The 288,358-nt window shown below is 41.8% G+C and overlaps 2 protein-coding genes across 3 annotated transcripts; one reads left to right on the top strand and one right to left on the bottom strand.

The window, feature by feature from the left end:
• Nucleotides 1-13,239: 13,239 nt before the first annotated feature.
• RAB11A (RAB11A, member RAS oncogene family) lies at nucleotides 13,240-29,817 on the top strand. Its single transcript, XM_080626349.1, has 5 exons — nucleotides 13,240-13,365; nucleotides 21,027-21,222; nucleotides 22,192-22,385; nucleotides 22,979-23,059; nucleotides 29,600-29,817. Exons 1-5 carry the CDS (start codon nucleotides 13,326-13,328, stop codon nucleotides 29,737-29,739), a joined length of 651 nt encoding a protein of 216 aa, XP_080482475.1. The 5' UTR covers nucleotides 13,240-13,325; the 3' UTR covers nucleotides 29,740-29,817.
• A 5,458-nt stretch (nucleotides 29,818-35,275) lies between these two features.
• Nucleotides 35,276-234,259, bottom strand: MEGF11 (multiple EGF like domains 11; the record flags this gene model as incomplete). Of its 2 annotated transcripts, XM_080626390.1 has the most annotated exons (24): nucleotides 35,276-35,436; nucleotides 35,907-36,113; nucleotides 42,105-42,161; nucleotides 48,397-48,463; nucleotides 56,311-56,429; nucleotides 62,597-62,830; nucleotides 62,971-63,099; nucleotides 64,994-65,122; nucleotides 65,845-65,973; nucleotides 68,847-68,975; nucleotides 73,020-73,154; nucleotides 75,827-75,973; nucleotides 88,786-88,888; nucleotides 89,291-89,454; nucleotides 91,539-91,659; nucleotides 112,781-112,955; nucleotides 120,075-120,287; nucleotides 125,061-125,197; nucleotides 130,265-130,385; nucleotides 131,971-132,217; nucleotides 211,459-211,551; nucleotides 229,910-230,010; nucleotides 231,557-231,658; nucleotides 234,144-234,229. In XM_080626390.1, 22 exons carry the CDS (start codon nucleotides 229,968-229,970, stop codon nucleotides 35,276-35,278), a joined length of 3,078 nt encoding a protein of 1,025 aa, XP_080482516.1. The 2 variants fall into 2 exon arrangements, with proteins under 2 accessions (XP_080482516.1, XP_080482515.1); XM_080626389.1 differs by lacking the exons at nucleotides 48,397-48,463; nucleotides 56,311-56,429 and having other exon boundaries at nucleotides 234,144-234,259.
• Between the last annotated feature and the right edge of the window lie 54,099 nt (nucleotides 234,260-288,358).

A 288,358-nucleotide genomic window follows, 5' to 3' on the forward strand; every position in this document is an offset into this window, starting at 1 on the left:
AGACCCAGTAGATGGCCATTGGTATTAACCAGCGAGAAAATGTGCTTTGCTGTATTGCTGCAGGTAGGAGTATCAAGTAAGTGATGCCAAATCTCTCCTCCTGTTGTTAGTAGGCAAATAAGGATGTTCAGGTGGAGCATATTTTTCGAGTGACTCTTCCCATAGACACTGAAAACTCTGAAACAAATATTTGAGAATGGGACAGCAGAAGGGGTGCTTGAGGATGGTCCAAGTCCTAACTTGTGTACCAAAACCGACCTTGTATGTGTTCCAGCATTAACCTGTTTTAAGTGTTGCTTTCATCAGTAAAGCAAGATAACAAAAGCTTCTCTTTGTGGAGTAATACCAGGAAGGAAATTATGCATGCAGATTTGCCAGCAAAAATAACAGTCTCAGGCTGTAAATATACACACTGATACTACTGTTTTGTTGCTATTTTCGGCAGCCCTTGTAGCCTCAGGGGTTAGAGTAAGGAAGTAGCTGCTATTGCTGCTGTTTATGCATCAGCTTTAAAGGTTTGATTTGGACTCGTGCTCTTTGGCCCATCTGGAGGTGATTTCTGCAAATAGCAGTTTTTTCTCTGACCCAGTCCAGTCCATCATCAAGAGTCGCACCATGTGATACTGTGGTGCTGTGGGTATCTGCTCTCACATCAGATATAAACCCACCTTCCTTCACTAGAGAGCTCAGTTCCTTATTGTTTGCACTTTTACTTGTCTTCAGTTCATGCCTAGGACAAGTAACTGCATTTCATGTATCTAAACATTCCCCACAGTTTGGTCTGCCTAAGATACTTTAGGCTCTAAACTCTTGCCTAGTCCTGCTGTTTAAAGTTTTTGTATTTTGTTCTAGAGATCACTTATATCTTGATGTGTTAAGTGAAGTATATCAGTTAATCACTTCTCAGGAGTACTACTAGGCTTAATTAATGTTTGTAGAACACTACTGAGATTCTCAAGAGAAGCAGCTACAGAAGTGCAAAGGATTATAATTAACTTAAAACTACCTCATTTTTGAGTAAATGGCTAACACTTAAACTGAGATTCTCCAAGTAAAACTAATTTATTTGATTCTTAGACAAAAAACTGTGTTTCCATTTACTACTACCACTGTATGATGTATTTTGATTTTTATTGTCCTTCGATGTCCTTTCATGTATCCAGACACATAACATAGCTTGCTTTAAGTTCAGGAAACCCTGTCCAACATATGTACGTCAGGTTAAAATCAAACAAACCACCAAGATAACTAAATTAATAAACTCAAAGACAATCCACATCACCATTTGCCTTTAATATATTAAGTAATTGAACCATAAAGCCTGTAATTACTATTATGGAATAATTTCCATATTTATTTATGAGGCATCTCATTTACATAAATAGTCATTATCTGGAAATAAACCCAGATCATTAGAATTCAGAAAACTGACAAGCCAGATTGAGATCAGTCAAGATGTACGAAAGAGATTTGCTCCCTGCTTGAAACTCTTCTGAGAGGAAAATCTCTGCTCCTGAACAAGCTTAAACAGGACACCACTTTGGAAACAGAAGCAGTGCTTCATCCACATGACATCACTGAAACAGAACAGTTATTTTGTAAGGTGAGAAAACACTGGGTCACTCTTCTCATTAACTGTCATGGAGGGTTTCCAAGAAAATGCATTTGACACATCTGCACTGAAAATGTGACCCAGATTATAGCTGACGTTCTTGTAACGCAGCTTTTCTCTGAAACGGCAGCATTTCAAAATGCATTTCAGAATACTTCCTTCTTTCAGAATACTTTCTATGCTTTCAGGACTTTCAGTACTTCCAAAATTCCGCATCTAGTCAGAAAACAGAAATGCAGAAAAGAAAAAGAAGAAAGAAATACCACTTCCACATTTCTGATTGCAAGCTGGATTCATTACTCCTCAGCTATTAGCCAGAGTCACAGGTACTGACAAAAAGAATGCATCTCAGGCCCTTCTGACAGTGCTTTTGCCATTGAAGATCCAGAGCATTCATTATTAGAAATCCTCTAAGTAGAAATAAACCCACCAGTTTTAAAAAAGCTACAGAACGTATTCAAATAAATACTGTGATTGCCCTGTTCAGTCAGACCTGTGCCTCTCCTTTGGCAGGGTAAGCTACTTCTTTGAAGCACAAGTGTAAGCTCACTAGAGTAAGGTGATACACCTCAATCTGCTCTGTTTGGATGACTTTCTTAGTAATTCCTAGAGAATGGAGGTTGGCTCAAGTACTGAGTCATGAGGGTTTCATCTCAGTATATTTTTAGTATCTGTTATTTTATCTTAGGTAGTTTTTAAATCTGTATCACTGCCCAATTCCTCTTCTAATTATCTGAAATTATTTGCTTCTGTAACTGCTTCGGAATGTCCTCTTATACTACTACCAATACTGATCCTTTTATACTCATCTCTCAATTCAATTAGGTTAGTACCTGTTCAAAACTTGAGCAACTGCTGAGAAACAGAGGCAAACCAAAGTCACCAGTGAGTCACCGTGAATATAGGTCAGATCAAGTAACCAAGTTTGAATTTGACCCATGAGGACAGCACAAAACTATCTTAATAAACAGCAATTTTTAAAAATCACAGTCTGACTCAATACAAAAAAGAATACTTCCAGGATAAATAACGGGATTGAAGGAAATGTCCTTGGCAAGTCAATTTGTTCCATGCTGCTGATGGTTCCTGTTAGTGACAAGGATTTTTTTCAAGAAGGAAACAATGGAAAACAGATGCAAAAGCATTTACCAGCAGGCCAGGCAAAGGCAGCTTTTCCAAAATGTCAAGTGTGCAGAGTAGAGTCAATTTAAAAGAGAATTAATTATTTCAACTGAATTAATTTGACTACAATGAAGCCCTGTTAAGACATCTCATCCATCCTGCTTCCTACTGTGCTACCCCTTACAGTCTACATCTAAATACTGACCTCTATTTGCAAATACTTCAGCTGAAAAATCCCTTATCCAGTCATAGTACCAATGTGCTGCTTTTAAAACATACTTACTGCATCCCTTCCAGGAAATCACCCACAGAATTGTGTTTACCTCTTCCACATTCCCAACTCATATGAATTTAATCCCTGGGTTCTGCTTTTCCCTCACTCAGCTTCATACTTCTTGTGGTGTTTTCCTAGATGCTTCAGGTGATTTCCATCACTGCATTCATCAGACACATCTGATAAATCAGCTGCAAATCTCTCCTTTGCATAAAGTCCCTTGTATCTTCATTTCCAACAACTTTTCTCTTTTGCTTCATGCATTGCTTTGTCATTGCTTGCCTTTGGAGAAAGGAAGGTGACTTACTTTTGGGTCTAGAACTCTCATATGGAAGCTCATTTGCTCAAAAGAATATCCATGTCTACTTCCCCTGGAACCAACAATCCCAAAGTGCTTCATTTCCTTTGAGGACATGGGCCTTAACATTGTAATACAACAGGTTATCTATCACCCATGGAAGGACTACCCAAGGAATTGCTGTGTCCTCTATTTGCATTTTCCAGATCAACACAGATTTGTAATGCTATCAACAATGTAAAAGTGGCAATAATGGTTGTCTAGAGCTCTTTTTCCTTGATAGCATTATATGAAATGTGACAAACACCAGCAGAGCCACTGTCACTCTGAAACCTTTTGTTTCCCATAGGAATATCTATAACCATGCCTACCAGTGACAGGCCAAAGCTATCACTTTTGGTTTCCAGTTTCAACATGGGCAGAGGAACCATTCCAAACCCATCCTTTTCTGTCACTATTAAAAACCTGTAGCAAAACCTTCATGCTAGGATTTATGTAAATTCCTTTATTTCTGCTATTTCATGGAGGAAAAAGAACTCCTCTTTATTGAGAAATAAACTTCATTACCCTGGGTCTTGCATATCAACTTAAATGCATCAGTGTAAAATTCAGTCGCATTAAAGTAGCTCAAAGCCCTGAAATAGTTTGAATGATGTTTTAACACTTGCATATAGTCATTCATATTAAATTTATATTTTACAGGAGCTCATAGTGAATATAAACGAATTAAAAGAGCTGAAGTGTGACAAAAAATGTGTAGTGGAAATGAATTTTAAATTGGCAGTTAAGAACTCTCTCCTGTAGCATATTCAGGTCCTTGGAAGAATACAGTTAGTTGGGATGTACCTCTCCTTATTTCATGGCGTACTAGAAACAACATGCAAAATGCAAACATGTTGAGGCCAAACAGCTTCACTCTGCCTATTATCCAAAGGGATGTGGACTGAAGTTAGTGAAGAATTCCACCACAGAAATGTAACCCAAGAGATGCTAATTCACTTCTTAAATGTTTTTTAAAGACTACAGCGAACATCAAGCACAGCATGTAACTCTTGTTCAGTTGCTGTAACATGAAAGCATTGCATGAACTCCTCTCCAGCAGCAGTCCCAGTCCAAAAGGCAGGGCAATCTGGAAAGGATCCTATAGAAGGTCCAACAATTTATTAATGACATTTGATCTTTAGAGAGCTGCAGTAATGTAGTATTTCTTAAATGATTTTGAGCACTGTCGTGTTCTTGTCGTGCAAGGGGAGTGCCTAATGTACATATGGAAAAATTCAAGGGAGTTCTTAGAAACCATAATATTTTGCTTGATCATTCATAACCGAATGCATAAAGAACTATCCACCGTATCGCTGTTGCGCAGCTTGTATTAGATCTCCATAGTTACACTTGGCATAAGAAGTACAAAAACAAAGTGTCTTTGCAGGGCTGATAAGCAGACAGGAAGCAAGAGAACATCTGCTACAGCTTTAGATGGTTTCGCCGTCAGCAACCACTGAAAAACTTCAGGCTCTGCATTCCATGTACCGCTTGCTTGGCCTTTGACACTAGCAGCTGTTGAACAGGAGATGTAAAATGTTATACCTACAGAAAAGGAGGTGCTGCATTTTCTAGAGGAGTATTGGGGTATTTATTGGGTTTTTTCCTTTCTGTTTTCTGATCTAGAAAATGCTGGGTAACAGACGCTGCAGATGGAATTATCTCCTGAAGGTCAACCACTTCCTATTTCACAATTATTTTTTTCTAATGTTCTGTTTTCCTTTCCAAAACTGCTTTGTCTTGTTTTGTTTTGCTTTGTTCTCTTTTAAACACCAAAAACAATTGCACTATATACCGAATAGTAATTATAATCATCGTAAGGAAACCATGTGCTTCCCTGAATCAGGGCTGGGGCTTCCAGTCCAGGCAATCTGTCTTCTTGTAGCATAACAGCATTTCTATAGCAAGGACAGCCACAGAACAAGTCATACAAAATAAATATCAAACAATTTAGAGCAAACTATTTCATTGTTTAAAGAAAGAGCTGTTGAACATGATGTTTTAAAAACAAGCTCAGCCATGAAGTGCAGGTTCACTGCTTGTGTGCGTGGCGAAAATCTCTGCTCCAGGCAGATGAGCAGTTCTCCACCTACATACTATTTATATTTGCATAGAAAACTACTAACAGAGAACAACTGACGGCAGCATATTTCTTAGAGTACTAAGGCCCATGTACTGTAAATGCATCTTTACGTACTTCCTCTGAGATTGTAAGTTTGCCTAGGAAATTACAACAGTTGTGATGAAATCAAAGCGGATTTATCCTTATATGGTAGATGTTTTGGGTCTGACACAATGAAATGAAAATGGGTTTCAGATAACAGTAAGAAAGATGAAGACACTACTACAGGGTTATATAAGTGTAACTGAGAAGATAATTTTGCCCAGAAATTCTGTGTTTTGTGCTTTGGAGTTGTATGCAGTTTTTTATACATTCCAGTATACACATGCAGTAGTGAAACAATGTGACCTTTGCAGGTCCCTTCCAACCCAAACTATGCTATGATTCTGTTTTCTGATTTTATTCATGCCTAATCATAACCGAGAATGTCTTTTAAACCAGCTGGAGTTCTTGATCAGTCCAAGCTCCATAAAGTGTGCTGTGTTCCAAACATCTTGCACATCTTGCTCACTGCACAGCTGGCTACTGAGAAAAATCTTGTCCCAGAAGGTTTGCTCAAGCTCACGAAACACATTTTTAACAACCCAAAGGTGTGCTTACTCACAGAGCTGACAGTGCAACCTCTCTGACGCCAGCTTTCCAGAGAAAGGAGCAGGAAAGAGGCAATGGCTGATGAAATTATCCGCCATGGAAGGAGTCTCCTGCTTGGAATATCAACACATCTTTCCAGTCTCTCTCATTGTGACTGTTTGTGCTTTCATCAAATTTTCAGTTTGCTTCTTCAGCTACAGGACCAGATGGCTCCCATGCACAATGCACTGAATCATGGCAAGGCTTGAGGTATTTGTTATGTGCAACAGCAGACACATGCGCTGGACCAGGTTAAACTCTTTCACAGTTAGCAGATGGTGCATACTGCATATGGATGGTACTACAGCAGGTAGCTATATATACATACAGTTAGAATATGGGAGTATCTTTTCTTCTTGCAGGTTGTCAGGAAAATGACTGTCATACCTTCAACACAAGAACTAGAGGCAGTGCAGTAACACATGGCACAGGACAGATGCTAGGCACTTCCCGTGATGCACAATGCCTGATGGCAAGGAATCCTGGTGGGCCAAGGACAGGAGACACTTGTTCCCTCTCTGATTTCCCCTTACAGCTTTAGATTAAACTGGTGCTGACACCTTGCCCAGTGCCCATTTGCCCAGCCAATAGCTGTAGGCAGTACTTCTGGCCATGAAGCACCTCCTGAGAAAGGAGATAACCTTGCTGTTTGACAGCATTTTTGCCTCTGGCATTTTTTAAATAGAAAACAGCCCAGATTTTCTCCTCACTTGCGTCACATAATCTCAAGATATAACACCCCTGTGAAACTAGAGTGAATGAGAGGGGCTTGCAAATGCAACAAAAGGCTATAGGGTTTATACAGGATGTCATTTGTGCTTCAGTGACAAGACCATAAAAATCACCCTGTAGTCACCTCTCACTGATGCATGACTCATTTTGAAGCACTGAGAGACACTGGAATACCGAAAGATGCTTTTTAGACACCCAGGAGATGACTGTTTCAGAGAATTCCAGGCTGCTGTGCTGGGACTGAGCACAAGGAACAAATCCCAAGGCAGTTGAGGAATGTCCCAAATAGCACAACTCGATACGATGTGTGTGCTCTGGGTTGCATAATGAAGGAACAGCCAAGCAGCTGGCCACTTCCCAATGGCCACACTCCACCCCAGATATTTTCTGAGATGAGAAAATTATCCTTTGGCTATTTCTCAGCCTGCTTTTCTTAGCATGCATTTGACACGTCCTCTGTGTTCAGAACGACAGGACGCCTCGTGAGCGGGTGCTGCGCTGGCCTTTGCAAACAGGCGCGAGAGCTGGCAAGCAGCAGAAACCCATCAGGAACTGGAACAGTGACCAGGAATGTCAAAACTGCAGCCTGTGCAGCGTGGCTGTGAGGAAGGTTAACGTGTGTTGCCACCACCTTTGAGGTCAGCATCAGGCTCACTTTAGCGGTCCTATAAATAGACGTTCAAGTTTGACTGAGAAGAGGATTTGGCTCTGATGGATCTTGTTTAGCATTCCCAAGAGAGGAAGGCAGATTCTTTTCTTTTTTCTCTTCCTGCTTCTAACCTTGAGTTGGTTTCTGTGGGAAACGTTAGTGGCATTTGCCAAAAGAGCTGCCACTGTGAGCCAGATGTCCTGCTGCGTCACACAAGCCGTACATACATGTTTCTTCAACCTGCAAACCCAGACCTAATTCCAGCAAAGATTCACACTAATTCCTCACTGGCAAAACTAGGGAAAAAGCCCAAACCAACCCTGAGTCGAATTGCTTGAAAACAGTAGGACACCTAGTGGATTTACGGGGAATATCTTTGGGATTATGAGCAACATTTTGTTATTTTCTTGGCAGAACCAACAATGAATATATTTAGAGAGGAATCATAGAAATATCAGGGTTTCTATTTAATAAATTAATCTTGTTATAGTTGGTACAGCCTCCAGTTTGCCTGAAGGACTTATTGCACCCTATGAAAAAACAATGAGTATTGTTTAAATGACTTGAAAACAAATAATTCTGGGGAACTGGATGGTTCCCAGTGTCTGGGAACAGGACGAAGGTTATTCTGCCAGATCAAAGCCATTCCAGTTGTTCCATCTGACAGCTCTTTAATGATCTTAATGAGCAAAGTTTTATAGTCTCAGCCTGACTCCCTGGAGGATTGTACAGCTTCACATCAAGCATCACCATGCTGAGCACAGCCAGCCCCTCCGCTGGATATCTGAGAAATGAATGAATTGGCCTCAGAATTCAAACTGCCTTCTTCATTCCTGAGGGCTGATCTTCCAGATTCAAATTAGAAGATGATGGGATGAGCGATGCTTTCACTGCTGTTGTTGACATTGTATTTGTCTGGTTGTGATACCAACATCAAGCAGATTTTGACCCTAGATTGGAAATAAAACCCTGTGTCAGGGTGTGGTAAGAGGAAGATTTTGAGCCGTGTCTCAGAAATTATATATCTTGGCCAGCACTTATCCTGGAGCTGCCAGTATTATCTTGCTAATATGTCTCTGGAGCCAGCAGACGCAGACAAGGAGATGTGTGTTGAGTCCAAAATGGATGCAGGAAACTGATGACTTCATTTTGATAGTCATCACAAGAATCACCAAGTCATCAAGTCTGTTATATTCGATTCCTGTTCCCAAAGCGTGCTGAAAACTTTCCTTCCTTTCTGCTGACCATAATATTGTCCTAGAGAAAAAAATGTCTCCAGGGGATAGTTAATTTTGCTGGAGCTGCTCCCTTCCCACTCTTCATCCAGTGCTGCAGAGATCCCTAGAGAACAGCAAAACTGGGATGAGATTTGATTTTGGATAGGTCCCAATTCAGAGCCAGGTCCTTTTGATTCCAACTCCAGGGTTAGGAAAGAAAAGGTTGATAGAGAAAATAAGTTTAATTGGGTCAATTCCTTCTTATATATTCTTTTCTTTTTAGAGCTGTAGAAAAATAATATAGTGGATGCTGGAATTCAAGGGAGTTATCAACAGAAAAAAGCCTATCAACTCCGTGCATTTGCATTACTCCTACCTCTGGCTGGAATGACCTGAAAAGAAAAACTCCCTGTACATCATAGGCCCTTTAATTTGGTCCAGGGTTTGGGCTTTTTTTGTATCAGTGGATGGATTTTATACTTGAAGGGGTTTTTCTGCTGAGTGACATGTCCAACTGGGGGTAGCGAGCGCTATGCTTTTCTCCAATTTAGCAGCTGGATTGGAAAGCTTGAATTATCTCTGCATAATTGCAATGATTCATGGATTGTTAGAAAATTACAAAGTATTGATTGGATTTCCCCCTGAGGATATATTTCTCCTCTGATAAAGTAGGTTCTGGGGCTTCACATTTGTCCTTTCTGCCTTCTGCCCCTGGGGAAGCCAGTGGCTCCTTTCATCTGGGAAACAGGAATTTGGGTCAACAGCCACTCAAGGCCAGTTTTGAGTTATTGTGATTTCCAATTCCTAATCTTTCCCTGAGTTTTGAAAGGTGATGGGCTTTGCAAAGGGTGAACAGGGATTTCAGAGCCAGAAAAGCAGGGGCCAGCAGCAAATATTGCCCATCCTTGTCTGTGTCAAATACCACTGGTGTGTTCTGGAAAGATACCTTGACCTTATTGTGGGAATGCTACAGCCATCAAGGATGGTGGCACATTTCCCCCTTTATTAGGCTGGGATTTCCCTTGGGGGTCTCAGGAGTTGGTGGCAGGAGAGAAATGGAAGAATAAAGTGAGAATCAGGCACAAGGGAGAGCCTGATGTACAGCCTCTGAGGCTGAGCAGCGCAGAGCTGATAGCCCTGACACACATCTGCACACTAATGGTGCTGCTGAGGCAGAAACTAGGACCTTCTTGGCAGCTGCTCTATGAATTTCCAGAACAGACCCATAAATATGCAGTTATGAGTGTGACCTCTTCTTCTTTTCTTCGCTAAATTGAGCATCCAAGGACCAGCTGAGTATCATTCCTTCTCTCTGCTCCAGTTGCTTGGAATGTGCTGCCTCCATGAATGGCTGTCTAACTACAAATTGAGGAATTATAAGAGAGTGCTAATTCAAGGTTTGCAATGAATTTAGTGTTCCTGCAAGGATGACACTAATGGCAATTAATGCACCAGAAATACCAGTGCTGAATGATGCTTCTCACATTAAAAGCTGCCAGTCGAAGAGCACACAGCCCTCTGTTATTTCAGGCCTGACCTCTGCTTTTTGGTCATGTTTCATACGCATGGCAGGTGTCCCAGGCCATCCCATAATCACAGTAGCACACTCCAGGAGGGGACACAAAGAAAGAACAGAGCTGCCAAAATCAGTCTGCGCTGACAGTGGCGTTTCCTGATGGTTTGTGTATTCTCATCGGGGGCTTGCTAGAACAGGAGCAAAATTAACCCAGGACTGAACAGAATATAAAACTTTAATTTTACAGAATCATAGAATCACAGAGTGGTTTAGGTTGGAAAGGACCTTAAAGCTCATCCACTTCCAACCCCTGTGCCACAGGCAGGGACACCTTCCACTAGAGCAGCTTGCTCCAAGCCCCTGTGTCCAACCTGGCCTTGAACACTGCCAGGGATGGGGCAGCCACAGCTTCTCTGGGCACCCTGTGCCAGCGCCTCAGCACCCTCATAAGGAAGAGCTTCTGCCTAAGAGCTCATCTCAGTCTCCCCTCTGGCAGGTTAAAGCCACCCCCCCTTGGCCTGTCCCTACATGTCCTTGTAAAAAGCCCCTCTTCAGATTTCTTTTAGGCCTCTTTATGTATTGAAAGCCTGTTACAAGCTCCCTGCTAGTCCAACACTACACCCGCATATCCTGCTGCCTGTTGATTCTTGTTTAGATGCAAAATTTTTTCTCCTGTTTCAGTTTTCACCATGAAGAACCTGATTATAAACAATCAAATGTGTTCAGACAGGCTTAGCTACAAATAACCCCTGCTGCTGCTCATCTGTGTGCCAATCTGCAGAAATATTTTGTTATGATGTATGCTTGGTAAAAATGTCTCTGCTTTGTAATGTCTGAAGTCCAACAAGTGTTAGTGGTACAGCAATGTAGGGACCTTGATTTTCAGCTCAGCCAGAAAAGCCTCTGTCCTCACTTCATGCCCTAAAGTCTTGCGTAGGATAAGCCAGTTCCAGATGAAGAACAATTTGGTGCAAGAGGAAGTAACACTTACACATATGAAATATATGAATAATGGAGGTTTTCAAGCTCACAAAAAAAATCCAGCCCACAAAAGGGGTGAACAGCTCTCACAGAAGAATAACCAAAAATACTTGGCCTGGGTTATTTTAATATTTTTTAGCACCAACAGCAATTCTGGAGGATGAAACCAGGCCTCAGAAACATCAAGTGAAAATTAATAGCTTTTTAACAACAAAGCTCAATGGAGAACTGGAAATGGGATGCGAGATGGACACTTTAACTACAGAGTTATAAATACACCCCAGCCTCTACACATACAATGTCCATTATTAATTTTAATGCCCTCCTCAACGCAGAAGGATTGAGAAGGGGAGCAGGAAGAGCATTTTCAGACTCAAGATTTTGGGTGTTCTGGGTTCATCTGGGAACAAAAACGATGAACCCAAAGATGACACAGACTCCTACACATCTCACTGCTACACTAGGAGGTTTCTGCTCCTGCAAAGTCTGGCCTTGCAGTGACCCTATGGAACTGGCACATGCAGTTATTTCCATGGGACACGTGGAAGAGGGTCCTGGGGATGTGAAGCCCTGAATGGTCAGTGGGTTGTGCACCTGCGAGAAGCTGGAGGTGCACAATCTGCTTGGGCACACCAGAGGCTGGTGGTGACAGGACATGAGCCTAGACCCTGATGCTCCAACCTCATCTCTATGCTCCTGGCAACACTGTGCTCCTGTGCTGACACATTGTGACTTCACGTCTTCTACTGCTTTGTTTTACCTGCTCAGAAGCTCTGAGGCAGCATAAATTATGTATTTATAAGCACAGAGGATCACGTTATAGCATGTTATCGCTCTGGCAGATGGTAACTGAAGCACAGTGCTGCTGCTGGAGCTTAGGGGTTGCTTTCCATGCACAGGAATGATAAAACAGACACTGACTGCAGAGATAGTGAACGTACTGCTGCTGCTAACAGCAAGCTGGTGGAAAAAGAGCTGTTTTATGGGCTTTGGTTTAATCATCTGGACACAAGCACTATTTTTATCCTCTTCTATTTAGGTCTCAAGCCTGTGCCAAGAGAAGCTGATGACAAAGCTGGTGTCTCCCACAGCACAGGGGCAGATGAGGGGAACTGCCTTTGGAGAAGGGAGAATGGGGGTGGCAGCAGTGTGATGGTGGGGAGGGGGCCTGCACCTGTAGCCTCTTTGCACCTTATGAGCTGGAAGAATCCCAGGTTGAAAGGGACCTCAAGGATCATCTGGTCCATTTTTCTGGGCAAAGCATGACCTAGACTAGATGTCCAGCCAGACCTTAAAAGTATCCAGCATTGTGGAAGCCACCACTTACCTGGGGAGATTATTCCAAAAGCTGATTGTTCTCATTGTGAAAATTGCTCAGTGGCATCTCCGACAGCTCCACCACGAGCTCCATGGGCTTCGCAAACCCTCTCAGACAAGTTCACAGCATGGATCCGTCAGACTCTGGGGAGCTTCCCACCAACCTGCCCCAAGCTGACCGTGGCTGTGGGCAGCTGGATTGGATCCACCATCCATCTGTGCAGGCAAAGTACCACCCATGGTGTGACTGGGGATAGGGCTGGTGGGAGCCAAGCAAAAGCAGAGCCGAGCCGCGATTTTTGTACCTGTGGTGGCAGGAGCCCGGGGAGCGTGTCCGGTCGTAATTTGGGCAGAAAAGTCCAAAAACAGCCGAACGAAAACGGTAAGGTTCCACCGAGATTTGAACTCGGATCGCTGGATTCAGAGTCCAGAGTGCTAACCATTACACCATGGAACCGCTCACGCCAACACTGCCTCCGGACCGCTACTAATGCCTTCCCAGCGCCTCTGCCGCAGCCACCCCGCCCACGGGGCCGTGACCCCCGGGTGAAGGTGCTCTTTGGGGTCCGCAAGGCCACTGGAGCGTGCATGAGCCACCGGCACCCACAGCGCGGACTCTTTAAGGCCGGGGTGGGTGGGACAGCAGCCCTACCCCCTCCGTTTCCCCCCCGGAAGCAGTTTGGTGCCGGAGCCGCGTTGCCCCGGAAGCACCTGCCGGGGGGCGGGCGGAGCGCGGGGGGCGGAAGCGTTGCGGCGGCTGCAGGGAGGGTCCGGCTCCCGCTCGCAGGTCTCGGCTGCGCCGCGCTCCCCACCATGGGCACCCGCGATGACGAGTACGATTATCTCTTCAAAGGTAACGGCCGCACCGTCCCGTCCCGGTGCCAGCCGGAGGGGTCACCTTCCGGAGGGGGTCCCGGCCTTGGCGGGCGGCGGGGAGCGGCCTCCTCACGGCGCGACCTTCCCTCCGGTGTGGGTGGGGTTGAGGGCCTCTCCCGCCGCTTCAGCCGGTCCCTACCCCTGCCTGCGGGGAACGGGCCCGAGCCCGCAGGCGAGTCCCGGTTGCTGCGTGCTGAAGGCGGGGGAAGACCCTTGGCAGCCCCGCTTCGGCCTTGCCAGAGCGAGGCGGGGGCTGCGCTTTCGCGGGCATCACCGGGCGCTGATCGGGTGTTTGAGAAGCTCGGTCGCGGAGAGCCTCTGGGCCCGGGGATGTCAGATCTGGGCGGGTTTTCCTCGCCCTGATCTGCCTTGTCCAAGGGTTCTGCTTTGTGCCGGGCCGAGGCGATGCCAGCCTGCTGGGGTGGCGAGCACAGAGCGTTGGTGAGCGTTCAGAAGGACTAATTCCATCTCCAGCTATTAAACAGGGCTGTAAAGCGAGTTATGTGCTCAGCGTTGGTAGATGATGCAGCTAATTTATTAAAGTAGCTTTATTTGCTGCTTGCTGCGTCCAAGCCCTTTGCGAGGGGTGGATGTAACTGCTGTTTCACACCCAGCAATGCCGTGTCCTGTCCGGGGTGCCCAGCAGAGAGGGGCAAGAATTCCTTGTTTTCCAGGACTGATGCCCCTCCAGCCTGCATCCAGCTGGGTTAAAGTGTTAAAGGCTGCCATGCAGGTTCTTAAGGCACGCTGTGAAACGTGTATGGAACAGCTGATGTTTTGAAGTTGACTGTCCGGTTTTTGAAACCCTACTGCAAAAGCAAGCAAAGTGTTGCAAAAAAGGGTGGTTTATTGCGGTGTGGTATTATTGTATATTTGAATTTAGGACTTAGAGTATTGCTCATTACATTGCAGTCGTGAGAGACTCAGTGATTGTCATTGTGCAAACAATGGAAAACATCCATGGGTTTTTTTCTGTACTTCAACTCCTGTAATAACTTTGAGGAATTAATTGTTTCTTTTTGCCTCTTTCATCCAATTGCCATGTGGAAGGTGGCGTTATTCCTAACTATAAATCAGTCACCCGTACTGCTGTTAAAATCAAATCAGGAAGTACCAAGGGCCAAGCTTTTCAGCTTGCAGCATTGGCAAGGGCCTTGCTGACCACTAGTTTACTCACATTGAGCAATCTTATTGTAGGTACTTAGGGGTATGAGTTATCAAAACCATTGCAGCACTTTTACTGGTTCATGCTATTCTGTCAGGATGCTTATAATTAATGTTTTGGCTGTCAAGGCCTGGGAATGTTGGTGATGCAGTTTGTTGGGAGAGGTCCTAGCTTTTATTAGACCTGCTTCCTTATATAATTGGGAAATAATACAGTTGGGATTCAGTTATATAGAAGCATTCAAAGCTAGTTTAATATATTGCCTCTTCTAAAGCTTTTTCTGCCTGAAGTAGTTTATAGAAGCTTTTGGGAGCACAGGAAATGCTGTGAAAATGGTGCTGTGAAGACGAGGGATTTGGGTTTTGCAAAGCTAAAGCAGACTGCAGGAAGTTGATGCAATGTCACATCACTGGGATTAATGGGGCAGCTGAAATAACATAACTGCAGAATAATACAAATCCTGGAAACTTTTGTAACTTCCCAGAGGTTCTAACAAGCTGTCAGCACTCTGGAATGCTGTTGAAATTATTGCGAGTAGGTCTCTGAAATGAATTTCCCCTCAGACAGGCTCTGGTCAAAAAGGCGAGAGGTAGGTGAAAACTCTTGGAAAAGGAAATGAGAACTCTAGGTAATGAATAATTATTAAGCCGATGTTTGAATCTCAGACACGAGCATCATGGGGATGGAGGGGAAACATAGGCAGGATGGGCATATCCATTTTGAATGGGATATTGTAGATATAAAAGATGGAGAAGGGAATCAAAATAATATTGTGATAAATGATAAGGTGATACAACTTTATAAAAATTAAACCAGTGAGTGATAAGGGCAAATAGGAGAAAAGTCTATTGGTTGTCGTAATTTCAGTGGATATCTATAATGCTGCTTTTATTGAGCAGCGGACAAAACCAAAAGGACATAAATTCTTACAGATGTATATGCAAATACTGGAGTGGTGCATTGCCATAAATACTACAAATGGGTTTCAAAGACTGCACAAGTTTAGAGAAGAAAAATGAAGTTTAAAGAATTAAAATGGCTGTTGGGGTGTTTCAGTGTGATGGATAGAGTGGCAATTCTGAAGATACTGAGTGTTTCAAGATACAAAGGCTTGCATCTAGACAGATGCAAAGATTAACCTGTTGTTACACATAATATTTCTCAGACATCAGTTCTTGACAGTCAGACGGGGTATTGGTCTATAAGGACATTAAATCCAGTAGGACAGTTCTTCTGGGTTTATGAACTCGAAGGGACATGGCAGGTTGGTGGGACTGAGTTCAAACCCTGACTTGATTTAAAGTAATTGGGTGATATTTTCTAGTTTAGCTGTCCCTTACTACTCTTAACTTGAACTGACATGCGTCTGTTTAGGTGAGAGCTCTGGTTTTGTCCTGACAGCAGCCGTGTGTCAAAATCTGGCTGGCTGCTGGTGGGTGTAAGCTGAGCCCACCTTTGCTGCTGTATGATAAAATCACAGCTCCTGTTACAAAATACCCCTCTCCTGACTCTGTTGCCACGCTTCAGCATATGCTCAAGCCTATGCCTAGCTTGTAAAAAGACAATTCCTGGTAAATTATTCTTGTCTAGCTACATGTCTTTGTATTCTTCCATACTTTTGGGGTTTAGCTGAGAGCGGTGCCCACTGTTCTCAGCACTGCAGCTGAGGAAACACAAGACCTATGAAGTCCAGTTTGAGGAAATATAATCATAAGGATTTTACTTTATTACTTAATAAATTAAGCCTGGCCTAAATGCAGGAACTTTTTACTCTTTGATTTCTAAACTTGCAGTAGATGAGTAGTTATTATAGTAACCCTCACTTGTAGGTGTCTTGTGTTTTCTGTAGACAAAGCCTGAGAGGGTTATTATGTCTGCACCTTGACCGTCTCTCTGGACTTGGGGTCAGACTTCTCATTTCTGAATGCAGACCTGACTTGTGGTGACATTCAGATAATTGTTAGGGAAAGCTCCAGTGTCAGCTGTCTGCTTCCTACTTTGCATCATGTTAACTTCTCCAGTTTTTCCCTTTGAGATTGAGGAAATGCTTTGAAACTGAATGAACTTGTTGGTTTGGGATTTTGAAATTCTTTTAATGTGTTTTGTTTAGAGAAATTTGTGGGGAAAAGTGCTTGCAAGACACCTATTGGCTTTTACAATGGTAGCAAGCCTTTTGCTCTCACTTTTGTGCTGTAATAAACCTCTCATCTTGGCCATTTTACTGCAGAGGTGTTTGGAGGCCCAGCTTTGCGTTATGTATAGCATATATATACAGGTAACACACAACCCCTACCCAAAGTGACTTTGAGATGCTAGTTCCCTCTATGACAAGAAAAACAGGGGAGCACAGATGAGGAGGGAGATTAATGGTTTATCACCAGCTACCTACAAGGTGCAGAACCAGGGCATCTTCTTCACATTTCCTTTAAACTCCAACTGAAGTGGTCAGGAGGAGATGTTCATCAGCAGATTCTTCATGGAGATGTGTCCAGGCTTTTTGTTAATACGCCTTTTAACAGCAGAGCTCAGCACAGAGACAAGTGGGTTTAGGCATTTAATTCTCTAGCACTGATGTACTTGTTTTAAATTGGGTAATATATGACTTGTATAATAACTTTTACCAATGACAATACAAGCTAGTGACAATGGACTTCCTATTTTCAACCTGATTAGGTTGGAAATAACATATTTCAAGGGATAATTAAAGTATTTGCTGAAAGTGTCAAGTAAGTTGGAGGTTTAACAGAAATTAAAATGGGGTGAGTGAGCTGGAGTGTTGGTGAAAAATTAATCATCCTTTCTTGACGTAGTTATCAATGGCTTTTCAGGGAAGTTAGGAAATTGAGTTCTTATTTTGATCTTCTACAGAAATAAAACTGGAATTACAGAAGGAAATTCATACAGTAGCGTGGACTCTTCATACACTTACTCTTCTATTTCTCTCCGTCAAATCCTTGTCTTAAACCTTTGGGATGGTGAATGCTATAGATAGTCAAATGCATCAACCTAAAGAACATGGGCCAGTTCAATACTTGCAAACATCACTAAACCAATAAGAATTACCTGCCTGGTAAGTAGTCTCTTGGGGCAGGGAGATCACTTCTGTGACTTTCAGGATGTGCCAGTGCAAATCTCTGCAAAGCTTTCTAAGGTGCTGCTCCTGTAAGGGAGGTGCTGGTCCAAAGCAGGTTACTGATGGAAGCTTTCAAGGCTGGGTCTTGTGGTTGAACTTGCTTAAATATTTCCTTCGGAGCTTCTTCCTCTGCTGATGTAGTGAAGGATTTTGCTGACGATGGTATAGGAGAAGGAAGGTTGGAGCACGGCCCTGGAAGGGCTGTGTGCTGATGAGGACTGCAATCCTCCAAATGAGGTCGGGTTCAGGATGTAAAGCTTTCTGCCTGGGGACTTACAGGAGTTTGGTAAAGTAGACATTTGCCAACTTAAAGCTAGAACAGTTAGGTCTGATCACAGGGAGACTGAGCCATCAAGGTGATATGGTCAGGAAATGGTAATTCCAGATCCAGGTATACCTAGTAGAGATGCAAATATGAAAATCGCTGTATACATTACACTTAGACTGATGTGTGCAGTTCTTCTCACTGTGTGAAAAAGAAACTGAAAAACTTGTAGGGTAAATGTTTTGGGAAATGAACAGTCTGTTTATAAGGAATCATTTGAGAAGTTGTCTTATTTAGCTCCTAGAACAAAGCGCAGAGATGTGGTTGCTTTCTGTAAATACCCCAGCATAAACACCGTAGGGAGAAGAAACTAATCAGCTAATGGACAATGCTGGCACATGAACACTGCCATGAGCTGACCGCTAATTTCTGCTGAAAATTAGGAGGCAATTTCTAACCATTAGGAGTGAGTTTCTGGAAGAAAAGCCCAATAAAAGTGTGTGTGCAGGAACAATTAGCTTTAACCTGGAACTAGATAACATCATTTCCCTCCCAGAAACTGACTGCCTGGGATAGTTAGGCTGGGACTCAGTCATCCAAGATAATTTCTACTGTGTTTCTATGCTAAGAATATAATGCATGGGAATACTGGATAGTATAATTTATCAAAATGAAGTGGTTTGATAAGGAAAGCAGGATTAAAATTAATAATACAGTCTGAGTGATTGTTAAAGCTGCGATACTTGCTCAGACTGGCAGGAGACTTGGGTACCTGCTGACATTGCAAACTGTTCTTGTCCCTCTTCAAGAGGAACTGCAGTGGCCCAATTAAGTAGAGGAAATAGCTGACACCAAAGAGGAAAGTCTAATACTTTCCCCTTTTAATTGGGAACATATTAATCTGGTGCTGGAAACCACTGAGAACATAAGCAGCATGGGATTCAGACAAGGTAAGGAAAAGAGAGGAATTAAAATAATCTATTGTTAAATATGAAATATGCACTGAACAACAAAAATATGTTTGAGGGGAATACTTAACAGGTATATGATGCTTCCTGTTGGGAAAAGGAGATTATGTATGTAGGTTGCTTTTCTTGTTCAGAGAAGTTTCTGGCTGCTGTCAAAACTAATGCTGGTGATAGCAGGACTGAGGTATGCAAAGGGAGTTGATAACTTTTGCCTCTAAGGAACTTGTTGTTTGTAACACCTCGCAGTGAATATAAATATGATGTTGCCTAAACCTGCCAGAATAGTCTTGGAGAACTTACTTGTCAAGGAAAGAGGAAAGCAGTGGCAGTTTGCCAGGTGGGGATGATGCAGTTAGATGCCTTGTCCCTGCACTAAGTTTATTACTGTTCAGCATCTTATGTGCCAGCAAAGCTGTTCAGCTGTGTGAGGGCAGCCGACACCGAACAGTGCTGACCTGTCATGTAGGACAGCAGAATCCTATTTGCCTTCAGCATATCTGCTTGCCACCTACCTGCACTTGTGATCTTCATAAACAGAAGTGGTTAGCAAAGCCACTCGGGGCTTTATGCAACCTCTGTATCTTGGCCGGCTGCATGCTGAGTCAGCTGGCAGAGGAAGCCGGGAAGATCTTTATTGTGATGAAGTGTTCTCCACAAGGCCATGTTTGAAGCGAGCATTTGCTGCAATTTTCATTTTAGAGAGGGTGTTTAAAAGGTGCTGCTCTGCCCTTGCAGCCAGAGAACAGCCCATTTGCCAGAATTGGTCTGCATTATTTAAATAGAAGATGCTGTTTGAGGGCTGCTCTGTGGCACAGCAGCAGATGGGAGTATTTGCACTGCTAGACTAAAGCTCTGTGTGGAGGTTTCTCAGGTGATTGAGGCACTCATTTCTCTGTTGTACCACACAATCTGTAACACTGTGTTGCAGTGACTTAACTGCTAAATGATGGGTGTTACACAGCAAGTATTCCTGTTGGTTTTTTCCAAACCTAGCATAGCCACAACGTTTTTTTCTGTCACCTGAGTGAGCACTTGTTTGCTTGGACTGGTGTTGATTCACTGCTGAATTTAAGTTATCAGCCTTCCTTCTCAAGGATTTTACTTGTCCTTTTATTACCTTCCATTACTGGTTTGCTACCTTATCTTTAAGGGCATGAGATCATCCCAAGAGGCTCCTCCTGGTGTGACTCAGGGTTGTGAATGTGTTTCATCCAGTGGCCTGCATCTTGGTAGTTACACTTAAACTTGCACCTTTCAACTCCACATTACAGGATATTGCAGCGAGCCCTCGTGATGCTTCTCTTCCTTGCAGGAGCTGGACTTTAAACCTTCTGTGAGTCTCTTGTCAAGCATAGCTGAATCCTTCCAATTAGTTTGATTGGCAGTGGTGCTGTGATGAGTCAAACTGAAGTGGATGTGGATGGTGGCTCTAATTCTGAGGCCCAGCAATACGCTGGCAGCATTTTAGAGCAGTTTCAGGCAGGCCTGGAGCAGCCAGGAGTTGCAGCAGCAGTGATGGACTGCAGAAGGGTAGAGCGCTGTGGCCGAGTTAACACTTTAACGTGGCCATCAGAGTGATGGTGATCTTGTGATTTTATGGGCTTGGTTGTTTTTTTCTATTTGCAAGCTTTTCTGCCCCAGTGGGGAACCTCTCTTCTGCAAAGGTGTGAAGAGTGTTAAAATGAAGGCAGAGGCTGCTGCTTGCCCTGTGTTTTGGGCGTCTTCAGCAAAACAGATTTCAGTTGTGTGGTGTGGAGTTGTTTTGTCTTTTAATTCTAGTGTTAAGATGTGAAATTCAAACAGTCCCTGACTTTTGCAGTGACAGCCATGTATGTTCTTCCTGGAGGAGGAACGTTCTTCCATGCTGGGCAAAGGAGACTGAAATGTCACAAAGTCAAATCTAATGTCTGTTCAAAATGCTGGTGAATGTGGCAGCTCTGGTTCTCTAGAAATACCAAGACTTGGACAGTAGATCCATGACAAGGGTGCTGGTTTTGCCATTATTTTCCTTCATGTTTCATTCAGGAAAATAAATGTTTATTGCAGGTGATTGTCAATGGCTTACCTACATCTGGAATCTGATTCTTATGCCATTTTTGTCTTGTAGTTGTACTTATTGGAGACTCTGGAGTAGGCAAGAGTAACCTTCTGTCTCGATTCACTCGCAATGAGTTTAACTTGGAAAGCAAAAGCACCATTGGAGTAGAGTTTGCAACAAGAAGCATTCAAGTTGATGGGAAGACAATAAAGGCTCAGATATGGGACACAGCAGGACAGGAGCGATACCGAGCGATCACATCAGCGTAAGTGACACCTTGTGTGGCTGAAGAGAAGCTTTTGCTGAGGAGGGTGATTTTTGGCCTTTCTGATTCTTCAAACTGCAGGCAGGGGGTGTTTGTGTTTTATCGTGTGATACTCACAACCTATGGTGGAAGGAAGGTTAAATATTATAAGGATCATAAACTTGATATAGTGTGTCCCTGCACAAACTGATTTATTTCTCAGTGCTCTCGTGATTTGTAACGGGAAGCATTTCAAGCCTCGAATGTAAGAGCTTTGAAGGACTCATTTCAATGCAAGCAGTTGATAAGGTGATATCAATGTTCACCAAGGTTTTATCAGTGGTAACCTAAGACCAGAAACTCTCCTGTAGCAGCGAGGAAAGACTGCTCACTTTGTGTGCTTCTTTGACTGGAAAAAACCAGCATAGCAAAAGCTGGATTTAGGTAAAGCTGGAGGTAGTTGTGGGGTGGGAGAATACAGCATGTTTCTTTTTGAATGATTTACTGTGCCTCTCTCTGGTCTGAAAGGAGACCAGCCATGGCCTTTTGTAAAGGGAATAGATCACATTGACATTTTTATGATCCAGTGAGTCATTCTGAAGTCTCTCTTGCTATGGGCTGTGCCCGTACTGCACCCACAGCAATGGGTGGGGAGACTCCTCAGGAGTGGATCAGAGGTTAAAGGTGATAGTAGCTCCCTACAGATTCTAGAGCTTCATTTTGGGATGCAGGGTTCTCCTCACAAACGTGTGGTTTGGCTTGCCCTCAGACTGTGAGCTCTCCTGGCCGCACTGGTGGTACTGTGGCATATCCCCACTTGGAATGTTCTGCTTCACTGTTTCAAGTCCCACATAGCCTGCACCTGGATATTTTTTTGTATAGCTGTCTTAGTAATAGCTATTTTCCATTGTTGCACAGTAACTTGTCTAACTTGTCACTCTTAATCATGATGTTTCTTGCCGGTTCTCTAACACATCTCTTCTCCCACAGGTACTATCGTGGAGCTGTAGGGGCATTATTGGTGTATGACATTGCCAAGCACCTCACCTACGAGAATGTAGAGCGATGGTTGAAAGAGCTGAGGGACCATGCTGACAGCAATATTGTAATCATGCTTGTGGGAAACAAGAGTGACCTGCGCCACCTGAGAGCAGTGCCTACAGACGAGGCCAGAGCTTTTGCAGGTTGGTGAACTCAAAGTAATTTCCTACTGCAAACTGTCTGGGAATCTTAGATATGCCAGCGTGCTGGTAGGGGGAGGAAGTGCTGCTGGTGATGTTCTTCAGTGTCACATGCCAGGGTTTGCCTCTTTAATTCAGTCAAAAAAGAAGCCTTGTAAAACATCCATGCTGATGTGGTTACAAGAATCAGCCAGAGGCACTTAAAGATTTTAAAACATCCCTGTAAAGAAAGGATCCCTGCCTGCAGGTGGAGGATTGTCATTCCCCCATAGGGCTATCAATGTTAAATAGCTGCCATCAGGTACTAGCAGGTGGGAGGTGCAGAAACTTGATGAGGTTAAAGGAAATCCAGGAATCTTCCTTACTTAATTCTTGAAGTTGCAACAAACTCTCAGTGATGCAGAAAGATGTGCCTCAGAGTAACACGGCACTGGGCTGATATGTTGATGTTGGATGGTGTTGCTTTCAGAGCTTGTAAGGGGGAAAACCCCACAACTTCTTATACACTATGAATGTAATCTGGTACAGAGGTTCTTCAGATGGGAAACAGATGTGTGATGTACCCCTCTATAATTATAGTGTTTCTGTCCACACAGAGAAGAATGGTTTGTCATTTATTGAGACGTCTGCTTTAGACTCTACAAATGTGGAAGCAGCTTTCCAGACTATTCTGACAGGTGAGTCATCTCCTGCCTTGTGTTTCAAAGGGGAAGGGCAGAATGCTGCTCAGATATGATGCAAACAGGCAGTTCTTTGCCTATGAAGTGTTTAAAATTTTGCTAATCGTTCTTCACAGCCATAGGATTTGAAGTCCAGTTTGGAGTCACAATTAAAAGGCCAGCCTTGAACTCAGGAATGAATCCTTGTTGACTTTGATCTGCCCCAGGTTTCTAGTCAGCCTCAGCCTAGCTTACCTTTCAGTTTCCCATTTGTGTATGGTAAGGGAGTGCCCACAGGAGGGAATTGTCTCATGCAAGCAAAACACCCATTGTTTATCAGAGGATAAGCCAGTCTAGTTTGTTTCCACCTTTAATGGTGGTCATAGAATCTGGCAAGGGAAAAGGGATGAGGGAGTAGAGATCTTCCCTTTGAACAATACTGCTAGTGGTAGTATGAGACATAGTGACTCCTGAGCTGCAGGGTAGTTGCTGTCATTTCATTAGTAGTCCTGGCTGGACTTTTGGCCTCTGTAACATGTGATAGCAGGGAGTGCTGTGTCTTTTATGCTTTGTGGATAAAAGTACTTCCTTTCTGTTTAAACCCTTAAACAGAACCTTAAACCCTTTTCTTAAGAACACACCAAAAAGGACTTTTTAGCCATACTGGATCATGCAGGTCACGAGACAGCTAGGAAGTTATTTACTTAACAAAAGTATAAATTATCTAGCATTTCCTGAAATGCTTTATGAACACTCTAACAGCGAAGAGAGTTGTTAGGCTGCTGGAGTATTATCTGCCTGTGTGCATCTCTTTCTTGTGTTATCTTAGTTGTAAGAGGCTTCTGCTAGGTTCTGGTTCTACTTTGGTTTTTACAGTGGGTTCCTAAGCAGTAGTGCTCCTGTCCATACACTGGCAAAAAAGTGTATATTAGATGAATAAACAGTGTGTAGGGGTGTTTGCCATCTTGCTGCTTCATTCCGTGCTGGGACTAGAACTAGAACTTGAGTTGGTTTCCTCTTTAGCTGAACCATGTGGTTCCCTTTTAATTTCAGTGTTGTCATTTGGTTGTAATTCAACATTGCACAAATTTACAAAGGAAAAAAGGAGAAGTTATGGTGGCTTACACATTTACTCCCTGTATGACTTAACTGCTAATGCCATCAGAGGGTGGATGGCTAAGGAGTGGCTCAATGTGATGGTATCTGGGACGCCTGTTGCATTTCCTGCTTTCTTCACTCACCTAAAGTCAGTCCTATCAAAAATGCTTGTGAATTTGAGCATAGGTTTGTTGGTTTTTTTCAGGACAAAAGGCATTTTTGTTGCTTATATGTAACTGCTAAAACCTGAAACTTCTTCCTTTATGCATGTGCCCTTGGCTGCCCCTCTCCTCTCATTAGCACCTAGACTGAGCTTTGAGGTCAGATTCTGGCTAAAAGTGCTGTATGTAATGTAGAACAGCCTTGCTGCTTGCTCTTAAAGTTTTCAGAGTGGATCAGAGCTCTCGGATGAAGGTTCGTGAATTAACTTTCATACTCGTTCAGCACCAGCACTAATAAAACAGAACTGGAAATGTATCAGACATTATTTATCGCCTCCTAAGGCAGCTGGCAGGCTGTCCTAGTCCATATGTGCTGGTCACCTAATTGCCCCATCCCCTCTTGGGCTGTTCTCTAACAGTGATGCTGAAGAGGCAGAAAGTTTCCTGCACGCCCAGGGCTGTGTGTTACTTCCATAAAGCTGTGTGACGCTCAGGTGATACGCTGTTGTTGCCATGGGGAAGCAGTTCACCTCTTGGGCACAGGCTCAGCTGTTCCTTTATCTCTCCTCCCATGCATCCAATAGTACCTTTTATTCAGAAATTATTTTTGATTCTAATTTGCAGATTATATGGGGTTTTTTTCCTGGTTTAGTTTTTCTGTAAGGGAGAGCAGTCTGCAGTGGGAGATCAAGCCATTAAAACTTGCCCTTGGTGGACTCTGACAGATTGTTGAGGCTGTTGGAGTTCCACAAACGTCAGTGTTCCCTGTGTGTTGCCGTGATGGTATTTTGGGTAAAGAGCTCTTGGGCATGTGGACAGGCTTCTTGTTCAGGAGGGGCTGGCTGAACTGTGCTGGAAGAAATACTTCTGCTGATTAGTGGGCATGTGGCTCGCTCCAGACAGGAGCTCCTGTTTCAGGGCGATAAAGACGAAATAAATAATGCATTAGCAGCAGGTTGGCTCCATCTTGGCTGTGACTGGCATGTTAAGGACAAATGTTCTGCCAGTAAATTTCTTGATAACACTTCACAGCTGGCTTTCTTCTGTTAATGATTTGCTTTGAAGGAAAGAGGGGAGCAGTCATCTGAGGAATGTGGTTTTCTTCGGAGTGACCCTGTGGAATCCTGGATAGCCTGTATTTGGCAAGGCTGCCTCCAAGCATAGTGCCTGCGGGTGGAATGCTTGCTGTCCTTTGAAGAAGGAAGTCAGTAAAGCCATCAGGCTTTGCCACAGGCTGCACAGAGGTGGATGACAGAAGGGGCAGGGCATGCTGCTGCACCAGCTCTGCTAGTGTTTGCAGTGCTGGGAACTGCACTGCAGAGGTATCCCAGGCTGCTCCTAATGCCCTGCACACAGCTCTCTGTGTCTCTCATGAGCAGGGTGTTGTAACTAAGGTCTGTAGCAAAGCGTCTTTCTTCTGCAGCCCTACTGAAGCTGGTCTGGTTGGGTCAGTGTTGGAAACTTGCAGGAGTAGTTCCCTTAGAGGTTTACTGTGGTCTGTGTTAGGCTTATCCACACCTATGTTCTCAGACTAAACCTCTGAATAGATGGCTTTGGGCATGGGAAATAGGAATCCCTTCTAGTTAGCACAGCTTAAGTACGTGATCTGCTGCTGTTATAGGTGGAAGAATGGGGAGAAAGCTTTTCTTTCCTCTCCCTGTACTATAGAGGACTTTTAGAGGGGGGTATGTCTTGCATCCAGTGGGCTTCCTGTACTGCTGTGGGACAAGAACCTCCAGATGAAGGTTTGGGGACCTTTTCCTTCTGTGACTTAGAGTAATGGTCCCTATCCAGATTCTCCTGTTGCAAGATGTCTAGACTTCAAGGGCTGATTGCTGTGCACACAAAGCTGCTTTGTATCGTCTGGCAAATAGGAGAGACTGGTATTATAATCCCAGGCACTCCGAGCATTCACAGCAGGATAAAGCATCCTTAAAGTAAACTGGAGTCTGCCTCTGTTCCCTGCCTGGCTCTGTGCTGTCTCTGTTCCAGTGCTGCATTGTGCTGCTGTTTCATCTGTAAGGAATCCCATCTCCAAGGAGACAACATCACAGAGCATTAACATCAAAAAATCTAGGGATTTCCTCTTTGTTACCTGGAAATGAATGAAATGCTAGCGCAGGCTGAGCAGACAAGGGCTGGACAAGCTCCTCCTAGGCAGCAGTGTCACTTTTTCCCAACCCTCTTTCAGTGCAAGGCCTGTCTCACACAGTTACCAATTATGCAGTGATGCATTCTGCTGAATGTGCTCTTAATAAGGTCTCATTCAGTTACTGAGCAGAGCATAAAGTGTAGTGTCTTCATTAAAAAGCACAAGTCTTCATTAGCCTGGCATCCCTCTGTACAGACTGGTTTCAGTGTAGGCTTTGCTGCTGGGCATTTTGCCTCAGCAAGCGGAGGTTTGAGCTGTTCCCACCTCCCCTTTCACACCATCACAGCTGTGTGTGGTGAAAGAGTGTGCAGCTGATGCAGGGAAAGGCAGGTTTTAGCCATTAAGGCTTTCATCTGTGTGGCTGCACACAGGGTTGTGCTGCAGAGGAGGGAGAAGCAACACCGAGCAGCAAACTGGGGGCTGCTGCAAGCTGATGGAAGCAGCATGGCTGTGAAATGTCCCTGCAGGACAGTTGGGGACACTGGGGAAGTGAAGATCATGGGGGTAGTTCCCAGAGTTGGAAGGGACAGACCCTTTATCAGCAGAGAAATCAGCACTGTTAAGATTGTTTTTGAGGCTTCAGGGTTGTTTGCTGCAGGTCTTTGCTGTCAGGTGAGGGTGTTACACAGAGTTGTAAGTCCTTGCTTTACAGGAGTGGAGGAAGTGTGTGACAGCTTCTGTTAGGGACTAGTATGAGCTCGTTCAGGAAGTTTAGATTGGATCTAAGGAAGAAATTCTTTACTGTGAGGGTGGTGAGGCACTGGAATGGGTTGCCCAGGGAGGTTGTGAATACTCCATCCCTGGCAGTGTTCAAGGCCAGGTTGGACAGAGCCTTGGGTGCCATGGTTTAGTGTGAGGTGTCCCTGCCCATGGCAGGGGGGTTGGAACTGGATGATCTTAAGGTCCTTTCCAACCCGAACTGTTCTATGATTCTATGATTATAAGTTCTCTGGAAAACGGAGAATTGTTGCTGCTGTAAGTACTACTTGGAAGTTTCCAGTAACAAAAGTGTCGAGCCTTCTCCTGATGAGTAGGAACAGGCAGATTCTACACCTGGAGCTAAACTGGGCGTCAGCCTTGAGCTGGGGCAGGGGGGGCAGGGAAACTTGTCCTGAAGAATGCAGAGCAGATCTCTTTGGCTGTGCTCCTCCCACCCCTGCACACAGGCACTCTGCTCAGCTCAGGACCAAGCTGATCTTTATCTGTGGGATTCCCACATGGGCTTGCAGGTGGCTTTAAAGACCTGATTTCATTGGATTCACTTCACCTGTGGAGTTGTTTGTGTCTAAGGCTGTTGGAGAGAAGAGTAAACTTAAAAGGGGTGAAACCAGAAAAGCCTTTTATGTGCGCAGGGCTTGTCTGGTTGCCTCAGTGACTTGATCTGTAACTGAATGTGTGTGTCAAACCCATTTTTCTGGCCTGTTTATCCCTGTCTGAGTCTGAGCTGTCAGCTGGGAGGCCCAACAAGCAGATTCTAAGTGACACTTGCAGAGGTTAATGTTATTTGTACAGCCCATAGATACAGCAGAGTACCAGAGAGATGTGTTTTGCCACGTGTGCAGCCCTGTTCTTACTCTTCCTGGGGAGCTCTTGGCCTCTGTTTGTTGGCAGCTTAAATCAGTGCAGGCTGATTGTGTCAAAGGCAAGGTTTTCAAGCCTTGTTTGTCAGGGACTCTTTCTAGCTCCTCAGTGCCATCTCTTCTCCTTGTAAAAGTAAGCACTCAGCTGTGTGATCAGCCCTTGGCAGCAAGGAGGATCTCTGCACCAGGTTGCTCAACTTCCACTACTGAAATGTCAGAATGTGCACTAAGCAGCAGCTCATCAAAATTCTGAGCGAAAACAACTCTTAAATGACAAATTTCTGGTGGAAAAGATGTGTTTTGGTGTGGAGTCCAGCGGGGTGTGTGTTTGGGCAGTCATTATCCAGTTGATAAGAGACTTCAGACCTCCAAAAGCACTTGGACCTTTGCTTTGTTTTGCCAGAGTTGTTTGTGCTCTGTGCTCTTCCCTGCTCTGCAGCAGTGAAGTGCTGACACCCTTGTCTTCTGCAGCCTGGGCTTATCTGAAAGCTGTGACACTGAGCTGGAGCGTGCAGACAGGGAGCAGGCATCGACTCCAACTGTGGGGTTTTGCTGCGGGCACTGCTGATGTGCTGGCTGCCAGCTCCCCTGTCTGGTGTGCCAAGAACCAGATGTGATGCTGTCATTTCGAGGCTGTCTTTTTGCTGAATCTGAGTCACTTTCAATCTCTTCTGTTAAACTGAGGCTCGGCAAGCTTTTATTTTTTTAAACTGTAGTGGTTTTAAAACTCAAATTTGCAAGTGAGTTCCCTGTGCTCTATTTTTGGTATCCTTTATTTCCTTTCCGGGGGTGAAGTGCTACGCACGCCGTACTCTTTCTTCTGTGCAGCTGAAATAAGTGCTGTGGTAGCTGCTCCGAGTTTCTGTTCAGCATAACAAATCCCAGGAAACAGGGCAAGGCTTTCAGTGCAGGTGTGCAGCGTTCCCCATGTGGCAGTGGGCTGGGGAAGGCGCAGGAGTTTTACCCATGCTCCCTGATTTATGCTGGAATTTCTTCATCTGGAACCCATGTTTCTTCTCCATAGTTTTGAAGTTCAGCTACACTAACGTGAGTGTGTGTGCTGCTGGAGGGGCTGAGTCTCATCTTTTGGGCTCCAGTCTGAACACTTAAAGCTGCTTGGATGACAGGGGAGGTATTGTACGTGATAGGCATGCTGAGAGAGAAGAAACTGCCCTTGCAGTCCTAGCGGGGAGAGAAATTACGAGTGGTTCTATTTAATCCTGCTGTTTATGGATACATCAGCAAATGTGGCTGCTGTCCTCAGAGCCTTAAGAGCCATCAGGAGGAATTGCTGGGGCACAGGTTCTGGTTCGTAGCAAAGAAGTTTGTGAATTCTGGCTCTTATCAAAAGGGAATTACAGCAGTTATTGAAAAACTCAGTTCTTTTGCAAAAATACATTTTCTGGACATAGAAAGCATCACAATTGAGCTTCCTGTGACAGCTTCCGTGCGTTACCTGTATAGTGCCAAAACTGTAGGAAACCTGTCTACATTCTCTGTCTGCTTCCCCCCTGAGCTGACTTCCTGCTGGTGTGTGTGCAGTGACTGGCTCTTTCTCATCTTCCAGAGATCTATCGTATCGTGTCCCAGAAGCAAATGTCGGACAGACGTGAGAACGACATGTCTCCAAGCAACAACGTGGTTCCCATTCACGTCCCTCCAACCACCGAAAACAAACCAAAGATGCAGTGCTGTCAGAATATATAGAATCGCTGGTTCTTTCCTAAAAGGCTGTGTATATTCCCCAGGTCCAAGATTTAAATATATTTGTAATTCTTGTGGTTACTTTCCTGTGTTTAGTTACTGCTTATTCCTTCTCCATTTCTCCATGTCTTAAACACTCCGATTTCAGTGTTTATAAATCTTTTACTTCTATGTGGCTGCAGTATTTTCCCAACACCGACTTGTCGGTTTTGGGTCAGTGAATTGTTTGGAGCTGAGCTGATCTCTTTCCACCATGATGCCCGCTAGTCAGAGCACAGGCACCTTTAGTGAGCATTAGAAGATGTTATTCTGCTCCTCACAAAGCGATTGCTGTCAGGTTAACTGGGGAAATATCTCTGAGCAGGATCATCTTTCCTTGACTTAAGGTGTTGCATACTGCATCTAAAGCTTGGTGAAATGCCCGTTGCTCTGAAGTGCAATTTTCATGTCAGTTAAATGTTTTTGGCTACATCTTCAGGTAGTCAAGTTAAGGATCTGGGTTTTTTTTAATAGAATATTATGGGGGAGAAAAGATAATTTCTTGCCAAAAAGCAGCAGGGTTCTTGCTACCTGTGAATGAGCTTTTGTGGTTTGGCACCTGCTGCAGAGGAGGTTGTGATGTGAGGCAGAGCTGCGGAAGCCTGGTGAGACTCCACATGAGGGGACCCTTGGGAAGAATGTGGAAGCACGAGCTGTGTAATGGATTAAGGGTCAGGCCAACACTGGAACTTGCAGTGTGGTTTTGTGCTGCCCAAAACCTGGCCTCCCCAGTGCTGGTGATACCAGGATTTGAGGATGCTGTTTTTCTTTCATGGGACTTGAAGGATGTTGTCACATTATTACATACCACATTTGTTAATACATGCCACATAGATTAGTGTATTCAGTGCTTGATAAATGAATCAGTAACTTCCACAACTGGGTCTGAGTTTTCAGTTCTGTTTCACCCAGTATTTCCAAATTATCCCAGGGGTTTGGTTTATGTTCTTTGACAGAAACATCCAGAGTAGTTTCCTTGCTGGATGGGTTCCCTCTGTGGTCAGTGGCTCAGTACAAGTCATCTGTTGGATCAGCTTGTTCAGGGATACGTGAACTGTGCCTTCTGTCGCTGCACTTGCTGCATCTCGCTCCGTACGTGCTCTTCCTAAACATGCCATTAATCCTGAGATTTGGGGGCTATGGGCACTGGCTTTCTCCAGGGTTTAAAGAACAGTTTGTTGTATAAATGCCTGCAGTTATTTATACAATTAGGGGAAGTGTAAGTGGTTAGAGGGGACGTTTCTCAAGCTCTGATAGGACCCGCTTGGAGCATCCCAGTCTGGGTAGGCACTACCAGCTGCGTTTCGTACCCAACCTTTCTGTCTCGCGGTGCTCATGATGTGTAAGGCACACGGAAGGCATTGCTGTAGTCGGTCACTTGTGTTTTTTTAAATCCACTTCTCCTCCTGGTATTAGTTCTGAAGATGCTGGTTTGATCTGTTTGTAAATTACTTTGTATTTTATGCATGTACTATACCTTGATCCAATATTATTATTATTTTTTTTTTAGATTGATTTAAAATATATTCATCCATGATTCTAATAAAGAATTACAGGGGACGACTCAGTATAGCCTTGGGTGCACTTTTTGGGAGAGCTGGGATTTAACCTGTTGCTTTTTACTTACTGGGAGCTAGTAAGCTGCTTGGAACAGGCCGTGAGAAGACGCCGAAGATGCTTCCTTCTGCAGCAAATGCAACTGCAACGGAGCCTGTGGGAGCACAGATCCCTGTTGGAGGCTGGGTGCAAATGCTGTTTCCTTCACCTCAACAAGCAGGGCTGTGTTTAAGCCCTGGGCAGCTGTGAAACGGCTGCAGGAGCTGTTAGACAAAGTAAGAACTCTATTTTACAATTTTTCCCCCCACCAGAACTTTAGACTTAATCATAAACCAGGCCTTAGACAGGTTTTGCTGTGCAAAACCTCTTGTTGCACTTAGGAACTGCTGCAACGTGGACCATTACATTTTCAGGCAATGGTTTGTAAAGCCTTCCTAAGCCATCGATTTCCAAAGCAAAGTCAAATGGTGTGTACAGAGCTGTAACTCCTCACCTGTTCAAAGCTTCACCCTTGTGTTCTGGGGTTCTGTGCTGCCTTTTCCTGACCAAGCGGTGCTGTGGTGGCGGGTCCAGGGACACTGCTGGCACATAAAGATGCTTCACAAAGAGCTTTGGGAGAGACAGGGCAAGACATTATTCCATCTGAACACTGACCCAGCAGGGAATTGTTTGTGTTCAGCTGCTGATTAATCATCCTTTTCCATAATATTGGCATTACTTCTGTACTAAAGTGTCTCTTTGCTAATAGGAGACAACCAATTATAACAGAAGATGCTTCTGGGCCCTGGAATGAGCTTTGTGAATTTCTGGGAACTCTGTATAATGCTGTACCATTGGCTTTACCTGCCAAAAGCTTTTGCTATCATTTACATATTGGAAGTCCCAACCTTCACTGTTATGAAGCTGTTCAGTGAGTGTCAGTGGTGCTGGTGTTTGATGGGAGCTGAGGTTCTGCCTCTTAAGCAGAAAGAGCATGTTATTGTTGTGATTTAAAGACATTTTCATTCAGCTACAGCTACTGATTCTATCAGGTCAAACCTGATGAATTTCCAGCCTTAAACAGCTTATCGAGTGTGGCTTGTCAAATCAGAAGGAGATTACATGCTGGGCTTTAGTTAACAAGGTTTCTCGACATATGAAGTACAAATATTGGAAGAGCTTCCACCAGTGGCAGTGCTCAGGGCTGCCTGGCATCATTAATTCTGAAGCTGTTCTGCTGCAGTTCTGTGCTCTTGATGTATTGATGAGGCTCCCTGGGAGTGCTGTCAGACCTGCCGCTGTGGCTTGCTGGTGTCCTGTCTCATCCCTGCTGGGGGCAGGACAGGAACTGTGCTGGTCTGAATCCTCCTGAAGGTGCAACAACCTGATAGTGCCACAGAGCACTGAAAACCAGAGCCCTGGTGCTCTTTGTAGGTACGTGGGAGCTTGGCTGGGTTTGTGCATCGCTGGGGTGTCTTGCTCAGCCCCGCTGAGGTTAAACTGCTGAGGAACTGTAACAAAGACACATACAGAGCCAATTTCCTTTCGTTTTAAAGCTAGAATTAAGGTCCAAGCTGCAGCTGAATCACAGCACTCTGCTTTCTGAGAAATCCTGTCTCTTCTGGGTGAGAAACCTGGTCCTGGGGGGTGCTTTCATTGGGGGTGGCAGCCCCTCTGTGACCAGTCATATCGCCTGGAGCACTCAGACCTGAACAGGGGCTGGAAGCTTCAGTCTGCAAAGGAGGACGTTGGAGAAGGACACACTGAGAGAAATTCCATTTATTTTGTACAAGGTGGGATACCTTTGCACAGTGAACAAATATATTACAAATCTGTCTTGCCTTAAAAAAGTATTGCCATTTCGGTGCCTATTTTCGAAGCCAATGCTCATATACAAGAAGGTACGTTTTTAGGTGCTGGGTTTGTTGTTTTCCTGTTAAGCTCTATGCACATCATTGCATTTGGTGTGAAAATCCAGCTTTGAAAAAATAATGGAGCACAATCCTGCTCCCTGGAGTCTCGTTGTGAACTTCACAGCAACACAGAGCTAGTGGTCAGGCAGCAGCTCAGACTGCTTGTGCTCGGTGTCAGGTAGGTCTCTACCAAGAGAGTTCCTTTGCAAATTGCCTTTCTCGGGATGCGTTTGAGGTAAGTCTTTCTATTCCTGTACATAAAATATATCGCTATTGGCCCTACAAAATAATTGTCTGCTTACATCTCAAATAAGGCTTTCCTGGAAAATAAAATCACTATTGCTGCTCAGTCATTGCCCCCATGCACACATGCAGCATTCATGTAACTACTTATGCGTTATCCTGCAGGATGAAGATCTGCTGCTCTTAGAGGGGTCCAGAGCCCACCCAGCCCCATCACCCTGATGGGAGCGTGTTGTGCTGCTGCGCCCAGGGGTGCTGTGCAGGCTGCCAGGGACTGGTACCACCGTGCCAGGGCTTTCATCCCTACCAGGGTGCTCCGAGTGATCCGACACTTGATCCTGGTCAGGCTCGGAGCTGGGATCAAGTCATTGCTCCAAGCTGGAAGGCTCCTCTGACCAATCCCCCAGACCAGCAGGTCACACAAGTGGTCATGCTTTGAGCAAACTGAGTGGTGCTGCTTTTGGGCTCTTCTGCTTCCATCAGACTGGCAAATGTGCAACAGAGTGGTGTGGTTTATACTTAATAGGCAATTAACTTGCTACTTCCACGTTTGCCTAATAAAATTACATACTGAGAGTCGATACTACTTCATGCTCAAAATCTACAAGGAACTGTTTAACAGCAAGGGTTCTACTTCCTAGGTCAATAAAGATAGAAAACATACTCATGGTGGCTTAGTCCAAAACTTCACCATGGCCAACCCCTTGATAATCCCTTCCCAAACAGCTGCTGAAACACAAACCCCAGTTTCAGCTCGATTTAATGACATTTCAGGTAGAATCATCAGCAGGTAAAGATGCACTACATGGTAATGCACATCAAATTAAAGAGGGTCATAAATGGCATGCTGTAAGGGAATTGTGGTGAGATGGTTGGTAATGATGGGCTGGAGGAGGGGATGTGGCTTAGCTTTAGGAAAGGGAACCAAACCAGGGTTAGTCTGTGCAAACCTGCAGCGTCCCAGGGCAGGAAATGAAGGTGCATCAGTCTGCACTGCCTGACAACTCTGGTGGCTTTATCTAACAAAATCAAAGCTGTATAAAGGAAATTAAAGCCTATTTGTGCCAATTGGAGTATTTTATACCTTGTTAAATCTGTGGTAAGCTGGGTGTGAGGCCCATTGTTGAAACTCAAGTCATTAGCAGAGATCAGTGGACATTTGCCAAAGTTACGTTTTAGAACCTGCACAGGCCGTGTCTGTGTTAATATTCCTCAGCTCAAGTACCCTGGTACTGAATAGAAAGAGAAAAATCTCCGTGCTAGTTACCAAGCATGATCTGCACAGGTTGCACATGGTCATGGCAGCAAATGAGGTTTCCAGACAGTGAAATGACAAGGTTCCCTGCTTTTGTTCAGAAAAATGTCCATTTCCATGACAAAGAAGTAAAATATATCCCAGTGTGTTCCAAGTCGCCTTGTTCCTAACAGTAAAAGGGTTCTTGATGTAGCTGGTAGAAATGTACATCTCTTAAGTCCTTCTACTTAGCATGGTTGTGTTTTATTGTACAGCAAAGCCAGGGTTAGAATACACGCCACAGAGAGTTTTTGCCTGGAGCACGTAGACACCTTCCTGGGGTGATGGACTCCAGTCACATGTGGAAGAGGTTCTCATTAGGTCCTGTTACCCATATAAAAATGTCTTTATAAATAACATCATGCAGCAGCAGTTGGCCCAAGCTGATGTTGTGTTACGTTAGGTCCTTGTGTAAGACAGTCTGAAGTCCCATCAGCATCCTGCAGCGCAGAAAAGGATTGTCTTCTCTTTTGCTTCCCCAGTTTGTGATTGCAGCACAGTGAAGTTCATCCTTTTAAGACTGCTTGTCCCAAGATGGCCCATGCGTTGGGCTGTGCCTTACGGGGAGGAGGTCGTAGTGACCAGGAATGTGACTGTTCCTAGGCAGGTCGTATGGATTCTGGAGGTAACTGGCACTCCGACCACGGGCATCTTGGACCACGCTGACAGTGGGCTCTGAGGAAGCAAGGAAAGCTGGGTTATGGTAATCTGCAGCGCTCCCATGGCTAGTTACTCGTGTTTTGTCACTCAGCTTCCCAAATCATCTCATCTCCAGCTTTACTGTCAGCACATGGAGAACACTAGGGAGGAAAACACCAGAGCCAAGGGCAGGTAGTTCCCAAAGCCCTGCAGACAATGGCTTCAAAAGACCAACACTTCTGCTCTTCCAGTGTCTTGCAGCTGGACTGCAGCAGTTTAAAACAAAAGCATGAAGAGGAGCGGTACCACACTCACATCCCCCAGCCTTGCACAAGCCCCTATCTGGGATGCAGCTCCCCAGCTTAACACACGAAGGCACAGGGCTTCTCCCATGGCCAGCACCTCCCTGCACCGTGCCATATCCATGTTAGGAAAAGGGGAAAAGGAAACACACCAGCATCTGCAATACACCCACCAACAGCCCCTCTGCCTCCTGCCCCTCTTACCAACTTCATAGATGTTTTTGTTGGCGGTCGCTGAAGTTGGCATTTCTGAATATGGGGACTCCCTGTGCCCAGGCGATTTCATTTCCACGTAGCTGCTCTCGGAGTGTTTGCATGTTAAAATGGGGGGGTCTTTGATGGTGGCGTATGGGTTTTCGCTGCTGTTCAGGGAACAAGTGCTGGAGCTGCACACAGATTCTTTCATGTAATCTGCAAAACAAGAGGGGAGTGGCAGTGTTAGCACCATGGGCTTCCCTAGGTTAATTAAACCTCTGCACAAGTGGGGGGGACAAGGGGGCAGGGGGTAAGGAAGATCCTCGAAGCATCCAGCACAGACACCCGATGCGTGTGCTCGGGGTGGATCCAGACCATTGCATCCACACTCACTAGCAGGAGAGAAATCAAAACCTCAGGTTTTCCTGCAAAAGGTTCTAGTTGTCATTTACTGCAGCATTGAATTGGAGGTGGCATCCTTCCCTCCCTCCTCCTAATGCCTAAGGAGTTTTAATCCCACTCCACATGGCTGTGGTGTGTCGGTTCTGCCAGCAGGACCTTCTGCTGGATCCTGGCCTGTTGGGCCAGCTACAGGGTTGGTGTCCTGGGCCTTTGGTCAACGTCCAATGCCACAGATTTGAACACAGAACATTTCCAGCAGGCTTAGAACTGCATCAGTGCAGTGCGTGTCCCCTGAGAGCTCTGCTTTCTGGGGCTGTCCAGCACCAGGAAAAGCCAACTTCATATTCCCACTGCCATTAAGACTGGGAGGAGGCTGCTCCTGCTAGTGGGGAACACTTGGGTTTCCACAAGGGGAACAAGCCTCCATCTGAGCCTTGCTTTTGCTTTGCCTTTTCCTTCCCCCCCCCTTTGCTGTAGATAATCTGCTCCCCTCCCCTAGGCTGGAGAAAACAGGAGAGGTGCCGGAGGAGGCGCTACATGGGGAGAGCAGGGTTGGTGTGAGAGCTGTAACCACGGTCTCCTCTGAGTGCTCCTGGCCTGGCCGGGCCAGCCTGCTGCAGGGTACAGGGCCAGTCTTGCTTTAAAAATAAAAAACAATAAAGAAATGGACATTCAAGAACGTGCCATTGCTGCCGTGTGCATCCTGCTGGGCACTGCCAGTAATTTAGAATTAGAGCGATGCAATGAAAGATGAGGCATTTTCTTGTGCTGGGTTACAGTACAAAGGCAGATCCTGGTATATATGAAATACTCCCGGTGAAATAGCGGGACTTGCAAAATAGCTGCAATCCCAGCTGCCCCCGCTGTCTAGTATGGGAGACAAAAAGAGAAATGCAGGTTAAGAAATAGACAGACAACAAGATATCGCTTCTCCTTTACAAACCTCACCTCTGCGCCTGTCCTCCCCGACCTCCTCCACTCACTCCTCAGGTTTGCTTCACTCCTTGCTGTGATTCTCCCTCCCTCAGCTCAGGGGTTGTGTCTGTGTGTCCATCATCACCCCAGGCCTGGTGCCCTTCGCCTTGGCTCAGCACTGAGGAGGGCTGCACTGAGCAGGCAACCAGAGCAAGGTGTCAGGTCCTGTCCTGCAGTGAGCTATTGAGTTTCTGTGCTCTAATTTCAGTGATGGGAGCAAATCCTGTGAGCCCTCAGCAATCAGGATGAGTGAAACCAGCTGTGGGAAGCTCCCCCTCAAAGCAAACCAGCTGCACCATGCAAGACCATCAGGGACATCAGGGCCCTGGCACCCGTGCAGTGTTTATTGAGCTATAAACTCCCCCTCTGAGTTCAGCCTGGGTGACATTAGCAGTGCCTCTGCTTCAGAGTGAAACGCGTCTGCTTGGTAGAGCTCAGAAGACAAGAACCAAAGCCACACAAACATTCCCAGGCTGCAGGCACTAGGGTTGGGCCCTCCAGCTTTCCCAACCCCATCCCAGTATGGGCACGTCAGTGGAAAGCTGTCCCATCCTGTCCTATTGAGCAATGGAGCAACCCCACAAGACCAAAGGCTTCTGCACATGGATGAGCTCAGCGTTAGTAGCTTTTTCTATGTATATGACTTAAAGGAAGGTGCCGCACAGTCCAGGCTTGGTTGGTGTTTAAAGGTGAGGTGAGCAGACAATAGGCAAAGACTAACAAATGCTATCATAAAATGCAAATCTTTAGGCTAAAAATACCTGCATGGATCAGGGCTGTTCCCGAGTCCCTGGGAAGGTTGTGCTATGGCTGAATGGCTCATGCAGGCGGGGAGCTGAGAGCTCCCGGTGCTGCCGGAGGCTGGAGCAGGAGCAGCCACGGCTTGCCCAGATGCCAGATTGGGCCCTGAGGCTTCTGTTTTGTTCTGAGACAAAGAAAGGCTCGGCTCTACCTGCCAGCAGGTCACAGCTTCTGCTGGCTACTACAGGCAGGCAGGAGAGCCTGGGCAGCCTGTAATAAACCAACCAGCTTGGAATTTTGGGGGGTGAGGACAGCAAGACTTGCAAAAGGGAAGAGAAGGCTCCTTCAGGGGAGACCTTAGAGCAGCTCCAGTGCCTAAAGGGGCTGCAGGAAACCTGGAGAGGGGCTTTGGACAAGGGCCTGTAGGGACAGGACAAGGGGAATGGCTTTAACCTGCCAGAGGGGAGACTGAGCTGAGCTCTTAGGCAGAAGCTCTTCCCTGTGAGGGTGCTGAGGCGCTGGCACAGGGTGCCCAGAGAAGCTGTGGCTGCCCCATCCCTGGCAGTGTTCAAGGCCAGGTTGGACACAGGGGCTTGGAGCTCAGAACAGAGCTGGGCTCCAGTTCATTAAATGTAGATTATAAAAGACCACTGCCTGCTACAGTGACAAAGGGGGATGGTGACAAGTCCTGCTCCTGCAGTGCTGCAGGTAAATAGCTGTGTGGGTCAGTACTCCTCTGTTCATGGAAGTGGGTACCTCAGAGCTGGCCTAGGCAAAAATCCCAGCACATCCTGCATTTTAGTAAGTCCAGCTCAGCTACTTTTATCTCCCTAAGCTAAAATGCATCTGCAGTGCTGCTGGGGCTGACACCACCTCCCAGGCAGGTGCCCTCAGGCTGGAGCCATAGCACCAGCACTTCCCTTCCCAGAAGAGACCGGTGAAATCCCACTTGGGCTGCCCAGACTCATTTGGCTTCTCCCAGGAAATGCCTTTTCCCAGAAGATACTGGGAAACAGCAGGCCAATTCCCACTGACGTAAATGGGAATTCTGTGTCTAGCTGGGGACTAGACCCTTTGCTCTGGATGCAATATAACTTACGGAGCACCAGGGTGCATGTGGCAGTGTGCTATACACCAGGGAGCCCTTAGCCACAAGATGTGTTATGCGCAAGATCACAGAGGATTTAACTCTCAAGGCTGTAGAAGTGTCTGAGTTACTTTGTTATGAAGGGGGCTGGGGGGTAATTAAGAAGCCTGGCATCAATTTAACCCAGAACACATGTATTTAGGAAGCCTCAGCCCAATCACCCCGTAGGACACGTGTGAGCTCTGGCCATGCTGCCTCATCGTCCCCCTGTGTATTGAGCTCTTGTGGTGCCCCAGCACTCGCTGTGAGCGCTCCATCAGCTGGACACACTGGAGAAATATGGGGAAATATGAAAACAGGGGGAACAGGCTCTACTTTTGAAGTCCCTGTCGCTGTGTTGCCTGGATACCGATCACCAGACCTTTGAAGGTTTTAGTTTTGATATCAGGGACTGGAAATGTACTTGTTCCTCCCACAGACCAGGTTCCTCTCTGATAATCCTCTGGCATCCTGATGCCAGCCTTGGTACCTACAGCCATGTTTGAAGTGCTAAGGCACTATGATGTATGCAGGTGAAACACGTTCTCCTACTATTTAATCCCATGCATGGGTGACGTTCAGCATAGCGTGCCTTGCTGGCTGCTGTCATTAACCTGGCTAACCTTGGCTGCTCTAGGACAGCAACACAGCGACAGCTTAGTGCTGCTTTTTGGAGTGTGACACAGCTGTGGGACCCATTCCTGTCCACCAAACAAATGAACCACACTGAACCAAGCCCTGAACCCCTGAGGCAAGTGCATCAGTGTTTTGAATGGCTGGGACTTTGCTGGCTATCGTGCAAAGCCTGAGGTCACATCAATCCACCAGTGCATCAGCCCTGGGACCCACCATGTGCCCTCCTGGCAGAGCATCCCATGCAATGCTCTGGGCTGGGGTCAGCACTAAACACCATTTTCAACTGCAGGGCAAGCTTTCTTCAGTGAGACCTAGCAGATACTGATGGGAAAAGACATCATCTTTAAACTGCATTAAAGTATGTAAGAACAAAGCACCTGCCTGCCAAGTCTTCTTGCTGACAGAATCCAATTGTTTGGGACTGGGAGTTCGTTTTATGTGAATGACCCAGCTTAGAAGATACCTTCTCTCCATCTTTCATATGAATTTAGCTAGGCAGGGCCAACGCAAGACCTGGCAAGGGCAAGGAGAGCTGCACACTGAGCATGGGGCCCATCACCCAGCTCCTCCTGCCTGAACCCAGAGCTTGACCTTCGGTCTGAGCTGCTGGAAGCCTTTAGCCATCCAAGGGCAAGTGCTCCTGAGCAATCTCTGCCAACTGCCTGCAGGTGAGGTACAGAACCCCCCTGGGATGTCAGGTGGGTTCCTGTGTCCCCAGCACCCTGCCCCTGTCAGCGCCTGCAGCGCCAGAACACATCAGTCTCTCTGATGGGGCTTCCAGGCCTGAGTCTTCAATTTACAAGTGATAAACACGTAAAGGAAGTGGCTCAGATCCTAAATACTGAACAGAACATGCGGCAGCAGGAAATGCATTTCACAGTTTGCTGTTCCTGTAATTCTTTTTCTCCCATTCTCACTGGGCTGCCCCACGCTGTTTGACTGTGTCTTTGGATGGGGATTCCTCCTGCAGGTGTTCAAAGCAGCTTTTTGACTTTTAAGCACAGTAATTTAGTTGAGGCTAATCTTGAAGTTCATAGTTCCATGGAAAGAGAACAACCTGCCCGACTAGAATGAGAGAATCATTGAAGGAGCTGAAACCAGTGGCCTGAGTCAAATCTACATACATAATCTAGTTTTATCGGGAAGGACTTTGCCATGGATCAGCAGTTTCCTCTGGCAAGCCTGGGTGTTAAGGCGATGTTTTAGCAATATTATGCCACTTTATCTTGTAAACAGCAGCTACAAAGTGGTGTTCTCTAGGCCTGGCTATAAGCTGGTCATTGCTTTTTATGTGCACTTTCAATGTCCCTTGTTAGCTCAGATAAAGGTCTTGCTCAGTAGCAGCTTGGCTGTAGCAGACCAGCAAGTGCCTTGACACCAGCCCTGTGTGAAGGTACCATTTGCCCTGTTACTCAGCTGATACCAGCTCAAGGACATTGTGCAGTGTTTACCTGCTGGGCTGAGGGAGGGGCATTCCCAGCTGGTGTGCGCAGACACAGCCTGGGATTCAGACCAAGGACTTCAGCCTGAAACCTGCATGTTCTGCGGGAGACAGACTCCCTGCTCCATCTCCTGGCCCACAAGCTCAGTGTGCCAAACCCAGCCCAGGCTATCAGGAGCTGTGGGGACCACTGTGCCAAGTGGTCTTGAAGTCCGTACTGAACTGGAGTATTCTGAATGTAAACCTGGAGGACAACTGAAACGTAAAACCACTGGGCCTTGTGCTCATGACTCATCTACAATCCCTTTATAGAACTGCCCTGGAGTCAATGCCCATTAATTGCTTCGTGCCGGCGTGACTGGTTAATGTTCTGAGTGAGGTCTTTTCTCAAGCTCTGCTATAAATCTCTTTCAGCAAGGCCACGCAGCAGGGTCAGCTTGTTTTCTAGTGGCTTTGTTTAAGCTCTGGAGAGCCAAGAGCCTTACAGAGCCACAACTTAGGCAAATGCACCAGTCTGTCATCAGCACCTGCCACCAGGAAGCCCTTGTAGATGACTAATGGGTCCTAAAAGAGCTTCCCCTGGCCAGACAGCTCCACCTGCACCTCCTGTCCCTGCAGCAGAGCCCTCCCTTTTTGTCTCCTGCTGCTTTGCTGAGGCAGGAGCCTCCAGCCTTGTAAAGACTTGAATCCATAATTCATGGGCCCCAGACATCTGGCTGGGAGTCAGGAGTGCTGCCAGCTGAGCGTATGTTGCAGGTGATGGCTCTGTCCCTTTCTGCCTCTGCATGGCCCCTGGCCCGGGTGCTCAGGTCTCTCCTAGCTCACCTCTTCTATGACACCCTCCTCAAACTCTGTGCCAGGGTGGCTGCAGCACTGGATACCATACCTTTGAAGCTTTTTTCCATTATGTATGTGTTCTGACGTCTATCCATCCCACAAGCACCTGCATGGAAATGATATATAATGGAAAACAAATAAATATTTATATAAATTGGATTGCGTTGACGACTGAGCAGCATATATTCTTTCCCCTAAATTGTACATCAAGGCCCTCATTTAGGGAGGTTCTTAAGCACATCCTTGGCTGTAAGCATGCACTCAGTGCAGTGGGGATTCTATGCATGCCTAGAATTATGCATATGCTTAAGAGCTTCCCTGGAGGGGAGGGCTTTCCTGAAGCAGGGCACTGCTCTTTACCAGGAGCAGCTATCCATCAGGAGAACAGCAAGAAAACATCGTCTGCTGATGTGTTCATTACTGAAACACTGGGTTGGATTAGTAGGAGCCTAAACCATCTCCTTCCAAACTTGAATCCACAGGTTCCGTAACATTACACTGTGGCCAGTTCTAGGCTTTGCTTCATTGTGGATAGTATGGTATTTAATTCACAGTCTTAGATTCTAAGGTGTGCACAATCCTTCTTTATTACCTACTATGGTTTGCTTATCAATTTGCACAGTTCGAGAACTGATGTGACCACAGTCCCTAAGTGACCAAAGAGACCTGAAAATGCAGTAACTGAGAACAGAGAGCTGACAGCAAAGACTTCTGCCTTATGCGACTTTGTCCCTTACAGAAGCAAAGATAGAAGGGGATGGGAACCTTTACTGCAAATGATCCTAGGTATCAATCAAAAGGCAAATCTAATGGAAGCCTTTAAATCTTTTTAACTATAGAGTCTGCTCTTTCTTACTGACTAGCAAAATCAACACAAATTTGGTTACAGAGATAGAAATGTCCTTGTGGCTTATGGGATTCCCAATCAAGTAACTAAGTTATGCTGGTAAAAGAGCCCTGCAAACAGCGTGTCCCATAGGTCTCCCAGCTCTTTGTCCTAGCATGTCCTCTGGTCTCTATAGAAGAAGCTGTCACCACCACTGGCAGTGCTGTACCAGTCCCCTTTTCACAGCACCTTTGCTTTTGGTAAATAAGGAAAATCAGTACATTAGACAATAAATGTGTTACTGGCACATCAAAGACACCCCCCTTTGCAGAGTGTCCACCCCTGAGCACAGCAAAAGGGCTGGTGGTTCACAACTGGCTCTCTGCTGGGGTTCTTGCCTTTCTAGCCAAGAGTGACTGCCCAAAGCTTTTGAGCACCTTCTGCTTTGTTTTCCACCACTTGTCCTGAGCCAATTCCCAGACTCACTCCTGGGAAGAAGCAGCAGAGGGCAAAGCTGACTGGATGGTTTGGGCACAGTGGGGAAGCTCTTTCACACAGCAGTATTTGCTGTGTGCTTTTCTTCTCTCCTGCATTCTCTAGGGCAGAGTCCTGAGTGAAGAGGATAGAGCTGATTCATCCCTAGGCTCGCATCCACAGCGCTGGTGCTCTCTTTCCCAGCAGAGGTGCTCCCAAAGGCCAATCCTGGTGATCACACGTCCTCCTGGCAGGGCTGAGCAAGCCCCCATGGGCACAACGCCCAAGCAGTATCCAGGGCAGCTTCGCAGGCACACACTCAGGAGCCTCTGGTAAGAAGCAGCTCACACCACACAGAGCAAGGCTGGAGTGTTGCTGGGCACACAAACGGGCTCAGAGGGTGAAGGGGGCTGTACCCACAAAGAGAAAGCAGCAGCAGGGAAATAAAGGAAACCCAGCCTGACCCCTGGGAAGGTGCATTGGACACAGCATTGCTCAAATAGAGCAACAGCAACATAGGAAAGACCTTCTGGCTTTGGAAGGCTGGGATGAATAACTTGGCTCAAGATCATGAACTTTAAAATATTGACCAGCTATTTCAGAGTTAGAGACAAAGCAAGGAGCAAGAGACCGGGAGTGATCCTGTAGGACAATGTCCTCCTAACTGCTGCAGATTAATTAGATGCTTAGAATAAGGACCATGAGGACTAGGTGATTTCTGGAAACAGAGATTACCCAGGGAATGGTTACCTGTGCTCACTGCACAGTGCATCCCTGTACAAGAATGCTGCATCTGTTCTGAGCATCCTCATCAGATCTTTACAGGAATGTTCCCAGTGTGACCGTGAAGACTCGGATGAAGGCTGGAGCCTGGGGGCTGCTGTGAGGCCTCAGCGATTTCAACCAGCACTTTTGGTGGCTCGGAGGGGAAGGACTCCACCTTCTGAGCATGTTTTGTTAGCTCAGCTCCCTGTGAGCTCCTACCAGGCCTATTGCAGATGTCAGACATGTCTGGAAGGGCTTCTGCTGCCACACACACAGTGATGCCAGCTCTGAGTTAGCCCAAACTCATTAGACCCCCACCGGAGGGCAGGTGCTCTGTGAACACAGGGTTCAGCTGAGTGAACCTGACTTCTGGTTCTGAGTTGGGCAGCAGGCAGTCCTTGCTCACCCTGAGCTGCAAAGCAGCACTTTGCCATGCTCAGAGCTCACTCCAGTGTAGCTGTAGAGACCTGAGAATCGTTCCTATGGGAGGATGGCTCAGAAAAGCTGGGATACCCCTGCTAGAAAAGATAGATACAGCTAGGGTTGGTGCTGCCTTGGGAGGGCTGCACAACGTCTCAAAGCCTTTCCCACCCTGTTCCCTGTAATTCTGCCTTTAGTCTTCTTCTGTGTCTTACAATTCTGTGGGTTTGTGACCCATTTTTGCCTATTCATTGCATTCCTCAGGAGGTGAAATGAATAATAGATAACGTTACTTTTTAAACTGCAAAAGCAACTAATGTGGAAAGGGCCTGAACAAGGCAGGAATCTGGCTCTTCAGGAAAGGCCAGGTTTAAATCTGGAGTTAAATTGTCTGTGGAGTGAAATCACAGTCTTGGTTGGAAATATTTTTCCCCACCTTTTTGGCTTTGAGAAAGATGCAAAGTCAGGTCTGAGCCAAACTTTGAGTCACTCGGGATGTGCTGCAAATCACACTCCAGGCTCTGCTCTGAGCACTGCTGTTAGAGAAACATTACAGATAAAACCAGTTTTGTCTGCAGCCCGCTGTGCCCAGCACTCCAACTAATGAGCATAACAACCTTTTCTGAACTCAGTGGGTGGTTTAGGACATTTGACTTGCTTGGAATAGGAGCTGGAAGATGGACTCTGCAATTGCATAATGCAGACTGGACTGGAGGAGAGGGGTTAGTCCCAGGGCAAACAATTCCGGTTCTGCAACAAGAGACAGTGAATAGGAAATGCAAAGACAAGGCATTCCTTGAAACTAGTGAGACTAAGCTGCATTGAACAAGTAGTGACACATAGCAAAGGTGACAAAGCCACCTTTCCTTGGCACCACGGATACCCCAAACCCTGATATCTCAAGCACTGATCCATGAGAATGACTTGTGCAATGTGCTCATCACTAGACTCCATTTAGCAGGTATGATTCTCTCTCTGACAAAGCCTGATATTTGAAGCTCCCAAGGAAACGTGCCAGCAGTAAAAATACAAGCTTTGTTCTGCTCCTTGCATTTCCCAGTTGGAAAGGACCCAAACCTGGCAACTGAAGTCCTGTAAACCAGGTAAGATATCCCCTTGGTGTGAGCAGCCCTTTCTCTGCTCCCTCAGAGAACATCTTTCTTTCTTCCTTTCCAAATAAAATATCTGAGGGATGACTCCTGGCTGAACAAATGCCAATGATGCGAACCGGGAGCAATCAAAAGGTGATTTCAGCTGTAAAAGCACAGCCTGCAAGAGTGAGGAGAGCAAAGAGGGGTTAATAAAAGCATTCATGTGCCTGTTACCTGTGGGATTGCCTTTACGAGGTACACAAGCAAATAGGAAAGTACATGGTGTTTCCAGAAAGCATCCTGTTGACCCTCTTACAGACACAGAGATAAAGACACATTGCTTGGAAGTGAGGAGCTGTGGTGCCAAGCACACAGAAAAGGGCACGAAACCCTCCATCAGCTGAGCAGCAGGGCTCTGCTTCTGCTAGAAACAGCCTTCTGAGCTACCAGCCCTGCTCCTGAGTGAGTAGTTTGGGAGTAGCTGCTTCTCCTGCTCTCCCTGAGCTTGGAGATCAAAGTGGGATCTAAGCCTGGATCCAGCATGGAATGGAGAAGCAAGTTTGTCCCCATCAGAAGAGTCCATGAATCCTTATAGCCAGTCTGAGCAGAGCCATGACCCTGAGAAGTGAAGGTATGCTGCAGGTCAAAATACAGAAGGTGTCAGCCTGGGATAGGTCTGGATCGCGTCCAACCTTGAGCACAGATCTGATCAGAAATGCCTTGCAGAGATCAAGTGAAAAAAAAAGGGAATTAAGAATACTCCTTGTGTTTGCAGGTTTCAGCGGATGAGTGGCTCAGTTAAGTTTCACACAGACATTCTGATGATTTCCTTTCGCCCAGCTCTAATTCATATTTATGACAGTCGCAATTCCTAACAAGCCTACAGACATTCCTGTGAGCCGGGTTCATCCAAAGATCCTGTTCTTTGGCACCACTGCCTCAGCCGGAGGAGCTGCTGGCTGAAGAACCAGGGAGGTGAGCTGAGGGCTTTCCATCTGCTCCCAACTTGTACACATCTTCTCTCTATAATACTTACAGGGTCACAACAGAGGAGATGTCCACTTCCATTTTAACTGTTTTTAACTGAATCCAGCTGCTATCCCAGCTGAAGCATAATTATCATAACAACTAAGGCTAATAGTGGGATGAGAAGGTGCTTCCTGTAACTCTTCAGTGCTTCCATGCATGATGCAGCTTAAAGGTCAAGATCCCCCATGTGAACTTATCAGGCTTCACTGATGTTACCTGTTTACAACTCAAAATCAAAGTTTCTAGCTTTCTTCTGAAATTTGCACACATAGGTGGAATCTGCAGCTTTTATTGCTGCGGGATTACCATGAAATGAAAACATTTTAAGTAAAAATGGCCTTGAGCTGAGCAGGAATTCCGCATTATCAAAGTCAGCTCAAGTAAGTGTTGATTTTCATACTGAAAGGGAAGAAAAAATCTCTCATTGTTACCAATTAGTGTGAAAAAACATTCTGGAAGAAGCAAAGAAAACAAGGAAAAAATGTATCCGGGATGCAAAATGCAATGGAAAAAATAGTGACTGTTTTGCTTAACTAAAGTATTTATCACTTCTACATCATTCTCACTGCAAAGGCACTCAGCATCACTTCTGCTACTAAAACAAAATGTATGAATGCAGGAGAAATCTGGCACTCAGGGAGTTCCGGACGCTGCAAGCTAAGAATAAAGCCAGTGAGCAAAGCAGTAAAGTGGGAAAAAGAAAATGAACTTGATTTGAGGAGCATTTGGAAATCCTCCCCCCCCCCAGCTCTGCACGATACGTACAGATCAACACAACAGCAGTTCTGCAGCTTGTTGTACAGAAGAAAACACTAATGGTTGATAATGATGGAAAAGGTTTTGCATTGAAGCTCGACAGGTTTGTGATTTTCCTGATGCAGGGAAGACCTGATCTTTGGAGCAAGGCATGGTGTGTGACCAAAAGAGCAGTGACAACATGCGATGCGTGGTGATGCCCTGTCTTAATTCCTTTGCCATGTGAGCTGTGAGATAGTTGACATTAAAAATCCCATAATACCACTTAATACTTCACTTTCCATACTGCAAATTTTCAGTAAGGTATCAGTGATCCCAGTAAAGGAAAGGGCAAATGCTTTCTGCCACTGACAAGCTAAACTCCAAGTGCTTAGGTAGGAAAACAAATAGCATCCAAAGCACTAAGTCTGGATGGGTTTGAGATAAGAGCTGCTAAAAACCCTGTTAAAACTGAAGCCAGGGAGAATAAACTCAGAAGGGGCCATTAAACTTCACTCTTGGCTTGTTTGCACTGGCTGGGCATTTAAAATTGCCTGGAAAATGGCCACTCTGTGATTAACTGGGAGATAACAGGGTGTATTGCACGCTTCAGCTCCCACAGAGGCTCCGGTTTTATGGACGTGCCAGCATGTGGTGCTGAACTTTATTAACCATGGAAGGAAAAAATAATGCCAAATTTGAATTTTTAATGTCCTAAGTTAGTCCTTAAAAAACCATTTATAGAGTAGTTGATAGTGATCACACAGAGCAACTGAGGGAGGGAGATTACAATGAATATTGGCTCTTGTTTCCCAACCTGTGGTTTGTGGTAAAGGAAACCATTTTCAATACTTCATCTTTCACTATTGGCAATTCTGACTGTGAAATAAAGCCAACACCAATGTTCTTCATTATGGTTAATGCCTTTATGAAAGGCTGACTTGGGTCTGGAATTGCTCTAAAGTCTACTAAAGTGATTAGATTGTTTAAACGTTACTGACCTAGTTCATTCAGATAGCTGTAGGGTCTCCAGTCTGCAGTTTCTCTGTCAAGGGTTTTGTTACTGAGCTGTTCAAAAAGTATGACAATGGGTTAATGCTGAAATAAAGACAGTTCCCACCCCAAACTACAGCCCAAGGATGGCATGAATCAAAATGGGAGATGTCTGTTACCTTTGGCCTCACCATTTCAGTTCTTTAGCTGTATGAATCTGACAGTTGTTCACTAGCATTAGGGAAAATCACAAAGGAAAGTCACTTCACCAAGCAATGAACACAGGCATGCTGGAAAACAGATTTCCTTCAGCGTCCAGGGATCACGACTGGAATGCTTGTGTGCATGGAGTGACATGCTGGCAGTTTCAAAGCAACTAATGGAGATGGATGGATCAAAACCACCTACATAAGCATGCAGATAGGAGCTGTTTGGAACAAAGGGGATTTGCTAATACATCTGTGTATTTATTTAGGGAAAAGAGATGTAATGGCTACAAGATTTGTCTCAATTCAAGGAAAATAACATTGGCAATAAGGAAGCATGAAGCCCTGTGCAGATCTGCCAGCAAAAGTGGAGAGAAGTCCAGGGCTGCCATCCAGATGCTGCTGCTGGAAAAACACCTCTTGCCATGTGCAGCTGGGACCCTGCCTGTGCCAGCGTGGTGGTGCCATTGGAGGAGGTGGCAGTTGTATCAAGCACATGTGTCAATGTGCTCTTCAATTTTCTGCCGGTTGTAGAAGTCTCACTTGAGCCAGGTAATGCTCAAGGCACAACAGCAGAGGCAAACGCAGTGCCAGTCTGATGGATGGGGATTTGGGGGGGCTTGGAGTGAGCTTGCTGGAGCATTTCTTGTGGTGGTCAGCAAGGGAGAAGGGCTGCTCTTTGGGGTGTGTGGCTCCACTAGCCTGAGGCACCACAAAGCATATGGGGAGAGGCTTTTTACAAGGACATGTAGGAACAGGCCAAGGGGGAATGGCTTTAACCTGCCAGAGGGGAGACTGAGCTGAGCTCTTAGGCAGAAGCTCTTCCCTGTGAGGGTGCTGAGGCGCTGGCACAGGGTGCCCAGAGAAGCTGTGGCTGCCCCATCCCTGGCAGTGCTCAAGGCCAGGTTGGACACAGGGGCTTGAAGCAAGCTGCTCTAGTGGAAGATTGGAACTGGATGGTCTTTAAGGTTCCTTCCAACCCAACCCAGTCTGTGATTCTATGTGATCGGGTGAGTCCCAACAAGGAGGGTCTGTGAATCACTGTAGTTGTTGAGTTTTCCACCTCAACAGTTTCTCCTCAAAGCCCACAGCTGCTGGTCCTGAGGAAGTGTCAGTTCAAGAGCAAATCCCAGCCCTGTCTTTGAAAAATTAAAGTTATGAAGCCATCACTGCTCTCCTGTGTTTGCTCCCAAACTGGAAAGCTCCTGCCTCTGTTTCAGAGGGCTCAGCCCTGCTATTTTACTGTATTTATAAGTAAATGAATAACAATAAAGGAGGTTAAAATTGAAACAAAGCACTCAAAATTACCAAACCATTTCAGTTTTCCTGATGTCTCATTAATTTTTGCTTAGCTTTCATAGTGGATTTTAAGACCCACTGATGTACTGAAGTCTATTGGTATATAAAATCCCAGCTGGTTCCCAGGGTGAGAAGCACCGTGCAGGATGCTGTGCAAAGAGAGACCAGGGCCCAAACCCTGTTTTGGAGAGACCTGCTTAAAGGAAACAGAGCCAGAGATGGAGAAAGGGGCTGTCCCATGTGGCAGCTAGGTAAGCTGCTCTGGGCCACCATAGCTAAAGTGGTTTAGCCAGTTGAGTGCTGCGAGGAGCACACCACGGCTCGCAAGGAGTAACCATGTCATGGGAGGTGGAGAAATACAGCAGGAAGGAGAAATGCTGGACCCAAAGAGGGAAGGAGAACACGGGGCTGGGCAGCCATGCAGCTCCTCTGCCCCTTGGTTTAGGTAGTGACCACACTGGGGAGGGCTTAGGGTCAGGGTGTTTCCTCTGGCAAAAACTCCACTATGAATAGGGCAATGGGGACCAGCAGGATCCTCCAAACCAGCCTGACCTTCTGTGAGCTTCCCCAAAGCTGGGCCACTGAGGATAAAGCTGCAGAGGTCTGAAGCCTCTCCCTTATCTCTAGGGAAAGCGTCTGCAAATACTCCTCTCTTCCAGGACCACCACATTTAGGACAACTATACTATATATTACAAACTGCCCATTGACATTTAGAAGCTTTTATCTGATCACAGGAACTGGGTTTCATTTGGGTGAAGGTTTGTAATAACCAAAGGCAAAACCCTGCCCTCACTGACTGGATCTTGCTGATTGAATTCCCTTGACTCAGGATGCAGACAATGGTCTGGGGTGTTTTTACACCACATGTTATCTGCCCTGGCTTAAACAGACACAGGAGAAACCATGATGTGAGCACAGCAGGAGACAGCACAGGTAGAAAAGACTGTGCGCACACACACACACACACACACACACAGAGTGTTGGGCCTCTACAAGCACCTGCACAGTATTTTTAGAGCTGTTCAACTGAAGATGTACACAAATAGGATTCATCATTTGTAAAACACTTAATTGTGCTCCAGATGGGCTGAACTCCAGCCTGGAAGAAAGATTCCGGACACACAATAGTGCAAATACACTGACCACACACATGCACACACAGAGATGTGTGCATATATATACATATATACAAAACATATAAGTATACACACAGATACACACAGAGACAGATTAATGCCAGCACACTGAAAGGAACCCATTTCAAATCCATGTGAAAGCCCAGCTCTGGTTGAAAGAGACCCTGCTGCTGCGGAGCCACCAGCACTGCCCTTGAAAGAGGTGGTTCTGTGCCCTGCACTGTGTGGGGAGTGAAGCCAAATGATCACAACAGTCCCTTGTGGCCCCACAGCCTTTGATTCTCACATCAGACAGCAGCAGCAGAGCAGTGACAGATACATCTTAGTGCCTCATCCTGTTCCTTCTCATTTTCTGTCTCCATCTATTCCCAGCAAGGTAACGTGTCATCAGCTCATTGGGCCCCTTTGCACCAGCCACTCTCCCCAAGGGCATGCCCAGAACAGAAAGTGGATGAAGCTGGTTGCCTGCAGGATTTCTGGGGCAATCCTCGCCTGAGAGCAGTGGCTGTGACTGCACATCCTTGCTCCTGGCACAGACTGTGCATCCGGCGTGTCCCAGTTCACAACACAGGAGTCATTCCTTCATCATCCAGCAGTTCCTTGTACTTCCCCAAGGCTGGGAACAGAAACACTGACACCAGATACATGGGGTGGGTGGAAGTGGCAGTCAGAGCCAACAAGGAATGGCAAGGTGAGGAAACGCAGATGGGTTTGTAATGTGGTTATGGGGAATGAAGCTGAAGTTCCTGGCCCCACACCCGGTCCCTATAAATCAGTGCTGCCCCACAAAGGGCACTGGCAGTTTCCATCAGCAGAGACCACAGCTTTGGTCTTCATTTCCAGACCTCTGGAAATCCACAGACACTGATTTCCAATCCAGCTGCACCACTTAAATCACATTTATTGAAGTCTTGGGGTTTCTATTAAAAGCTGTAGCTTTGCAGAATTTATAAATCAGCTCACAAACCCCAAATTTGGCATGAAGAGCTATGGGCTAGAATTGATTCTTTTAATGAAATGATTTGGGGACATTTCTAAGTTTTTCAGAATGCAGTCATTAGGAAGAAATGTGATTATAGCTGTCTCTTTGTGCTACCATCATCTTTTAACACACTATAATTTGTTAACTTATATTTTTTTTACGATACAAGATACTTCCATTTTTAGTGTGAAGCAAAATTGCTTTTTCTGGAGGAAAAAATACTTCATAGTAAATTTATCCACTAAAACTCCTGGCTTTTAATTTTAGCAGTTTGGTTAAAACTACCTCATATCTGGCAACTTTGCCTTTAAGATCAACGAGATGCTAGCATGAGTAAAGCCGAATCATTATGTGCCCATCTGAAATAGCTGGATGGGTCCCAGTGGCAAGCTGGTCACCATGCCATTTGTCAGCGCTTGGGTTTTTAAAGAAGTCCATGGTGATTAGGCAAAGAAGTGCTGGCAGGAACTCCATCCTCCTTTATCCTCCAGGACAGCGATCGATAAGAGCTTTGCCATCAATTTCCCTGACTACTGACTTCAGGTTTCCATGGTCCAAGCCCCTATTTCTCAGTTTTAGATGGGCATCCTGAACACTCTGCAGCAATTCTTTGTTTGCAGTCTTTTTTCCTTGGACAAGTTTTAGTTAAAGGTACTTTAATGATACTTTCTGCAGCTGAATTCCTTTATATTAGCTGGGTGACATCCAGTCAGACCATATCCAGTGACCTCTGTTTTGCAGTTTCTAATTTTATGTGAAGTCTTTGGTAGAATTTAGAACTTCTTTTAATAGTTGGGAATCTGCTGGCTTTAAACATTCAGGACATCTAATAGCAATTGAATTTTATGACGTCTGTAGAAGCCAGCAACACCTGGACTGTAGCTGTGATGCTGTTCTCCTTTGGTAGGGAGCTCTGCAAAGGCACAGAGTGAGAATTCTCCATTTGCTTGTGACACACCAGGGCAGCAGCCTCATGCTTTATACAGAGTATTCTTCACAAGCTTTGGCAGCCTTTGGTAGAAGTGAGATACATGCTTATGTTCACGCACAATTCAAATCTCAAACACAGAGCTGGCATTGAAGCATGGGGAGTGGTTCTGTGAAGGGTCCCACTGATCCCTCTCTGATCACAACAGCTTCTCAGCATCTGAAAATCTGGTCTTCAACTCAAACAATGAGAGCTCTGATGTGAAGACACAGGTATGGAGTGAGTGTGGATCTCTATTTATCTGCTTTGGAAAATTTTGGTGCAGTAATTCTGTGGCACAGTTCCACTTGAGTTCATGTATGATGCTCTTTGCAGCATCATTATTACTTGCACATGGCATAAGAATAAAAGGCAAAGCTACTTGTGGGAACTAATAAATAAAGGTCAAATTTTGGCTTCACTTAAGCTGATAGTAAAATATTGACTTCAGTGGGGCCAGCATTTCACCCAAGCTGACTTTGCAAGCTCACTCACATGGGAAAAGCCTTTACTTGTAGTGAGGGGCTGCTAGTTAAAAACTTGCCCCTGCCTCCTCCTTAACTCTGATGATGGTTCTCCTGGACCTTACACAGAGACAAAGCTCAGCCCTGCGAACTCCTGCTGGCAGCTGGAGCTTTAGGGACATAAGGCTGGAAGGGCTTTGATCACCGAGTCCCCATGTCCAGCCACCTTTTACTGCAAACACCAGGCACATAATCACTTTGATGGCTGATCAAGCTCCATTTTAACTGTAATCCGATTTCTTTGTCCCATTAGGCTTACTGGGAAACTATTCCAAAACCTCACTGATCTGATGTTAGAAATCTCATTTCCAGCTTCGGTGCATTCATGGCCAGTTCATCCTCATTTGTTCTCATGCCAGCTCTGTCATCTAACTCAAATAGCTCTTCTCCCTCCTAGTGTTTACCTCACTGTATTTATAGATGGCAATCAGACTCCCTCTCAGCATTCATTTTGCTGGATAAAAGAAGCCAAGCCTTTTTTATTCTCTTCTCATACGCTCCCCCTTATCCTCCCACTTGCTTTTTTGCCTGCATGTGTTCCAGTCTGAGCACTCCACTAGCACAACTAACCAGCCCTGTATACACCAGGAGGGTTTTAATGCCTCCACTCACACTTGTCTCTCAGCAACTTCAAAGGTTTTACCTTCAGGACATGCGTAGGGTCCTGAGCAGTGGCCAAAAGTCTGTCTGACAGAGGGGAAAAGAGGAGGTGAGATACCTCCCACTGATCCTAGAAGAGGTGCTGGAAGGCTTGGCACTGCTCCCTTCCTATGAAGACAAACCTGTCTCCCAAACTGTGGTCCTCAGTGCAATGCTGGACCTTTTAGCTCCTGCTATCAGCCATCCTCACCCACCTCGCTTCCCCAGTGAGGTACACACAAAGGAACAGAAAGGAAAAACCCACAAAAAATAACAGAGTGGAAAGAAAACCAAGGGAAGAGGAGAGAAAGGGCAAAATAAGACACAGAAAGAGAGGACAAGAGGGGCAGGGGGAGCACATGAGAGAAAAGCCTTCTCAAACTGGAGCACGGCTGCATCTCCCCACTGCCCTGTCTCTGTACCTTGCTCAAGCTGTCTCTCTGAAAGAAGTGATAGAGGAATGGCTCCAGTCCATTGCCTCAAGGCATGATCTCCTTTGAGCACAGGGAGGAAAACACAGCCAGGGCTCTGGCTCAGCAGTTCAGAGATTCCTCATCCTGCATCTGTGCTGGTTCCTTTGTGACCCCAGCTGGCACTAGGAAGAAATGAATCCTCCAAGTACAACTTGTGCACATTTCCCCCAGAAAGTGGGAATGGCACCAGGCAAACTGATTTGGAAATGAAACTCGTTAAGGCTGCCATTAGGGGCTTTATATGCTCTTTTGTCTTACTTGGCTGCAGAACTGCATAGACAGAAGCAGCTTATTTTTGGCCATCCTCAGCTATTCAGTACTGTAAAGCATTCTCATGAATAAGTAAGATGGTGGGAGAGCTACAGGAAATATCAGGCCATATATTTTGGTAAGTGCCCTGAAAATACCAGATCAGGACAACCTGATCTGACTGACTGCTGGTAACAGTACTGCAGCAGGGTGAGCAGCTTCCAGGCTGGTCCAAATGCACCCCTTGGGTTTTAAACATTTTCTGCAGCTTAATATTTGTAGTAGCTCTGTGACAAGATGGCACTGCAGGCTGGGAAACCAGGATAGGTGCTTGCTTTGACCTTTTCTGAATTCATCTAAATCAGTGCAACAGGATTAGTGGTCCAGATCCACACTCCTGGTGTTCATCCTAAATCTGACATTATGAGCGTTTGCACTTCCAATTTGGGGAACAAAACTGCACGATGCAAGGGGACCACCTACATCGGAAAACGTATTTACACATCTGTCTAAACTTCTCTCTGAGAAATCTCTGGAGCCAGCCTTTTTATTACATTTTAATGAGTTTTTCTTTTAATAACCAAGGAATGACTTACAGGAGCACACAGAAATATTTTTGCATTCCCTGTCTCATACAATAGTGTCTTTTTTTGTTTGCATTAATCTTGTTCTCATGGCTTTCCAGTTAACAGAGCTACATTTGGATTAAGGTGGCACAGCCCGCAAATACCATCAGTTTTAAAGCTGACAACCTTGATGGGATCAAATGCATTTCCTTTTTCCTCTGCTCCCTACCCTATGCCCCAACCTTGGCTTATTAAGGCTGTAAAAGGATGAGCTGTCTCACTACTTCCTGTATCTGAATCTATTGCTTAACATGGTGAATCGAGTGACAGTGTTGTCCATGAATGGTCCTAGGGAATCAATAGACACATGAGGTGAGTAACTCCTGGAAGTTTGAGCAATACAGTCTGAATAGCTCTCAGAATGTCTCTGGATGAGAACAGTGCTCAGAAGCACCCTAGGTACCTTTCTTGCATCTATCTACTTGTCTGTGTCAGCAGGGAATTTGTGTGTCTACCGATCTGGGAAACAAAGCAAAGTTAGATTACTGACTTAATGCTGCATTGATTTACTTTTGTTACGTTAATGGATGATTACCCTAGTTATTTATCTTCTCTGAGAAGCAAAAAACCTTCTAGTTGCTAGACACCTAGCACTATTGACCCAGACAGGCATGTGCTGAACTCCAGCTACCACACACAGAGATTATGAAGACACACAGAAAGCAGACCTTTTTGTGTCTGTTAGAGCTCCCATAGCAGGAGCTGCTGCACTGGGGTTTTAAATAATGCTGGCAGACCAGAGGATCCAACAGGCATTGCTTTGGTTGATTTCCTTGAACTGATAAGAACATTGCTACAGTGGGGTGGGATGATATCTACCTTACTGGAGCTGTTTCCATCCAGATTACTGGTAAAGAAGCGTGAAGTCACACCACATGAGAGAGTGTGGTAGCTTGGATTGGAAAAGCAATGTACACTGCCGCTACCTTGAGATACATCTGGGGAGAAAACAAGTCATCACAAAGTATTTTGGAAGCCATTATGGTTCTTAAGAAACTGAAAGCGTGGTAGAGATGATCTAGCTTAGAACAATTTGTTAGAGCACTGGCTGTTATTGAACATCTGCAGATGAAATCTATCCTGCATTATCATGGTGTGAATCTTGACTATTAACATTACTATAAGGTAAAAAAAGCAAATTATTTAATTAATACAGTGTTATCTTTTTGAAGGTCTTAAAAAGTAATTCCTGGCAGTCCAGCTGCTTTGCAGGTGAGGGAAGAAATGCAAAACTCAGGAAATGCATGGTCTGCAACGCAGTTTCTTGCTTAAACACATGTAAGAGCTACTGTTGTGAATAACCCTTGGAGTTGTGAAACAATTAATTTGACACAAAGAAGGTAGGTAGTGTTAGAAATTCAGGTGCTATAAGCATACCAAGGAGTCCAAACCATTTTACATAGCTTTTTGTGCAAAGACTTAGAAAACCAGAAAGCTGCAGCACTGAAAGGCAAACCTGGCAGTTACAGTGTTATGCTTAGAGACATTTCATCTATTTCCTCACTTTAACTTCCCAACACATTACCAAAGAAAGCAATTTATCAAGAAAGGCATTATATTTACACTGGCACTTCTAATGAAAACATCAATCCCCATCAGGTTCCAGCTTAATAACAAACTGATAAATAACAAATTAATAAATATTTCAAGGTACCATCAGAAGAAAGGGTGAAAAGCAGCATCATTTGAGTAGCCAAGCCCTGTAAGAGGTAAATGAATGGGTTTTAGTACAACCATGGGCTTAAACTGTAGGTGGAAAGGTTAGTTACAGGAAACACCTTCACATAGAAAGGGTAATGAGCTGCTGGGGTGGCTGCTTGTACCCATCACCAGTGATGTCTGACGGAGGTTGGCAGCGGATGGGTGAGGAAGGACATGGACCTGGCTGGCACTGCCTGCGGGAGTCACCATCAGCCTCTCCTTGCCCTCTGCGTTTGCATTCCTGTGAGCATGCATTTTGCTTTGCTGACATCTTGTGGAGATCTAGATTTAGCTTAATTTACTGCAAAATATCCCGTTTTGAATAAGTGGTTTTATCTGCAGGGTGTCTATTCCAGAACCGCTCTGGCACAGAGCTGAGAGGACACTGCCCAGGCACATACATATCTGACTGAGCATTTATTTTCTGCTGAAACATGCAGAGCCATTTCTGAAGTCAGCTCTATCTGGTACGAAGTGCAGAGCCTTTCAGTACCAGCTATTTTCTGAGGTTGCTGCTAACAAAGTATCTCTGATTAGGATGTGATTCCAGAGCTACAGTCATTGCATTTAACTCCTTTCAGCTAGCCACTGCCCAGCACAGTAGCCAGGCTGCCAGGGCTCTGCCATCTCCCCTCATTATAACAGTGTGATATTTGCAGTAGAATTAATAAGAAACAGATATCTCTTGAGATAATGAGAACTGGGGCTGAAACCCAAACACTGTGTGCCCATGGCAAACACAGCTGCTCACAAACAGCCTCGAACCTGCTAAGGAGGGCTTGGCAGCTCCCCAGCGGAGCAGAGCTCATCCATCCTTCTCACAACCTGCACTCCCAGTTAAATATAGACACTTGAATCCGTGTCTTTCTGCTCTGTAGGTGAGTGTTGATGGCTGAGTCACACCAGCTCTCAACTCTGCCTTCCCCCTTCCCTTATCTGTCAATGCCCTCTCTCAGCTGCAGGCGAGAAGGACCAGCTCCAAGGAAGAGGCACAGTCCACTGCCTTTGCTGCAAGATAAGGGCACACACCGACAGTTCCTGTGAAGCAGCGGACACATTACAAGTTCACACCCAGCTTATCTGGCCCTAGCTTGTTTTGTGCACCTGAAATGAGCAGAAGGAGAAGCCTACCAGCCTGTCCTACTATGTAGCACATTGCTGAATTAATGAACCTGGGCTCATACACAAGGCTGCAACACCAAAAATCTTGTCTTCCTTCATTGCATGCAGCACCATACACTCAGAATTACTCCTTCTACACAGTTCCATTTGGTCGATACTTAAGTACCTACCCAGGCTGATTTACCTTGATAGCACAGTCCATTTTCTACACATTTATTCATGAAACTCTTATAACTGCTGTCTGGAAATACATCACATTCAAATCTAATGCTATCCCAGTTTAAAAAATAAAATAAAACAACCCACAAAACCCTCTCTCTTCTCAAAGATGAGAATTTTATTGTGCTCTGAAGAGCAAGCAGAGACTTAAATGTTTAAAAGAAAGGAAATGATTTAAATTAAACCAAAAAAAGCCCAAAGGTTAATGTTAACATGGGGAGATCAGTCCTGGGAAGGGATCCATGATGGCAAAGTCCAGCTGTGAGCCCCTCAAGCCTGAGGCTGTGCTCCAGTGGAAGACCCAGGAGGTCTGGACGAAGGCCAGGACACTCTGTCACTTGAAAGACTGAGCTTGTGCTCCGAGCAGGGCTGTGTGGTGACACCAAGAGCCCTGGTCCCCATCCTGCAGTGGCAGCAAGGCAGGGGGGTGTGGAAATCGGGCACAAGCCCAGCCATGAAAACAGGGAATAAGTAAGCACCCTGCATGAAATACACACCCAGAGAGCTCAAGATGCAAAATGGAACTGTTTTCTTCTTCTGTATCTTCTCCACCCATACAGGGTGTAAGCAGGGTGGCCAAAGATTCCAAGCAGGAAGGTTTGCTGCCACCTCCTACTACGCATTGTCTGCAGATCATTTCTGTAAACATGTTGTCTAGGGTGCAGGATCCATGATGCTCTATTTAGGTTTTGGCTCTCAGCATAGGCTGAGAGTTTAAGACTTTGATAACACCTCAAGCATCGCCTCAGCCCATAACCAAGTCTCTGTGAAAGTGCTGAAAAGAGATGTCTGCAGCTTTCCAGCACTGCTGCATAGTTTTCCCTTCTGTCCCCATCTCCTTGAATTAAACAACCTGCACTTTAAAATCTTTGGTTGGGTGCCGTGTACTGTTCTCGTGCTGGGGAGCACCATTTTGATTTCAGGCTCATTTGGGAAAGTCTGCTCTCAGATCCATGTGCTGTGTGGTTGAGCTCTCCCAGCGTGGATGGTTCTTCTTTTCCACTGGCTGCTGGGCAGAGTGTTTGTTTTGCTGCCGCATCATTCATCCACAAACGCAAAAGAATCTAAGGGCTGCCCAGGGGGTTCCTCTTCCTTATAATCTCTCTCACACACATGCACGGATTATCAGCATCAGAAGAGCTGAAGACGTAAAGACCAAAAACATCCTCCAGAAATAAATTAATGTGCTGGAAGAAATTACTGCCTCCAGGAGCCAGGGATCTCTGTATGTGACTCTATTCAGAGGCAACAATAATAACACTACCCTAACAAGAGTAAACAAGCTAAAGAACAACAGTGATGGTTCAGGCTTGCCATAATGGTACAACCCATACAGGACTGGATACTGCAGTTTTTGCTCAGGTGGAATTCTGCTGAAGTCCATGGGTTTGCACAGGATTATATTAATTGGAGAAGTACACCTGCATGGTATTCTGCCCTTAATCCACATAAGCTCCAGGTGAAGGTTGAAATCCCTGTTACCTCTATGTAATTGCTACTGTCCTTTAGCATGGTCTGCAACCCACAAATGCACACATGCACTCATTTACACACGTGTTGTTGCCATCCACCCATGCTGTGAGCCTCTATTTCTTATCTGTGACCTTGTCTCAGTATCCATCTGCCCATTTGCTGATGGGGAAAAATGCATGTCAGCACCTTTTCTGTCTTTCTGCTCTACAGAGGTGAAAGGCTGAAAACAGCATAAGTAAGGCCAAAGCTGGGAAAGTTACTGATGGGTAGAATGTTTCAGTAGAGGAATGCACTGGAGAACAGTCAGAATGTGGCAGGGAGCTTTCAGAAGCCCTTGTCTAGAAGTTGTAAATGCCCTTATAAAACAAAGACCAAAACTTGAAACAATACTGATACCTGCAGACAATTTAGAATGAGATGAAGATGGAGCAGTGTGATTTCTAGCTTCCTCTCCAAGATCTCGTGACCTCCAGAGATGGCTGACCCTACTCAGCTGCAGCTTCCTGAGTGATAAAACTTATATTGCTACAAGGGCTGCAGAGAGAAAGAAAGAAAGAAAGAAAGAAAGAAAGGAGAAAGAAAAGGCCCAGTCTCTGCATCCCTGTCACTGACTGAGATGAAGAGGAAGGAGGCATTATCCAATTTCTTTCTAGAGAAGCCCATACAGCACCACTGACCTTGTGCTGTTCCAGATTGCAAGGACCTGGTTCTTCAGGTTTTTTACAAACTGAGCTGACACAGAGCAGCAATATCACAAGGGCAAGAATTAAATTAATTGTCATTGCCCAAGGTCCAGAAGAGATCCCATGTTCAATGTAGCTGAAGGATGCGATCCCTCAAATACTTATGATATATCCAGGGATTCAGCCATCCCCAGATATCTGTTTTTAGCTCAAGTACTGAAGTATCAAGTGGCATCAGGAGCTCTAGGATAGGCGGCTGCACCTGAAAGGAATGTGAAGAACATTGTATAGGGAAATGCAATGCCCATAAAGACAGAACCTGCAAGGACAGTCCTGGGCTGCCAGCATCTTCAAACGCAATGGCTTTCTCTCTGTGGCTGAGGAAGAAAGTCATCTGGCTATGATAGCTTCAAAGGATGAGAGAATCCTTCCTCAGCGTTAACCTTTCTTTGGACTTGTGCAGAGTGTCAGGCTGGGATACCATCAGGTTGACTGGGAAGTCTCCATTCATGGTAAAACATGGAGAAAAAACAACCAAGGGATTTTTCCTTCCTTGTCTGAAAGGAGGAGGTCAATTCCTGCAGTCAGCAACTCCCAGCAATATTCCTCTCCTTATTCTGATATTTCTAAGTTGTGCCTCTGAAGCATGCTGGGTTACACATACATTAATGAGAAAAGCACAGCAATAAATGAGGTGTAGCAGGCTTTGTAAACAAATGGATACAGTGCCAATAGGAAAGGAATGGATCGCTGAGGAGTTCAGCACATTTTTCCATGCCAGTGGCTGCGATCTGCTCTCTCGGAACTCGGAGCCTTGCTGTTGTTGAGATGTGCCACAGTTGCCTTTTCCATGTTCATGCTCTGGCTCTTCAAATGATGTTGAAATGACAAATTTCAGGCCAAGTTGTGCTGGCAACTAGCCGAGGATCAGACAAGCCCTCTCTGGCAGCACTTGCATCTATTTCTTACCCAAATGGGTGGCTTAAGCAAGAGCCTGCAAAGCTCAAATTAAAAAATAAGAGGCAATGGGAGCAAGTCCAAGGCTGATCTTTTTTCCCCCATCTTGTAGCTCTCAGAAGAAAGAATGCTCTAGTACAGGCCTGAGTGGTCTAAATATGAGTTCAGTCAATGGTGTTTAGCAGAAAGCCCCCAATGATCCCCCAGTAGGGACAGATCAGAGGAAACAAGAAGGAGGCGAAGCCATCTCTTGGTCTGGCATCCTATGAGACTGGCCACAGGGGAATGAAGAAGAATGACAGTGTTAAGAAGGAGATCTCATCCTCCAAAGTTTACCCAATCTGCCAAGAAAAGCTGTCCTCCATAGCAGTACCAGAAGACAGAAAGAAGCAAGAAATATGGTGCCAGTATGATTTTTTATGATCTTAAAGAGCCTTCCTCTTCCTCTCCCTCTCGCCTGCTTTGATCAGCTCCTGTGAAGAAAATCCATGCCAGCTGCCTAGATGATGGGGATTGGGCTGCACACAGAAGGAAGTGACAGCAAATAGGATGCCTCAAATCCCTAACTGCAACACAGACAAAAATAAAACCTTACGAGTGACCCATTCAATTCCATTCCTCAAGCTAAAAAGGTCTTCTGAGGGTTTCACAAAGGGAAAACTTCTCTGCACTGCACTAGCAGCCCATTTAAAAAGTGGGGTTGATGTATTCCATGCAGCATGTTTCTTGCTTAGGTATATCCTGTATCAGATTAACTAAATTTTCATATATAAAGCAGTTATATTTGGTTTCCTGTCCCTGTTAAGTGTTAAATGATCACAGTATTCAGGAGAAGAACAGAAGTAACATTTTTGAGGCTCAGTAACGCATTTTATACATCACAGAAGCTTATATTTCTCCAACAGACAGAAATGTGAGTCTATATTTGATTAACATAAAAAGACCCTTACCAGAAAGTGAGTAATCTGTATTAGTCATCCTCATGGCTGGAGTATAAGATACACTTGGCATGTCATGGCCCTTCTCCTTCTGTTTCCGTCGATACCACACAAACAGTGCCAGCAAGACCATAATAATTAGAAGGAGAATAATAATTCCAATGATTGCTCCCACTGAGTGCCTCTCTGATCCAAGAGCAGGGCTAATTTTAGTATAGGGGTTTAATTCTTCCATCATAAGAGCCGCTGTTAAAAGTAATTCATAACACACTGTAAATTGAATCATGCATTTCATCTTTGAAACACTATTTCTTTAAAGCAAGTACATCATTGGAAGGGGAGAGAGAGAAAAAGAGAGAGATTTTACAGGCAGAATTTCACTGTACCTTGGTCACATCGGATTCCTTTGAAGCCTGGACTGCAGTAGCAAGTACCTGTGACATGGTCACACGTAGCATTATTCATGCATTCACATAGTTGTTTGCAACCATAACCAAATGTTCCTGGTGAGCACTCTGGGAAGCCAAAAAAAAGATCGGAAAGAATTCCATTTATTTCAGGAATGAGTGAAATGCTTGCCATGGAAAATTCAGTAGAAAAGTCTCCCTGGTTCCAGTGTCTGTAGGATAACACCCTGGTGTTGGATTAGTAATCTTTTAAAGCAGGAGATAAATGTTCTTAGTGTAGAATTTGGGGTATTACTTATTGAACTATTTGGAAAAGTCATACAAGACTTTACAAGGATGAAACCAATAATAGGTACTGAAGCTTTAAAAGCCTAAAAAATATACATCACGTGTACAGAATTTAACAGGGCAGGAGCTCAGAAGCTGTAGACAACCTCTTGAAAGAGCCCAGCGTTCTGCACCAACTCTGTATATTTGGGGAAGTTGGAAAGCAAAGTTTTAATGTACCTCTAGGTGAACACAATAGACTTTTACCAAATAAATCTCACATGCTTTCATACTTATCCCTACTAGGGCTAGAAGGTGAATATAACATTGTAGGTAGAATTATAGAATTGAGAATCTGAATGGTGTGATTTGCTCCGCTTCTGTATTAGGGTTCCTAATATAGAAGAAATTTCTATCCTGTCTTTGTATTTCTATCAAAGACAAAATGATTGAATGCCCAGCTGTGAAATTTATTCACACAGTTACCATGATGGGCTATCACAATAAATCTGTAGGCAGCTTACTATACTTCTTCAGGCACTATTCAATAATAAATTGAAAGAAACAACTTCTGTCACGTCCTACTTGCTTCTATGGAGAAGGCACGTTACTGAATGCATGCACACTTGCAATGGTTCTTCTTTGTTTGTTTTAAGATGTGACTTCTTGTGTGTCACTGCAAATGTTTTGCATAGCATGATGATACCTTCCCAATGTCAGTCTCCAAGTAACTTATAGCAGGCAAAATTTAGTATTAAGTAATAAACAGTAGCTAGCATCTGTATAATGATTTGCAGCGTATTAAAGTTATGTCTCTTTCTTCCATCTGCAGGTCCTCAAACAAGGAAAAATAAAATTATTACCATTAATGCTCACTTTGGTATTAGCCTGTAGCCTACTTAAAATGAATGAGGCCTAAATTTTTGGACTGCACCACAGAAATGATAGCTGCACTTAGGCATTTCATCTGCAATGCAGTGTGACTGCCCATTCAGCAGGATTCTGTGAAAGAAGGAGCCTTGATGAAGAGATGCTTCTAGGTTAAATAGTAGAAGAACAAATAATTACATTTGCAGTATGGATAGAAAACCTCAGGCTTTGTACAAAGTCAAATTATAAATGGAGCTTCTTGTGTAAATTCTGCTACGATGCAAGTCTGCTATGGAACTTTTTAGTTTCCTGTTTTATTTCTGGTTGCAGTAAGGGTGCACACAAACTCGCAGTCAGTTGAGCACTTACAGAGTTACAGTGGTGCCAGATGTAACCCCCGCATGAGCATGCAAACTTGGTCCTGAGACACACGCTTTGCTGAGTGCAAGTTTGTGCAAAAGAAAAGATGATCATGAGTTAGAACTGGATGACCTTTAAGGTCCCTTCCAACCCAAACCATTCCAGGATGCTGTGATGCAGCTTACATTTCTCTATTAATTAGGTACAAGTTGTTTGGGAAGGCTACATCCAGTCATCACTGAGTGCAGTGACCTGCTTTTACCTCACCTAACTTTAGGCTGGAATGGAAAGGCCTAATTTGCAGAGGATTCACTATATTTCTTTACTCTTGGACTGTGCAGCATTCAGGAGACACTGCCTTCTCCCAGTGGATTATATAAGGTGCCTGGGGCTGCTGCCTCGCTGACATCAACACCTCATTTAAGAGCCTGTTTCTGCAAAGAATACTGAAATACACCCTTCCCCCATTGGAGCAATAGAAAAATGAAGTCATGTTGCTACTCACTTTGCTCACATTGTTTGCCTGTAAATCCTGTCCTGCACGTGCACTGCCCAGTGATGTGGTCACAGTCTGCTCCGTTCTGACACTGACAAACATTGGCACAGTTTTTCCCATAAAAAGCAGCTGGGCAACCTTTCAGGAATCAGAATAAGGAAAGACTAAGACAGAAGCTAAAACACCAACTCAGTTGTGTTATCAGCACAAGATATGTAAGCCTATAAAGCTACCGATGTTCAGCCTCTGTATATTTAATAACATTTATTTGATCATCTAAATGCAGAGATACTACGACAGCCAATTTCCTTGAAGTAGTGGCTTTCATATCTTACAGAATTGCCTCTTAAATGTTTCAGAAGAACAAAAACTTGACCCATCTATACAAGCTGCATTTTGAAGACGTGAAAGAAGATGGTTAAACAGAAGCTCTGAAAGGCCAGAGATCAGTCAATTACTTGCAAGTGAAAAAGCCTTCTTAAAAGGCTCACCTGAATTTGATCTCCTCTTTTATACAGAGCTATGATTCTATGATAATTTGGCTCTAATAGGATGAGAAACCTCAAACATTTTCCTATATCAGACCACATATACTAGGATTTTAACAAGCAGGGACATTGACTGCGTAAATTCTGACAACGAATCAATAATCTAAATGGTTGGTGCCTCTTTTATCGAGTGCCAAAGGTATAAAACACCTTGGAAAGCTTCAGGACTATTTTCGTCGGGGTGATGTGAAGGTATCACAAGTAGAAAGCAAGTGGTTTAACAGGGAAGACTGCAATACTTGGAAGAGACACGAGGTAGCAGCACATACTTTGACAGATTCCCTGGCACAACAGTGTCTCTGAAAGGCTTACGCTGAGTGCAGTAGAGCCCCGTCCAACCATGAGTACATCTACATTCTCCATCGTATGGGCTGCACATTGCTCCGTTGTGGCAGTTGCATGAATGAAAGCAATCAGGGCCCCAGAAACCAGTGGGACAAGCTATGAAAATAAAAAAGATTTATCAGCTGACAAAGAAAGCAATGATAGTGTGTTAGTGCTGCGAAGGAACAACAGTAAAGGGAGGACCTGTGAGACACCAGCAAAGGCAGAACTTCGCATTGCAGAGCTTGGCACGGCTGCAGCAATTCCCTGATCATGACCAGTTCTTCCAAGCCAATGATTGCTTTGAAACCCAGGTGCAAACCTGCACGTCACCCCCACTGTCAAACCCTGGCACAAGGGAATTCTTCCTGCAGGTTGAGGAAGGGGATTCTCCTCCTTTACTCCACTCTCGTAGACCCCCCCAGCAAGTCCTGCATCCAGCTCAGGGGCCCTAACACAAGAGGGACGTGGAGCTGTTGGAGTGAGTCCAGAGGAGGCCACAGAAATGCGGCAAAGGCTGGGGCAGCACTTTTCTGGAGCCAGGCTGAGAGAGCTGGGCTGGGTCAGCCTGGAGAAGAGAAGGCTCCTGAAGGGGAAACCTTAGAGCAGCTCCAGTGCCTAAAGGGGCTGCAGGAAACCTGGAGAGGGGCTTCGGACAAGGGCCTATAGGGACAGGCCAAGGGGAACAGCTTTAACCTGCCAGAGGGGAGACTGAGATGAGCTCTTAGGCAGAAGCTCTTCCCTGTGAGGGTGCTGAGGCGCTGGCACAGGGTGCCCAGAGAAGCTGTGGCTGCCCCATCCCTGGCAGTGTTCAAGGCCAGGTTGGACACAGGGGCTTGGAGCAAGCTGCTCTAGTGGAAGGTGTCCCTGTCTGTGGCAGAGGTTGGAAGTGGATGAGCTTTATGGTCCCTTCCAACACAAACCATTCTAGGATTCCCTGTGTAGGTCAGGTGACAGGATCAGCTCTTTGCTGTAGATGTGCTCTGAGAACTACTGCAACAGCAACCCTTGACACTACATTACTCTCTGTTCTCTATTCTTAGTGGCTTTATCTGCGAAGACAGTTTAGACAGGGTTTTAAGATATGGAGGTAATTTAATTTTCTTTTTGATAGTCTGGAATTCTTGCATAATAAAGCACAGCTATTCAGGGTTTACTTTTGCTATGCCATCAACTACTAAAATTACCACATTCGTTTGAAGCATACAGGGCTACTCAGGTAAAAATGTAAAGAAAACTTCTTACAGTACAAATTCCCATCCACCAAATCAGACTGCTTTTATTGATGGGCCTAATACTAAATTAAAATCTCCAGGTCTATTATATACTTCAACAAGTACAATATTAATACATTTTCAAAAGTTATTTTAAGCCTCCCTCCAAAAGTGAATGCAGTAAGTTACAGTTATTAGCACCAGACTAAAAGATCCAAAATGATGATAACCCTTCAATATATAACAACTATATTTTTGCTTTAAAAAGCACTTCCCATTGCTTCCTATTAAAGACATGAATTAATAAGGCAGTGTTCCCAGGAAACCTGAAAGTACAGAAAGGGTGCCTATTTCCATGTATGCCATTGGCTCCAGTTCTGACAATAAATGCAAGTTTCTGGCACATGACAGACATCTCTAAAGCCAGAATGAATAGAAAAAGCCCTGCCGTGATGTCAGTCAAAAAAAGGTCACTGAACTCACACAATGGAAAGCTGAACAGGGTTTGGCCTAAAGTATTCATGCTATAAGCAACCAGAAATAGTTTTACAATGCCTTTGTAAGCCAGAGCTGCAGGGGCTGTTAGGGTCTCCACAACTGGCTCTGGAGTTGGAGCTAAAATTATCTCCTTTGCAGCTCCGTCTCCCGGTCATTCCAGGTTAACTGGTATGGAGGGAGGTCTGACTGAAATAGCTCAGTAGTGGAGCCGGGTACGTGAGGCCAGGTGCTGGCAGGAGCCTGATGCGAGGCCAGGGCCATGTTGGGAGATTTACTCTTTCTTTACAAGAAAGTAACTGAGGAAACAGCCAGGTTCCCACTTGGATCATCCAAAATACAAAGCAGCTATTGCCAGGTCCTTCTGCCTGCTAAACTGGAAATTGATGCTGCTGAACTGGCCTGCCTTTCTCTGTAGGAAAAAAACATCTTTTTTCAAGTTTAACAGGACTAACAGTCATTTCCCAATTACATGGCTAAATATAATGAGGAATCTGTAGAGTTTTCTGTCTTTTTTTCACCCCTGTTTTTGAATGACAGCAATATTCTGCGTGTGGAAGACACACAATAAAAGCAAAATTACAGCCGTCTGTTTTTATCCGATTCGTACTTTATCATTCGGAGTTTAATATATTTTCCTCTGGAATGCTGTCTAATATGCTGGTTGTATCCAGAATATGAAGTAAGATTTCTGAATGATAGGATATTGCTTCCCTCTGTGATCTATCTTCAATTAAGGGATGCTCTCAGGAAATGACACTTTGGGATCAGCAAATGCCAATCTTCTACCTGAGCTATTTTCTAGAAGAAATCCTCCATCCCTCCAAGCCCACGTTGACTTTTACAATTAAATTACATTTAATAGAAATATTTTGGCTGCCTAATTTCTCACTTCTGGGGGCCTGGTACATGAAAACATTTACTGGTTAATATTTCTAATGCAATAGCTGAAAGAAAGTTCCTTCAAAAATAAATAAAAGGGAATCCAGCTAGAAATTAAAAGGGAGCATGGAGCTTTCTTCTCTGATAAGAGCTTGTGACCTCTCTTTCCTGCAATAGCAGCTAGTAACAGCTTCTGTACATTCCAAATGCAGAAACTAACCCAAGCCAAAGCTAACTTAGACTAATTAAACGAAATAAGCCATAAAGAGAGTAAGGCACTGCCTGCTCTAATACTGCAGGGATTTCCCCAGAAGCTGTCTTTAACTTTCAGAAAACACTGAAAACACAGGAAAATATGTTATTTTAAAAGTGGAGATAGAAAAATAACCCTTTGCTTACTCTGAGAACAGTTCGGCCCTATCCAGCCCGGAAAACACTGACATGCTCCATCAATCGGATTGCAGGTCCCGTTCTCAGTGCACTGACAGACCTCAGCACAGTTCTTCCCATATTTTCCACTGGGACAGACTGTGAAAATAAAAAGGCACTTTACTGAAGGCTCTTCATAATGAGGATGAGGAAGTCCCAGGGCTTGACATTAAGCAATTAGAGATAAAAGCAATCACAACATCTTTCTTTGCTGAAGCCAAATGGGTAAAGTTCATCTGGAAAGAAGGAAAAGGCATAAGGTGCTCAAGACCGTTTTTTTTGCTTACATCTCAGGCATAAAAACAACAGGAAAAAGTCATCTTGAAATCCATTTTTCTGCTGGAAAATTAATCTAATATCATTAGGGGATTACAATTATTAAGGAGAATTATGGAAGAATGAAAAAAAGGGAGAAAAAACAGAGAAAAGGGGTTATTAAGAGAGGAAGAAACCAGTAAAGTTGAGGAGAATTCAAAGTGTAGCAGCAAACACAGGGAACACGGCTGGAAGGGGCTGATGCGGGCACTTGGCCAAAGGATCCCTTGGTGCAATTCCTGAAATAGGGTCCTAGGCTGGCCCAGAGGATTACAACCTCAGCAACAAGAATTACAAAAGTAGGAAAGGAACATTTTAGTCTAAGTATCAGCCTTGGGAAGAAGCCTCAAGAAGAGGAAGAGCAACGGGGACTCCTACTTTCAGGTTTATCACTAGAACCTAACTCCCTTGTATTGTACAATTGATAGTGCCAGCAATAATGGATCAAAAGCTGCCAATCTTACCACCCAGTACGATGGCCAATGTCCAAGCCATGGGTATTGTCCTAGGAGGCCAGTGCCCATGAAATGGCTGATGGCAAGAAAAGGCTGACAGAGCCATAGAGCTGCAATATCGGGCATGCCACAGTGCCTAGCTCATCATGGTCCTGATTCCTTCTGGATCAGTGGTGAGACCAGAAATCGCCTTTGGTAGTAAATACACTAGGCTTTGCTGAAGATCAGCTTTCAGCGGTGTTGGTGGGAGGCAGGCTCCCAGCATCTCACAGATGCAAATCATGCTGCAGAGGGTAAACCAGGACTAAGATTGCCTCTTCCAGAAGTATTTTTGCCATATAAGTCTGGTGGAAGACTACTCCCACAAATACAGCACATATCCAGTTGCTGAAATGTCATGCTTGTCTTTTGGCATCTGTTCACCTATTTTTCTCCAACACCCATTGCTGTAGTAAGTGTTCAATTAGACTGTAAATGTGGTTTTCAAGGATATATATATATTTGATTGACAGCTGTTAAACAGATGTGCTACATCCTAACAAAATCAGCATCTCTTCCTGTTTGTCCACCCAGCTTACTCCTGAAGTTGGAAGAAAAGTTTTTTGAGAGTCATCTTGTAACAGCCTAAGCACAGTGACATAAAATTAATAGACATGTACATCTCCAGCCTCCCACCAACTTACTGGAAATCTTTAACGCTAAAGTTGATGGAAAGCTTTGCTCAGTAATAAATGAAATGTTTAATTTCTGTGCTCTTATTGGCTCTGTTCCCTGACAGAAACAGATTTATTTTCAAAACAAGATAAAACATATAGTCCATCTTTGCAAAGGATGTAACAAATGGAGCTGGACTTGCATCCTGCTAAATAATAGTGATGTCAAAAAAGTGATTAAGGCACCTCCCTGAATTATGCAGCTGTTTTACCACTTCAGCCCCTCTCACTTCCTCATAAGTAGTCTCTGCAGGTGACCTCAATTTATCCTGACTATGAATCAGCCATAGATTGAAATCCTGAGCTGTGATTCATTTGCTTTTATACAATATGCCATTCTCTACTCTTACTATGGCAGAAACCTAAGAACGTGCACACTGTTGTGTTCTGTGGGCATTTCTATATACTATGGCCTTATCTGTGGGGGTTGATAAAGTTGGTTTGGGCTTCCAAATTGTGTGCTAAACAGAATAGTTCTCTAACTGAAAAGAGATAAAACTAAACACAATATACAGACACAATGAAAAGAACAATACACAGACACAAAGAGAGAGAAGGAAAGAAAAGCCCTCATATCACAGAAAGAGCAAAAACTGAAATGATCTGGCAGCCTAGGTTCTCACGTGTGCTATGCCACTATTTACTTCCAAAGCTCTATATAAAGCAGTTCAATGCAATATTTTTATTGCATCTTTAAGATGGAGACAGATAACATCACTTATGTGAAGGCTGGATTTTTTTATATGTACAGAAAGAAATAGTTCTCAAAAGACTTCCTTAAAATAGGAGCTGATTTGCACTGCAGCATGGAATGCTAATGAGTCAGGGAAAGATCTGTGATCCAAACACTGGTGCAACAGGGCATACTTTATAAAAGAAACACTTTGGCTCTGCACAGTGAGAGCTAGCAGAGGGGTTCCTATGTGTGAGCACCTCTTGTCTCAGTGATATAGTGTGATGCTCTTCAGAATGTCAAGGCAGAAGGATTACAAAACCTGTCCTGCCAAAATAGTTGTTCTCATTAATTTCAGTAACCAGGCCCATTGACTCTCTTCTAAGGAGGTGAAATCCAACTACAAGCACTTCTTCAAATGTCTCAAACATTTTTAAACAGAGGTGTAAAGTAAGGACTAATACCTCTTTCTTCAGGAGCAATCTGGTTGTACAATGCAGATAGAGATGTTAATTAACTATAAAAGCCCAGAAGTGGGACTCCAAAAGTCCCTGTGGGATGTCAGGTGTGTTCTAGCAGCGATAAGAAGTTATTATCAACCCATCTTGCTACCTGATTGTGTAAGATATTCATAAAACAGCTGCTTAGTTGTTTGCTGCTCAGAATCCTCAGCACAACCACCTCAACTGTACAATTTCAGAGGTCACACAGCCCCTTGTATGCATGTGCTGGTGGTGGAAGAATATCCCTGCTGCCAGAACAGAGATGGCACAAGGAGATGAAAATTCAAAAGTGAAATCCTCCTTTCACATTTTTCTGATGGAAAACATTAATTAGCATTTTTCTCCCTGCAAAATAAAGTTACATGTTAACTCATTCTGACAAACTGCAACACAAATTGGTTTTAATTAGGACATGAATATTTTACAATTAATTTGGTGGAGAGATCAACATTTCAAAGGGAAACCAGAAGTGCTGAACATCTGAGCAAAAATAAAATAGTTTTCTTAAGAGGATAATTAGCCCTGGTTATGCTTTGAAATCTGGCTAACTTCTCAAAGAAAATGGACAAATTCACTGAAATATGTTCATTTTAACCAATTAATTGCTATAATGTTTAGTTGGCTATACAGCACGGGAAAATGAAAACATGGTTATACTTAATCTATGTTTAATGATTTTGTATAAGTGCTGTCTGCAATTCCTACCTCAGTGAAAAGCAGGTCATTAAAAGGTGTTAGTTTGATTTTTACAGGGAAGGTGACTTCACAAGGGCAGGAGCCATTACAAATCACCTCCTTTAAATCTGTACATAGGAAAGTCCCACAGCAGTGTGTAATGCAGAATATCGAAATGATTTTGGAGGCATTTTTAGGATGAAACTGAAAATAAAACCTATGGTTAAGAGCAGACTGACTTTCAAAGGCACAGAAAGATGATGGGCACCAGGGGGACTTGAAGCTACTTGAAGCTGTGGAAATTAACTCACTTTCTCAACCTTATTCCAAATTTTTCTGTCTCCTGCACTTGTGGTTGAATGCATGTGATTTTAGCTATTCCCAGTCAGGTCCTAGACGGCGTAAATAAGGTTCCATGCATTAACGGGGTGTTTGGGCTTGTGTATCTGTATTAAGCCTTTACCTTTAGTACCTACACCTCTTACATGAAGATGCCATCAATACTTAGGATACAGGAGGCTGACCAGAAAGGGAAATGAAACCATTGGATGGCTGATATATTTACAGCAGGTGTCTCATTCCATATTCATTTCAATACAGAGCAGCAGACCTGTTTTATTTATGAAAGCAGGAGCACATCATATTTATGAAAGGATGACTAAGTAGCTATTTGCATTTTCCCTCTAAAGTAAAGAATTTCTTGTGATCTAAACTTCTGAAACAAGGAAAAAAGGTAGGGACCTTGTGGTTGGTCACAGACACAGAAACTTGTGAAAGGAGGTGGCACGTGGCGGTCTGGGGCTCAGTACCTTGGTTGCAGAGAGCACCAAAGAATCCAGGCAAGCAGTCGCAGTGTCCTGACACGTGGTGACAAGGCCCGCTGCTGTGCACACACTGAGGGCAGGGCTGGCTGCAGTGGTGTCCATAAAAGCCAGGGGGACAAACTGGGGACAACACAAAGTGATGAAATGAGCCATCACAGATTTTTACATTTCTCATTGCTAAGTGCTTCAGAATTCTGTCTCTTAATCCCAACCCAATGTTTCTTAACTTATAAAACCACAACTTTGTGAACAGCTGAGATTAGGAAGCTTGTTGGAGTATTCCATGTTAATAAAGCGTGAGCTCTGAGTAAAGCTCTCCTGTGGTTCAGACATTCACACCATCCTACCTCACGCAACTCCTTGGCTATTAAATAATACAGCAGAACTCTCTTAGCAGCTTCTCCTTCTTGACACTAGTTTGAGTCTTTGCTCCAGCTAAACTCTTTTACAAAACACAGGAGTTTAAGATGTTCGAGACCTCACAGCCTACTGGCAGATATTGTTAATAACACATATTCCACAGCTTTTATGACAGGTAGGAAGAGAAACCCTCATACCTCAACAGAAACTCAGAATGCCATTTCCTTTGGAAATTAAGCTAAGAAACCAGAGAAGGTGTATTAAAACCTCAATATTTTATGTCTAAACAACTTGTCAAAAGCTGATTTCTAAACATATTAGGTTCAATGGTGTGTTAAACTGGGACAGTCAGTTTATACATGCCATTGCAGAGCAGCACCCACCAGTGATGAACAGACTCTAAAAATGGTAATTACAGTAACAGCATACAAAATTACCTAATTTGCATCAGTAATCACACCGGATAGCTGACTAAACTTGTCATGAACTGTATGTTTAATTTGATTAAAACCTGGATTGAAATTATTATAGAATTTGTACATAAGTTACAGTGCCAAGATTATGGCTCACTATCTCTTATAAACGCACATTGTTGCTTCAAAGCACACGTAGAATGAAAAACCATTGACTGTCCAAACATTCACTGCAATACATAAGCTCAAAGGAATGTTAAATTGCTGTAAAGTGACTGTAAAAATGACTTTATCTGTTTTTAGTTTTCCTCCTGTGATTCTCTGTTACGTAGTTCTGGCTCAGTGGTTACTACATCATGTCTGTTCTATTTTTCCACCTAAAGAGAGTTTTTCTCTTGCTCGGTCTCTTCACAGAGGGTGTCAGGTTCTTACACTACTGCAGATTTCCAGCTGGAGCTTAGCCGACAGGTTTGTTGATGATGCACAGGCTATAAAACAACCTGGATCATTCCTGAAGATGTTTCTGCAGTCCTAAGCAGTAAAACGGTGTCCCATGTATTCCTGATTACAGACAGAACAAGTTGGATGAGCATCGTCTTCAGTACTAAGTAATAGGCTAAATTCTGTTTCTAAAGGAATCTCCAAGAAGAAAATGTGAGTGATTCTGAAAGCAAACTTAGGAAGCTAAAGCTACCTTCACCTACAGAGGTGTCTTCTTCATAAGGTAGTCTTGAACCTGTCTCCCCCCGAAGACGTGGAAGCAAGCTGAGTTCCCTGGCTGTATATTCACATAGAGGCATTTCAGCAACACAAGGCAATAGCAGAAGCATCTACAGGACCTCTCTGTTGTCACTCCAGTGGGGAGGAAGATTTCTCCCCATGAGGTTCTCAGCAAATATGCTCATGGAGCAGCCTGATTACTGGAGTTGCAAACTGGGGACACACTTTACCTCTTGTAGCCCACGTGCCATCAGCTGATAAAACTAAGCCAGCCTTTTTTCACCTCAGGAAGGTCAGAAACTATTAACTTCTGGAAGCTTTCCACTCTTAAGGTTGCGAATTTGTAAAACAATTTCTTCCCCAATTCCCTGAAGCTCCGAGCACTGCATTTTAGCCTTGGAGAGAGGTTTTACAGCTATGTAGATATGCTGAAGCACCTGGAAATTGGGGTTTATAATGGAAATGCTTATAGGCCATTAACTACAGCAGTGCTAGAGGTCATCGTTATAATGGCTTTAAATAAAAATTGTCAGCTACAAATTATTTTGAGAGATGAGTGTGTTCTACTGTCAAGTATAACTGGTGAAATCAAAGGGGATATTTGAACTGGGCATGCAGAATGTCTTACAGGAAGAACAAGAGCTGCTGCAGAAAAGAAAGACAAACCCATTTCTTGTTTACACAGGAAGATGCTTGAGTGTAGTTTGCACCAGTGATTAAGAGTCCCTAAGGGGAAAATACAGCTTCCCACATAGAGCAAATGATAGGATTTTTATCTCCTCGGCACATTTTAATATGTAGCAGCAGAGCATCAGGCAGGAGCTATTTCAGGCTGATGTGTTTCTGGCCTATAAGAAAACGTTGTCTTGCTATTTTGTCATTATGTGATGGGTCATAGCTGACTGTGTTTAACAGGTATTCTGTACTTCACCATAACTTAACTGTAAGTCTGGTTTTGCCCAGATTCTGCCAAGTTTGGTATGTGAAAGTATTCATCCTTGCTAGCTTTTGCCTTTAGGAACCCATGAGCTAAAGCAGCTCAGAAACCTGTGGCTCTGTCTGGCATCATAAATAAGCATTTCTGCCTCTGCTTCTGCCACCACATCTGCCACAGCCTGCCCAGAGAAGCTGTGGCTGCCCCATTCCTGGCAGTGTTCAAGGCCAGGTTGGACTGGGCTTGGAGCAGCCTGCTCTAGTGGAAGGTGTCCCTGCCCATGGCAGGGGTTGGAACTTGGTAAGCTTTAAGGTCCCTTCCAAGCCAAACAATCCCATAACTTTATGATCTATGGAAAATCTTACTTCTCTGGCACAAGGGTCCTCTGTATCCTGGTGCACATTCACAAGTGCCATCCTCTGGGGAGCAGGATCCCCCGTTCTCACAGTTACAGGAGATGGAGCAGTTTGGTCCCCAGCGGCCCTGGGTGCAGATATTGTCACAGTGGATGCCTGCAGATGTAAAGGCACACGTTAGGTTTCACACAGCTTAATCTGCTCATTGATCAAAGAAACATTTGGCTGGACTGATACTGCATAGTACATCACAGAGCAAACAAAGAAGCCTGCAAAGGAAATCATTATCCTTTTATCTGCTTAATAAAGTGAAAATTAAGAAAGTGCCAAAGAGGTGAATTCTGTAGGTGTTATTGGGCTCCTGTTCAGTCCTTAGCACCATTAAAGAAACTCTTCATGCCATCTGAGAGATGAAGGTCAAGAATTGCTTTAAAGTCACAAAATACCTCAAAAAACTAGTCTCGAAATATGCGGTTGATTGAAGCCTGGTTACTTAACTGGTGAATTGGAAGACCTAAAAAGAAAAATCAGGGTTCTGCAAAAACATGTCCAATATTTGGATTCTTGAACGTATTCAGTTCTGTGCTGTGCATGGTGCTCTTCCCAACATAAAGTGCTGTGGTTGTTATGCACATACCCCACATCCACCCAGAGCTCTCCGAGTTCTTTTAGTGAATGGAGTTCTGGTTTAGCAAATGGCCTTATGTGGGCACAGGCTGATCATTTGCGTGTTAAATGGAGACTGAGACCTGCCAATCCAGCTCCCAGTGATTCCCAAGGTTGTTGTTTGATATTTATTATTATGAGAAGCAAAGCTTGGAAACACTGAAAGAAGCACACAGCCAGAAAGCTTAACATGAGGATTCTGGCATTGTTTCAGCTGGTTTTAACTGGTGACTTTTAAAACCAACTTTGTGCCATGGGTTGTCACACACAGATGTAACCTAAGGGTTTGATCTTGTGCGCCATAATTTGTCCAAGAGGCTCTTACTCCACTGGGATAAGACAGTAGCAATACCTGCAATTAGTAGAGCTATTTGCATGATCAAGGGCTCCTTGGATTGAAAAAGCTTTGCAGGATCATGAACTAGGAGAGACTTTAAGCAGTGCCAGCTGCAGGGAGTGGCGGCAGCAGCAGCAGCACACGGTAGATACTGGTAACAACAGAAGAAGTGAATCACAGGCTGGCTTGAAAACCTTCCTAACAACATTACCACACCAGGTGCCTTACAACTGAAGCACAGAGATTTGATGGTCTACACACACCCCAGCTGGGCTTTCAACATGAAAATGTTCTTTATCATCCATGCACCTTTCCCCACTGCATAATGGGATAAATGCAGACAAGGGCTCTGAGAGCCCCAGCCTCAGCCAGAGGCTGGATTAGCTCCTTGCTAAGGAGAAATACAATCCCAAGTAATTTCCTCCACCTCTGATAACTTCATCTGGATGCTACAGGTAATGGACTGTATTTGTGAAGCTGTGATCTGTACAGCCATCAAACTTTGAGGATTATTAAATCAGCTAAAAGTCATTATAAACATACTTACAGTGCAGTTTCAAGTTAGTTTTATAAATCTCTGAAGTTAATACAGTAAGAAATACTGCAGAGCCAAAATTTCCCTTTTCTGAAGATTAATCACATAATTATAATGTCCCTTCCTAGAAAATCTTAACCAAGTCTGGCAAAAGTACAGTTTGAGATGGAGTTTCTAGTAATACATGATCCTAGCTTTATTTATAAAGAGGCATGGTCCATGCTGTGAAGCTTAATAAAACTCACATTAAAATGCAGTAAAAACATAAAACAAGCTCAATCCCTTGATATCGAAGTAAAAAATATGCGGAAAAAAGTAATGAAGAAAGAGGCAAGGAACATTTGTGTTTGTAAAAATCAAGCAAAACAATCATTTTAACACAGTCTTCCCCACTCCCTTTGAAATCAAACATATCCTTGGATTACTTAAACAGTAATGCTTTGTGTGTACATTTATGCAATCCATCTACAGTACTCTGTAATTAAAAACTCATACAATAAATTGTAAATAAATAAATGTGCTTGGTATTTATACAGCCGTAGATATGATCATTTATAGTTGTGAGAGTCTCAGCGTGAGCTCCCAGCAATGGAAGTGAGACACAAATGTAGAAAAATGTGTACCCTTTCCTCCTGACTGCAGCATTAAACCCACAATTCTCTCATTGTCAATGGGCTATTTATACGCGGAGACAATTAAACAGCATTATTTCTTGTCTCTTCTGGCAAAGTTTGGGGAAGAATGACATTGGCTCCTTTCTCTTGAAAGGTAGCTGCATTAGAATGCTGTGGCTGTTCTGTGCAGCAGCAAAGTCCTTCCTTTGGTAATGAATAATGAGGGATGCCTTCCCGCTCCTAACGAAGGCAATGAGTCATTGTGAAGCCGATTGTTGTAAGGAAATGTAGGGGGGGGGAAAGAGGAAACCTTCCAGAAGACACTGATAGCCATTATAGCAGTTATTTATTTGTACATTTTCAGAAGACAACCAAGAAGATGCCGCAATCAATTTTTATTACTTTGTATGACTCTAAGTTAATTGTCGTGGAAGACTTCATTTTTGGAGGCTCCTACACACACTGAATAGCAAACATAAATGAGAAATTCAAATTGCATCTGGACATGCATATCTTAGGGAACTGTGCTAAAAAAAAGCATCTTAATTTTACAATCCCCTAACTTGAAGCATATGCGGGGGGGGTCCATCCCTCCCAGCTATTTTACAACTGGGGTCAGCGAAGCAGCAAGCAGCTTGAATGGAAAACTTTCATATTTACTTACGGAACTTGCTGATGAACATTTCTGATAAGCAATTAATTTTCCATTGCCAGAAATACAAACAAATGCTGAAGTTGCCACATCTCTGTTAGTTACAACGGCAGGTTTCTGACTTATGGACAAAATCCTTGTTTCACAAGCATGCTATAGAATTAGAAAGACAACTACCAGAAGAAGTCCTTGAAGCTGCAGGAAGCCGTTCTATACATAAACTCTATTGCCTAGATACCAGGAAATTATCTTACTGCCTCAGGCTGTAGTTCACAATTGTAGATACAAGTATAAAATTACACTTTCAAGACCTTAAACAATGTTCTGGGAGTGAATTGTAAATGAAATTCACATAACTGACATAAATTTATAGTTATCCACTGTACGTGGGCAAAGCACATTCACGCTCTCATGCAATAAGCCAGAGCAAAGGTAAGAGCTGAGTCTGCTGCAGACTTTAACTCAGCCTGTGAGACAGCAGCCACAAAGCCTCCACATCCTGGTGTGGATTCGGGGTGCTGGATTTCTGCAGACACTGACTGCTCTCCAGTAGGATTTCCACTGCTGTCCTTTGAACTGCTCTGTACAGGGAATGTAGCAGGCAGACCCAGGATTGGCTTCACTCCCCATTGCCTACACTGTCTTCCTTGGCTCACACATCGGGTAGGAAAAGCAGCACAAAGTGTCTCAATTGCTGTTGTGTATATTGTGAAAAACCCAATCTGGAGTGAACTGAACCCATCAGAACAGTCATGACTCCTTTAAGGGACAACTACATGAGAGAGCTGTTCCGAGATCTTTCTCCTTAAGGCCCTTCCAGGACAGTTTACTACGAAGTGGCAAACCAGCTGCAGTCTGAGACAGCAGGAATACCTGGAGTACCTCTAGCCCAGACTTCCCGCGGGTGAGGCAACCAGGTTATGCAGGTATCTTCCAACAGAGAGCTGAAGATTGTATGTTGAAAAGGGAAGCAGCAGGGATAGAGGTAGAGGAGGAAATGTGTCTGGCAAGAGCACTGGCTGATGGGGACTCCTCAAGTCACGTATGCTTTATGGTAGTACTATGTATCATATATTGTAGTCCAGTTCTGCTGCACAGAGGCTAGAGGTGTGTGTCTGGTCACTCAGTGTGATATAAGCTGGTGTCTGGCTATATAAAACAGTAAATTTTTACCGGATGAAGTTAGTTCTTGGTATTAAAAGTTACAAATGGAGCTGTGAAGGATTTAGCTAACATCCACACAACCGTCACGAAAAGGAGCAAGAAAAAAGGAAAAGGGAAAAAAACAAAACCCGAGCTGTACAACTGGGATATAAGGTCTCTATTGAAGAGCTACTTCATACGCTGTGTCCATTAATAACCTTCAATAGCTTCAATGCATGTTTGTCAAAGTAATGCAGATTTAGTACTGCCTCTAACTGTACCATGCTGAAGGACTTTGAAGGGCAAAATTCCTGAAAGCCAGACATAAGCAGAATTCCCTTTTTCCCCCTCTCCAGCTTACTTGTGCAATTGCACTTGTGCTTGGGGATTACGTCTCTAGATCTTAATAAAGCCTGCCATTGTTTCTCTGCCTTGTCTCCAGACAGTTGGAAACTAATACTCCAAACACAACAGAAGAACAAAAATGGTTGGAATAATGAGAGCCAGTGGCCTATTTTTGACCACTGCTATCCCCTTGACGGTAGCCTCTGCAGCAGGGCCTGCATGCTGCCCAGCATCTAATTATTTTTCATGGATGCAGGAATTTGATAAATTATAGGACGTGGCTCCCTTCCCCCTCCATGTACTTTAATTTTACATCTACCAATGTACAACTGTAATTATTTCCCTGAATAAGATCTTCAGCTCTTTTTTTTCCAATAGACACAATCTAAAGACAGATGCAACATCAATTAGCAATGACAGGAATGATTCCAGCAGACATCTGAATCCAACACAAACATTGTGCTCTCCTCCACCTGTCTTTCAACATGACAAGAAGTCATAATAATCGCTTATTTCTGGCGTTTGAATAGCTTTGGAAAAAAATGCTTTTTATGCATAAATAGGCACTGGATTTATGCAGCAATCCAGGGGAGGCCTGGAGTTTGGTGAGTCACGCTTGGCTTTGATCTGGAATGCCTGGGAGTTTTTGTCTCTGGCACTACTAAGCCCTGATGGTGGTTTGTCTACCTGTTGACACAGTGCACAGTGGCAAAACCACTGGAGTAGCAGTGCTGCTTCAATAGCACAAAATAGCTTCATGATTATAGCTGCAAGGCTATTTTAGATAAGTAATTGTAGAAAGTGGGCCAGCAAACACTTAATGGTACTGAAATGAGGTATGGGAATGTATCACTGAATGTGATCTCTAGATTTCTATAATCATATGTCCATATTTTCTTTACCCTTACTCTCTTCTCTTTCCCCAGTGTTCTTATTGCTGTTACACTTACAATTTCCCTGTAAATTCTATTTAAATCAGCTTGGTGCTTGGGATGGGATCAGTGTGCTTTCCTTAGGGATTATTTTGCTGTTTCAGTCTATAAAGAGTAAAAGAAAATTCAATATGAACATAAGAAAGAACTGCCCAGTTACCTCTGGATCAGCTGTTCAGAGGTGTTACGACAGCAGATGAGCAAGAGTTCATAAAGAATACTTGATGCTGTTCTATCACTTTTTGCATCTTCATTGTTATTCCTACCTGAGGCAAACCCTGCAGTATTTGTCTCAGATCCAGTCTGAAACACCACAGCACAATTCGTGACAGCTCAGCATTTAAGGATGCTGAAGAACAAGAAAATCTGCTTGGGGAGGGCAGCAGATAGAAGAAAAACATAAAGGGATCTCTCATAAAATTAAATGGAAACATTAAGAATTGATGGCTGCTCATCCAGTCTGCAAATAAGCTATTTTTGTTTTTATATAGTGAAGCTATTCAACAGAGATAGCAGCAGCCACATTTACATTATCTACGAACTTTCGTGGTGTTAAAAGGCTTTTCTAACTGATTTTTTGCCAAATTGGTGCAGCGGAGCCCTTACCTTGCTGGGAGTTGTTCACCTGTGGGCTTCAGAGGGGGCAGCTCCTGGGTGTAACAACCCATCAGTCTAAATGAAAGCTGCAAGATCAGGTCCTAAATTATGAAGAATAAGCCTTTCCCTGCAGCCAGTGAAAACCTCTAAATTGTCTCTTCTCTCATCATTGCATGGGTGATTTATGCACCCATTAATGTAAGTGTTTTTCTGAAAGTAATATACTTACAGCCTAATGCACCTCTGTGGAGCACTAATCGTACCCCTATTTTTAATTATCTAGAGAAAACTCCAGATATGAATCATCCAACATGGGGAATTTATGCAATTAAAGCTTTCAAGGCAAGAGACCTACCTCACAAGAAACGGAATAAGTCAAAATGTTTGCTAAAATTAAGGATCATCCTGTTCCCTCTGCTACAGGATATTCTCCAGGGTGCACTATTGAAGGAAGAAAAGTTGCCACTAGCAGAAAGGGCAGATTATGAAGAAAACAGTACTAGGAGTGAAGTCTTGTCCAGTCCTGCTTCACCTTTAGGATGCTTCCTTCCTACTACTTCTCAAAGTCTGACATGATGCTGGGCCAGGAAAGAAGAGAAAGCTGGGAAGATCCATGCAGACCTTCAGCAGGTAAACAGGAGGGAGGAACATGTAAGTGGGAATAAAAACATGCTGCTTTCCTGACTTCTAAACATTCAAGCCCCCAAGCTAAGCCATGAGCTACAAACACAGCTTAGCAAGAGCTGTTGTACACCTGAACGTACGCAAACCTATTGCATTTAATAACAGTGACTGAAATTCAACCTCTTCTCCTTTGTGTTGAGCAGAAAGGAAGATGTTTACAACATTTGTCCCTGCAAACACTTTCACCAATAACATATAAATACAACACTGTAGCTTTCTGCCTGTTCATTGAATGATCTTTTCCTTCTTTCACACTCAGCACGCCAACATCCAGTATTTAGTCTGCTGAAATGTTCACAAATCATTTTTCACCACTTCTCGCCCACATTTATTTGTAGGTGAAGGCATTGTACACACAGCCTAGCTTATATATAGAATGCCTCCATATTAAAATGGAAAATGCTTTAATAACTCTAGTGTCAGGTTTCATTTTTTTTCGAACCCATTAAGTTAGCATTATCCAGGATGCCATCCAAGCTGTATCTTTTCACATGAATTTAAAAGCTGTCCTTTAATAAGTGAAAATAAATACAAAGATGAATGAATTTGTATCTCTTCTGTGTTTATAAGATTAACACCGCAATCATACACATGCATGCTTACATTGAGCAGTAGGCTTACTGCAGATTCTAATTATAGTCTAAGGGTCCCATCCAGCTCCCACTGAATGAGTGGCAAAACTCCAACCCATTTCACAGAAGGTGAAATATAGACTAAAGCTGGCGCAGGACACACACAACTAAACCTCACTCCAATGAGAATCTGGAGCCCCCTAGATATCTGCCAAGGACTGCACAGACATAATTAATGCCAGGACATCAATGAAGTCTTTGATATAACTTCATAATTCATAATTTTGGAAAATTAGCCCTATATCAGCAGGAACCATACTTAAAGGTTCCTGTCAAAGAGAGAATTTTTAAGCACAGCCTGACATTAAAATCTTATCAACTCACTTGAAATTAAGTCAATGAAAAATTAAAGCTAATTTCTAATAAGCTTATGTTACATTCATAGACTAAAGGGCACTTGTCGAATGCAAAGAATAAGCACACCTTTTCATATGGAAACGATCCTCACATTTGAAAGACAGAGGCCAGAACAGAGGCTAAAAGGAACCATTTTAGACTGACTAAAACTTTTTTGTCTGTTTAAAGCTAATCGAAGGATACAGAATAATCACAGAAATAGAATATTAATTTCAAAATCTGGGATAAGACTGCCAAAAGTGATCAGTGCAAAATATGGTTTAGATAATGGGATTAGACATCTACAAAATGCATGTTTACTGGGAACTTACTATTACTCCATTCGGATAGTTTAGGCTGCGTATTCCAAACCAAAAGAGAATGAAACAGTCTGATGGGAAAAAATAAAAGCTAGCCCACAACACTGTGAATTCTAAACCACTGTGGATCTCCCCAGCAAAAAACCTGTAGGTGCATAAAACAAGTCCTAGATCTTTCTGGTTTTCAAGACACATAGAAAAGTCAGCTACCAATTATATCAGCGTGTTCTTGGAGTTGCTCTATTAATGACAATAGAATTACTTTGGCTTCAACCTAGTACAACTGAGGAAAGGATCTGGCCCCAAGATTACGAAATGGACAGTGCTACAGTGTAGGAAATGTCATATTAATACGAGCAAATGCATTTGATGGAAAGCCAGGTGGAAAGTTTTTCTTTTTCTTCAATGATTTACCACCTTCTTGCACAGAACTTGGGGAAAGTGAAGTTAAAAATCCCTTGGAGCTCCCTGTCAGAGTGGTCAGTGTTCCTTTAGAATTCAAAAAGTCCTTCCCTTGAGTAACAGCCTGATCACTTTGACTGAATTAATGCACCCACAGGAGGGAAAAAACATGTTTCTGTGTTTGAGTGACAGTGCAGATGTCACTTGCAGCCTGCAAATTCTCACAAACGTGAAGTCTCATTCCTCAGAGCTCACCTTATCTGTGACCAGCCGACGCTTCCCAACCCCATTAACTCCCCTATACAATCACACGTGGAAATCCCGACAACTCGAGGCAACCACAACTACTGTACAGTACTCCTGGACATGATAAGAGACAATCAGAGTTTATGTTGCTGACAACGTAGGAAAGTTATTGAGGTTGGAAAGGACAGTAAAATATGTATTTCAATTTCTGTATGTAACAGCAAAGAGGAAAGCTGCTCTTACGAGACGTGAATGAAGCCTGAAGGTGAAAAATACCAACACAATAATAAGATGTTTCTTCCTTACCAGCATATATAGTTTTCATACCTGCATGTGGCATCCTGATTAATTAAGAAAAATCTACGAGGGGATCTTTTATAATTAACCATGGGATGCACTCTGTTACATTTTCCATCTTAGGTCTGCTGTACTATCCTATTTTCCCCACATGTATTTTTGGGATGTTAAAATCTACTGAATAAACTTCAGCTTTGGCTATTCAGAAAAGCCTTTGAGTAAAGGAGCTCAGTGGGTAATTGAGATAGCGTCACGACTACAGTGTTCTATAAAAAACAGAGCACGATACAAAAAAGAGACAGACAGAACCGAGATCCAGATAAGACAGCATTGCAGATTAAAGGCATTCAGATAAACAGGATTTTAACTGACCTTAACATTTACAGGAATGGAATATATCCCCCTGCAGATCACTTCCTATTTAATCCCACTGTAATATCTGAAAGGTTAACAAATACACACTGCCACAATTAATTTGAAGCACATTGACTCGTTACAGGGAGGAAATGAGCTTGCTGTGAATATCAGCCAGGCCTGTGGCTTTCCTATCTGTAATCCGCTGTCCGACTGCGCAAGTGGACGGGCTCAGATCTTAGAAACAGGATGAGCAATGGCTGTGTCTGCCTTCCCAGAGAGCCCTGCTGACCTGGCTCAGGTCAAACATAAAGGGGGCACCTCCAAAACTTACAGGGCAGGCCAGCAGCTATGACCAATTGAATTATTGGTAGAACCAGCTGAAGGCTATGTAGTAATAACTAGTTGGTGTCAGTGAGGAAACATGCTGCCATCAGCCACCTTGAGGAGAGAGGACCAAGCTGATGGGAGATCGAACAGAGGAACGTTGCTTCCTCATGTCTTCTCTAGCTTCTGACCCACCCAGCAAGGCTACCAGGGCCACTGGGCCTTCTTCATCCTGTTTCAGTTTATTTGTTAAGAATAAGGGACCTAATTGAAAACACTGAATAAATTGATGACCTTCTCCTTGCTGCTGAGCACTCAGGTGAAGAGGTTGCATCTGGGTCAGCTGAGGTTGATAACTGCTTCTGTAGGACCTATTTGCTTGCAAAGGACTTCCAGGAAATGCTCTACCATGCAGCTTTTCCACGCTTCCATTCTCCCTGTGGATTCAGTGTGTGCAAGATCCCTACTTAACCAAATGCAATTAGCACCGAAGCACTCCATTTCAAGCAGTTTCATTTTAACCTGAATGCACACAAAATTAACACCTTTTCCACAAACGACAAGTATGTTGGGAGCTTAAAGGTATCTGTGCACACACACACATGCACAGAGCTGCAAGCACAGAAGCCATACATATCTAAAATGCATGGCAGAGCTGGAGTAAGAGACCCTTATTAATCTTTAGACAAGTATAATCCGTCAAGAGTTGATCCTGCTGTGAGCTACATTTTTGCTTTTTAACCTAGCAATAGATATGAACATGTCTTCTTTTGATTTGAAGGGTTATATCTATATTCCTATATATATATTTATATATATGCACATGAGGTTATGTGTGTGCAGTACTGGTGCAAGATCTCCATTCAGTGCAAGGCTGAGCCCTTGTTGTTATTGCAGCTGACATTTGCTTCCCATGGAGGAAAATTCAGCTCTGCATTGAGTCAGCAGGTCACAGATCTGGTTTTATCCCACATCTGAACAAATTTCACTTTGTCTGGGTCGTATGAGAGCCTTTTGCCAATGTGGTTTTGGTCTTTTCTGTACAAATGTTATGCTTGCCTTGCTATCTACAAAACCATTTGTGATAAAATGTGTCTGTCTACCTAGCTGGGTAATTTTTCCATGTGCAATTCCCCACTGAATTGAATGGAACCTGTATATGCATGTCTTCAAGCAGCTTGCTGCCACTGTGCTCATTTATGCATACAGCTGGTTTGCACAGCTCTGTGATCTCCTGGTTGATATGTGGGAATCTCTTCATCATCTTCCCATCTGCCAGGTACACTCAGCTCCTGAAAATTACTTCCCCTCAGCTGGTACACATCGAAGGGCATTGTCCTGAATAACAGTGTTGATGGGTGGCAGTCATAACCTAGTAAAAGGATGGTAGGCTGCTATTAACTTACATTGTATGCAATTTTTTACATGCCTTTTTTTTCTCTTCTTTTCCCAGTCTTCCTCCATGCTCCTACCATCTATCACTCTCTGCAGGTTTATACCAGTAACATCTCAAAAACCACTTTAAAGAAAATGGGTTCAATCTTCTCCTTGATCTTTGCATAAAACACTGACATCAAGAAGGAGTCCCACGTGTGGGATGAACATACAGAATATGCTGTTTCAGATGAAGTTTTGCGGCTATTAGGATCAGAAAGCCACGTGAATTCTCTGTGTGGTGTGAGTGGGCAAGAAAAGCCTCAGATGTTCCATGAGCCTGAACTTTTCTGATCTTTTTCAGGCCATGCCTAGTTAGCACCAAATTCAGAAAGCGAAAAAAATTAAGCCTGAATAATTTATCATGTCATGTTTATAAAATGCACTGCAATAAACATCTTGGCCCAGTTCACAACAACTACAGATAAAATCTCGCCTAATACGGAGATTAAAGAAGGACACCACAGACATTATTCTTACCTTTACTTGGAGTAATTTGTATCTGCATTTGATGTACATTTATAGATGTGGATGGGAGTAAATATAAAGTATTTGTTGCAAATACCTTTGAGAAGAAGCCAACCCTTTAGTCTGCATTGTCTGCAAAGTGCATTTCCTGAAGTTTCCTGTGGAATGCTACGTCCAGAAAGATGTGCAATAAACATTTAGAGGAAGTGTGTATAAATATATCTCTTTAATTTACTGTACTTTTAAAGACCATTTCTCCCTTGAAGAAACTCACAATGGCTACAGGGAAGCCTACCAACTGTTTTTCTGACGATCATCAATAATGCACAGTAGAGTTTTAAAGCCTGATAGATGGATATATTGATGGTGAAGAGGCTCAAAGAAAGATGAATGCAGCCCAGTGAATGAAGAATGCAACCTAGAGGGGAGGATATTAGTGAGCTTATAAAATGGATTTTCTTGGGGGAAAAATGCTCTTTTCAGGGATGCCTGCCCACTATCTCTGAAAAGTGCCTTTGTTGTAAGCAGTGTAGAACTTTCTATTTTTGCATTTTATTTAATCCTTCAAAGTTTTTTTCCATTGTACATTCTAGGTTTAATTTCACTTCATGCTTCTAGGAGCTGAGCTGCTGTGGCAATGTTCTCTCCATCAGAAATAGAAGGCACGCACTGTTTCAGGTGTAAATGAAGAGGTAAGGTGACAGTATCTCAAATGCTGGCTGCCCGATCACCTGCTTTACTCCATATATTCTTCCAACTTGTACTTGTTGGGAAAACAAACTTTCCAAATGAATTGTTGTCAATATAAAAATGCATTCTGATTGCCAGTGCCACTGGTGGTTCTGCAGTTATGAGCAAGAATCTAAGTTTATTTCCCTCTAGGGCCTCTACAGAAAACTGAGGGAGATTAACCACTGTTTTTTGCAGCTAAGTGTGAAATACTGGTTGGGTCAATAACTTGCCCCTGCTGCTGTTCTGTTAGCTGTTGAAAGCTGGCAAAGAGACATGTCAGTGTGGAGTCAAGTGCAGGTCTGATCGTACTGAGACCTCCAGCCTGGACTCTCTGACTTCTCGGAATATTCTTCCCTGCATCTGTGTAATCACAAGAACTCCTTGTCAAACCAGCATTGACCCACTCTCCAGAACTACCCTTCTGCTTGGCAAGAAGGGAAAATAGGAAATGCATAAAGACTTTCTGTAATGAAACTGAGTCTTTTGTGATGGAGCAGCTGTAATGACTCATTCAGAAAACACATCTGCATCCCCAGGTATGATGGTCCCAGGATTCACTGAACCACAACTGCACCCCCATGGAAGGGCTATTCAAGGAGAAAATCTCTGCAGGCTTTCCAGATGATCTGCAGCCCTCCTGAGGATTCTCTTTACAGAAGGCTAACATCTGGTTCCAGTTTTGGAGCCATCTTCAACTAATCTGAATACAAATTTAATGAATGCCAGTTATTGTCACCATCACAAGTGATTCAAATATGGTTAAGTTCAGCCGATCTTGTCTCCATCTGTTATTTAGAGGTTTGCAGTCACAAGTCCAGTGCTATAACTGATGTAATAAGCCAAGCGAAACAGCCCCTCAGACCCCCACCAAACAGCAAAAACCCCAAGGTTCACAAAGGTAATGGCTAATTTTACCTGTCCAGCCTGCAAGACAGCAGCAGTAACCGGTGACAGGATCACACCCATCTGCATGGCTACAGTCACAACGTTCACTGCAATTAAGACCATATGTTCCATCCTTCCAAAAATATAAATAAAAAAGTCTCTCAGTAATCAGTTTTTTGTTCTAAAATGTGCAAAATCATCCATCATGTCCCTCAATGCTGAGTTGCATTTTTTAAATTAACATACAGGGAGGATAAAAACAACTCAGTGCGTAACATTTCTATAGAGAACCAAATGAGGAATCACTTTAGAAAATGATGTTCAAGCAAATGCTGGTAACAGAGCAATAGCTCTGATACAATATAATGCAAAATAGAACACATCTATTTGAGTGCCAGAATGCCAATCTGTTATTCACACATGATTTCCTTCAGCTATCCATAGACAAAATGAGACACTGACCTATTGTACATTCAGAAAAGCTATGTGGTGTGTGGCTTTAAAGGGGGTGCAAGACCCCCACAGCTATACTTACAGGGCATGGCTGGTCACAGTACTCCCCTTGCCATCCGGGTGAGCAGAGACAAAAGCCATCAGCTGGCCTGCAGGCTGCTCCGTTTGTGCAGTAACATGTCTGGTTACAGTTAAGACCCCAGCTTCCACTTGAACATGGAATAGAGCAATCCACTCCTTGCCAGCCTAAGGAAACATATGAGAGAAGATTTGGGATGTTTTCATGAAAAAAGCAAGGCAGAGGCAGCAGTTTGAAAAGTGCAGGACTTTGATTCTAGGGAAAGTTTCCTCCTGATCTTGGTGTAAAGGGGGCAAATGCCTTTAAACTTACAGAGGGTAGACTTAGATTAGACAGTAGGATGAAACTCTTCCCTGTGAGGGTGCTGAGGCGCTGGCACAGGGTGCCCAGAGAAGCTGTGGCTGCCCCATCCCTGGCAGTGTTCAAGGCCAGGTTGGACACAGGGGCTTGGAGCAAGCTGCTCTAGTGGAAGGGGTCCCTGCCCATGGCAGGGGTTGGAGCTGGATGAGCTTTAAGGTCTCTTCCAACCCAAATGAGTCTGGGATTCTGTGTTTCTACAATAAATTAAGACAATCTTGGAGTCAAAGACTGGCCCTTTTTTTATGACCTCCCAACTTCGTCTGCTGGCATCTATACGTACAGGAGAGTGATACAGGTATCACTGTGTTGGATGCTCACCAGATTCAGGTATGCTCCTCTGGGACCTGCTTGGACAGCACAAGACAGTGCAGTACTGTCTAGCAGGATAGAGACCTGCTGATCAGTGAGAATGTAAGAAACTTGTCATTTGATGCTGCCTGTTTCTTACCTCATATTTTTTTGAGAATGCTGTTTAATACAAAGAAGCTATTACACCTAAAAAAAGACCAAGGCCATCATTTCTAACCATTAAGGCTCAAATCTTAACTACCAGCCGCACAATGGCTTTCATTACACTGCAGCTGTATGTAATGGAGTTGAGCAGTAACTCATGGTTTATACACCCTCATTAAATAGGGTTCTACAGTGATCTATTAATTCCTGTTTGAAATGCCAGGTTTTATTGTTATTTCCCTCACTTTTGTTTTAGGGCTTATGCATGCCATACAGGCATAGCTCATGTTGGGATTCTGGGGGAGGGTACCGCTACACAGGGAGCAGAAGACACACTGTGCTATGGAGCAGTACCAGAGTTCTCAAGTGATTACTGAATACATGGCTTATGCTCACTACCAAGCAGACAAAGGAATTATGAACATACACGGGAAGCAAAGATGTTAGTCTTGCAAGGATACTCTGGAGCAGGGAAGACTTCCTGTTTCCCTAAGTAAAAGACAGCCCCATCCTGCAACTCCATGTCAGCTCAGGAGACAGAAGGTACCTGAACATTTAGATTAGATATTAGGAAGCTCTTCCCTGTGAGGGTGCTGAGGCGCTGGCACAGGGTGCCCAGAGAAGCTGTGGCTGCCCCATCCCTGGCAGTGTTCAAGGCCAGGTTGGACACAGGGGCTTGGAGCAACCTGCTCTAGTGGAAGGGGTCCCTGCCCGTGGCAGGGGTTGGGACTGGACGAGCTTTAAGGTCCCTTCCAACCCAAACCAGTTTGTGGTTCTATGGGTCAGGTTTCACTGTGTTAGGGCGCAGGGAGGACAGGGAGCTGAGGATGGCAGCAAGGGCAGACAGCCAGAGCCCACTCCACAGTACCAAAGTGCAGGGTTGGCAGCTGGAATCAGCTAGAGCCCAGATTACCAGGAAAGCCTGTGGGAATGAGAGCAGCCCAAGCTGGAGGCAAGCAGTCTGCAGGCCAGGATCAGGCCTGCTGAGGATAGCCATGGCTGGCCACAGCCCAGTGCAATGGGCTAAAGACTAGACAGAGCCTCTGCCCCTGGCCCACTTGTGTCACTCTGGCCACTGAGGGGAGAACGTGGAGGGGCTTTTGATTCTTGAAGAAATGGGGCTGCAAAATGATAGAGATAAAACCCAGCAGCCTGGGGATTGCTCTGCATGTCCTCTGGAGAGGAGCCATGGATCTGTGAGCACGCTTAGTTCTGTGACCTATTCTTGCAGCAGAGCAGGGAAGTCTGGCCCCTGTTCAGGGCAGAGACAAAACATCCAGTCAAGCCCCTGTTGAGTTTTGATACTTGGGCAGACTGTTGAATTACCGACAGGCACAATAAAATAGTGGAGTTAGTGACTGCACAGCTGTGCCACTTGAAAAGGGGAGAAGCATTGATGCCAAATTGCAGACAATTGTTAAATCTGAATTTTGTTTACCTTCTTTGCAATAGCACAGCCCATCCACAGGGGAACACGCACCATCATTTTTGCAATTACAAACTGATGAGCAGTTGGTTCCATAGGTTCCTGCCATGCAGGTAAGGGTGCAGTCATCTCCCTGCAAACCAAAAAACATCAGAGTCAGCTCAAGGAATTGGAATCGCAGGAAATTCCCATCTCTGCACAGGGAGGCTTTCTCTTTCGAAACAGTGAACAGAGTGTTATGAGCTGATTGCTGAATCTTCAGCACTTGAGCAGTTACCGCTGCTTCCCATGATTATGATGCAATTAGTGCTTTGATTGACTTGGAGGAAAGGGACAAGTTTCTGGCATTCATTCAGCAGGAGGTGGGGAAGTTACAAAAACAAACCTCCTAGAACAGATGTCAGATCATTAAGCAAAACATCACTTACAAAACACTAATCACAAAATATACAGTCTGAAACTGTGCAAAGATTGCTCTGCAGTTCTTGGAAAATAGATTCTAAGAATAGGGTTGTTAAAAAGCTAAAGGAGCTCGTCCCTCCTCGCCTTCCACAGGTTGGCAGAGAGGGAAACTACACAGCAGGTGCATTAGACCTGTTTGATGCATGGCTGGTACCTGCATTTGTTTTGAACTACTTTGAATGAGGCTGTGGCTTTAGGAAGAATGCTGAACAAGGAGTGATGGGCATGGCAGAGAGAGGAGACACACAGAGCCAGTCTCTGTCCTGTTTCTGCTTTAGGTGTGGCAAAAGTAAGGGTAAATACTTGTATGTTACAGAAACAGAATGTAAACTACGGTACTGTATGCACTGTGTGGCTTAGAGACAGTTCTTGCTAATGTTGTTCATCTGATGAAACAATGACATTAAAATGGGAGCACAAGTCCTTTAAGCCTACTTACTGAGTCCCCTAGTCGGTTCTACATACTTCAGCATATACAGTTTGTTTGTGCTTCCTTTTCTTCTATGTGTAGTCCTGACTTTCCCGTCACAAATTAGCTCTGGAATTTACTTTTTCAGTGAGTCAAACTTCAATAATTTAGTTCTATGTTAGAGAAAGCTCTCCTACTCCAAAGTTAAAGAGTAACTACATTGCACAGTGTGACCTATACCATCGCTCAGGGGAAAAGATACTGGTCAAAATGTATTTTTGGAGGTGAGAGGCTCCACTGTTTGATAGGAGGATCCATTTATCAGGAGATAAATGCACACAGTGTCAGCTTCCCTATGCCATGGCAAGTACTTCCAGGAGCCTGTATATCACAGCCTCAGACACTGAGACAGTAAAAGGAAATATGAACAGATTCTTGAGCACCATAAACCCCATATGCTCGCTGTAGCAGTTCTGCCTAGCACCAGGATGACTCAGCCTATTTTATACTAAAACCTTTGGTCTAGGGGAAGTAAAAGAAACGGATAAAATCCATGTTGCTCAGAAGTAAATCCTTCAAGTCCCTGATTTTTGAGTGAAAGCAGTGTTTGCAGAAGATGCTATCTTTGACCTTGGTGGAGCAAAACAAGTTCCCCTGAAAAGGCCTGGCAGTAAAAGATGCTGTCTTGACAGGCAGAAAATCCAAAGCAGGCTGCCCCTCATTACCCTGCCAGCATGCCTACAGAATGAGCTTGGGAACCCAGAGCCGAGCGGGATGGCAGAGGGGCATTCAGTCTCCACGCCTAATCAATCCTCTGCCTTTCTCCTGTGTGTAACAATTAGACAGCCAATTAGTGCCACTTAAAAAGCCACATCTTGTGTGAATGAAACTCCCAACTCATTTCATGTACAACACAGAACTGCTGGTACTGGTAATAATTTCTATGACAACTGACCTTATAGGAATTTGAACTTGCGATCTGGAAGTGAAAGAAAATTCCTTTGAAAAGAGAAATAGAACAGAGTGATGTGGAGCTAAAATATCCCCTTGGGAACTGGAAAAGTGCCTTGAAGATGGAAGTTGGAAAGATCAGAGGAGGTCTGGAAAACTGCAGCTTAGGAGAGGAATGACCAGGTTGTACCAGGCTTTGAGCAACCTGGTCTGGTGGAAGGTGTCCCTGACAGTGGCAGGGGGTTGGAACTGGATGAGCTTTAAGGCCCCTTTCACACAAACCATTTTGTGTGCTCTATGATTCTATGACTAACTAAACCAGCATCTGGGCTATGGGTTGAAGCAGAAGGTGGATTTCCAGTCCCTCACTGACTTTCTGTGACTGCACATCAGCTCGTGTTATGCAGTAAGTTCCCGCTGGCCATGTGCACAGCAGGCTGGTGTGGGTTCACTGGTTTTCCATAGGCTCACTCTGTATGGAGGGCAGTCAGACACAGACACTTTGGGCATCCCAAAGAAAAGGTGCTGTCCACCAGCTAAACATCAGGCTGCTTCATCTTTATTCAGCATGCCTTTGAGTTTTGGCCTTTGCTTTAATGTACTGTGCTTTATGCACTAATAGAGGGTGGTCATTCTGGCTGTCCACCCTACACACACTTACTTTGCAAAGAAACTTTAACTGAGAAAATAACTGGCTTAATGAGGTTTCTATCACTGGGTTTGACAAGCAGGACCTTCAGAGCTTGCCGAGTGACAACTGCCAAATGCACTTCACTTCTTAATTACATAAGAGGAAAATGCACTTGAACTATAGCACTGGCTCTAAGGTTTTATTAATTATAAATGCACACCTCGTTATTAACATTTTGAACTTGATTTGGGAGGGTGACCTATGAAATGAAATGCATTCAGGTATTGTTAAAGATATGGAAATTCCACTTCCCTCTTGCCACCTGCCCTAGTGAATAAGGCTGCAGTATACGTCCATCCAGTTGTTAATGAGGTATATGTTCTTTCAAACTGATTTCAGCTGTTGTGCATTGAATCTTCACTCTTGCAATCTGGTACTTTATATTTCTATCTATTTAGTAAAATTAATCAACAGCTGTGCTCCTTATGTTGATTATTCTTTCTTCTATTAAGATCGGGAGGTTAATGAGAGTAGTGAAAAGCCTGGATGTGGTGTACGTGATAGGAAGGAGTAGCTAATTCAATCGAACGTATACCCCTGAAAATGTTAAAGCTATATTAAGAAGTCTAGCTATAAATAACTTGGTATTTCACATCTCTGTTTTCCAAGTCAGAATGATCCATATGGACATCACAAACTTTCAGAAGTGCTCCGTTTCCTTCATCATTTTCACTCAGAAAACCTAATTTATCGAAATATAACCCTGAAACCTGTCCAGTGTACTAGGTCCTAATTTCAGGGGTCAGATCTGACTCTAACATAATGGAAAAATTCTCTTTATGGGAAGTGGGACTGGGGCCAGCTCCAGTAAATGCCTGGCTCCATGTATGAACGGGATGTTCGTGCCCTCTGCTTTGTACTTCACCTTCCCAGTCTGGGAGGTGGCACCTCCCAGCTGCTCAGAAGCAGAGTGAGTCTCTTTTTGTTAGAACTCAGAATCTGACAGGAGTATCCCAACATGGCAAAGAGAAAGGTGGGGGATCAGTAATCCCTGGGACCTTAAAAAGTCAGCTTTAAATCAAAGTGAATGGTGGCAGTGATGTAACTAATACCACCCATATGACCTTCTATACCTTGAAGTACTTCAGAAATACTAATTGTTGCTAAAACCAGATGACAGACCTTTCCAGCACCATGACAGGTTTGGGCATACAGTTCTTGATATTGTTAATTCTCCCCTATGTAGGGAGGGTTAGGCCCAAGGATCCAAACTCCATTAATAACTCAGTCTACCAGCTCACCATCCATCAGCATCAAATATTAACAGACTCGGAGGGCCAGATCATACATCTTTCTGGATGGCAGTCAATAACACGTCTTGTTTCTGTTAAAGGAGAGGGGATGATTTTCTTCCACAAAAATTATTGTTGTACAGCATTAGTAGAGCTTCAAGACACACTGCTGCTGCCTTAGGTGTTAGCTGTGTTAACAAGCTCTGGATACTTCACAAAATGTTTTCCCTGGATTAATGTTGCCCCAACAGATTAGATTGCCTGTTTCTGTTAAACCTACATTCCTGCTGTAAACGATGCTTGACTCCCTTTAAAATCCTTTTTCAGTGTTCAATAGAAAGATTTCTATTTATTCCTGTACATTTTGGATCACGCCTTTAAATCTGTGAAATGCATTTTGATAGGGGAAAAAAAAAGGTATCCCAGGGCAGAAGGGGAGTTAATAACCCAGTAATGGTCAACACCACCTGGCAACGTCTGCACCCATACCTGGTCTGTCTCAAAGCGTGATTATTTAAGGATGGGGAATTAAGGATTTCAGAAGCAGCTATGATCTACAGGAATAGATTTGCCTTGGGGGGGGCTAAAGCCTGATTGCACTGAAGTCAGTGGCAAAACAGAAAATCAATTTTTCCAGGCCTCTGCAATGCAGAAGACTAACAGGATGTTATTGAGCTTGGCCTCAAGTTTGCAAGATAAAGACTTATGTGACAAGTTTGTGCTTAAGGTTTAATCTGTCAAGGTGCTGAAAATCCTCGGCTCCTGTGCAGATTGTGAGGGGGACTGACAACACTGGAAGGCAGCATATTTGAACCTTTGTAATCTGCAGTGTGACTCCAACTAATCTGAGATTTTTAACACGGTATCTGGTTCCTCCTTCTCCCACTCCTCACCTTTTCTTGTGCCAGATGAATTAGAGGTGCAGCACCTGCCACCAGCCACAGGGAACCTCAGTGCTGGGTTCTCAGAGCTCTCAGCAATGCGCATTAAATAGAAAGAAGGGCATGGTGCAGTGCCATATATATGCAATGATAAACAGATCAGAGAGACAAAATGCACGTGCTGTTTGTACCTGATGTCTGTGTGTCCAGATAAGCTGATCGCTATGGATTTAGCACATAAAAGTATATATTTATGTGTACACACATTACATGGCACACCAGTGCGCTGGTACACAGTGTCTGTGCACTGATGCAGATCACAGATACAGTTCTGTATGTTTACTTATTTAATTGTGACATTTACAGTTAACCCAAAGTGGTTCTCCACAAACATTCCCTCAAGGTAAACATATGGTATCCAGCAACACAAGCCGTCAGAACAAACCGATTTCCTTAATGGTGTTCTAGTGGAAATTAATGTGCTCTTCATAAGCATATTAGCAGCAGTAGGAAACTTTGTACTTTTACCGGTCTTCTCCTCCACCCCAGACTCAAAGAATTTATTCATGACCTTACCACACGGCATCTTTAGTTTCCCAGACATAATGATGTCCTCTGGCAGAATTCCCTTCCCCTCTGGGTGTTACTAATTACTCTCTGCAGATGCTATTATTGGTGTTAATGATAAAATGCAGAAGAAAGGTTGGGGAAGGATCTTGTGCCCCGCACAAGCCAAGCGTTCAGTTTGCAGGTAATCACTTTTGTTAAGAACTGACAAATGTTCCTTTATTAACTTTGCAGCATCATACAATGTAGCTGTGCTAGAATTTGATATACATCTAAACTGGCATAATGAAACAATTATTCCATCTCCTTTTCCTTTGTCCATGGGAGAAGATGGGGTAAGGTGGAAAGGATGGGAAAGAGCTTTCTTATATTTATGAAGTGACTTTGCAACTCATGACTCACCCAAAGAGAACCAGGCAGCCCTGAATGCTGAAGTCTGTCATTAAATCATAAAGAGCTTGAAAAGCCATCTGCAAAGCCTTCCCCAGTCTGCACCTCAGTAGCGTCACAGCCCTCTGCAAGTGTACTGTCAAAACTGGACATATCACAAGGACTAAGCACAGCTTCCCTTGAGAGTGGGAAGAACTTGCCCCTTTGCCTCCTAAAGTCTTACAATGATTTATAAACATTTACAAATGGATGTCAGCATTTTATCTCACCTCTGGATTTGCGCTAATATGCTAATTCATACAGTAAACCTCACAGTAAATGCCAGGTTCAAAATTAGCCTGACACTGATTTGCAAATTTGGTGTTTCATCAAAAATATTCAGCAAAAGATGCACACAAACAAAATGGAAACTTTATTTAGAGAGCGGTAAGTAAAAATATTATAAATAATGTTAATTTTAAATACTTATAGGACTTTAGTAAATGCTATTTAATTTCATTTTACTGGTTATAGCCAGAGCTGTTGTTACACAAAAACAAAGCTGGGAGCACTGACAATGAGGGGAGTAAAAGTTACCACAAAAGAACTGTGGTTTGTTATTTTCCAAATTGTTCGTACAAAATCAAGTTGAACTTGGTAGATTCCTATTTTATAAACCCAAATATATTTGCTGCTGCTGGCATAACACATGGGGTTTGGAGCAACAATTATCTATCCATCTTCCCAGAGGGGACCTTCGCCATCACACTGACCTTGGGAAGCCATTAACGGCAGCTTAGGACTCTTTAGGCTCTGATTAGGACTTTGCTACCTAGAGCATGATTTGTACCTATTAAGATTAGAGAACTTGTGCAGCCTGTCAGTCTGGATACCATGTATACATATATAAAGCTGGAATTAACTGCACAGAGCTTGTGGTTTCCAGCACAGTAATTCCCATCTGTAAGGGTTTTACTATGGAAGATGCAAGGATCTGTGTGTCTCAGAAGTCAGGCACTGCACATGGCTCAGGGTGCTTTCAGACTGGGAATCCAGGGCATGGGCCCTGAGGTCTTGTGTCTGAATATGTCCCTATCCCACTAACTCATGGGAAAGAGGTAAGGGAGGCAAGGTGCACTACCGGCAGCAGAGCTGCCCTGGCTGCCCTCATTCCAGGAACAGAGGGATTTTTTCCATAGGGTATTCCATGACCCTTGTACAGTAAACCCACGCAGGCAAACTAATAGACACTGTGTGCAGGACAGGTCTCATCTTTGGAAGCACAGGGTGCACAGAATCTCACCACTCCCCTGTCCTCCAGCATCTTGGCTCCAACATGCTTCATACATCCAAGAGGAACAATAAAACTGATGGTGGACTGGTGCTGTGTAAGAACAAAGCCAGTAAATTCCAGCTTTGTGAGGCTTTTTTTTTGCCTCAATGAAATCAAGTGAAGACAAATACAAATAGAACTCCCATTACAAAAATTGGATTTTGCATACTAAACCCCAGCAAAGCTGAGGTTGGATTTCTGTCAGTGAGCGCTTTAATTCCCCTCACCACCAGGGAATAGTTTTCAAGTTTCCACTACAAATATGCCCAGTATCAGTCAGTTATCTGCAATTAAAAAATCCATTCCTCCCGTTCAAGCCACCTAAATATGGGCATTAAAAACCAAGAAAGAGAATTCAATAAAGAGAGCAAGGGGGGGATTGCACCCTCCCCTCTGCTTCCTGGAAATCAAAGTAGCACTGTTGCTGGCCAGAAAATCTAGACTAACTTTACAACACTTGAATATCTGCCTGGTTTAGTATTTGGGCCTTAACTGCAGAGCACTTTACTGTCAGCAAGGCAATGAATACAGCACCATATAATTAAATGTATTCACCAGGAAAGTAGTGAGGAGAGTAAAAAAGATGATCATCAACCTCTGAACATGATTTTTTTTAATGCAGTCAGCACTTTTCACCTAATAAAATATCACAGAACACATTTATCCAGGAGGGACCTCTCCCAAAATAGGAGATTGGATTTAGACTGGCTAAAACAACTCCTACATCATTTCCCCGGGACATTTCACAGGTGAGAAGGAGCATCATACCTGAGAGGACAACCTCCCACAGGCAGGCTGTAATGGAGTACAAGCAGCACAGCCATGCACAGCTCAGAGAACATGATGGAGGTCAGTGTTCAGCTAAATCAGATGATGTTCAGAGCTTGGCCAGCCCCAGCAGTTGGCTACAGAAGGGCAAGATATGAAAATAAACTCCTAATTCTGCAGGAGGTTGTTTATGGAGCAGATATTTCAGGTGGAAATGAAAATATCTATAATACATGGGTTTAGATTTAGTTAATGGGAAGATGGATACTCCCACCTGGAGTACTGCATCCAGCTCCGGGTCCCTAACACAAGAGGGATGTGGAGCTGTTGTCTTCACAGACAGAGGAGGCCACAGAGATGCTGTGGAGGCTGGAGCAGCTCTGCTTTGGAGCCAGGCTGAGAGAGCTGGGCTGGGTCAGCCTGGAGAAGAGAAGGCTCCTGAAGGGGAGACCTTAGAGCAGCTCCAGTGCCTAAAGGGGCTGCAGGAACCTGGAGAGGAGCTTTGGACAAGAGCCTGTAGGGACACAGAGGCTTGGAGCAACCTGCGCTAGTGGAAGGTGTCCCTGCCCATGGCAGGAGGTTGGAACTGGGTGAGCTTTAAGGTCACTTCAACCCAAACCATTTGATGACTCTATGATTCTATGACACCATGAAGTAAAATAAATTGTCCTCTAAGTAGTGGGGCCAAAAGAGCCTTGTTTTCCACAGATTTATATCCTTAGTCCCCCAGTCTTTCCTTCCCAATTGTAGGAACACTGTCTCTCCATCAGGTCTCCTGTGACACTTTGCTAGCAAAGGACACTCAGATGGGCACATGGACCTCAAATTCACATAATCCCCCCCCTGCACAACCATGTTAAAGATACCATGCACCCATTACCTAAAAAGGAAGAATTTTGCCTGAATGAAGACTGACTATTAAGTCATGACATGGAATAAATTGATTCCCATGCTCCCAGACTTGAAGGTTTCTATTTATTGGTTTATTCCTGTTTTCCCTCAATTATTCAGAAGTTCTTAGTAGACTGCATTTTAAGATGTTTGGGAATAGCCTACTGTAGCCAAGATTAATTCCTCAGCTAGACTTTAAGTATAGAGACATAGGCAATGGAGAGGCAAAACCAGCCCAAGGTGAACTATCACTGATGATGCAAGAAGCAGCACAAGAGGGAAAGTCCCAGCTTGGCTACAGAGAGAATAGTGGGATGAACCTGAAGGAACAGCAAAAAGACCTGGAAGTTTCAATGTGTTCTGAACAGTTTGGAGAGGTTCATTTTGCCAAAGTCAGCAAGAAGGAAATGCAGTCTCTTTGATAACTGATATTGATGGGAGTTTAGGTCTGGGGGTAAAGTGAAAGACTGGGATATAAGAATTTCAACTAAAATAACTTCAAAAAATGGAATATAGAACTGTGCCCTGGGAAACCGGGCTGGGAAAAGTTATAAATGATATCCACATGGTGCTTGAAAAATGGATAAAGCTGAGAATACTAGTGAGACCATCAGTCACAATAACACAATCAGGTCCTCTACGCTATCTGTGTCTGTGTCCTAGATCCCCCTTTTCTTGGTTGTGGACTCTGAGGAATACACTGTCCTTCAAACTTGCATTTTCTTCGTATCTTCTACAGGAAGATAAACTTGAAAACCCATCTGATCAATTTTCTTAAGCTTACAAAGTACTTCACAAGTGGCTGTGAAGCAAGAAGCAGATCTCAAGCAGGCAACAAGAAACCTCTCTGTTCTATACAGCCTAATTAAGAGTGAGCTGGAAAACTGTTCTTGAAAGGAAAGAACTGCCACTTCCCAGCTGTACTGAAGTTTTCCTATCATCCTGACTGCATGTTGGAAGGTCTGAGTTCATTAACATGAATTCAAAACATCTCGTGCCCAGTGTTTTGGTACATTCCTCACATAAACAGAGCTGGTCAGGGATCATTTGTACCTATCAGGATTATTGCATATTTATAGACTAGAGGAAAACTATCTGTGAGTTGCATCTTGATATCCCTTTTCATTGATGACCTCTGAACTTTCTTACCCACTTCTCCATGCATACAAAAGTACATATTTATGTGCATAAAATGGCTGGGTTTTGTAGGCCACTGGGACCAGTAACAGGCTATAAAGTTGTGCATCCCAGGGCTACTAGGGCTGATTCAGGCCAGGTCAGTGCAGATTGAAAATTATCTTCTCTTGGCCGTGCAGTGGCCTGCATGAAATGACTTTGGTCTCAGTCCAGCTCACTGTGGATCAGTACGTACATCACAAACTGCATTTCTATCAGCAGTGACTGGCAAATTTGCTGGCAGACTGAGCTCTTGCTCCATTTTACCTTCACAAACCATTGCTTCAGGTCAAGCTTGGTGGCATGGCTGTGTTCTCTGCTTCAAAGTCCCCATAGGACTTTTTCAGAGGACAAGCAGCAGAGATACTCAGAGCTGTTGGAACAGCACCCTTCATGAGAAATTCTTCCCTGCGTGGGTGCTGAGGCGCTGGCACAGGGTGCCCAGAGAAGCTGTGGCTGCCCCATCCCTGGCAGTGTTCAAGGCCAGGTTGGACACAGGGGCTTGGAGCAAGCTGCTCTAGTGGAAGGTGTCCCTGCCTGCAGCAGGGGTTGGAGCTGGATGAGCCTTCGGGTCCCTTCCAACACAAACCAGTCCATGATTCTATGATTCTAGGACAAGCATTGCAAGTCACCCAGATTGTACTGCAGGTACCTTTCCAAGAAATCAATCCACTTCTGAGGTGGCCCTGCCACACCTAGACTAGGAAACAATGAACATCACCTCAATGCAGAGAAACTGAATGTGGTCTAAAACCATTATTTCGATAACAACTCACAAATGGATTCTTCCAGCTCTGCTGTGTTACAGGAGAAAATATCCTACATTCAGATCCAAACAGGGAGGATCGTTATAGGAAGGCCACCTGTGTATTCCCAGGTTTTCAGCCTAAGCTGCTCCACTATTGACTTTTATATCAACGAACCAGGTGCTTGCTGCCTATTAGGCTTGTTGGTGTTCTCCCTCCGGAGCTCCTATTCACCAATTAGACATTCCAGCTGGAGCACCAGCAGCTGCAGCATTTAGGAGCCCGTGTTTTCCTAAACCCTGACAGCATTCATGGCAGCACCTGGTTGCATGAGCCCTAATGAAGGGTCTTCTCTCACACCAGGGCATTTGCTGTATGCTTTTGATCTATTGTATTGGGGTATTTAACAAGGTCACTGGATGCACAAGACATGGTGGGTATTCCTCAGTTGTGGAAAATACATCCCTTTCTTTGAATTCAGTGGCGTTTTTCAGATGCTTTTATGAACTACTGCCATTTTATTTTGTTTGCTTGCTCCCTTAGCAATGTAAAAGCTTCAGAAATTGTCTGTGACAGCTCAAATTCCACTTTGTCAGCCCAGGTTTGCCTGAACACAGCTGCTAGCTTCAGATTGTCCCAGATATACAAGAGTGGAGTTTGCCTCAGTGACTGCCTCTACTAATGAGAACTTACTCAGTCATACCCCATGTCTATAAGTTGATAAGAACTGTGAGCAAATCCCAGGTCTCCTCCTTTTCTTATATTTACTTTTACTTCTGGGCTCTGCTGCAGTTTTGTTTACCTGAATAACTCCAAAGTTTTCATAAGTGGGTCCAAAGGAACCAACTTCATACAGAAAGCCTGACTGCCTCTGCCTTTGTTGCTAGTTGACATATTTCCTGTATTTTATCCTTGATTGGCAATGTGGCTGTGCCAAATTGCATTTCAGTTCCTGTAGCCTCATTCAGAATCAGCAGAGCCCAATATTCTGTTCAGACTGAGTTATTTGACCTGAATTTTGCAGGGGAATAAACTGCTTGCCAATAACAGTGTCTCTTTTCATCTATTACACTTCAAAATGTGTATGTCTTTATCCACACTATCTGTGGATCTATGCATGAAAGTGCTGGTAGCTGACTCTCCTGGTAGTTCAAATTGCAAACTGACTTCATTAAAACCACCTAAGCATAGGATTGAACACACAGGTTAGTTTTTTTATTGTATTTTCTGTCTAACTACACTGTCAAAGGAAAAGACTTCATCCTTTACAGTCAGATGTGTATAAATGGAAAATCCTGGCTGTGTTTTCTTATGCCAAACAGAAACTGAAATTGTACCAGATTTTGAACTCTTTTTGCTGAAGGTTTTGGGATTTAGGAATATCTGTGGAAGTTTGAGGGGGGATATCTGTTTATCTGCCTGTGTATGACTGCCAGGTTATTTACCAGCAAACCCCATTAGCTTGAAGTTGATGTATCTTTGCTTTTCTAGATGCTTTTTTGTTTTGATCCTCTCACGTGGGGATCATGCAGCTCAGAACCACTGTCAGGTGTTAGCATCATCAGCCCCATACCTGGGTATTTTCCATCCACATTGTGGCTTCTGTGGCTTCAGTGCTCTTAGCAAGACACCAGCTGGGGATACCTTCTGTGTGCACCACATTTCACTCCTTCTGGACTCAGTCCACCCTGTCTGTGTGACCAAGAGTTCAGGGATGTGCTGATGTGCTCTTGTTTGGCAGCTTCTGTTACAGAAGGGTGCAGGTCTCAGCTAGAGACCATGCTGGTGAGTGCAGACAGTGTGTGGGGTAGACAAGTTTAGATTTGAGACTGTGCTTGGGCATTATCCCTAATTTAATAGCACAGCTATAGAAGAATTTGAAAAGAAAGTTTGCAAATAGTGCACAACTATTGGGATTATCACACATAAAGATAGCAGCAACTTTGGGGAAAGGTTTCATGTTACTGCACGACTGGGTAGGTTGAAATTCAGTGTTCAAAAATGCAGAGCAACAGGCGACAGGAAAATAGCATGAAGTAAATACACAAAAGGTGAGTTCTAATTTAATTCCTAGCATTCAGGGAAGGAGCTCAGGCAATCACAGTGGATAGTTTTGTGGAAAGCTCAAATGTGTGCTCAGCACAGGTCAAAACCCAAACAAATCCAGAGCGCAAGATAGAACAGTGAGAATGATCAGGAAGAGAACAAAACTGGTTGGAAAAAACCATTTCTGAGGTATTGTGTAAATCCATAATACATCTAAATCTCAAACTACTGCACACAGTTTGGCTGATTCCTGCTTACAAAGGATATAATTGAAGTAGCGAGTGGTGACAAAGATCATCTTTTATATGGAATAGTTTCTATACAAAGAATGACTCGATAAGCTAGAGCTGAGCGCAGAAAACAGATGGCTGAGGAGGGATATGATAGAGGTCTATGGAACTATGGATGGTGTATAGAACGTGAACAAGGAATAGTTATTTACTATTTCTAATAACACAGGAACAAGGGGCAGCCAATTAAATGATTGCACAGCAGGTCTGAAGACAAAGATAGTGCCTTTCACAGAATGCGTAATTAAATTGTGAAATGGCTCCCATAAAACGAGAATAAGAGAGTGGGATGATTTTGCTTAGAAAAGGGGTCACCAAGGGTAGATATGTGAGAGGTCGCTTACACCACAGGGGAAGGGGGAGAAGGAATGACTATTTGCCATTTATCACCGTATAAGAAGTTTCCCAATTAAAAATCAGGCAGTGGATTTGAAGCAAACAAATAAAGATAATTTTTCTCCTTTCTATTTATAATTAAACTGTGGATCTTCTTGCCAGAGGATGTCATAGAGGCTGAAAGGATAAATGATACCTTTTATTTCCTGGTTTTGCTAATGTCCTTTTTGCAGAACTGTTCAGAGTTGTCAGCCAGAGCCCAGATTTATTATTGCAAAGAAGTCACAATTGTTCTACAAGGTAGATCTTGTATTGTGCCACTCAGGCTACTTGGACGGAGCAGAAATCATCTCTAATTTCCAGGCAAGGGTACTCCAATAAAATAGCTGGTGCAGAATTGTCATGGCCTGCTCGGGGTTCTCACTCTGAGGTACACTGCACTGCAATGCTTATCTGTATTTCCAAATGGCATAGGCTTCAGTTAGCCACTGATCTATTCTGCCCAAATCTGGGAAAGAAAATGATAGAACTTCATAGAGTGTGTTAAAATCTTTCCTTTACCATAGTGGTAACTCCAGCTCAGACCCCTTCATTTAAAAAAGGCAGAGGAAATAGGTTCTGTTTGTCTTTACCAGTAGTATTCAAGGACTGCGGTTTAGTATTTTGACATATTTAACTCACTTCTGTCCTGTGGTTTGGACATAAGTAGCTTGTTGAGTACATCATGAAAAGCACAGGTACCAAGTGTATACTTCTCAGGCGTGTAAATACTTTTCATTAACTTGAAATACCACACATTATGCCTGGGCCATTTTACCTTTGGGGACATTTGATTGTGATATGGCCATGGTTTTTGGAGCAGTTTAGAATAGCAGCTGATCAAAGCTGATTATAGTAGCAGCAATGAACCCCACGGATGTTAGACTCTTTATAGCTTCCCAGAGTTTAAGTATAAAATATCACGAAAGTTTGCTCCAAGCCTCATCTGAATAAATGTGAAGTGGCCCTATTCCAGATTTAAATTGCTTTAACTAAACAGAGGACTTGGTTATCCAGCTGGTCCCATAATGTATATTTGTAATCCTCCTGATACAGACATGATTGATCTGACTTGACAATTTACCACAGAATCCCAGACTGACTTGGGTTAGAAGGGATCTTAAAGCTCATCCAGTTCCAACCCCTGCAGGGACCCCTTCCACTAGGGCAGCTTGCTCCAAGCCCCTGTGTCCAACGTGGCCTTGAACACTGCCAGGGATGGGGCAGCCACAGCTTCTCTGGGCACCCTGTGCCAGCGCCTCAGCACCCTCACAGGGAAGAACTTCTGCCTAAGAGCTCATCATAGTGTCCTCTCTGGCAGGTTAAAGCCATTCCCCTTGGCCTGTCCTTACATGCTCCTATGAAAAACCCTCCAGCTTTCTTGTAGGCCCTTTTAGGTACTGGAAGCTATTGTAAGGTCTCCACAGAGACTTTTATTATCAATGAATAATTCCCTTACTGCCAGCTACAGCCCACGCTCAAACCCACCTGCATAGTGAGGATGCCTTATCATACTCATAACCACTACTGCCAGCCATTCACAATGCTTTTGAGACATTGGATTATGAACACAAATAGGAAACGAGTGAGAAGAAAATGCATCTTCCTTGTGCATCGAGGTAATTCCTGAAATGAGAATGGGCAAACTATTGCTGTTGCCTGTAATACTCCAGTTAATTGGACAACTGCTGTGCCAGAAAAGCTTTTCCTCACCTCCAGCAAGTAAAATTTATACTGGTGGCTGGTAACAAGAACATCTTGATAAAATGGTTGAATTTATTTTATAACTATAAATGAAAAGAGCTCTTAACAAAGGGGGGTAACTGATATGCTCTGTAAATCAAGGATAAAAGGACACGGGCTCTATTGAAGATTTTTTCCCCTCGTCTTCTCTTTTTCAACCTTTTGATGAGGTGCCCTGTTGCTCTGAAATGAGCTTCCACTGAAGTACTTCTGGAATTATCTCAAAGAGAAAGGGATCATTTAAATGAGTTAAAGCCCCCAGACCAGATCCGCTATCTCCAACCTTCGGTTCATTTGGTAGATGAAGAATTTTGTGGAATTTATAAGTAATTTCACTACTAAAGCAGAGGCTTATGAGACAAAGAAGTCTCATTCATTTTTTCCTGCTTCCTTCTGAAGCGGGGAAGGATGATACATGCAGAATAAAGATGAAAGCAAATATGTAGAAGAGAGGGAAGAATCTGATAAATTTGTACCTTCAGTGTTTAGAAAACACCTACAGGCAACGACTCTTCCAGTTCCTCCAGAGCTACCTGGGATTTCAGTCCTTCAGGGAATATTCAATTGAAGATATGATAAGGCGCTCTTTTCTATTTACTTTTTTCCCCCCTTTCAGACAGCAGAGAGAATTTTAAAGGTGTAGGACAGGACAGCAGGCTCCAATTTTCTAATAGAGAGGGAAAGATTGTTTTTATTCTCCTCTATTTTTTTCTTCAGGGAGCAAGAGATATTGCATGTGCCAGAAGGAAGCCAGCCACGGCTGGAATACTCAACAGACTGGACCCGTACGTTCCTTATGACCTCTATAAGTAACACAAAATTATGGTTCTCCTCATTTCTATACAAGGGGAAATTGGTCATTTTCCTCCCTGGGTAGGCATGGGGTGGACTAAGGCTAGCCTGACACTGGGTGGGGTGTTTGCACTGACATATCCGTTAGCAAGCTTGTCATACAGTTCCTGTGTATTTGAATAGGTCTATAGTGCTATAATATACATTTATTTTACGAAGTACTCGAGCTATTGCTTATTGTGTGTTACATGGGCTGACTTCTACTGCAATGTGCAGGCAGGCTGTAAACTTGTACTCCAGTGTAAACCTTGAAAGCAATTTGCACCCCTGTGTCAGAGAAAGCATTATGCTGAGGAACTCTGGCATGCCAGACAAAATTGCGGACTTAGAGACCCAGATTAAATATGTGTTTCAGTCCTTAAGCGCACAGACTCCTACTGAGCTCAGCTGGAGGTATATATGCATAAGCACTTGTGTAAGAATATACTTGAAAGGCATTGTTTTATTATGCTTTTAAAATGCAATTTTGATGCAACATCAACAGCAGATGCAAATGGCTATAGATGCACAGGACTGGGATCTACCTTGGAAAGTCTTAGGGAATCCAAGTGACATTCCAAAAGCTGAAAAATCTCCTGGAAGAGGTAATCACTGCTATAATTTCCATACTTGCCTGTACTGTGATTGGCTTGTATGGGATCTACCAGTATATCCAAGGAACAGAAGAATGTCAGAATGGATTCTTTCATTTTGGTGATGAAGTGCTAGCTTTGCTTGCCAGCACGCAGGGCTCAATAAAAGCAGACAGGCCTTCAAAAAATTGCAGCATAAATAGATGAACTCTTTAAAGTAATATAAGTTCTGTCATCTAGAAGTGAAATATAGACTTAAGTGCCCACCAAAGTAAAAGCTGACCGCACATTCTGCAGATAAGTGTTAAAGTTTTCTCAGAGCGCCTTGGCTGAGAAATGTTTTAACTACACATTTCCTTGCCACAATAGACAGAATGAAAGCATTTGAAGTCAAATCCATTTTTCAAAGGAAGAAAACAAAGCATCCATAAGAAAAAAAGGCCTATCACAGGGTGAGGTCTCCTGATAGCCACTCTTCTGAGGGAAGCTGCAATTAGCTGTGCAATAGGGAAGGTGAACTTAGTTGCATTGCAACAGCATTTATGATTTCGGTAGCTAGAATGCTGATAGGGACGTGCAGGGGGTTGGTTTCAAGACTGCCTTGTGAGACAGAAGGTCAGGATTCCTGTGGTCTCCTGTCATATTTAATTCATATCCTCTAGCCTTCTTCACCATGTTTATTGAATTACAGGAATAAAATTAAATGAACCAAAAACAAAAGAAGAGAGGACATGGCCAGTCCTGATTTCTTTTACGTCCTTATTGCACAGCTGACTTCAGTGGGCTTGTAAGAGAGCATCTTAAAGCAGAATGTGGAAGGAGGGAAAGGTACAATTTAGTATAAGCCCTCTCACTGCCCCCATAATTGCATTTAAGTAATTTATTGCAAGGAGCGACTATTTGCATGTGAGAGGAGGAATCCATTTTTTACCAGTCAAGAATCTCCCTGTACAGTTTTTAAGGCTAATCTTTGTGTACTCCCTGTGTGTGTTTATCAGATTCCTTCTTGCCACAAATGAGGTGGCAGTAGAATGGCTTTTCAAAACCATTCTTTAGAAAAGCATCACTGGCAATTCATCACATGAGTACTAAGAGGCAGCCCTCAAATACATTAAAAATAACAGTTTCAGGGAAGTACCCTATTGGCATCCTTATAATGATGATTCCCTGCAATCCTCTTAGTTAAATTGATACAACCTTTATCCTCTCTTCCCAACTGAGATGCAACAAGCACAGGGTTTCCAACAGGCCTGCAGCATGCAAGCATCCTCTACCGAATGAAGATTTTGTTGTGTCCTCTCCACTCCAATTATCCTGTTTTTATTGTCCTGTATGCTGCCTCCAAGAACCAGGCTGGTTTGGGTACAACTGTGGAGCACTGATTTCTCAGCTACCTCTTCCATCAAATTTACACATAGTGTCTGCACTGTGGTTTAGACATCATACAGTTAAAATAGAGCAATCCCCTGATGCCAGCACAGTCGTATCAGACCAGTCATATCAGAGCACAGTTCATATCAGAACAGCCATATCAGAGCAGTCATACCAGAACTTCACACAAATCACCTGCACTGGTACCCAGTAACATCTTTGTAACAGTGTCATTTGGGTTTAGAGCTAGGTATGTGCAAATCTTGTTGGCTGAGTCTGACCCAAAATACTCATCAAAACCCGAATGTTTTGAAGTTCCATCCAAACCTGCAAGCTCACCAATATTTAGCCTTGGCATTTGAATTTCTGGAAATGTCACAGCTAATAAATAATGTATTATTTTCTGAGCTACAATGTACATTTTTATTTTAAAGCTCAAGTCTGCTTAACTTCCAAAAATTCAGTGCTCTGCTCACGTACGTGGCAACCTATGGGATGGCCGCCTTTCCACTTAATACATTTAATAAAGGTGACCAGATGCTTTGTGGTTTTAATGGCTTGTTCTGCATCCCAACAAAATGTCCCTGTTTTGGCTGCGACTGCAGATGATTCATTCTGAAACCCAGCCCAGCTGCCCTGACACAGCCGAGGCAGGGCACAGTCAGAAACCAAGCCATCTGTGCAAAAGAAGTGGGCTGGAGGAGTGCTTTGTCAGGGAAAGACTGTCATTTCTTTGTCACCATGTTTTCGAGGCATCCAATAACCAAAAAGTCCTACGGATCCAACCTCTCTGCCTTCGCAGTTAAATTGTGTAGTTATATTCCATGTCCCATCATATTCTCTTCCTTTCCCCCTTACTCAGAAACCCTTCAGCCTGCTCTGCTAAGAAAGCTCATATGTAGATCAAATGTTTCTGTAAAAGGTAAGATGTTGCTCCCACTTTAGTTCTTTCCAATCATATGGCAAAATTCCTGACCCTGTAGCTGCATTAGCCGAATCTCATGCTAGAAAAAGCAAGAGGGATTCATTTATGGCTTTTCTGGCTAATTAGCTCAGCCCAGTTCTGTATTAGCATCACTCTGCTGTCAGCACAGCCAAAAAAGACATCCTGCATTCGTGAACACTCGCGCCACTCGCTTGCGGGCTTGCCGAATTCAAGGGCAAAATTCTACCCGCAGGCAAAGCTCCCCATTGCCTCAGCAAGAGGCAGGCATGAATATTTGAAGGCAAAGCCTGGTCTGAAGTGTGTCACTGAGATAAGCCACTTCATGCCCTGAGAGGGTTCTGGCCCCACAGCATCTTCCTCCTGACCTGCAGGCTGTGTTGAAGCAGTGCTGACACTTCTCCCTGCCCAGACGCTGGAGCGCTCAGCAAGAGGGTGGTGGGAAGGAAAGGTTCCTGTCAAGTTTTCTTTACAGCCTATGTTCTCTAGCATTTGAAAGAACCATTGCAACTCAAGTATTCTGGCATGCATACGAATGACAAATACGCTTCAGAGGCAATAAATTAGCAATTTCAAGGCTTTACTTCCCCTCATGGACTAATTGCCAGAGATTATAGTATATTATGAGAAAGCAATGATACTAATGCCTAAATATGCTTCAGTGATTATAGAGCTATCCTCAATAACCAAGCTGTTTAAATGTCAATGCAAGAAAGCTCTTTATTATGAGATTAAATATTATTTTGAAGCAATAGGAACTTCCCAATCTGCAATAATACTGTCTTGGAGCAATATATATTGGACAAAATATAGGCTTTTTTAAATGTGTACGTTGAAGGATCCCAAAATATTTTGGTGCTGCAGACTTGACCAGCATTCCTGATAAGAAAGAGGATTTTGATATCTTTTTATTTTGCATTTGTTACTAACATGCTGTTGCCTTCATTCCTCCCCTTTATGTTAATACCTGCATATCACCACTGTACAGAGAAGATAAATTCTGTTGTTTGTTAGTATGAGGGAATCAAAGCTCCGAGCCCTTCTTCTTTCCACATCTCTAAGTACTACAGTCTTGCACAGATGCTTTTGACAGCCCTACCCCTCACACCTAAATAAATCTGTTTATAGCCAGCACTGAGAGAACTCTTGGAAATAAGACAGAAGCTCCAACTTTCAAGTTCAGCTGTTGACATGAAGCAGAGAACAAAAGTGTCTTTAAGCCATAACTCCAATTCCACAGTTCTGGAGATGACAGTTGGTGTGGATTTAAAATGGAGGGAGGCTGAAAAGCCTAAAAGCATTTAGCATCCCACTGCTCTCCTATAGGACTCCCACACACTATGGATCTTGTCACACGGCTGCATAGCATTCTCCTATAGATGACAGCAGCATTATCACCTCTCAGAATAAGACAGCGATTTTTCCTAGAAAACCCTAAGCACTGCAGTTGGTATGAGGTGCACCAGGTCTCATGATTGCAAATCAGAAGAGTTCCAACATAGAAAAAGATCATAATATCTCATGATCCCTAGAATTTGTAGGTATCTATTCATCTCATTTTGAGGTTGTAACTTAAACCAGTAGAGGGTAAAGCTCACGTAGGAGGTTGCTAAATGTCATTGGAAGTTCTAAATATATTCTAAAACTATAAAAATACCCTATAAATATAAAAATTCAGGGAATGTCTTTGAATCTGAAGCTTGATTTCTAGTAAACTTGGTAATAATAACTAATAATTACTGTAACAGTATAGAAAACATCAAGATAGGCCTGTGGGGACAGAACATGTAAAATTCAGGACATGAACTGCAGAAAGACAACTGCCAATGAAGTTGTGGTGGGATGCCCTCTTGAAATAATTTTTTTGTTTAGGAAGTATTGTTTCTTAAGCATAGCCTGCAGATCTCCTCCATGGGGTGCTCCTGAAGTGAAGAGGTACTTCATACTTGGGTGACCAGGGAACTTACCAGCCAGAGTTCCATTCTGCCCACCTGTAGCAGGCCTGGATACCTGGATCCATGTCCTAACACCTGCTGCTGCAACCTGGCTATCTTTAATTTTGGATTTTTGTTGCTTCATCTTGGCCGAATTCTTCAGCCATTTTCTGTCTCGTCTATAAAATGTAATGCTTGTTTACCTCAGAATGTCTGAAGCTCCTTCTGATGCTCAGGTGAAAGACACCTGCTGTATATGCTCAGAAAGGACATAAATTGCTCTATCATTTGTACCATTTTCAAAGGTCTATTAAAATCACAGTGTGACTGACAGGGAACATGCTGAAAGGCCATGAGAACTCTTTTACTGCTCTTCCAGGCATACAGTAGTCTGACATCTTTTTTATTTTGTCTTGCTTAGAATATATGATGGGAAACCATGTCTTTATCCTTACAACAGTAATGAACTTGCAATACTAATGCTGAGTAAACTAGAAGTAAAACATTGACACTGCTCGAAGGAGAAGTATGTGGATTTATAATAGAATAGGGAAAAATTACCTGCATTTGGCCACTTCTATGCAAATATTAGTTGAACCCAGATTAAATTCCTCTTTTCTGAAAAGCCCCATTATTCCCAGCTCTCACTTACCATGTATCCCGGTGCACACATACACTTCCCCGTGATGCTGTCACAGTCTGCACCGTTCTGGCAGGGGCAGGTCAGCTGGCAGCCTTCACCGTAGTACCCAAGGGGACAGGTTTCGTTGCAGTAGAGTCCAGCCCAGCCAGCTTTGCAGCTACATTCTCCAGACAATGGATGGCAACTAGTGGAGAGAGACAGACACTGAGGAGATGAGGACTGAAAGAAAAATACAGTCTGTAACCAACAGTAAGGCTGGAAGGGACCTTAAAGCTTATCCAGTTCCAACACCCTGCCATGGGCAGGGACACCTTCTACTAAACCAGGTTGCTCCAAGCCCCATCCAACCTGGCCTTGAACGCTGCCAGGGATGGGGCAGCCACAGCTTCTCTGGGCACCCTGTGCCAGTAGTGAAGAATTTCTTTCAAATATCTAATCTAATTCTATTCTACTCTAATTTGTGTTTTACACTGAGTGCCGCCTCAGCAGAACTTTTCAGCAGGGAGTGGTAGAAAGCAAAGTGCTTTGGAAGGGAAAAATCTCCTTGGGAAAAGAGTTTTGCAGGGAATATTTAGCCATAGTGAACAGAACTGATCACTACCTGAAGCCTTGGGATTAATTGGGGCAGGAGTCAATAGGAGCCCTGGGACTAAATCTCAGCTGTGCAGGGGAATGAGTCAAGTTCCATTCTGCTGAATAATGAGCATTGCAGCCCAACATTAATCTTCTGGCTTTCATTTCTATTCAGACAATTCCACACTGCTGTGAGAGCACACAGAGAGAAAAGTAGAAAAGAGAATCAAGCCCAAAAAACTGGACAATGCCTGGTCCTTCTGTATCTGCTGGATGGCAGACTTGACTTAGCCCTTTGTTCCTCCTGCTATGAAACAGTTTATTCACCAATTTCTCTTCTACAAACAGAAAGAGCTTATCCCAGGTTTTCTTAAGGCAGTAACTTCCCACAGCAGGAGCCACACTGGGGCTGTGCCGAGGCAAGGGAAGGAGGAGAAGGCTGGAGATGTGATAAGTCTCAGTTTGATGAGGTGAGGTTTCCAGGGGAGGGGAGACTACAAGGAGGTGTCCAGTCTGGGGAGATGAGGTGGTCAAAAGAGAGAGAAGGGAATGGAGAGGCAATCTAATCTTTGGAAAAGGACCTCACACTGTGTAAGGCTTCACCTGAGAGCTCAACATGATCTGGGCGCCTCTGCAGCACGGGTTGTCCCATAGTAGCACTGCCTAGCCCTCAGTGAGAGAGATGAGGAATACTACTGCTACAAATCAGATTTTCTTTATTATTCTCAGAACAAGAACAATAAAGGAAGGATAAGGTTCTACAGGGTGGCACCTCTCCATGGACCTGTCTCCTGCTTTCTTGCCTCATAGAAACTATTTATTTTCCTTTATGATTATTTATTGCTCTGGTTTAATACTGCAGACATGACTGAATGGGTTCCTTTACACCTATAAAATTAATATTGTATATGTTAATTTTCAAGGTAACCTCATAAAACGTAATTTCCAAGTGTGTGTCTGGCAATTACTGGTAGGAGAGGTTAGTCATATACTGTTGTGACTAAGAATGATCAGATTTTGTGAGTGTCATATGTTTCATCATAAATAGTGTTTTAGTGACTAATTAAAACAATTCATCAGCTTAACAAACTACCATCCATGAAATCCTTCTGACAAAGCAGTCCCTGAAATTATGGTTGCTCACAAAGCACCTCTTAACATTCAGATGAAAATAATAAAAGCTCGTTTTTTTCCCCCTCTGTGTCTATTAATCATTACCTAATAGGAGCAGAAAGCTAAACATTAAAGAACTATTCTAAAGTGGATTTCTTGTTTCTCTGTTTTCACTACTGCTGCTCATATCATACACTTCTATGAGAACAGCATCTGTTGGCTACATTTAATCTTTCAAAGGTAATATATGATCATGGCAGTCTGAATCAGCCTGTGACAATTCAATTGAAAATACTATATTCAGGGAGAATTTTGACTCCAAGGTTGTCTCCTTTTTGCACGCATGCAAGCTCACATGCACTAAAATGAGAAGCAAGAAACAAATAGGTTTTGTGGAAGAGTCTGCAGGAGACAGGGGGCTTGCACTCCGAATTAAAGAGCAGTAGAAGGTTGAGACCATACTCTGCCTTGCTAAAGCTTTGTCCACTCTTTCATTAGGCTATGAGCTAGGAAAAGTCCAGTGCAGATGTTTGGGTCCCTGCATCCATGGACTCTTCCCACTGAAGCAAGACCAATCTTGTTATCAGCCTGAGCATATCAGAGTTCTGGTTTTCTCCTAGGCCAAGCACTTGCAGTCTTTTAATGCTTTGAAATATTTATCTTTTGGTGCCTTACAGAGTGCTGGCATTGTAGGATTAGGAAAAAGCCTCCACATTAAACTCCAGAGTTACGGTACCCATAACAATAGGTCTGGATAGGTAGCAGCAGTTGGTGAATAGACTGTACAGCAAGGGAAGGGAAACTTCTCCTTGACAATAGCAGAATAAATCTTTCCAAAGCATTTGCCAAGCCACACAGTAACACACACTATAGTACTATGGTAGCCTAACAAGCAAAAGGACCTCAACGTAGCTAGGTCTGAAATGAAGCTGCAGGCTGTGTCCAGCCAGGAGACACAGGAGACTTTCTCAGATACAGTGAACACAACGCCTTGAATCAAAACCACTTGTTTGACAACGAAGGTGCCCTGTGGCAGTGTTAACTTGAAGATGGCTGAGATTTAGATGTCTAACCAGCTGTTCTTGTCCCAGCCCTGCCAGTGAATCCCGTCCATGTACCTTACTCTTTCTGCCTTCATTTTCCCCATTTGTAAAATGATGATCCAATCATATATGCATCCAGACTGCCCAGTGAACTAAATGCTAGTTGTATTGAGGCATAAATGGCAAAGGTGTTGAGGCAAAGAATATGAAATACAGTTAGAAATGTGAATTATTTGTATAATTCCTTCCTTCCTGCTCTGGATACCTTTCTAGGTCTCATGAGTCCATGGAACACTTTGCCAGCACAGGTTACAGCATATGTAAGGCACTTCTCCATACCACTGACAAACTGGAATCAAGGAACACACACAGTTCCTCCAGAGAAGGATCCCTGAATGCATGGATAAGAGTCCATCCTCCCTCCGACAGATCCCAGAAAGCAAACCCACTCTTGAAAGACTTTGGCAGTGTTACACATTAGTATTGTGCATTGAATCTTAATAACTTCTATGTCTTCAAATCTCTTGCATAACAGGAAGGAATCGTGTCGAAACCCTAGAGTTAATGCAAGCAGCCAAGTGCTCCTCTGGCTCTAGGCCAGGCAGAGGCAGAAACAAAGCTGTCCACCACGCACGATATGGCAGGAGAAGGAGATTGTTCCATGGCTCTTGCTGCAGTTTGGGAGCTAGAATGTGGTCCCTGGTTTTTGACCCACATTTACTGCCATAAAAGAACCTTTTTTTAAACTCACTAGCTGAATTGAAAAACAGAAAGTCTTTTTTTGACCTTTAAATTTTTTAAGCATCTTATTTTGAGGAAATCTGAGGAAACTGGGTAACTTTCTTCAGGCAAATTGGGAGAAGAAATCCTTTCGACAGCACAGTCTGTTCCAATTGCTGAATTTGTTCTCCACACATCTTTCAGCCAAAACAACTTCTTCCCAGTGAATTTCCTGACTTCTGTTTATACACTAGCATTAGTCATCTCATCTTAATTAACAACAGCCCTAAACCTTATTTAACAGTGTTTTCTGTCTTCTGGTGTCCATACTGAGTCAGCCTCATCCAAGCACACTGGTGACTTGGGTCAAGGCAAAACTTCATGTAAGGTACAAGGGGTATGGACCTTCAGACTTTTCAGTGTTGAGGCAATAATTGGATAAATCTCTGGAGATTTATCCATTTCATTCCATTGTCACAGTGTCTTCCTTCCCTTCTTCTGTCTTTGACCTGGGAAGGACATTACTAAAGGCATATGGCTCTGCATGCTGACTCCTCACTAGTGTTCAAGACTATTTCAGCTATCCAGTTCCCTCTCTGCTTTTCAGAAGAGCAAGCCAGGGTTATGCCTTTCTGACTATTGTACACTGGGCTTTTTGCATAGGGGAATTTTCATAGGTGTTCCCTTCCCTGTGGAAGGACAGGCCAAGTCACCAACACATCCTAAACTACCTAACTCTGGGGTTGTTCAGATGTTCTGTACAAAGTGCCTTTCAGCGTGCTTTGATGCAGAAATTATTGGATGATGTTCTTCAGCCATTACTATGCAGGAGGTTAGACTAGATGATCACACTGATCTCTTCAGACATTAAAATACATCTATGAAAATAGAAAGGCTGATTGTGTATTTCTTAATGTCCCTCACCAACCCGCTCCTCAAAGCCTTCAAAACTTTCTATTCCAGCTCTCAAATAACTAAATCAAATGAATCAAAACCACTGACAGAAATAAGCAAGCTTCCATCACCTTCTTTCAGTGTTTATATATAATCATCCTGCACACCAAGGTATCGCTACAAGTAGCCAACAGTTTAAACTGCTTCTAGGGAAAATAGATGGCTGTCAGTAAATAAATCACTTTGGAAGACCAATTCCAGTCATGATAAAGATTCAGCAGAAGAATGGGAGGAGATGGGTAGGAAGTGCACTGTATGGGACTGGTTAAACAATCAGTGGAAAGATTTGTACAGAATATGGAGTGTCTTTGGAGAAGGTCGTTTTCCATCAACTCTGACACTCCTTGGCTCAGGAATTGATGGCACTCTAAGGAGCTCATTGAAAAGTGGAAAGCTGAAATACCATGGATGAATGAAAGAACATTTACTGATCTGCAGCTGGCTGGTACCTCTTTGTTCCATAACAGCAGTGACAAGATGTAGGGAAAAGGGAGATTTTATCAATGGAGAGACTAGGCTCATTTATTAAGGAAATGGAGATACCATCTGAGCAGAGGAGGCTGCCAGTGAAGCTGATGGAGCAGTGATGGGAGGGAAGGCATTAAAACATATCTGTCAGGCACGTGGTGTGTGAGAATGATCGTGTGCCCAGAAAAGAGCTGCGAGAGGATTCGATCCAACTTGAGACCTCATCCTTCTCCACAGCTGGATCATGCCATTCTGTTCTTTCAGGAAGGATCTTCTGGCAAACCCCTAGAGCACCTCTTTGAGTAACCCAGGATGAATTCTTGCACCCTCAAAACCAAAGCCTTCCCTTACTTAAAAGACTTTTACTGAATTGAGCCCTTAGCTGAGAAAGAGCAGTCAAGCTCAGCCCTGCCTCTGGCCTGCAATCCTTCCAATCTATGTACAGCTTTATGGGAAAGCAAGCACACAAGCAGCTTTCTGCAGGCCAGGAGCTGGGGTGAGGACCAACATGTCAGCTACTGTCCAAGAGTGCATTTTCACCCTCCAGGTCACATGAAGAAGAGCTTTTACAGAGGAACAGTTTAGCTTGTATTTACCACAGGTTTTAGCCTTGCACACAGGTGGGTGCTGCAGAATGATGTGACCCGCAGGAATTCACACCTTAGCTCACTGCAGTAATTCCTGACACCCCTATCCTTGGTACAACACAACATTCGCTGTTTGTGTATAATGCTCTGCTCATGCCTTATGGGTATTACTTTTTTTGGCCGTGATTTCATGATACACAAAATAATCAGGAGTGATAGAAGCCTGTTGTACAGAGCTTCTCTGAGGTGTCAAACACTGGTTCCTCGCAGGCAAACCCAGCAGAGCTGGAGCTCTCCGTAGAGGACTCGTATCATCAGAATTACAAGGCTTTTAAATAATCCATTGTGAGCTTTGACTTTCAGTTAAGCAAAGCCTCACCACTCACAGCTGAACTTGAATTCACAAGAAAGGTCACCTGTTTATTTCCAAGACTGAGACAAATGGAGTCTATCTCAAGCACACAAACAGATTTGCCTGAAGTGGAGGGGGTATGTGTGTGTGTGCATGCACACAAATTAGGTGGGATTGCTTGCATGCATAATTGAGGACAGTGTTTATATTTTCACAGGCTGCAAGACTGCAAGGTAGGTCTGCAATCATCAGCAAGGCAGTCAGGTCCCTGCCTGTCTGCTTGAAAACTGAAGAATGTCCGTATCAAGGGCAGATTTGCTTGGGCATCAATTATCCGCACCTCCCTCTGAAGCCTACATCATCCTGCCTTGGCTGGGAATGCTTAACATTAATGGACAGAAAACGGAGGAAATCAAGTGGGACCTGAGGGGCTCAGCATCTTGCAGGCATGGCAAGGAAATGTGGGCACTCTAATCCAGTGGAATAGCTCAGACTAGGGTGGTTTTGCTGTCCACGCTCCCTTTATTGCATATGAGGAAGCAAGGAATCTCCAAATAGCAATTCCAGCAGTCAGTAAACAAGGCAAGAAGTTACAAAAGGTAAATAGGATAATAAACAAGGTAATAAGGAAGAGTCTTAAATTCTTCCTTTTTTTTCAGAGTTTGAAAAACATATTCAAGCCTACAGTGGGAAAGTAAATTCAACCTATCTTGTGTTAGGTGCTCAGGTCTGTTTGTGGCTCTAGCTCTTAGTAGTGAGAATCTCAAGAATCAGGTCCTAAACAAAGCAAAAGGGAATAAAACATCAAAACCCGACCTTTTAAGTGGGGTTTATTCCATTTTAGGTATATTTCCCTGATCCTTATTTTCCTGAATATTTCACACATCCGCATACTGAATGAAGAGCAAAAATAGGCACACATGAGAAGTCTACTTTGACAATGTCAATGTTGTTACAGTTCCATAGGCTGACTTGGGGATATTGATTTCAGTCTATTTATACATCTGCCTCAAGCGTTTTCAACAAGGTAATTTGCCACGAGACATAAACTGAAGCAAATTAGGTTTCATTTTGAAAGTCCCCTCGCTGTCTATGGATCTAACAGGAAAACCCATGTCATCAAAAGAGACAAAGTGATGGATTTGAGTAAATATATCCCTATTTTTAAACTTCAGTGGGTCATTCGACATACATATGGGCATCATATGACAATTCTTATGCCCAGAAGACTACAGCTACAGTATAATGCCATAGGTCAGGTTGTTTCAGGCTAGAACTGTTTTGATGGTTAACAGGTATACGCTTAGTAGCTGGCTGGACTGAGGCTCATGGTTCCAAACCTAAGGTCATTTAAATCAAAGGTTGCAAGCCAGATGAACTGTGTTCTTAATTGAAATGAGAGCAGAAAAGGGAGTAGGTGTAGTTAATTAAATATTTTCCCAATGTTTTTATTTGACCAGTCCCTGCACTACTGTATGATCCAATGTACGTACCTGAGAGTGTTGGTGATATTGCAAGGACATCTCTTGTTGCATTTGAGGCCATAAAACCCTTCTGGACACATTCTTTCTTGGCAATAAATCCCTTTAAATCCAGGATCACATATGCACGCTCCATTTACATGGTAACACTTTGCACCATTTTGGCAGTCACATCTTTGTGTGCACTGAAAGCCGTATGTCCCAATAGGACACTCTTCTTGACACCTGCAATGAAATATGTGAGACAGGATCCAATCAAATGCTGTAGCTTAGTCTGCTTCTGACTTTTACGCATGGACGTTGTTGTTGATGAATGAAGTACAAAATTATTGCTCATTTATTTGACTAATATACTGTGGATGATGATATCAGTGGAGTGCTGCGATATCTTGGGCACACAAAGTGCTGTTAACTGAAAGTGCATTAATCTCTTTCCAATTATATCCTGCAAAATTTGCATTAGTTAATATTACCTTAGTTAACAAAGTGCATTCTTGTTTCCTGGACCTTGACAATCCCATTCATCAACCATAAGAAATTGATAGGGAATAAGATACTTTATAAAAAACCCCTCATCTCTTTGCTTTCTCTTTATTACAGAAGGATCATGCACCTTCTTTAAAAGCATATGGTCCTCTTAGTGGTAATGAGGATTGAAAGGGAATGTGCTCTATTAAGTAATACTGAGTAAAGTGCTCTCCAGCAATGTGCAGTTTTACTTTCCCTCCATGCTGTCACTGCACCAGATTTATACCAACTAGGAGAAAATAGACTCCTTTGTCTTTTCTGTGTGTGTTCTGAGTAACTAAAGCTCCAATTTGCTTTTCATCTCCTACTCCAGGGATCCTCGGTGGTACAAAATCCCAAGATAAATCACTTTCACGCTCCTTAGAGTAGTATGTTCTCCAAAATTGCCCACATTTTTAATATTTGGACCTGCAAACACGATACACAGACTGCTTTAAATTGCACCTTCCACGCACTGTTTAAAATATGTCCCTACTGGATACATGATGAAATCTGCCAAAAAGTTTCTTTCATTGTCCTACACAACCAGTTTCAGCGTTCCTCATATTTCCTACTTTGAAAAGCTCAACTGAGGTCCTACAGAAAGCAGCTGATTCTGTGCGTGACACAATTCAGTGGTTTCAAGATTCTGCAACGAGTCAGTCCTCCAGTTTACATGATCCACCGTGAAATACAGACAGACCTTTTCAGTTAATAACAAACAGAAAAAGAAGCCCAGAAAAGTGCAATTCCCTTATCGCATGGATGCCAGATATTGGAAATTGCCTATCAGCATTAATTTAATCCTGAGCATTGATTAAAGTGTATACTGTAAACTCAGTGGATAGAGGCAATTGTTAAATGTCTTTCTGCAGGTCATTTCACAGCTGGCAGGTGAGAGTTAATATAATGATCAGTAATAAAAGATTAATGTGTGGTGCAAGCCAGCAAAACTGCAATGAACACAGTCAGTGTATAAGAAGAGCATTACTTTGCAGCTTCAGATGATCACAGTTTGCTAAAAATAAATGAATAAAACAAAAGGCCTAGCTAGTGATTTAATTGCAGCAAGCATCCACACAGCTACTAGTTACAAAATCCAAGTTCAGGAGTTCAGATTGGACCCAAAGAGAGAGGAGCCTGTGACAAACAGGAAAGCAAAGAGCCTGGGGAATCACCAGTGGCACTGGCCGCTCTCCCTGCTGCTGTTAGGGAAGGTTCAGCTGCAAAGGAAGTAACCTACAAAGAATGGGTGACATTAGGACTGAAACACTCTGAGCAAATGAAATGCAATGAAGATCATATTCAGATGCCTTATGCCTCTGCTGCTGTATACAGCTCTACTAGTTAGCAGGAGAGCACTGTACTCAGCGAGATGAATACTCAGTCAATAGTGCACTGTATCATTCTATATTTATAGAAGATGAAGCATTACCTAGCAGGGAGAAAAGCATCTGGAAATGAAATATTGACGACTTAATCTATTTACATAATTAGCCTTTTTCTACTAACAATTTAACCAACTTACTGATTTGGAGATCAAGCAGCTACTGCTAATGAATTTTATACAAAGAATACTAATAATGACTCCTCTGGAACATAAGAATAATCACAGCAGGAATTAGCTTTCTACTTAAACATCTTTCCTTTGCAACATATCAATCTAATGTGTCCATAGCACCATTAACAACCAGATACATTGTTCAATTAAATTACAAAATGAGCTGCTAAGCCCTAGTTATGTTTCTTGTTTAATTTACATTGCTTTCTGCCTATCTGGGGACATTTGTATTATAATATCCACTGAACTTTAATATGTACTATAATTATTTGGGTTGAGATAGGATAATATGGCTGTCACCTGTAGAATTAATGAAAGCAATTTCAGAAAATATTAAGCGTTAGACAGCCTGTTTAACAGATGAACTTACCCCCACACCTACATCCTTTCCAGATATGTTTTCTTCACAGAATAATGCTGTAAAAAGTATTTTAGGCTTTTCTGTTTGTTTATTTTGAAACCATGCTACATTTATGTAGCGCACACAAATACTAAAAGCCATCCAAAACACACTAACCTGCAGATTGCCATCCTGTAGAGAAAAGATGCAGGTGCAAACACAACAACAAGAGAATTAGTCTGCTCATAGAGTTATAACAAACGCCGTATTTGTTCTGTGAGCTTTAGTTTCAACAGCAATATAGAAAACAAAGTTCAAACAGTATGTTCGCTTTTCCTGTCAGCTGCTCAACTCTCAGACACCCCATCCTCAGCTTCTCACTGCGCTTCTGCTATTATTCCTTTCCAGTTTGCAAACCATACATTTATGTGACACAGGCAGTCATTTCAGCAAAGCACAAAGCTTCCTCGAGTTATTAATAGTGCTTGCTGATTTCCTAGATACTCAGTGCAGAGCTCCTTCCTGGAAAACAGGTAGGGAACAAAGGTGGCAATTACACTTACACGGACCTTTATGACCATTATATCCCCCAGATATTTATCTAAATATATGTTCCTCTGCACAAGACGATGCCCTGTAGCATTATTTAGGGCTTACTGACTTAGTAGCTGAAGTGTATTACCATTTTTATTGTGGTTATTCACAATATCTGTTGTTGTGAAGAAAATTCTTTGAGTGCCTTGTATAATTTAATAGAGAACACTACCTTGTTGTGCAGCAGCATTCTCCTGCTATACTTGCAATTACACTGTAACACTGCAACACTTGCATGAGATCCAAAGCGTAAAATAGACTTTAAGCTACAACAGTGCTGACTACTCTGTCTCATTGTCCATGCTGTATGAACACCTAACCAGGGAAAGCAATTTAGGCTTTTAAAGACCTTGTGCCCACTGCTGTCCTCACTGAAATCAAAGGGCAATGTGCCCTCAGCAAGCTGTAGTTAACAGCAAGGTAAGGGTTTGTGTGGCTGTGGAGAACAAACCATCACAGGCAGCATGCTGGCCCAGCCCAAGTCAGAGGCCAAACTCCAACTGAACATAATGAGCCTAAGGTTTCACTTCCCTACTTGAAGGCTGATTAAAGACTGATAGATAAACATGTTTTAACCTTCTGAGAACCCATTTGAAAGGTGGGAATTTCGAGGCTAATGCAGCTTCTCCCTGCTGCTAGAAAAGCCTTCCAAACTGACACTTCACTGAACTTTCTTCTGTTCTCATTCATCCCTCCACCCTCCTGCATTTCTGCCCTTCAGCCTCTCCTTTCAGTGTCTACATTTTACTTCCCTGCTCCAAGAAGGGGTAGGTGAGCTTGCTACTTGCCATCTCCTTTCCTCATTCCCAACATGAGATATATTGGCAGTTGAGCAAAGAAGCTGGCTGAGCACTGGGCTGCTGCTGGGAGCTCCTGACAGCTCTCACAGTGTTGATTCACCTACAGCCAGAAATCAATCTAGCTCTGCAATAATCAAACGAGGAGACCTAAAGGCAGAGGGCCTGTGTCAGCTTGCTGAGCATGGCCAGCACTTGGGACTGACATGGGGACGACTTGGGATTGACATGTGGTCACCAGTGTAAGTGTCCAGGCTGCATAGTTGCTTCCTTTAGTGCAATTGTCTCCTAAAGGAGAGAGAGAGGTTTTGTTAGCACCAATAACTATATGGTACCCAGTGGCTGAAATCACCATCTCCAGATGGAGGACGGGCAAAGAGAGACACCCTGATGCCTTCTCCACTAAATTAATTTGAAATAATTCATATTTCCACCATAGTCAACCACATGCAAGTCCTGATGTCACCTCAAGAGCCATCTCCAACTATCACTGTCAATAAATGGAATCGAGGAACTTCCACGTTTAATGGGGAAGAGCACAGCCTTCTGAGCCCTGAAGGTCAGTCTCTTTGTGTGTTACAAAGACCTGATGATTATACAATGAAGGAAGAAATGAGAAATTCCAATGAGCAGAGCTAAGCCAACATGTGCTGCAATCACATCTTGACTTTGCTGTGTAGTCATTTTGCTGAATCCACGACACCTTTGTAAAACAATATTATCACCTCCTCTGATGGATTTATGGGTGAAGGCTCTGGTTTATAAATTCTGAGGATTTATCACCTTTTGCTGGTGCCTGAGATGGATCAGTGCTGCAGCAGCACAGAAGGGGCTGAAGGAAGCATTAAACTGCTGCTTTGCTCACTCTCAAGGATATTAATTTGTATAAATACAGTTCATTTACATATCTTGTAAACATGCAATGTTCTCTATTAAATTTATCACTGTAAATATCTAAATTAAATGTAATCCATTAAATTTTAAGTTATATTAAAAAAAACCCCTGTAAGTGAAGAGAAGTGCCAATAAAAAGTAATAACATTACCACATTTATACTGCTTGAACTGCTTCAGAAGGATGAACCTAACTGGAACAATGGGAACATAACATCATTTTTCAGAGAGTGAGATTGTTCTAGAAGGGGTATAAATATTGCCAATCCATGGTTAAAACTAACGGCTTTTGGGCTTGATTTTTACCTGTCTCCTATATAGCCAGCTGTGCAGATGCATTTTCCTGTCACGGGATCACAGTGTCCTCCATTGTGGCATGGGCAGTCCTGGCTGCAGTTAATCCCAAATGTTCCAGGAGGACATGGCTGTGCACACACCAGCCCCTGGTAAGGTTGGAGAAAGAGCAATAGTTCAGTCAACATTCATAATGCAGTAGATGTCTATATGCAGCTTGGATTTTTATTGCCTTTCTTGCTAAAACTAGACCTAAGTGTAATGGCAATATTCTTTCTGTTTAAGATGGGCTAAAGACAATCTCAAAACCTAAGTGAATACTTAGGAAGAAAGGGATTGTTGGAATAGCTGCATCAGGAGGAATTAAGTTCTGCTAGTTGTGATAGCCTACAATGATCTCCTCTGTTCAGACAGCCCCGCTTCAACCAGACACTAAGAAGACCAAATACAACTGTTGGAGAAGTCCTCTACTGCTCTTCAGATCCTGCCTACTTCATTCCATTTACTCTTATCCAGCCTCATCTCTTCAAACAGCACAGAATGGTATCTGCTTTGTCTAAGACATGGACAGGACAGCACAGGAACAGGAGATTGGGATAGCTGCAGAAAGCCACCAGTGATGATATAAAGGCAATTTGACTGTCCACATCAGCAGTGCAGCAGCCTTGGCCAGAAAAAGTGATTTTGTAGTGGAATATCTGCCTAATCCCCAAACACTGCCTGGATGCATCATCCAACATCTTCCCAGCCCCTAATCCCCAGCTTTGGAGCCACATCTCAGTCCCTGACCTGCTTCGACTCCACTTTTTGCTGGCCAACTCCTTCCACCAAATCCCCAGCTCTAAGCTCTTTTCTCCTTCCCCTCCCTGCTTAACCACCCCTGAAAGTCAAGAAAAGACAGACTGTCACTTTTGCTTGTGCTCGCTGGCACTGCTCATAAGGAAAAGCAGTTGCCGGGCAAGACCTACTCCAGCTATTCAGCCCCAGGGTGGAGAATGCTTACCGTAGGCTGTGTCTTCAGAGAATTTACCTGCCAAATTCAGGTGGTTTTCCCCCAGGTATCCCATAATGTCCCTACCAAGTATCAAGGCCTTACAGGGATTTCCCTAGACTTTGTTAGAAGCTGTATGAATGTTTTTTCATGTGAACAAACAGAAAATCTGAGGCTGGCACCCAGCTGAGGAACTTCAGCCAAAACAAGTCTGGCAGTGCTGTGATCTGAAGATGAGGTCCTATAGTGGGAAAGGTTTGGCAACAGCAGTAAGTGGTGCTGCTGCCAGTGCCATGCACAGTGCACAGTGTCTGAGAGAAACAGTGGGGGTCTGTCCCTGTTATTGCTTTGTTTTAATCTTTCAGAAGTCTTATTTCCCCAACCAAGCCCCGGGAGCTCTGTGTTGTGAAAAAGACACATATTAGATGCAACTTATACAGAACATAACCCAGGAACATAATAGCTGCTTTCACTCCTTGGGGTTCTTGATAAAACAGTTTGGGAAGTTTAGCAATATCAACAAGCCCAAAGTGGAGAGGCTGCCCTTCAATGTAATCACAAAGCAGATACTTCAAGCCTTTCCCAGCCAGTGATAGGTGACTGGCTGTTAAATGGACAGGTTGGCCTCAGATCAAGAGCGTTCAGATTACAGTGTTAAGAACCTGGTGTCTCTGGACTTGAGTGATACACAGCACTATAGATCTGGAAATGGAAGCATTCATTTATCTTGATAATAAATACTTTCTCTCTGCACATCTCAAAAGCAACAGGATTTCAATCAACACATGATGAGAAAGCAATACTCTGTGATGCATCCCCCCAGAGCTGTGAGAATCTTTAGGCATACTTTTAGCATTAATATGTACTAAGGGAATCCAAACCATCCCTCTCTGGAGGATCAAATGTCAGACCAACGTTTCCTGCTGCTTATACATCTAATCAGTAAAGTTCACCCCATCAGCACCTTTTTTAAAGCCCTGATCTCATCAGCTTCTGCTTTTGACATTATTTCCTGTATTACATAAATTTCCTGTGTTATATAAAATTGCCATTTTGTAGCATAGAAAAGACTTTTTTTCTGCTCCATTTTCTCTCACCCCCATGTTTAAAATCCACAATAAAGGAAAAATAGACAAAGAGCACAAATTACAGTTGCTTCATAAAGCCCAGAAGCAATGAGGAAGAAGTGATTGGCAGAATGTGTTGTATTAACATGGCATCATGATGCAGAGCCTTGAGGATGGGATCTGGGACCCAAACAGGGTGTGTTGCCAGTGACAAATGTTCTGTCGTGAAAGGAAAGATCGTAGCTTTCCTGAGCAGGCAGAGACTCCTTCAAAAGTGCTTCTGAGAAGCATTGTAAATGCTAAATTTAACTTTTCTCCCTGGTTCCTGAGAGTGCTTGGAGAATTTAATACTGCAAATGAGAAAGATGTATAGAATTGAACCTGTAAATTGTTAATGAGGCCCTAAAGCAACCAACCGCCAACTCCTACAGCCACAAAGACACAGAAGTGGAAAAAGCCCAACACTGTAGTGTGCTGGAAACCATATTTTGTTGACTGGTTCAACCACATCTGCTGTGAGCCAAAATCTTCTTGGTGGAAAAACCATGGGACAGTAAAATCTCACAGGACGCAGCTCCTATAACTTGTGCTTCTGGGAGAGGCTACACTGGGTGGGAGGAAGCAGGAGGAAAGAAGTATTACAAGTCATAAAAGAACCAGGCTTTGAAGATGACAGACCCAAGGAAGAACCTGAGAACCCAGAACTTCCTCCTGTTCAGCTTACTGCCTCCCCTTGCAAATCCCAAAGGAAACCAAGCCCCTGAGGGAGCTGAACTGCTGTTAATAAGCCTACCCTAGGAAAGGATAAAAGTTGCAGCTCACCCACCAGCAATAAAATCCAAGTATAAATCCAGGGAGAATTCTTTCCTTCCAACATGATGGTATATTCAATACATCCGTGCAGTCTCAAGCCTCAAAATCAGCAAGTAAAATTCCTGATGTCAAAGCAAGACTATCCATGGTGTGAAATAAAATGAATTCTGTCTAGCAAACCCATCTCGCTTGCTCATTTACAGCCCACTCATGTCTCACTTCCCAAACCATTCCCACCACCAAGAGTTAAAAATATAGCATGAAAAAAGTATTTTCTTTCTCTGTGTGTACTGGATTACCTAAAACCCTGGAGGGACCCTTTATAGTTAAAATCTCAACATTTACAAGCTGAGTGCTTTTACTTATAATTTCAGTTTCTTTCCCCGAAATATTTGATCTCTCTCTTCAATTTTAAGTTATGCTTGTTTCAAACATCAATTGTTAACTCTGGGGTTTCTCTGGGGACAGAGCAGCCAACAACACACTTTTCAGGAATGTCTCTCTGGGGCACTAAAAATGCAGAGAAGAAACTCCAGGCTATAAGGAACAGGGCAGAAATGTGCCAGAATACACAACCATAGGTGCTGCGCAGCCCCAGTGCTGTGGTTCTTCTTTAGGGTCTACGCTGCATCCTAAAGGACCTCTAAAAACTTCCTGCTCTATTCTGACTTCTCACCTCTTTAGTGACTTTTAACTTTGCAAAAATAGAGAAAACTCCTGATAAAATACGGATAAGGAAGAGTACAGCAAAACAACTCAGATCCTGAGAAATACTGGCATCAGAATCATAGAATCCCAGACTGGTTTGTGTTGGAAGGCACCTTAAAGCTCATCCAGTTCCAACCCCCTGCCGCACGCAGGGACACCTTCCACTAGAGCAGCTTGCTCTAAGCCCCTGTGTCCAACGTGGCCTTGAACACTGCCAGGGATGGGGCAGCCACAGCTTCTCTGGGCACCCTGTGCCAGCGCCTCACCCTCAGGTGGTGATATTTTTATGTTAATCACTTTATCGATCACTTGTAGCAGCAGTGCCAAAATGGACTGATCAGCCCTCAGAAATATCTGAATTGCTTCCTTTGTGCTTTAGCTCCAGTACTCTTTAGGAAAGAATCTTTTCTTTGTCTCTGCTGAATGCCAGTGGAGGATAAGGTACCACACTCTTAGAAGTTACGCCTACTTTGTCACTTGATATGGAATAGCATCACCGCCATCTTCGCCATGACTGGCCAAGTTAGAGACTCCAACTCTCCAGTTAAGAAGAGGTTTTCCATACACAGATTTCATCAGAAATTATGGGCAGCAATCTTCCTCTCTCATGGTGCTGCCTGACAGTCACCAGAATCTCATGGTTGGTACTTTAAAGCTGAAAGCAGCTTTGTGATCAAATGGAGGCAGCATTTGCTCTACTAATGTACTAAAAGAACATGAACATCTCTCTCTGCTCTTAAACGTTTCTACAGATGCAAGGCCACATCAGAAGCCATGGCTGTCTGATGATCTTCAGGGTCTTCCACATATTAAAATACAAAGTCACAGCATTTGTATGCATTAAAATCCAGCAAGATTGCCAAGAGACTAATTGTCAGATACAGGAAAAATGCCAGGAAATTTAGTACAGCTAAACGGTGTGTGTGGGCCTGTGAGACTTGGCAACCCCCAAGAGAGTTAATTATTACAGTATTGATAAAGTTGAGGACTTTTAAAATGTTTGGCCTTGCTTTCTTGACACAAGGGATTAAAGGTTAGGGCAATTTGCTCTCGCCAGTACAACGCCTGATGCAAGCAAATCTATCGCAATCAATGGGAATTATGCCTGAGTAAGGACACGACACTGAAGCAGTCTCTGGTGCTGTGCATAGTGCTGCTTTCACAACTGCCCAAGCTACTGAATTTGCCTTAGCTTTTCTCTCTTTCCTGAAGGGGAAACAGGACAGTGCCTTCAACAGTGTCTAAGGCTGCAGGGAATATCCAAGGAACTGTCATTCAGAGACACATTCTCCCACATAGAAATGTAATCAGTAGAATCATCATAGAATCACAGAATGGTTTGGGTTGGCTCATCTAGTTCCAACCGCATGCCAGGGGCAAGCAGATTTCCCACTAGACCAGGTTGCTCACTGCTTGGTTTCCTGTTTGTTTAACACTGTGATAGTAGCTGCCAGTCTTAGAGTGGTGGCCTGTCTATGTAAGTATTGTGCACATGTAACAAAGGTGGTCCCAGCTCCAGAATTGTTAGAGCCTTGTAAGAAGTACACATCACAAGCACATAGGGAAGGTTTCTCCTGAGACAGTGAACAACTAACTTCCTATTCCTACCTCTAAATGAGCATGAACAAAGTACACACCGTCCATCCAGGAGGACAGGAACACTCTCCAGTGATGTGGTGGCAAACTCCTCCGTTCTGGCATGGGCAGCGCAACTCACACTGAGCTCCGTGGCTGCCTGGGGGACAGCGCTCTTCACAGCTTTGTGGAGGGAGAAGGAACAAAGAAGAAAGATCACTGAAAAGAACTCAGAGAACAGAGTAAATGAGGAACATCCACAACACAGGTCATCACGGGAGTCCTTATGTACATTATGAAACCTCAAGCCTCAGCTGGCATTACAAATTATCCAAGATTTCTTTTATTTCAGCTGGATTTATGTGCCATGGATTCAAGGCACTGTAAGGCTGACACGTGTGTAATGTTTATGCACATAAACATTACACAGTCACTACTGTGTTAACATTTAGTAGTGACTAAATGTTAATCATTTAGTCACTACTAAATGCATTTAAGTCACTACTAAATACATATAAGTCACTACTAAATACATTTAGTCACTACTAAATGTTAGCAATTGCAGTGTAAAAAGGACTGGCAAGAACTCAGCATCATTTAAAGGCTATTTAAACTCATTGGGTCTCTCTCAGTATTCATGGGAGGCCAATGTAAGGTTAATCCCTGCAAAAACTAGTCTCTCCTACATTTGCACATTGGTGCTTTTCAGTATTACTTCTTCCTATAACCCCAGATTCTGGAAGTGCAGCAGGTTCTTCCCCCAACTGATTACTCTCTGATGAAGATGTTCATACATGTCAGGGGTTGGCTCTGCAAGTACTTGCTGCTGAGAACTAGCATACTAATGTCAATGGGACCACTGTAATAGTCAGCAGAGACTTTAGCAGTGAGAGCTTCCAGGACTGAGGTCACAAGCCTATGAGGAAATCAGGTACTAAATAAAATATTCAAGAGGTCTATCACTTATTTATGAGGGTTAATATTGTCTTTATTTTTCATCTTCCCCTTTATGCAGCACAACAAATAATATTAGACTGTAGAGGTATGAAGTCTCCAACCAAATTCTAAACTGAATTCTCTTTTCCCCTTAAATAATTTTGAAAAACATAATTACTTGTGAAACTACTGAAAGCTCTCTAATGAGAACTGATGTTACCCTGTGGGCAATGTGAAACAAGGAACTATTGCTTGCTGTCCTAAAATTAATCTGCAGACTTTGTGAGTCCTATTGGTAAACCTTCAGTGTGGTGGATGGGGACTCAGCTACATGATTCTCGTTAAAGTTAATAGGAGTCACACCGCTAAATCCCTGCTCACTATGCTTAAAATTTACCCCCTAGATAGTAAGCTGATATAGTTAGCAGCAGCGCTTCCTCAGTTAGATTGAAAGTCAAATAGACTGGGGATGGTAAGTCCCATTTGATACCGCATTGGACTGCTAATGACTAGAATGTCCAATTGCTTATAAAATCATAACTGTAATTTGGATTGTATTCACATACTGAAATTATGAGCAGGTACAACTGTTGTACAAGCTGGAAGATATAATGGATTTTTAAATCCACTTTAGCACTACATTTTATTTTATTACACAGATGGGTATAATAAGCAGCAAAAGAAGAGATTGATTTAGTCTCAAATTCTGTTACCTGATTTCTAGGAAAGGAAGTGTACAATACACAGACTGTGTGAATTTTGCCATTGCATTAAAAGTGGTTAAAGCAGGGTTTAATGATGCAGAGTAAAATCCACCCATCACTGAACTTACAATACCCCGGTGTATCCCGGAGCGCAGTGACATTCTCCGGTCCTGTGGTCACAGGTGGCTCCGTTATGGCACTGGCACTCAAGCTGGCAGCCCTTGCCATAGGTGCCGGGATCACAGAGTTCCTCGCAGCGCCAGCCTCGGTACCCGTCTGCACACACACAGGCCCCCGTGATGGGGTTGCACAGGGCCTCATTCTGACACTGGCAGCGGTTGCTGCAGTGGGGTCCCCAGTGGTCACTGTCACAACCTGGAAAACACACAGTCATTTACCAGGGTGATGAGGAAAGTGCATCGCAAGCACCTCATCCCAGCCCTCTATGCTCAGCTTGGGAAGCAGGCAGAGGCTCTGTTTGTACCAGGAGCTTTCTCCAGCTACCCCCCTGCACTTGTATTACATCTAAATTTGAGGACTTTGTTTAACACCCTTATTGGATCAGGAACTAAATCTTTTAATATCCTGTTTCTTAGTGCTCTTAGATAGCTGAAAGGAATGAATTTATAGTGGAATCAGATGCAGAGGATCACATACTGACTGCAGCGTAATTAATGGCAGGCAGCATGGCCACTCAAATCTTGTAGATTTAATAATGTCATCAAATACTGTTTCTTTGCACTGTTCCCATAAGATAATAAATACGATAATCAAAAGAAGGATTTCTTTGGTGGTGTTTTTGGGGGGTTTTCTTGGAGTAAGGAGATGGTAGGGAAGAAAATAACACTGGAAACAGGGTTTCCTGAGGCTGAGCAGGCTTTGGGTAAAGGTGTGGAGTGTAGATGTCAGGTAACTTCTGTGCTGATATAGTTAGCACTATACTAGCATTACACTAGTACCTACAACAGTAGCATGTATATAAAACAGTATGTACTAGTGATACAGAAGGACCCCAAACCCTACAGCCAATGACATGGGGTAGAGGTTCCCTATGGAAACCATCAAAGCAGAGTGAGACCCCTCCACATGACAATCCTGCCTGATCCCTCCTCCTTGTGTGTGGACCACAGGCAGGATAAGAGAGGGAAGTCAGCATTACAGAAGCAGTTTGGTCCTGGCTTGCTATAAAGACAGCAACTAGCACCCGCAAAAAACCCATTTCAGATGTACACATACTGAACAAACAGCTCAAAGCAAGCACCCAGAGGCTGAGCTTTTCTCAGTAAACTTACATGACTTTAAACTGTCAGAAGGGAGACTGAGATGAGATTTTAGGAAGAAGTTCATCCCTGTGAGGGTGCTGAGGCCCTGGCATAGGGTGCCCAGAGAAGCTGTGGCTGCCCCATCCCTGGCAGTGCTCAAGGCCAGGTTGGACACAGGGGCTTGGAGCAAGCTGCTTTAGTGGAAGGTGTCCCTGCCCGTGGCAGGGTGTTGCAACTGGATGAGCTTTAGGGAGCCTTCCGACACAAACCATTCTAGGATTCTATGATTTGCCGAAATGGTCACCCACCCACCCACCACTCAGTCGCCTTTCAATACGGCTATGTCAAGGTGAAGAAAGTCATCATTCTAATCAGAACAGAGTTGCTGGCAAAATTCCTGCTGAAGACCCAATTACAGATCATTTTCCAAGTACAGCTGGTTTTGATTATACCAACAATTCTTCTGCTAGCATAAAATCCACCACCGTGCAGGGCACGAGTGTCTTCACAAACTCTCTTTATTTGCCAACAAGAACATTAATCCCCAGGTGACGCTGCTGCTTCTAAGGCCTGGATCTCTGCTTCCAAACTTAGCAAGGTAAATGTAAAACCAACTTAATGCTGAGGCTCTTGTCCTAGAAATTTCATAGCTCTCTCCTTCTGCAGTACATGGCTATGAACCCACACTGGGTGACTGTATCAGTTAATTTTGGCAGTATTTTTGTCCTTCTTCTCAAGGAGCAGGTTGCTCATTGGTCACTGTGAGGATATTCAACAGCAAAGGAAGAGAGACTTCACTCAATTCGCACTGCTGATTGCCAGTTTACAAACTTTTGCTTCTTGAGCAAGTGTTAAAGGCCAAAATAAACCCATAAGAAGACAATTCCAGGGTCTCCAAAAGGATCTGCAGGGTCTTAACAGGATGCAGAAAGATGGTTTCATGTCCTGCAGAAAGCAGAACACGCAATGCACCCCTCTGCCTAATCCTGGTCCTGCCTCACACAGGATACTTTATTGCTTTGCCTCCTCTTTCCCACAGCTGTAAACAGTGATGATAGTTCTGCACCAACACCACTGGGAGCCAAACAAACAAAACCTCACTCTTTATAAGTCTTAAATTATTACTGAGAATCTGTGGAAAGAGATGATCCATCTTTATTTCATATAGACACTTGCTAAGGCTCTGTAAGCCTTCTGGGGCAGGGAGCAAATCTGCTGGAGCTGATGGAGTTTCCCAGCAATTTCTGTTCCAGAAACACTGATTTGTTTTCTGCAGAACTTGAACACCAAGGGATGCAGGTCTGCACCTCCACAAAGGGTACACATCTGAACCACAGCCCTTTGCATGGGGAAGTGGAATGTGGGAATCAAACTTAACCCTGCCTGCTTCAGGGACTTGGTTCCTACCTCATCACTCCTCACTTCGAGACCTGGCTGCCAGACTGTGGGCTAATATAATTCCAAATGCAATTAATTTGCTTAATAGGAATAAATAACACTCATTAGAACATGTGAATTATATTCCTGGTCTTCTATGCCTCAGGTGAGAGCTCCACTCATCAGATTTGTCTGCTTTGTTTGTGTTCTTCACTTTGCAAGAAAGTGAAGGAGCAAGAAAACCTTTTATAGGAAGGGAAAACCATTTCCCATCATCAGCTCAAGCATCTTATTTCACATTTACAGTGTCTGCCCTAAACACAGCTCCTTTTCGGTAAGTCAGTCTCATTTGAACACTTATTTACTATATATATATATTTATCACATGCTTTGATAAAACACATCCTTGTTTTCTCCCTGTACTAAGTTTCACTGCACGATTTAGCCAAAGGGAAGAGCAAAATGCTGAAGGAAAGAGGAGAAATCCCTCTAATTGGTTTTAAGATCATAAAAACCTGAATCTGGATAATAAAAGAAGCCTGCTGTGACCAGAAAACCAGCTGGCAGTTAGACAGATTCTTCCAAAGGCTTCTAAGTACAAGACATCAGTGAACACACATTGCAACATTCAGTATGTTTAGACCAAAGTAGCTAGCCAGAATGTTCTAACTATCTATGAAATAAAACAGCTTCACATACCAGATAGCTACTCAGAATGTGAATTTCATGGGGATTTACTAAAGAGAGGACATAAAAATGGGGATTAAAGTACATCTGAATGCTCATGGAAGAACTGGAAAAACAGCATTACAAAAAGATGGGGCTTGTACCAGGTCTCATTTACAATGCCCGATGCAGGCTTTGCACTTGTTAGGCTTCTTTTTATGTTCCTAAAACTAGTAGCAGGTTTTGACTACAGTTGTCTAAATGGTTTGAAACTAGAATCATGATGTGTGTCTAACCAAGGTGAATATGGTGTGTGTATCTAACAAAAGTGAACATAGTGTGTGTGTAACCAAGGTCAACATCCCATTGTGCCTCTAGAGAGAGGATCCTATATACATACTGACAAGTTGGTCTCTTCTAGATTTAAGTCTTTCCCTCAGATGGTAAAGGCTTTCTGCTTTCAGCTATCAGTTCAAACCCTATTCATTTCATGCAGTATTAATTCATCCACTGCTCTTTAATTGCAAGGGGAATTGAATATAATTCATTGGCAACGTGTTAGTGTAAAATCTGTGACACTAAAATATCATCCTCACCTGATTTTACCCTGCAGCAACCTTACATGAAAATAAGATCTTTGTTGCTCAAAGTTTACCAATTCCTGTTCGCTTTCTTTTCCTACTTTCCTTTAAGTCCCATGTTGCAGTGACAGTCTGCGGAGCTGCAAGTAAATTCTTTACCTATGTGATTTCATTGGGACATTATGAGGTGTTTATATTGAGATAACTCATACATCTGCACTGTGGTAGCCTTTGTACCTTTATAGAGGTAGGCAGATACAGAGTTGATGATAAGCTAAATCCAAGTACTTCTCAAACAAGTAATTCCACTGAGCTCAACAGGACCACTCAAGTGTGAGACTACTCAAGTGTGTAACTAGCTGTGGGACGAGGCTCTAGTAGTTCCTCTTAGAAAACTAACAAACAGAAGAAAACAAAGACTTCAGCAACCAAGACATACTTTTCCTATACACATCAGAGTGGTAAATCCTAGCTGGTGAGTTATAGTGATTCCTGTTTCTGAGACACAGGGCAAAGCAGCCTCAGAGCCCTGGAAACTGCTGCACTTCAGGATCATTGGAATCACTTCTGTGGCTGCAGAGAGGCCATTTTAAAATAGAATCCAGGCCTAGCACAGTCTGGTCCTGCTCTTTTTCATAGTCCCTGTGTGTTACTGTAATGGAGATAAATAATAACAGCAACAACATGTGAACAGAAAGCTGATTAAAGCTTACACAAGTGCTACACTGTAAATGCATATGCCATTAAAAATGTCAAAATGATACAGAGACTGTAACTATACCATCAATAAGAAAAGCAACCTGAGAGTGGTGATGTCAGGGCGGTACAAATGCTCCCTTCAGACTGCACGGATGTCAATACCATGAGAGATGAGTCTGAAATAGCCAGCGCTCCCCTGGGAGATGCTACATTAAAGGGAGCTGCCATATTTCAGGTCACGTGTGAACATTCCCTGGCAAACATGCTAACTTCCTCGCTTTTTCTCCTTCAAAGATATGACTGGAGATCAATTGCCACCAATAAAAATGAATATAACTGTAAAGGACGATGCTGGGTGCCTCAGCATAATTGCAGTTGTCTGCATACAGTAGCATGATGGGTGAAAGATTCATCCCTCATGGAAAGCTTGCTCAAAACAGGACAGTTTGTCTTCATCTCTGCATCCTTACCCCTACTTGGAAGCCTCAGTGAGGGCTAATTGGAGCCGGCTCTGCATATCCACCACTATAGTCATGTATGACTTCCCGTTACCAGTTCTGTCCTATGGAATGCCCAAGGAAGACACACTGGAAGTGCTGCTTCACTCCCAAAGGACTGTTTTACCCTCTAGGAATGGTCAGTGTGCTGAGTTCTGGGTCAACAGAGCTGCCCAGTACTGAGTGCAGCAGCACAGGGCAAACTAGCAGCAGGGCAAACAAGTCTGAACATTTAGCAGGTAAATAAAAGCTCTCCCAAGGAAGAGATGACATTTATCAAGCGACTTATCCCAACAAGAGAGAGTCAAAAGTGCTCTTCCAGTGCTTTTCCACCCCTGTGCAGATACACTAAATATAAAGACATCTTTTGTCACAGCAGCACCAGACTCTGTGGTCTTAGGGTCTATGATTATGTTGTTCTAGTTAGCATAAGCCAGTTTGTGTCTGTTTTTATTGCTGTGTTCTGGGCGTGCAAAATCAGCAGCACATTCATATACAGAAGGCACAGCTGAAAAACACTGAGCAGTTGATTGTCCCAGCCTAAGGACTCTGGATTCCCTTTGGCTGATGGGGATTTTCAATGACTCCATGATTTAAAGGAACTTTTGGCAAATCTGCTAATAATTTGTCAATAACCAATACTCTGGAATGTTTCCAGATTCGGTTTGAAATGTTTAAATGAGATATTAGCCTTCAAAAATGCAAAGGGATAAAAGAGTGAACTTGGTAAATCTGGGAGGACATAGTGTAACACTGATTATTCTGAATTTATTTTGAAATTAAGACTACTTTTCCCCCTTAATATAATTGTACTGTAGAATAATTGTATGAATATCAATTGAGGTGAAATGCAGCCCAAACTCTGTGTGGAGTTAGTTTTCATCTAATTCAGTTTTGGAATCCAACTGGCTTTTAAATGGTTGGCCCAGCTCAAGCAAAGCAGGCAAAGAAACAGCGAAAGCTAAAGCATATGCTTGGATGTAGTGAAGAAAAAAATGAAGCAATCAATTAGTTTTTTATTCTCTGCACTTAGTCCAATAGGAGAATTATAATCCCTGTATTGAGTTGATGTCAACTCACTGTACAAACATGACTCATTCTGGCACAGCTCAACACCTTTGGAAACAGGAGCCAAGCCTGAAATGGGTGTGAAACAAGGTCCCTGAAGAGGGAATCCCCTTACAACAACAGTTCATATCACTTGATGTTTGGCTCTGAGCAGTGCTGTGTCCCTCACGGCCTGGCACTGCAGGTAATACCAATACACTTGTAAAAGCATGGGCCAGGATACTGAAAAATCACTCCCTGATCTGCCCAATTCTAACCTCAAAAAATCCCATTTATCTTATAAGACGCCTTACCCTTGGAATTCCTAACCCATATTTATGGACAATGCTGTTCTCAAAATAACCTACCTTGTCAGAAATACCCTTCAAAGATGTTCTTATAAATGCTCAGAGATCAACATTCTAATTCTGTCATTTCAGAATGAGCTGATTTTCTTCTTCATAACCGTATCAAGACAGTGCCAATCTACCATGAGACAGCATGTCTTGCTCAGGTCTTACAAACAAGAGAGGTCCTATAACTGTCAAGGCAATGAATAGGTTGGATTTCTGTAAATAAATACTTTCCTGGGGGCAACCAAGTTAACAATGGATTTTAATAAATAACCCTGCTCTAAATATAATTTAGATTATCTGAACTGTGTCACAGGCATTTAGTTGGCAGCATGGGAAACATCCAAGGTCAGGCTGGACAGGCCTTTGAGCAGCCTGGTCTGGAGGAGGATGTCCCTGCTCATTGCAGGGTGGTTGGACTAGTGACCTTTAAAGGTCCCCTGCAACCCAAACTATTCTATGATTCTGTGATCATTCATTTTCCTCTATAAGAAGCTTTGTCCAATCCCTGACAGGTTCTCTGTTATGCAGAATTTACTGTCTCCAGTTTTAGCTTCAGGCTCACTCACTCTGTTGGTTTGAGGAATAGAGGTAAGGGAATTTTAGCTTAAATCAGTAACTTGAAGCAGTAGTTTTTGCTTGTTAAAGTACATTTTTATATCCTTTTCACTGACAATCTGGGACACCCTCCATGTACAGAGCAATAGCTTGAAACCCAGCTGAGCACTGTCCCACACTCAGGGGTGTGCTCAAGTGTCCCCTGGGAAAACCCACCTGTACTTGACTGAACCATAAAGAACGCAATTTGAAGACGCTCAGTGCCACCTCTGGGTAATTCATTACCTCCATTCCTCAAAGATTTCATCTGTATTGAAAGCAATCACCAATTAAAGGTTCCAGAGGCTTAGCAGGACTTCTCTTACAATTGTTCCTAGTAGATGCCATGGGCCGCTGGCTGTTTAATCTCCATGTAGTAAGTGGTCCACAGAGATGGTGACAGCCTTTTACTCTTAGTCCATTACCCTCACGTCAGAGGTTTGTTCTAGTCCATGCTGATGAACTGTCTGTATATCAGCTTGATGACATCCTTGAAGGGATATTTCATATCCTTTATTTTCTTTTTAAGGAACAACAAACCAACCAGGGACTAACACATTTAAATAAAGGCATCTGACTTATGAAGCTGGTGTCACAAAAGGAAGGAAATGTCAGATTAAAGGCTGAAAGAGCAGCAGTAATTCAGCACTTGAGCCTATGAATTATGATATTCTCTTTAATTATGTGAGCACAGGCTATCATCTACTTGCCCTGGCATTTTCTGTCTTCTGAGCTTGTAGCTTTGCAGCCTTGAGGTTCCTAAACGTGGGGTGCTGTGCAACCATTTATGCACCAGCATTTTTATCTCCAGTGCCAGACTTCCAGTCACAACGCACACACCTATAATGAAGAAAATGCCAATCTCTATGTTTATGTCTCTAAGACTGCCCAGAGAATACCTTCTGCACATGTAAATATGCAGTTGTAAAATGACCCAACCAAGTGGCAAAAACCTGAGGTTAACCTGAGGCTGGCAGAACCTGCAGTCAATCTCATTTTCCAAGTTTATGGAGCAGTCTTCATCAGATAGAAAGGAAAAGATGCGAAGGGAACATCAGCCAACTTTTCTGTAAATGGGTAGATTATTGCCCACAGGAGGAAATGAATCTAATGTAGTGTTTGTTTTGTGTTTCTTTTTTCTTAGAGACAGGAGAACAGCTTTTCATCCTTCAAGAAAGATTGTACTGATTCTCTCTGAAGTTCATTGTCTGAATCAGATAAGAAACATGTGGCTGATTTAGGCCCTGATTTAATCTCAGATGATGATCTCATTAGTCATTGACTTTCCAACATGTGGTACCTAATTCAATCACAGCACTTCAGTTTGTTTAGTATCCTCTGAGGAAACATTTCTTTCCAAAGTAATCCTTGTTTAAAGAACATTCCTACAGTATTCTGTAGGATGCTTAGAACAGTTACCTATAGCTGTACACTTCTATTTTGGGTAAGTGAAACCAAAATCACTGTAATTCAAAGAAAAGTTGGGTATTTGGATTGTCAGCCTCGTCAAATCCTGTAATGAACTCGGTATATTTTGGAAGCAGCAAAATGGGAGGAACAACTTCTACTCCTGACAGATATCAAAGTGTTGCATTTTCAGAATTCCATCATGAGCTATTTTGACAGAGGCTTCAAAAGAAGTGAAAATTTGAACACAAAAAAACCCTGAGAATATTTCCTATTTCTTTTTGTAGAAATTACTCTTCAGTTTAATGAGCCTTTAACTCTACTGACACTCTCGATGTTACAAGGAGTTTAAAATCATGAAATACTTCATAAGGCAGCGACAACATCCTATGCAACATGGGCATTGTCTTGGTAGAATCTGTTTAGAGAAGATGCTGCATTCTTTAAAACGTTTTTTTAGTGTCATATTAATGGGAGGCAAAGTCTGTTCTTTAATTAGAGTTTTACTGTGGTGAATTAAAAAATACATGGGCAGAGTATCAAGAGTCTAATAAAACTAAATGAAGATATGATCTTTCCTCTGTACGAAACCCAGCAGTCTTTGCTCTGGCAAAACTTGCATCAATACTTCATTATTATTGTCTAGGACAGCATTGCAATAATAAGATCTGCAAGTAACTTACTTAGAAATTCTGAATTCCAGCTGGGTAAGACATGCTCTCTATCGCTCTCAACATCTATAATGGACTTAGATGTTTTCATTGACTATCTCATTAAATCTTCCTGTAGCATGTCTGCGCACAAGCACTGTCAGTTTTGCCTCCAAGAAGGGGTAGAAACACATCTGGATATGCCTAAAACACTGCAGGATGGGTATAGAGGAAGGAATCAAGCACCCTTCAACAAACAAGTGTTGGAGAGGCTGCCAGAGGGGCTCAGGAGTGGCAGCAGCATTGCTCCAAGGTGATTCAAAGAAAACGATGGAGAACTTGAGGCCTTTTCACTGGGAATTAGGAGCTGTGGATAAAACACCTGTGCCTGGTGGGAAAGAGTTCAAAGGCTTATAAAAAGCTATGTGCAATATCTACATAGAGCTACTTGCTATTCTAAATAGTGTATGGTCTTAAGCTGAGTGCTTAGCAAGGCAGAGTTGTGGGACAAGGAGCAAACCTTCTTTCTCTTCTGAGTTCATTAACGCCTGTCGACCTTGATCCAGTTGAGAGCAGACCCGTAGGGCTAGACTACAGAGGTTAGGCCACACTGAATGACCTTCAGTCACATCCTCAACAAGCTCCCTGCAACAGGGCAGAAGAACATTGCCTGTCACCTGAGGAATCTACCATGCTGAAAGCAATCTGATCCCCCCACTGAAGTGACCGTTCCACCTTCTGTGACTGCAGAGTGGTGTTAACTGTGTAGAATCAAGTGGGATCAACCCCTTTTGGCAAAGCTCTCCGGGAGATATGCTCAGCTCTTTATTTTTCACAGCACATAAACTGAGCATCAGAAGGTCACCCTGCTGATGTTTTGCCAGATATGCAATATACCTTTATTTGCAGTTAAAGCAGTGCTTAAAGAAGAACAGCTTCTTGTCACTGAAATAGCGAGTGCTGGAGAGCAGGCTCCTTCTCATTCTCATTCACACGCAGGGATGTGTCCCTTCACCTTTGGCTGTAGGTCAGCATGCAAATTGACATGAGTAAAAAGACTGGCTGATCAGTGAGTAAAATGGTACTATGAAGATAAGCATATGGAAGAAATGCTACAGCTAGCTAGCCAGCTTCCAATTACTCCATAAAGATTCACCTTCAAGGGGACATATAAGCACATTCCTCATGAGTAGCCTAACACACAGGACTGACTCATCAGTCATTTTTAAGGTGATCAATAAGCAATTTATTTTATTGCATTAATATGGAAAACCAAAGTAAACACTGTGGATTGTGGTACTCCCTTTTATGTCCAACAATGTAGCTGTAGAGTAAAAGGAACTGCTTCTTCCCCTCTCACCACAATCCTGTCCTAAAATCGACTACCTGTGCACTGCTTTTCAGCCAAATAATATCAGCTTAAAGGATGTTCTGCCCCAGTAACTGAATCTAGGAAAATCTTACCTTCTCTAGTGTGAATTCTCTTACTTGAGGTCTTTGAGAAAGAATTAGAGCACCCGAAGGCCTAGTGGCCTTTGAAATAGGGGTGTCTTTTATACCTAAAACAGTTCAAAGGCTTAAGAAAGAGATGTGCAGGTATCCACACAAGATACTTGCTGTTCTCTTTTCTTCTAGGCATACTTGATTCTACACATGGCTCTTTAATGTTACCTAATGTCTTAAAGATATCTTAAATATACTGCTGTCTTCCTCTTATACACCATTAATAGTAATGTCCTTTTCAGGCACATAAAAAGAAACAGGGTTTTTTTCAGTCTTGCCCTGTGTAAGTCAGTAAAACCAAGAATATTCACTCATCAAAACCACATCGTGAGACTCAGCACAGTCTCTGCAAAAGCTTTCTTATATTTGCCAACAGAAAATAGGAAGTCCAAAACTATTGGGGAAGAAAAGGTGAAAATGAAATACTAGAATATTACATCCTCTTTTCATGTCACTCAGGCACTGAGGTGTGGGATGTTCTGTTAATAAAGAGGCAATCAGAGAGGTAGACAAACACTGAGTAGCTTAAATCCCATGAGTCAAAGCAGGGATGGCTCTAAGTGGGTTGGGGATGGCAGAAGACACACACCCCAGAACCGGGAGAGTTTTCTGCAGTCAAAACCGCGTGTCCCTAAAGCAGCTCCTTATACTGCAACGCTGCTGCAGCGCTTCTGCACCACTTCTTTAGGATGCTAATGCCGAGAGAGCAAAGCAGCCACAGGTCTGCTAACCTGATCCAGCAGTTTATACTCACATCATAGCCAGCAGCAAAATGAACAAGCCCTGAGTGCTGCGCAGAAAATGAAAATGCTGCCACTGCCTCCCTATGGCTCCCTCTGTGTAGTAGTAGGGCTCCGGCTTCATTCTGGAGAGCTAGGCAGAAAGATGAAGTCTTGTCTCATAAATTATTGAGATTAGATGTCTAAACCTTGATATTTTATTTTGACTTCTGAACATGTTCAGATGCTGTTCACTGAAGCGCAAATTAATGCCAATTTCTAAAGCAGGAGTTGCTCTAAACTGGGAAATGAAACTTTTTGTTGTGATGTTAAAAACAGACAATCCTTAAACTGGTTTACATCTTGAAAAATAGGATGATCAAAACTGTTCACCCTCACAGGCAGTTATGGGTTTGCTGAACTGAAATGTTTTGACAAAATCCCAACCGTATGGAAGCGTGTGCTTTTGGAACAGCTTCACCCAGTGTGGATTGCTGCATCAAGCAGACAAACCTCAGGCAGGCAGAAAACAGTAAATCATCACTCCACGGGTTTTTCCCTCATTGTTTACCAACAAAGAGTTAGTGCCTCCAGTGTTATCTGTGGGTCAGCTTCAAAGAAAGCAGGAAGATGTACACAGGAGCTCAAGTTTGCTTCTTGGAGGTTCAGTCTCACTTTGAGCAGTCCGAGGACCTGCCTATGTGAAACAGCTTTCTCTCTGGATTAATTGAATTTCTCTCTTTCTTAGTGACAACTGCCACTGAAAAGGAAAAAGCAAAACAGACATACGTGAATTCCTGGCTGGCTGGCAGCAGGGAAGCGAGCAGGATTTTGCTGGAAGAGAGCACAGCATCTGTGCATTAAGGTTTTTAAATGCCAGGTTTCCTATAAGGTTCACATCTCTACATTCTCCCAGTGGCAGCTGAGCTGTATTTCCAAAAGCCACAAAAAAAAAGAGAAGTTTTCAGACAAGACTGTCATCAAAACTGTCCACTGGCCATGACAAGCACCTTGGAGTCACTCCAGTGCCCCTTGCAGCCAGGGAATTTCTTTCTGTGGACTATAATGACATAGGCTGGCTGTCGTGGGTTAAGTTAGTGCGCCTGGAAAATGACATTGATGCCACAACTTTAGGGTTTCCTTGGCTGAGCAAGGTTCTCTGCATATCTGAGCAGAGCAAACACTACAGGCACACACCGAGTATTAAATAATTGATGAGAAGCAAAGGACATGAGCCCAAAAAAGACCACTATGCTTGCTGATAAACAGGAGCCACCCAGGCAAAGGCTGAATACTGCCTTGTAGATGAATACTGATGGTGTAGATAGGGATTGTGTAGTAGATGGTGATTTAGGAATGCTGCTGACACAAATACCCAAATCTGATGACACAGGAAATTAGCATCCATTTGACTTCCCCCCACCTTTCAGAAGAATTTACTAAATATAGTTCACCCTTTAAATATTGAAGGATATCTGCAGAATGTTGTTGGTTTTGAAAGGGTTCTTTCCTGACTGGATTTTCCTCATCAGGCTCAGTAATCAAGTTGTTTTATTTGGAATGGATAATTATTAGTTGAATAATTAATTATTCAAAGTACATTGCTAGCTAAAATTCAAAGTATGCTGCTATAATAAAATAAAATTGACAATATGCAACCCCTTGGGTTCTAAATTGTGCAGTAAGATCAAAATGTGTAGGGTTTTTGCACATTTAATAGAATTGCTGCCATCATCAAAGTCCCATGCAGACACTGACTAATTCTCATGGTCCACTGATGAGCTAGAAAATACATTGTATCACCATTCTATAGAAGGAAACTGAAACAGCCAAATTACACTGAACTACAAAGCTACCCAGAAAATAAGTTGTAGCACTGAGATAGAACAGCTCCAAGTTCTAAGGTTTAAATTTATGCTATAAATACTTTATAGTGTATTTCTTTACTACATTTATAATTCTCTGCTGAATTAAACATACGAAAAATTATTCCTTTATGTGTACCAATATTAATTTAGAAAGTAATTTTCTGTTTCTCATCATTAATAGTGTTTAAAAAGTGTGGAACTGGTATAAGCAGCATCACTGGTACACAAACTGAAGTGGTTTGGTGCAGGACGTGAAATGTGAACATCCTGGGGAAGATATCCAGCCACGAACACCTGCTAACTCCCCACAAACATCAAGGAATCATGGAATGGTTTAGGTTGGAAAGGACCTTAAAGCTCCTCCAGCTCCAGCCCCTGCCACAAGCAGGGACACCTTCCACTAGAGCAGCTTGCTCCAAGCCCCTGTGTCCAACCTGGCCTTGAACACTGCCAGGGATGGGGCAGCCACAGCTTCTCTGGGCACCCTGTGCCAGCTCCTCAGCACCCTCACAGGGAAGAGCTTCTGCCTAAGGGCTCATCTCCATCTCTCCTCTAGCAGGTTAAAGCCATTCCCCTTGGCCTGTCCCTACAGGCCCTTGTCCAAAGCTCCTGTCCAGGTTTCTTGTGATCTCCAGATATTTGCCTTCAGCTGGTTCTAGCTTGGGCAGTGACACTAAGTGACACTCAGGCCACATCTACACAGTGCTGAGCAATGTGACTGTGGCACACACAGACCTCTTGAGCCGGCTACAGACCAGCTCAGTCAGGCATTACAGCAGTGAAGCGTCAGCTAATTTGTTTTTAGCAGGGGCTGGGTAAGACCCACCCAACACTCATGTTGACAACTTTGCTCAACAGCCCTTGCTACGCTTGGCTTCAGTAGGGCTGGGACTTGGGAAGGCTGGGTCAAAGTAACAGGGCTGTCTGCTGCAATCAACCCTCTGACTGCAAAGTGGATTCAACCTTAATAAATGCTTATTCAGCATAATAAAATTCTAATTAAAGCTGGCTAAACCAGTAATCACTTCTTCAGTCAAAACAAGGCACAGGCTGGATTGCACGAAAAAGGGGCACCTCCTAATCCAAGACTTTCCCCTCTGTGTGAATCCCATCAGCTTGCATCAAAAAACCAGAGAGAAACTGAAGAAAACCCTGAAGTCTTTGATTTACACAAATGATATATAGCAGTTCCATCAAAAGGCTCCACTTTATATGATTCTCTCTCCTGATTTTACAGGTCCCAGCTGCACCATTCTCCCTATAAAGGATTCTTTGGCCACAGTTTGTTTCCCTGTATTTTCTTCCATCACTATTACTACTTCTGGTGTCCTCCCTCACTCGGGCTCTAACAAAACAAACCCCAAGGTAAGTCACACAATACTTGTGCAAGATTTCCCACAGACTGTGCTGGGACCTGCTAAGTTTTGTTCCCTCATCAATTGCCACTGTCACAGAATTACAATTTCTGCAAGGCAGGAGATCCAACAGGCAGCAAAGCTGCACATAGAAAACTGCACACACAGAGAGTGCTGGAGCTTCTGCAAGCATTTTTCAATTCAACATTGTTAAATGTAAAAAGAACTGTGTTCATAGTGTACCAGAAGGACATGGCCTTATAGAGGCCTCGTAGCTAGCAAGGTTTAAAAGCTTTATTGTTCTATATCTTGCATATATGCAGACTCCGCTATTTGGCACAACCTTAATTTCTGTCAAACTTAAAGAATTCAAACATTTTCTGTCAGGGAGCTGGTGTAAATCTTGCAGAAAGCTTAAAAAAACCTCTACTGTTGACTCATTTCACTCATTCCTAGGCAGATCTGAAAGAAGGAGGGCTTGAAAGCAACATTATGAGCCCAAGAATTATCAGCTCTTGAAAGGCACACCGAAAATTACATTGGGAGATGGGTATTAAGGTAGTGGAAATTATTGGGTCTGTGCACTTAACAGATTAAGAAGGTGACTTCCCACTGAGACTTGAGAACACAGGTGCACATAATTTGAAAACTCTGCATTTTTAACCTTTTCAATTTGCTAGCAAAGCAAGGAAGTTGTTGAGAAGCTGCAGTAAACATGGCAATTCAATCAGCTTCTGCCAGGCTCTATCTCCCGACTCTCTGATTCTTTAACCCAACAGGTCAGTCGGTCATGGAAAGTCTCTTTGGCAATGAGCAATAAGCAGCTGAACAGAGCTGAAAGTAACAGGAACACTTTTTTAGCAACTGCCAAATAAAATCTCTTTATTTCCTGCAATGGTGGCTCTGGCCACCAACGCTCATGGTTGTTGTTGAAATCAATGTCATCGTTGTTGAAACCAATGTCCTCATTGTTGAAACCAATGTCCTGTTCTCTACTCTTCCTTCTAAGAACCTGTGTAGAAGGGCTAAAGCCAACTTCTTAATAGCAGTCTGGTATCACTTTCTGTACACTCTTAAATACAGGGCCCTACAACCCACAACTGGTGGGTGATAACACACTTTTGTAAAAGTTTTTTAAAGCATGTCAGATGTGAACACAGATTTCAAGGTCTCACTTTTACCTGTTCCTGTCAAGAGACTTCAGTTTATCTCTTAGACCCTATGGACTGTTAAAACAATTCTAACCTCATAATGCAAATACTCTGAATTCCATTAAAATCAAAACACCACTTGACTGCCAAGCAACAACAAGCACATTTTATGCATAAACTGCCTAATTCCACCTTCTAAGCTTCTGAAAAAAGTAGTAATTGTAGCTTATCATAGCTACACCTAGAAAGATAACCTTGGAATGGATTTCTGCCTGCCCTCCAATTACAGGCAAACCACTGTTTACATCTCACTTAAGGCAACAGGACCCAGTTGTGACATAGGGCTACCATGCTGACAGCAATGCCATAGACATAACGAATAGTACAGCAAAGGCTTAGAAGGCAGACACACTAATTAAAATCCTGATCCACAGCCCACTGAAATGACAGCAAAAGACACCACTTGTTTTCCAAATGTAGCCTTATAACCCAAATGATCTTCAGACTTGTTCCAGGAACAGACAGTCTAGCTGCCACCCACAAAATATTGACAGGTTGAGTTTCAGTAAAGAAGATTTGAAACTGTCAATCCCAGTCCCTGTTTTCTTAAGTTTCAATTATCACAGCGTTTTCCTTGTGGGAGATTTTCAATATATCCCATTTGGAGCACAGCTCACCCCAAGCAGAGCTGCCAGCATCCCTCCTCACAGGCTCTGACTGCTCGACTACATTCACCTTATTTTACACTATTTACACACATCTTGTAAAGTTCTTTATTGAGACTGAGTTTTTACAGCCTAATTTTAAGGCACTCAGTAGTTGTGCTCAAAGAGATCTGAAAGCTCCATGTTCTCCATATGTTCTCAATTGTCAGTAGGGCAAAACCTACTTGCTCAGCCCGCCTGAGATACAACTGGAAGTCCTTGGAATTAGGGCTTCTAACAACTCGGCTTCTCCTGATTCTTGTGCAAACCACTCAATCTGTCTCGGCATTTAAACTAAAGACGTTTTTATTTGCTGTTACTTTTGACTGGCCTTGGAAATATACTTCAATGAAATATCGTTACTGTAAAACACCTTAAAAAGCAGTTTTAGACCTAGAAAAACTATACGAATTTGATCACATTAATCTTTTTCACTAGCACATCTGTCAATAATACTTTGATAATTCGCAATGATCTAAATAATACAGCAGTTAAATCTACAGAGCAGTGAGTTTTAACTTCAGAACCAAGGAATGCTTAGTAGTGTTTTCCTTTCAGCATTTTACCACTCCATTAAAGAAGAAAACACCTCCTGTTTTAATTTATAGCAATCATAATCAAATAGCTGAGGGCTTTTTTCCCACCCTCAATATTATAAGTTAGACATAGTGGAGCAGTTAAGATTTTTATTAGGTTTTGATCTTGCATTTTGTGAAGATTGGGGGAATTATTTTTTACTGAGATGGATTTCCCAGGTTGTCAGCTACTTACTGCATGCTAACACAGGGAAAGGTATTCCTGAGAAAAATAAGCAGATTAAAAATATAATAACAAAGGTGCCACAGCTTACACAAATAAAGTCCATTACAATTCACAGTGGGCTAATGAAAAGCCACTGTGCAACACTCTGAAAGTATGCTGTGACGTTAGGAACTATCGGAGAGCCTGCTGGCAGAAATCAATGGCAGAGCTTCTCTCCAGGGAATACTTGCACATTCTGCTCCTAAATCTCACTGCTGTGTACAAATTTTTGAGCAAAGCTCAAAGCCATTCATCTGGTATGGCTGGTCCTAAAAGTCTGCCATTCATAAGTCAGCATCTACAGAAACCAAAAAGAAATGCCCAACATATCCCAGAAATAAGCAGAAACATGGTTTCTGTTGGTATGCACAGACTGGCTAAGGACCGCTTAGGGCAGTTGTCTTAGATCACTTAATTCTTATCAAGTTATCTTGTTAAGACTGATTCTTACCAACCAATGCACCAGTAAGTTTTTCCACATTCCAGATTTTATCTTATTAGTGACCAACTCATTTTAGCAATCAAATCATCACAAGTTTGATAAAACTGTAAACTAGTTTACCACCAATAAGTAGTTAAAGTACATTATAAGGTACAGCACCACCAGTCACACATCTTCCCTAACCAGCCATTCTTTTTGCCTTCATGTCTTTCTTAGGTGTGAAAGCTCAGAGAAAATATGTGGCTGCAGGCTGAGCAAACCCCAGGAGTATGCAAACCTAAAGTATTCCTGCACTTTGATGCTGCTTTCCTCTACTGACCGTGTGCAAGCAGAACTGGAGGAGAAAACATGGGATGGAAAGTGTTAGACAGAGAAAAGAAAATCACTGAGAGTAGGAGCAAAGGAGAAATGTATGTTAGGAAAGAAAGCTGAGGGGAATAGGTTTAAAGAAAGAAAATAAGCCCGACATAAAATCCAGAAAAACCTGGGAGAAAAACAAACAGCTGAAAGGAGACGTGTTCCTGCTGTCCTTGCAAAGAGCGTTACCAAGGACTCCCTGCTTTAGTGTCCCACATAATATGTCCCTGAAAATAATGAAGGTCACCAGTACATTATAGGAAGTAGTAAGCAATGAGTAGCCCATTACAGCCACCGCAGAAATGATCAATTTGTTTATCCTTGTTAACCGAACACAGATAACAATGTGCTAAGGGGATAGCCACATCGTGCTTCTGAAGAGTTCCGTTCCCCAGCCACTTCCCCTCCCTGGTGACACACACAGAACCCTGGCTTTTCACTCTTGGGTCGGCTGGGAATAATGACTAGCGGTAACAAAACCAAGAGCTGCTTCTTGCACATCCAACATCTAATGCCTGATTTCCTGGCAGCTGCATTCGCAGGGGTTTATAAGTCAATTTTTAAAACTCAGGACAGCATTAACAAACTGACAAGTGCCACCCGGTCACATCCGTGTTGTCACAGTTATTGAGGCCTCTGGAGAGAGTGTCAAAGAAATAAAGCCAATTTCTTTTTTTGCTTAATTTGTGTCAATTGATTTCCTATTTTTAATTAATAATTCTAATTATGATGCAGCAAATTTACCCAACAGACACAACTAGTTTAATCAGCATGTATTGATTATAACAGTAGAATTATCCCAACGTTCCTGACACCATTGATTTTCTGTTGTGTGACTATAAGAAAACAGAAGCTGGACTGACTCTGCTGTCGGCTCACTGTGCTGATGATCCCTGAGCTATGAATTGCTGCTCTTGACCCTACAAATAAAAACACAGACATTATCTACTACTTCAGCACTTCAGAGAGGGAATCTGGTGATTATGACAGATATAAGGGAGTTCAGTCTCAGCAACAGCAGCAGGAAAATGAAGCTGGTAGGCACTGAATTGAAGAAGAAAGCAAATTGTCAGGCAACAGTTAGAAAAGAATTTGTACAACTGAGCTAAATCATTTGCTTTAAGTTCCTAATTTGTCCTTATTTTGGACAGCCCCAAAACATCCATTAACTTTAAGCACAAGCTTAAATATCATCAACAGCCACTGATGGCTCCAGAACTAGTGTGTTAAGGGTGAGGAAGAGAAGGGAATTTACAGACAATGCGCAGTGTGGCCCATGCTGCTGTTTAGCACCTTTGCTGGAGGCATTGAGGATTCCTGCAGTGCTCTGCTCATCAAGCTCTGGGTTCTGCAGAAATGATGCAAGAAACCCACTTCTAGTGGCACAGAGTATTTTTAACTGCTTGCAATCTGAATGCTCCAACTCTGAAAGTGCAAAAAGCTTTGCCGCAATGAGATCTCCCATGTGCCTCAGGTATAATGGCGTGACAAGTGATATGTCTGCAAAGGGATGGTGTGTACCAGCTATCAGTTCTCGCCTCTGATTGCCTTACTTAACAACAACCTGTTTCCTAGAATCATAGAATCACAGAATCCCGGACTGATTTGGGCTGGAAAGGACCTTAAATCTCATCCAGTTCCAACCTGGAACCGGGGGGAAGAACCTCTGCCTAAGATCTTCTCACAGGGAAGAACTTCTGCCTAAGAGCTCATCTCAGTCTCCTCTCTGGCAGGTTAAAGCCATTCCCCTTGTCCTGTCCCTACAGGCCCTTGTCCAAAGCCCCTCTCCAGGTTTACTGCAGCCCCTTTAGGCACTGGAGCTGCTCTCAGGTCTCCCCTTCAGGAGCCTTCTCTTCTCCAGGCTGACCCAGCCCAGCTCTCTCAGCCTGGCTCCAGAACAGAGCTGCTCCAGCCCTCGCAGCACCTCTGTGGCCTCCTCTGGACTCGCTCCAACAGCTCCATGTCCCTCTTGCGCTGTTGCCCCAGAAGTGGACACAGAATGCAGGGGAGTTCTCCCCAAAGGGCAGCAGAGGGGGAGAATCCCCTCCCTCACCCTGCTGCTCACAGTGCTGGGGATACAACCCAGGACCTGGGAATGGGGATGGAAGAACAATGCAGGTGTTACTACCTGAAGGCAATGGAAAGACAGAGACATATCACCGCACCCACCACTGGCAGCACAGGTCAGAGTGGGCTTTTGCCTGAAGTGTAGGGAGGAATGGCCTGGGGTTGGAACCAGCTTTAGCAGAGAGGTGTAAAAGAGAAACTCTGATTTCTAATCTAATCACAGACTAGTGAAAGATAATTTCCCAAGTTTCCCCTCACTTGGTTTTCACAACAGTTGACAATGCAAGCAGATTTAGCAGAAAAGCTGCTTTGGTAGAAGGGAATTCACCAGTAATAGAAAAAATACAGTGTTTCCTATAGCTGTTAATTCATATTAAACATTTTCTGTTTCTGTTTACTCAAACTATAATGTGTCCATTATAAACATGTGATTATGCTAGTTAGGTTTTTGGCCAAAATACTTGGAAGAGTAAAATTGATAGATAATTACAGTAACAGTTATTTGTTCCCTGCCAGACCTGCAGTAAGGCATGCCTGCCTGCAGAGTTACGTCTTTTTAAGCCCCAAAAGATAAGCAGTACACATCATACACTTTGAATAATGAGAAAGATTTCCTATGGCCAGCATTTCAGAGCTGGAAACAGACTGCAGTTTGATACAAACCATATCTATTTATGTAAAATGGGATTTTAATTGGAGCTACTTATCCCCGTGATATAAATGAGGCAATGAGAAATGATTGATGCACTCTGGTAATTGTTGTTACACCACCTTGCAAACTACAACAAAAAAAATCTTTCATGTACATAATGGCTGTTTAAATTTTAATACGATACAGAACTGCACTTCAGCAGGCAAAATATTAATGCTACATTTGGGGCAATCTTTATGTTTAAATACAAACCATATTTAACTGAAAAATCAGAATACATGAGGAATGCTGGGTGGATTTGTTGAAGTGATAAATAGATCTATTTTGGAAGCACACAAAAGAAAGTAAAAAACACATTAGCTAGTTATTTTTCACAGTGGGAAGGTACAAGCATGACACAGCATAAGCTCATTGTCTCCCAAAGTATAAAAAGTAGCACTAAGTAGGATGGTGTGGATCTATATGGTCTTATAGTAGACACTGTTGATGCTTCTTTATGCCTACCGAACAGCAAAGGTCAAGAGTCCAAACCTGGTTTCTGTTCATTATTATACAGAAAGAATAGCCATATAAATTCTTAATAATTGCTATACGTATGGGGGAAGAAAAGCCAATCTGCTCATTTAAATGAAATGAAAATTGGGCACTAAACCCACCCTACTCTTCTCCTCCTGCTATGGAACAATGCTGCACCAGCACACGTAGGTCTCTCATCATGGCCATATCCCACTTCCCAGAAAACTGAACAGCCAGTAAGGCTCAAAGAGGCTATTGCAGAGTACAAGGCTTGAACAGTGCAGAGACACCAAACATAGTAGTGCAATTAGTCTTCTAAAGACAGAATAAACTGCAGAAGGGAGTCTGTCTATACCAACTGATGCATCATTTGTCAGAAAAGGAACATCCGGGCTAACCTGGAAAAAATGCCAAGAAGTCGCTTGCAACAGAGCAATGTATTGAATAAAAGACCAAAGCAATCAAGCCCTTCTGTGGTTATAATCTCATTTGTGCATTGACAGTATTTCAGTCAATAGACTGCCATGCACTAGCTGAGAGTTGCATTGTACAAATGTTTGGACTATCATATCAAATTTAATAGCTGATGCTTTACAAGGTCAGCGAGTGGAATCATTATTCTTAATAGGGTGAGTGATCAAGCCATAAATCCAGTAAAAATCAAATTTCATTTTGGTGTCTCCTGTAAAACAAAATGAAAAAAATAAATTCAATTCATAAGTCTCATAATTTCTGGTGACCAGATCACATCGTGTCAGGAAAATCAGCGACCTACTCTGCATGTAAAGTATGATCTTGCTTTTATTGAAATCAGTCTCAAGTTCTCAGCCTCTCTTAGAGGAGCAGTGATAATGAAGGGGAACAGTCAGGTTTGGAAGGGGTAGTTCATAATTCTATGGAATTATCCTGAATGTTAATATTGAACTAAGCAAATGAGAAAGCAGAAAAGGAAGCTCAGCTCATTCTACCTCATTTTACCAACTGCAGCTCAAGCTACACAGTGAGAGCTTTCCAATATATACATTTAATATGCACCTGCATGGAAGCAGGGTCAACAGAGTACACGGAACGGGTCAGACTCGTCTGTCAGGGATGTCAGTACCAAAGATTTCTTTTGTTTATTAAGCCTTTCAGTGAACCTGAATCAAGTATGAGAAACGGAAAGAACCCTCACATCATGTCATTTGGTTTCAGTTTGTGTTATAAAACAACTGCACTGTGAAACAAAGGAGGGAACAGGGCTCTTGACTAAGAATCAAGAGTGGTTGGTCTTAACCCATGGCACGAACTCATCACACTGCACATTTTTGTATCACATTGGAGGCTTCAGAATATCATTCAAGTGTTTGGCTTTTGAGTCCCTTCCCATTGTAAATGCAATATTAATGAACCATATTGAGTTTCCCCAGCAATAACAGGGAAACAAATAAAAAACCTAAACCCTAACTGTCCTAATTCCACATGGGCCTTCCCAACCCAGGTTTGTTTATCTGCCAAAAAAGAGGAAAAATACCCGAAGTGGAAGATACTAACAAACCGTGAAACATGGATCAAGGGCATTTTTCTTAAATCCCTGATTTGACCAGTTCAAGATATGTCCCTCTTACATACCAGTAATCACCTGGATAGAGGGTTTAGCAACTAACTCTAATTATAGAGATGTTGAGCAGTGAGTTTTGTAAAGTGAGAGTTAAGCTGAGAAGAGCTTCTTGACCAGAAGCCAGTGTGCTCAATCAATGAAATCATCATGAGACAAAGAATCAGACCAGGGGTGGAATGCATATGAGAATGTGAGGCTGATCGTTAGTACAACTGAACTGTCACCTCAGTGTGGGCTGGAATGTGGCCATAGAAGTAGATTGATGGATGAATTGTGCTCAGCAGAGAGCAGCCTTCAGTGAATTGCTGATAAGATCTTAAAATACATCTCACAATATTACAAGCCAAGGTGGAACTGCAGCCTCTGCAGCCTGTAGCTCAAAAGCCATGCAGGTCCTGCTACCTACCTAGCCTCAGGAGGCTTTCCTGGTCTGAAAGAGGGTCTTTCCCTGATGTTCCTGGGATGGCTGTACAGTGAGATGTTACACAGCAGCTCATGAAAACTGGAAGTGGAATGAGCTTGGAAAGACTTGGATGAGTCTGTGTGACTCAAAGATGCTGATTTCCCCTGTAACTACTGTTTTTCTAGATGACAACTTCATGTTTGCTAATTAGAGGAAGGAGAGAGTCTGACTGGAATCGCTGCGATCCAAAGAAAATAGGCACTGGTGGGATATAAGGGATATAAGGCTAAGGTTGGTTTCTGGGTTCATAGAGGCTATGATATTGCAAAGCACATATGAAGAGGAGATGGATGTCAGAAAGCTCACTGATAAAGGTTTCTTTACTGTGTTTAGCCATTTAAGTCTTCTGTGTATAGGGACATTTTGGTTTAGGCTCCCTCAGCATTAGAAGAGACAAGGAACTACCAATCTTCATGGCACGTAGAGCCAAGCCCTAAGCAGATAGTGGAAATTTCATAGTGAATTCAAAAGGTGTCTACCGAGTCCTAAGGAAGAGGAGGCCTGGGCTCCTGTCATGATCTTCTGGCCTTTAAGCTACAGTGGTGTAACTGGAATCAAAAATTAGTGTGTAAGTCATGAGAAGACATGTGAACTTCCTTCATTCCTCACTTACAAAGTTTGTGCTGTAAGAGATGCGAGGCTCATTTCTGACTATCACACAACCAAGGGAATGGCTTTACAAGTGATGATAAAAATCAGTATTTTTGGAATAAGTAATCCAAATAGAGCTATTTTTTCCCCAAAACTGTGTCCTGAATAAGATTTACTCCAGGTGATTTCTATCAGGCATGGACCAAGCTCCCACATCCTCCTGAATAGTGCAGTGCACTCTAATTAAGATTTTGGGTAGTGAGTTTGCTTTTTATAGTGTATAAAGTCCATAAACCAAAGCCATTTATAGAGCTGCCCACTAAACCAAATACCCCTTTAAAGGCACAGTGAGATCTTCCCAAAAACATTCTCATATTTCTCTTCCAAGAGATTTTAGTGTTGGTGATAGATAGCCAACATGAGAGCGGCTGGAAGAGCAGTTCTTAACTTATCCATGAACTTGAGCTAGCACAAGGAGAGGTATAAAAGAGTCCTCAAAGCTATGTGTCTCCCTTCAGGATGACACTCGCCATTCCTTAATGTCCTTAAGCTGCAAGGAAAGAGAACGGTTTGTGGCATGCAGATGCGCAGGGCTGCAAAGCCCAATGTAAACTTCATTGAATAAATGCAAATCTTTCCGCTGACCTAAGCTGGCTTTGTTAAATCCAAAACACTGAACTGAATTCAGATGCATGGAAATAAGGTGTCGTGTTTTTCCTGGAAATCAAGCTGGGCTCAATTCTGAAGTCTTAAAGCATTTCTATCTCCCCTCATGCTGCCCTCTCGCCTCTGAGAGATACCTTGTCAGCAGAAAAGGTACCATATTTGTTCTTCATCACTTCTTTCCTTAGAAATCCTCCTCTGCTGCAGCAGATGAGAAATCTGGCAGCAGGGAGGCAGCAGGTGTGCTGAATGCTGCTCTCATCATCCCTCACACTGACGACTCTGCCTCATTAGTTAGAACTCCATCAGTAAACCAACCAGGGTAGGGGGCCAGTATTAGCACGTGACTGCCCAGGATGCTTGACTGATACCATGCTGTTAAGCCAGCATGAAATAGTGTTTCTTCAAAGCCTGCCTATGTGCCATGCAGGGCTGAGCAAAGCCCAGGGACTAAATCCCCTGGGCAAGCTGGATGTAGCCAGTTTGTATTTGAGAGGATGCTGGATTGGAGCTCTATGGACATGACTGAGTCTGTGTCAGTTAACCTCAGGGTCAGAAAATCACCTGGCCCAATGATGTACCCACTGTTCCCTTGGATTCCTTTGTTTGACACACCCCAACTGTCATCTCCTGCCTTATCCCCAGATCTTCCATCTCTCCAAGCTGGGATTGCCTACAAAAAGCACCACAAGCCCTTGCAGATAACATGGAGGTAAATTTCATCCTCCCTTTGGAAAGGTTAAAATGATTTGTCAGACGGTTTAGATCCCTGTATGAATGCTGTGTCCTTATCAATACTCACCACTCTGCCAGTTCTGTCATTCACAAATTCTATCTGCAGTGATTTTATATTTACTTCTAGATCTTGAATGTAAATATTGATTATACTACCAGAAGCCCACCAAAAATACATGTGATGATTATTCCACATTGACAGCTGCTTTTTGAGATCTGTCATTTAGCTTGTATTTCACTCTATAATGCAGGGTATTGCTAATTGTATAGTGCTAATTTTTTAATCCAAATATCCTTCAGAACTGAATCAAACATGTTCTAGAAATTGATTATATTTGCACAGCTACCCTAATTAAACTAGCAACTAAACCTGTGATCTCATCAAAGAATGAAACCAGGTTTGTGTGGAACAACCAATTTCTTGTGAAAAGCTAAACCTCATTTTAATTCCTATCTTTCAATTTTTCATTGATCCAATCCAATTAGTACCATAATTTATTGGTTTTCCTCCTGGAGTTAACAACGTCTTGTCCAAAAGCAGCGGAGGATTGTGAAAACAGGCAAGGTTTTGCTTATTTTGTATTAAAGACATTTTCTAAAGTTCAAGGACACTCTGGAGGATGAAGATTGAGAACTTGCAATAGAGGAATCCAGAACAGGGACTTAGCTGCTGGGCTGGCCTACCAAGAAAGCCCAGGGGGAAGAAGGAATATCTGAGTCATCCTCAAACCCTCCCTTTTCCAGGTCTCAAGCACAGTTCAAGGAGCAATGGGGAATTGTTCACATGCTGCTTTAGTGCAGGCACAGACTGATTTCAAGCTGCACGGTTACACCAGCCTCTTGCTCCGCAGCAGGACTTGTCGGAAGGCATGAGAGGACCTCACTGCTTGAAGGACAGGGCAGAGAATAAATAGTACAGGTTACTAATGTGGGCATTAGCAGCAAAGCGGCTATTGCTTTTTATTCCAGCTCACTCTTACCCTGTTTTCACAAAGGACTATGATTCAGATGTAAGTTGTTGAGATCCATTTTTAGTATCTCCTGATCAAAAGTGGAAGCTTAAATAACATGTAAGAAATGACTTTGATATTAAAGAGAGAGAAAGAAGAACAAATAGTTTAATTTGCTTCTTGTCTTTCTTGGCTTGGGATTTTGAAGCAGATGTTCATATGCAAACACCAAAAAAACCCATCTTCCATCCAAGTCTGAGCACATATTGCATGGTTCAGAGAGATGTATAGTGAGGACTGCAACTGTGCGTATGCTTCCTGCTGATAGTGTCTCAGGAATGTCACAGGCAATGACCTGTGTAAATTCCTTGAATGTGGGACATTAAAAAAGAGAGAAGAAATCTTTAAAAAGGAAGAAAATACTTGAAGCAACCCATACTCACAGAACATGTGTATGTGATTTCAGGCATATCCATAGGTCTAAATAATAGGAAAAAGGCAGATTGAGTATTACAGTAAGATTTTAATGATGGTCTTGGGAGAAAAAGAAACAAGAGATGTTTGAAGAAAGGGGCTGATTTCTGGATATTAAACTGATGAGCCACAGGGTAGTACATGTAAAGCTTCTCATAAACAGCGGAAAGAGACTCGTCCTATCGCCCAAATTCTAAAGGGCTGGAATGTCAGGTTTTCAGGAGGGCTTTGATTCTTTTTGGTCTGTGAGGAATGAGAGGGAGCTAAATTGTGGAAACCAAAGCCAGACACAAGGGAAAAAAACCGCGATCAGCACAGAATGAGACAGGAGGATGTGTGATGTTTCACACACCCACATCAATGCCTAACCAATGGCCCATTGTAGTTCACTCCCGCCCTGTTCCCTTCAACCATGGAATCATCACAGATGGACATTATCACTGATCTAGTATTTCCTATGGGTTCATGATTTTTAAAATGCTTTTTATACATTTGATCTCCACTTCCTTTACACGAACCTCAGGAAGACCCCCCAGAAATACTTGTTAACTGTATGTGATGAAGAGGAAAGAGGAAGGGGAAGCAGACTGAGTATTAACAAGTAAGAAGACTTCAGGTTTGGATATAAATCTGGGGTGTTTGACACCACAGCAAGACAGTTCCTGAACTCCTACCATTTAGAAGCCTATTCATGTAATCGTGGCTTTGGATCCAGAACATAGAGGCATACATTATGCATGTACATATACACATCCTAATGGATTTCATGGAGATATTGTCAGCTATCTCTCTGGCTTTATTTCTGTGGAAGCTAAAGTGTACCATGGTGACTTTAGCGTCTCACAGTGTCCAAGCACACCTCATGCAACTATGTCCTTGGACTTCAGAGAGGTCTAGTCACAGCAGTCACATTCACCATCATATCATGTTATAGGCCAAATACTTCTTCCAAGTTTGCCCCTAAACATGTCCAGGTTTTATACAGAAAACAAAAACATTAAATTGTCTCTGCTTGGGCTTGCATTGCTGGAACAGTATCTGCTATGTATCAGCTGAGCATAAGCTGAGTGCAAAATCTGGCCCTTCATATAATGGGATGTATTTGGTGCTGGGTCCAGATAAGAACAAAAAAGCAATTGTCTGAATTTAATCAGCTGGTGATAGTTGGCAGTGCAAGAAGTCTTTATGCAGGTCTTTATTTGTCCCAGCAATAACAAGAATATGGAATTTATATCCAGGAGAGAAGAGAGCACCTTGTCACTCAAGCACAGCTAACAAGGGAAATTCTATTTGGTCCAGACATGCAAATGCCAAATGCTTGGTCTGGTTATTATTGTAAATTCCATTTTTACAACGTCTTATTTTTAAAATGGTCTCTTAATTGATTTTTAATTATATTTGTCAATGACATTTAACTACAAGTGCTTTGTAAATATAGCCACACACACACAAATATATTGAAGGAGAAAATACCGACGCATTAGAGGTACTACCTTCATGGACTGCCCTAAGGAGAAATTCTAGTGCTCTCTTTAGGGGTTTTGCATAATAAAGTCAGATCAGATTTGTTCTGGGTTTTTGTGGGTGCAGTTCTACCTCAGGCAGCTGATGCCAGATGATACACAGCATCAAACCCATCAGCATGGAAGTGCCCTGCACCTTCCTGGCAGTCAGACTGGGAAGCCTGAAGCCCTCTGTGAATCAACTCAACTCTCTTGACTCTCTGGCTCAGCATCCCTCAGGTTGGAAACCACTCACTGTTGTATCTGCTGTTCCCACTAGGCTCTGCCGATGTGGCGCTGGGCTCCACTGGCCAGTCAGATGTGGCCCTTCCTGATATGGGATGGGGAGAAAATGGGAGATGGAACAAAAGGAAAAGATGGACATGGGAGAATAAAAGAAGGGAAAGGGAGCATCTGTAACCGAACTCTTCCGACAGCTTTGTTACACACACACACTGAGCACACTTAGGGCTGTCAGTGATGGCTTTGTGTTGGCCCTAGCTGGCTCCAGGTCAGGCATGGAGGAGCTGATTCACAGGGATGCAGGTTCACATGAGGGCTGCAGAGCAGGCAGGCACCCAGGTTTGGCTGTGCTGGCTGTCCTTACCCTGCATGCCCAAGCAGCTGGAAATTTCAACACACCTGCACTACAGAAATCATTTTCCTCCTTTTTCCATTGAAAATGTCACTTTTTGAAAAAAAAAAAAAACCAAAACATTTCCAGACTGCAAAACTCTAATTTTTTTTAACAATAATCACTGTTTTTCTGCCTAAAGTGCTTTCTTTTTTCCTCCAAATTCAATTTCCCATAGAAAGAACATGATGGCAATTTTTGTAAATAAGTGCTATTGATGTATCTTACAGAAAATCAAAATGATAATGTGAAAAATACCACTTCCTGGGCATTTTTGAAAACACTGTATAACCTGATTGAAGTCAGCAGGATAACAAGTGAAGGTCCACACACTTTCACTCTAACTTGTATTTGCTGACAATTCACATACACCTTTACATGGCCAGGATGTAACATTATTATTAGCATGACTGTAATCATAGAATCATAGAATAGTTCAGGTTGGAAAGGACCTTAATATCATCCAGTTCCAACCTCCCTGCCATGGGCAGGGACACCCCACACTAAACCATGGTACCCAAGGCCTCATCCAACCTGGCCTTGAACACTGCCAAGGATGGAGCATTCACAACCTCCCTGGGCAACCCATTCCAGTGCCTCACCACCCTCACGGTAAAGAATTTCTTCCTTATATCCAATCTAAACTTCCCCTGTTTAAGTTTGAACCCGTTACCCCTTGTCCTGTCACTACAGTCCCTGATGAAGAGTCCCTCCCCAGCATCCTTGTAGGCCCCCTTCAGATACTGGAAGGCTGCTATGAGGTCTCCATGCAGCCTTCTCTTCTCCAGGCTGAACAGCCCCAACATTCTCAGCCTGTCTCCATACGGGAGGTGCTCCAGTCCCCTGATCATCCTTGTGGCCTCCTCTGGACTTGTTCCAACAGTTCCATGTCCTTTTTATGTTGAGGACACCAGAACTGCACACAATACTCCAAGTGAGGTCTCACGAGAGCAGAGTAGAGATATTAACAGTTACAGAAGCAGTGGAAAACACTGTAAAACCCCAGAATTTAGTCTTTATCCAGCTCCCCAGCTTAACAGTTACAGCAGACTCATAGTGCTTTTGTTGTGGAAGGGTCTGATTTCTTTATGTTGTGGAACTCATCAAAACCACAGGACTGGGGAATGACTGTATTGATCTTGGACACGATTCACTCCTGTGCAGAGATCCAGCACAAGCCTGTGTATGACATAAATCTTGTTTAAGGCCCATACTGGGGAATAAAGTGGCATGCAAATCACACATTATGCTTACAATCATGCTCTGTTCCTAAATATTGCTATTCCTGAGTAGACTAACAAAGGTTGTCCAGATAATCCCATTCTGCAAACAGGGAGACCAAGATAGCGAAAGGAGATGTGACTTGCAGAAGGTCACCCAGCAGGAAGCAGAAGGGCTGGGCTACATCAAGGTGCTGAGATCTATCTTCTGTCCATTGCCCATAGATGTGGTACAAATGTGTGGTCAATGACAGCTTCTGCCCCATGAAAGGTCTTACCTAAAATGCCTCTCACAAAGTCTGCTTGCACAATGGGAGCTGGGTGCTCATCACAAAATGCCTTCATCAATTTATGTCATTTATTTTGATTTTAAGCAACCTGATGGAATTAGGTGTTGTATATGTCCTGCATAGATAACTAACACTGGTTTTACTTTTTTCCCTGTGGATACGTATTTTACACACTCTGTTATCTTTCAGCAGCAGTTTCTGTTCACCCATACTTCCTCCTATGGGATCTGAGGGAAAGGAATGTAACTGGCATCCCTTTCCACCGTTTAATGAAACTAAGGGTCAGATTACGTCACAAAGTGAAGACTGATAAAACATCTTTGATGACAGTTTTAAAACTTCAAGAACACAGAAATGGAGCAAAAATGAATTGGAAATCACTGGGGCAGCAGTGCACACTCAATTCATTCACTAAAAATGCACGTGCTACATTTCACATATGTCACAAACCCTAAAGAACAATGAAAGTGTTTGATAACAGCTAAACCAAGCTGCAGGATGTGCTGTACTTCTGCGGCTCAGCAAGAGCTGGCTGTAAAATAAACTGTGGGTATATTTTAGGGAACTACAAGTATAGTTTCAGATCAATCCAATCCTGAAGTTGTGCTGGTACTCACAACAGTTATGGGAAAACAATCCTGCTAAGGTTTCTTGCAGCAAGGATAAAACCCTTCCTTCCTTACAAGCTGGCCCTCTCCTTTTCTGGGGAAGCGCATACATCACTGCACAGGGGATCCAACAATTCTCTGTGGTTTCAACCAAACATCTATGCGCCTGTACGTATGAAAGATTCCTTTTTCATTTGGCCATAAAGCACCCAAGTTGCCATTTAAGCATGTAATTCCTCACCTAATAGTACACCCATGAATATCCATTTACAAATTGTAATCACAAGTGCATGTTCAGTGTGCTTTACTATTCTTAACTGCCAAACCATGAAAGGTTTCAAAACAGAAGTGTTGGGTTTTGGTTTGCAAACTGCCTGCTCAGTTACATTCACAATCCCATTTTAGCGTGCACATGACCACAAGACAAATCTAACAACAAACCTTTGAAAAGATTTTGGGATTCAGGTTGGTCTAACAGCAGGGAACAGCAAGAAATCCACTTCTCCTCAGATGGATGAAGTGACAGAAATGCAAGGTAGAGCAAAAAGAATCAATTTGTCACGACCAGTAAAAGAGAGCTGAAGCTTATGTTTTCATTTCTGATACCTAAACTGGCAAAGCACTTGAGAAGCTGACATTTATTGATCACGTAGCTTCAAAACAATACCAGTGAAGTTTAAAGCCCACACAGGCAAGAGACATGCATTAAATACAACAGGAAAGTTCCTAAAACCACTATTGATAGAAAAAAAAAGAGAAATACATTCCATTTACAGACTTGGCATGTGCATGGGAAGGATACAGTCACTTTTACCAGCATGAAACTGCTGGGATTTTGCTATTACACGGCATTTTCTTTCCTGTTAGATCACCACTTTGAGATGCAGAGTGGACATTGTGCCTGTTAATGTCACTGGCCTCAATCATGCAATCCTTAATCATGCAGAAATCCCTGCAGCTTTGCCCATGTAAGAATTACAGACTTAGTGCAGATCGACCCCCGCTGCCTCCCTGCTGCAATGAAACTCCAAGACCCTTTTGGATCATTACCTCTACAACTTGCCGGAGGACATGGGAGTGCATTTATGGGCTTGCTTTCTGGTTTTAATGAAGAGTTGAGGCTTCATCCAGTGACTGTACTGGCCAACACAGAGCAAGAGAAATAATCGAAACCAGATACAGGGCTAGGAAGGATTACTTGTCCCAGAATACATCCCTTTGTCCACCAATTCTGCCCCCACGGAGAGCAACTTGCTAGACCTTGTTCAGCCATTGCCAGAATGCCTTTTCTTAGAATATAAACATAGGCTTCCTTAATGGTGTAAAAACGTTTTAGGTTTGTTTATTCTAAGCTCTGAAATATGTATTCAATGCTCAATTTGCTTGTATGTCTTTTAATTAGATCAACATCGGTGTTTGGTCTTTGCAGTGGAAATTGGAAACTGATATAAAATCAAGCCTAGAGAACATTAAGCATTGCAGTGACTGGAGTTGTTTTTCACAGCATTTATCATCTCACTGCTTGTTTTTCACAATGACATCTCCAACACAATTCTCTTTTTAACATACAATAGTAGGTGAAAATATTAAACACGTTCACTAGCAGAGGATGGCTATTTATCAGGGATGAGCACAATAAAAGCCATACCTACCAAATTCTGAGCTGCAATTCACTCAGCTACATAACTCAGCATTAAAGGGGAAGGAATATCCATCTGGGAGACTTCGGGCAGGAAGAATCTTAAAAAACTTGGCTTGGATGTGAACATATAGAAGACAATGCAAAGAAAACCACGTTGTGTGCTTGGGTGACAAGCAGAATGACAGTGGTGCCCCTCACAATTAACAAAGAGGTAGGAGACAGGGCACAGTGGGAGAAGAGGATGCAAACCCTTCTGTTCTGAGACCCAAATCGTGTGAGATCTCCAGACAAACACACTAGTTGAATTTGTTTCTTGAAATGATATGTGTAGGCAAGCACATACCCAAATGAGATTATGTGTAAGTGGAGAAGGGAAGGAGACCAAAACTCATTTCAAGGTTGGGACAGCCATCATGGTCGAGAATAGGTGATAGGGAAAGGAATAAGGGTGATAGCCAAGAGCTTGGCCAAGAGAGGAGTACTGCACCAGACTGAAAAGTCTGTGATTGCACTGGGATTCTTCCCTGTGAGGGTGCTGAGGCGCTGGCACAGGGTGCTCAGAGAAGCTGTGGCTGCCCCATCCCTGGCAGTGTTCAAGATCAGGTTGGACACAGGGGCTTGAAGCAACCTGCTCTATGATTCTATGAAAAGAGGAAGCAAATGTTCAAAACTGTAGCAGGAGGCATTAATTATAAACTAATCTAAATGCATTATCATCCTGTAGTTGTTTGCCCTCAATCCTGAAGTGACAGGTGGTGAAATGTGTTCTTAGTTGCAACCAAAGGCCACTTTCAGGTGGGGCTTCAGCCTCCAAGCAATCTTGGAAGCTGCTGCATATCAAAGCCGACCCAAGACAGCTGAAATTATTCTCCATTGAAAGCCATACATTTTGATAATGACAAATGCCCTACATCATTAAAGTTCTTTATTCAGGATGCACTTCATGCTTTATTTACCCTATTTTTATAAACAATAATAATGGAATAATAAATGGGAAAATATATGGGGTTTGTTGTCTTTGTTCAAATTTCTCAGTGTGAGAGAGCAACATGTGTCTAATTTTCTGTATATCCTTGAACAGCCTGAAATGACAGATTGGCCATAATCTGTTATAAAATCTCAGTGCCAGAACACGACAATAGATAGCACCACAGTGTCTTGGTTATCTCAAAGGGAATAATTTAACACTAACCAACAGCAAAAGGGTGACCCAGTTCGGAGAGGCCTGGAGAGAGATACATTGCTGGTGGCTCCAACCATGTGTGGCTACATGCAGGCACAGTTAAAAGGCAGATTAATAGGCAGTCAGGTGTGAGGAAAAAAGCCAAGGAGCCTACTGTGGACCACACGGCATTTATCCTGTTTTGTAAAGCATTTTATGAATTAACCTAGCCTGGTCCTTTTTTAAACAGTGAGCATCCAAAGATTCACACCAGCATTTCTCCAGCCTGATCTGTATTCCAGAAGAGTACTGCTCACATAAATCTCAGGGTTGTTTTTTACTAGAGAGTGAGAGGCAAAAAAGAAAAGCTGCTGTTAAATCAATAGGCTGCATTGCACACCACAGTATATGAAAGTAATAGTGCTGTGCTTATCATTTGTGCTGCCACCGACTAATTGCTGTAACTTGCACTTCGTTATCCTCTGTAATATGGTTGCAAGAATAAAGAATGACAAATAAGAACTGTTACCTTTCTACTGGCCGGTCTTTACTCACAGGGTGAGTTCTCTTTCAAATGCATCTATCTGGGTGAGTAAGATTTACCAGATTACACAGTGACTTAAAAGGCTTAATACAGGCAGTGATGGAGAGCTGCCTTAGGAAATATTTTCACTGGCACAGTTTTGGGATCTAGCACAAAAAAGTCTTTACTGCTGCTTTTGTACTCACCATGGTCTCCCTCAGCTCTCCCTGCATTTAAGTCAGCAACACTGGCAGACAGAAAACTTGATTCCTGTGAAACACTTAACATGCCTTATGTCTTCCTTCAATCAGGTCTTCCAGTCATTCACACACCAGAGAGGTGGTCTGATTCCTTTGATGTTAAATTAGGTACCATAACTAATAAAACTGCCTGCCTTGATTATCAAGCAGAAACAGGCAAAGAATATTATGGATAGGGCTCTGGCAAGAAAGGATAAAAGTATCTGATCATTAATGTGTGTCCTAGTTAAAGAAAATCCTTTGTTGCAGCAAAAAAGAGGAACTGTAGAAAATCTGAATGAAACCTCCAATAGTCACATTATGACCACCTGGTCTCTGGTGGTATTCAGAAAGGGAAGAGGAGCCTCCCCGTCCTCTTCTGTTGCTTCTAAATTCTCTGCAAGAGACCAGTTTTCTCCACTGGAAGTAAAGAATGTGCACAGTGTCAGAAGGAAGGAGAGAATGGGGAAGCCATCATTCTGAAGCCTTTGTTTATCTAATGATCCTCAAACCCATCAGTGTTCCTATGCAAAGACCTACAGGCTTCATGAGACACTGCAATGGAAATGCAGGAGTCTCACTAATCAAATGAATGCGCTTATAAATTACATTTTTTAACACCATGGTACCCTCACATGTAAGTATCTCAAAAGTCAACATTTACCTTAGCCTAACATTCACAAACGTCACTACTATCTGTCTACAACAGGCATTAAGGCACACATAAGCATAATTAAAGACAACCATAGGTGAAGAAGCACAAAAAAAGCATAACAAAGAGAGATGCTGCTGAACCATTTCTTTTCCAAAGCCTTCCAAACCATATTTGAGGTAATGAGCTGCCCAGTGTGTACAGTTACAAGAGCCATTCCATAGTAACAGCTGGGAGGTAGTTTCCATCCTATCCTTAACACATGCTGAGCTCTCACGTAAAATGCACTTTTCTAACTCCTTCCAGAGATTTTCTCTCTATTTTTATTTCCTGGACATAAGATGCTCTTTTTACTTTCTCCTTGCTTACAAACTAGTTATGATCAAGAATCTCCCTTAGAAAACAGCACTAAGTGTCCATAATTACGTATAAACTAGCTCTAAGTATTTAAGGACCACAACAGTACATAAAAGTAAAGCTAAACATGACCATGAGTCAATGTCTCATTTGTATTATTTCAAATATTCTGCTAGTTAATGATGTTTTGAATTGGTTTATGATTATTATAACCTCTCTGATAGTTAAATCAATCAAATAATCATTGCTGTAGTTCATCAAGTAACCATCTCGAGAAAGATGGTACTTCCCTTGCATACTACTAAGGAAAACAAGCATTTCTTTATTACATACATGATTAGTTAGTCTTAGTATTGTAGAAATATGGTGAAATAGTGCCTTGGAGGTAGTAGTTAAATATTTTTGCATATGTTTGCAGAGTTTCTATTTTTCTTAGAAGGAAAAAGACATAAATTATAGGGCACACTGTTACACAGTCAGTGGCATGTATTGACTGCAATGTACTCAACACTGCTTCATACCAGGCATTTACATACACATCTAGAAATTCAGCCAGCATTTTCTTCTTCACAATTACACTGTATCACCCTGATTTTGCTTTTTAATTTTATTAAACCAGCCTTTCAGAACTTCCTCACATCTATGTGGATACCAGCTTCTCTGTGAACAGCATTCAAAGGAACTACTTGTCTTAGCACTGTGCTGGCATTATCACAGTGAATTGCTTTAAAATATCACTTGTAACTGTAATATTAGCACAATAAAATGGTTTAAATTTGCCCACTGTGTCTCAGAAATTGCCCTGATGTTGAATTACTTCTCATAGTACATTAACAATTATTAGAATAATTGTCAGGAGCAGGGATGGACACTTTGATCTCCTAAACGGAGATTGCAGTTCCAAGGACATATGCAGTTCATTACATTTCATAACTCTTGGCTTTAAGGTAGGTAACGTGGAAGACTTATACGTAGATATCAATTACAAGTTTATTGTACTGAGCGCTCATAGGATTAGAGCATCTGCAAGCTGCAGTGTTATGCAAAACTCAAGATCAAGGCTTCCCATGCAGTGATTCCCATTACTGCATAATAAAGATGAATGCAACCCAGTGTTGCTCAGAAAGACCGTTAACTAAATGAAGAAAGCAGTTCAGTGACTGTGGAATCTGTACAGGAGCCAAATCGAACTCCCTCGTATAACTACTCAGAGATGCAACACTTGGGCAGCTGCCCAAGAAAGGAAAGAGAAGAAAAACCAAGTCTGCCTGCATTTTTATTTCTCACTATGAGCCCATGGTTATAAAATCTAACTAAATACTTGATCTCTGTACATGTGCTGCTCCAGACTCTTTAACCCATGTATTTTTCAATATAGGACTGTAACTGAAATGCAGGCCGCGTTAAGTGCATTATGATAACTTTGCAGTTAGGCATACAACATATTCCTACTAAATTTCAGTATGGTGCAGTCCAAAGTGAAAAGATAAAAGGAATTCAGATGATGAGAACTCGGTGGGGGTCCAGAATCCTCAGCATGTGACCAGTCGAGAGGCAGAGATCCAAACGACCTGGCCAAATCTGCATAAGGCTTTTCTGAAAACATACATGAATTCCTGCAGTAATCACTCCATCAACACATGGGATTGTATCCCCACCTCTCCCACTCTTCACTTCTGCTTGCAGAAGACTTGCATAATAAGTAGAAACTGCATTTGCAATGTACTATTTTTTGAGCCTTTAGGATGAACACTGTTCAGCCTGACTACCTGGTGGATGTATTTAATAATGCATCAAAAATACGTATGTATTTCTGGTTCTGAGAAGAGAAACAAGGAATGACAGTCTCTAAACATTAGTTTGTTACACAACTTTCAAAATACTAAGGGCTGAACACTCCTGTGACCTCTGCATTGCACAAAGTAGAGAATTTGGCATTCACAATGCATTCCAAACTTGACCCATCACTAAAAGGAAGTTTACCAAGGAATGCTGGCATGAGTCGTTAAGAAACCAGAATGGAAAGGAAGGTACATTTGGTAACCAAAAGTGAAATTCTGGTCAAACTGAATCAATGATACATACATGACATGAGACACCGAACCCTTTGAAGAAAGAAGCTGTGGTTATCACAGCTGAATGTGACTTCAGAAACTGTTCCTGGACTAGTTGAACCATGTGGCTGGAGAGAATCCTCTGCCATATACCACTCAGGTACTGCTGCCTGTGCTGGGCTACACTGCCAGGGTCCTGGGTGCACTGATGGGCCTCAATGGCCCTGCCCAGCCTCCCTGCGACCACCACTACAGTCCCTGCCCTGGGCCCAGAGGTTCCATGTCAGCTCAGACCTGGGCTGCCAGGTCCCTGCCTGAGCTATGCTGTAAGGGTATTTGTTTCCAGCTCTGTCCCAGACAGGCCTCTGTCTGGCCATGAACCTCACTGATCCCTAGTCCATGGACTGATATCGCAGTCTGGACTCAGATCAGCCTTGTCACCATGGACCTGCTCAACAGTTGCTGTACCATGCCTCAGTATCTTGAGCAGATCTCGTAAAACAGACTTAGAAGAGCAAGCATATGTCACTTTGTGTCTGTAAGAAATTCAATATATTTTGATCAACCTCTTTCTGTAAACTCAGAAATTGAAGACTTGAAGTATTGGTCAGCCCCATCCTTTACACAGTAGAGATCAAAAAGGTAACAAAACCAGGCCTAATCAAATATGGCATGTATAAAAGTGCCAATATTTAATGCTAATAGATTCATTACAGAGAACTCTTTCATCAGTAGGGGCACCACCACTCTCTTGTTGGAAGACATACAGTATACTGCAGATTTGTCAGTATATTGACAAGCAAAGAAGGCACTAACTGTAAACTCTTAAAAGTCTAGGCATATTGTAGGCAGCAAATCAGAAAACCTAAGAAATCAGAAAGAAGGCATCCAAGTAGTTCTTCATAGCCCTGTTACAAAATTAGAGATGTATTTCATATAGAATCATAGAATAGTTAGGGTTGGAAAGGACCTTAAGTTCTAATGCCCTGCCATGGGCAGGGACACTTCACTCTAAACCAAGTCAGCCAAGACTCTGTCCAACCTGGCCTTTGCCCAGTATAATGATTCCATAATTTAAACTGCTAATGATAATTTTCACTTAAAACAGGGTTAAACTTGTACATTTCTGAAATAATGTTTTTTAAGCCATAGGTCATTTGTTCATGATAATCAGTGTGTGACATCACTTGTGCTAATGTTAAACATATGGTCAAATCTCATACTACATTATTTATTGCTGGATTTTGTTACATAATCCATGTGCAAAACATACAAGAAGTCAAGAAGCTAAAGCCTGCACTTAGCTATATTAATTCTCTCAAGTGTGATGATATTTCATTGCACCTCTTAATAGCCAAATCTTTTCTGCGTCTCAACTGCTGCTTGGCAGTCTGGATAAGGAAGATGTGGGTGATCCATTCCTGTAGCTGAGATCACACTCTGCCTGCAAGTGCCTCACCAGATGGTCAGCATATTGCATTTTCCCCTTGGTAACATCCTTTTTTTTCCCTGCATCTGGAACTCAAGTAGGAAAATACTTCTGTTGTTTCCTATGGTGCTGAAGGTAGGGACGTATCCTCAGCTAGTGCACAGCACAGCTACCCCAGGCTGTACAGTATTGTGCTTTGAGCTGAGATAAATCTGAACCTCAGCTTCTCGCAGTCTGTTGGTTCACCAGTCAGGTAATTACCGTCACTTTGATCAAGAATTTCTGCAAAACAATTGCTTATTTGATCTCAGGTGCTTGAAGTGCTGCTGATTCTGTTCCCAGACTGCTTTGAAATGGGCTTTTAACATTCTCGACTTCCATCCAAAGATGTTTCTATCAGATGATCAAAAGGTTTTCCTGATCCTGTTTAAAACTTCTGGAGCTCTTCCTGCCTCTTGTCCCCACATTAGGGTCATGGTCCCACCAAAGTCTGGAGCTGATGCTGTTTTCCGGAGTTTTTCTGTCTGAGCAGAAAACACTGACCCATCCCATAGGTTACTGGTGGCTCTGCGGCGAGTTCTGTGAAGTACCAGCACTCCCCACGAGGTCACAAGTGTGAGCTGAGGAGATTGTGTTCACTTTATTGTTTCCTTGCTCTGAGCACCGAGGAATGTAATAGCTTTTTAAAAATCCTGTGTTTGCATTAACTGATAATGTGTTCTGGATGGAATGACTTTTTTATTGTAACGTTTTAGCAATGGCTTCAGAGCTTTGAAAAGACATCATTTTAATATGCACAGTGTTCACCTCCTCGAATAGCTGATACTTCTGAACACTTCACTAAAGAGTTACAAATGGTCCTGGGTAGGATTTTAAGAGTTCATTTCCAAGTGTTTCCACTGTCCTTAGAAAACAACGTCTTCATATCACTGATCATTCTAGAGATGAAGATAACTTGGCAAATAGCAAATTCCAGTGTGCTGCCTTAAAAGTGACTGTGGTGGGTTCACCCTGTCTGGATGCCAGGTGCTACCAAAGCTGCTCTATCACTCCTCTGCTCAGCTGGACAGAGGAAAGGAAATACAGTGAAAGGATCAGGGGTGAGATAAGGACAGGGAGATCACTCAGCTATCACCATCATGGGCAAAACTGACTCGACTTGGGGAAATTAGTTTAATTTATTCCCTGTAAAATCAGAGTAGGATAATGAGAAATAAACCCAAATCTCGAAAACACCTTTTCCCCATCCTTCTCTTCTTCCCAGGCTTAACTTCACTCACAATTTCTCTGCCTCTGTAGCAGTGGTGCAGGGGGACAGGGAATGAAGGTTGTGGTCAGTTCATCATGTGTTAATGAGCAATCTGTTGTCTGGAGTACCTCCTCCCCTCCTTCTTCACTGACCTTGGGGTCTGCAGAGCTGTTGCTCTCACATGTTCTCACTCCTCTCTTCAGGTGCAACTGCCGTTGTACAGGGGTTTTCCCCCCCTTTTTAAATACATTATCCCAGAGGCACTGCCACTGTCACTGGTGGGCTCAGCCTTGGCCAGTGGTGAGTCCATCTTGGACCCTGCTGGCCTTGGCTCTGTTGGACATAGGGGAAGCTTCTGGCAGCTTCTCACAGAAGCCATCCCTGTAGCCAACCCCCTACCAAAACCAATGCAGTAACTGTCACTTTTTAAACTGGCCACAGCAGTTAAAGGGAAGATCCATACAATCCAGAAAAACAAATTGCTTACTTTCTTCATTTCTATAATAAAAATTAGTTGTAGAAGAAAATCTTCCAAAGCTCTTCATATCAGGAATCTAAATCTCATTTTCAGAAGTGATAGAAAGCTTAAAAGCTGATGCATCACTGGCTTTAAGCATCTAAAATGTTTATGCTGCAACACATGCGATATATCTCTGCTGGTCTAAATTAGGCAGCTCTGGCAGTGCTGGCAGCACACATGGGGCACTAGCAAACTGCTGGCTGCCAGGCCACACAGACAGCAACTGGTAGAAAGCTCTTCCCCCTTCATCTGCCTTACTAGCAGTGTCTTAACTTAGTAAGTTAGATCTGGTTTGCTTCTGTGTACTCATACCACAATCATGTGCAGAGATAGACAGATTCTACATCAATTTTCAAAGTGCAAAAGAAGACTTCAGAGAATTTCACCCAGTTATCCTCTCTTAATGTCTCTCAATGAGGCCACATTCCTCTTCCCCTTTTACAAGTCTGTAATACTTTCTTTTCTCTCTAGACCAATTTTGTTTTGTCTATAAACTATTAGCTTCAAGGAGTTACTCCAGAGTAACACTGATGTGTGATCAGAATATAAACCAGTGGGAACTGCCTTTGTGTGTTCTCGTCTATACCACTCTGCCGCTCTCTCTTTTTCCCTTTTTTTTCCACTCTCTCCTAGTTATCCCTCTCAGACACCTTCCAAATCCCTTTGCTGGGTTTAGTATTTAACACAGAAGCAATGAACCCACGGAATTTTCCTTTCATTACTATAGTGTTATAACAGCAAATTTCTTTACTCAGAAGTAGTATTTCATTCCAGTACCAAACCTGTTCCTGGGGAGGAGTACAGTGGCTGTATTTTTATTTATAGGTAATAATAACCATTTGCAATGAATTACTTTTAACTCTTGCTTTAACAACATCAACACCAGCACCTCTAACTACGCAACCAGCACATACACATACTCTGAGAAAGGGAAGGGATACAAATCCATATATTAAATCAAAGAAAATAAAACCCAAACCCACTCCAGGGTTTCTATATGCACAGGGACTTAGAACTGTGAACTTTCTGCACTGTGGGAAGGGAAGCTCCTGGATTGTCAATGGCCTAAACAACACATCAGCTTGGAGACGCAGCAAACTCCCAGCTAAAAGACCTTCCAGTGATGGTATTTTGCATATTCAAAAGCACAACAATATCTGGAGAGCTCGATTTGCTTGAAGACATTTAAGATTCCTCTGATCTCTATTCAGAGGGACCGCCAGCATACCTAAATAAAATTTACATTTGCATGTGCCAGGCTATGGAAAATTGTCTCGAGAAAATGAATTTAAACTCTGCAAAACTGACGTAAAATATACTTTAAAAAACCTATCTAAAAGAGACAATTTGGCAGTGCAGGGTCAAGGGTTTCTTTGCATGCATTTCCCCTGGCCCTCTAATTCATACCTGGCTTTTATACATTTCTCCTGCATTCATCTCAGAACCACATCCCATAAAACCTACAGATCATCTACCTTGTCTTGTAGGGCAGCCAAAGCCTCTTGAGAAACAGTGGCCAGGGTGCTGTATTCCACTGTCATTCCCTACATGAATTCCCACTGAAGTCAGTGGGAATCTCACACCAAAGATCAATGTGGGGCATGTCCCCAAGCAATATGTTTTCTTCAGCCATAGGTTACATTTTTGGTGATGGACGTGAGTTCTCATTGCTGTTGACAATTTTTACATACCTAATTAATTCCCTGAGCTGCATATTAAACCTTCCTGCAGAGTCTAGAGGTGGCATTTTTGCTGGAGAAAATTCAACCTATTTGATATGTGTTCCTATCACTTTTTAATAAAACAGGTACTAATCTTGACATCTGAGTCAACAGGGATTTCATCCAAGAACAGGATAAAGGTGACAGGATTTGATGGAAATTAGTGCTTTTTCTATACAGTACTTGGAGAGCTCGCATGCTAAGGCACTGTATAAAAGCAAAGCAAAACTTGTTTTAGGTTAATCTATACAATGAACTAAACAGACTTCTTGAAGGATAAATAAGCAGGTAAGACACGGTGATACAATTCACTATTAATGATGATAATTTAGGCTGTGGGCAAAGCCAGAAAGCCCACTGTCTAGATGCCCAGGATCCTTTGCTCCCAAGGGATGCTCAAGCAACATGCACACAGTCAATGGGCTTTTCAAAGGCTGCTCATAATGACAGCACTTCCTCCAGCCAGACACTTACCCATATGCTTAAACATGCTTAAACCCATTGCTATTCAGCAAAGGATGTGATTAATTTTAAACATGTGCTTAAAAGCTTTGTTGAACTAGGTTTGGGAAATAGATATTGTGAACAAGTAGAACAGGCATAAAAAGGCTGGTTTGTGTTGGAAAGGACCCTAAAGTTCATCCAGTTCCAACCCCCTGCCACAGGCGGAGACGTCTTTCACCAGACCAGGTTGCTCCAAGCCCTGTCCAACCCTAGCTTGTATCATTCCATGATTCTATGATGATTCTATGGTTCAAAGCATGTTTGCAATAAATTTATTTTGGCAACAAGCCTGCTGGAAAATCCAGGTGACCCCAGGGCTGAGCCAAGGCCTGGTGAACATCCCATGGAGTTCAGTCAGTTGGTTTGTCAGTCTGCCCTGGGGACACTAAAGGGACCAGGAACACACAGGATGCTCTAGTATTGAAAGCTGCTGCAGTGTCTAAAAGGCTCTGTCTCTTGAATTTTCCCTGCAGGGAACACAGAAGAGGGGCATAAAACCTTCCACTCACTTGTTCAGTCTTCATTGTTGCAAAGACAAAGTAGCTGGAGAGGAGCTGGAGCCGTTTAGCAATTAAGTGACATTTTAAAAAACAATTCTTTTGCAACATTCAGGCAATTCTTTTTATTATCTAGTTAATGGTAGCACTTACTGAAGCTAATTTTATGTGTAATAAAACTTCATTACTACCCTTTCTTCTGAGAGAAGGGGTGCAGAGAACAATTGGAATGAGAAACATATGGTTCCTTATACTTTATCAGTCATATATGTGTATGTGATGCATCACAGGTATCTACAATATTCTTTCCTTTTTCCCCTTTCTTTTGCTGGCTGTGTAACTGTTGTACTGTCATGTCAGAGGTCACCTACTCTTTTCTTTTTTCTTCCAATCACAAATCAATGATGAGGACAACAGAAGGTTAGAGCCTTTTTAGAATAGCACTGATGTTGCTGTTTGCTTCTTCAAGGTCTGCTGAGCCTCTCTCAGGTAGAGACTCCAAAGCAGCATGTTCTAAATCAGCAAAACTGGGTGCTCACTGATCCCCCAATGTGCTGCAGTGCAGGAAAGATGCATGTACTGTGGGCTCAAGCTGCCCTGCTCCAGCATTCAGGTTCCTGCTGGGTGCTGTCAGAGCCGCAATGGGTGTAAAGAGATAAGGAAGATGAAGGGTGAGCAGGGAGAACTGTGACAGCCAAAGGTGACAAGATGACATGGCTTTTAACGCATTTCCAAACAGAGTTTTTCCGCCAGCCCAACTCAATCCAAGTGGGTTTCTCTCAGTCATTGCTATTAGCTTGATGATGGATATATTCAGAGAGGAGGAGAAGCGGACAGATTGGTATTTCATATGGTATCAATTTCAAAGCATGAAACTCAGACTGATCTGCAGAGCACATGTATTATTTTTTAAAGCAAAAAAAGCAGAGAGAAACAAACCTGAACTGCTTCTGTATAACAAGCTTTAAAGAAAGCATGGGGACTTCCTCAGTGGGAAAACTTCAGTCTGGATCAGATCACTGCATAATTTAGGTGCATTTCATGGCTGTTCCACCAGCCTCAACCCACAGTAAACGATGCTATTTTATACAGGCGAAGAGCTACAGGCAAACAGCTATGGGTTTAGGCTTTCAAAGGTTATCCATTGACACTGCTGAGGCTACATCAATTGACACCCACTGAGGAGCTGCTTGTATCACTTCTCTGTAGGCTCAAACAAAAGTATCTGGACTGTGTGGAAAAGGCAATTATTAAGATACAAACCCCTCTATCACAAAGAAAGATCATCTGGAAAGTGCTGGTAAAGTCTATTTTGGTCTTTCCTTTTCCTACTTGCTCTAGCAGGACAAGCCAAACTCAGCTGCCACTTGCAATGCTGCAAAGAAAACAAGCTGGTGTAAATTGCTAAAGCTCCATCTGGGGCTGAAGGTGCTAATTTACACCAAGTGAGGATCTGAGCCACTGCCTAATTTTGCTGGTGTTGCTCAGCTATAACCCAAAGTAGGATTTCTTTTTTCTCTGTATCTTTTGTTTCTATTTAAGTGGAAGCAATTTTATGAATATGTTTAACAATGAGCACCCCAGGGACAGTTTGGTAAACCAAGCAAGAGAGAGAAGAAAGAAACTATAGATCTGTTTTTCAGACATTCCATTGTATGCTCAAGTCAGTGATTGTGCCTTTGTGCATACCACATCAGTGCTGTGACAGGAACAGACACTTACCTCAGTGCAGAAGTCAAAGGCACTGAATGGAGGAGCAGCATTTCGAAAAAGCTTGTGATTTGGACCCAATTGTTTTCCATCCTTTGTAATTACTGTAACTTTCAGCATCAGTTTTTCCTGTGAGCAGCTCAGTAGCAAATCAATTTCTTCTTTTCCTAAGAGAGAGCCTGTCTAGGTTTAACTAGAAAAAAATGCTATGTGATGGGGTACTTCAGATGTGTGTTCTTCATCTGAAAGCAGCTTTATCCATTATTTCAGCTGCAGGTGTAGTCTGTATCTATTTCCATCTCACTTTCCACACACAGGTATATCTACTCTACTATGGATGTGGTAGTATAGGAGGGAACTCAAGAATCCCAGCTTTTCCCTGTGATATGCCGAACTTTCTTCTAATCATGGGATGGCTTAAGCTACAGAATCCTGTTTCCAATGGTAGAAACCATTGTAAAGCAGTTGCAAACTATTTTAGGCTGGCATCATTACTATGTCAGCGATGTGCACCGATGGATTCATGACAACATGGTTATCTCTAGTAATTCTAGTAAGACGCTACTGCATGTCTTTGGAATATCTTTGGGAGAGACACTTCTGAAAAGCATGTGGCACATAAAGGCTGTAGGGCAGAACAGCAGTGAAGTGTGAAAGCACTCAGCTGGGGCAGCCAGAGAACTGGATCTGATGCCAAACCCACCCTGTTGTAGTCTTTTAGCCCATGTCGTAGGACTGGATGTTCCTTCATGCTAATTCAGTGCAGTCTTCCAGCATTTGCTTTGCTTTAATCACATGCATATGCATATGTAAACTTGGCCTAGGATGTGCTAAATGCTTTTCTAAATATGGATGAACTTCGGAATTGGAGCTTTATCACAGTCATATTCCCACCTTTGTGAAATGTAAGAAGCAGTGGGAGGTGCTTTTTGCTTTGCAGTATCATAAAAATACAAGGTTAAAGCTGGCTTCATGCCTATTGTACAGGAGATGATCTGAGAGCCTGGAGTTTAAAGAGAAGTGGCTGACCTACTGTGAAACATGAATAATGTCCCACATTTCATTGCCTTGGTCTGCCCACCAGAAGGCCTTCTCTGAGATATAACTATTGTTTTTCTATTTCTTCAGTATTTTCAGATGAAAGGTGCTAATGTCCCAAACATCATTATTAACTGAAATTCATTGCCTAGTTGGAAGATCTGAGAGCCTGATGTTATCTGAGACACACTGAGAACTGTATTGCTTCACAAAGTAAAAGGAACTGTATTACACTTTTCAAAGAATCTCAACATTTATAGAGCTGAAAGAATGCTTTGAAAAATACATTTTTAATTTGAAATTAGACTTTTTAATCAAAGTGGTAGATTGCAGCAGCTACACCAAACCTAAATGCGTGACTCAGTTCCTAGCGAGGATGTTCTTTAAACAGACGAGTGAAGTTCCAGGCTGAAAGTTGTCTTTACAATTATAAGTGCTTTCTATAAGTACAAATCAGAAAGGAAACCTTTTAGGAGTGAGGATTTGAAATATATCCTTTGCATCAAATGGTGCTGATATTTTTTCTCTTCTGTTTTAGTCCTTTGGGTTTGCTGGACACTTAGAGCCCCTCAAGTTCTTGTGTTCATGAATTTGTTCATCGCTGGTTTGGTTTTCTGACCCTCAAAGGGGTCAGTAAATGTTTTTTTTTTTTTAAATAAGTTTACCAGTGATGCATTCTTCCTGCCAGAGAAAAGATTTAACTGTTCTACCAATGGTACACATGGACACCCCACACCACCTCACACATATGTTTCCAGTGATTTCCAGCACTGGACTGGATCCTCAATCTGCCCTTCTGCTTCTTCCTGTTTCCCTTTCTTCTTTCCTTCATCAAGCATCTGTTGCATACACCAAGAAGGAATTATTGAGCTGTTATTCTGGAAAGGCAGGGCTAAAGAGCATGAACTCTTTTGTACAGTGTACCTTCTTGGTTTATGCGGCTGCTGTGATGATTACTTAGTTAACGCTGTGAAATCCTTCAAACATGAAGGTATACAGCTATATAAAATGCAAGTATCCATTAATTATTATAATGTAAAGTCAAGCAGAGGGTGAGTCAGGGAAAAGAACCAAAACTCTAATATGTAATTCCAAACAGAGCAAAATTCACCAGATAAAAACAAATTTTCCATGTAATATCTTCACTAAATCTATTCAAACTTGATCAATGGGAATGTACATGGAACAGTTTTGCAGCTGGACCACTGTTTAACAGTGTCTTCCACATGCTGACTTCAAAAGTGCTATTTTGTTCTAAGCAAAACTTAGCTGATCCAGATACTTCAACATTTATGACCCTAGTAGTCTCTTTCAAAGTTCTAATTGTTAAAACATTCTAGCTCTCTATCCTGTGCTAATGGAGAGAAGGTGAACTGGTGCTGGGCAGCTGCTTCTCGATAATAATTATCCCAGTAATTAAGTTTTGCCATAGCTGTTACAATAAGAATCCAGTTTTGACATTTATAAGAGCAGCATTATGAAAAGCTGAACTCAGAATTATCTCTTTATCATAAGCCTAAAACAATTACAGCTGTTCTATTGATGTATGCTGTGGTCCTCTTCTCAGCACAATAATTATCTTTTAATGAGCCCACATTAATGTAAATTGGATTCATTAGGAAATAAATTTCCCAATAAATGTGAGGCACACTACAGGTAACCTTTCATGAAAGCAAAGCTAATACCAAGCTTGATCATTTGTGGACTAGAGCTTTCCTTTCAGGATTGAGACAAGTTCAAAAATCCAGGTGGATCACATTGTTCTTGAAGGTTTCATAGAAAGAAATTGAATATGTCACTTTTGTAAAATTTGCCTCCGGTAAAGGATAGATAATAATGCACATCTTATCTTGGTTCCCACTTCTATCCTGCCCTTATTAGCCTCAAAGTGTCATTTGTGCCATGGTACAAATAGTGGACGTCTCAGTTACAAAAGCTTCTGCTCTTGGGTTATTCCAGCTAGACTGTTCTAGGAATACCTGCTGCCCTACTGCTCTGCTCTGTATCAGCTCTGCCACGCTCTTAAATGTCTGGAGTTGTCTAAAAATGAAATTTCACTGAATAATAAAGATCCTGCCTTGTACCCACACATACACACACAAAAAGAGCAATCATTTTTAAAATCTTATGAATATATATAATAAATAATAGATAATATGTCCATTTTAGAAGAGACTGGACAGTTTTTACTATAAGTCTTCAAATTAAGACCATAATGAGTAACTAAGCACATGCATAGACAGGAAGGTGTCTACTGGGATTCACTGGGATGGAGCATGATGCTATCCAATTTCTAAAACTTTTCTCTATTCTTTACCCTAACCCAAAAGCTACTGGTAGGCAAGACACAGCTAAAGGTAAAGCTGGGGCTGGAACAGAGTATGGGAGGGAAGCAGCTCCTGAAGGATTCAGCTTGGGGTAAATCCACCTTTGCTCTAATAGTGTAATGCTGTGTGTCCTGATTGTTCCCACAGTGCCAAATAAAGGAATGGGTAAGATGGGGGGCAGCTTGTCAGAGGAAATTCATCTCATCGGTAGTTGTGTCCTCCTATTTCACTGGGCTAAATATGATACACACAGAGCTAAACTGCAGTCTCTGCCCAAATAAGTGGCTATCAGGAGCCGAGGTTGAGACGCTGAGGTGTGAAGGCAGCCTGCCCTGATACATACTAGCTAGTTCCCAGATATTAGACTCCGCTGCACCTAGTATTTACCTGGAGTCCTGTGTGGACTCACGCAGCTTATACTAAATCCTCCACATCAACCAAGAAATGTGGAGAGTACATGTATATACCCCACTCTCATAGAGCTTGGCTGCAACACAGACATACTTCTTGTCTAAGTCAGAAGGCAACAGATGGCTAAACCCAAAGAGAACAAAAGGGAACGAGGAGACGATCCCAGTTGGTGACAGGCTCACCAGTGCACTGGGTACATTACTGTCATCAAGCTTTTTGTAGGCCTTATCTCTATGCCAGAAGAAAACAAAAGGTCTATGTATTGCTTCAGGTCTATTTTGAGCACTGAAATGTGATTTCACAGGTACACAGGCTCATATTGGCCTTCCACAGAGAATGATTTCTCCCACATTAGAATATTTAAACTAATATTCATTCAATTATGGTGACTACATTGGCTATTTCTCCTCCTGAATAAAACAGACCACTGAAATTCATCAGGATAGATCTAGTGAAATGCATGCAAATTGTGTACATACATTTACACTCTCACAGAGATGGCAGAAGTCTCTATTAAAAAAACATTCACTTTCTCACTGCAGCATTTGTCTGCAGATTCTAAATGTCAATATTATCCCCAGTGAGAAGTGAAAGGAGGTTGAAAGGTTGGTGGGTTTAGAAAGCTAATTGCCATCCATAAATTGGAGTTATGAACATTCCATGGCTTTTGCAGCAGCGAGGCTCGAGAATGCTGCAGACTTAGGTCTAACTGCACAATCCAGGATTCACAGAGACACCTTTTGTATTACTGTGATCATCACAGCAATGAATTCATGTTAATGAGAAATACATCAGTAAATGAAAAGAATATTCTTTAGCATTTATTAATCATAGGCCCCTTGAAATAAAATGGAGAAAAATCCCCGTGTAAAACTGATTCTTACAGATCAACCCCTGTTTTCATCAAGGACTTGGCCAATAACATGAGTGCCCAGCGCTAAAAGACAAGCTTGAAGAGGTTTGTTTAAGATGCTATAAATAAGAAGTAGCACTCTATTTGAAGCAGCAGTGATCACCAATTTGACTCCATTTGTTGCACGTCAAAAATGGGTGTTAGTCAGAAACTCTCACCCCCACTTCCTAGGGGAACCTGAACACTGGGTCTTCTTTGGCACTAAGACAACAGAGTGATGGAGCAGTGCAGAGGTTATGTGTTAGATTGTTACTGAATGTTACCTGAATGGGCCTCTGTGGACAAAAGAAAAGCACAGAAATGCACTAGTTATTATTCAAAATGGGGACACCATTCCCTTTAAACATAGCCCTTTACCAGAACAGTTTCATGAGGATATTTGATTAATCTTGAATCTTTGATAGTTTCTAATATGTCACTCTTGCTTTTTAAGCTTGGCTTTCTGAGTAGACTGCCAATAAATAAGTGATTTTTCCCACCAGCAGACTACCACTTGAAGACAGTTTTCTATGGATGAAGGGAGAAGGGATGTGTTGACAGTCACAGATACCAAGACCATATGCTGCCTAATCTCATCCTGAGCACATACTCTGAACCTTATGAAATCTATGTGATATTTAAATGTGTCTACACTACACGACTCCAGATCCATCAGATCTCTTGCTCCACACATATATCCACTTTGCTAAGGGTTGTACAAAATTAGACCCTGTGGGGTAGGTGGTTATGACAGTTTGCCTAGTGCTTTCAGTGGATTTGCTGAGGTTTTCCTAACTGCCTGAGACCAGAGTTTTGATCTCCTGCAAATTGTACAAAACAATTCTGACAAGTTTTACCTTGTCTTACCCAAGTCATTGGGCATTCCAACAAGAATCTGAGTTGAAACGATGCTGAATTGAAAGCACTAATAGTGCAAGATCTGTAGTGGAAAAGATCTCTTTGTTTTCTTACTGGAATAGGATTTATATTGTCCCTGGGCGTCTGTGCCTGCTGCCTGTCTCCCATCCTTTTGTTTTAACTCACTGGCCAATTTCAACAGCCTTCAGCAGACTGGTAGAATACCCAGAAATACTGCAGTTCTCAGGCTACAGATAGACAATGAGACAGAAAAGGATGATATTATTACTGCCCTGAAGAAAAGAACCCTCTCTCTAAGCACCAAAAGATGCATATGGGATTAACCACTTGGAGGCAAAGGCTTTAGATTTTGCCTCCTGATAATACAATGCCTATCGCAACAAGTGCCAGCCCCTGACTGGGGCTGCACAGTAAATATTAATATCAACATGTCCCTTGTTGTCTATAGACTAAGAATAGCAGAGGTGGGGTATCATTTAATAAAACAGTCTTTTCATAATTACATTACAGAAGGATCACTGCTCCAACTGCAGGCCAGACACCAAATCTGTCTTTGCCTCTATTGAGATTACAAGTGTGACAAGTGTGATCTGGAGAAACACACCATGATGTTACAATTTCATGCTCAGTTTGCCATGCTTACAATCAGGCAATAGGAAAAAAAGCCTTCAACTGGTAAATGCAGTAAATTTGCTATGGAAATCACTGAGAGAAGATAAATACAGAGTCCTACAATGTCATTTTTACAGTCAATTTTCTCTCTGTATCTGAAGTTTATATCAAAAGAAGGGAAATTACATAAACATTTCATCTGGACTGTAATGGTACTAAATTAGGTGCTCTGGAGATTATTTATATAACACAGATAGGCTGTCAGTGGCAAATATGAGAATTACAGTAACATTGAAAGAGAATCCTCCCTAATTCATGTACAGTAGTGAGAGCTTATACAACTTTCAAGTAAACATTTTTTACAGCTATTTAAAGCAGTTTCACTGAGCATTGTATTGAAGTGATGGAGTAGTTCTTTCCCCTCATACACAAACTTCTTAAGAAACCTGAGGCACTTTAATGTTAAATCTTAGCTGAAGTTTTTATATCTCCATCATTTGACTGAGGATGCTGAAGCACGATGTAGCAAATGAACCAGCCCTGGTCCCACACGAGGTCCATTGGCAGAACTTGCCACTGGAGTGAAGCAGGTTTCTCCCAGCTATGAGTCAGTCATCTGCTCCAACTACCAAAGACATTCCCTCACAAGACAATGTACTCAGTAGACATATCCTCAGGATTCATATCTTGACCAGCAAACATACAGCAGAGGAGAGATCAGCCTTCAGCTCATCCATCACCAAAACCTCATGCTTGCTTCCTTGTTTGGATTCCAAATTAGAAGCAGAGCTAAAAGGTGGATTTTTCTCTTTGACTTACTCCTAAATTATAGCTCTGATGAAACAATAGGAACGGAAAACACTCTGAAGATCCTTACCAGACATGCTCTGCCTGGGGAAAACACCAGCAGATGCAAATATATTAAAGCCAATGCCTCCTGTCACTGCAAAGGGACACTTGTGGAGTAGGCTATGAAAAGGGAGGGGAGAGCACCCAAAGTCCACCTCTAAGTGATCTCAAAGGAAATTAAACTCTTGCTTGTCCACTGTGACCCTATGCAGCTCCTCAGAGCAGTCTGCAAGTGGAAACTTCCAGGGGTGTGCTGGCCTTGGGCACACTAACTTACCCAGTGAAAACCAAAGCAGCTGCTAAGCTCCATAGTCTCCCTTCAGTGAACAGGACTGCAATGTACTCAATCACTATTCAGCAGGAAAATAAGGAGTTCTGATACCTGCAGCCACAGAAGCAGCAGCAGAAACAGCCCTTCCTACAGCCCACGGCTCACTAAGTCACATTCCTTTATATTCTTCACCTGAAACATCTTTCCCCTGTCAGCTACTATTGCAGCAGGGGCAGAGGCACAACAAATAATACATTATACAATTGTACTTCAAAGGCCTGATAGTGCAAGTGCAATATCTTTCTTAGATTCACCTTATTTAATGCTTTCCCTAAAAAGGGTGTGTGATATTTATTTATTTATTCTTCAACTAAGTGCTTTGACTGTGAGACTTTGCAGTTTTCATTCTACTGCTTGGTGACCTTGCTGCTCCAGTGAGTGCAAAGGCCATTTGAGAAATAAAATGGATAGAAATAGTTATTAATCAGCACAGCTTACTGAAAGTGAGCATGCTGCACAGGGCCGAGCCCCTAGGAAAGGAAAAAAGTCATGACATTTCTAGGAATGCCACTGGGACCTGTGTGGCAAACCTCTAAATAATGTGATGAGAAGGTAAAATGAATGGGGTTTGGGTAGCCTGAGGGGTTAAAAAAAACACAAACTCCTATCTGAAAGAAGAAACTTCCACAGAACTTCACTGTGCATTCGTGTTCCAAAGGAGTTCTCACACAACTCCTGTTTCCGCTCAGTTTTGTATTTCACTCAGATCTTTTCTAGAGTAACATCCCAGGACCACACCGTATGCCGGAGGGAAGGGTGGAAGCTAAAACCCCAAAGCCTCACAAGGGAGCTGCAGGGAGGAGCTCAAGGTAAAATACTGAGCAGGGACACACTGGAGTCGTCAAAGCACTGTTCCCACTGAGAGGGCTGCCACAGAATTACACTTCCCAGCGCAGCAAACTGGATTTGATGGGTTCAATCCCTCTCTAAGGGCTGCACTGCACATTACACACTAGCACATGAAGTGGTATTATCCAGTGACAGGACTTTTAACTTGTGAGCAAATAACCTGGGCTACAACCTCTTGTTGCATGACTTTAACTTTAGAACCACGTCATGCCTGGAGCACTACGTGCAGTGTTACTGCCATCAGGTGCACGTCCCTGCAGTAATTGTTTCTGCAGCAGCAGTCCCAAGGTGCAACCTGTTCTGTATCGTGGCCCTTGCATTGCCTGCTGTGAGCGAACATTCCTTAACAACCAGCTGCAATTAGAGATGAATAACAAATTCAAATGAACAGCCATCCAATTTTACAAACCTCATCCTTACAAGACCATCACATCTTCAAAAGCTCTTGGAGGTTTTTATATACACACACATCCAGAAATTGATTCCAGCATCTGAACAAGTTAATTGGTTCACAACTTTAATGCAGGGTAAATTTTCTGTACTGTATCAACTGTACACTGCAATGGAGATTAAATTAAGAGTGTTTCAGCAAAGCGTAGACCACAGTTTATAATAGATTTATAAGCAATGTATGGACATGTTTGTCTTTTCCTGTATTTCCTCATAAGCGATGCCATTATAGCTGCCATAATTCCTATTTACTTGACTTCTAGGCTGCTGGCAATAGCATAAAAATAGATTTTGAGAATTTATGTCACGCATGTATCACAAGAAGGCAACAGAAGAGCACAGGTAAGATTGATTTAGGTTTAGAGCCTGTGTTTTTCCTATTCATTCTCATGCTAACCCTGTTCCCCAAGCAGAGAAGTTATCCACCTCGCTTCCCAGCCAGCTAAGGACCTGCAGGTTCCACCAAGCCAAACAGGAATGACACAGTAACTGTCTGTCTAACTTTGGGTTAGTTTTGATACAGAAATTGGAAGACAACATAAATAAATTCCTATAGGAATGCTGCTGTATTCCCAGTATATTCACTCCCAAAACTTGATTTGAGCTTGATTCTAAGTTAAAATGTACTGCCTGAAGCAGTACATCTCCTTTCAACTTCATTTTGAGTTCACCTAACAGCACCTAGAGAAACCAACTCTGACTCTGAGAAGGGATCAACTAATCCATTGCTGAAGTCATTGGACCTGCATCACTGTGGGATCTGGACACCAGAGTTGAAAGAACAGTATTTCAAGTGTTATTTCACAAGAATAATATCCCAGGATATTGTTCTACCTGTGAAGAAGGCTTGCAAGGGTAGAATTCAATTATTAGCTCTTATCAAGGGTATCTGTTTTCAAAGGTAACTTCTGTTTCACACTTGGCTGATGTAAAACTGTGCACTCATGACATGCTAGCGAGTACCGCTGGTAGGCCCTCTGTAGATGGTCCCTTGTGCAAGGTACTAACAGCGCAAACCCTGAACCATCATTCCACCCACTTTTCCTTTCCTGACCACCTTTGTTTGTTGAGTGACAAATCAGGAAATATTCATTACCTCCATGTTATGGGATGTTTGCTTTAAGAGGACTTTCCTTCCACCTATTATAAATGTTCATAAATCCAGAGTGAAATATTCAATAAAAAAGAGAAGATCTGTAGTTGTAGAGAAGAGCTCAAATAAAGTTCATGGTTTCTAAGTAATGCAGCTTTCAATTACCATACCCTTTTTAAACTGTGAAAGATGTAATGTTAATCAAACATGTAATTTGCAAGTGTTTTTCTTTAGTAAATGTCATGTACAAGTAGATATTTAGGATGTAATGCAAAAAGTAATTGCAGTTGGATAACTTTCCATGGTAATATTTATTTACTTTAGAGCAGACATGAGTATTCCTGAAAAAGGAAATGAATATTGTGCATAAAATCATAACCCTCCTGAAGTAAATTCCAAACCTTCCCTTGCCTTCCAGGACTGGAATGTCACTCAGTTTAGTGGGTAACTAATCCCTTTCCTCTTTATCAAATAAGAGTTAAAAATGGAGTTAGCATAATGGAGCTCTGTGGATGAAACGTTCAGACTCCATTCAAGGCAAAAATACCAACTGCTCCTGATGAAAAGTGCCTGAAAACCTGAAGAGTGGTGATGTTAGACATGAACTCTGAGGGCAGAGGTCCCATTCCAGGCTTCAGTTTGGTGACTATAAGTTTATCATGCCACCTTTCATGGTCCCGTGATCCTTATAAATGCCCATGATAAGGTTTTCATGGGAGCTGCTTCTTCCATTCAGGCGCCTACATCAGGTTTACAGCACCCAGAAACTTTTGATGAGTCAGTCCAGCCCAGATATCTAAATCATTGTCACAAGTGAGTCCAGATCTCACTGGGGTGCCCCTCCTGCTGCTGCTAGGCATAAATAATGATGAATTGTTTTATAAGGCAAACAGCCAAACTCAATCTTCTCAAAAAAAATACATTTCTACTTTAAATAAAAGACTGTTCTTTACATACACCAGCTAGAAACCAACTGCTTTAACTAACACGCAGGGATCAACAGCAGTGTGTTTTAAGCTGAAACGCTGACTGAGACAGCAATGCCTATCAAGAGACTTGGGGAGCTGTCAACAAGATGAGGAATTGGATGCACCCAGTATGAAAACAATCTTTACATTCATGGGAAGAGGCTTCATAATGGGACATCCTGCACTGTGAGCTGCAGACTCTCAACTGCCCATAGACATCAACGCTGTGGCTGAGTTAGTAGCTAAAAAGTAGCTGTGAAGTCCTAAATAGGGGCTTTCATCAGAAAACAAATGTTCTTTCAGAAATACTGTGTCAATGGCACATCTCAAACTTCTGCAGCATCCTCTTAGGAAGACTAAAGGCTCTGTTCTGCTTTCTGCAGTTACATACACATATTCCCCACCATCACCACCTTTGCCCTTCCCATATATTTTCCTGCAAGACATGTGCAGTTTATTAGCTACTGAGCAGTCAGTAAACAAGAGCATCCGAGACGGGAAATTGGATCCTGGACATGGGGGCTGAGGTTCACTTGAATGCCAGTCCCACAAACTGAGGATCAAGGGTTCTTCTTCTGGCACACAATGACTGTGGTAGGGTGATGTACACCCCACAACCACATGACTCGAATTGTATTTGGCAAGCAGGAGGCAGCTCCAATACTGCACACACGATGTGGCTGGCTTCCTGGTACCTGTTACGTGGTTCACACTGATATTTTCATATAAATAAACCAAACATCACTTTTTCTTAACATACCACAAGCTACAGAATTAAAGGGAAGGCAACACTCACAGTGAACCCATTAGCCAGCAATTTGCCTCCACTTCTTTATGTTTTCAAAGCATTTTCCACTGTTTCCTTTGCCTGGAAAATTGGTTCTTTTATCAAAGCAAGCTATCAGCTGCCTTTAGGACTATCTGCGTTAGATAAATGTATGGTGAATTTTAACCCATTTTTCATTTACTTCTAGGCATTTGATTCTTTCATTTCCTTCAAAACATGTTCTATGCTGTTTATATTACTGAGATTGGAAGAACAGGCCTCTAGCTACATGCGTTATATTTCCACCCTTTTGAATGCAGCAGCTATGTTCGATTTTCTTCAAGTACACTGTAGTGTGACTGATCAATCTGCTACAACAGAAGACTCTACAGAAAGCAGCAAAGGCTACATGCCCTTGAGGCTCAGGGATGAACGAGTGATTGACCACAGCGAGTCCAAAGGAAGCTGAACTTCTCTCAACAAGAAGGGAATGGGAGGGTAGGCTATGTTCTAGACCAATGGATCTAGATCTATACAAGCCAAGTGGATCAACCAGCTGTGCAACTGCTTGTCCCCGGGTTAACCAAAAGAATGCAAATATGTGTCTTCCTGAGTTCACTAAAGCAGCATGGGGAGTGCACACCTGGCTCAACCCAACATGGAATGCAGAAAATGAACAATGAGGAAGGTACCTTCGCAGAGAGCAATGGGTTCCACATGCTCCTTCCTAGCAACTGGGGAGGCAGTGACATGAGCACACTTAGAGACCAGTAATGAAATTCATGTTTCTGTTGTGATTCAACGGTTTACTGCAATCGCTACACTCTGCTAAGTGTAATTTACACTTGCACTGTGATTTAAGTGCGTTTGCTATATCACCCTGCTACATCAAAGCACCGTGTAACTTCAAATAGGTGAACTCTGCATTAAGCGTGAAAGCACCCCAAGTGCAATACCTGCAAGAACCTGGTCAGCATCTCTTGGGCTCTGACCTGCACCCCTTTCACCTTAGCAAGGTTTATTAACAAATCCTCGCTATCAAGCCAGATTTCACATGCTGTTGTTTCAGAACACGGCTGGCACACTATCTGACTTCTCCTACCTGAGTATACTAATGTCTGCACGCTTTGCTCCTACCCCCGTTGTGGTTATTTCTTTCCCCTTTGCTCATCTTCTCTGTGATCCCACATTCATCATTCTTGCAGAAAACTGTCTGGTTTGGGTGACATCAGTGTCCTGCTCCAGTTCCACTACAGCAGGACTCTCCCATGCTTTTCTCTTTTTACCTACACAGCTGCTATTTTCTTTATCAGCCCACGCTAGCCATAGCTCAGCTTGACTTTTGGCAAATCGCACTTTATACGAGATATCCATAGCATACTTTGACTTCTAAGACATAGTTTTGTCTGTTTTTCAGTTTCTTTTCTATTCCTTACAGTTCTCTTCTTATTTACTATCTCTTCCTTTGATAATTAATATGAAATTGACTCTAAGGTCTCCAGCTACAAGTTTCTACCTCTTAAGCTCAAGTTGGTGATTCCTGGCAGTCTCCTTAGAACCTGGACTTCAGGATATCTACCATATAACAATTCCCAAATGTTCCAGGCCAACAGACATTGCAGATGAATTTATTTAGTTTGGAATGTTTTATAAATATGTATTCTTTTTTTTCCCTTTTGTTTCCCTAGGATTTAAATGAATCTAACAGTCATTATTCAGCCCAATGTTATTTTCCATGCTTGGGTCATTTATTCTATCTTCATTATCTACCAATACTACATCTGAAATAGTATTTTCCTGGTTCAGTAGTCTGTTGGCAGGAATATCTAGTATTTCAGTAACACTTCTTCTCCAAAATATATCGGAGAAATTATAGCTTGGAAACGATACAAGTCCTCGACGTATTTCTCTCTGTAGTAACATTTGACAGGCCTCTACACAGAGCCAACTCAAGAGCTAAACCTGCAAACCACATTTCCAGCACTACACCACCCAAAGCTCTGAGCAGCCTTTCCTGCAGTGCTTTTGACCTAAACAGATGTTGATGTATCTTTACTTTTATTTCTCTGAAGCCAATCATAACCCTACAGCATAATGCTACCCAGTCAGCTTAACAGTATTTTATCTATAAACTATAATAAAGTGGCTCTGTGCATTTTATAATCATATAATTGCAGAATTCTGTAAGAAAGTCTATTACCTATTTCACAGATAATGTCTCTTTGCACACAGCATGTGGTGAAACCTTTAAAACTACAAACTATGTAAAAACTGAAGAGTCTTGCCTTCATAAGTGCTTGGGACTCTGAACAGCTCTGTGCAGAGCAAGTGTCTTATAAACAGAAGGAGCTGATCAGATCTGTGTGTGCAGCTAAATCACACCAGGTTTTCCAGGCTGGGAAATTTAAATTCCTCAATACTGAATCATAGAATCACAGAATGGTTTGGGTTGGAAGGGACCTTAAAGCTCATCTAATTCTAAACCCTCACCATGAGCAGGAACACCTTCCACTAGAGCAGCTTGCTCCAAGCCACTCTGTCCAACCTGGCCTTGAACACTGCCAGGGATGGGGCAGCCGTAGCTTCTCTGGGCACCCTGTGCCAGCGCCTCAGCACCCTCACAGGGAAGAGCTTCTGCCCAAGAGCTCATCTCAGTTTTCCCTTTGGCGGGTTAAAGCCATTCCCCCTTGTCCTGTCTACTTTTCCCTACATGTCCTTGTAAAAAGTCCAGCTCCAGCTCCGTGGTACCATGGGAGGAGGCATCACTTTATCCACCTGGCAGGCAATCAGCCTCTGCCTTGCAGCATCAGTTTCCATCCTGCATCTTGCTGAGCATCTTTCCCTGGCACTCTCTGAGCAGAATCAATCTGAAGGGAGGATTTTAACTGATCAACCGAGGACAACTTCCACAAGAATGTTTTGATCAAATTATATCAAATCTATAGGATTGCACAGTGCAACAGTTTGCAAACATGGCAGGAAAGAATATTTTCTTGTTGCAAATGTAAGTAAAACATTTCCATTAAGCCTAGGGGAGATTTGCATGCACATGAAATACAAGATCAATCTACTACAGAGTTTGACATACAAGGACTTTAAGTTTACGCTTTGGCTGATGTTTAGCATGCTGCAGTGCAGCAAATAGAAAAGTGTAGTTGAGCTGTCATGTAAGATAATTGATTTTGACAAGGCTACAAGTTAATTCATCACTATTTTGCAACTTATTTAGAAATTCTTTGCAGCAATGTCCCAGAGGACAGCATGTAATCGCTTGTAAACTGAAATTAGGTCCAGAGTTAAATATCATTAAATCTCAGCTACAGCCAGAGCTCAGCATGTGACTATTAATGTGTTACCTTCCCTATTATATCAAGGACACAACCATAGCAAAGGTTAGGAAGATTATTGCTCAAAGTTGCAATGTGCTTATAACTAGAGAATTAAGTTGAGACAGATTCCCAGGCAGCCTACAAATGGGTGTAAGAGAAAAGCCACTGAATGAACACCTAAAAATCGTTAATGCAACCATGCACTCACATTTCCATCGAATCCCAGAATGGTTTGGGTTGGAAGGGACCTTAAAGCTCATCCAGTTCCAATCCCTGCCACAGGCAGGGACACCTTCCACTAGAGCAGGTTGCTCCAAGCCCCTTCCAACCTGGCCTTGAACACTGCCAGGGATGGGGCAGTCACACTAACCCTGAGTGAAATAAAGAGGATTATGAAACCTCATCTTCATACTAATATAACCAAATTAAATCACCACTCACATTAGACACTTGAATATTTTACTATATTAGAGGATGGTAGATGATGGTATGAAGGATGGTAGATACATTAAAACTGTATTGCAAAGACCATATTGTTTGACAGTTTAATTTGAGACTGTTAATTGCTGAACAAAAGTGCATAAAAAATTATGTTGGATACAAATAATTCACCTCCCTACGACTAGAACAAATATTTGCGTATTCACTTCTCTCAAGACACAGTTAAAGACCTTTCAGGATCTTGTAGTAATTTCTACCTGAGTGAGGAACAGGCCCTCCACACCCTTCAGTGCAATACAAAGTAGGTTGCAGAAGCTACAGCCTCTTCTTCCCTGAAGCATTAACTACACAGGGCAAACAAAGAGACCTCTATGTGCGTATCTATTATCTAACATACAATGTAAGCTGATTCTCTAGGAACTAACCTGAGACTCTCCACTAAAATCCATCTTATTTTTCCAAAAGATAGTGCATTACATCAGAAAACCTCCTTAATTTCACTAATTACTTTTTAATGACCAGAAGCAAACGAAAGACACAAGGTAGGTGCCGTGTGCAAGGAGACTTGGTGCAGTGTATGGTCAGAGTCAGAGAACTAATCATCCACCTGTTCCCAAAACCTGCCAGCATCTGAGCTTGGTTTGAGTTTAATTTCTAAAGAAATGGAGACTCTGTTCATTCTAATTATGGTTGTGGAGCAGGGACACCTGTACTCAAAAGCCACACTCCAAGCGGGCTCAGATGGTGACTATGATGCTTTTCAGCAGCAATGCCTGATTTTGCAGACAGACCTCAGCCCATTACTAGAACTAAAGTCAATACAAACGCTCTTGTGCCTATAGACCCTTATTTCCTCAATTTTAGAAAATGCCTCATAAACCTAATTTATAAATGTCTCTTTTTTTCTTTCCCACTCTTCTCCTCCCCCCACTTAAAGTTCAAATACAGAACTACATTGCTTGAGTCCCCTGGGGTGTCAGCCTGGCATCCTTTGCAAATGTTGAATTCAAGTAATGCAGATTACATTAAATAAGTGCTTCTGATTGCCCTCTGTTTTCCACTATTATGTGAGAAGGAGACCACAATGTGACACTTTTGGCACACTTGGCACTTGCCACTTGAATAGTGACTCAGCTAAGAAAGTAACCACACTGAATCAGTGTTATTTGGATGCATGGCCTGAAAAGGCAGCCTGTCATTTTGAAATACATTAAAGGAATCTTTCTGCTATAAAAAATGGTGTTGTGGGCTCTTAGCCAGGCTACCTAAGCAGCACCAGGGCAATCGAGGAAAGACAGGGAATAACAGAGAACTCGAGGTACTAAAATCCTACCACTGCTCTGCTTGAGAGCCATTTCCTTGCTCTGTTGCAACACCTTCCTGTGGGTAAAACAGTAGGCAGCTTCTTGAAATCCACTTTACTTCCTGCCCAGTGGATATGCAATCAGGAAGGCAGCCCACCATGCAGAGCTGCCAGCTCAGGAGGCCAATACTGAAACCAGGCTGTGGCCTCTGTCTGCCTGTAAGGCAGGCTGGGGGTGAGAGCAAAGGTATCTGATGCATCTCCACCCGGGAGTAAGTTGGCATTAAGGGCAATAAGGGAGCAAAGAAAAAGAATGGATAAAAGCAAGAGGCAAGAGAAAAATGAGATGTGGGGGAGACAGTAAAAGAATGAAGAGGGACGTGGGAACAAAAGGCCTGGATCCAGCACAAAGGATCGTCTCTTAACTTCAGCCTGCTGTGGTAGTAGTATCTCATGACCAGGGTACTTGAGGACCTGGTGATGCCAGCCATTGCCTCGATAAAAGTCCCGGTTCCCTTCCTAATGAAGAAAAACACAGCCTGCTTTCTGCCCTCTATTTACTATTTAGACAAAAAAGTTTCAGTAATGTGACATTGTTCACTGTGAGTTCGTTTCTCTAATGAGATACAGGATGGCACCCAACTACTAGAACAGAGGAACTGATTCATGTTTACTGTGTCCAGAGAATCAGCGTGTTGAAAGCTTGACATCAAAGAGTGGATGAGTCAGGAGAATCCAGAAAGCCTCATTTAAGGCACCATTCTACATTTACCATTAACTGTCAGATGTCCCTTTGTTAACATCAGGGGGCTGCATATAATGTGTTCTGGTAAGGGAGACTTTGGACCTTAGAAAGACTGGCAGAACCATCACCCAAAAGGTAACTTCTGGGATCATATAAGTGATGTTAGTGGCAGCACTGGAAGCAGAGAAAAGACAGGGAGGAAGCCATTTGCATTATGCTTTTGAAATATAGTTTCATCAACTACAGGTTAGGCCAAGGCTAGTTATACACTGATGCTTATGTATTTACATCTTACAAGGGCACGCAGTTGTTATATGTAATATTGCATATTACAAGTGCATGTAGGTGTAGGACAAAGGGGAATAGATTTAAATTGGCAGAGGGGAGACTGAGATGAGCTCTTAGGCAGAAGTTTTTCCCTATGAGGGTGCTGAGGCGCTGGCACAGGGTGCCCATAGAAGCTGTGGCTGCCCCATCCCTGGCAGTGTTCAAGGCCAGGTTGGACAGAGTGGCTTGGAGCAAGCTGCTCTAGTGGAAGGTGTCCCTGCCCAGGGCAGGGGGTTGAGATTGGATGAGCTTTAAGGTCCCCTCCAACCCAAACCATTCTGTGATTCTATGAGTCTATTTAGATGCAAGTGAAATAATTAACTCAAACAACCTGTTTCTTTCTCTTACAACCAAAAAATTACCCGAGTGTAACTTTCCTTTGTACTGCACGTTTTCTTTCTGCAGTTTTAAAGCTTTTACACATTTACAGAGCTCTTGTAGCTGTGTAGCACTGACCAGCTGGGGAGGTTTTGGATCTTTAAATCTTATCAAAATAGCAAATATCTGCAATTCACTTCAGAACAGTGCTGAGCATTAGGAAGCTAATGTACTGATTAATTTACCTAATTACAGTAAAACAAACAATCCTGCAACTGAGGCTGGTCTGTTCACTTACTTAAAGTGGAATTACAGCCAGAACTGCACAGATAGAATCAGCTCGTAGATATCTGAGGACCGGCCCACACTAAACATTTAAACATTTCTTCTGGTCATGTTTCTGGTTTTCAAGTTTGTCTTTTCTGAAATATCAGAGACTGGTTTGACGTTTGATTTCCATTTCTGTATTGAAACTAGGAAAATATGCGGCTCTAGAGGAAGACACTGGGAGAGAAGTAAATAGAAGCTGATCAGTCATGGAGTGGCTGGATGGCGATGAACACGTTTCCTATGCAGCGTACAGGGAAAGTAAAGTTCATTTTCTGTGCAGACAGCTTACACCATATCAATTAACTACTGAAATCTCATTTAGGATGGATAGGAGCTGGATCTGAGTCCCATTCTGAGGTCTTCAATGAAATGTAAACGGTAGAGGAATGTTATACTGTCCTCATGGAGGACTGAGCACCACTGGAAATGCTCAGTGTACAGGCTTCCATCCACAAAGTAGTCTTTTCACAAAAATACTGTATACCAAAGAGAAAACTTCAAAATGTGTCCCTCCTGAATCCCATTGTAATGGAAGTATAAGAAGAAATTCTCAATAATGAAGAAAAATAGGATTTTTAACCTAATTCACTATAATTTTAACTTGCCTTTCTTGAATGCTATGAAACTCTCAATTTCATATGTAAGATGAATGACTCATGTACCTGTGCTGATCACTGCTTATTTTATTAAAAAAAATATTCAATTTCAGTAAAGAAATGTGGAAATTCTGTGTTGTGCAACAAGCACAGGAAGCATCATAGAAAATGGTACTGACAGAGTCAGAACATTTCCTGCTCTAGACTGGTACCTGCTCTGACATAGAACTTCATCATTTCCATTTTACTCTAACATGCTACACTGCTACTCCTATTTATTAATGTGCAAGAGACTTGCAGATAAAGTAGAATTTGGACTTTTATCTGCAGCAGAGCACTGTGTGACAGCTCTTAACTGCAAATGGGGAGTGGAGCCATCCTGTACCTTAATTTGAGGAACTGTCCGGTTAAAAGACAACTGAAAGGAGCGTCTTCTCAAAAGAGAGTCTTGTTACTGGATTGAAACAGTTCAGTTTTATGGCTTATCAAAGTAAATAACATTAAAAATCAGACCTTTTTCTCCTCTGCTCTTCAACTTGAGAGGAAAACATTGAAACTGGGAAATGGTTTGGTTAGTCTGAAAGTCCTGTTTCCACTGAGAGCCCTGTTTAGTCCTGAATAAGTCTGATAAAAATATAAGCATCCAGTGTGACAAATTTCTGATAGTAGTATCTGAATATGAGGCTAGTTTATGCACCAAGAGAGAATCAAAGATCTTGGTATCACTGGTGAGTAAATGTAACAAGACAATTAAGGAGTTCTCTGAAAAATTTAAAAGGAAGGAAGAACTGTCCATAAGCTGATACCAAGAGAAGACACTATTTGCTTTACTGGCCTTTTTTTATGTAGTTTGAATAATTTCAGTTTCAGGATTTTAAAGCCTGCAGGACTTGCACAGGGGATTGAGCAGGGCACAGAATAATTTAGAAAAAGAATTAATTCCTATTGAAAACACAGAGAGAACTAAAATGTTATTTGAGAATGAATTAAATGAAGAAATAATTGGTATTGAATTTTAAAAGCTGTCCTCAAGAATTACCAAGGCAAAGACAAAAATGATAAAATGACAGAAGACCATTTACGTGTGTAATGCCATGTGGAAAAGTCAGCACATTTAAATGTTCATGCACCAGATATTAATTAAAATTGTCCTAAGTAGCTGCAGAACCAATTCAACACTAAGCACAGAAGACACTTGGATCCATCCATCCATCCATCCAAAGTGTAAATCTCTCTAATTTGACCTCATGATCCTCATCTTGACTCTGCCTGTTTATTTCTTCTTAACTGAGCTAAAGGAAAACCAAACTGGCCATTGAAAAATAAAGAACTAAAGAAAACCCTGTATCTTTCAAGTGGAAGTGACTTCCTTCCTTGGCAGTGCACTGGCCATATAGTCACATTAGTGGGATTTCCAAACCATACCTGAAATAGCATCTGCTAAGATCCTGAGAATCAGTTGAGACTGAAATTTTACATAACAAAGCCTGTTTTCCTGTGTACAGGTCTGTGTTCTATTTCCCTGCACTCCCACTATTGCAATGCCAGCCTCATCCATCAAATTCCTTACAATTTCATGCATCTTTGCAGTATGTGTAGTTCCTCATCTCCATGTCCTTCCCTTGCCACATCTACTGAGTAACAATAGACCCTTCCTATGCCATCTAACCCTCTGCTCTATCAAGACAATGCTTTGCACATTTGCAGGAAGCTGAACTCTCTACCAATCCACCAGATGTAGGGAAATTGGTCAGAGCAGGAGACATGAGGCACACATGAGATTACCTCAATCTCCTTCTGCAATCAGACTAGAAGAAATTTCTGATGAGAATAATTGTATCTACTATAAAGAAACAACACGGAAATGTTAAATATTGAGCTTAAAGATCTGAGTAACATGGCTGAGTTTATGTTGCCATTGATATGAATGCAGAATAATTCCACTTGTGTAGTTCTGTATTAATAAAACTGTGATCAAAATGTGATCCAATGCTCTCCCAAGATGCAAGATTTGCAACAACAAAGCAAATGAAGCAAAAGAGAATGAAAAGTAAATTAAAAAAACATTGGTCTTGCAGATGCAAAACCAAGTTGGGATAAATATTAGTGCTGATGATTTCCTTTCCATTATCTACAATGTGTTTTTCTTCACAAAGAGGTTTAATACCATCTATCACTCATGTAATGGATGGAGCGTGAAAGATGCCTTCAAGCAACTTAGCAGCTTGGCTGTGCCTCAATTTGTCATAGTCATACACAAAGAAAAAATGCGCCTCCTAATACATTCAAACGTGTCGCATCCTAGAAGAACACCCCAACATCTGGATATCTATAACACAGCCTGCAACATCATGACTGCATGTCAAAGTAATTAATTAACATCACTTCTTTCTGCCAGATAGGACATACATTCACTACAGAGCACACAACATTCAATCTTTCTAATTTAATGAGAGCACCTATTTCTTCTGCAGCAGTTTTCATCTAGAAACTCCAGTATCACCCACAAAGGAGGTTAGGCTCCCTATTTTATGAAACAGCAAATAGAATACAAAGAAGGAAGGGGATACATTCCAGAATGATGCAGCAGTCCAGAAACAGAGCTGGGAACAGAGCCTGCATTCTTGAAAATGAGTGAGGAATTCTAGCACTATACCCAAAATCCATCCTGTCAAGAGAATTTCCATGGCATTTCAGGATTTCAAAATGAGAATAACCACATAATTCTTTGGATAGTTCTGCTCTCATATGCAGAATATTCCCATGGGCTTTTAGAATATTCAGACCTGCTACTTACATATTCTATGTTTTCTGTCATATCTAGCAAGTCAGTGAGCCCCTTGTTCTGATTCAGAGATCAACAAAGTTATAGGAATAAAAGAATTAATAGAATCATAGAATTGTAGAATAGTTGAGGTGGAAAGGGGCCCTGGAGATCCTCTACTTCAAATCCCCTGCTCAAAGCAGGCAAAGTTGGAACAAGTTGCCAAAGGCTCTGCCTGGTTGAATTTTGAATATCTCCAAGGACAGAGTCCACAATCTCTCTGAGCCACTATTCCAGTATTTGATCAATAGTCTTTTAATCCTTAAATGGAATTTCTTGTATTTCACTGATCTCAGTAAGCTGCGAAGCTAAGTGTTCTAAAGAGGCCTGAAACCCAGCTGCTTGTGGTGGTCCCTGGGAGACCCAAACTGGGCCACCACCATCAGATCCTATGAATAGGCTCAATAACAAGACCCTCCTCCCATTATACTTCCGAATAAGCTCTGACAAAAGTAATTCTTCATCTGATGTTGAAAACAAATTGGGCTCTGTTCTCAAACTTGTATTTCAGTATGTATCATAACCCCATCAAGTCTGGAAGGAAGAGTTACCACCCTCTACCAGTATCCCCAGACTGGAATCTAAAGAATTCAAGCAGCTTGAATTTATTCTAGAAGGTGGAAAACATATTTGCAGAAATCCATGTATTTTCTTACTGCTATCCCAGTTGAACTAGATACTATGACATTGGGAAGCACTGTAGACAGGCTAAAGCAGATGATGAAACAAAGAGCTATTCTGGATTCCCAGGAATTCAACAACCATATGTCATGTCTCCCTGCCTCCCACCCCTGCAGCAAACCCTGCATCTCTGTGGAAAAATGGACCTTTCATCCACGAAAATCCTCATGTTTTTCTACAAGCCCTCCTCCTCTTGCAGTTTGTTGCTAGGCTTTGAAATTTATTTAGGAAACTATCACTGCAATCTAAGTGAGACAGGGGATCAGACATTGGTCCTTGGCTAAAAACTCTCGTGCAACCCATTCTTATGATTTACTAATACTGCACTTAACTAGAACACTGCAACTCTGTACACAGGATTCAGGAAGGTGAGATTTAAGCAGGCAGTAAGGGTAACAAGTCCTTGCCTCTATTACTACTACAAATTTCCATTGTTTCATGTTCATGTTTCCAGTTATTTCTTATAAATTTGAATTTTGCAGGCAAATTTTACCTGATCTACCCTGCATTTGATGCACATATTTGTAAGCATTCCACAGCCCAGAATTCTCTGGCCTTTACATGAATAGGCACCATATCACAGGCAGAAAGCTATTGAAAATGATGAACTGTAGAGACTTCTTTCTTGAATGACCACCCTCCAAGATCAAAGAATGAGTGTTTTATCTCTCCTTTCTGGTTGATGCCCACAAAGATCTTCCTGATATAAAATACTCTCAGTAATAATATGACACATTATTTTGATCTGGCATTTACTGTTGTTCCTAACGGGGCCCAAATCCTTCTAGCACAACACACACCAAAGCTATGAAAGTGGATAAAACTTGCTATTACAAACTAGCTGCAGATGAGAATCTTTCTCTTTTTTACCTTTCTTCAGTGCGCTTCTTATAGTTCTTTAAGCATAAATCTATGTGTAACAGTAGGTCTCTTTTTATTTTACTCCGCAACTCAACATACATTGTTATTATCTGATTCTACTCATCTTTGAGGTTACTGATCATATTTCATGAGTTCTTGCTGTTACAAAGAGAGTGACACGCATAGCTGTGACACTTGGGTCTCTTCCCAGCTTCCCTGACAAATGGCCTTCGCCATCCTTTCTTGAAGAAGATTCAGATCTTTGCAACTCCCATTTTCACTCCCAAACTTCCAGGTATTCTGCTGGGTTAACACAAGCATGTTTAATAAAGAAAATCCTGCAGTTCCTCTGCATTCAATCAAGTCTTTCTGAGCTGCAAAGAAATAACCGGAGGATGTGCTAGTTACAGACCACACATTCAAGATGATCACACAGTATAAGGAAGGGTTAAGACTGAAGGTGTACAGTATTCTCATGAGTACAGCAATACAAGTGACCTTTTGACTGTAGAAATTTTCCTTAATGTGCACAATTTGTGGTGTTTCACTGCACATTTTTGTCAGTAACAGAATAAAACCTGACTGTTGAAAATTGCACTTTCTTTTCCTGCTGTATACTTCCAGGCCAAGAAAAGGCAGTTTTGGCAGTTGAATGCACTATAACTTCTAGTATCCCACTTCAGTACATTGTGTTTAAACATTAACCAATGTTTATTGAAGCTATAGTCCCGATGACTACTAGAGAATAGATGTTTACATCCCTTCATAAACACTTAAACAGGTTTCTTTGCCAGCACCAAAAAAAGACAAATTCCACTTTAACCAGAGCACTTCACTTTTAAAACCCTTTTCTGGCAGGTCAAGGCCACCAGTTTGCAAGCATTAGGTTCTGTCTCTCTTTACTTAATTGTTTGCATGACAAAAAGCATCTCAGGTTTCCCCATTTGAGGCAATTCCTGACAGGTTGAGTTTTCCCTTGCTTTTACCATTGCCAGTCCCTTTGTCATCTCAAATTCACTGTCTTCCCAGCATCATCCTATCCCCTCTCTTTCCACTTCAGTTTCTTATTTGGACAAAATCTGTAATTTCTACTTGGTAGAACCAGCCAGTAACCGTCTGCTCACAAAATTCTTGGTGCCTCACACGCAGCATAACATTCATTTTGCAAAACATCTGAATTCAGCTGTTCATTGTCTCAAGTCCAGTTGTCTGCCCACTAAGCTCCTTTCCTATCCCCCTCTGCTTCTGGCTGCAGTCTCACCTTGCTTATTTTTCCTCAAAAAATTCCTTCTTTGTCATGTCTCAATCTTTCTTTTCTACCACCTTCTATTCCATGCTCCCATACACATCACCTTCCTCCTGCTTCTCTTGGATTTGGCCTCTCTTCAAAACTACATGCGTGTAAGCGGTGGTTATGCTACAAGCAGCCCCTCTGGAGGGTCAGGTGGGATGCTAGCACACCATCTGCTCATTTATTTCCTTTGGTCACAACATCTTGCCTCATTTTGTGTGCTTTTCCTTACAGATAACCATGGCCCCTCTACACTCCCTGCCAAAGCTAGATTAGCAGTGAGAGCAAAACGCTCACCTGTGAGCAGTAGTGGGAAGACTGTGATCTGCCAAAGCCTGGTCAGATACGCGCTTGTTACGTTCTCTGCTACTTCATTATTTCTCTTCACATCACTGAAGCAGATAAGCAGTCAACAAACATTTATTTCATTGGGGACACAAGATAACTGCTCCTGTGGCAAATCCTTTTTCAGTGTTTTATAAGGACTACAAACAGGTATTAGAGCATCAATGGAGGGGTTGAGGAAGGATTTTCATGAGTGTAATTTAGGAGAACAGGATTTCTCAGAGCAAGTTCTGAACATGTTTCACTTCTAAAGGATGTTATCATACTGACTATAGCACAAACAATGGTAAAACAAAGAAGAAAACTCCCTGAAACTTTCCCATTTTACACATAGTGATTTAAGGTCATTAGGTCCTTATCTTGGCACTGAGAAGCTACTAGAAATGCATGTGATTGTAAGGCTGTGGTAAAAAGAAACTCCAAAGAAAATATTTACCTAATTTTTACCTGTACATTGGCACATTTATCTCTAGGTTTTGCTCTAGAAGAGATCTCTTACTCATACACAAATATATTATTGACATGGAAATATCTTTTAAAACAATAAATAACAGAATGATTCCATTAGGCAATGGATTAGACTGGCATTATCATTCCCTCATTTTAAACTGTCATGCTGCATCACTTCAGCAGATCTGATCATACATCTCTAAAGTTAGTAAAGCTGCCTCCAGGCTGTGTTTTAAAAGCAACCCACCCAAGACCTGAAGGCCAGCAGCACATTACAGCTACATTCATCTTTAGCAAAGATGTTAATTGATGGCTGATTTCTCACCAACACCACTTGCAGCCTGCCCTCCTTTTCCAGCTCTGGGATAGGCCCAGTAAATCCACTTGAGAAATATATTCAACTCCCATGGGAATCAAAAAGAAATAAGACTACCCACCTTGTGGAGGCTTATTTAAGATCACACAAAATCAGGGTGAGGTCGAAGGAGAAACTTTAGCATGGAACCTTTGCCTTTAGCAAAGGCACTGCCTATAATAACCCCCAGGTCATGGCGCAGGCATAAAAAGGGAGGGGACACAAACAACATGGACCTCCCTTTTGGAAAGCTGTTCAGTACAGCAGCCAACGTGTAGTTAAAATACACCCAGATGCATCTTTTGAAATTAAGTATTTCAGTATCTTTGCATGTGGGTGCTGGAGCTTACAGCTAAACAATGAGACAATCACAAACAGGGAAAGCTGCAGATCTATGTGCTTCCTCCCTGCAACCTTCCCTCCCATGTTTGGCCATACTCATCAATGTTGTTTGAATGAATCTACAGACTCTGCCTCAGCTCTCGGATACCACTACACAAGAAGGTTTGTATCTAACATAGGGTAATGAACGACTGCTATTTTCTAGCACATTTTACCCACTGCAGATCTGAAGTATGTTTCAAGTCTTATTTCTGAATGAAACCTTTTGTTTCCCATTTTGATTTCATCATTTAAAGGCTGCCCATGAAGCAGTCTTGCACCTAGGAACAACAGCATCTTCTGAAAAATCCTGAGACCATGGAGTGGGTCCTTCTTAGCTGTAGCACACAGCTTTGGAGATAGTTATTCTTAACCCAGAAGAAGTCAGAGCAGGCCTGAGGCTCCTCCAGGCTCAGAAGCTGTGGCCTCAACCTGCCAGGGCTCCCAGGGTATTTTCTGATACCTTAGCATTGGACAGTGAGCTGAGCTCTGCTCTCTCCAAGCATTCCTTGAAGTACCTCATGACAACTAACACAGAGACAAGTGGTTAAGAAGCTTTTCCAAGGATCACTATACCTTTTTTCTGCTTGTTAGTAAGCAAAAACCCCAGGAATACTTTTGAATGGGTGTCCACATCTGAAATTTTTGCCTGCACTTTGGGAGAGGGAATTCTACTCTTCTGCAAGTGACAGCTCTTTAGTGACCAGGCCATAAAATTATACCAATGGTACTTCTAAATTGATCTAAAGTCTGTTCGTTTGTGTAGTGCACATTTAAAGCCACGTTACTGTAAGATGCTCCAGCAATGAAATTTAGCATTAGCAATTCAGTTCATTAAAAAGGTATTTTAGTAGGTTCTTTCTTTTATAGCTATTACCCTGTCTAAAGTGAGAGAAACCTTAGTTAGATTAATAAAACTAACAACTTGTCACACATACACTGCCGTTCTATGAAGTCTCCTCTGCTCTCATCAGTTCAGCAGCCAAGGAAAGATGTATGGGAGCCAAATTCCCCCTTGCAGAACCACACAACACCTGTACAGGAATGCATATAGCCCATTCAGGACTAGCAACCATGGTTTCATTTACTGAAAATTATCCTTAAAGTGTAAAGTTTTAGTCAATCATCAAGCCATTCCCCAGATAAAAGAAGAGCTGCATGATAAAGTTCACTTCCAGATGTGGCAGGGGTGCTCAGAGTACACCGGGGCTCTGCTTTGGGAGGGCAGCTACTTTGTTCAGTTACAAATACCTCCTCAACACAATTGTCTTGCTTTGGTAGAGAGCTTCCATGTATATCCCTGTTTGCTCCCAAAGGTTCACGCCCACCTCTTGTCTGAAATCTAAATGTCTTTTTACACTCCCTTTCTTCTTTGGAGAAAGGCTCCAAAATGATGTTGCTACCTTAGGCCAATATGGAAGACAAACACTTAGCATGCAGTAAGCATTGCCTCGTCAGCAACTGCTCTGAGTACAAATGGGAAGCATGGTTTTAACAGATCACCTGAATTCTATGCAAATATTCACTTCAGTACATAACTCATTATGAGCAGATTTATCTCTTAAACCAAAGCAGCCAAAGATGCAGAAAACCTGGATGCTTTAACAGAGGAGATGATTGTGGTAATATTGTAACAATTACATACAATTGTGCAGACTTATCCTAATAACATTACACTTTTTTCTTTTTTTAATCTTTATTAGACAGCTGAATACCTTTTACACTACAAACCCAAACTATTTTCTTAGCACATCTCCATCCTCTGGTACTCATCTATGTGGTAGGTCAAAAAGTCATCTCTGTCTAGGAGTAAGGAGTATGTTCAGACCCCTGACCTGTATATTGTGCTCAGCTCAGCAGGAGACCTGGCAGTAGGCTGGAGCTTCTCTTTCTTGATGAGCTAACAGTGGGGTTAGTTCATTGAAAGAAAAACCTGCTGCTGCTCAGCCTGGATGAGTCTCAGTAACTCTTGGTCCCTAACTGATATTCTCATCAGTGTAATTTCCTGTCCCATCCTCCCCCCCACCCCCAATCTCTTAAATTCCAATTTCAATAATGACTTAAGCATTTATCTAACTTAGCTTAGTCGTTATTGACTTTCGAAGGTCTATTCACACATACGAAGTACACTGCTAGATCAAGCCTTATGAGTAATGGAACACACTGGAAGACAAAACTCCAGGGACTGGAGCAGCCAGTCAGGTCAGCTCAATGGAATCTTCAAAGCCATTCAAAAGAGGCATCTCAAAGGAAGGCTGAGACTGCTGGGAAAAAATGATCTGCCATTACCTCAAGCTTTAGATGTAACCAGCTGATTTAAGTCCTTTCCCACACTCCAGCAGGGAAGATGAAAGTGACAAGTAAAGGGACACAGGGTGCTGTATTTCTATTTTCAGCTTACTTTAGTACACAACTTAGAACAACTGGCACCTGATCTCCTGATCATCAATGAATCACGCAGAAGTAGTATAAAAAGCAATTTTTTCTCAAAGTAAATCTTGGATCTACTTTTTCTCTTCCAGAATCAGCTGTTGCCCTTTGCTTGGCCCTGGTTACTGTGGGAAAAGCCAAGACTAATATGACTCTCATCTCCCTCCATAAGCTTGCAGCACCTTCAAAGCAGTTAACTTACAGAACCTTAGGGAATACAATCATATCCCTTACAGAGCAAGGAGAAACTGACACAAAAAATGGAGTAGATACTAACAGCTTCAGCAAGAGACAAAATATTCCCACCAAATGAAAAATGATGGATTAGCCCAGCTTAATGCAGCCAAATTATCTGTGTAAAAATACATACAGGACATGCTGCTGTGCTAGTAACTGCACTGAACAGCAGCTTGTGTTTACATTTCTATTCCCTGGATACAGGCTGTCCTGCGTAGGCTGGGCCCATGAAAATGGGCTGTGCCAGAGACTGCTGAACACATGCAACCTGGGCACGCCAGCCCAGGAGCGTGGGCCCAACATCCAGCAGAGGCAAAAATTAAACACAAGCTGTTTACCTGATTGCAGCAGCTCCACAGTGATTGAAGGGAGATGGGTGTTTCTGAAGTTTAAGGAAGAGCAAATGGTTGGAACTGAAAGACATAGAAATCTATTCCACTCCGTAATTGCTACAGAAAGATCTTTGTATGAGCCTCACTGGAACTTGGGTTTATACATTTGCATGTCTTTGCACAATGTAGCTGTCACTGAGTCTGCAAATCACATCAAAATTAAGCTGCAATTTGAGCTTGGGTTAAATGAAAAGCATATTAAAACTTTAAAGTCCACGTGCTGTAGATAAAGAATTCTGTTTCAGCAAAAGCAATAATTAAGTCTGGATGCCAACGGAAGTTTCAAGACTTTAAACATCTTTAGAAACTGTATCTGAACTCAACAGCTGGAATGACAAATGAAATACTTTGGCTTTGATGGAAGCAGAAACACTGTACCCAGTTCTGTCACCTCATTTGGCAGCCACTGCGGTACAAACCCTCAGCACAGACAAATTCCCACACAAGAAACAGGAACAGATGTCCTTCAGGGACAGGCCCTGAATCCAACTCATTGCCCACTAACAGTTTAGGACAGCTGAGGTCTCCCATCTTTGCATCTTTTTGATGCCTTGGTGGTTTCCCAGTCAGCCCTATCCTAAAAACCTGAGGATAGAAAATTAATGATTCCAGCAGATCAGTCCCTGACATTAGGCTGAATTTTGTGTGAGCCTATATCCACAAACCAGGAATCTCTCCTTTGAGCTTCATTTCTTTTTTATTTTAAGAACATGGAAGCCAAAATCAAGCCTCAAAACACCATGGACTCACTTTAAAATACTCTGGTTTTCTCCTGAGATATCTGCCACTGCTTTCATAGCTTGCTGAGCAACCCCCCTTCAGATTTAGCAAAGTATCTGCAGTCCTCATTCATCACAAGTCTTGGAACTGAAGCACTCCAGCTGCTCCAGGGCTATACCCTTAAATGTGATCTTGCTGTGATGTTAGACTTTGCTGTTGTCATGACCTTGGCTATTTTTGACAAAGAGATAAAGATGAAATAGGTTCTTGCTCTTAATGACAGTTTGTACAAAACATCCTTTCCAAAGAAGATTGTGTTATCTGTATATGTACATTACTGCCCAGCCTATGCCTGGCTGCAATGTTGTAATCAGGGGACATAGCATGAAGGAAGATGGTTTGGCGTTGTTATGCCAACACCTCCTAAAGTACACTTTGGGCAAGGACTCTATTTTCTCCGCATCCCAACAGCAAAGCAAACATCTTGAAACCCACTTTATTTTTCCATTACAACCTCAGTGTTTGTTTACTCTGAAATTTTTCAAACTGACACACAATTTTGGAAGGTGCTTGCGTTTAATTCAGGGCTCTTGCTCTGAACTTTCTTTTTCCTACCTCTTGTCCATTGCTTTGCAAATCCCTTATTAACCAGAAAGATTTCTGTGATCTTCTCTGCAATGACAAGTGCTCATGAAAGTCAAAATGGTTTTCAGTGATACTGCCTGATGAGTTTTCACATTTTGAAAGAAAATCACCTTATCCCTTAGGGGCCTGATGAAAGAGATGCTTGTCTAGATTTCACCGAGATCTTTTTAGCTGTTTCTTCTAAACTGACTCAGTAACCTCCTTAAACACCTGCTTAATTTAAAGCAGATGAAAAGCCTTACTTGTGTGTCAAGTTAAGGATATGCTTAAGTGCTTTGCTGGATTGGGGCCTAACGGCTTGCAGATACAGATGGCTGTTATCAAGACCCAGAAGAGGCCAGGTAACCACCAACAGTCAATTATATCCCTACCAGAACTTCAAGGCAGTACATCATACCGTTTGAAGTTAATTGTTTTGAAATAATTGGACAGGTGAGCAGGTAAGTTCACACACAGCATTTGCAATTTCCCTTTGTATTTAAAAAACACAACAGTGCAGACTGCACGGACAAAATGGGCACAATGTTATCAAAGCAAGTTAAAAGAGAAGGGAAAAGGTACGGGTTTGTTTTTTTTCTAAAGACTTTTCCTTTTCATTTCTAGCATCATTAAAACCTTGAAAACACTTTATTTAGGAGCTTCTTTAGTTAATATCTCATTACTTCTCTTTTTATTGTTATGGTAATCAAGCCTTAATATATTGCAGCTTTATAGCATGAAATCAAGGCTAGGCCTGTGGGCATCGACAGATGTACCACAGCATGCAGTAAAACACAGGTACAGAGCCATGCAGAGCTGAATATGGCACAGGGCTTTTTTATAATTGTTTAGTAATTCATCTGAAGTTATTTTAACCTTGACAACAGCTGAACTCTAACATGTACCACAATCAGTCACTGGAAAGCTGCTCCTGATAGCAAGCCATGTTGTCTTACAAGCTGAGTTTTAGGAAAGCATGAAAGAAAGTCTGAGAATGATGATTAAGGTGTTTGGATGCCTTACAGGCTGTAGCTGTAACTATTCACAACATTTAACTGAGTATGTTCTAGCCAAGGGAGAATGGTAGCACTGGGAAACTGTGTTTGATACCAGAATCTTGCCTCCCATTGGAAATCTTTATTTGGGGGCAGAATTCAGACCCTCTTCTGGCAAATTACGCACCAAAAATACAAGCATTTGGATCTGACTTCTGGTTTGTAAGTGACATGTGGACCTTGTGCTGGAGCTCTGCTTGTGGTTGAATTTCACCCATCAAACTAAATGAAAGTGATCTATATAACTTTGGGAAAGTTCTGGTGGTCTCCTCTGCAGGGTGTTGAAATACTACCTCAGAAAGTGTGAGTGTCCCTAGATCGTTCCCAAAGGACAGAAGACAACCCCCAGTGTCAGGTCCACTTCTCAACACTGTTTTCAAGAGAGAACATTCAGGAAACAAGTATAGCTCTTTGGAGATTTTCTAAATTTAAAGGGAGTGTTTGGGCAAGCAACCCATTTCCCAGTACAAGAGTTTCAAACTGACAACATCAAAAGCAGTATGCCTGAGACTTCATAAAATCACTGATACTGAGAAGCATCTCAGAGAGTTCTGTGGCCTCAGCGGGAGCCGGGTGGCATTTGGACAGAAACAGCTTCAGTTTACCCACAGCACAGCCCTACAGGACCTCTCAGAAACATCCAACAATTGACATTTGTCACTGCAAACATGTAACCTTCATAGCAGGCACCCAATATTAATGAAGGAATACAAAAAACATAGGCACAGGTATTATATTGTTCCAGGAGAAGTGAAAAATGTTTTCCACATTATTACTGGATAACAGTAAGGCGCAACTCAATATGTGGATTATCAACATGTCTGAAAAACCTGGTTAACCTCAGTGAGGCAAAGGCTCTCAGCTTCTCTCCCAGAAATACTCAGAGTAACAACACACTTCATTCAGCTGATATCTGTTCTATACCTTTTAATATAAACTAAGTCTCCTAACAAGATGGAGGCCAGTCATCCAAATTTCTAGCAGGAAGCATAAAGGTGAGCAGCTCTCAGCTGCAGCAGAAGCCAGTTCTGTTAGCCATTCACACTTAAAGGGCATTCCATCAGACAGTGCTTGTTGGATCAGACCTTCGGACAAGCATGCATGTTGCCCAACATATAACAAATGGAATGGAAGACAATGGGCACCACCATCCAGCAAACACACTAATTATATTAATAAAAATGAAAGCTTAAATTTTGAAGCTAATCCTGGGCTATCATTTATAAAAGTTAACAGGGCATATTTAATTTAGGAATTGGCTAACGCTTCTCTTGCCACTGCTGAAACCTCATAAATGAAATATACTGGATTGCTGCCCAGTGCGGAAATAAAAGTTATGAATAATGTTTCTATCTCAATCATTGTCAGTTCTTTAATATTCCTAATTACTTTAAAAAGCTAAATATTCAATATAGGAAAAACCTTCTTTTTCTTTTTATCTTCACTTGCAAGTTACTGCAATTTAATAAGAGTCACTGGGTAGTTTTAGTCCATGAGACCATTCTGAGCTCTCGTTATCTTGTCCTTTCCTCTCCATATTTACCAAGAATGGAGTGCTATTACTCTATGTGTGTATGTAAACGTATGTATCTACATGGTATGTCCATGTTGTCACTGCCTTTTTTTATTATTAGAATTTGTAACTTCTCTAAGTGTGCTGTACAAATACCCACTGGCTCTTGGGTTAAATATATCCATTACTAAAAATAACCAAAGGATAAAATGAGTTCCTGAGAGCCTACGCAATATTTTACAAGTTTTCTTTTTAAAAATATCATTATAGTCAGTATGTGATGCTGCCCAATTTTTCCCTTGTCTACATGTCAGGTAATCCCAAAAGATTGCTTCAAACCCCAAAGGCTGGCCTTTCTTTCGGCCCTTCCTCCCTATTGCCTTTTCTGCTCTAACTGAAGAGACCTCAGCAAAGCTGTAGACAAGCCACCAATGACCTGACCAGAGAAGTCTGTCCCATTGACTTGAGCCTCTGAAGGAGTTCATCCCCTGTCACATTTAAGTCCTATTCCCTTCTAATGCTTCCCTTTATAGATCCCTTTTGTTATCTTTTTGCCTGGTAACGATGCCTCTTTTTTAAGATCCCAATCAATTTCGGAGAAAGGGAGGAAGTAAAAGTGAAATGAAATGTTCATTCAGTAAATGACTCACAGAATCTTTCTCGATGCAGTTTTATTTACTTCCCTGACACACAAACAGACTTCATTTAACAAGTTTATTTCTGTTACATCAATAAGGTATTGGGCCTGTGTTGCACAACATCTCTGATGTTTGCACTGGGAAGAGCACTGCCTGCTTCATTCCAGCAGGAGCTAACCACAGAAACTTAAACTTATCATTACCAATTAAGAGTCTGACATACACAGCTTCACCAGCTGAACGAATTGAAAGCCTCAAGTGTGAATTAATTTCCCAGCCAAAGGTGCCAAACTCCTACCTCCACCATTTCCTAACTTCTGCAGTATGGATAATTTAAGTTATGGGTTTCAAGTCAGAAGGAGGAATATAGGCTGCATGAAAAGTCAATGGCAAAACTCCCACTTGCTTCAACAGGACAAGGATTCTGTCTAGAGACAGTGCTTTCCAAACTACTCCAAGTACTCCACACAGTATTTAATGAAGAATGTGTTGTATTAAAGGTTTAAGAGAGGAATAAGATAATAATAGAGCTACATTATCTGTATTGGTATCCTAATAACAGGAGTGAAAGCATTAAGAGCATCAACAGACTGCCTTCATTTTTCCACTTAAAGCATCCAAGTTCTAAGGCTACTGCATTACTTAAGGTATTTTTCTTTCATAGCAGCATATATCTTCACCACATGATTGTAAATCTTTACTCACCACTAGAGCAATCAGTACCTCCCCATCCTGGTTCACAGTGACAAGTGTCAGGAGAAACACATCTTCCATGCACACACTCCTCTGTGCAGAGTGCTGTTTGGAAGAAACAAAGCATAGCATTGTAAACATAGTAAGTGGTTGGTAGCCATAGACTTAACTATGCCTCAGAGGGCAATCTTTTGTTTAAAAATATTAAACAAAGCAAACACACACAAAAGAATTACTTGCAAAATTTAATTAATACAAAGTGACCAAAATAAAATGTAAGTCTCTTGACAGCAATAACTCATCCTCATCTGTCACTTCAGCGCTTTGCAATGAAAACCTCCAACACCACAAATTACTTTGGTTGGCAGTTTTGCTTCATAATAAAATTTTTACCAAACTGACACTTATTATTATTATATTACAGAATATTAGCTTCTTGTATTGCGCTCAAGTTGCTACTTTTCATAAGATAAAATGGAGCTCAGCTTTGAAAGTATATTAAGATCCAAAATAGATTTGTAAGAAAATAGCTCAAGGAAAAGAAATAATTTCACAACACGATGCAGTAGCTGTAAGTGCAGCCTTGTCTTTTCAAGGTTACCAGTTTTCCATAACTACAGTGTTCTGTATCTTATTTGTCCACTTTGGATTATTGAATGCTCAGTATCCTCAAGGTTTAGACTATGAAAAACTGGTTGGTTTTACTGTCTCCCTTGCCAGTTGCCTAGAGATATACACAGGAGAATCTTCTTTTCCTCTCTCTGAGCAGGAACAGCTCACAGTTTTAAGACTTCTCTTCTCCTGTGCTGTTGCAATGTTTCCAGTGTATGCTGGTATGCCCATCACATACAAAAAACCTGAACAACAACTACTTTAAAGGCTGAACTTTATTGCTTACTACCTTGTTTCCATTTTACCACTTAGGACATTGCCAAAAATTAAGCATGTCAGTGATTCAAATTGGATGGTTAAATTGAAACATACAATTTCCATCTAGACTAACAAATATGATGTAGTGGCAATGAGACCACTATGTTAAAATATATACACACAAATATACATATTACTTATTTCATATATAACCTATGTTTTTTATCCTGTGTTTTCATATCCGATGGGAAATGTGGGCATTGTGCTTACTTAACCAGGAACTGGCTGAAGCCAGACTACAAAATGCTTACTCCAAGACAAAGATTAATTCATTCGTGTCTAAAATGAGGCCAGTAAAGCTGATTTGGGAAGTAGCTTTGTGTTGCTGTACTGAAAATCCAGCTGAACTACCCAGTTCAAACCTTCTGGAAGTTGCACTGGTCCCATACATGAAACACCCTGTTAGATCCAGGTCCTTCATACTCCACAATGTCTTGACTATTTGAACAATACCCAATGTATTTGACATTCTGTTTGGACTATCAGATCAGATCACATCTTGAATCCATGCTTATGCTGGCATCAAAGATGATGGAAACATTTTGCTGTCTATTCTGAGTTTGGGTCATCACACCAACCCTCTGAGCTATTCATAATGTATTTAAATCCCACTTTAAATCACAAGCGAACTTTCAATAATCCTATGGGACAAATCTTCCTCCTTTTTTATCCATCAAATCACGTGAGACCAGTGATTAGAATGTTGTCTCATTAGGATGACTCCAAGATCTTTCTAGATTAGTCATTTCCTTCCTAGGTTTGCTGCATGTCAAAAAGACAATTTATTCTTATTTCATATCTTGTGTTTAGATAGTATTGCAGAGGGCATGAAATATTGATAGCTAATTCTTTAGTCACTAATTGTTCTCATCTTTTGGGCATTTATTTTACTTGAGTTAGAGTTTCTGAAGATATGAGGCATCCTCATCTACAGCTGTAGGATGGAATTAAAGACAGGATATTCGATAAAGAGGACTTAAAAGTAAAGAAATACACATCTTCATGCAATCATTTTAAAATGGCTGGTTATCCAGAACAAGTCCACATAAAGAACAGCCACATACATTTAGGTTGTTATTAAAACTACAGTGTGCTAAAAGATATACAGCATGCTGGGATAGAGATACTTTGAAAACTGTGCCCTCCATAGCTGTATCTGAGAATACAGTTCTCATTGATGTCACTTACAGACTAGTTTTACAAGAGGTATGGAAATCAACACTGAGGTTTTTCTGTTGCCTGTGTGGACAATTACAATAATAAGTCTTCCTACATGCAAAACGTGCAACTTGTTATCCTTTTAACCAGGCCAGGTTCTCAGCTCAAGGCACAGGGCATAGTTTGTGAGCAAGAAGGTGGATGGTGACTGTTCCTTCGCTCTTCCAAGTAACAAAACTCCTGCTCATTATTGCTGTAGATATATTTGATTTAGCCACACAAACATATTACACCTTAACTATGTTAACATAAATATGAAATATTAATAACTAATTAAACTAATAAAGTTCATTTAATCACGCGGCTCTGCACAGAAGTGCTGATGTCTGTAGTAGTGCTCCAACCCCTTGAGACATGTGCTATGTGAGACTTACAAGCAAGGCTCAAGATAGTATTCCTCATTCTAGAGAGATCATGGAATCACAGAATGGTTTCGGTTGGAAGGGACCTCAAAGCTCATCCAGCTCCAACCCCTGCCACAGGCAGGGACACCTTCCACTAGAGCAGCTTGCTCCAAGACCCATCCAACCTGGCCTTGAACACTGCCAGGGATGGGGCAGCCACAGCTTCTCTGGGCACCCTGTGCCAGCGCCTCAGCACCCTCATAGGGAAAAACTTTTGCCTAAGAGCTCATTGAAATCTAACCATTTCAGTTTAAAGCCACTCCCCCTTGTCCTACGAGTGATAGGAATCACACAAGTACTGTAGAGGACTGCATCTTTGGGTTTAGGTGCTTTAGGTATTTTAAGTCCCACATAGCTGCAGATGACAATGTTTAATGAGTAAAGAGTCAAGTACGATAAAGACACTCCTTGGAACTGTGGGTTCTCCCATCTCTGTTTATTAACTTGCTAAAAGCAAGGTAAAATGAAATAAAGCAGCTATCAGCTCACTAGCAAATAGTCATTTAAAGGTGTGAAATTACACAAGACTAATCTTATACATCTGGTTCACAGAAATCCCCCCTTTTTAAAATGGGACGCTCTGATAAAACCCATTCTATCCAAAGAAGCAAATAATCAGACTCCTGCACTGTCTGATTCTAGTCAGGCCTGTAAAGGTCCATATAAAGGTCATATTAGGGTAGAACTCTGAAGTTTTACCATAACAAATAAAATTGTGAATCTCCCCTATTAAAGGGAAGTCTTGCCTTGCTCTAATCTTCAGAGTTTAAATTAATTTTTCATTCTATTAACATTCAACATAATAGGATACAAAGGTCCCTAAGGCATTCTTCATAATATACTTTGTACAGTGGTTTGCAAATGATCTTACTAGTTAATGGAACTATAAAAATTACTTGCACATAAAGGTCAAGAAAAATAAAGATAAGTATATACTTTCTGACACTGTCCTGTTCAACACTTGGCTAAAGGCCCCTGGAGTAAAGAAAACTTGCACTAATGCAAGGAATATAATTCCTCCCAGTATAATAAGCCCAAGCAATTCAACCTTTGGAATTCCAGACTTTTTATGTCTGCATTTTCCCTTGACCAATTCTCTTGAACAATCCAGCACCTCATTGATCAGTTTATTATTAAGCATTCTTGGCATGAGTTGAAGATCAGTTCGTAGTTTGATGCAGGCTGGCAATAAAATGACCTACAACAAAGCCCTGCCAAAATGCCATCTTCACAGGGATGCGTTCAGCATGAGTTATTTGGCCATACTCAAGGTTACACAGCAACTGCTCCTTAGCATGGAATACAGTCAACAGTGCTGCAACAATTCATTTGATACTTATCAATTCTTTTATAATTACAAACAGTGCTTTTTTTTAACATATAAGGTCAATCCTCAGGGAGACAGACCTAAAGATTAAACTCCTTTCACACCTGAAATGACTGCATAGATTTCTCTAACACTAGCACTTATTTTTTAATTGTCCTGAAGTTGAATTGAGGTGCACTAAATGGGCTGTCTGTTTCTCTTATCTATAAAGGGATGAAATAGCCAGGATATTGCTGTTGAGGAGTACACTGCTAAGTGGAGCAGACTCTTCTGGAGAATACTTTCATTGCAGAGTTACTTAAACTGAGGGGCACCACAGCTGGATTATCTCTGTTGTCCTTGGTGTTGTATTCCTCTGTATGGACCCAAACTAGAACTTTGCAAGGCTTAACCCTGCTCATCCCCGTATTATGAACCCATTACTTCTTATACTTCATTACACAATGTAACTAACACATGCCACAATTACCTTCTCAGCCTCTTTCCTAGAGGTAAAATGTATTTGGAGAAGAGTTTCACTTTATGGGAATAAGTATGGAGTGACCCCCATGTGTTGTGCTTGCAATGGAATGTGGTGACACTTTCAGTGGTGAACCTGGAGGAAATCACAGCCACTGACCCAGCACGTTCCATCTCCTTCCTACTTCAGCTGACGGGACTTTGTGGTGCTAGACAAGGAAAATACCTTGGAAATAAAGGGCAGTACAATTACAAAGTCTAAAGGAAGCCAGAGTAGAAAGCAGGACAACAGCTTCGTGAACTGCATTCATTCATAGCAGTGTGAGCTGCTGAAGAGATGTGCTGGAGTGTTCCGTACTAGCTGGAGTTCCCCGGGCGCTGTGGGCTTTCTGCCCAGGGATTGTAATGCAGCCAGGAGGTGACAGAAAGCATAAATAAATGTAGATACATTATAATAATGGAAAACAGTGCTAAATGAAGATACAGATGCTACTATGTGAGAGCATCCTACACAGAATGAATGGCTCTGTTGTGACTGCACACATGGCACAAGGACATTGTATCCAGACTGCAAGTTCTTCCAAATGCTTTTTCTGCCCTCCCTTAAGCAGTCTCTGCTTGTATTTCTTCCCTATACACTGATCTCACCCAAACTCTGATCAATATAATTTGTTTGCTGTGAGCCAAAGGTAGTCCTGTGGTTTTTTCTGTTATATTGCTAGTATTCTAATTTCAGGTCATCTAATCAGTTTGCCCCATGCTTGTGTCATGGTGTAACTGAAACAAGGACAAGCTTAATAGTGTTGGACTACACAGAGCAGAAGCTTAATGGAAAAAGTGAGGCTTTCCTTCACTACTTCGTATGTGTCCCTGGAACAACTTGGGTCATTTTAGCACATTCCTCCAGTCCCCTGTGTTGCTTTTAGGGGAACAAAATGATTTTTTCAGGTGAACCACCAGTTATCTCGTGGCCAGTGGTTTCAGATAGCGCAGAGACGTCAAAGAAGATGAAAAAAGATGAAAAAGATGCTTGCCCGTTTTCCATTAGGAATCTGTTCACTCAGGGCCACTCTGGTGATTCCATCTTAATGTACTGGCCTAAATCCAGGTTGTGCTGAGTCTACAATATTGGCTTCATTAGATAAGCCTGGAGTCAGCTTTTGGCTAGATTTTCTTAGGATATGCTCAGAAAAGGAGTTGTCGATAGTGGAAGGAAGATGACTAGAGCTAATGCATCCAGGTGGGTTTTCCTCATTCTTAGATTATTGCTTTGTTGCTGAACGGAAGATTCCCTCTGTAAATCACTGCCTTTCCATCAGGAATCACACTGATTAGATGGTTTCCTGGATAACTGTTCCAATGAAGTGGGATAATAGTTCTTTGCACTGCTTAATTTCTGTTTCTATGGTCATCACTCAGGATACATCCATTAATTTATCACCTTGGACAGCACTTTAATGCAAGGTTCAGCAACTTTAATTCATAAAGGTATTAAGAGATCTCAAAGCCTGCTAGCAGCCCTTATTTTTCATCTCCTTGGTATCCAACAAAAATAATAACAAAAAATACAAACCCAAGGAGATCAATGTGAGTAAAGGAAAGATGAGACTGATGCAGATCATGCAACAGCCATGGGTTGCAAGATCATCTCCTTTTCCTGCAGATTTGGAATAAGAGGCTACGCATCTATGCAATCAGAACAGAATCAATGGTCTTTCTTGTTGTCTGGGACATGAGGAGTCTCTGACCACTACCTTGGTGAGATATTGATCTGTGGAAGGTAGCAGCTAGGTTGTGTTATCCTCAGACTTGACACCCTGCCAAAGCTTAGGGAGTTTGCTATGCCAGAGATGACTTGTGAATGTCTGAGGTAAAAGAATTGAGGAGACACATTTGAGGATCTGTCTTCTCCCAGGAGCAGAATCTGACATATATTAGTGTCATCATTGACAAAATATCAGTAAATCCCTATGTGAATCTGCCAGGAGGTGAAGATCTGTTAATAAGCATCAAATCTAAGATAGTTTCAGCTCAGATTTCTAGTACAATGTGGGGTTCTGATGAGTAATGTGAAGGTGAACACAGGGTCCCCCATGTTCTTATCACGGCTGAGTGTCCCAGGCAGATGACATGGGCTAGATTACAGGTCTTAGAACAATTCCAGCCAGACCTGAGTGTTTCAGACTCTCAGGTCTCTCACAGGATGAATGCTCAGTTTCCTGATACTGGAGAAATTGGCACTGACGAGAATCTAGTTTAGGCTATGTTGTGATCTATTGCCTGCGGTAGGTCTTACTGTAAAGAGTGGCTTGAGAAACAGACTGTGCCAGGGGAAGGTCAAAGTAGAGGAGAAGCAGCCACTTTTTCTATGTGCCTTCAGGAAAGCAAGACTGGTGAAGCACTTTTTGGAATTGCAGTCTGGTTGGTTCTGAGGAACAGCTGAGCTGGAGCAGCATGTTCCTGAGATGAGAATGGCATAGCATGAGTGACCATAAAATAGTGGCAGTGACTGTAATAGAGGAGAAGGTTAGAGCCCTGCAAACAAAGAGGTCAATGGAGTCACATATTTAGCAGACTCTCTGTATCATTTTGATGCCCCATTGGCTTCATCTGCTCTTGTAGAGAGAGGGAAGGGGAGATAGTACTTACCATTTAATAATGTTTGAATGAGAGCTGAAAAGCAGTCTCCTAGTAGCAGCAAATGTCAGAAGAGCAGAACTGGGGTCAGGAAGCTGAACAGCTTTGTGTTTGGTTGTATGAGTAACTGAAGAGCTCTGCAGTACTTCAAAAATACGAAAAAGGAACGTTGGGAAGGCAGGACTCTGAGCACTGAAGTGCATCTGCCCTGCAAAGTGGACAGATTACAAGGCTGGGTAAAAGCAACACTGATCTGTTAGTCTGTAGGTAAATTCTACAGCGCAGCTCTAGCAAGAGGAATGACTGCAAAGGCAGGAGGGAGGTAAGTTTCAGAGCTAGGCAAATTCTGCACTGAAGGCAAAGCGTCTGTTTCATGCCTGATTGCAACAGACTCATGACCAGTGTCACATAGAAAAGGAAGACCTCAGACCAAGGTCAGAGATGACAGATCACACAGGGGTGTCCCTTGCTCATCCCCAGTGTTCCATAGGGATCATGAGATACAAGTAGCCGTGCTTGCTCTGTGGGGTGAAGAGCGGAATTCCACTTTCAGGTGAAATCCTGATCACTAGAAGGTAAAGTCACACTCCCAAACCACTTACCACAGTTAAGGCTCAGTCTTTCTCACTGCCACCACAGAAAGTGAATCTGAGCCCACAGAGAACTCTTTGGAGATCAACTAAATATTGATAGTGGTTGATCATTTAAGGCCTGCAACTGATTTTATATGTTTTCTGCCATTGCTTCAACTAGAAATAATCACTGCATTCTACCACGTTGAGAGGAAAGACTTCTGCTGGGATCAATTCTGCTGATCGATGTTCTAATACAATATTGTTCTGTGGGATAATTTCAGCATTTAACTTTTTGTGGTAAATGATTTCCCATTGCCTCACTGCAGGGTTCACAACAATCATTATCACTAGTTCAAACTCTTAATGAGGTTAAGAGAGATCCTGAATCAGCAGAGCAGAATCTATGACCCAGGAAAGCTTTTCCCTCTTGTGCCCTCTGTCTATTCCTTCCACTTTGGTAAATTGACCAACTCTTTGCTGCAATTTATAGAAAATACATTTTCACTGGTTAATTTTCTACTGGAACTTGATTCATCCAACCAGCAAACCTAATGATAATTCCTCTGCAAATTGTGCTTTATATTGCATCTTTAGAAACAACATTTCCATCTTTTCCAAAGTAATACAGAAATATTAACATCTACTATTAGGCATTGTCTTTCACTCTATATATGATCTAGCAGACCTCACTCCACCAAAACTAAATGCAGTCAAATAGTGTTTGTCAGCAGGAGGGTCCTGGTTTTTTTGAGGACAGAAGAGGGAAGAAGCAATTCTCCCTTGTCAAAAGCAGTGGAAGTATTCCCCAATCATTCTGTTCTTAACCTTAGGGGAATTAGGTTTTGTTACCTGAAGGAAATTCTTTACAGGCTGGGGAATAATGGCTTTAATGGCCATTTTAATGGCTTTAAGATGAAAGAGGGGAGATTGAGATGAACTCTTAGGCAGAAACTCTTCCCTGTGAGGGTGCTGAGGTGCTTGCACAGGGTACCCAGAGAAGCTGCGCTCAAGGCCAGGTTGGACGGGGCTTGGAGCGAGCTATTCTAGTGGAAAGTGTCCCTGCCCATGGCAAGGGGTTGGACCTGGCTGAACTTTAAGGTCCCTTCCAATCCAAACCATTCTACAGGTAGAGCAGAAGCTCATACACAAGACCCCTGGGTATTCCTGCCAATATATGGAGAAGCAGCCAAACCTACGAGAAGAAGAGAAAACATAACCTGGTCTACCAAACCACCTGTAATGGCAGTTACTATCGAACTACACTCAACAGACTACTGAAGCAATGACTGTTCTCCACTCAGGAGCATGGGTACCTTCATCTGCAATCTGGCCTCTCCAGGAGTTGTGCTGGAATGGAAAGTGAGCTGTCAGTTGGAAAGTACAAAACCAGAAACTAGCTAAAAGTAAGAAGTCAGAAATAAGCAAACATTTCCATCATAGAAAGACTGGAGGAACATACAGCTGAGGAAGGTGAGGAAGGCAAGACTCTCAGAGGTGCTATAGCAGAAAGTGAAAGACATGAGCAGGACTTTGGCCTAAACAGCACTGTAAAATAACCAAGTTATCTTGCCTGGTTCTCTGGAATCACCCCAGAAGTACAGTACTTGCATGTTTATCTACAGGTTACCTCCCCTCAGGGCATTAAGTGAATTTCTTTGTGTACAAATTCCATATTGCCATTCCTAAGAAATATTTCTTATTGGATTTGGTAGCGTTGCTACATGCCCATAGATCTCCAACTACTGACTTGCGGGTCTCATGCCAAGAACGTTCTATTTTCTGTCAGTAAATGACACAGCTCCACTGCTGATTGATTTTCATAGGCAGAGACTATGTGCCATGTATCAGAGTGAGGACAGGTGCGCCTCAAAAATGTTCCTAAAAACTTGTAAGTAGATAGACAAAGACATCTGGCCTGCATGATACTTCTGGCTATCTTTGCTGAGTGATGCAACACCTAATAAAACTGAATTACTCTGATTCTCCCAGATAAATTTTAGTCCTGTAGCACATTGAATAAACTATTGATTTTTTCAAACAAAATCTTTCTTCATTCTTATTCCAAATTTCATCAAGCCAATCTAACAATAATCCTTTCTTTGTTTCTCCCCAAAATAGGATGAATATGGACACATTTCTAAAGGCAAACCCGTCATCAAGGCCAGGCTATTGGATGGCATGGGCCCCAGAGGGCCAGTGCTTTTCAGACTGCATTGAAGATCAAGCCACACACTCCAAATGAAGGTCACCCTGATGAAATCAGGGATAGGAATACAGTCTGTTTGAAGATCATGTTACGAATAAACTACACTAACAGTACTGGGGATGGGATATTTAAATGCAGACACTTTTGACTCTTCTCACGTTTCAAAAGGAACCATAATGATGTCTTTCAGAGCAACTTAGGGAAAAGAACTGTAAAAAAGACCCCAGGAAACAAATTGTTGTGTAATTATAGGGGCTGATTTTCATCCCAAGCCACTAGTCTAAACTTTCCTGTACCCAGCTCTAGAGTGCAGACTGGCTGATTTAGGATCAAGTCCAATTTCTTACTAATGTCTAAGTGTCTAGAGAAACTTTCTACTAATGACACAAGGTAAAATGCACTTCGCGATTCCTGTGATTCATACCATTGCCTGAAAATAGAAGATTGGATCTGGAAATAAAAACTTCTACCTACATTATCAGAAGCTGCTGAAGATGTCTACCTTTTACTAGAAGGTAAATGTTACATAACATTTGCATAAACACAACTGTTATACAGTACTTTTTGGGAAAAAAGATCATTTTGGATACCTTTAATAATGCTTTTAAAAGAAATTCTATTTAAACTGTAGATTCTCCTAATCCGTGGCACCTGTCAATGCAGATGTAGTGATATCAGATCCTAAAATAGTACCAGTGACTTGCTTCATCAGAGCTTAGATGTGCGCTACATCGCTGTAACAAAAAAGCCTCCTTTTGTTGCTTGTTATACTGAATATCCAGTTTAACTTCTTTACAAGTTTGCTTATAATGTGTTCCACAGACAGTTTCTTCTTTTTAATCAGAAAAAGAGCTCTTTATTTGACTCCATTTACATACTTAACTTGAAAGCTTTTTCAAGTAAGGCTATCTTTAGTGGGTTTGCACATGAATTTCTGGGCATGACAGTAATGAAAGTAAATCATAGTATTCAGCAAGAAAAAAACTTGATAAAAAGAAGGAAAGCTTTGGGATTAAATAGATTGAAAATACCTCTTGACTTAGAGCATCAGAGAAAGTGAGGTTTGCCAAAGTGAATGCCTGTGTTAGAAACACTGAGCTGAAGATAAATTATTCAGAAACGTGCAATGGACTGGAGTTTCATGATACATTTCCTTGGGGGGCTTTAAAAAACCTTCAGCAAAGTGAAAAGTATGTTCAACAATACACAAATGTGAAGTGAAATGCTAGAATCCTGTAACAAAGAAAAAGAGAATGTCTGTGTGAGCAGTCAGAGTATCTGGTTCTAGGCGAAGCATCCATGGCTGGTTTCTGCTGTCTGGTTAATACTTTTACACTGTACTACTGGAGTATTTAGTGTTAACAGATGATTTTCAAGCTATCAGCCAACATCAACATCATCATCATCTTTCACTAGGGAACCAAAAATGAACACTGATTTGCCAACTGACTCTACTGCAAACTTGAAATGGCCATCTATGTGCCCTTTGGGTTTTTTCTCTCTTCTTCCACTTCTGTTTTCCTTATTAAACGTTTTTTAATCTCAATCCACAAGTTTTCTCTTTCTTTCACTCTTCCTTTCCTGTTCCACTTTACATTCCCACCAGGGGAAGTGAGAGCAGCTATGTGGCTCAGTGAGTGAGCAGGCACTGTGTTAACCAGTGTGGTTAACCAGGTACTGGGCTATGCTATTAGTCTATTGTACACCCTTCAGACATTCTTGTTGTGGTATTGATTCATTTTTATTTACAGATTCAATCTTACAAGATGCCTAGAAATGAAGAAGAGGGGCAACTGGCACTTACACTTTATTCCAGTCAGCAAGAAATCTGCATAGAACCGTCCCCCCCATCTGATTGATGGCTTCCAGACACCTGGAGTTAATGTGTGACAAAAACTCTGGAACTGCTCAGGGCAAGGTCACAGCCAGGGGAAGCTACAATAGGAAAGAAGTGGGAAAAGACGCTATCTCAGATTTTTAATGTGCATCAGAAGCTCTTTCTAAAGGCCATCTAGATTTAGGTAACTTCTTTTCCTCCCTATCTCCCCCTCATTTCCTATGTGTTCAAAGCACAAGGGAAATAAATGTATTAAATGGGAGAAGGATGTAAAGGAGTGGTCAAGAAAACAACTTCAATTTGAAACATGTGTTTCATTTCACACATCTATCTTCTTTCTGACCCTATTGATTTCAGTAAGTTAACCCAGCTCACCACACATCTGGACTACTAATGAACTAAGTCTTTTGGAGGGGAAAAAAAAAATAATCTTCTGGAGTTCCCTGCCTCTGTGATTTGATAAATGGCCAATATCTTGTATGTATATATCCTCAAAACCAGTACAAATCAGCATTAACAGCACTGAGCTGTATTAAAGCAGAAAGAGGAAGAGAATTTTCAAAGGGAATCAAGACATTAAAGAAGAGGTAGAAGTAAGGATGAAGTAACTGAAGATATCCATTCTTGGTGGATATGTGGATAACATGGTGGATCTGTGCCAATTTACACACCTAGGGATCAACCTAAAAAGTGGGCAAATTAATGGACTAAACTGTGCACGGCTCTTGCTCTGAATTCAACAATGAACTCACATCTCTGATTTTTGTACGTTTTTCTGATTATCTTTTTCAGATCCTGCTGAAGCTCCCAGGCATCCAGTCCATTAGAATGAATATTGAGTATCTCTGGATCCAGTGCCTCCTTCTGTGTCTACCTTCCCAGTATTCTTTCATACTGATCCAACTGAGACTGCCTAAAGCAACCAGAAAAGCTTTTTTACTGCTACATTTGCAACAGTCTAAATCTTTTTCTAACTATAATGCTTGTGTAATTTTTCCTCTGATATTTATTAAGCCCTTTGAGACATTATACAGCTTCAGCAAACCCTCTTTCCAACTCCATGCTACCTTCGTTCCTTTGTATGAACATTTTGTTTCTCCTCCTTCTCCTGCATTTCTTACAGAAGTCTTTCCCTTATTTCATTACTACTCCCCACCAGCATGTTTGCAAATCCATCAGCATCCAGAAGCTGACTGCAAATGTAAGAGGATGGATGAGAGATGAGAACTGATTTTTTCACCTTCCCAGCAAAGGGGTCTCTCCATTATCTTTAGGCTAAATCGTAACTCAATGTCTTTATCTATGCCACAAAATGAGCTGAGCTAATTGTAAGGCTTTCTCCCTCTTCCTATCCTGCCTCCCAAGATGCTCAGAAGGAATAAGCAAAGGTGTCTACTGGTTGCAGGCTGTGGCCTCCCTCACTGTGTTCTGTAAAATGGGGTATCAGACATTTTTAGACAGCTCCAAGGTTACACCCTGAGTACGGTAGCAGAAGCTGAATGCAGATAACCAGTTCTGTTGCATACTCCTTCTGTTGCTGTCCTATCAACCCACCCGAACATTCAACAGAAAACAGGTATTCCTCTCAGTCACCACCCATTGGTAATAATGTTGTTGCTAATATGACTATGACTACTACTATTAAAAGCATAATTTCTCAATTCCTGTACAAGATCCCCTCACATGTGAATGCAGAACTTAAATTATTTTCCCCATATTCTTCACTGGAAAAAGATGTATGGAGTCATCCCAAATGCATATAAAAGGAGAAATTTCGAAGAGTCTCCTACTGTCATTTCAACTCTATAATTAATAACCTTATATGTAGAATGGCCTTTCCACACCATTTTCTTGACTCATACATCCCAAATCAGATAGAGAAAAGGAATATCCCCTGATACAAAGTATCTATGTAGTGCTAGATCATTTCCCTTAATTTATGTTGCATTATTGATGTACAGAATACTGTACTTGAATAATGTAACAGTAAGGCTCTTACAGCAAGCACCAGCTTTAATGTGTGTCTATAAAGATAAGAAAAATGTGTTTCCCAAGTCCAGCAGTTTTCAAGTTATAGGGATGCTCACCATGAGGAATTTAGAATTGAGGTGAGAAGAGAGGGGGACAACATTTCTTCTAAAATGTTAATGAGCTTCTGCATGACAAAGTGAAAATAATCAACAAACCTGACATATGAACAAATGCTATGAATATTCAGGAAGTTTAAGCCGCTGATTCAACAGTCTGTCAGAGTGTGCAACTTCTGCACTGATCACATAAGCCATTATTTTTCTTTTCATCACAAGTACACTTCACTGCAGTGTTGTTGTAACATACACATTGAATTGCAAGGATTGTAATTCATCCAGATGGCAGGATGCTCTGGCATTGTTGTTCCTATGGTACAGATGTTTAACAATCCAGCCATATGGCTCCAGTGAGATGGCCCTTTCAAAGATCACAAAAGCTACGAGACATGCAGCCTTGTAAACGGGAGCGCAGTCCCCAAGTATGAATGTTCCTATTGCTACAATCAAAGCATACATCATGCTATGAAGTTGGTGTGTCTGATGGAATTGCAGGATTTATCAAACATTATTTAAAACCCTCAAAAGTATCAGGTCCTAAATTTGGACAATTTCACCAAGTCAGCTATTAACAGAACATTCCTCATTGGTTTTGAAATTCATTATAGGTTTCAGACATAGGTTGAAAAGATGGGTATATAACTACCTGTAAATATAATAACGTCCAAGTGAACCATCACTCTAGGTGACAAACTGAGATCCAACCAGTGAGACAAAGAATTTCTCTATAAAAAGATTTGTCAAAGTCAAGGAGCCCTGAATGATGGTTGTGGCAATTGTAATGTGGAAAGTTGAATGTTGAGAAACAATCTGAGATCAATAATATCTTGGCTGAGAAAGGAAAGACCCATGGTCAATCTATAACTCTACTGAATTTTGGCAGGTTTGAATGATAAATAAGTGGCACCAGTAAGATTGTTTAATCGCTAATCCTGTCATTATTACATCTTGTCACATTGCATAGATTTAGACATTACAAAAAGAGGGTAAGGTAGGAGAGTGAAAAATAAAACTGTTAAAATATCTCAATCTGTGAAGAAAAGGTGAATTCCCAACTTTGTGTTTCATGCTGGTTTTTTTCTGCCAAGAACAGCAGATGTTGCAGTCCTGTCTTCCTTTTCTCTGATGTTTGGGTCTCTGACCCTTTGTTACCTATAAGAAACATCTCTTTTATATAAAGCTGTTGTGAAAGAATAAGATTAATATGGACAGCCTGAACAAAGCATTGGTCTCCCAGACAAAAGTGCACCCATTTAGTACACAGGGAATCTTTCCACCTGACATGTCCTTAAAGGGAAGCATTCTATTACCATCTACTCAATGGGTAAAAACTACAGAAGAGCCACATAATATTCCTTTTGTTGTTGTGGTGTTTTTTTTTTCTTTTTGACCAGTAAAGTGGTCAGAGATGCTTTAACTATCACAGATACTAATCAGACAATATGATTTTAAAACATTCTTATGCAAACCTTGAAGGGCAGTTAAACCCTGTGGTGGTTTAAGAAAAAGATTTTATGCAGTTTATGCATTTGCTCTGCCAAAAGCTTACCTTAGCATACAAAATACAGGCAATCACAGTTGTTCTGATTTACTACCCAGCCTGTGCTGTTTGTTTTCAGGGGCAGCTCAGAGAAAAGCTATGTCATGTATAAGAACATTCAGAGAAGGGGAATCAATTTGCAAAACTACCAGAATGGAAGCAACCATTTTGAAGACATCAATGGAAAAAATATGCAGATGTGTATTTGCAGCATTTTTCAGGTGGAATTTTTGGAATACCATTACAACCCCAAGATATTCCAAGCCTTTTATAGGCACAAAGGCAATTTCATAGCCCAAAACTGCTTAGCCTAAGTGCTAATGAACTGGCCAGATGTATAACTTACGAGTCAACAAATTAATTATTTGACCTTGTGCCTGAATTCCACATTTTCTGGGGCACCAGCATATCCAGAACTCAGAAAGGCAAAGAAAACACCAGAGTGGCAGAGCAAGAAGTTCTGAGTCATCCTGATTATACAGAACTGAGGGCAGATTTTCTTAGACCAAACCCATTTAGTAAGTCCCAACAGGAGGACAAAGATAAAACTGTATATCTGACATTCTTTTAAAAATAATAAATGAGAAGGGAAAAGATCAAAACAGTCACTGAGAGCCTTCACTCCTGCTTTAAAATCCAAGAAACAGTCATTAATAGAGATTTAAACTCAGCCTTCTCTAGTCTAAACATGTCACTGTTAATTACAAAGCTATTTAACTTTTGCAAGAAATAAAGACTGCTATTAATGAAAGAAGAACCAATTAGCCTTTAATCTACACAATGTTTTTTAATCAAACTTTCTTTTGATCATCAGGCTCACTGTGGGATGTATTCTCTTCTCCCCATGTTGTAGTGGCTTCCATGATTGCTAATGGAATAGATTTTAAAGGGCTGGCTGGGTTTGGAGAACCTTCTCTGCAGGGCTGGAGCTTCCTTTCATTTGCGGCAGTGGGGCTTAGCAGAAGGATACTCATCTTGAACTGTGCCGCCCTATGGCAGCAAGGAAAGTGGGATGATTTTGATAGTGCCTCCTGACCTCCCTCTTGTAGCTGCTGCCATTAAAGGAAAAGGCACAGAACATGTCTGGAGGAATATGGGACAGTAGTGCTAGACTAGCTTGGTAAGCAACAGAAGACAGCATCAATTTAAATAAAAGAAACAAGTGGGTAATGGAAGATAAGGAAAGAGGGAAAAGCAGGGAGGTGCCACCAGGAACAAAAATGGAATTCACTGCTGACTGCAAAGAATGATGAATGGAAGAACTTGCTTGTTGGCACAGGAATATGTTGTGAAACGAACAAAACAAAACTAACAGGACAAGGGGTTGGTGCATTAGAAACAGGAGGTATGACACAAAAAGGATCACAATAGCAAAATATTGTTGAGCCTTCAAACTGCTAGTTGCAGGGTCAGAGAGTTTCAATGAGGTTTTTCAGTTGCCTGATTGGTTTTCCTTTGTGGCTTCTTGTGGTATCAAAGCAGTAAGACCACGTATCTAGAATCAATCATGATGGAGAGCTGCTTCCTTTACATCATTTCTCTTCCAGCAGCACTTGCTCCTCAGATCTGCCAGGAAGGAGGATAGATAGAAAATGGCCTTGAGGCATGCACTTCACCTTTCTGACCATGCAGACCATTCAGTGTAAGAATCTGACTCCTGCACATGTGAATCTAAATATCACCTACACTGTTTCAAACACACAACTGGTCTGACCAGGTGCCTGCTGTCTGTCTTGCATTAGTTGAACTCTGGTTTATGGTCTGTGCTGTTCTTTCTCCACAATATCTGTCTGGCAGCAGCAGGACTCTTGAGGATTAATACTAACCAAAAAGCACTTCAAAATAAATGTTAATATCCTCATAAAATCAGAAGCGCTGCAGAGATCTCCTGTTGTTGCAACCAGTATGGCAATTAAAAAACAGAAAATAAAAGACATCAATAGATTGCAGAGAGAAAAGTGAAAATAAGTATGTCCTGTGCCAGACAGGATTTTGAGTCATAAAGTCAAGTTGGTAATAGAAGTATGTGGAGCAACTGCTGAAATGATACTGACCCTAGAGGAGTTTAAGGTAACTACATACTTAACATAGGAAGGGCTTCAGCAATAGGTCATGTTCAATGCTTTTCAGAACCTGAGTAACAGCACTTCACACTTCAAAAGATCAAATGATTACTCCCTTGGTAAAATCAGGCTGCTTCTACCAGCCCTATCTCAAAGGGTTGGTAATTTTGCAGAACCCAAAGTCCCTTCAAAGTAACTGTTTGGCATAAAGGTCATTTAAGATGAGATTAAGGTCTATTAATGTTTCTGAGGTGCTTCTGAATTACATTTTAAATACAATATAGTTACTCAGATAGAAACACCAACACAGCTAGATACAAATAGCTTTAAAGCACTGTGTCAAGATATATAAAGCTGGCTGGATAATTGTATTCCTTTAATATCTAAATTATTCTGTGGCATTTTAAACCTGTCTATAAAATTTGGATCCTGATGTTCATCAAAACCTTCTTGTGTTTTTCTTGTGTCATTATCCCATTCTAACAAGATGCAGACAAGACATTCCCAGCTCCACTTCCTGAGCAGAGCTGCAACACTGACAACACACAACATTAATGTACAAGACATTTTTAACTAACAAAGCTTTTAGGTGTTGTTGAATGATCCACTTCACTTCTTGTCCCCCTCAGACTGACCTAACACACTCCAGAGCATTTTATTGACTTATACAGTGCAGATAGGACTAAGTTCTGACATTTGTGAAGCTTTAAAAAGAGCAAAATCATTGACAGGAACCATGCGAAACAGTGAGATTTTAACTGTTTGTACCTGAACTAAGAACTTTCCAAGTTAAGAGGTGGAAACTTTATGCTACTTAATAAACTCTGTGACAGTTTACATGTAAGTGTGGTTTTAGTTCCCCTAATTCTTTAACATTAGTGCATACTTGCATAAATTACTCCCCAAGGTGGTCTGATTCAATAAAGCACTCAGAAACTTGATTAACAGCCTCCCCAGTGATTTCAGCAAAATTTTGCTTAGGTACTTAGAATACACATACTGAACTGACCTGAATTGTTCAGTATCTGCAATCCTGACTGAAATCAGTGGGACCTGAAGGCTCTGAGCAGCTCTGAAAATCAGCCTTTAATATTACTACTGTAATACATCTTTAATGTGTCTACAGCTCCTTCAAAAATTACTTTTAATTGTCAGATCTGAAGCAAAGCTCTGTACATACGTATACAGTAGTCTCCACTTTCATAATATCCAGGGCAACACTGCGATCTTCGCCGATACATAGTTCTTAGTCCTCTTCGATAGGCTGTTTTATAACTTATTCTAAATGGCAAGACAGAAAGCCATTTGACAACACAGAAAATCAATGCCTACTGTTGGAATTATATTTGTGTTAAATTATAGTAAGGATAGCATTCAATAATTATTTAAAATGCATGAAAGCTTTTGATATTAAAAGCCACAATAAAAAAAAATCAATATTTGCTTTGAAACTTGAAATATAACTTGTATTATAAACACAGTACTCATGACAGTCAATCACTGGAGCTCTTCCTAGGACTGCTATCTTAAACAATTTCCCCCATCCTAACGCAAGGGCAAGGAGTTTCTTTGAGATGATTCATTTCTGCAAATCAGCAATGTCAGCTATCACCAGTGGAATGAGCAGAATCTTCCACTGTGTCAGTGCACTACACAAGCCATTACCACGACGGAAACTGCTCTCACTACACGAAATGAAAAGTTAACCCCAAGTGATTTCTTCCTACTTGCTAACCCTTCCAAGGCACTAATGCCTTGCAAAATGCCATTATAGTCCCAGTGGAGTATTTAAAGCATGTTTTCTCCACTGCAATATGTGGTCTACAGAAATGGCTTTTAAGCATTCTGTAGCTTCTTTATACTTATTCATAGAGTTAGCAATGATACTACATTAGAAAAGGAATATTAACAGACTGTTTATATTATATATGATATATTATATATTATGTATGATATATATTATATATTATATTTATATAAAGCTTTATTCATGTTAGTTTATTTGAAACTACTGAAACTGAATAAAATCTATTGTCTCTCATGCTAGATAAATTGATCAAATTTACTCTGCTGCATTCCGGTCTATACAGCAGTGCAGAAAGCTCTGCATCCTTGTTCAATTCCATACATCGGAACACAGAAGCTAAAAAGCAAAACCCACAGTCAGACTAGGATAGTGCTGAACAACCTCTTTGCTACTGAGGGTTAAGGTACCAATTAGCTTGCTAAAACTCCCTTGAAAGACTTCAAATATTAGTGGATGTTTGTAGGATACTTTTGTACTGGGAATCAGAATGAACTAACAGCAATATCTTGGAGCCTGGGAAAAATTAACTCCTGGTATCAGTGCTAGAAATGGATCCACCCTTATTTTACCAGATATTCAACACAGATTTGGGTGCAGTATTTCAAATATGGATCCATTCATAATTATCACTAACCCTGAAGTATCCGATTCTTCAAGATTGAGGAGCTTCAGGGACTTCCTACCATAAACCTGGACATGTACTGACCTCTTGGAAAAGACAGTTGGTCATGGTTGGTCATGCAATAATCACTTCCAGTCCATGGAAGGGCGAATAGCAAAGAGACATACTCCTGAATGGCTGTGTAAGGGACTCACTATCATTGACCTCACCCAAATTTCATGCAAAAATCTCTACTTAAATCAATGCCTCTAGAATGGAAAACATCCTGGCTATTGTGCTGAAATGCATCTTTCCATACATATCTACATTACAGTACCACAAAAATTTGCATAAATGAAAAGAATGTGAGGAAAGAAAAAGGCAAAACAAAACTAAAATTTCAGGGGATTAGTTCTTACCTGTGTCTGGTGCACTTGAACCAGTTCAGTATGTCAGTACATCTTGTATAATAGATCTGATCAAAAGGATGAGCATAAGACTCCTGGACTGTCACAGCATAGCTAGGAGTAGACAGAGAAAGGAAGTGAAAGGCTGTTTTTCGCAACCTGAAAAGCTTCAGCTCCCTGTATATGTTACTCATCTAACTTCAGTATGAAAAGAATTAAATCAATAATCTCAGAAACTTTGGGCATTATTAAAAATCAAAAAAGGGCTTCCTTCAACCACAGCTCTTCCTGAAAATTCTGGCAATGCTTCATAATAATGCTTCATAATAATGCTTCATAACAGAAACAGAGATTTCAGTCTGAGTAACAAACCATTCCTTCTGGAAAAAGGACTAAATTCATGGTAGTTTAGAAGGTGAAAAGGGCATTTGGTTGACTTAATGCTGCACATTTTTAAGGAGAGGAAAGCACCATGGTTTTAAAACATCCCAGCTGCCTTCCTGCCTAGGACTGTCAATTTTTGCTTGTACTCCAAAATAGCAGTTAGAGTTTGTATTAGCTTAGCAATGCTGCATGTTGCCACTGTGATGGGATGCTGATACATCATTTTAGGATGAAGCAGCACCATTACTTCAACTATTGGGAGCACCAGTCAAATAGGATCATTTATAAAAGATGTTGAGGAGTATTTATTCTTCTGCTGCACAAATTAAATCCTTTTAATCTGTAGCAGAAATAACCTCAGAACTATGTGAAAATTGTAATGTGAGTTAACTGGTATCTAGATTTGGAACATACGGTTAGAATAGGATTAGCTCTCTTTGTACAAATGAATGGATAGAAACCAAAACTGGGCGAGTTGGTTAGAAATCACAGAGCTCCAACAACACGAAGAATTTATTAATTTCCTTCCCAAAATGCTACTTATTCATGTATCAGGTACTATATTAATTGTTATGATTATATTGAAAGTGCCCGGGCTCCTCATGTGATAGAAGAACACAAAACTCATGGACTTGTTAGTGTCAGTCACTTTAGAACACTGTATTGCCCTATAGTGAGTGTGTGCACCGTCCAAGAGACTCAATCTCAGGTTCTGATCTGGAAACAAGCTCAACTTTATCAGATCTACAATATCTTTGGAGAATGATACTGAAATCATTATAGGCAGGGTCAAGACTCAGGAATTAGACCCTCCAAATCATTCATTATATCAATTGTTTTAATCCTCCAAGTGATTTCCTTCTTGTCAGTGGGACTGTCGACGTGATTAAGCTCTGTGAGATTGCACCCGTTAGGTAATACCAAAATATTTGCCTGGAGGGTCTGACTGGCTTGAAATCGAAGGCTGGACTACTACTGCCCTGCTTGTCATGCCTCTTCTAGACAAGCCAAGATTCTACAAGATGTTGCTGTCACAGTTTGCTGGGTTTGACAATAATGATTTTACTGCCACTAATGGCAAAATGTAAAATATTTACATTGCTCATTATTAACACAAAGCAGTAACACTCAGAAATCTTGATTATTATTTTATGATCCTGGTTGTTATCCGGCAATTGCCCTAACAATCTTTTCCCTTTGATTTATTAACATCTAAGTAACAAAGTCATCTTGGTCAGTACAACCAATCAATTTTGGTATTTAATTTTTTGTTTCTCCTTGATTGGGTCTCTGGGTTGCTGACTATCTTCAGACAAAATCAATATTTTATTCCTGTGCTCTGAATGCACTTCACCTCACAATACAGACTGCAAAATCCTTTCCTCTCTAGTTTTTGCTTTGCTTTTGCAAGCAAGCCTGCAAACAACTCTCTAAAATCAAATCACAGTGCCATTAAAATACGATTCCATCTCTGCTCTGGTTAAAAGGGTTTATTTTGCGAAAGTGGACAGTAATTCATGTTTGTGTGAAACTAAACCACAGAACTGAAAATTTAGTGAGTTAAGCTTAAGAGTACAGGAACTTTAGCCTCTGCAAACAGACGCTGCATGACTGTGAACCTTATCAAAGATGATGGGTTTCTATGTACTTATAAGAACTGTCCTGCACAGATCCACTTTTAGGATGAGGACACTGTAACAATAGAGAGAACAAGAATTACCAGGGCCTTTAGTTCTCTGTGCTTTCAAGTAGATATTCTTTGATGCTGACACAAATTTGGCAGATACAGTCACAAAGTTCAGGACATACAGAATAAACCTGCACGGTGCAGCAGGAAGGGCTTAAAACTTAATCAAAATCTCTAATAGTCCTGCTTGACCACAACCAGGAAAAAAAGCAAGACAGAATAAGGCCACCATTTCTCTAGGTCTCTCCATGATAAATGAAAATACCTGTGGAGTGCTCTAGCTGAAACCATGGAGGAGCTTTCCAAAGCACAACTGAGCAGACAGGTAACAGAGGGGTATGTGGTCTATATACAGCTCAAGCTTTAGAACCAATTCTTTGGGATGACCCAAATTCACAAAGCTGCTCGGAAGTACTCTTTCTGTCATGCAAATCCATGTTCTTTTGTGAGGCAGGGTGGCATTAGCAAATTATGGCTGTTATTTTGCCTTTTATATGTAAAGATCTGAAACAGCATGTTATACGTTACCTTTCCCAATGACTACAAACATTTGGATCATCTGGGTTTAGGGACAGAGTAGATTTGAGCAGAAAAGACAGAATAGGCCCTTTCAGAATCCACTTGACCAGCATATGCGCCACCATTGTTGTATCTGGGTGAAGAAAAGAAAGTACAGACATTAAAAACAATTTTGAAGAAAACATCCTTCTTGGGCCTTTTCACCCTTGCTTTTGTGCAAATCCAGATACTGGAAAGTTATTTACAAATTCAAATACTTCAAAAAGCATTCAGCTAAACAGCCAATGCATTCTGAAAGGAATTTATACATTTAAACCTACTAAACCTGATGAATTTGATGATTAAGCTATCCAAGACATTGATAACCCCAATGATTCTTCCAAAGAACATTGCTGCTAATGATTTTTACAGCTGTCTGTAACAACAAAATAAATTACTGAGGTATTAAAACAAACTATTCTTCCATCAGCCTATAGACAAAAGGAAGAATATCCAAATACCCCCTTTGATTTACTTAAACGGGTTTTACTTGTGTCAATATAGTATGCTAGACCTCAGACATAGGCTTACTACATGACTGAAGCAAAATCAATTTGCTTTCTAACTCTCAGATGAGGAGTCACAGTGACAGAGGTCAAAATATTGGGTCATTTTATGCAGAACACCAAAGATTAAATAAAAATATTTGCATGGAAGTTGGAAACAGATTGTATAAAATTTATTAGCTGTGGTCTCTTCATCGTGTAACAGTTCATCTCTTGAATGTACTGACTTATACATACTTACTGCTCATTTGGGGCTTTGAAACCAAAGCCACAGTATTTGCCTAGAGGCCCCCCAAGATGTCAGTCAACAATACAAAATAGATAGAAAATATGAAGCTGCTTTTAAATGTAACTTACAAAAGTGTTAATCTGTTAAATATTAAGTCAGTAAAAAATATTTTAAAATACCCATTTTAGACATTCACATCATCACATAATCCACCACTGAAATCAAAAGTCCCAGAAATTATTCCTGGTAACAAGACTGCCCTAAAAATAGACTGAAGCTTCATATGATCATCTAAAAAAACCACATGGCTCATTGCCTTATGGTCCAGAACAGCAGAAGAGAAGTTAAGAGGTTTGCTCTGCATGGCACTGATATACAGCCCAGCAGAGAGAAGTTGTCACAAAGCAGAATGAACAGCGGAGGGACAGCCAGGAAAGCTGATCTGAAACTACCTCCTGATTCAAAGCCTTCTTAGCCAGTTCAAGGACACCCGTTACCTTTAGTGGATTTGAAGTCAAGATCCCATGGGAGTAACAGCTCATCTTTCGAATTATTCCTAGAGCTCAGCTAAATCCTAAGATAGGTCTTAAGCCATGTAAGTCATATTAATGTTAATTAACATGATAGAATGCTAATGTTCCTCATGAAATGGATTTAAGCCTGGGAGTACCATTCCCCACCTGCAGGCTGTTTCAAGGTCTCATGGCAACAATGCAAAAGCTTACTCAGGAAATTAAGAGGGCTGATGGCATGAGAGGGAGCTCTGTTTACTGAAAAGACACTTGCTACACTTGTCCTAGACATGGAGGAAAATGTGTTGGTGGGGCTGACCAGGAAGTGCTTATGGAACAGAAGTTCAACAAACCTAATGTTCAAACCCAGAGCTTGAGTGTAAATTGAACTTTCTTTTAGCATAGCATGTACCAACACATGTGAACTATGAAGTATGAGGCTCAACAAAATGACAGACAGGCTTTTAAACAAAAAAAAAATCTTCAAAAGATGCCTTTAACATACCAAAATACCTGCCATTTGAATTATACCAAAGTACAGAGGACAACGTACTGAGTACTATGTTTATAGGTTGCAATTTAACCCCTTTCTTCATTGTCTACATCTTTGGTTCCTGGTAAGACTGAAGAAATTGGACCAGAGGAAAGCCTACTTCTGATCAACACAAGTATCAAAGCAAGGACAAGCCAAAGCCACTTAAGGAAATACAATCCTTTACAAAGGGGGTTTTAAATCAAAACATGGCTCTGTGCTCAGTTTGTTGACTTCCAGAGAACATCAACAGCCTGGGTTTATTCCTAAATTAATTAGAGGCAGAAAGACAGCTTAACTTCTACATTAAGAGAGCTAGCCTTTTCACATTTAAATAAAGCAGCCCTATATTTGAATTGTGTAGTTCTTAGAGATGTCTGCTTGTTCTTAAGAAAACAAAGTATCAGTTTCGGTTTTAAACCAAACAAACGCCAAAGAATTATTTATAAGACTTAACAGCACACAGAATATTTGTTCGTAATGTATTTGAAAAAGGTTCAAACTTGTTTTCTAAACTTTGAATGCTAATATGAATTTACTATCTGTTTAGAAATGAACTGCTTTGTGCAATTAATTTTCCAACTTTGTAAGTCAGATCGTATATCAGAAACATCCAGCTCGCCACATAAAGCGGAACCTCATTCATCTCAAGTGTCTCTTTTCCTAACTCATATGAAATATTTCACTTTGATCACTGTTAATAGAAAAGACCTCATACCAAAATGAAATGGTTGCTATTACAAGATTCAGAATAAAACTCTAAAAATAGGAACACATATATTAAAAACCAACATCAAAAAATAATCCAGTAATGACATGTAATATATTGGGATTTTTTTCAGCTTTTATTGCTCACCAACATCACAGAATCATGGAATGGTTTGGGACAGAAGGGACCTTAAAGCTCATCTAGTTTCAACCCCCTGCCATGGGTAGGGACATCTCACACTAGACCATGTCACACAAGGCTCTGTCCAACCTGGCCTTGAACATTGCCAGGGATGGGGCAACCACAGCTTCTCTGAGCACCCTGTGCCAGCGCCTCAGCACCCTCACAGGGAAGAACTTGTGCCTAAGAGCTCATCTCAATCTCCCCTCTGGCAGGTTAAAGCCATTCCTCTTGTCCTGTTCCTACAGGCCCTTGTCCAAAGCCCCTCTCCAGGTTTCTTGTAGCCCCTTTATGCACTGGGACCTGCTCTAAGGTCTCCCCTTCAGGAGCCTTCTCTTCTCCAGGCTGACCCAGCCCAGCTCTCTCAGCCTGGCTCCAGGGCAGAGCAGCCCCAGCCCTCACAGCATCTCTGGCCTCCTCTGGCCTCACTCCAACAGCTCCACGTCCTTCTGATGTTAGAAGCCCCAGAGCTGAAGGCTGCACTCCAGCAGGTTCCCGTGAGAGCAGAGAACAGGAGATAGATCCTACATTCTTGCGTTCTGTTTAATGTTTGGAACATATTCTCCAAGGAGGCAGCATCAGCTTTTCAGGGGAATAGTGCCTATACCCTTCATTAAAGATGTAGCCTTTAACAAGAAAACAAATGGCACAGAGGTCCTCTGTGCAGTCCCTACATGGACTCAAACTTTTTTGTCTTTCCAGGCCTGATTTTTCTTTTCAGGAGTGAAAGAAGTCAATTTAAGTACAATTTGGCACGAGAGAGGGGTTTTCAGTCCAAAACACAAGCTGGTGATTTCTCACAGGTGTCTCCCTCTCTGCTGATTACAACTGATCAGGTTAGGTATCTGATACTTATTGAGCCATTTTCTCATACCTCACTCCTTTTTGAATGAATTTCAGTATCTCACCTACAATATTGATACAGATCACTGATTCCAATACAAAAGAAACACACTTTCACTGTTAAGCCCCAAATCTTAGCTGTAGAAAAACTGGTAGGTGGCAAGTCATTGATTTATCTGTCTGTGGGTTCACCTCAAAAATCTCTGTTGAGGAAACTGGGCAGGGGTTTGCAAGGAGACCAGGAGATGCAGGTGATAGTTTAAATTGGACAAAGTACATCAGAGTGTGGACAAAAGCACGTTTGTTACTCTCTTCTAGAGTTTGTACAACACAAGCTGAGGATAACAGTACCACTCAAGATTAGACCTACATGCAGAGAAAATAAGACCCCAAAGAATCCTTGCTGGGTGAAGGAAGTATCCCCTTAAGCTTACTCTAGGTGTTGAGTACCTGGTTTTAGGTAATATTCTTTGGAAAGAGGACTACAATATACTCTGGTATACTGGGAGTAAAAAGCAAACCAAAACCACAGGTTAAATTTCTCCTCTGTTTCCTGGGCTGACAGACTAGAATATTTAACTAAAAATGACTGTTCCTGTTGAGGGGCAGTAGTGACACATCTCCTTTTGACATTCCTGTCACAAAAGGTTTCGTAATATGACTTCGACATAAAATTCCAACAGAACTTCCAGTCCATGACAAAGTTGTAAATGGAATGTTTTTCTCTCAGTTTGGGATAGAATGAGCTTGGTGTCCAGCTGTAACAAGGGAAAACATTTACAGAAGTGTCTTTCATCAGCATGCAATATTCTTAAATCCTTATGTACTTTTGAAGATTATTCCTTTCAATGTCTAAAGTATATGCAGTTTATCAACCTAACCTGACTTTTCTCCACAAATTTCCATTTAACAAGGAGCCATGTTAAAAAGGCTTACCTCAAAGTGCTAAAAATTCCTAATGGATCCTGGCTTTACAGACTCTCAGCACATGAAGATACAGAGCACTTTAACAGGATAGCAGACAAAAGCTCCTCAGACATCACTTGGCCCTGTGAGCAGTCAGTTTGAAAGAGAGAAAACATTGGGTCAAAGAAAGTGTGTTTGGGGGAGTGGAAAAAAATTAAGACAGAAATGACATATATTTAGAATGGTTTATCTCATAAGATAATGGTGTTATAGCAGACCACAGAGCACTATCCTGCTTTGAGCCAACAGCAAGCATCTAGGATGGAGTGGAAGAAGATGGTTGACAGTAACATGTCCCTTTTCAACCCTTGTAGCTTCCAGAAATTTGCAACTTCCTCAGCCACAAGCGGCAACAAGTGTTTAATGTATTTGATGGGTTCTAGTCCAATAATTTCTCTAATCATTTCTGATCCATTAAAATGTAAATTTCAAGCCCCTAAATCTAAATTTTAGTAGTAACACCCTGGGATGGTCTCACATCTTAGCCATGGATGGTATCAAATACTTCCTTCGGTTTTACATCTGCATCCTCAATTTCATTTGATACATCCTCACTCCTTTGTTAGAAATCAATCATCGATTCTCAGACTTTGTTTCCTGCCATTTCCTATCACATAAACAACATTTTATTTACATATAGATGTTTTCTTCTCTAATATCCCAACAAAAATGTTGAGTTTCTTTCAGGAAGTTTGATGAAAGATGTTGAGAAAGCCCTCTGGAAATCTAACTGGATCTTTGTGATCCACATGTTTATCTCAAAGAGCTTTAACAATTCATGGTGCCATGTTGATTCTTCATAAATATATTACATTTACCAAGAGATTCCCTCATTCTGTTCTTAATTATAATTGCTATCAAATAAGAAAATTGAGGCGCATCAAAATTCAAATCTATTCTAGTATTTGTGAGTGAGCAATTGAGGAAAATGCCAGAGAAGAGGTAAACCAGAAAACAAGAAGTTGGATTTCACTGAAGGAGCATTAAAATGACTGACTGTTTGCTGATTACACTATTTTAGTCTCAAAGTAGTAGCAAGCTTCCAAGAAGTTGCCCTCAGTGGCATTCCTTCTTCTCATCCCATCTGAAATTTTCACCATACTTTAGGCAAGGGATCATTTAAACACTCACTTCACTTGGCTCTACATCAGATTTTATTTGAAACAAGCTGTTAGGAAAGCTAAATGAGGCCATCAGTTTCAAAACCGATCAGGATTTTTTGGATGCCTCCACTTATGATTAATAACTTGAGATACCGTGAAAGGGCTGAAGAATATGCAGAGCTCAGAAAACATGCTATGAAGGAGGCTGGTTTAATGTGGGTAGTCAAGAACTAAGCCATTCAAATTCAGTAGTCACCTCTAAAAATTGGTGCTACAACCAGCAGTAATATTGCCAAGAGCAGGTTGTGGTTTTGGTTTGTTTCTAATGAAAATTTAAAGCTGCTTTAAACAGATAAACACTTTAGGAAGGATCGCATACTGCATACAAAAGCACTGGCACTTTTCATCTGAGCACAGAGAAATTCAAGTGATAGAAGAAGCAGAAACACTAGACTATGCACTGTATTGCTGGGTTCTCTCTCCTGACATCTTGCATGATTAAGACAGTAGACAAAAAGCTGCCTCTGTTAACAAAAGATGATACTTCAGCTAACAGGGTCTATTTAAACCTCTAGAAGTCATTGTACTGAGGGCAAATTATTATCCCTTACATGCAGGCAAAACAGCTGGTGTGTAATTTGTGCTAAAAAAACCCCATGCTGTCAGTCACACATTCAGCTTTTCCATGTTCTCTCAAGCACTGCTTTCTCTAAGGTCTGTGTGCATCTCTGCCTGTGATGTCAAGAAGGCAGTTCAATAGCTGGAAATACTTGAGTACATACAGAAGTCACTGCTATTCACAAACGTTCCTGATATTTCCAGACATAAGTCTCTTGTCGCCTGGAGGTGACACAGACAAGGGGAGAAACAGCTGACCAAGACAGCTCAACTGCTTCTGACCTTCAGCAGGTTCCTCTATGGTCTCCTGGGACAGCTTGTGGCACAGGACCAGTTGGTACAGTTGAAGAGGCCAACCCCAGCAGTGGCACAAGCTGGGAAAATGCCAACAAGATGTACAAAACTAGGAGTTTTCTTCCCTTACACTTCAGTTCGTACAATGGAGACAAGCTTCTTCCAGCTTTGCCCTTCTAGTCATAGGGGTAATGCCAATAAACCTAAGCAGGAGCCTGAACTTCTTAGGATAAAAGTATTCTATGCTCTGTAGGTTAATCTAGATCATGTTAGCCAAATATCATGGCTGAAGTTACAATGGATGTTGTGAATGAAACGAACAATTCTGTGGTACTTTCTGGAATCAACAGAACTTGGAAAATAAAAGAATAAAAGCAAAATATAGATATTTTTACAGTTTATGGAGAAGTTATCAAGGAAAATGATAAAGAGCTGCATCCAGAGTCCTGTTTGCTCAGTCTTAGCCAGGCCCCTTCTGCTACATCATCCAGTGAAGCAAGTGCTGTTCAGTGCAAATAAAAGAACTAACTCCATTTCCAAAGATGGAATTTTAGAGGCTTTCTAATAAAGACTGGATAAACACACCAAGCTCCTAACTGTTACAGTCCACCTATTTTCTGTATCCCTCACACTCCTTGAACCACAGCTTCTCAGTTTTCCAATAACTAGGTGGAGAGCTGATTTGAACAGGAACCAAGTGTCCAAATCTCCTAAATTGCTCTAAATCTCTAAGCTCTAAAATGTGTCAGTGTGAGCTGCAATTGCTACAGTGACTTTTTTTTTTACAGTTCCATGGGTATCTTATGAAGTCTGAAGATGTGCTTCAGTGCTGAGCCCTCTTATAAGCTCACTTCCACTGGAGTCAGTGGAAGCTTGGCTAAAGCAAAGCAAGAATAAGTAACAAAGTAAGCTCTTCTCAGTCTATTAAATGTTATTTTTGAAGCTCTTGATCATTCCTCCAGTGCTCTCAGAGGAAAACTGGGAAAAAATTCCACAGAGAAGTGCCACTAGGCAAGTAATCCAGGCAATCAGATTGGCTGTGGTTAATGAAATATGCTTATCAAGACACATACATATGGTGTATCTGTCTGGGATCCAGAGTACCTGGTGTTTAAACCCTACTGTCACAGACTTAAGGCCTGACACTGGATTAGCAAAGTGAGTGAGACTGAGATAGCTCAAACTCCCAAGTTCTGCATCTAGTATTTTCTGTAGCCTGCTCTGAGCCCTGAGGCACTGAACCACCATACAGCACTGGGCTCTGAAACATCAGGTGAAATTGAAGTTCAAAAGTGTCAGTGTGTTCCACAGGAATCAGGGGAAGAGGTCTGACCAACCTGCCAGCCGCTTTAGGAATAAGCATACTACAATCTGAAAAGTGATTAGATGCTGAAGCAACAACATCTAAACGCATTCGGCATTATCCATCCACTCTGAGATAAACAAAGAAATGCAGCCAGCCCTATTTTATCACACAAACCCAATATCCCTGCACCCTTGTGCAAAGCACAAACACCATTTCAACAAGCTGTAAGTCATTACAATACTAAATTTCTTTCTCTTAGATAATTGACTAGTTAATCAATAGTCCAGCAGAAATATAATGAAAATATGACATTAACAACACCCAAAAACATTGCTGAAGCAGTGCCCAAGTACAGATAATTGCTGGCTCCTTTTCAGAAAGGTCAGCACAGAAAAATATTATCTCTGATTTTTCTGCCCATAATTTTGTACTTGTACTCAACTACCAGTGTAAAGTTGGAAGCCAGCCCTCTGAACATGTGGCCCTTTAAGTTATTAATCCAGACTCAAGTCCACTGAAACGTTAGTGTTCCTTGTAGTGCCTAAGCCCATCAGGACAGGGAGATGGCTGACGTTCCACCAGCGCCTTCTGCCAAAAGCAAGTTGGTGTTGGCAGGCTTTGAAGGCAAAATCCTGGTACCCTGCAGAATTTCAACAGAAGACAACCTCCTGCAAGCTTAGAAATCCTCCTGAGGCAGTCATCTCTGAACCCTCTCAGTTGGTACAGTCATGGTAAACAAGGAAAGTCACAAAGAGCCTCTCCATGCATTTGCCAGCTTAACCTGATCTCACCATCCAACCACAGCCGTAAGGGGATAGCAGAGGAAGGCAGCCAAAGTGCTATAGTGTCCCCTGCACTGATCCCAGTCTTCTGGCACAGTGGAGTTTTAAAGCTGCTGAAACTGTGTGGGGAGCCACATTCTCTACTGATCTAACAATATATTTATATTCACTATCCTACGCATATTTCAGCTACTCCTTCACAGACATTACTTCAGCAGAGAAAGTAAGCTGACACACATCAAAAAGCTCATCTTCTGAGAACTCAAGTTAGCTTGCTTACATAGAGCCACCCACCTAATCCATGTTCAAGATGACAAACAATTACAACATATGCTTCCTTAGACACTTGGAGCAACAAAGACCGTGTATCCCTAGCACACCCAGGATAAATAAAGCAACCTAAGCATTACAGGATGAGATGAGGAATAATGTGTTTATAAGTATTTAGCTAAGAAACCCCAACCAAATTCCAACAGGATTTCTTTGTAGAGCATTTAAAGAGTGCACATGAAGTTGTTCTGAAACTGGGAGAAACAAGCAATGATATATAAAGATTTCAATATACCTGCAGTGAAATAAATTAAATATGATTTTGTGAACGTCAGGCAAAAGAACTGTTTGAAAATGTGGAATATCCTTGAAGGTTGTATTTTTAAAGATGACTCTTATTTATCAAGAACAACAAGCCCCTTCTTTTTGTCTTCATTTATCTTAGAGGAAAATCAAATGAAACAAACAGCAAAAAGGTCCCAAGTACAGTGAACAGCTGAGCCAGGGACAAATTAAGTAACACAGATTGATGGCTGTTGATCTACAGCAGCACTATCACATCCCAGTGCTACATCTCATATTTCATTTAAAGACCCATCTCTTCCAGAAACAGTGCAGTATTTACAGGAGAGGCTGATTTGCAAGCCTTGGAGCTGCACTGAGAATCCAGATTCACTTTGTCCAATTTTGCTTGAAAGTTGGTGAATGCCTTGAACTTTCAAGGTAGTAATCCAAATAAAATGAAACACAGCACTGAGATAAAATGAACACTGAGACTAAACACGTGTTTTCAAACAATGCTGCAGGCAGGACAAAGCTTTTTATCTTCAGTTTCTTCATAAGACAGTAAGGAAATACTGTTTGCTGCTGCTGCTTCTACAGCTTTACTAACCCCACTGGTCCAATAGCATCTATCTTCATCTGTTCTCCTCGAAGTTTTCCCAGTGCTTTATCCTCCCTGGCATTGTCTGTTACAGCAGCACTCAGAAGTTCTCTTCCTGCATTCAATTTCCCCTTCAGCTTCTTGAAATCTTAATTTCAAATTTTTTAACTTCATAGCTGTTAAAGCCATTGAGTGGCCCATACAGAATATAACATTTTCTATGAATGTATGCTAAATATAAGATAAATGGTAAATCAATTTTTAGGTTTTTAATGGCTTAAGAATTAGAGTGGCCACTTAAAAACTGCCAATTTCACTTGAAATATGAGAGGTTTTCCTCAGAAGCTGCAGTAATTCTTTGTGCCTTCCTGTGCTTCTTACAGGGCGTATCTGGAACATTATCAGTACTGAAGGAATGGTATTTGGTTCAATCATGTCAAAGCTGAAAGCCTGAAGTTAGGAATTTATATTTTTATATAAATTATTATATAAATATAAAAAATATAAAATATAAAATATAAAATATGTATTTTTATATTTTAAAAAAATAGAATTTATCTGATTTTGAGAGCACACACAAATCTCTGTCTGAGAACCAGGCGGGTTTTTCAGATGCCTACAATGGCTACAGGACCTTAGGTTTAAGCCTAAATAATAGGTTGCACAGACCTGCCCTTCTTTAGATCTCTTGGTCACCCACCACTGACTGCAGACCTGCAAGCTATAGAACCAAAGACAGGCAACATGAATGGTCTCATTCAGCTACAGAGCAGCATCCAACTGCACCTTCACTAAAATGGGCCTCAACAGGTTGAGATGGCCAATTTGCATCTGCAAATGCCTGTTTTCTTCTCTGTGCAGAGCAGTAAGGAGAGGAGACTGTGACCAAAATTCCCAGCAGATCCAAACAGCCTCCCAAAATATCCTCACCTTTCCAGGAACCATCATAGACACTGTTAGAGCAATATCTGGAGAGACAAATGAGAACATGACCTCAGCCTTATTTAATTTTACATCATTATGCAAAGCTCTTGACTCTGCTGTCTCTAAAACCTACTTTATCTATTGTTTATTTCTTCTTCTCTTCTTTTCCAGGAAATTGTTCATTACAGATAAAAGCACCTGTCTTACAGTAACAGGGCACTGGGCAAAATCTCTGTCATGAACTTGAGAGAGGAGCATTCATAAATACATCAGAAATAGTAAACCCAGAAAGAACTGAGAGGCTGCAGGGCAGTATCCCAGGTTGAATGAAGGCAAAGAAGATGTAAGGGCCTCCTAAGTCTCTGCTGGCATAGATGGCTGAACTCCACCAATTTCACTGTGCCAATTTCTATCTGGAGAGGATTGGATCTACCAACTCAGCCATCAGACACAGATGGTATTGGGGCTGCTCAGGTTAGAGCCAGTGTTTTCTTTCTGGCAGAAAAACAGTAGCTAGAAAAATCACTATGGACAAACCCAGATCTGAATATAACTGGTACATTCAACCACCTTGGCTTCCTCTTCCTTCTCCTCCTAAATTTGGCGTGGAAAACTTAGTTAACTACTTTAAGAAAAGAAGGTTAATAAAAGGTAATTTTAGGGCTTAATTTCCATCGTTTTACAGATGTGCTAATTAAGCTTTTTTCCATATGACAAGTAGAGTTTTCTCTCTGTTCTTCCCTGTGCTTACAGGTCTGAGATTGCTAACCTGGTCTGAATCCCTCTAGGAGAGTGGGTTGCAAGACAAAGCAGTTTGCGTGTCCAGACTTCTGGCCTTATGCTCTGCACCTTGGAAATTATTTACCTTGTTCTATCTTAAGGCATTCTTACCTCACCATTTGTTTCAAAAAGTCTCTGATATGAAGTAGAAAGAGAAAGCTAGTCTTGCAAGCCAGCACAAGAGCAAGAACCAGGAGTTTAGCTCTCAGGGACTGCAGTGATGAGAGTGCTAAAGAAACAAGCGGATCAGAATAAAGCACACTGTGTACCAAGCACAACTGTCAGCCAAAGGCCATGTGTACACTTTTGAGCTGTCTTTGCCTGAGTCTTACCCTGATAAACTAGAAAAAGTCCTTCTTCGCAACATCCCATTTCTGACTGTCATTCATAGAAGAAAAGCACAGGTAAACGCACAGCACAATGGTTAACTGGATTTTACCTATTTTTTATAATTTATGCTGCCCCGTCTCATCTCCTAAGGATTAAAAGACTCTCATCCTCTGCCAAAGTAAAGAACAGATACAAAGGAAGTCTGGGATAAGAGGTGTTTTGTTTGTTTGTTTGTTTAAACCTGGAGCCCACCCACCAGTGCAGTCACTTAAGCTTCAGACTGTTTCAGTTCTTTGATTTGCTAACTAACAAGTCAAACATCAGGTGGGAACCAGAGCCCAGAGCAGTGAGAAACTCTTAGAAAGTTATTCTAAGACGTTGGAAATCTGAACATTGGAAGCTGATTTCTGAAAATTATAGTAAACAACTCCCATTTTTTCGTGCTTCATGCTACAACTTCTCTTTTTTATTTCAGTACTGACTCTGATAGATTATTATCTCTAAGTTCTTCCTCAGAAGGATTCGGTCAAAATTTTCCCTTCAGACCTTGTAACATCTCAATGAAAATAAGCACAAAAAGGCCAGTTGGAAATCTGGGTATCAGTTCAGCTCTAAAAGATGTTCACACTTTGCAATTGACACAAAATATTTACTAGTAGTGTATCACCCCATTACCATGAATTGAGGGGAAATTGGAATTTCATGCGACTGAATAGGCTAATTACATACACAGACACAGACTCTAAAAACTAGGCTTTTCGTGTTCTTAAGCATAAGCAATCAAGAGCAAGAGTAACGTTTCATAATTATGTCATTGATCTAAATTCCTTTTCATTTTCCTATGAAAGCACCAAACTTACATAAGACACATCTGAGGTTGTTGCTGTTTCTCAGATCCACATTTGTTCTAATCAAATATTCACCTCGTGACTTGTTGGGTTTTTTGGTTATTTCCCTTCACATGAAATTAAAATTCGGAAAGTCTGACTCTATCATTAACTTTGAAGAAAGTACTAAAAACTCATTTAAAAAAAAATAGTCATAGGGAGCTATGGGAAATTCAGTATTAGGTTGGCCTACTAATTAAAACTGAGCATGCCACAGTACTGCCCCTGTTCAAAAGTATCCGCCTACAGATCTAAAATCTTTTCATAATGATTAAAATAAGGACTAAAAAAATCCCAAATCTCTTTCCTTTTTCATGTAGAACCACACAGAACGCACTTTTGCAGATTTCAAAGGCCATTAAAGCATCACCTTTGAAAACAGATGCACAAGCAGGCCCACAAGTGATTTATGCAGGCAAGATGCTCAGAACTGCCTGAGACTACTCGTGTTCAAAGCACCCCCAGCAGGCTCAGCCAGGTTCAGTTTGTATCACATGTAATTAGGATTCTTTAACCATAAAATCAATAATATAATTAGTAAATGGGACATTAGTTCTCAGAACCTTGCTACAACTTATCAGTCTTTGATCAAGCAGAGCTGACTGCTAATGACATTTAATCTTAATTAATGAAAAAACATGTGATCAGAAGTTTTTTGGAGAGTTACCTAGTTATGCACCATGAAAAATGAAGTATGTAATACCTGAAATTTATGTTTCTATCAATGACTATTGTTTAGGATATTCTAAGAAGACATTAGGATTACAAGTCATCTTTAGCTACACATTCTTACATAAAGGCTTTCTCGAGGTGGTGTGTGTACAACAGGTGACCCAGCTCATTACCAAGTTCTGGCTCATCTGTAATGCCAAAGTCTGCAGATAAATTCCTCCTTAGCTGCAGGACAGCACCAACAGAATATTTGATGAAATCCACTTCTCTTTTGACACAGGCTGATTGACAGCAAACCATCATGACTGAAGTTGCTGACAAGATAAATAACAGAACCTGCAGAGATGAAGCAGGGATTTCAAAGGAATGACTACAATCCTTAAAGAAGAATGATTAAAGAAGGCCAAAGTATTTCATAATCTCATAGGAGTGCAACGTTTCACAACCAATCACTTTGACTGTCCAAGACCCAGCTATTGAGCAGCATTTATATTTAAAAATATTCCAATTTGATGGAACCTGTCTAAGTAACTTTTAGTGATTGTCAGGCACATGGAAAAAGGCAAAAAGAACTTTTTTGTTATTATAAAATGTCCTGGGATTCCCCAGAATCATTGTATCGGGTTTAGTATGTCTGTTCCTAAACTAGAAAGGAAGGGTAGAATAAATGCATCGTATTAACACCATAGAGCAGCTTCTGTAGTTGATATGTCAGTTAACTCCCATTTCCCAAGACATTTGGGCTTTGATAATTTATATCCTAATGCTCTTTCTTAATATTAGCTACCTATGGTAAATGAAGCCCTGGGCTTGTCGAGACTTTTCTATTATCTCACTTGCAAAAACTTTTTCCAGTACAGACGTGTAAAAAGGAGCACTCCTCATATTACCTCACTTTTCTAATAAATATACAGAATAGCTTAATAATATTGAAAAATATGCTAAATATTCTTATAGCTGCTCTATTATTCCACATAGGAATAATATTATTATTCCACATAGGACATGCCCAGGTGTTCAGTGGCACACTGTTGTCAGTATGAGCAGGGAACACTGAACTTACAAGTCAGGTTTTCAATGATATAAACTCACAGGAAAAATAAGAGACTCACAGAGGGTGAAAAAAATTCACAATCTTCCTGCATCTCTAGCAGTTTGGTTTAGTTTGCAAGACGAAGTGTGAAATTGCTGAGAGCAGGATGCTGGCTAAATAGGTACCACTTGTTCTTGCCCCAGATGTGATGGAGCTGGCGTGCTCTTCAATACAAAGTGATTAATGATTGCTTGCAATCAGCCCTGGAAATCAATTGGCATTGAGTGACATAATGATTCTATGACATCACACAGCCTCCCATTTGATGCTTGCTCCTGGACACATTTCTCTGCATGCTGCCATTTCTGGCACTGTGAGTGGTCTCAAAAACATTATGGGCTTTATGATGTTCCTGACTAAATAAGTTCTCACTTGAGAGAAATTTTCTACTTCTTTCTGCCAAATTGTATCTTTCTGTTCAGTCCTGTCCCCTCCCATCACCACTTCTTACATGTCAAATCCAGCCACATGAGCAGGGCACAGGAGAAGTTCTGTGGTTAAAGTTGGGCCTTTACTTCAACTTAGAGTTATGAGAGACTGTAGGAAGATCATATAAATGAGAAAGAAGGTGCTACTGGTAGTAGAATCACACATGTTGTGAGACACATAAATCTCTTTCCCAACTTCAGCTGTACCATTACTGCATGAGTGGACCATTATTTTCTGCCACTATCAATAACGAGTTTTTCCAAAGTGACTGTTCTGAAGCAATTAATGTTTTTAAATGACCCCCAGTGGCCACTTCCAAATGCATTTTCAGATGCTGTGTATTTTCTTTCTAATGTACATTAAAAAAAGTAGCAACAGGAACTGAGGGATAAAGGGCAGCTGCTTTAGTCTCAACGTGACAGGTTTCTCCCTGCTTTAATTACCACAGTGGCCTTCTCTTTAACATATGTTCAAGTTTAATTATTATTACTTTTAATAAGTTGGATAGCAGCAGTATGTAGCATTCTAAATGAAGTTTCACCACTATGTTGTACAATGGTTCTGCCATTTTTCTATCTCTGCACAAAAATACCTTACTGAGTCAGTCCTAGAACAGCACTGCACTTCAGCTTGGCAGCTCACAGACATCCTATAACCCATGACAATAACCAGATCTCTCTTCTCCTTTGTCATACCTGAATGATGAACCTCCACCTCATAGCAAAGACTCATACTGTTAGTCCCTGACTGTATGTCTTTGCATTTGTTCTATTAAATTTCTTGCAGCCACTCTAGTCCACAAGGTCACCCAGTTCAATCCTGTATGACAACCCAGTCCACCTTGGTACTGAGAAGCTCTTTAGTCTCCTAGATTAAATACAGAGTACTATTCTAGCAAGCAAGGAACAGTCAAGAACATCAAGTTGCCCATTATCACCAAAACTTTACATCTAGAAAATGGAAATAGAATCTGCATCCATGTTAATCAGAGGCTAAAGAGTGTGCGTTTTTCTTCAGGAAGAATTACATGCTCATAGCTGAATATATAAAAGTGAAAGTAACCTTGATAAATCTGCCCCTGTTTTATTATTTGCAGTTTGCTTCAGTGCAAGTTGTACTCATATGAACAACAGAATAACTCCTGCATGATAAGTACTCTGTACATTTTTACAGAAGTTCTTTGGTCCAGTGTGCAGGGTGTTCATTTGGGATGTGCATACAGCCACCACACAAAACATCAGCCACCACAGATACAATCAGCACAGAACAGGCTGCAGGTGCTGGGAAACAAGGCATCAGCTGATGGATTTGCAGTAAATGATAGCTTAAGTCCTAGTAAAAGATAGAACAACATCAGAAAACTGTCAAAGCAATTTTCCACATCGGTAGTTTAACACCTGAACTATTGCTTATTTTTGCAACTGAACTATTCCCAGTTTCTCTCTGTTCAACTCTGAATCAACATCAGTTTGAGATGTGTCATAAACATGTTTGCCTGAAAGAGCCAAATGTACCACCCTTGAGGTGGAGACTGAAGGAGGAAACAGTAATTCCTTAACATACAAAGATAGGCTCCTTTTGTGTAAGCATCTGGGCTCACAGTCAGCATGACATTAGTCTGCCTCTGACTTAACGTCATAAAGACTGAGTTATTAATTTTCATTTAATGCTCCCATAATTTGCAGCTTTGCACATGAATATAATGTTTTAATCTGTTACCAGCTCTCTCAGGAATGGAGCAGAAATGACAACATTTTTGTGTCTTCTACTTTGCAAAGGAACTACCAGTTAAACATCTTCACTTGTCAGGCATTTGTAAAGGTATTTCATAGTGCACAAAGAAAGGTTGATTTTGAAACGAAAAAACAGACTACTTATTTAATATACTAATCTTCTAAATTCAAAACAGTTTAATTCTTTCCATGTTCTAAAAGAAATCAAAACCAAATTGTGAGGTGTAAGAGAATAATTTCTTTCCAATGGTTAATCCTTCAAAAACCCACAGAGAAAGAGACCCAGGCTGACACCTAACTGCAAAGCCCAGGGGTGTAGTGAAGATCCACATCCCACAAGAAGCACACACAGGAGAATGAATCCTAGCCCCTGGCAAAAATACTAGTGGACACAAGGCAAAGAAAACACCAGCTGCCTATCCAACCTCTAGGAATAAAAAATACTCCTACAGAAGTCAAAAGCTTCCCACAGCTGTGCTGGTTGGAACCCAGTATCAAGCTGTCCTCTTTATGGGTACAGAAAACATGTTTACTGCATGACCTAGCATCATGTGGATTCTGGTACTGAGCCTTAAGGATGCTTAGGATCTATAGATTTGCTTGCAAAATACTATGCAAAAAAAAATAGAGCTATAACGGCTTTAAACTGCCAGAGGGGAGACTGAGATGAGCTCTTAGGCAGAAGTTCTTCCCTGTGAGGGTGCTGAGGCGCTGGCACAGGGTACCCAGAGAAGCTGTGGCTGCCCCATCCCTGGCAGTGCTCAAGGTCAGGTTGGACAGCGCTTGGAGCAAGCTGCTCTAGTGGAAGGTGCCCCTGCCCATGACAAGGGGCTGGAACTGAAAGAGCTTTAAAGTCCCTTCCTGTCCAAACCAGTCTATGGTTCTGCGATTCTATGATACTGATAACATTAACTTGTTTTCTTTTACCTTACTGATAAGGAATCCTGTAGAGTATTAAAAACAGCAAGTCTACATGCATGAACTGTTTCACTTCCTGATGTGGGTGGTAAGCCAAATAGTTATTAGGCACCAGGCCAGCGGGAGGAAACAAGAACAAGTAAATGAATGAGAGTAGAAGTAATTGTAGCACTTACTTGGATTAGATGCAGATCACCAATGAACTCTTTGCCACTTGTTTTCTCCTAAGGGAAATCTCACCTTCTCAGCTTTAATTTAATCATGGCAAAAATATGTCAAGTATTGATTATAACTACAAACTAAAGTCATCTACAAGCATGTATACATTAACACTATCACTCAGACATGACCTGGAAGAAATCTTCTGCTTGCCTCTCTTCACCCGGATTTCCACTCCTAAGAGACTGTCTTATACAGAAAAGCATGTTCAAACTTGTAAACATCAGTTTTGGTGATGAAAAAGTCCAGGAGGAATTTGTTAAAACCATAAAATTTATGTTGCTTGTGATGCTAAGCATTACTAAAAGACACGTCTTCCAACTAGGAAAGCAGCATACAATAAAGCCTCTGAGGAAGTACTGTATATCAGCACTGATTTCAGTTTATTGCAGCATGAAATAATATTCCAGTCAAGTCTAAAAGTAGGAGAACTTGGCAGAAATCCTCACGAAAATCCTAAAGCAGTGCTCTATTGTTCATGACCCTTGAGAAAGGAAAGAAAGAAGTGACACATACCTACGGTGCATTAGATTGCAAAGCAAGAACAGGATATTAATGTATGGAAGATTTCTAAGAATGACCTTCTGCTACCTCCTCTGTACCTGCTCGCCCCAGACCACACTATCTGCCCTTCAGTCCTCCTTTTGTCTGCCCCAGATCCCACCCATGGCACTTTGAAGCTCATCAGCACCAGAGAAAGCCAATGTGTAGTTAGTTTCACTGCCCTAAGAAAGTTCTCAAGGTTTCAAAAATTTCCTATTCCACTTTGAAATGAATTCAGACCTTGCAGAAGAGAAGCAATAGTGGATGCCTTGGCCACACACCTATGCCATAAGAATTGATAATATATAAAAACCCCTAAACTCCTTTAGAGAGGCAGTTCAAAACCCTGAACTGAATCAAGAACAGGCATTCAAAGTTCAGTCAGTTCCCTTCCAAATGCTGGCAGTTTGAGACAAACAGCCCTTCCCCTTCTGACCAGAAATTCACCCATGTCAGCAATAGCACACATGCTCTGACACAAACATAGCTTCATGTATTGACATCTTCTGGTGAAGAAAACATCACCGACTGCCTGCACTCATTCCTCATTATGATCAATCATCTGAACTCATCCCTATTCAGACTTCTGCTGTTTCTCATGTGACAGACCCAGATGTGTGTCATCCCACAGGAACCCATGGAGCAGAAAAACAGGTTGCCCCTAAGATACAAAATAACACACAGTCCAATATTCTGATCTTACATAGACCTACACTTGATGGGAGCCTTCTGGTATAACAAACATTTTTCCTCCAGCCATTCTACAGTCACCTATAAAAGCAAAAACCTAGAGAAAGTTCCTGAATATTCTGCCTGTGTTTCTGGTGTGTTGCAAAGTAATGACATTGTTAGAGTTTCATGTTACAGCTTCACTGCTCCTCTAGTACCTGCCCAGTCAACGCCTGACAGAAGATAAATATATTTATAATACACAAAGTGAATAACAAAGAGTTTATAAAGTTGTCTCTGACAAAACTGACAAGTCAGAGCTGGCAGCTCTAATCAGCTCCCAGCTGAGCCTGGGAAATTGAAGGGAACAGAGTGCTGACCTTTCTGATGAATTGCTGAAAGAAGGGTAAAGTTTCCTTTGCTTTTTAATGGGAAGGGGTATCAAGTTCAAAGACCTTGGGACAAAAGGGAGATTCCTGTGCAAGAGTATTGTCCATCATATGTAACAAACAAATTACTGCTTTATCTAAACCTGATGTTTTCAAAGAAAGGCATATGGCTTAATGTTGCACAGATGAAAAAATCCTGTAAGTTTCAATGCTACAAATCACTGCCAGATGCTGAAAATGGCCTAGACACCTTTTCCATGTCTCAAATGTGAAAAATGCAGTAGAATATAATATATAATTAATTTTTACAGGTCAGTGGTTCTGAAAACCATCCCTTTTTTGCCCCAAGTATTCAGCACCTACTTGTTTCTTATGGAAGCAGTAGGATTTTGGATGTGCATTTAACTAGTACCAAGAAAACAAATGCAAGTAATGCCTAATGATTTGATCAGATATTCCAAAGGAAGTGGTAATTTATTATTTTGCAGTATGCATAAAATCTCTGGCATTGGTTTTAGAAACTACTGAACATCTGCTCTCTTAAAATGAATCTCCTTGGAATCATGTCTGAGGTCTGAGAGATCCAGCAGCACTTTTCTGAACATTCCACCTTAAGGTTTATAACCTCATGCAGCCACCACCCAAACCAGCCCCACAGGGGACTTGCTTGTTCTAAAAAGCCTCTTTTCTGTTGAACAGCATCGTACCACAGAAGTCTTTGCTCAAGTGCTGCTTCAGTGAATGGCTGATACAGAGACCTCACAAGAAATTAGGGAGGTTGGTGAGTTCTAAATCAAGACTAATGAGTGATTTGCAGTAAACAAACTGCAAACCTTTTGCTTTTTTACATTCTAATTTACCCATCACTTTCTGTCCACTGACTGTTAAAGGAATGAGCCCATAGCTTTAAATCACCACCACACACATACTCACACACCTCCAAAGCTGTCTGCTGAACTAGTCCCTTTATAAGTCACTGTACAATCTTTCAAACAACACTGAAGAAACTTAAATATTGATTTTGCTAGAACAGTGCAGGATACACCTGAATGTCCATCAGAAAAACCTGCACACCAGTAAAGCAGTTCCATGTCCTACTTAGTTTTTTACATTCTTTGCAGTTCTACTTTAGCAACTTCTACTAGGTACTAGTGGCAGACCTTGTATCTCCATGGCCTCCTCTGGATTCACTCCAGCAGCTCCAAGTCCCTCTTGTGTTATTACCCCAGAGCTGGATCAGGACTGCAGGGGGGACCTCCCCGGAGTGCAGCAGAGGGGCAGAATCCCCTCCCTGACCTGCTAGTCACACTCTGGGGGTGCAGCCCTGCACACAGGGCCATTCTGGGCTCAAGCACACACTGAAGCAGGGGTCATAGGGAGCTTCTCATCACTCAACACCTCCAAGTCCTTCTCCTCAGGGCTGTTCTTAACCCCTTCATCCCCCAACCTCTATTGATACCAGCAGCTGCCATTTCACATTTCCCTTTAATTCTCGTGTAACTTACATTGGACTTATGAGACAAACTGATATGAATGTTTGATCCACATACTCCAGATTGCTCATCATTGATTATACAATTAGCCATTTCTAAGGCAAACAATTTCTACGTCTTCAACATAGTCTAACAAGAGAGTTTTGGTACATTTCAAAGCATTCCTGTCACATCTGTAAAACTCATTCAGTTGCTCCAGCAGCAACATTTCATAACTTTCTTTGAAAAACAAATTTCAATTACTTTTTTTAATAAATAGTGTTGTTTAAAGCTCATTCAAATGCAAAGCACTCTGTGATTTTAATTGGACTTTTAAAAGTGTTAGATCTAGCCCTCAATCACAGCATCACATGATATCCTTCTTATTTGCTTATGGATGTGAGCAGATTTCTTGGATTGTTTCAAAGCTTCAGTAGAATGACACTGATTCAGTCAAGTTAAGGATCTGAATCCAAGTGACTTACATTGCAAGAAATGCACTTGGAAAAGCTCTACTGCTGCAGTCACAGAACCACCTCATGGTTTAGTACATTATTTTCACCAGCTTCACAGACTGGAATGACTTCACCGACAGGAGAACAGTTCCATCTTTGTTAGCAAAATCAGAATCAGCTTCCCGAATCTGAACGTATGAGGTATAGGTCACCTCAGTTTTTGCATGGAGAGCATATTTTATATATATATATATATATATATATATCACTCTAGTGGAGACTCAGGAAAAAAACGCAGTAAAATATTTCTTCAGGGTAAAATGTAGCTCCTAGGAGTCATAAAGCCTGAAGCAAAAGGTTATTTTATCCACCATATGCTGTATGGTTTATTATTTGGGGGGGATGCAGTGATGTTCTAATATGCTGGTATTCCAATCCCTGAGACATCATCCTACCTGCCCTTATCAGACCTTGGAAGCAAAAAAAGTCCTTAGTAACACCAATGGGCAGAAAGGGAAATTAAAGAGAGAAGTCAAGACACCAGTGCAGAAGCATTTCATGTCCAGTGAACACAGTGAAGAATGATGGATGTAGATAATTACCTGCACTTTGTATTCGAGAGAATCTTTCAGACAAAACACCAGGTAAGGTTTTAAAGTGCAAGGTGAGATTGCAGGTGTAGTAATTAACAGTAGGCAAAGCAGCCAGTAGCTTAGATCTCTGGGGAGTGAACAGACACGTGCTGGCCAGTATTTCAGGGTTTCTGTGTCAACATAAGATGGTGACAACTGCCTTTTAGTACCACCTCCAGCCTTCCTTGAGACAGCTAATAAAAGCCTCTTTCTGCTTGAAGATGGCAAATAGCAAGGAAGGAGAAGGATCACACAGAACTAAATCGAGAAGAAACTGAAAAATAGTAAGAAAGAGAATATTGAAATAGAATAGTAGTGGAAATTTCCTGACAAAATCTACAAAACTTGTGGAAATCGTATGTAAAATAAGCAGCACAAAATCAAACACTAGGAAACTCGCAGAGAAACAGCTCTCACTGTCCATAAAAAGTCCAACAGGATAATGTTTCCTTACTATCTGAAGTTTGTATTTGGAAGGGCAAATCCCAGCTGAGCTGATTGTCCACAGCACCAGGTACCGCATAGGCATGCATGGAGAGGCTAATATCTATAGTTTTTCCAATAAAAACACACACTGAAATATTGCCACATTCCCTTATTATGTCTAAACATAATGAATTTCGATATCTGCATCTGCGCTCCCATATTTTGCAGCAGGTACTGCTTACAGAAAATATGCTGAATACTTTGGAAGAGAAGTCTGAGGAATAGAGTTGAATGGATAGGCAAGTCTGGCCTGTTACAGCTCCTCAGCCAGGAGCACAGGGTTTATGGCACCTGTGGCAGAGCACGTTCAAACAATCCTGTTGGCTTCAAGCTTCAGAGCTAAGATGGAAAACATTTATGAGCACAGTTCAGTGCTCATGAACACATACTGTTCGTGTGCTATGGCTGTAACAGATCCCAAGGCGTGGTGTGGTGCATTTGACTCATCAAAAGTGAAGAGGAAGAATCCAAACACTATAATAGCATTTTCCTCTCTGGGGAGCTTTACAAAAAAAATCACTTAGGACAGAGGAGAATATAACAGCCCAAATATTTCAACCTTGGAAACATCCTCGTAATGTACTTGCAACTTCTCTTTGTATGAAATGACTTGCATACAAATCCAACAGAACGAGATTTAGCTGCTTCTGAACACACATGCAGAGGTTTGGGGTTTTTTCCTCTTTTTGAACAAAAGAAATGAAAGGACTAAATTGTGAGAGGTTTCTTTTTTCATTTTTAAATACATCTACTGACTGCTATCTGGAGAGCTTTTGAGAGAGTCACAGTGACCCTCCAATGCAAAAATTACAATCTAGGTAGCAACAGGAAAACAAGGGCTTGAGTGCTGAGATGGGAAATCATACAGGTTAACAGAAGATGAAGGATGGAAGAATTTGATACAACACTTAAAGAGATGACTTAGGGTATAACCCAGGTGAGGAGGCTTATCCAGGCTGCAACTGCATTCAGATCTTCTCTTGTCTTACACTCTTCATATTCCTCATTCCAGGGATGCTGTACATGACAAACAATACCCATGCCTTAGGGGAAGATTCTGAATTGAGAGGCTCAGATCCTGTTTTCCACCAGATCACAAGCAACAGACTTACTCCTTCTTCATTATTATTTATATGGTGCAGTGCACAAGACTGAGGGAGGGATGGAGAACTCTTGTGCTATGCACTAGGCAGAAAGTTCTTTGTCCAAATGTTTAAATTACTAACTCTGTGCTTGCACCTACATAACAGAGATAAAATAATGAATGTAGATAGACCTTTAACAACATCACTCTGTTCTCCTTTGCCCAATCCCAAGGAATGCAGACTTTAGTCAGGGGGGAGGAAAAGAAGAAAGAGAAGCAGGACCAGGTTGCACAGCTTAGGTGTTGCTTCAGCTTGTTCCATCCTCTTTGAATAGCCATGAGCAAGTTAGGGCAGCTCAGCTCCAAAGAAGCAAGAGCCCTGGTGTGCTGTGTGTTATTGTGAGTGTGAAGCACTGGAAGCAAGGACATCTTCAGCTCTCAGCGAGAGCACTTTTTGTGTTGAAATATCGTTCTTCACTGTTTGGAATGAAACCCATTATTACCAATTAACCTGCTGTGAACCCATATCACTGGCTGAATTGAGCATAATTATTCATCCATAGTAATAGCTAAAGTAAATTCTGGCAATCTCAGCTAACATTGACTTCTCCTTTGGGAAAATTTTCAAAGATGCCATGTCCTTGGTTATGCTTTTAAAACCTTTTTTTGTGTTAAAGCTGCAACTGAAAATGTATCATTATGACTCATTTCTTGTTTTGTAATGTTGTTTTCTTTCTTCTTGCACAAACATCTATAACTAACTCTATCAACTGAAAAATTACCTCCCCGTGTTCAGAAACCTGATTTTTCTTTAAGCGAAGTTTTAGCATTGGTAACCCATGTAGGTTGTCTAAAAATACATTTTTAAATTAGTTGTTACTTTTCATAGCTTTTTAACCACGCAGTCTGATGAACCACAGCCCTGTGAGCAAACGCAGGCATAAATCTTGGTTTGAATTTATTTCAGGTTGTCAAATGTAATTTACTAAGAGAACAGCTGCCAAAAAAGAATCCAGAGGCAAACCTAAGTTGTCATCTTAAATTAAGTGTGGCTCCTTTTTGTTAATCTTTCTACATAAAAGGTTGTAAAGTAGTGCATTAAAGATGCAGCAGTCCTCTTCCCTAATAAAAAGGCAGAGGTGGAAAAACAGGATAAAGACAGAATGTGTCCCTAGCTGAGGGAACATGTGCTCAAGACAATGGAGTAAGTGCTCGCATGCTCTCTGAAAACCGCAGGCTTCTCTCTGTTCTTAGGCCCCGTGCAATGTGGGAAATGAGCAACCTGGACACTGAAATGGAGCGACAGCAAAACATCTGCATAAGCTTAGCATTAGTTTTCTGCAAAGGAGAACTACTCAGAAGGGCAAATAATGCCTGCTGTGATAGCCCAAGTGGCCACTGGATGAATCATGTCCCCTGTACAACTGGGACTACAGAACTGATTTCATTAATGACAGGCTATATTTTGGTTCTCACTGAAGGATCATTTTACTTTCATAGTCAAAAAACTCTGCATTATTAAACCATATCAAAACTGTTGAATCTTTGCACCAGTACCCCTCCTTTAATCACAGTAAGGTTGCTCTGGCCTTCAGGGTCCAAATCAAGCAGTTATTAACATCATCTATTTGCTCACCTTAACCATTGGCATCTTTCATATTTTTTCCATACCGTTCCCCTATGTAAAACTGTCAAAACTATTCCACAAAGTCAGTACCTCTCAGATCCTCTATAGAAAGTCTTCTACTACAGCTCCTTTACAGTTTTCAGACCAAGGCAATCTGTAGTAACAAAGAAAAGCTCCAGGCATAAACCTGGAGCAAGAAGCACCATGGCAATTACACACAAATGCTACAACCAGTACTTGAAAAGTGAGAAACAAGCAGCCTGTGCATGGAAACACAAACATTTCAGCCACAGATTTACTTGTCAATATAGGGCAGAGCTACAGCATTGCCAAGAGTTTGTGTCAGCTATTTCGGGATTTTTAAAACAACACTAGCTTGACTTGCCACCAATTGATCTGTTCATGTGTTCCAAGGCCTGAATGTTTGTGTGGAGGAAGGTGATGCTTGGCAACTGTGTAGTTTAACAACCAAAATTGGCCACTCCACAAAATTCCCATGAATGAACCTTCAAACTTTAGGTGAGTAAAATACTCCAGATGTGACTGATCACAGCTACACAGGTATCTTGCCTCTTTGGTTTACTGTTTCATTTTCTAATACTCAGCTTTCCCCTGCATTTATGCAGTAGTGAGCATTCAACATGGCAACACCACTTAACACATGAGGGTCTTTTCTCCCAAGTCACAAGTGATTGGACAAATGGAAACAGTCCCAGTCTGTGCAAGGGGAGGTTTGGACTGGACATTGGGAAAAATTTCTTCCCTGAAAGGGTTGTTAAGCATTGGAACAGGCTGCCCAGGGAAGTGGTAAAAGCACCTACCTGGGAGGTATTTATAATGGTGCTTAGGGACATGGTTTAGTGGTGGACTTGGCAGGGCTGAGTTAATGGTTGAACTTGATGGTCTTAGAGGTCTTTTCCAACCTAAATGATTCCATAATTCTATGAATAGAAACTGAAAAACCACAGACCATTTTGACAGCCCTGATGGGTGGTACATTGCCACGTCCCTTTGCATTCAGATGATACAAGTGAAGTGGAAATAATTATACTCTAAACTAGGTGACTAAATGTCATTTAATGCAATTCCTACAATAATGCTGCTTGGGTACACATGAGGATGTGACTTTTTTGTTAGCCCATCAACTAAGCATTTGTTTCTCACCAAAGAAGTGGGAGAAAAACAAGGCTTCCCGGGTTAATGTGTTCCATATTTTCCTTTGGGCCTAAATCCTGCACTTTAGTACATTTAATTATTTCCTGTGAAAGTGAGACCCCCACCTAATCAGAACACCTCCCACTAAGACACAACTCCCCCCCCCAAGCTCCCTGCCCTCTAAACTACCCTGAAGGGCTCATTTTCAAATGGAGAATTTAGGACTCCGTGCACAACCGGAGTGTGGATGGCCTTCAGCAACGCCGTCATTGCCCATGTAAATGGGCTATGTGCCTGCTTAATTAAAACCTAATTAATCTGCATGCAGGTGAACATCACTTGTGCGCACCATGCAGATAAAGCCGTATACAGTTAGGCTGGGAAGCTCCCTCAGCAGTTCCTATATGCCTTCGTCTGCCCAGTTCTCAGATCTCTCAGATCTGAAGCTGGCCCATGCATTCCTGGGGGCTGAAGACACTTCTAATAGGCTGCTGAAAGGTAATTAAGAAAAAAAAAACCCACAAGCCTTCCACCATTTGACTTATATTTGTCATACAAAGGTCCATGCCTAAACCTGAAATCCTCCAGGAGCCACAAACTGAGCTCAGTAATGCGGATTGGTTTAAGTTTTTACCCACAAAGCCCAACTCCTTTGCTGAGATTCACAAAATGTGTTTTCAGCCCCACAGGTCACACTTCTGGCCTTTCTGCCATACTCCTTTGCTGACCGAGCATCTCATTTCTCTGACTAGGAGCTACAGCCTCTTTTTTTTTTGAAGACAGGAGCTTTCTATATCCCCTCTATGCACAGAAGTTTCCCCACCAATATTATCAGTCATTGGGGAAAAATGAGTGTCCTATAAAACTCTTCTGTCTTCAGGGGTCTAAATGCAAGCTAGAAGCACAGGCACCCTGAGTTTAGTCAGATTTATATGCACCTCTGCTATACCCTTGGCACTTTGCATAGATTAAAAGACAATATTCTACACAACCAATTAAGATCTTATCATATTAATTGAACTGCCATTATAACATTACCACAAGCCATCTAAGTAATCACTGGATGATAACTCCTTATAAACCAGTTCATTGACCTACCAGATGCCTGCAGAAAAGGTAGGTTTGGCAGCATGCCTTGAAAGCTCAGAATCTGACAAATAATTCCTACCACAAGTGACATTTTCCACCCAAACAATGCCTCCAACTTATCTATATATATATTATATGGGGAGAAAACCAGGCAGGCTGGGTTTTTTTGCTTTCTGAAAACATTTTTGAAAGTTAAAATAGTATCTAGACACTATAGAGAGGGAAAAAAAGAAAAATATGAAGCTGCTATACTTTGTATATACATAATTATCCATCACCTGAGATCAGGTGGAAGACTGCTTTTATTGACCAAAGATCCAGTCTCTTATTTAGGATAGGAAAAAAATCAGGTACAAGCCATAGATCTGAATCAGGGTTTAGACTCTTGATCCGTTTGGGCTGGTGCTTTAGTCACTGGGTTAGCCTGAAATATTTTTGCTCATGTTTTAACCTTGAAACAGCATTTTCCTGGTTTGTCATTCACTTCCCAAGCAATTGTCACAAGCTGAAGATGTACCAATATGATGTTCAGCCTTCCTCCCTCTTTTCTTCCCTTTATGTCCTCCACTTGTAAGGTGCTTTGGGGCAAAAGGATGTATTTGTTCCAAGCTACTTCTGTCTGTGTGTCTGACACCCTGAATGAAAGGGGCCTGTTTATATGCTTTGAAAAATGATAGCTGATATCAGGGGACTAAAAGCTATACAGTATAAAAGCAAAGGAGCCTTTAGAGAGCAAGTCAAAACACAGAAACTCAGGAGGAAGTACTGGGAAGGAAAAGATTTCCTTTACCAGTAAAACAGTAAGACAGTGACATCACCCAATCCACCTTGTTTTGCTATCATGTGAAATCCTCTCTCGGAAGGAAAGAATATCGTAGACAGATCACTACAGCTGTTTCCCTCTACTCCTCACAAAGCATTACAGTTCAAGCCAACAGTTTCAGAAACATTCCAGCATGTATCAACAGTTTCTACAGAGTATCATGCCATGTTGCAAGGTGGATTACAGACGTAGTAAGCAGACAGCTATTTTCTCCTGCTTTCACAGAGTTAGGCACATTTCCAGCAATCACTACCTGAATTTGATGGTAAAACCAAACTGAGGATAATTGTGAGAAGCCCAGCATACAAAAGAGCTGCTCTCTGAGAGCATGGATGAGCAACAGATACCCTGATTCTGTGGGATATTCCCCACGGTGTGATGTCAGAACCACACCGGGTGAAATATTCTATTTCCATTACTGAGTAGTGCACACTCTGTTCATTTCTGGCATCAATAAATATTTTTTAAAGATAGAGGATGGTTTCAAACATACCCCAACTGTTGGCTAGAGGGTTTCTAAAAGCTGTTTACAGTTGTCTTGCAACATACTGAGTTCCTGGGAAAATTCATGGAGCTGCTACCATCTGAGTACTTAACACTTTCCAAGACTGTGAACCTCAAATTTTCTGTCAAAATCCATTGCAGCAAATATGTCAGCAGCTTCCTCCAGTTTTACTTCAACCACGCATACCGACTGCACAGTCTTTTTTATTTCCCATGCAGAAGCACTCATGTTACTAATTCTAATATACAATGTCAATGTCTAATGAAAAGTCTTCAAGAAAGATGCTGACTGGCACCACAACCAAATATGTTTTGAATGTCATTGAGTGATATGTAAAATGACCACTGTGTTTGTCTCAGTCCCAGCTTGTTTGCTGGCATCTAGCTTTTACATTATTCATTATTTATGTAATAGTTATTATCTAAATTTTCACTTATGCAGTACCGAATTTTAAGCTCTAGTCAAAAGCGTTTGATTTACAATCTCAAGTCTGAGCCATTGATTTCAGATCAAGTACTTCTGCTGAATAAGCCCCTTTATTACAAAAAGTGACACACAGGAGACTTCACCAATAACAGATGGGTAACACTAAGATCTATAAGGTCACATAATAATGCTATACAGTGATGCAAATCTCAAGTTTCTCTGACATAACATAGATCAGGCTATTCAGATAACCTGTTTCTTCTCACCCTCTCCTAACATAACAGCCTCTGCCTACATTGTTCTTCTTGCTTTCTGCTACTTCCCATTTCCTAGCCCTGGCTCTGCTGTTCTGCTCCCTCCAGAAGCAGATAGTACTCCCCACAGTACTATCTCCCTGCATGCAAAGGCTCCTGCCCACCATTTCTGCAGTGCACAAGGACTTCTCACAAGTATGGGTAGACTCGATCTTAAAGGTCTTTTCCAACCTAAAGGACTCTCCAATTCTAGGAATGACTTCACATTCCCCCCTGCATGAAGGCAGTAGAAATCACAGCACAGTGAGGCAGGCCCTGCACTTTAGCTTGCTCAGTAGCGAGCACAGTGTTAACAGAGAAAGTATTAATAACAAACGTAATAAAACACAGTTCTCAGAGTGTATAAATTACACAGAGCTGAACTAAATGTTAGATATTTCCTTTTCTTAATAAAATAACCCTCAGTTTTCTCAATAATTTCTGGTCAAACTCTACCCCCAGCTATAAACATACTGGCTGCAGTGCCCTGCAGCGAGACACATGCCTATGCACCTCTTGAATACATACTTGAATGTGAAAGAAGTTCTATTAAGACTCCCAGTTAATAAACTTGAGAAATACATTTTTTGCTTAATATGTACATGTATCTACACGGCAAATCCAGTAGCACTGAGCAGAGCACATCTATCATTCAGCTCAGCAGTTCAGTCTGTCAGATGCCATGATAGATGAGCTCAGGAGGTTCTTACAAGCAGTGAGGAAACCTCGAGACTGAAGGAAAGCCACAAGATTGACCATGTTTTCCTTGAAGAGAGATATAGTTGTTTCTGGAATAAAACTCTCTCAACCCACACCAGTGATAGGAGGCAAGCTCGATACAACACAAAAAAGGTGGTGTAGCTGAACCAGAAAGACCACTACTATGCTAAGAGGACTTTAAGAAAATGTAAGCTGCGTAGTCCCTAGAAGACAACATAATACCTGCAAATCCTATAACATACATTCAGATAACAGCTAAACTCCAGCTAGGTTTGCACTTCATTTTGTGCAGGTTCCACTTTCACATAATGCATGCTGTCAGCAATCATTCTCTATTTAACATGCATAGCAATTCCTCTTCCATGTCACTTACTCAATAATTTGTCCCTTTCTCCTGAAGAAAAGGAATGCGAAGTCCTAATCTTGCTCTGGGTCATGCACGCAGGGAGGTGGGAAGCCAAGTAATGTGTCTTCTGAGGAAACTCAGGCAAGCAGAATACCCACAGGGAGGGGGAGGTACACCAAGATCCTAAGGGCCTGTGCTAGCTGCACATGCTGAGAACACACGCAAAGGAATGAGCACATCTACAGCTGGTCATCACCAGGCCCAGTTAGGATGCATTCATTGTTCTCTGCTTGCCCCACATTCTGCATGATACATGACCACAATTTTCTTCAGCTCTTCAAGGTACAACACCTACCTATGGAGACAGGAACTGATGTAGGAAATGTTCCTATTTATTTGTAGCTCCAAAAGCCACTGTAAATACTTCCTGATTGCAAACATGAGCTGCAATTCAATCAGATACCAAAGCACACGCCAAAGTACAAGCTCTTTAGTAGACCCAATTGAACCTGGTCTAAGTCCAGCATGTAGCACGAGAGCCATGCTGAATCTAGCCCAAAAGCAGGAATTCTCTTCCAGCTCTGAAGGTCATGGCCATTTCCTGCTTTGCTTTCATAGCTCATATTCTTACTTATATTTGTAAAAACAAAAGTTATGGTACAGGGGACTTGGGAGGTTTTATTTCAAAAGCCAAGATACCACTGAGAAGAACATGGATTTTTCAGTTTGAATAGTATTTCCTTCAGAAGGAAGAGATTTAACATAAAAAATACCATCTAACTCTTCTATGTGAACATAGCAGATATTAGTAAACATTATTGTGCCAGTAAAGCTAACACTTGTGAAGATAATGCATAAAAAGTTTCAAAGCTTTACCTCAGGACTGTGGGAAGTAAGAGATAACTGCAGCACAGAAAAAACAGCTACTGAGCTTCAGACTTTCCTTGCTAAGAACAGCCATGGAGGAATTTTACCCTTCCCCTTCTTCATTTGTTTTACTCCCATAAATCAAAAATGTCTTACATTAAAAAAATTGGCAAGCAATCAGTCAGAGCAGACTAATTGCTTTTGCTATTTAAAACGAACCTCATTTTAAATGGCTAAAGTGTTGTGGTTTAAAGTAGCTATTGTACATGTGCATTAATTAATTTCCTAAGGATTTTTATTACATCTCCATGACACAGTCTAATTATCTGATAATGCTTTTTCCCCATGTATATGAGAACGACATCGCTCCAGCATGTACTTCAATTGTACTCCAAGTGACTGTAAAGTGTGAAACCAAAAGACTCAAGGTCTGACTACTCTAAATAACATGTCAGGAAGCACTGCTGCAAAATCTTTTCATTCCAAAGGGATACGAGAGGTAATCTGTCAAACATCATTGTCCAAGTTACACATTTTTTATGCTCTTTCAAAGACACAGATTAAAAGTGAGAGAAAGCATGTGCACAGGATTTCATTAAACATTTCCCTTCTTTTTGAGTGAAAAATGTAAACACTGCTTTCTTGCACTGGTCAGCATAATAAATTGAAATAGTGCTGGCTGGCAGACTCTTACCCTCAACTTCCATCTATTTCTAACACTTAAAATGCTTTTTGGGGAAGTCTAACTCCATATCACTGGAGGGATGTTCTGTCAGGTTCTTCTCAAACTCAGGTCTAGCGCTGGCCATGTAACTTGTGACAACCAGGACACGGGCCACACCAACTTTCTTTCCCAAAATCCTGAAGGATTCTTTAGAAGCTGAAGAATAAGTCTCACAAAGAGCAGGAGAAACACAGAACATAATGTAGCCTGGTACCAGATAGATTTGACCGCAACATGCCATGGGAATTGCAGTTTTCCACTGTGCAGCTGCTCCACAATGAAGCAAGATAAGGGTTGGAACCACCATGGTGAAGACCTAGGCTAGGGAGAGGTTTCAGGAGAGCTCTCATTCCTTACAACACAGTGAGAAGAGTCTATTCACCATCCTACAGAAGAGATGGTCCCCATTTGGAACAAGCAGAAGAGTGTATATACACATATATTACTCCCTGATTCAATTGCCATTACCTAGAAGGAGAAGTCAAAGTCTATCAATAACAAATGAGAAATACATAAATATCAGATTGAAAATAAGGACTAGTTAAAAATCCAGGTATCTGCTCACTGAGTCACTGCAGTGGGTAGGTGAAAGAGCTCAGACCTCAACTGCAGCAAAGGCAACAGGAAACCTGTTCATTCAATGAATGAATAATATAGGCCTTGGGAGAAAAAGAACTTCTTCTTTTTCTTCATTTTCATTCTGTTTAGGGAAAAACTCCAGTGACCTCAAGTCTTGGCAGTATTTTGACTAACTTGCAATTAATTTAGACTAAATATACTAGATAACAGTACTGGAAGGCTTCTCTGTTATAGTAACGGTAATTGCTATGATAGTAGGTATGCATCTGGGCAGGTTTCAGTGGAGAACTGCTATCAAATACTAAGAGTTAGCATTTAGCTTCCCTCACGTTAAATCATTAGCATCCTGTGTATATACTGAGAGACTCAACATTCAGAATATCAGCTACTTACTTTAGACTAGCAACCAAGCCCCAAATGAACATACCACTGTTGGCCTAAGCATTGCAGAGACTGCTTCATCGAGTGTGTGTGGGTACAAATCAAACAAAATACCGCACAGCATATGGAATATAACCTGGGGGAGGGAAAGCTGGAAACACAGCAAACTAATTTGTAAAGTCTAATCTCTGTTTGACGCATACAAGTAACTCCCATTAATGTGAAATCAAGTAATATCACACCAAAAAGAGACTACACTCCAAAAGTGGCTAACTGCTGCCCACTACAACCCACTCCTCTGCAGTGTCTGCTGTATGTTCTGCAGTAGCACAACCTTCTGCTAGCTGCTTCTGCTGAATTCAAATAGTTACGCCTGTGCCAAAGACTGGCTTCAGGGTGAACTTGGCATTGTTACTAGGCAAGAAATGCACACAAACAGTCAGACACACTTGAAGCTTAGTTCTTGGCCTTAAGATCCTGCTTAAAGAAACTTTGAATCCAGCCGACAAGTCAACAAATCATATCCCCAGTTCTGCAATGTAAGGCCATTTCCCATGTGCTTGAATTTTACACCCACCTTCTCCCAGCAACCGGCACAGGAAGATGCCTGGAGATGAGGCTACAGTTATATATCACAGGGTGAGCATGAGTATGAGTATATACACCCAAACCCACTCCTCTGGTTCAATAGTATTGGTAAAACAATACTTGCAAAGTTAAGCTGCAACCCTTCCAGACACTGAACACCCTTAGAGAAATTCTTGCTCCCTGGGGAGACGAAGTAGCTCAATACTTTACCAGAGTGGGATGGAAAACACAAAGTAAAAGGAACATGAACTGTGCATCATTCACATATTTTATCTTTCTGTCTCCTTGTACTCTGTGTGCTTGGCATGAACATGTGGCCTCACTGGCAGAGAAAGGGCTATAGAGTGAAAACGTGAGAGCAATGAAACACTGCAGCACTTCAGAGGAAATGGCAATTTCCCTTCTATTGATCCCCTCTTGGACGTCAATGACACACTGAGTTTATCTGAAAAACTAAATTCTGGAGGATGTTGCATAAAGATGCTCTAGTTAAGCTTGTCTGAGTGACTACAAGTTCATTACATTTATTATTGCACTCTAGGATGCAGGTAGGAAACATACATTCACAGCTAAGTAAGCATATAAATCACCATACTTTATAACTGCAGCATGTAGATATAAAGCTTTCTGGGATAAAAAGGTGCATTCTTTTTTAGTGGCTTATAAGATTAAAATATCATTGTAAATCATTATCAAAATCATAGCACTACACAATTAAATTTTAGCTAAGTAAGAATTCCCTTAATTGTAAAACCTCCAGGATCTGAGCACTTACCTCATGCAGCAGCTTCAAATGCTGTAAAAACACTTGACAAAAACATCCCCCCAAAGAAACAAATAGAAAAATTGGTACTTAAAAAGAAATCATAATGTAAAAATAGATTTTTAATACTATGTGTCTGTAATATGAAACTCCTGACAAAAGTAAAATCCAGATATTAATTTGCTTCTTTTCATAATATACATTGCTGCTCAAGTAACTTTTGCTGACAACAGAGGTGCCAAGAAACTTTCATGCAAGTTATTTTGAATGAGGACAATTCTTCCTCAGCTCCTTCTCGTGCTTATAAATAAGACAACATTGGCAGATATACTGGGTGTATCAGCAATATTTGACAAAAGTGCCAGGGCTCCCTTGAGTGGAGAAATGTCATTATGGCACCAGAAAAAAATCATTATCTGATCCATAAATGACTGTGCAGTGGTGGGATTTCATCACCCAGCTTACCACTGTTTGCAAAATCTGTGTTTTAAAGAGTCCTGAAAAAAGCCATTCTGCCCTTGCAAGTATGAGCCAGGAACCTGAATCAGCCTTTCTTGCACATGCACATCTTTATTACATGCCTTCAAAGTGAAAAGACTGTTCAGCTGCATCAAGGATTACAACGCTGGTCCCTCAGTCCTGTAAAACTTGCTTTCCAAATCGCTACGTGGCCTATCAGCAAGTGCTGACTCATTAACTTTCATTGTAAGACTTTGTTCCTACCCTGCTGTAAACAGTTATCTGACATTCCAGTTTTCAATCATACATTTTTAATAATCTCTAGGAGAGTTTCTCTCTTCTGAAGTCTGCTCAAAATATGTCTTTGTTCTTCAGAGTCCTGAATATTAAGAATATTTTTTCTAATTTTTTTTTTTTCCTCTGAATGTCTCAGTTACTTCTTTGGTCACTACAGAGATCCATATAAAGCACAGCAGCTCCTTACAGTTCCAGTTCTGCCCAAGGTTATACTGACTATCCAAAACAGCACTCACTGCTCTTGAAAAGACAAGCAGTCATTTTCCTCCTTCTCTGGCACAAACACATGGGCATGTCAGTTCTGTTCTTCTGCTACTATTATAAGTCTCTTCAGATAACACATTTGTGATCTGGTACAGAGCTAGTGATGAGTCCAAGGTACACCTACAAACCTTGTTTAGAGAGCATCTTGAATTCAATTTCTCCATGTCCTGATCTCTCAGAGTATGGCAGAGTTTAGATAAGAACACATTAAAGATGATGTATGAACCAAGGTCTGAATCTTTCCATAAGTACTGTTCAAGATGAGTGAGCTACATAAATGAATTACTTTACAGAAGACTTAATGCTTTGTTATCATAAATCTATAATTCCATTGCAGATGCACTGTAATTTAATAATAATGTTGTTTAGCTTCTATAGGCTTCGGGTGCAGGTCTGTCTCCTGTCAAATCTATATGCACAGACACCTTTGCTACCTCAAGGAATATATCATGTAATTCAGAGAAGTATTCTAGAGAAAAAGCCAAATACTAAGCAGCAAACTCTGAAGGAAGTGCATTTTACTAAGAAAAGGATCAAAATAAGTGACCGGGAGGCACCTGACAAATAACAGGCGCTTACTTCAAGCAAGTGTATGATTTTTATAATAATACTATTTGAAGATTAAATTGGTTGGCAAAACAAAATCTTACTGCCTTAAACAAAAAGACTCTTTACCCACTTTTTATTATTCATCACTGAAAACTGTATAGCACATGCTTTAAACTAACTGTATCAGAATATCCAAATACCTCATGTGGCATGGTGTGGAAAGACTCACTAGAGTCTCCACAGTGGGAATGACACATTCTAGAACCATGATTTCACACTGTGGAAAACCAAAGAGGCAGAATTCCACTCAGCAAAGGTTATTTTTGTGACTTCCTCAACTGCCAATCACTGTCTAGTTGATGGAATGAATACACATAGGCAAATGGAACAAGTGTCTTCATCTGCATGACTGCAAAACTAAACCTACCTAAAGCCAGCAGCTAAGTTCCAACTTTCTGCAGAGTTAACACTAAAGAGTATTAATTCATCCAGTTCTGCTCAGTGAAACTGAAGATAACAGAAGTAATAGGCTCAACTACTTTACCTACATCTAGAAAGAAAGTCTCTCCAAGGCCTGAAAGAAGTGGAAAACATTAGCCAGCTGATGAAAGCTCTACTGAAAACCTTGCTCTTAAGCTCTTTATCCAGATTAAGCCTCTACAAATTCCAGATTCAAGACCATTAGCTTGGAAAGTTCATAAGCACATGGCCCACTGTGAAGAGTGAAACTCACCTACAGCTGGTTGCTATGAAGAAGGGATAACAAGGGTACCACATTCCTCTCCTGGGATGTCACATTTGGATGTTCTCTGTTACAACCCAGGGAAAGAGCATAAAGCTGCAGTCATTGTTAACCTATCCAACTGTATGAACTTTGTTCAACATAAACCTGGGGAAAAAAACCCAACAAACCAAAAAGAACATAAACTTGCTCTAAAACCTGAGTTTTATTTCCCACAAAAATATTCACAATCTGAAATTAATCCTTCCTTACTTTACTCTGTTCTCTTATCTGAGGTTTTTATCAAGGCATTGGCATGCTTGAATGGCCTGCACAGCATGAGCTCCAGTGCCAACTTATTGGTGGAATTAGGTCTGGGACTGTACACTGCTCAAACATCCCAACTGTGGGAAACATGGAAAATGCTCAGGAAATGTACCATTCTAGCCATGTGGCCTGTTTTCTTTTCATTACCTTTACTCATCAGCAGATTGAGCTATCACATTTTAAACCTAAATTATTCAAAATGTAGCTGTATGGGAACTGGCTCATCTTCTAAATCAAACCATTAATTTGATGCCTAATGAAAAATCATTGAATAGAATTTCACAGGGGATTTGGAAATAAATTCTGATCGTAATGTCTGATTTCACTATTTTCTCTTTGGTTCATTTTCCTTCCTGTTTTCTTCATAACTTTTTTCATTCCTTTTAGGTAGACTTCCAGAAGGACAGATGGGAGAACTCTAGCCAGCAACTCCATCAGCATAGGACTCATCGTACCCAGTTTAGCTCAGAGCAGTAGGAAACCCTACTTTAGTTCGTTCTGCATTCTTAGGAGGAAAAAAAATAGCCATAAAGCCTCGTCTTTCACATGTTTTCACACTGTCTACTTGTGTCAGCAGAATCCATTGCCGAGTAACTTACAATCTGTAACTTTTCCTTAGCAAGTCTGGCTAACTGCCATTAGATGAAAGTCACACGTAAAGGAGACCTAACAGTAAAGTGCTGAGAAGACAGTTGAGGAGTAATGCTTGAGAAGATACTGGGCTAATAATGCCCATTTCAAGATTTCATCAGAGTAACTTCTTTCGTCTAATGTGGTATTAGCCTGGAAAGCCCCCTCCACAGCACCATCCTGTGTTTCCAGTTGTTAGAGGTGAAAACAACTAGATATGAGGGATTTTATTCAAAACTCAATTAAATCAATGAGAACTTGGCCATTGATTCCAACTGGCTGGTGAACAAGCCTCTAAGGCAACTTTCATACATAAGGGAAAACAATACGCAAAAGGCAACACGCTACCTGTATACTGGGGCTGATCCTCTTAGAGCACACACTCATATACTTCTGCCCAAGACATTCCAGACAAAAAGAAGGAACCTTTTCTGTCCAGTGCTCAATGCTAAAACAGAAGTTTCATGTTCCCTCCATGTAGAGGAAAAGGTCAAAGAATTTGAGAGGAAATAAAGCCCCACTGAATGATTCATTTTGCAGGACAAGAAGCAGACAGCAGCTGCAGTAAATCTGCATTTCAGCCACTGCAGAAATGTGCTCCAGGTAATCCTTCATATAGCCAGAGTCCAAAGATAGGTCATGAATTTGCAGTCTCTGCTCCATGAGACCTGTGCAGCAGTTTGCATGCTAAAGCCAAAGCATATCCAAATCAAAGATTAAACTTGGCAATTTGGCTTTTTATACTGTCTTCCTAGATACAATGTGTCAAGGAGCTTTTTCTTGTTCCCTTAACATTGTACATGTGTGGCTACTACACCATCCTACTCAAAACAATCTTACAGTAGCAAAAGAGCCGTGTTTGAAGAACAAGGCAAGATAGATTTTGTCTTCAGAAAGAAGGCCCTGACGCCTCTTATACCTGGCCAGGGCTCTGACAGGGCCCTCCTGGCTCCCCTTTTGCTGTCACAGCCACTATTGAGTGTGTTACATTTAGAACCTGGAATAACTGGAGAAAGCCTGCCTCAAGATGGATCCACACACAGAATTAAATCACAGAGATAATCTTTTTGCTGCTCAGAAAATCTGTTTTTAAGGTACTGGCATTTAAATTTAAATAAAACAAAAGCTGTTTGGAATCCATTGTTCAGTCTGCTGAGTAAGGAACTCCAGCATGATAATTACATCAAAATTGATGTTTAAAAATGTCTACTCTAATTAATTTATTATAATATTTATGGAACAGTTTCAGACAAGGTCTAATGCACCAAAGATTAAATGTCACTCACTTGCAGTGCCTGGAGGATGGACACACCCATTTGTAAAGAACATTCCTCATGCTAGTCAATGCAGAACATGCTTGTGAAGGATTCTTCCCCTTTGGCACTGTTGTTGTTTCATGTGCCATGTGTGCGCAGCATTAAAGCTTGATATTAAATTCTCTTATTAAAATACACATACATTATAAGCAATTCTTCCAGACCAGTTGAGGTTTTTTCCAGTGTTTTAGACGAATAATATTGGAAAATCTTGAAAGAACCAGCAAATAGTTACAATTCTTTGTCTCCAGCCAAGTTTAAAAGGAAAACAGAAGTACACTTCAATAGGAATAATAGAAAGACCAGGTGACCCATCAGAGCAACACTTAGCTTTTGCCAACTTGCATTAATATATATAGATTGCCACAACTCATTACAAGGAATTGGAAAGGGATTTGCAATCCCAGTCATGCAGACTGGCATATTTGGGGCATAAGGGGAGGTTACTTTCTCCTATTCTTCATGAATACCCAGTGCATCTGCACTGATCAGCACATTAGTCACAAGCAACCATGAAAAAAGAACACAACATTTCCCTGCGAAGGTGACAGAACAAATAATCCTGGAAACCACTTCCAAACATACGAAGGACAAGAAGGTGATTGGGAGTAGTCAGCATGGGTTTATGAAGGGGAAATCATGCTGAATCGACTTCATAAGTTAATGATGAAGTGACTAGCTTAATGGATAAGAGCAGAACAGTAGCTGATGTTTATCACAGCTTTAGTAAAGCTTCAGACCCTGTCTTTCTCAGCATCCCAGCAGGAAGATCCCACCTTTTGCAGATATTCAAAACCCAACAAGAGAAGCTCCACAGCAACCTGCTCTAGATAAGCAACCCGAGAAATGAATTGAACCGGATGATCTCAAGAGGACCCTTCCAACCTCAACTATTCTCTGACTCCATAACATCCATCAGGGATGGCTTATATGCATACAGTCAGAAGGAAGATGAGCTAACCTTCTGATGTCCTCTCCATCTCTACTGCCTATATCAGTATCTGATACAAAGCACTACCCACACAGAATATCACTAATCTTTTTTCCATTCCTTTTTGCCTAGATAAGGACCTATGGGATGTCCTGGGCATTAAATAGTTAAAAGAAACATTATTAGTAATTAAGGCTGCTACCATAGATATACTACTAAGTTTGTCCCTAAGCTAAATCACTTGCTGATCCCTTCAGAGATGTCCTTCAGTAGTCCTCTCCATTACCCATAGCCAGCAGTAGCGATTTGTGGACCAGTGTGCCTTGATTCATTTTCCAGGTTTCCATCAGTTACTTCACTTCCATTTGGGTATGAAATCCTCTCCAAATCTCTGAGCAGGAATTAGAACTAGCTAGCTATTACAGTGGATCATGGCCTTCACTTGAAGGCTGCTGATGTTGGTATTTTTCAAATCACTCCGAACTACAATTTAAAGCACAATTTGCTGGCTTGATAACTTGAAGTGAGAAACAGCTTAGTTAGATGTTAAACATTTAGAAACTGCTAAACACTTATAAATGACAGCAATTTTCCTGTACGAGCTGTGTTTTGCCAAGCAAAAGATCCCAGCTGAGGAAATCGTTAGAACTCTTGCTACTTAGGCCAGGGAAGTCACAAAGGCACAGCTGTCATCCTTCACTAGTCAGTGAGATCTCATAGCTGCAGGGAGAAAACTCCCAATTCAAAAACTGAGCTTTTGCTCACTCACCTTCTGCTGTGAACTGAGTTCAGCTGACCTTGGCCCCTGGTTTACACTTTCACACTCATATTGGCACGCTAGCCCCACTGCAACCTCTGAATGAACCACTGACGTGAAACCAGCCTAACAGTTTATGTTATGTCCAGAACAGAGAAAGATCTTTAAGACTGAGGTAGTATGGGGTGGAGAAGGAAGGGAGAAGCAGCTTTGAGCTAAGAAACATTTAAAGAAAATAACTGAAAAAAGAATCAGAAACTAAAAAATCAATACATTTAGAGATTATGTGAAATTTAGAAGCAAAATCTGAAGTTTAAAAACAGCCTGGCAGCAGAAGCCACTGATCCAGGCATCAGAATAGCTGGTTTGAGCTGAAAAATGGAAGAGAAAGATCATTCTCATGTTTCAGTGTTCCAAGTCGATGGAACTTCTGTAAATAAAGTAGTGTCTTGTTTGCTAGGTATTTTATTTGAGACATGCAGAGAAGCTTCTATTCATATATTCTATTCTATATATACAAGCAAAATGTTGGTTTGTAAAATAAAGTTTGGGTTTTGTTTTTTTTTTAACATCTTTTGTATTACTTTCAGAAGTCTCCAAGAGATTCGAGAACACCCATATTAAAAAGTATCACGGGCATTTTCAAAGCCTCTACCTCAGAACTTAGAAACCTGGAAACCAGGAAGTGTTCTCCTTTGCCACAAGCAATGAAGACAATATGTAAAGGACAAAAGACCTTTTTACAATGCTTTCAATGTGTCCTCTTGCATCGGAAATATTCTTATTTGCAAATTGTCTGTTTCAAGGAAATACATATTGCAACCAATCAATCTGATAGCACTAAAATTCATTGCGCAAGAACACAAATTAATTTAACTTGTACTTCCTGATCCTTATTTTTTTTGTTCTTGGTATTATGTGAATGTATTTTATATTCAACTTTCTCCTTTGTTATCTGTTTTAAATAAGGGAAAAGATGAGATCCCTCTGAAGGTGATAATCTTCTCTTCGTATTTTCTCTTCCTAATCAGAAAACCTGACTAAGTATTTCCTGCTTATTCACACTGTGGGCAGGACAGCTCCTCTCCTAGGAGGTGGGACTATAGACACATGCATTATAACAAGAGAAAGAAAGATTTTTAAAAGAGAAGATACTTGAAGCATGTTGATTTCTTAATGTTCAGATACTTTGCCAAATTATTTAGGCCACAAGAAAAAGTTATCATTTTTGCATTAGTATTTTCATGCTCCAGCTGTGACTTGACAGCATTAAGCGAGGCTCTTCATAAACAAACTCTTCCAGGTCTGAGTCATCGGGCCACCCGTTCCCACAGCTGACATCATAAGGTTTCAGTTACAGAGCATAAATATCCCTTCTACTCAAACAGACTGGCTCAAAAATATCAGGCAAGTGTTTTAACTATAGATACAATGGGGGAAAAAAGAAGTATTAATTGGAATCCTTGGAACATTTGATTATTTTTCAGATTCTTACATTAAATTGGGTAACCTCTACTCACCCTGGAAAGCTTCACTGCACAACCCACTGTGAGGGCAAGAGTTTTCTTTTTAAAGAAAGTCAGTTTACATTTCATCAACTGAACACAAGCTTTATTTCTTTTTTGCTTAAAAGGAGGAAAGCGTCACGCCACAAAGACCAAAAGCCCTCTGTTAGTATATAAAAAACTGCTGTGCTATTGAGTAAAAGCTTGGCCTGAGTTGGAGTCCATTAATAGCTATTTGTACTCGAAAGACATTCATGTATTTTTGTTTGTTTCTCTTCTCCAATTCCTACCCTTCCAAAGAGAGCCAAAGGCTAGATTGTGCTGCATCTAGTAAAGATTAAATAGCAAGCAATTCAACTTCTGGCACTACACTTTCAAACACAAAAGGGGTTATGTCATGCAAAAAGAAAAGGGTTTTCTTTGGAATGGTGCATTCTTCTTCTTTCATGACATAATGAAAGGGAAGGGTTGCATTTCAAAGCTCTGCAACATTATCAAACTTTGCTAGTGTCACTGTTTGCAGGAAGCCCACTGCCTCACCACAGCTATATAGATACATACAATGACAATGAAAAATTAGCATTAATAGCTCAAACAGCCAGTGCATAATACATCTGTGTTGTATACAAACAAGCGCACAGATCTGCCTCATTGCTTCATGGTACCAGGAAAAAAAGTCACTTTCACACACTGGTTGTTTACTATGTAGTGTTACTCAGTGAACAGTAAGAAGGATCTGAGACACAGTAAGTCAGCAAGTAAATCACAACTGGCAGGTTATTTCAGTCACACTGTGGTAAATTCAGATAATTCTAATGAAGTCACTTGTGCTGCTCCAGACTGACCCACCCGTAAGCAGAGTGGACAATCCTCTTGTTCATTTAGCAAACTGGAGAAATACACTGAGATATTTTTGCAGATAGGGCGAAACATAACTTACATCCTTCATTAATAGCTTCTATTTGAGGTATTTAATTAGCATTATGATAAAACTAACCAAACTGCATCTACTGCAACAAAGCATCTAAATTGCCTTTGCAGGCTGAGCAGTTACACCTCTTTGACAGCTATGTGACCACTTGCAATTCTAATGGCTGGTCTAGCAATTAAAGTTCTCTCATTAATCACTACTAATTAACTCCATTGATCCCTAACACTGGGATTTCCACATTAAAGCACGCTGCAAGAAACATCACATTTGTTATGATATAATATTCAGAGGAAATGAAATAAGAGAAGTGCTGTGTCAGGGGACTAAAATACGATTTAAGCCAGGATGTGAAGTTACACCTAAAACTGTGCATTGATCTTATCTTGCTTTTTTAAATTGAGTCTGCTCTCTTAAAAAGGAAGCAGCAACTATTTGTTACATGTACATGAGTATGAGGGGGAAAAAAACCCACACAATGTTTAATGAATGGACTGCAAAGATGCTGTGCAGATATGCTACTCCTGCATCAACTCTATTACTTCAAATAGCCTGAAATTCCCACATGTCCTGAGGTGGTTAGTGCTTACTGTTGGCATTGCAAGTCATGCTGGGCAGGGCTTGGTGCACCACTCCAGAAGATAGAATAGTTATAAGCAATAACCAACTGCTATAGTCCCAGATGTACCACAGTAAAGACAAATGTTTGACTCCTCTTAACACTGAAACTACTCACACATGCTTGGCTACTGTGACAGCTGAAACCAGGACAGACACCCAGCAAGTAGTTGGGAGTACCAGTTGAAGGCAACTAATATATGAAAGTAAGGTTTTAAAAGATGTTAAGGTTCTGCATCTGTAACTCTGTAGGAATGGGGTGGGAGGGGGGTGTCGGGGCGATGAAGATTTTGTTTCTCTAAAAGGTATCTGAATTTTACATCATAAAATGCACAAGATAATACAAAAACTACAATGCTAATCTGGCACAAAGACAGTCTCTGCAGATAGTGTAGCCAATCAAGAAAGAGCAAACTATCAAAAGGAATTAAAGTTACCCTCTATTATTGAACTAGCTTGTGCTGTTAGACCAATATAGCTTTGGCAACATACTTCTACGCCAGGAAAGACAACAAAAGCACATACTTTTATTGCAACTGGATGTTCTCAAGAAAATACAAGCAACTGTAGTGCAGAGAACTGAAGGAAAAAATATCATGGTTTATTTCTTAAAACACTATTTTAATAAACTAATGACATGAACTGATTCTAGGGGATCAAAATGGTCCTGCTTGTCACTTGACACTGATTTACTGTATCAACTTCAACAAATCATATTTCCCACACAGATCTCAGGCTTTCCTCCACTTCAAAATCTGAAAACTGCTCTTAGAGATTTTTCTTTATATGAAGAGCTGGAGAAGGGAGCTCAGGATTCCAGGGTGCAAATGAGCACAGTTTGCAGTGTAATAAATTACCAATAAATGCACAGATAAATTGGGTGAGCAGAAAGTTCTGTGTCTGGCAGACTTTTTGATCTTTTTCCACAGGCGACTCACAGATGGTTTGAAGGTGACACTGCAAAGCACATAAAAGAACACACTTTCTCCTGAACTTCAGCTTAAAAACGCCAGCTGAAAAAGCAGCAAATTCATGGTGTGCAGGAGTCACTGAAGTTCTTCCAGATCTTCCATGAAGGCTCTGCTTAGCTTTCTAAACAGGGAACATATACAGAGGATGTACTGCATACAGAGCAACTCATTCATGGCGCAGCAGCCAAGAGAGTCCAGTAAGAATGATATGAAAGCACACATATGAAGATTTTCAAGATCAAAAGTTGTTAATTTGTGAAGTAAATGCTCAGTATTGTCTCTCAACTTCCTGCCTTTGGATGACACTATCAACAAGGCTGTCTTTGTGCTGTAAATTCTGCTTAGTTGTACATTAATGCACTAGATAATACTGAATCATCTGTTCTTGCCTGCAAGAAGCAGGGAGGATCTATAGCTGTACAGCTGAAAGTTAGAGGTGATGTACATGGGCAAGGCTGCGTGTACAGAGGGATGTAGTGGAGCTCTCCGCATCTGCTTTCAGTGTACAAGGCACAAAGCAGAGAACATGTTGAAATAAAAGAAATGTGAAATCATAAATTAATGTCCTTTCAACACAGAAAGACAGAGATTTTGCAGAAAGCTGCTTTTTATCACATTGTACTCAAGAAAACCAAGGATAGAGCAGAAGCTGAGTACCTGTTGTTTGGATACAGTGGGTGAAACAAAGGATAAACAAACTTTAGCTTGCAGCTTCAGGGTGCATTTCCATCATTCAGTTAAGATTGAGATATTGTGATGTTAAAGCTATACCTTTTGCAAATCTTCTCTGTAGTCTTGAGATTTCTGTACGTGTTTCAGCTGGCTCAGCTTGAAAAGGTACAGCTTGATGCTGTATATATCAGAGCTCAGTTCAAGAGTTCATTTACAAAACTCTCTCCATTGATATCAATAGGACTTACGAGTCTAATTACAAACCCCTCCATATATTTAACTGCTTTCCTGTTGACCTACAAATTGCAAAGTATTGCCAAAAATCCACCCCAGGGGAGTCTCCTCATTCAGGGTGCACATTCATATTGTAGTCGCTCAGAGAACCTGTATGGACTAATCTAGAAGTGATCCTGTATTCCCTATTTTAGAATTCAGAATAAAAATGACAGCATCTGCTTAAGAAGACAAAGATAATCACCAACCTCTTCCCCTGAGCGCTGCTTCAGTGTAAGTTTTACCCCAAAGTAAGTGAAGATCCATTAAACCCATTTGTTCTATCCTTGTTTCATGATAAAAATCCATCATCAGACGTCCTATCTGCAGTCTTATCCTAATCTCAGAGGTTCAGATCATATCCAGTCTGCCATACCATATCTGCATTGCTTTGGCTCTTTTGTTCTCAAAGGCATTTTGAGGTAGCTTCTACTGTAAAACAGAACAATGGCATGTCTTTGACAGACTGGAAACCAGCAGAGGGTAGGATGAGCAACGCCTGCTAGCTAGAGAGGTGGACAAAACAGGAGCTTTTGCCAGCTCTACAGAATGTGGTACATTTGCCCCAGGACAAAAAGATGCTTCAAAACAACATAGTGCAATCTTTGTTGTGCAATGAACTGAATAAAGAGCTGATATTGAATGACATTCCATCTAGATCAGAGAAAGCAAAGAACTGACTTAGCCAGGCAGCGCCTGCTTGGCCTTCTTAGTATGTATTAAACATCTTACAGTGATCAATGTCAGAGGAGGCTCCTTTCTTTAATTCAGAACAATGTAAACCCATCAGCTAAACATCAAGTGTTTCAGATAGTGTTATTCTGACCTACATCTGTCCAGCAGTGGGTGTCACCTTCTTCATATAAGTGTCTGAAGGCTCCCTCTGCAAAACCTGACTGCATGTGGTGGTAAAGACACACTGATAAAGAATGCTTTAGATATTAACATGCAATTAGCAGCTTCAAAGTAGCTTTAGGTAACAAAACGAACATTTCCAAGATCAGGGCACAGCTCTGTGATGGGAATTTCACAAATACTCTCACTTTGATCTGAAATTGTTTAACAAAGTTGTCATCTGCAAATTTACCTCTGTAACAACACTCTGCTGCTCGAGAAAAGCACACTGCAAAGGTTATAAGTTCCTGACACAGATAATAAAAAGATCTTCAAAACCTACTGTGCCCCAGCACTAACCATTCAATTCCTGGGTTTGCCCCTGATTCCACAAGGTTCACAATCCAAGTCTGTATTCGATATGCACATTCCAGCATAACTTTGTCTATGTAGAACATGTTTTGATTTCCAAATGCTAGAAACAGAAGCTGAAAAAATAAATCAAAAAACCACTTGCCCAAACTTTATCTCCTCCAGTCTGTTCAGATAAAGAGTTTTCTACCTGTTTCTCATCACAAGTAACTACACCACTACGCCTTCATCATCCGTAATTTGACACAAGAACTAACAATTTGATATCTGACTCTAAGCTGTCCCCACCAAGCAGACAATAATAGCAGATGAGATCTACAAAGCATTGGGTTTTTAACTCATTTCAGATTAAACCAATGGTAGCAGCAGGAATCAGTGCTCTTTTCGAACATTTTCTGCAACAGAATTTGGTTTTACTGAGGCAAGTGGTCATGAATCATTTAAAGTAAAATTAAGAAACATTTCCACATCATGGAATAAATAGAAATATTTTATAAAGCAGAAAACAATTTGTTCCTATTATTATTGTTAAAGTTTTTAGCTTACATTGGTGCCACATAACACAAGAACAGCATGGAAAAATGGTGAGAGAGGTTTATGAAATCGGGTAACAGATGTCACACTTAAACCTGTTCTAATTCCTGTTGAGTCAATAGAGTTTTACCACTAGTGATTTTGCCCAGCTCTGCTACATTCAATCAGCAGAGGCTCAGAGCAAATGAGCATGTGAGTTACAAGTGAAATATAAAATAAGGTGCAAATATATTTGTATTAGCTGTATGTATGAGGGATGTTAATCAAAAAAAGGTATCACACAGCTAGCATCTCTGAAGAGCAAAATATCTTGTCTCTGGAAGATACTATTGCCATTCACAGTCTCATGTCTAAGCCTCAAACTGATTTCGTTTCTGTCCTGGAACAACACTTCTGCCAAGGGAGGAGGTCACTGAAACTTTTAAAATGGTTAGAGAATATTGATTTCACTAGTTCAGAGCAGAAAGCTCCATAGTTTATAAGAAATATGTGAATACAAAAAAGTCCTTACCTTTGGCTTACATCCTTGTCTTTTTGGAACAGTGATCAGGATGGGTTTGTATCGTGATAGATGGTTAATATTACATACTAATTTCAATACTTATAAAAAGTCTGATAGGATGAGCACTAGGTGCCGGTCCCTTATGGTTTGCTGACAGAACAGAGCTACACTTGCATCAGAGTGAACCTGAATGCACTCAAATAACAACATATAAATTGCAAGACAAATTAACAGACGTGTATCTGTTTTAATTACCTATCTTGCCAGTGAAATAAAGATTCATTACAAAAGTGACTGTTCAGGTTTCTCAATAGACTTTTCAGCAGCAATATTATTACTGTTTACGTTTAATTAATAGTTCTAGTTTTAAATGGCATTGTAGGTTAATGACATTAAAACATATTCTTTCAACTTCCATTCAGGAAATTAAAAATAATTCAATAACACTTACATTCATTTAAAGCCAACATGTAGGTCTCTATGACACATTATCCCATCAGTTCACAAAATATAGTGGAAATTATAAGGTTTGCTACCATATACAACTGTAGTTTCTTGCTACTCATGTGGTGAGGGACGGAAGCACTAGTTCCCTCTGAACTAGGGCTGAGACATAGAGCATTCACGGAATGCGGGTCATCAACGATTTATTGCGCAGTTAGAATTCCTTATATTTGCCGCCTAAGCACCTCCCCAGGGTCAGCTGGTTCCTGTCCCTCCTAGCAGCTTCCCGTCCATGCACCAATCCCTACATACAACAAGTCACAAAATGAAGCAGCATCACTGTAGAATGTTTAAAGGAGAAACACTGGTAAAAATTAGCCTGAGCTGACCCTATATATAGTTTGCAAGAAACTGACTTCTACTGCCTGAGCATTTTGTTAAGGCAACTAACATACCTGGTCTGAAAGCAGTTAGTGGTACAGCACAGACAGCAATGACAACCCAATGCAATCAGATAGCCTTTTTTGACCCAAACAAACAAAATGGTCAGTTTGGGAACACATATCTAAACACTTTGGACTGGAATGACCTGCTGCAATGATCCACTCTAGTGATTTCTTTCATTGTGTGATCAGAACCAACTCAAGTAATTAATTGTTTTCTTTGCAGCAATGATCAGCTTTCCTGTCAGATTCTTCAGTAATGTTTTCTAGCTACGCTCACAACATGTTCCCCTCAATTAAATGGCCTGATCCTCACCTGTAACACACACAAGGACTTGGCATATAGAGCTTATTCCCATAATCTATAAGCAATATGAAGAGAAAATATAAAAATAAATGCAAATATTCTATAACAGGCAGCCTAACCACATCTAAAACCAATGTTATTTTTGGTTTCTAGATCATGCCCTGCATAAAGCTTCTCATACTTATTAATAATGTATATGTTCTAGATTCTCTTCATTCCCTGTAGCTCCAGTTTTACTGTCCTTTTCCTACGTCTTTAAAAAATGATTTGGTACTTACAAATCTTATTGTGAGGTCTCATGTGGCAATTATAACTTTATTTAGGTGGGTACTTTAAGGTATTGGTGTAGGAGTTTTATTCTGCTGTGTGCTTAGAAAAAGACACCTGAATTTCCACTCCCATCAACTTTCTTATAAACTGAATACTGACTCAAAGATCTAAGAGAAGCTGCTACTATTCCAATTGCTGTCATGTGTGCTGCACCGCCTGATACCCCTAGCTAAGTATATACCTACCATGAAAGCTTTTTGTCAACAATGTGGGAAAAAACTGGCCTTCCTTTAACCAAATGACAGAAATACTCACAGAACCAAACCCCCATAAAAGGTACTGAATATTCAGATTTTACATAAATACACACATGCTCACAGACACATAGCTTCTTCTATACATGTGCGTGTATCTATCTCCTATTTTCTCTATAAATGACCATGCTCCCAAACCTAAATCTTTCTAATTGCATGAAGAACTATACAAGAGCATAACTTTCCTAAAGATTTCTCTCACCTAATGGAGGATTTCAATAGGAAATAATTCTTAATGATGACCAGAACAGCATCATTCTAAGCACTGCAAGATTTCAGATGATGGTCCAAAGATAATTTGCTGTAACTTATCCTACAAATTATGTCTTCATTATCAAAAGAGGATATAAATAAAATGCAAATCTGATGTGCTCATCCTGCCAGTTCTACATTCATATCCAAATACCCAGTTGTTTCTTAAAAACATGAGGGTCAGTGCAGCCAGCAAATACACCATCTGCAGTTTGACTACTGTATTTTAAATGACTGGAAAATATGCTTTTCCATGTTCTGACATCAGATACATACATGTACACCTGCTACAGGAAGGTATCTTTTAATATTCAAGCTGAGGCTCTGAGAGCACCAAGTGATGTATTTTCTTCTTGATATACTGATGCATTAAAAGGAATTATGCATGTAAACTTGGCCACAGCAAGAAGAGACCTTATGCCTTAAACTGGGTAAAATTTGATTATTCAGATAAAGTTTGTAATAAAATGAAAGCAGTGTTGGGGATAAAAAAAAAAAAAAAAAAAAAAAGAAAAAGAAAAGAAACTGGGACTCCAAATAAGAGGAAGATGTTCAGTAATGAAATGTTTCTACCCAAAAGCTTACACCAAAAGCAATTTGAATGGTCAATAAACCACAGTTCTAACTAGTTCATAAACACAGCGGATGTATTAATGCCTGCCTTTGTTTCCTTCTCCCTGGTACTGGCTTACAGGCATTTCAATCACCCAGGTGACAGAGCAAGGGTACCAGCACTCGGGGCTGTTCTATTTCATCTCGTTTTAACTGCTTCATAGGAAAAGGAGCCTGACATTCACATAATATCCAATTGAAATACTGATCCCACAATACTGTTGAAATACTGCTGAGAGTGGGCTCAAACAGCAAGGAGAAATTTGGGAAGAGAGTCATACCCAAGTTGAGAAAGAGAAGGAATAGACTGACAAAGAGACTGACAAGTGAAAAGTGCAGAAACAAGGTACATACAACTGTGTGTACCACAGGTTAGCTACAAGAGCTGCTGTCAGATACACAGAGGACTCACTTAACGCTGGAGTCATATGATCAGAAGATGACTGGAAAGAAAGCTTCTACCTTCCGCAAAAAGGTAAAACACATTAAACGTCTTCATTTCAGTGAAGCCTGCCTTACTTTTTGTCCTAAATGTTCATTTCTGCACGTCACTGAAGAAACCAGTGAAGCAATAAAATCAAAGGAGACCAGGACAAACTCTAACTTGTAAAGTGTGGGGGAACACTGGGTGCCATGGCACTGGGAGGAGCAGTACCTGAAGACATAAACTATAGGAATATGTACAACTTTTGACAAATATCCAGTAATAGACTGGGGATTAATGAAAAAGGAGACTAAAACACAGGTTAAAAATTAGAAATGCTTTGCACGCTTCTCTAAGGGAGTGAATCAAGAGAGGTACTCTCAGTTTCAGATTTAAATCAGTGTATTTCCTGAGACAAAGGCATATTACATTCTTTCACCAGTGGCCCAAAACACAGCACTTGTATGTGTCAATAATTTTCCTTCAGGCACAGGACATTCAGGGAAGGATATTTCTGGCTATTTCTAATTTCGAAGTTATTCAGTGGAAAAAAGATTTTGCATTTAATTTGAAGCTGACTAGAAAATGTTATCGAGTTATCTCCTAACCAGATTGAGAATACAGCAGCAAAATCAAATCATGGGATAAGATTCACGCTCTCTTGCAGTAGTGGTTTAAATTTACTAAAGTTAGTGGTGTCTGTGCTGGATTACATCAGCTGTTTAGCTCTAAAAGAACATACTAGTATAAACTATTATCAACTTATCAGCAATGTGCCTTTCAGGGGCTGCAAGGCCAGAAAGGAAGACTATAGTTTTAGACAGTCCAGCAAACCAAGCAGGCTCACACACTCTCAAGAAGTCACAGCTCAAAGTAATCAAAACATTTGAAATCCCACTAGAACCCTTGAGAGTCCTGGATGTAGTAAACAAAAGAGTCACCAGAAATGATTGCTTCTATCTCCAAGTGTTTTGAAATCTGTGATCATTCTTCTTAAACACTAATCACCGTCATATAAATCATAAACATTCTATTTTCTGGCCACTGCTCTGATTGATGATGAGCTAAAAGATCATCTTAAGCATTTTGTATCTGCCCATTTATACCTGGAGTGGACTGAAAGCAGCACATCTTGTTTTGCCATTGACTGCCAGTTGCTTTAGTGGAATGGAACTCCAAATGTCAGTTTCCATGTTACAAGCCCTCACCAGTCCCAACTGCACTTCTCTGAAACTCTCTCTTCTGACTCACTGCCATAAATCACACATAATTAAGGGCTGGGAATCTGAAAATCTCTGCATTTACAACTTCACTTTCAGGAGTTCCAGCCAGCTATAAGCTTGATGAGATAAGTCTACATCTCTGTTTTCCAATATTGGCAAGCGCAGGTTTTCCCTGGTATTTATCCTTGTGCTAACTATCTTCACAGGATTCCACAAGGAATTGAGTGAGCCATGCAGGCATTTGACACATAGGGATGCATGTCCCCTAACCTTGGCACTACATGAGTCTTGCCAGAAATAGAATGCTGCTGGCAATGCAATTCTTTAAAAAGTAAATTTGGAAGGAATAACAACTGGTAATTAATTGCCTTAAATAAATGGCTCTGGACTGAGTACAAGCCACTTGGATTATATAACAAATAAAAGCACCTTCCTAGGTGGTAACCCTATCCATAAAGTTGGGAGAAATAAACTGATAAATAAGTTCTTTGCTGTCCTGCACCCTTCTTCTTTGTGAATTGAATGTCACTCAGCCTTCAGCTTTACCTGATTTATACATGCAGATACACAAAAGCCAGCTAAAGAATACCCAACCTTCCCCCGCTTTGCTGCAAGCCAGAGGGGATCAACACTGGAACCAATTGCCTTGTGCTTTTCAAAGAGCAGACAGAGAGATGCTCTTTCCCTTTGCTTACAGTTCACAATGAAAAAGGTTGTAGGAGTGAACTGACAAGAAGGAGAGAGCCTAATTCCTCCCTGCTAGGTAACTGATTGTTGTTGCAGGTATTTGAAAAAAGGATGAACAAAAGAGGCAGTGAGGATTGGGTTTTGTGCAAATAATCATGGAATCATAGAATTGTTAGGGTTGGAAAGGACCTTAAGATCATTCAGTTCCAACCCCTTTGCCATGGGCAGGGACACCTCACACTAAACCATGTTACTTTGTCCAACCTGGCCTTGAACACCGCCAGTGATGAAGCATTCACAACTTCCCTGGGCAACCCATTCCAGTGCCTCACCACCTTTAGAGTAATAAGATGGAAACTGAAAAAGTTCTGTCTACCTCTATGGGCAGGTTGTTACAAAGATTATTTAAACATAAAGTGCCACATAATTCACATACACTTTGGCCTTCCTCACCAGCTTCCCTGGGGTCCTACTCATCTCTAATCTCCAAAGTACTGTGACGTCCTAACCCAACCATAGGACACAACACTCAGTTCTGTCAGTCACTGCTGTTCCCAGTCTAATGACTCTCTGCAGAATTGCACAGGGTGTCCTACAGCCACTGAGAGCACCACACAACTCCAGACCTCTTTTCCTGATATTTTCACCCCTACCCTCCCAGGAACACCACTGAGTCTACTCAAACTTTTGTAGAATAGAATTTGGCTCAGCCATTTTCTTTTCTCTTGAACATGGAATCATGGAATGGTTTGGGTGGGAAAGAACATTAAGATCATCCAGTCCCAACCCCTTGCCATGGGCAGGGACACCTTCCACAAATATGTTTTGTTTGATCATAACAAATCAACAGCGTGATGCAAACTACCTGATCTTCATCAGACATGTACTAAATATGCATCTGACACCCACATACGCTGTAGGTTCCTGCCTGCTGTCTGTGCACAATTTAATTAGATGAATAATAAATATGTCAAATGTATCAATGGTGGAAACCATTTGCCTGCAGTGAATTTACATCCTCAACTTGCGTTGTTCACAGACAGCTATTATGGCTAACAAGTCTTTACCTATTTATCCTAAAAATAACAAGAGTCTTCTTTCATTTACATTGATCTGTCCAATTTTCCAGGAGGAAAATACAATTAACCACAAATAAGGAGAAAAAAAAAAATCTAAAGTTGACAGATGAGATGCTGTTTTAAAACATTCAGTTCAATACGTTAAAAGCATTCTCTCTGTCACAACAGCACTTCCAAAATCAAGCCTGAATTGCAACAGGAGTAATGTGAAAACTCAGCCAAAAGGTTGAGGAAAGATTTTCCACTTATCATAATTTCCTCTATTGAACAGCGATTGAGGATTAAACCGAGCCAACAAATTATTTGTTAGGACGGTTTCCTTGGTACAATAATAAA

The sequence above is a fragment of the Psittacula echo genome (genome assembly GCF_963264785.1).
Source record: "Psittacula echo genome assembly, chromosome: 10".
NCBI classification, from domain to species: Eukaryota; Metazoa; Chordata; class Aves; order Psittaciformes; family Psittacidae; genus Psittacula; species Psittacula echo.

Coding starts and splice junctions, on each gene's coding strand:
- RAB11A (XM_080626349.1), top strand. CDS start 13,326: ATGGGCACCCGCGATGACGAGTACGATTATCTCTTCAAAG. Junction 22,386..22,978: donor CGAGGCCAGAGCTTTTGCAG/GTTGGTGAACTC, acceptor CTGTCCACACAG/AGAAGAATGGTTTGTCATTT. Junction 23,060..29,599: donor TTTCCAGACTATTCTGACAG/GTGAGTCATCTC, acceptor CTCATCTTCCAG/AGATCTATCGTATCGTGTCC.